The 288,358-nt window shown below is 45.0% G+C and overlaps 1 pseudogene; it reads left to right on the top strand.

Moving 5' to 3' along the window:
• Positions 1-93,341: 93,341 nt before the first annotated feature.
• Positions 93,342-93,662, top strand: LOC123396464 (annotated as a pseudogene).
• The last annotated feature ends 194,696 nt before the right edge of the window (positions 93,663-288,358 follow it).

Raw genomic sequence — 288,358 nt, 5'->3', positions numbered from 1 at the left:
CCATAGGTTTAGCTTTTCCATTTGACCCCGTCTTCGGGGGTCAAACTGGCGATCTCTAAAAACTGTTTGTGGACAAATTTCAAGAGAGTCAGAGTCCTCCTCCAACAAGGTTCCTTTTGCGTTTTTTCGACAATTTCTAATTAATTCCTACAAATCAAAGTGTGAAACAAGAATTGTGCAATTTTGCAACCATTAATAGGTTAGTACCAAAAAATAATATAAAATTGTAGTAAATTAATTAGAACAAGATGGAACACGCAAAAATTATAGATACGTTGGAGACGTATCACTGAGTCCCTTTTGGCTCACACATTACTACAACAACAGTTGCAGGTACAGGTAAAGAGTTACTTTGACATGAGCGCAATGATTGTGCTATTTGGAGTTTCTTCTTCTTCTTCTTATTTATCGATCTAGGATGGGTTCCAGGCCGGTGGCCTGGATAGCAAGGATGTATGTCGTTCTTTTATCATTTTTTAAGTAGTTGAACCCTGCTCTTTTTCATGATGATTGATTATGTTGTTGTACTATGTGTACTTGATGTAGCTTGTGATGAGTGTAGGCTAATTCTATATACTCATCTTTTCAGTACATGTACTTGTAACGATATCCATTCTTGCGAAACGACGAGATGCGTTCCATCCGTCATATCCCTTCTACAAGATCTACTCGAATTATTTTCCTTCTTTGTCTCAACCTTTCCTTATTCATTATTCCGGAGTGTCTCAGTAATTCTTGATGGTGATTCTTGCCATCATTCTCAGCCTAAAGACCGAAATCGGTTCTCTTAAATCTTGCTCCATTCTTTTGAAGATTGTCAATTCAGCTTCGTGATATCCTATTAATTGTTTCCAATCATGAGTAATTCCTTCCATATCTATTCGGTGCATTTTAGATTTGTTTTCATTCTTGATCCTCCGAAGGCCATCATTTCAGAAGATTTCTTCGCTCTCAGCTTTCAACTTTCATCCTCAAATTCTTCTCAATTGTTGTCTCTTCATTTGTCTCTCAATTATTCTGGTGCCTTGTTCAAGTTTTTCTCTCAGGTGGATCATGATCTCTGCATTCTCATGTATCTCTATTCATTGTTGGTATCCCTTTCATTTGAAATTCTTACCGATGTTTATTTCAAGACTTCTTTAGTTTGTGCTCTCTCTCTCTCCCCAATCCTTTTGAAGAAGAATAAGCGTTATGCTAAATCCTTTGCTTGTCATCAATTTAACTTGATGAACGATGAGCATAACATAATTCTTATTCTTGTTCATCAAGGTGATTTCAATTCTTCTCCCGGAGTGGTTCTTGATATCAATTCTTTATCCCAAGTGCTTCATCTTTTCCTTCCGAAGTTCCAACTTTTTTCTTTGTTATCTCTTCACGAAGCTTCATCTAAATCTTTGCAAGGCTTCAATCTTACTCTTTTCAACATTCAGCTCTTCATATCATCATTTCATCCCGGTGTTCTCCAAGTGGTTCTTCATGTTGATTCATCAAGGTTTCAATTCTTTCTCGAAGTGTTCTTCAACATTCTTGTTGGAGAGGCTCAAATATCATGTGTTTTGCATTCCAAGTGCAATTCTCCCTCCTTTATCCTTTGAGGTGGTGTTATAACATTCTTGTTAGTGGAGGAGTCTCTAAGAATTGTTTCAAGAATGAGATAATTAAACCCACCAATTCTATGATCATGAGATATTTTTCAACTCATGATTTCTTCATTGAGATATCTTGGTTTGGATTCACCTAAAGCTTTTTCTAAGGATTGTGGCTATTATGGTGATTATCGTTGATCCAAGGTCTCAATGTATCCTCTTGGTAAAATAAGTTTTGCATGTCTTGTGGTTCCCAAGCAATCTTTGTCTTGTTAGTGGCCGATCACCTCATAATTTTGGGATGGTTTTCATAGGTCCACAACATGCTTGTTCTTCTTCGGTGTTGGTTTTTCGAACAACTCCATTCCGTTCTTCTTGTCAGGTTGCTCTTTAATTCAATTGTGGTAGTAGTTGTCATTTTCTTATCCATTCTTTCTTCCCAACGATCTAGTTTCTATTCTTTTGTTCCGGAAGCTTTGTGATGTTGCTCTCCTTATCCATTATCTAGTTTTGTCAAGTTCTCTTCCTTGCTTATTCATTTAACCGGAGTGTTGTGTCTTCTTTCATGTTCTTTCCTTGCATATCAGTTTAGTTGGTTTGTTGTGAATCTTGTCAACATCTTTCCATCTTATCAAATTTTTGTCCTCAATTTCCTACCGAAGTGCTGCCGAAATTTTGTTTGAATTCTTGGTTGTTCGTCATGTCATTCTTCATATCTTTGCAACCTTCACGGTTCATTGGTTTCACTCGTTTGTCAAGAAGCGACTAAGTTTTAGCACCTTCTTTGTCATCCTCTTCCCCTTTCATTCTTAGATCTCGGGGCGAGATCTATTGTTAGTGTAGGAGAGTTGTAACAACATGAGACCGACGCTCCAGAAGATTACCCCTTTTATTCTGTTGCCACCTGTGATTATTTGTTTGCCGCATTCATCATCGCATCATTCACATCATTCGCATTGCATCGACACTCGGTTGCCGCCAGTTTTCAAAACTTGCATCCGTTATTAGTGTAGGTTCTCTCCTTTTTCGTCGTTGACCGTTTCGAGACCAACTACACATGCACACGCCCGTGACAACGTTAAAAATATTGTTTTTAAAAGTGTGTGTAAAGCTTACTCGGATTGGGTTGAAACTTGGTGTGCAGTCTTATTTTAATGTAGGTAGGCCGCCTCCCGAATTTCGTTGCAAACGGAGTTCGCTTAATACCCGAACTGTTAAACCTATAGAGGCACTATAGCGAGTCAAACTGTCGGGCATTTTCATTTTATGAAAACTTGTTGCCTGGCTGCCCGATTTCCCTCTCGTCCCCGCCTAGCCCCTCTGCACAGTGCACCGAACTGCGTGCAAGCTAGCTCGAAAAACATCACGGGATCCGAACCGGGTGATCGTGTCCGTTGGATCCGGATCAACCCCGTTTTACCGCAAACCGTCATCGGTTTGTCAATTGGTCTCCCTAACTTAATCGGAGGGCCAATTAAACCCTGTTTAGTCGCTTGTGACTTATATATACGAATGCGTATCATATGCCTACCCTAACCCTAGCCTAGATGGCCCAAGGACCATCTAACCCCTTCTAACCTTAGCGTCAAGGAGAGCATCCGCTCGATCCCTTCCTTCCTCCTAGCGCCATCACCACGAGTGGCCAGCCTCCTCCCGATCCCCTCGTTCCCCTCCTCGACCCCCATCGCCTTTCGTTGGCCATGGCACCCGATGGCCGGCGAGCCCGGGCCACTACGGTGCCCTCCCTCTTCCCCGAGTCGCGGGGCCCCTCCATGCCTCGACCTCGCGTCCTCCCACCGTGCTCTGCCCCACGCTGGAGCGCAGCGCTGCCGCCGCGTCGCCCTCCGTCATCCCCGTGCCCCGCCGCTAGCTGGACCTCGCCGCGCTGCCAAGCCCCGTCGGAGCACCCTAGCACGCCCCAGGACGTCATGGAGCTCGCCATCGTCAGTCTTGCGTCTGACTCTGGTTCACCTGCTCTTCTCGCTCGCCGCTCGCCCGCAGGATGCCCCATGTCGCCGTGCAACATCCTCACCCCGCCGGCTGAGCTCCCCGCTCACCTGTTTGGTTGCCTCGTGCCGCATTGTCCATCTCTAGGACCGTGCTCTGCCCTCGCCTCATCCAGCCTCGTCCCTCCAGCCCGAGCTCTCTCACCCTCCGCCTCGCCTCCTCCCACGCGCCCCTCGCGGTTCCCTTCCATGCCCGCTACCACTGTTGATGCCCCGATCCCCGGTTCCGGCCATGTATGATGAGCATGCCATGCGCACAGGGACTTGGCTGCCTTCAGATGAAGCTGGTTCCTTTTTGCGAGTTGAGCATGTCACCCGGGGATATGTTGTTGAACCGAGAGATTGTTGGTGTTGTTTTATTTTGGTCACCGCCACACCGAGTTCCCCGGGGACCACCAAGACCGCGTGTACTACTACCTTCACAAAGACCCGTGTACCTCTACAAGAGTGTACGACTACCGTCGACAAGATCGCGAGTACCACTACTTCCATGACGTCCACGACGACCCATGTACACCTACACTGCTACGACTCGAACCGCTCGGAAACACACGCTTCAATGGTATAACCGTTGAGACGATGTCCATGGACCGAATGCATGTGATGTATGAGATGAACCGTATGCTTGGACCTTTTATGCTTGCTCGTTGCACGTTGTCCCTATTTTGCCGTGCCCCGACAAATGGGAACCTGGTAACTGGGATCACCCCATCATCCTTGGCATGACACACACATGCTCCCAATTGGTTGACACCGATATCTCATCGAGTTATCGGGACCGGAATGTTGCCGAGGCATTGTTTCCGTTTTGCCTCCATGGTTCCCTATCGTTCTCCATGTCGACACATGCTTCATATCCTTCTTGCGAGCGTTTTCATAATTGCATGCATGTTCCATTCATGGCATAATATCTTGTGTTGCACATATGTTTTAACCGTAGCTCCGTTAGCGATGACCTATATGTGTTAACTAACTAGAATGACGTGTAGAATCACATACTTCACCTCTTGCCATGTTTAAACAACATTTAATATTGATGTGTACCTAAACGGGATTGAACTAAATAATTCGTACGTGGAGTTTTGACAATATGCAACTCGTTGCATATTGAGCTTCACTTAACGTGTAGTGTTTGATTGTTATGTTTTGCCATGCCATGGATTGCATAATTGAAATGGACATGCATCATATTAGGTTATGCATCATGACATGCATATGTGTGGTGAATATCGTGTGTTGATTCTTGTTTCCAGTTTGCTTCGTCTCGATAGTGTTCCGCAAGCTTGTCAGAATGTGAGGATCCGTTGGACTATGCCGGTTCGTCTCCTTCACGGAGTCGTTCTTGTTCCTAGTGGGATCGTAGGCACGATGATCATTTCCCTAGATACCATTACTACCAATACCATGCTAATTGTCTTGTTTCTTTTGTTATGTCTCGCTGCCTACCACCTATTAAATGTCAACCTCTCAACATTGCCATGAAAACTTTCAACCTTTCTACAACCTAGCAAACCACTGATTGGCTATGTTACCGCTTTCTTAACCATGTGTTAGCGTTGCTAGTTGCAGGTGAAGTCGCTTCCATGTGATAACATGCGTTCCTTGTTATATCACCATATAATTGCTAGTCAATTTAATGGACCTATATACTTGGTAAAAGGTGGAAGGCTCGGCTTTCTAGCCTGGTGTTTTGTTCCATCTTTGCCACCCTAGTTTCAGCTACCGGTGTTATATTCCATAATTGAGCGCTCCTAACACGATCGGGGTTGTTATGGGGACCCCCTTGATAATTCGTCTTAGTGAAATCTTGTCTGGCAAGGCCCAACTTTGGTACTACATTTGCCTAATAACCTAATAAAATTGCATAGGGACTTTCGAGACCCCGTGGATAGTTAATGAACCCCCACGCCAGTGCTTCGCATGAGTGTTGGTCCAAAACGGGCTGCCTGCGGGGCCACCACGAGGAAACTCGAGGATTGGTTTGACTCGTAGCTAGTCCCATCCGGCCGTGTCCTGAGAATGAGATACGCGATTCCTATCGGGTTCGTCGACACGTCGGGCAGCCTTGCTGGACTTTTTTTACCTTTGATGAAATATCTTGTGCATCAGGATTCCGGTGATACTTTGGGTTATCTCAGAGCTGAGGTTTTCCACTAAGGAACCCGCGGAAATTACGAGTTTCGTGATCGAGGATTTCTATGCGGCTTGTGGTAATTTGCGATGGACTAGTTCGAGCACCCCTACATGGTTAAATCTTTCAAAAAGTTGTGCCCGCGGTTATGTGGCAACGTGGAAACTTTGTTTAACATCCGGTTCTGGACGACCTGAAGTAAACTTAATTAAAACTTGCCAACTGTGTGCGTAACCATGACTGTCTCTTTCATGAGTTCCTTATCCGACTAAGGACACGGTGGGGTTATGTCTGACGTAAGTAGGTGTTCAGGACCATTTATTTGATCATCAGTAGTTCACGTCCGGTATGCGTAGATCACCCCCATCTTTATTCTTGTACTCGTAAATGAGCCACCTCAAATAAATGCTTAGTCGCTTCCTGCAGCCTCACCACTTAACCATACCTCACCCATTAAGCTTTGCTAGTCTTGATACCTTTGGAAATGAGATTGTTGAGTCCCTTGTGGCTCGCAGATTACTAAAACAACAATTGCATGTACATGTAAAGCGATGATTGTGTTATTTTGAGTTTCTTCTTCTTCTTCTTCATCGATGTAGGATGGGTTCGAGGCCGACAGCTTGGGATAGGAAGGATGAACATTGTTCTTTTATCGTATGTTTTCGCCCGTAGTTGGACCATGCTCTTCTTCATGATGATTGATTATGTTGTTGTACTATGTGAACTTGATGTAGCTTGTGGCGAGTGTAAGCCAATTCCATATACTCATCTTTTTAATACATGTACTTGTAACGATATCCATTCTTGCGAAACGAAGAGATGCGCTTCTATCCCTGTCGAGGCCCTCGTGCCAAAATAAGGATAGGATCGCATCTTGGGCGTTACATACACTCACCACCATTATCGCCTATCTCAAGTCCGACTTGTCGATGTATGATTTAGGTGATCTGGATCACTTCTTAGGCATCAACATTACACCCATCTCCTCGGGCCTCTTCCTATGCCAACAACAATACAGCGTCGAGATTCTCAACCGTGCCAAAATGTTAAAATGCAAACCCGTCTCCACACCCATAGAAACCAGCTCCAAACTCTCCACCACTGACGACCACCTTCTCTCCAACCCTACCCAATACTGGAGCATTGCCGGCGCACTCCAATACCTTACACTAACTAGATCCGCCATCTCTTATGCCGTTTAGCAAGAGTGCTTATTCATGCATGCGCCGAGGGACAACCATATGCAACTGATCCAATGCATTCTCTGTTACCTTTGTGGTACTTCTCACTATGGGCTTGAGTTCTATCGGTCCACCTCTCATGATCTTGTTGCCTACACCGGCACGGATTGTGCTAGCTGCCCCGACACCCGCAAATCCACATCTAGTTTTTGTGTGTTTCTCGGCTCCAATTTAGTGTCTTGGTCTTCCAAACGACAACCCACCGTTTCCCGGTCTAGCGTGGAGGCCGGATATCGTGGTGTTGCAAATTTTGCTGACGAATCCTGCTGGCTATGCCAACTCCTCGAGGACCTCAAGTGCCCTCCTCGACGTGCTACTGTGGTATGTTGTGACAACATCAGTGCCTCCTATCTCGCCAGCAACCCTGTCCAACATCAAAGAACCCAGCATATTGAGATCGACTTACACTTTGTTCATGATCGTGTTGCCCTTGGCGAGGCTTGTGTGCTGCATGTCCCATCCAGTTCCCAGTTTGCTGATCTCTTCACTAAAGGGCTTCCATCACAAGTGTACCATGAGTTTCGCTCTAGCCTGAACGTTCATCCCCATGGCGTTCCGGCTTAGGGGGGTTGTTAGACCGTATTATGTAAATGTCATATATACCTACTAATAAAGAAAATAGGTATTCTTAGTCCATCATGCTATTTTATAGAAAAACCCTGTGATGTTTTTGACATAAACCTGTAGTACATATCAAATATTTTTTAAAATACTCATATCTTCTAAACCGTAACTCCAAATTTAACATGTTATACATGGAATTTGATTAAAAAAAGTATATAGAATCTAAATATGATGTTATTTTTACCTATTAACCATTAATTTTTTTTACTAACTAGGATGTAATCTTAATGAATAATGCATTATCCAACTTTCTTTCATATCGGTATTGGTCCAATTGGGAATAAACACCTCAAGAAAATCAGGATTGGAGACGAAAATGAAGATCACTTGACCGTTTCTTGGTACGTATTAAATCTACATGCAAGTCGTGTTGAAATAGAAGACCTGCGAAATATTGAATTGCGCTTTTGTAGCCTAAGTCCATCTTTGTTTCGGCCGTCGCTACAAATTCTCGGATTAGAGAACATTTTTTGTAAATTAAGAACGCGTGGTATTCACTTTTGCTAGTGTATACCCCCGCATTCCTAAATATAAGTCTTTCTAGAGGTTCCACCAGGGGACAACATACGAGTGTGTATAGACATACTTTAGAGTGTAGATTCATTCATTTTACTCCATATGTAGACCCATAGTGAATTCTCTTAAAAGACTTATATTTAGGAATGGAGGGACTACTTATGTATATCCTAGATTGTAGGATCTGTAACAGCTGTCCAGGCCTGCGTTCCTACTCATATGGGCTCACTCTGTATATATTGTACTTATAACCAATGCATGATCATCAAAGGTTAATCATTCTGTCTCGGCATGTGGTGGTGGTGCTTGGCGTCAGTAGCGTGACGCGGGCGCTGGCTTCTGGCGGTGTGGAAGCGGTTGGTCACGCCAGTGGAGCTGGGGGGGTCGCGAATCAGCGGATCTGTGATCTGGCGGCATGGAAGCGGTTGGTCATGCCAGTAGAGCTGGGAGGTCACGAATCGGCGGATCTGCGATCTGGCATCGGCGTACGGGTCGGGCTCCGGCCAGATCTGGCCAGTTGGGGCTGGCGCGCGGCGGCGGCGGGGGGTGGGGTGGATAGAGGCTCGGTCGTGTCTCTACTAGGCGGTGGTCCTCGACGAGTGCACCGGTTTGGCTGACGCCATGTTGTGGGTGGCCGTGGTGGCAGGGCCCCGTGCCAGCCACACGGATCTTTGCGGCCTTGGTTGGGCGGCGTGAGCTTGGGTGGTGCTGCTCGGGCTCTCCAGGTGGTTGCGGGATGTGCAACAGTGCTTTGTCTCAACATCGGGCAATGTTTGCTATTGGAGCGACTTGAATCTGGTGGTCGGCCTGCCGTGCTGCTTCTTCTTTGGCACATGTAACTCGGCTCGTGATGGGATATGGTGGTATTGGCTTGCTTGCTCTGGGTGCGAGGTGGGGGACGCTCGGCCAGGGGAAACTCTCATCGATGATGACACCTGCGGGCGCCATTTTCCTTCTTGAAGGCATCGATTTTGGTCATCTCTTCTCCCCCATGCTCCCAGATCCCTATAGAAATCTCGGACCTAGGATTCTCTAAGTCGGATGGTGTCGATATCTCTACGTCATTTCCTTTGATGGCATCGTCTTTGATTCTTTCTGCTTTTAGTGGACTCTTCTCTTGCCGCTTCATCTCCATACTAGCTTTGACTCACGGTTTTGACTTGCGGCTGACCTTTGTCATGGCGACTTGGGTGGTACTTGCGTGGATGTCCTGGGTGGTCTTGGCGGCACGCTGCCCTCCGACCTCGGCGGTAGTACACCGGGTATTGCGCCCTTCAGTCTCGGTGGCGCGTTGCCTTTCGGCTTCGCCGGAACACACCGGTTCCACTACTCGAACTCGGCTATCCGATGCCATTCATTTGTGACATGGATGCTTCTTCGTATGCTTCTACTTTGATGTCTCCTTTCTAACAGGGTGGCCCGGGGACATTTGCATGAGCGTCCCGGGGTGGCCTCGGCGACACACTGCCCTTTGATCTCAGCGGTCGGTGCCACGCCTTTTGGTCTAGGCGTCACAATTCTTTTGGCTTCTCCGGCGGCACACCGGTGTCGTCGCATGAACTCAGCTATCCGACACCCTTCGTTTGTGCCAGTGAGATGTTCCCATGCGAATCGTTGTCTTGGTGCTTGATTTTTTTCTCTCCCTAGGCCTGTTATGGTTCTTTGTTAGTGGTGGATCGATCTGCTTAGCGAAGCTCGCTCTAGAGATGTCGGCCTCCAGGGTTTCCGATTGGTTGCTGTAACCAGCCTCCCCCTCCGAATCTTTCTTTCTTTCTTCTAGTGACGGGCTATCCTTTTGGGTGACTTCCTTTGTAATTTCCTTTTGCGTAAGTCGCTTTCGGGTTGGAATATAAGAAGCGGTGGCGTTTTCCCCGCTCCCCTGCCAGTCTTGAAAAAATAGCCAATGAAAAGCACCTGAATATGGACAATTAAAAGCACCTGAACATGCTAATACGAAAGTTTTGGTTGGGAAACACAGATGGTCAATGTAAGCTTAGTTGGGTTTCTTCGGAATCAGTACCCAATCAGAGAGCATGGGGGATTGGGCTTTAAAGATTTTGAGTTTTTCAATGTGGCTCTGCTAGCTAAACAAGCATGGCGAATTTTGCAAAATCAAAAGTCCCTAAGTGCGAGAATTCTTAAGGTTGTTAATTTTTCAAATGGATATATGTTGAGTGCTGAATCTAGGAAGTTGCCCAGAGCCAGATATGGCGGTCAATAATCAAGTGGAGGAACATCTTGAAGCAAGGCCTTATCAGGAGGATAGGTAATTGAGAGACGATCAACATTTGGTCGGACAACTGGATCCCCAGAGACGCCATGATGATGATCAATCCACCCGGAGCTTGTCTCTCATTTCATAGACTAGACATGAGCGACCTCGATGAAGCTCAAGGAGACTTGTCTACCCATTGAAAATATTCGTGATCCTATGTATTTCCTTGTGCACAACAAATGTGAAGGAGACTTGTCTACCCGTTGACATCCTAGCAATCCTATGTATTCCCTTGTGCACAACAAATGTCAATGATACTTGGGCATGGAATTTCACAAAAGTTGGACATTACATTGTGAGATTTGCCCATAGAATGATGATTGATAAAAAACCCAGATGTGAGGCTTGGTTGGATGGTTGCTATGGACGCTCAAGTAGCGACTATGACACACCATGTGGAAACTTTTGTGGAGGCTAGCTAAATACTCGCTGCTCACAAAAGATGTAAGAGCCCACTCAAACATGTCACCGACGAGTACATGCAATTTTGCAGCGCTGAGGATTCGTGGCATCACTCCCTGTTTGAATGCTCCATGTCTATGTATCTGGCTCTTATGGATGGTGAGTTGGCAGAACACTTATGCGAAATAACCGAACTAAGTGCCAAGTAATGATTATTCACCATGATAGATTCATTATTGCATTCTGCATTTGTTAAACTGGCAATGACTTTATGGGTTATTTGGTGGAAAAAGGCCATCCATGAGAAAATATTTCAAAGCCCATCCGCAACATAGTAGTTCATTGTTCAGTTCATTGCCGACCTTGATGTTCTGCCAAGAAAGATTGTGAAGGTTTGTTAGTCCTAGCGCTCAAGCTCTCGCGAGTGGGTAGACGAAGATGTTTTGCGCTGCGTGCAACTGCAGCTTTTCTGCTTGCTATTACTTCTCTTATTCAATGATTACAATGCCAAACTGAAACCAAAAGCTAAGGGGAGGAATGGGTCGTGAGCGTTGCATCCCAACGCTCCCCGCGCTTCGCCCTCGATGCAGCCATGACCGTCTCTTTCGTGCCATCCAATGATTCGGCGAGGGCCTCTAAGGAAGGGAAGAAAACATCCTAGTCTACGCCCGAGTCGTAGCTCAGGTTATTCCCAAAGAAACGGAAAGAACGACGGTGTACTCTGACGAAATTGACAGAGAGAACACCTATGCTAAGACTGTCGAAACTGAAGAAAGTATCAGCAAGTGTTAACTGACACTCTCCCCCTTAATCAGTTGCTGATGTTAATCATCCCCAGCTTCTCCCGCAGCTCCTGAAACTTCACACGAGGAAGAGCCTTGGTCATGATGTCGGCCAGCTGCTCGCTTGTGTGGATGTGATCGATAGCGATCCTCCCATCTTGCACACATTCCCTGATGAAATGGAATCGCGTCTCGATGTGCTTCGTCCTGTCGTGGAAAACAGGGTTCTTGCAGAGCTGAATTGCCAATTTGTTGTCGATGAGAAGCGGAGTTGCACCTCCCGGATCACCCAGTAGATCGCCAAGCATTCACTGGAGCCAAACGCCTGTGCACGCCGCTGCAGTCGCCGGCATATTCTCGGCTTCACAGGATGAGAGAGCGACTACCTTCTGCTTCTGGGACTGCCAGCTAATCGCGCTCCCCCTGAAGATGAACACCATTCCAGATGTGCTCTTTCTGCCATCGACATCTCCGGCGAAGTCTGCATCACTTTACCCAACCAACAACGGCTTGGTTTCTCCTTTCTTGTACCTACACCGAAGATTCAGGATGCCAGCTACATACCTTAGCACCTGTCTCACCGCCGCCCAGTGCTCTGTCGTGGGTGCCTCCATGAACCTGCTGGTGAACCCAACCGCGTAGGATATATCTGGACGTGTGTGCACCAGATAGCGAAGGCTGCCCACAACGCTGCGGTAGAGCTTTCTATCCACCGGCGGGTTCGTGTTCTCCTTGCTCAGCTTCAAGTGCGGCTCCATTGGGATGTGCACTGGATGGCACCCTATCATCCCAGCCTTGTCCACGATCTTGGCTGCACAACTTGGTTGCTTGAGTGTGATCGAGTTTTCTCCGTGGTGCACTTCGATGCCGAGATAATAGCTCACCAAGCCGAGGTCACTCATGGATAACACTAACATCATCTGCTGCTCGAACTAAGAAATAGCCTGCAAGCTCGATCCGGTGACGATCAGGTCATCGACGTAGACGCCCAGGAGCAGCCGCTCATCACCGTCGCACCGCATATAGACGGCATGCTCGGATGGGCTTCTCTGGAAACCAAGTGACACCAGCGTCTCGTCCAGCTTGATGTTCCAGGCATGCGGTGCCTTGCAGAGCCCGTACACAGCCTTGGAGAGACGGAGCACTTTTCCTTCTTCGCCGGCGCTCTCAAACCCCGGTGGATGCACGACATACACCTCCTCCTGCAGATCTTTGTTTAGGAAAGCAAATTTCACGTCGAGGTGGTGCACCTCCTAGCCTGCCTGCGCGACTATCGCGAGAAGCAGCCGCACGGACTTGAGCCGCGCCACCGGAGCGAAAACTTCCTCATAGTCCATGCCCGGTCGTTGTGCATAGCCTTTTGCGACGAGCCTCACCTTGTGCTTGACGATCTCGCCGACGGAGTTCTTCTTGAGCTTGAACACCCACTTCACCCTGATCGCCTTCTTACCCGGGGGAAGAGTGGTGAGCGTCCAGGTCTCGTTGTCGTCGATGGACTGCAGCTCATCCACCATGTCCGCCCGCCAAGCTGCGTGCGGCTCCGCATCTTCAAACGAGTTGGGAAACTCTCCGTCCACAAGTAACAGCTCGCCCAGATCCAATGTCACAGGCTCTGCTTTGTTGTGGACGGCGTCAACCATGCGGTAGCGTCGTGGAGCTTCTTGGGTGCCCATGGCTGTGTCTGGCATGGTGCCAGGAGGGGGCGATACGTACCCGCCCCTCACGCCTTTCCATTTGTACACCCCTGGCTGCGGGGTGTCAGTGTGCTCCGGCGTCTCGCCACGCTCCTCGAGCACGGGCGATGTGTCGCCGAGGGGAGTGTCTGGACACGCCCCGGCTTCAGATGTTGTCCTGGGATGCTCCAGCTACTTCGTCAGGGTTACTGCGGGTGTGAACTCGATCATGAAAGTCCCCTCCCCCGCAGTCTCCGCCTTCTAGTCCGAGTGTGCCGACTCGTCGAAGACAGCGTCCCGGGTGACATGTACTCGCTTGCCCACTGGATCATAGACGCGCCACACCTTGGATTGTCCATGCTCGTACCCGATGAAGACAGTGCGCAGGCTGCGGTCATCCAGCTTCTTGAGACCTGGCCGCGTCACCTTGGCATGAGCTATACGACCGAACGTGCGGAAGTAGCTCACCGCCGGTTTCTGCCCGTGCCAAGCTTCGTATGGAGTCATGCCGCGCACCACCTTTGTTGGTGCACAGTTCAGTAGGTGAACCGCGGTTGTCACCGCCTCCCCCATAACTCGTTTGGCATTCCCTTTGCCTTCAAGAGACACCACGCCGTCCCGACGAAAGTCTGATTCCGGCGTTCTACAACGCCGTGTTTCTGCGGCGAGTACGAGGCAGTGAGCTGCCGGCGCACGCCGCGATCATCCCAGTACTCCCCGAACTCGGTTGAGGTGAACTCGCCGCCCCTGTCGGTTCGCAGCGTGCGCAACTTGATGGAGGTTTCCACCTCGACGCTGGCCTATCAGCGCTTGATCGCTGCCGGCGCCTCATCCTTTCTGCTCAGGAGTACGATCCACATATACCGTGACTTATCATCCATGAGAAACAAAAAGTACCTATTCCCTCCGTGAGTCGGCGACGAGATTGGCCCGCAGAGATCACCATGGACCAGATCCAGGCGATCACGAGCCCGATAGGTTGCTTCTGGTGGGAAGGAGGCATGCCGCTGCTTGCCGACCAGGCAACTGTCACACACCTGGTCGACGTGCTCGACCAGAGGCATGCCGCGCACCATGTTGTCCTGAGACATCTTTCGAAGCCCGTCGAAGTTTAGGTGCCCGTGGCGAGCGTGCCAGCGCCACGCATCCTCGCCGTCCGTTGCCGCCAGGCACACCGGCCGTGTGATCTCCAGCTCGACGGTGTAGAGACGATTCCTTGTCCTGTGCACCTTGGCGTTGATGTTCTCCTGGCGATATCGCACCACCATCATGCCGCTCCGAACCAGGGCGGTGCACCCCGCCTCGTCGAGCTGTCTGACGGAGATGATCGAGGTGCGCAGGCGAGGTATGTAGTATACCTTTGAGAGCACGCGGTGACGCCCTCCATGAGCGAGAAATACCACCTTCCCGCACCCCTCGATCTCGACCACCAACCCGTCACCGAAACGCACCATGCCGGTGACGTGGCGATCCAGCTCGGAGAAGACGGTGGTGTCCAGATGCCAGATTGGTTCCTTGGCGTCGCTTGCTGCCCCGAGGCTCACCTCGACGCTCTCCTCGTGAAGATGCACGAGCTGATCGCCCCGCGTTTCATGGCTGGGCTCATCGAGCAGGGGCGTCACCTGTGCCATAAGCAGCGCATGATCTTCGTCATCTGCCGTCGCGAGATGTACCTCGCTGCCCTCGTCCTTCACCTTCTTGCGGCACTCGCGAACCCAGTGCCCGCTAATGCCGCAGTACCGGCAGTTACCGGCGCGCTTCGGTCCACCCTTCCCGCCGCGAGGGCAGGCGACATTCTTGCCGCAATCGCCTTGCCGCTTTCCTGGCGGTTTCTTCCCGCCGTTGCCCCCCGCTGCAGGACCCGCCTTGATCTCCTCGCTTGGCACGCACGTTCCACTCCTCCAGAGTGAGGAGGAGCTTGCTGCTGCCCTCTTCTTCGGCGTCCAGCTCGTAACGCTCCTCGGCCGCCTTGAAACAGCCAATGATTTCTTCGATCAATGTCGTGTCCAGGTCAACGAGGTTGTCGATGGAGACCGCGAGCTACGAGTACCGCTTGGGGACGATCCACATCCACTTCTGGATCACGTGCTTGTCGCTGATCGCATCTCCAAGCTCCTCGAGGCGCACGCACAGCCCTGTGAGGCGCATCGCTAGTTCATCGATGGTCTCACCGGGTTTGTGGTGCAGCTGATCAAACCCCCCCCGCAGGTTTTGGGCCTTGGAATCCCGAACACGCGTGGAGCCAGCGCGCATGGCCCGGATCGCCTCCCATAGCTCCTGGGAGGTTTTGTGCTTGTGCAACATGGGAAGCATCTCAACAGGCACCGATCGGAGGATGAATTCCATCGCGCCCTTGTCATTGCGGTACCCATACTCCTCGTCGAGGTCTTCCGCGCCCTCGATCGCGCGCCACATACCTCTTGCATGCATCCCAACCTCCATGAGGAGGCTCCACTCAGCGTAGTTCGTGCGTGTCAATGGTAGCACGTTGGCGTGACCCGACACGACCGGAGCGAACTACCTCGCCACCACCAGCTCGCGCTCTTGGCCAGCTGCGTATCTTGGCGAGCCCTTGCTGCCGGCGTCGTCGACGTCCCCTACCTTCTTCTTGCCATCATCACCCGCCATCACAGGTCACAGGATCCTACCAACGCGGCTCTGATGCCACTTGTTAGTCCTAGCGCTCGAGCTCTCGTGAGTGGGTGGACGAAGATGTTTTGCGCCGCGTGCAACTGCAGCTTTTTTGCTTGCTATTACTTCTCTTATTCAACGATTACAATGCCTAGCTGAAACCAAAAGCTAAGGGGAGGAACGGGTCGTGAGCGTTGCCATCCCAACGCTCCCCGCGCTTTGCCCGTGATGCGTCCATGACCTTCTCTTTTGTGCCATCCCACGATCGGGCCAGGGCCGCTAAGGAAGGGAAGAAAACATCCTAGTCTACGCTCGAGTCGCAGCTCTGGTTATTCCCAAAGAAACAGAAAGAATGACGGTGTACTCCGACGAAACTGAGACAGAGAACACCTATGCTAAGACTGTCGAAACTGAAGAAAGTATCAGCAGCTGTTAACTGACAATGTTCATGTGAACTCTCTTCGTATGTTTCTCCCAAAGGCTCCTCAATGTTTTGTAAAAATCCACATGGACGCTGCCGTTTCAAGGAGTCATATTGAGGGACTGACAATAACTATTTGCAGGGACGCGAGAGGTAATTAACCGTGCAACTCTTCTATTGTGATCCATGGAATAAATGACGTCACAAGTTTGGAAGCCATTGCATGGCAAGAAGCTCTTTCTCTTGTCGAGGACTTGATGCTCCAAAACTTTTTCACTGTCTTTGATTCTAAGAAGATCGTGAATGATACTATTAGAGGAAGCAATGGAGCTTACAATAACATCATTACTGAAATCAAGTGTAGCATGAATCCTTTTAATTGTATCTTTACTTTTGAAGGCCGCGATGCCAATAGCGATACCGACAAGTTAGGCAAGTTCTCTCATTCTCTTGACCAGGGGCGACATGTTTGGTTCATCCAACCCCATGACCTGTTTTGTATTCCACAATATGTGGCTTTTGAGTAATAAACTTTGTGATACCCCTAAAAAATATACACAACGTCTGCAATCCTCTTTCCTATTCAATTGTACGGTTCAACTGGTGTTTCTCCAATTCACATGTTTCCCTAAAGTACAAGATTATCATTCTCTAGTTCTGATGTTTGGAGTTCCACCATCGATCTGTCATACCACCTCTTGAGCGGCAAGCCCGCGATTGTAGGCCAAATTGAAGTAATGAATTAAATCTCATCTCTCCCGTATATTCTTTTCATGCTCTAGTTCTGTACTTGTTTATCTCTTGTACTTTGGTTTTTTTTTTGACAAAGGGTGAATTTTATTGACTTAAAAGGAGCATCAATAGTATGCGAACCCAAAGAGCATAAATCCGACCTCTGCAAAGTTGTGATGCACAAAACAGACACCAACACGCACACACAAAAACACATCGGGAGATAGAAAAGTCATATAAGACCAAAACGATGCATATGTGAGGAAAAAAATCTAAAGCTATTAGACCCATGACTGACAAATTACAACAATGACCATATCTGCACTAACCATATCATGATACGACACATATGACGAGGTTCTTCGAGAACAATGCATTCAAAAAGGGCGCGACACTCAAGCATCGCCGTCACCGGATCCAACCACCAAGGCCAAAATCTAGGTTTTCACACCGAAGAATCAAGCCAGCATATACGAGTGATACGTCCATTTTGCATCGTTATTTCCTATTGTAATTATTACTATTGATGTTATATTTCATATTCTGATGTAATTATAATGCCTTTACTCTCTTAAAAATGCCAATTACATTAGGAGGGAGGATTACCGCTGGCTGGAATTCTGACCGAAAAAGCTAAAATGTAGATAACAATTCTCCAGAGCTCAAAATGAAGCAATAATTTGTGAACAATTATTTTGGAATATATAATAAATACAAGAGCAAAAATATACCAAAGGGGCTCCCCTGTTTCCCACAAGAGCAAGGGCTCATGCCACCCCTATGGTCGCGCCACCTCGGCCCGTAGGCCACTAAGCCTCCTCTCTCGAAGTCCTTATGCAATATGTTGCCATTTTCCCTAGATATTTTGTTCAAATGTGGAGCTTGTGGGGAACACTATAGGTACTTTTTGCCGCCGTCTTGAGGCTGAACCAGGGAGGAGCACTTTCGTTCTGTGGTGGAGCGATTCTGTAGGGGATACTTCCCTGTGGAAGGGGGAAATCGAAGCCTTCATCATTACCAACACTCCTCTCATCAAAGGAATCATAATATTCATCAACATCTCCACCATCACCATATCATCTTGAAACCCTAATTCATCTCTTGTGTTCAATCTTTGTATCAAATCTCAGATCGGTACCTGGGGGTGCTAGTAGTGTTGATTACATATTGTAGTTCATGCTTGTTGATTCAATTAGAGGAAGTTTATTATGTTTAGATTGTTAATAATATATTTATATCCCATGAACATGAAAAATATGATGAGTTGTGCCTTTGTTCTTGAGGACATGCGAGAGGCCTTGTTGCCACCAATCATGTGAAATTTATCACTGTTCAATGCTTTGATATTATGTCGTGTTGTTCTTTCTCTAGTGGTGTTATGTGAATGTCGACTACATAATATTTCACCATGTTTGGGTCTATAGGACAACATCATGTAATTAGTTTGTATATGATGGGCTGCGGGAGTGATAGAAACCTAAACCTGAGTTTATGAATAGTGTCGCGAGGGGCTGTTTGAATCCACATGTTCATTGCTGTGGTTACATTTATCTTAATTACTTCTCTTGTATTTGCGGATGCTTGGATGGAGTATGTAATCACAAGTAGGTATTTTTTTGAAGTAAGAATAGTACCTTAGCTCCAGTCCACCCACATAGCACTTATAAAGGCGATGAACGTAAGTCCATGAATCATAGTGAAAATAACTTGGCAATATTTCCGTATGTTCTCAAGAGCATTTTGATCACTAGAAGAAGTATCATGGACTTGTCCTACAATGATTAAGGATTTTGCCACTTGATGCACTTTGTTACTTGTTACTTTCTAAAAATTATCTTGATATCACGTCATCTATCGAAACTATCTTAGAGCACTTGTAGTGACATCCTTGTTGAAAATTACCTATCAATTACTTTTGCTCCTTGTTGGGTTCACCACTCTTACTTATTGAAAGCACTATGATTGACCCCCCTATACTTGTGGGTCATCACCGAGCAATGCCTTCAACAAGGTAACAACATAAAATTATCGCCATTGCCATGTATACCCTACTCGGGCCGCCTACTCGGGTCACACCTAGGATTTCACCCTAGAGATCATGACTAAGTACCCAAGTCGCACCACCATCGATATCACTCAAGTGTTGTCGCCACCACTTTTTTGGTATCCCAACAGCTATTCACATCGCCTGATACATTTGTAATGCATCTATAATTTAGGAACTATTCATGCTATATTTACATCAATTATATGTGGTTTTTCTGCTCTTTTATATTATTTTTCTAGGCTAAATATTAATCTAGGACCCAGTGTTAGTTGCTATTTTTTGCTTGTTCTCAATTTTACAGAAAATCGATACCTACGAAGGTCCACACATGACAGAACTTTTTACTATTTTTTTCTAGAACATAAGAGACCCTAGAAGCTTTGGGAGGGAACAAGAAGACTCACGGGGTGACCACAAGGCAGGGGGCACACCCTGGGGGGGGGGGGGTAGTGCACACCACCCTTGCTTGTGGGCCCCTTGTAGTTATGTTTGACCTAATTCTTGGGCTATAAATTCACATATATCCAGGAACCCTCAGAAAGAGACCTAAAAACATTTTATCGCCTCTGCAAGCCTCTGTTCCGAAGAAATCTTATGTGGTGCCCTTTTCCGGTGCCGTGCCGGAGGGGGAACCCAGCACGGGAGGCCTCTTCATCAAAGTTGCTGCCTCCATAGTGATGCATGAGTAGTTCATCCTCGTGGCCGAGGGTATGTACTAGTAGTTATGTGTTTGATTTATCTCTCACATGTTCATTAGGGATTCCGATCTTGATTGTATTAATTGCTTTATTAATAAAGTTGGATCATATGATCTTCTCCCCCTCTATCATTTTTTGTAGTGAATTGGGTCTTGTTGTTTGAAGTTTATTTATGTTGGATTTAACACTTTAGATTTGATATCACATGATGCATGTATAGTATTAATTTGCAGGCACCCTTCGTAACATTGGGGGTACTCTAGGTGACATAATTGTTGAACAATACGTATCATATGGTGTTGTTGTAGTACGATCTCTAGGGCTATGCGAGACACTTGGGGGGGGGGGTTCAATAGATTGATTGGAACCACAACTTTGAGGTTTTTTTCTACCTATGCGATTTCATCCTAGTTTCTGTGATAGAAATAGGAACTTTGGATTGATTCTTTGCTACTCTTTGCGGGATTATCATGTGGTTCAATTATGTTAATGATCTTGAGAGATTGCACTAGTGAAACTATGAACCCTAGGTCTTATTTCCAAGCATTCATACACCCTTTTTGCTCACTTTTGTTACTTTCTACCTAATTATTTTTAATTTTTCAAATTATAGAAAGCTATTTCTACCATACATATGACACATCTATCATCATCTCTTCACCGAACTAGTGCACCTATACAACTGGCAATTGCATTAGGTGTGTTGGGGAGACAAGAGAATACTTGTATTTGATTGCAGGATTGTTTAAGAGAGAACCACATTAAGCCTACACCTCTTGCGGATTGATAAACCTTAGATCGTCCACTTGAGGGAATTTTTCTACTTTCCTACAAAACTCTATGCTTGGATACACAACAAATTTTACAAGAAGAAAGTTGCATAGCACATATCAAGCTATTTCTCGCGCTCGTGCTACAAATTATGCGGGTGAGGTGAGTGCTTGAAGGTATCTCTTTAGATCTTGTAACTTAATCTTTTTAGTTTCTTACTCATTCACTAGTTTGTTTTATAAAATAAAACTACCAAAAATGGAATTGCATTCAAGTGTAATTCTTTATCTTTATAAAGTTTATCTTGAAAATTATGAATCAAAAAATTGTTACGAAGTGTTAAAAGAAGAATTTAACAAAATGTTTGGTGTGAGTTCCTTGAATGATAAGAATGATTGCAATATTGTTAGTATGCTTTTCATGATTTTTCTCAAATCTAATGATTATTCCACTAGTAATGGTAAAATTTATGAAGATTTGTTTTCTTATAAGCATGTGATTTTTTGTGGAAAGCATAGACATTGTGAAAAAGTTCCAATTCGGGATGATAAATTTTGTAACAAGCATAACCATGAAAAAACTATATGATGGCTTAATATAATAGATTATTATGCTACAAATTATGTTCTCTTCATATCATTACTTGTGAACTTTTCAATTAAGTTGGTCATCTTAATTTTCAATGCATGCATTTTCATGATCGTATCAGGGCCAAATATTATGATCACATGATCACCATTGACGTTTATAATGAACTTAGTCTATTTTTGTGGTATGAACAATTGACACATACAAATAAATTGTTTGAAGTATTCATTCTCACAGAGGATATTGAAATTCATCGAAGAGAATTTTATATGTTTTGTGTGTTAGTATGCAATGTGAATGCTTATATATCAAAGTATAGAAAGATGGAAATCCAATGGACTATAAAAAGAATGGTATCGTTAGTAGTGAAAGAGAAATGATTGACCAAATTTCTCCTATTGTTTCTCAAGATGAATCACGTGATGAGGAGGGGATTCCTTTGCGACCAATATCTCCAAGGGGAAGCTTGGAAAAATTAATTGAACCCGCACTTAATGTGGTGAAAAAGAAAAAAAAAGGGGAAATAAAGATAAAAAGCATCTCTCGCAAATAATGTTGCTCCTATGGTTGTGTCTTCTGATACTAAATCAAGAATTGTGGAAGAGGATACACTTGGTGAAAATATTTTTTTGGATTGGGTAACTATGTCTATACACAATATTGAGGATGACTTTGTTATGCCTACTAATTACTTTGCTGATTATGATTAGGGTGATAATTTTTATACATCTTATGACCTTGAAAATATTTTTGGCACTAACTTGGGAAATTATGATAATAATGACCGTTATACTATTGGTAGTACTCATGCTATTGATGATGAGAATGATTATTTAGAAGAAATTGCTAATGATATGAAAATCCATAAGCTTGGGGAATGCTATGCTTGATTTAGTCCCCATCTTTTGATGATCAACTTTATTATGATAATTACATCGCTCCTATTTATGATGATTGCAATGATTATGAAAGTGTATTTTGAAGAGTGTCAACTTTAGGTTAAAATGACCCCAATATTTTGGAGGGTGTTGAATCTTATTGGAATAATTATAAAAGTGAATTTGGAGAGGTCATGACTTTATTTAGTGATGGTTCCACTATTTTCGAAGAGGTTTCAATTGGTTATGATGAGTGATGGGGACCATTGCATAAACAAAACAAGTTCCTATGGAATTATGCAAGATCTAATCTAGGAGATGCATAGCAATGATAGGGAGAGCATGTCTATGTACCCTTATAGACCAAAAGGAGAAGCGTTTATCATGCAGTTGATGTAGTCGTACTCTTCGTGATGTAATCCAGCACCGCACAAACGACACATTCAAGATGTGCACACGTATGAATCAATGACATATTCTCCTGGTTGATCCAGCACCGTGCAAATGACACATTCGAGATGTGCACACATATGAATTGGTGACATATTCTCCTGCTTGATTCAACAAGCGAGAGAGTGCCATAGATAGTCTCTAGGCCAGCATCACGATGACATGGTGGTGGTGATGGAGATCCACTACCTAAGTAGCAAGTTTCCCCATCCACCTCCCCCAAAACCACCCTTCCCTCTCATGAAAACACAGTTTCACAATCTCTCTACCACCTTCGCCCCAAACTGTGCCTCGTCGGAGCCGCACCCCTCCTCCACCCCCGTGCATGCTTGCTGCCACAACCATTTTCCTAAGCTTCGTCCACCCTCGTTGTCGCACACACCCTCCGTGCCCCCGGCCTCTTGCAGCTGCGGCTCGACCGAACCCTAGTTTGGACCGTCCTCTGCCGGGGGAAAGCACAAATGCTCCCTTGGTGGTTTTGATGATTAATGAGAACATACACTATCTCTTGTATTAACAGTTTTATCTAGTGTATTTAAGATATATTCCAAAGAATGAACTAGATGGGAATGGTGAGAAGCATCCCCAAGATGAAAAGAATCCTATTAGAAAATATTCAAGCTTCAAGACACTACATTTCATTTTATGTGAGAAATCACCATTGAGTCCATAGAAAAGCCGATACTATTAAAAGGGGATGAGGTATTGATAATGATCTTGTTGCTCAAGTGCTTAGAGATATGCCACCAAAAACTCAGCCAGACTCTCATAAAAGATTTTGTCCAAAACCCAAAATGCCAAATTCGGTGCCACCAACATATTCCATTTCGGCCCCACCAAGTTTCCCTTAGACATAACCCAATCCAAACCGTAGCACCTCGGTACCACCGAGTTTCAATCCGGTACAACCGAAATGCAGTGACCACCTTGCTGGTATCTAATTGTGAAAAAATGGAATTTACGAGTATTGCATTTCGGTGTCACTGAGTCACTAGAACTGCCTAGGTCAATGGAATCGGTCTCGCCGAGTTATTATCTTTCGGTTTCACTCAGAACCCAAAAGTTAGGACATTTTGCACTAGTCGGTAAAACTGAGTTTTTACTTCCGCTTCATCGAGTTGGGCAATAATGTTGTAAGAGCTGGATTTTTGGACATGGCTATAAATACCACCCACCCCCTCTCTTTTGTGAAGAGACCCCTTAGAACATTTTCAGACTTCCACCAATCATTTTCTGAGAGAGAACCACCTACTCATGTGTTGAGATCAAGATATTCCAATACAACCATATGAATCTTGATTTTTAGCCTCCCCAAGTGGCTTTCTGATACGTATCAAACGTATCTATAACTTTTTATTGTTGCATGCTCTTATATTACCTTTCTTGGATGTTTTATGATCATTTTATAGCAATTTTATATCATTTTTAGGACTAACCTATTGACATAGTGCGTAGTGCTAGTTGTTGTTTTTTGCTGTTTTTTTCCTTCGCAGAAAATCTGTCAAACCCTGTGTTTGTACCACTTTGTCACTACTGATTTCTTTTTCAAAATTTGGAGTCAATTAAAACTTTTTGAGTGATTTCTATGACTGTCTTGATTGCCATTTGCTTTTGTTCTTACTTGTGTTTAGCTCACCAAAACAACTTTCCTTCTAAGGATGTCTATGTTTGACCCCAAACCCGTGCCGAGTGATCATGCCATGGGTATAACATCAGAAATCATTTTTATGAAATATTAATCTAGAAAAAACCCCCATTTTCTTATTTTTAAGTTACCAAACCCGTGGATTGGGATTTGCACTACAACTCCCTAATTTAAGGGAAATGTTTGGCTCCAAAGGTTTTTCCTTGATTATATTATGAAAATAACTTTCCAAAACCATAAAATAATTATTTTAAAAGTTATTTTCCTATATTACTTAAATGACCTTTTTTGAGGCTAGAAATGGTATTTCATACGGAAAAATTATTTTCCTACTTTAGGAATTTTTGAGAAAACTTAGGGAAACTCAGAGGACATATATTTTCCATATATGTGAGTTTCAAACCATGGTCTTGTTCAAAATAATGGGCAAATACCTTAAACATCATTTGTGCCTATTCTGGTCTTTTGAAATATTTCCAAAGGAAATATTCTCAATAAATTCCAAGAAAATTCCAGCAGGTCCCACATATTATATGTGATGACAATGCCAAGTTTCTTCTCCATCCAAGATGGTTTGGTTCACCTACTAATGCAAAAACCCCATCTGTCCAGAATCAAGTTTGAACAACTCTACATTGCCAAGTTTGTCCAATTGATTAGAAACTTGACAGGAGTGTTCAAAACCCCAAATGAGGAGGGCATGCCAAGTTTTGCATTTGTGGGTGTTGATTTGATCACCTTTGCCCACATGATTGTATTTCTGCCTATTTTTGGGGTTTTCCAAGTCTAAATTGTCAACCTCGCTCAAATGAGCTCAACTTGTTAAACCCTGTTATTTCTGCCCATCATACAATCTTGTTAAGTTTCACTGCAATTGGAAAAGATTAACTCCTCCAAACCAACATCAAACATCTTCTACTGATTTTTAAAATCATCCACTAACACCCCTTCCACCCCACTCCTTCACTACTAATCACTATCACAGGTTGCCTGTGTAGCCCCACACCTGCAGCCGAGAGACTCAACTCGAGTTTATAGGGAGGAACACATAAACTTCGATTTACATTGTGGAATCATTCTTACAACACCTGATCTTCACTCTCTCTTTGACCAACACTGCCCCCTTGGCCCCAAAGCATCCATAGAGCACCTCCCTAACCCCCAGGCACTGCCAGACAAGCCATAGACACGCCAGAGCGTGCCAGCATGCCATGGCATGACAAAGCTGGGATTTGGACGTGCCACAGAGTGTGCCTGCATCAAAGGAGGCCAGCCCCGGCCAGGCTTCACCCCCACAACCTATCTAGTAGTATCTGCATCAACGACCGGCTCCAACACAACATAGGCCCCTCCTTTTCCCCTTCCTTTGCCCCGGCGACGCGTGCCCGTGCACGCCCGAATCTGTGAGGTGGAGCTTGCCACCACGGCGTGTCAAAGGGGCAGCCTGCTCCTCTTTGACCCTTCCAGCTCGCATAGACTCCACCCATGAAGGCCCCGGACACGCCCCTGGGCTCTCTCCCCCTCGCTAGCCATTGCTGCAACCTCGCTGGCGCACCACCTCTCGGTGGACTGCGGCCCCTCTAGATATAGGCCTCCCCGGATCCTCTCCAACCCCCTTAGACCTCACTCACACTTCCAATCGGCCTCCCCAACCTCCCACGCGAGCTGTTCCAGCACGAGTGATCGAGATCGACTGAGGAATTGCCGCGTCACAGCTTAGTCGATCTCGGGACACAGGCCCGCTCCGGCACTCATTTCGCCCCCATATTGACCATAGTTGACTCTTGCTTCACCTACGCCTCTTCCCCGTCCTTTTCCCCCCTCTGAACATCGTCACCAGCCACCTCCGGAAAGCCTCCACCATGGCCACCTCGTCGCCAGCGACTCCAGCTGCCTAAGCCTATTCTTCGACATCCATCCGAAAGGCGGGAGTGCAGGGGGTCCATTCCTGCACTCGCCCTTCCTCACCGTCGCCTGAGCTATAGCCACTGAGCTTCCCCCTCTTTGTGTCTTGAGGTAGAAGACGACCTCACAGGGTAGCCCCACATGTTAGTGCATGTCTCTCTCTCCCCTCCCTCCCAGTCGCTGGCCGCAGGGCCCCGCACGTCAGGTTCAAACCTAACGGCGCGCGCACGTGGGCTCGCTGGCTGGTCGGCTAGTTGGGCCAGCCCAGCTGCTAGCTGGCTCTGGCATGGGCACTCGGGCCTTTTATTTTTTCCTTTTCTGATTTTTTTCAAATTAATTCCACGGACCATAAATGCATCCAAATCCAATATTTTTTCCACCATAATTCTTGTTTAAATATGAGGGATTTAATAAACCTATTTGTATAATTTTTACAAGAACTTTTATGTATAGGTTTATTTTAAAACCTAGTATAGAGTAATTTCAGCGTGTGTTAAAATGGTTTTAAAAATATTTTTCACTCCAAAACGAGAAACAAATATTTTTAGAAGTGGAGTTAGTATTTTACAAAGTAGGGTAACATTTTATAAGTGGATTGTGTGCTTTGTGTTTGCTGCGATTCTTATTATTTATATTACTACCGCGATGATAGATCACGTGGTTGATGAAGGACTTGGACCCGAAGACCCCGAAGACACCGGGGACTTTGCTGACCAAGGAAATGAGCCATTTGACCATGTGTGAGAAATATTTTTATGCATGCCATGTTTAATATTCGTTCCGATAAATGTGATCAAGATTGAATTGATAAACCTCTTGATATGGTGTTTCCAATGGTTCCTCGATAGCACTTGCATTTAAGGGTTACCCTACCACCTATGAGGGTCACGCAGATAAATAATTGATAGGCAGATAGTAGTGCTACGCGTAGGATGAGCATATGCATGGTGAAGGTAACACGAAGCTGATTTCAAAAACTTTTCGAAACCCCCGTCGGGTGCTAGTAATGCTCGAGGGTGATGGTGTTGAGATGGTGACCACTTGAAGAAGAAGTGGTGTATCAGAAAAGGATTTGTGTGTGTGGTTTCGAAAACAAGGAGAGATTTAGGATGTGTCGACCATCCCAACCTTACATGTGCGACCACGATACCCCTTATTGGACGAGGCTTTGTTGATTAATTTGGTCGATGCTAGCAAGAGCCTGCATTACTAGTGATGGGAGTGACATGGTCACTCTCGGGACAGGGTTGTGCCAGGTAGGATGACTATGCTGTTTTTTACAGGTTTCGGGCACACTGTTTGTCCCTGCATGGATGATGCGATCTAGAGCAAGGCTCGTAAGATGTACATCATGTGGGTCGGGTACCAATTGAGTGGACTCTTGATTAGTGCTGTCTAGGGAAAGGCATTGTTCGGGTGCATACCTCGGGTATGTTATATACCGTGAGTCGTGAAAGAAGTGGTGTACCAACAAAAGGTTCTGTGTGTGTTGTTTCGAAGGCAAGGAGAGATTTAAGATGTGCTGACCATCCTAACGTTACATGTGCGACCACGATACCCCAATATGGGAATGATGATTTATTTATTATTTTGGTCGATACTAGCAAGGAGCCCACATTACTAGTGACGGGAGTGACATGGTCACTCTCGGGACGGGGTCATGCTAGGTAGGACAACTATGCTGTTTTATAGGTTCCGGGCACACCGTTGGTCCCTGCATGGATGATACGATCTAGAGCAAGGCTCGTAAGATGTACATCATATGGGCTGGGTACCAATCGAGTGGACTCTTTGTTTACTGTCATCAGGGGAAAGGCATTGTTGGGGTGTTTACCTCGGGTATGTTATATACCGCGAGTCGTGGATGACACAGAAATTCCTCGAGTCTCATGGGTACAACGCGTAACCGTTGAAGAGTGTAGAACTATTTGAATAGCCGTGTCCACGGTCAAGGACAATTGGGTAATCCCACTTAGACTATGTCCATACGTCTTCGCATAAACCAAGTGTGCTTGTCTGATAGAGGTGTTGTTTTAGAAAGAGGTTACTTGAGTCAAGTAAGGTGACTTGGCATAGAGGGTGACCATGAGCTGTTCAACCCTTGGTATAAATGTTGAGATCTGTAACCTGTTCATACAAACACTTGATCATGTTACTGCATTTAGGGAAAACCTTGCTTTTCACAAAGGTTGCATTCTAGAATTGTATCATGCTTCATTTTGCCTTATCCGCATCATGTGTTGCTTGCTAGTACATTCGATGTACTCACTGGCTGGCCACTGGTTATTTAATTGGCTAGGCATGGAAGAATTGGAGTTTGGAGAAGAGTACATCGTGGGAGACGGACATGCGATCTAGGATGCTTCCCAATCAGAATGCCTGTAAGTTAAGGCAGATGGCATGGGTTCACATTATCTTCCAAGTTATCTGCATTTGAGTGGTATGATGGTGTGTCGGCTTTCGAAGCCGTATTTATGTAATGACATGTCCATAATGGCCCTATTTGTATTAGACGTTATGTATGGATGTAAGACTCTTGTTATTCAGTATCTATGTGTTCAGTGAGCATTGATCTGTGGGATCAGTGTACACGTGCAATCGGCGATCTCGACCTACAAGTTGGGGTCCTGACAGAGCTGGTATTAGAGCCATCCTGACGGTAGGAAGCTCTAGGTAGCATGGATGTCAGATGGGACGAGTAACACACACCACTAGGAAAAATCTTATACACAGAATCTTAGCTGTAGCGTGTGTTAAAACAAAGCGCTACTGCTAAATAACAGTAGCGCGTGGAGAACAAACCCGCTACTGCTACCCAAATAGCAGTAGCGCGCTCAAATAAAATGCGCTGCTACTAGGACTATTCTAACCGTTGCTGCCAGGCTTGTAATAGTAGTAGCGCTCTTCTCATCACTTGCTGGGTAAAGCGCTACTACTAAGATTGACTTGGCCCCGTACGCGGGCATCCCTCCCCAATTCCCGATTCTTCCTCGCCGCCACTGCTCCGACTTCTCCCTCGCCGCCCCTACTCCCTCGTCACCCTGAACCTCTCCCTCCATCGCCGTCATCGGAGCCACCACCGGAGCCGCGTGCCGTCACCGCCACTAGAGCCACATGCCCCCGGAGCCACCCTCATCCGCTTTTTGCCACCCCTGCCTCCCTTCCCGTCACCATAGCCGCCTCGCCGCCACCAGAGCCACCCTCCGCGCCACCGTCTCCTGTGAGCCACCCTCAACGCCCCTGCCTCTCGGTAAGCCCCACCCCTCCTCTCTAGGTTAATTTAGTTATGAACCCTAGTTATGAACCCTAGGAATTAACTTAGGTGAACCCTAGTTATGAACCCCAGTTAGAGCAATTTATATAGTACTTAGGTTATGTTTGGTTATGTACTTAGTGAAAATGTTCTTAGTTAGGTTATGTTAGAGCAAAATGTTGTTAGTTAGGTTATGTTAGAGAAATTTATATAGTACTTAGTGAGAGAGGGAGAGGGAAATGTACTTAGTGAAAATGTTGTTAGTTAGGTTATGTTAGGGCAATGTAATTAGTGAGAGAGGGAGAGGGAGGGAGAGAGGGAGGGAGATAGAGAGAGATGGATAGGTAAGGAGAGGGAGAGGGAGAGAGATGGAGAGGGAGAGGTAGGGAGAAGGAGAGAGATGGATACCCAAGTGGCCTTTTGTTGTTTCCACGGAATGAAGCCGAGTGGCCTATGTTTTGTGGGAATGTTGATTCATTTATGTTCCAGCAAATTTCAGGTGCTCGATTTGTCCACTTTTTAGCAAAGGTTATGCCGAATTTTTTCGTGAATTTCGGCATGACTTGTGCTACAAACTAGGACATATCGAGTGGCAGGGATTTGTCGCACCGGGAATGAATCAACGTTCCTGCAAAACATATGCCTTTTTATGTCATTATTCATTTTGTTTGCTCAAGCCCCAAACGTTGTTGCGGAAATATTTACAAAATATATATGTTGTGTTTTATTATTGTATATTTGGTGTCATACTTGCATGTTGATAAAAATAGGTAGTGGGCGCTAGCTAAATTAAAATGAGATGATTGCTATACAAATGATAACTAGAAAGTAAAACATTAAACAATAAGAAAATTTTCTCATAGGAATTTGTCTCGACGTCGACGATGCCCGGCCCGCATCCTCGTCGTCAAGTGGTCGGCGAGAGCCTGCTTGATAGGCGCCCTGTCCAGGACTAGGCTCCGCAGGGCTCGCACTGGGAGGTGCTACCTTCCGGGGCACACACCTTGGTGAGGAATCCGGGTATCGTCATCGACCCGAAGCTTCTTTTGTGGCGATCGCGTGGGCCACTGTCGGTGCCAAGGGAGCCGCCCCCATGGAGGTGTTACGTTGGCATGTCAGGGAGGAGGACGAGCACGTCCGTCGCTACATGGCTGCGTTGGATGCCAGGTTCTCCAATACCCGACAGGTTCTTCAGGGACATCACTCGAGCTATGATCCGGTGATGGTTCCTTGTCTTTGGGTTGCCACTGCCTGCGCCGTGAGACGTCAACTGGATTTGTATAAGTGATATTATATGATAATATTCGAGATGTATTAGTGATAATATCGGTTATCTTGTCATTTGGGTTGCCACGCCTGCGCCGTGGGACGTCAACTGGATTTGTATTAGTGATATTATATGATAATATTCGAGATGTATTAGTGATAATATCGGTTATCTTTCAGTTTGTCGTTGCTCCTTGTATGAGTTTCATGTGTGTTCTTGATCGAGGAATCCCGACTTTCATGTTGATGAGTTGTTAAATGAGTAAGATGATTATGAGTTATATGTCATATAATTGATGTGTGTATGTTATTGCACGGAACACCTCCTAGTGCGTATGTTTTGCCAGAATGTTGATTCATTTCTGTTCCGGCAAATTTCATGCACTCAAATTGTGTTATTTGAATAATGATCTTGCCGAATTTTTGAATCATGAACACAGGAAATGTCTGACGGTGAATATTGCGAGTGTGAATATTGCGGCGACTATGGGGTATGTGCGACATGCCTCACCCGCGAGACGACAGGTTCTTTAGCATGAAGCTTAACAAGACCTTCGAAGTTTCCATGGTACGCAATGATGACTAGTGTTTTTTCATAATTAAGCATGCATGACTTCTGTTTCTTTGCTTAAACGTGTAATTTCTGTTTTAGACAATTCAACTAGTTCCTCCCTTGCCATGCAAGAAGGTATGTGTTGGAGAGGCTCGGTTTCGAAGACCACGGGAGTATGGAGACGAGGAGAGCTAACCGAAGGACTATACATGGTCACACATTTGTGAGCAAGGCATATGGATTTCAGGAGGGTATGGAAATATCCTTCGATCTTCATCCTCAAGATAATATGCCACGTAACATCGACATTTGGGTGGTCGTCGACATGCTTCCTGTTTTACCTTCATGTGAGTTCCTCAACCATATTTGTCAAGTAATTTGCATTCTAATTTTAAAAATAGTTGGTGTTCATCCATATACTAAATTTGTTAAATTATAATTTACAACTTATTTCGTTTCTTCGAGTGAATTACGGAAATTAATTAACACGACACACTACACGTATGGATCACTTCTAACTTGGGAGGAGAAGGATGTTCTTCTCTACTTTCTTGTTGGTGTCCTGCTTGGTTGGGATAACTTCCAGTATAATTTGGGAACTATCCCAAATGATACATTTTACATGCCACTAGTGCATACGTTGAGGGTGGATGACATTCGCCGAAATGTCCTGGTAAGAGTTTGATACTTAAGTACGCTCTACTATTGTGGAAATGGTGTTGATTACATTGCGCTAACTAGGTTATTATTATGTTCTTCAACAACAACTTCCAAATTACGTAGTGCCTCTGTTGATGCACCCAGAAGGACATATGAAAATTAAAAGCCCGTTGAGGGCTGAGTTCGATGCTCCATACTCGTCTGACCGCAAATCAAAAAGTCTCTGAATTGAAGCACGGAGAGAAATAAAGAAGGATCACAAGCCACAAGTTGGAGACCATTGGATCTCTGTGCTTCATCACAGATACATAGGTGTTATTCTGTTTTATGACATTATACCTAGGAGCGAGGACTAGGTCTTATGAGTGACAAGTTTTTGTGGTTTATATTAACTTGGTATGATCGTTTAGGATGCATGCATACGATGACTATTATGATGTTTTTCTATTTTATGAGATTTTAACTTGGTATATGATTAAGATGATGATGAGTTATTAGATGAGTGCGTAAGATGATGATGAGTTATATGACATATATTTGATTAAAGTGGATGGATGGAAGTGACCAAGTTGAGTTAGAGGAAAATATGATGTTGCGTTTGGCAACATCATATTTTCTTCTAATTCAACATGATCACTTACATCCATCCACTTTAATCTGAATGTAGTTGCTAGCACAATAAATATTGATGTTGTATGAAAATATGTGTAACCGTGTCCATACGAACCGGTGCCTCAAGAAATACTAGTAGCAAAAAAAAGGTATGTGAAAATATAGTAGTAGCGCTCTTTAGCGCTGAAAATAAAAAACGCTACTGCTAAGCCACTTAGCAGTAGTGCTTGTATGGACATCGCTACTGCTAAGCAGCTATAGCAGTAGCGCGCACCAAAAAGCACACTGATAAGCGTTAGCTGTAGCACCGTATCAGTAGCGCGGTACCCCGTGCTACTGATAGCCCTAAAAACCGTGCTACTGCTAGGCTTTTCCCTAGTAGTGACACCTAGCCTTTACACTTATGGTTTTGTACATCCCTCACCACTTTCATATACCATTTAAACACCTTTTACTGACGCCTCTCCCAAAACCTTGTAGATGGCCGTCGTACCCGAGACCCTTCTGGACTCCGGCTTTCCCCTACTCTTGGAGGACAGCCTGGAGAAGTGTCGAGTGCGCTGATCACCAATTTATCTCTACCATGAGCACTGGGTCAATCCCACCACAAAGGAGTACCACATTTATGTGGTCATGAAGGCAAATGAATCTCCGACTAGTTGGTTCTTTGAAGGGACACAAATGGAGACTCTGGTGTTGGCGGTTGAGACGATGATGCGAAAGACGCTCATCCACGTTCGTGACATCCACCCTGAGATGGCCGACAAACTGGCTACCCGTCACTTGCCTTTTGTTAAGGACGAGATTGGTGGGAGTTGGATGTTAACCCCATCCCCGGAGGAGGGAACATTGCTCAGGTTCCAGACCTACTTTAGCCTCTCTGCTGATAGTCTGGCTCACAACCTGATGAAGGAGTCAGTGAAGCTCCGCGAGAAACTCCACCATGTCCACGAGATACTCCGCCAAGCGAAGATGAAGACGAGCAGGGTCAAGAAGGATGAAGCAACCAAAGGACAGCCTGCTGTCACATACAGAGTTGGAATACCACCACTTAAGGTCACCCCCATTTGGAGGCGTCGCATGAGTGCCAAAGAGTATAAAGACCTCTTCACCGCTCCCCGACGAAGCGTCGTTGAGATGGAGTTCCTCGTTCCCCCACACCCTCAATAGGAGATGATGCCCGCGAAGATGATCACCAGGAGGAAGACCTAGAGGACCGTGAATTCGAGACTGAGCATTCCGTTACTTAAGTCCAAGGACCCTAGGGTAGGGCAAGTTAGGAATCCCCATGTGAAGTGAAGTCTGTGTAATGGTTCAAATGAAACCATGAGTGCTTGTTGTGATCTTTCTATTTGTGTCTTGATGCAAGCCACGCTTTTGCCTTAGGCAGCATGTAAACGGCTACATCACCTATCTTACTTAATGGATTTGCATTGGGTCCTTCGTCCCTTTTGTTTGACACACTTTCACCATACCGATCCCCTTAATTAGGCGCGTTTCTATCTTGTGCTACTTACTCGCCCATTCTAGTATATTGACCTGGCTGCTCCAAACAGGATGGTGAGTTCTAACCGCGCGAGTACCTTTGACAACCCCAACACTGGCGACTCTAGCCAGCAGCGAGGAGCCGGTGGGTCCACTCAAGCTAGAGCTCACCAGGAGCAGCCACATGGCGACATTCCCCCGCCACCGCCTCCTCAGGGGAACCTGACCATGACTTAGTTCCTTCAAGCTCTCCGAGAGGAACGCCAAGCCAACAACGCCTCTATCCAGCACATGGCTCAGGTCCTGGAGAACACCCCACAATAGGGCTGGAACGACAATAGTTGCTCCACTCTGTTAGAATTCATGAGGACTTCACCCCCGATTTTTAGTGAGACAACCGAGCCTCTGGATGCCGATGACTGGATCCGCACCATCGAGGACCTCCTCTTGCTTGTTAAGAGCACTAATGACCGTGAGAAGGTTTTGTATGCCTCTCACGGTCTCGGGGGCACCACCAGGGCTTGGTGGAACGGATTCAAGATCATGCAGGGCGAGTGTGTTATCACCTAGACTGCATTCAAGGAGGGATTAAGTGCTGCCCACATTCCCCCTGGGATGATGGCTATCAAGAAGCGGGAGTTTCACGCTGGTACGTCTCCATCGTATCTACTTTTCCAAACTCTTTTGCCCTTGTTTTGGACTCTAATTTGCATGATTTGAATGGAACTAACCCGGACTGACGCTGTTTTCAGCAGAATTGCCATGGTCTTGTTTTTTTGTAGAAATAAAAGTTCTCAGAATGACCGGGAAATTTAAGAGGAGTTTTTGTGGAATATATAAAAAATAATGGCGCAAGAATCACGTGGAGACGCGGAGCCAGGAGCCCACAAGCCCAGGAGGCACGACCCCCCCTGACCGCGCCTGGCAGGCTTGTGAGGCCCTCATGGCTCCGCAGCCTCCAACTCCAGCTCTATATATTCTCTCTCGCCCAGGAAAAATTAAGAGAGAAGAGTTCATCGCGTTTTACGACACGAAGCCGCTGCCACCACCTGTTCCTCCTGTGCAGGGCAGATCTGGAGTCCGTTCTGGGCTCCGGAGAGGGCAAATCATCGCCGTCGTCATCATAAACCATCCTTCATCGCCAATTCCATGATGCTCTTCACCGTTCGTGAGTAATCTCATCTTAGGCTTGCTGGACGGTGACGGGTTGGATGAGATCTATCATGTAATCGAGTTAGTTTTGATGGGGTTTGATCCCTAGTATCAACTATGTTCTGAGATTGATGTTGCTACTACTTTGCTATGCTTAATGCTTGTCACTAGGTCCCGAGTGCCATGATTTCAGATGTGAACCTATTATGTTTTCATCAATATATGTGTGTTCTTGATCCTATCTTGCAAGTTGTAGTCACCTACTATGTGTTATGACCCGGCAACCCCGGAGTGACAATATCCGGAACCACTCCCGGAGATGACCATAGTATGAGGAGTTCATGTATTCACTAAGTGCTAATGCTTTGTTCCGGTTCTCTATTAAAAGGAGACCTTAATATCCCTTAGTTTCCATTAGGACCCCGCTGCCACAGGAGGGATGGACAATAGATGTCATGCAAGTTCTTTTCCATAAGCACGTATGACTATATACGGAATAGATGCCTACATTACATTGACCAACTGGAGCTAGTTACATAGCACCCCATGTTATAACTGATACATGATGAATTCATCCGACATAATTATCCATCGCCGATCCAATGCCTACGAGTTTTTCCTATTGGTCCCTGCTACATTACATTACCGCTACTGCTGTCACTGCTGCTACTGTTACCGCTGTTGCTGTCACTACTGCTACTGTTACCGCTGCTACTGTTACTATCACACTACTTTGCTACTGAAACTTTGCTGCAGATACTAAGTCTTTCAGGTGTGGTTGAATTGACAACTCAACTGCTAATACTCGAGAATATTATTTGGCTTCCCCTTGTGTCGAATCAACAAATTTGGGTTGAATACTCTACCCTCGAAAACTGTTGCGATCCCCTATACTTGTGGGTTATCAAGACTATTTTCTGGCGCCTTGCCGGGGAGGCCTAGTTCTATTCTCTGAGTCACTTGGGATTTACATCTGTTGATCACTATGAGGAATCCGAGAGATCCAAAAACTAAAGTCTTGCCCGCAACTACGAGGACAGGTAAGGAATTGCCATCTAGCTCTGCACTTGATACACCTTCAGTTATGAGTAAGTTTGCGACACGACCACCTATTGGTAATTATGATGTGTCACCTGTGCTTGATGATGCTATTTCTGCTATCCATGATTCTTATGATGATGCTTTGCTTGATACTGCTTTGCCACTGGGTGCATTCCTTGATGCACAAATTGCTAGAGTTGTTGCTGAATGTGATGATACTTCTGAAACTGCTGAAATTAATTAAGTAGAACCTGGTGTTTTACCTATTAGAAGGAGCTCTCCTAGATATGAATTGCGTGATATACCTGAGGGTTATGTTATGGAGGGACAGGTAGCTGAGGACTTTCTTGCTTGTAAGGATAGCTATGATCTTGAGAATTTATTACGCAAGTGGAAAGAAAAATCTCTGAACGCTAGGATGAAATACAATCTTAAGTTTGCTACTTCGCCTATCTTTGTTACTGATAAGGATTATCAATTCTCTGTCGATCCTGAGTTAATCACTTTGGTCGAATCTGATCCTTTTCATGGTTATGAGTCTGAAACGGTTGTAGCACATCTTACTAAGCTGCACGATATAGCCACCCTATTTACGAGTGAGGAAAAGATCCGCCACTACTATATCCTTAAGTTGTTTCCTTTCTCGCTAAAGGGTGACACTAAGGCTTGGTTTACTTCTCTTGCTCCTGGTTGTGTGCGTAGTCCCCAGGATATGATCTACTACTTCTGTGAGAAATATTTTCCTGCCCATAAGAAACAAGATGCCTTGCAGGATATATATAACTTTGTGCAAGTTGAAGAAGAGAGTCTCCCACAAGCTTGGGGGAGGCTTGTCCAGTTACTAAATGCTTTGCCTGACCACCCTTTCGAGAAAAAAATGAAATACTTGATATCTTTTATAATGGACTAACCGATGCTTCTAGGGACCACCTAGATAGTTGTGCTGGTTGTGTTTTCAGGGAACGAACTGTGGAACAAGCTGAGATTCTATTGAAAAATATCTTGAGCAATGATAATGCTTGGACTATTCCTGAACCACCTCCGAAGCCAACTCCGAAGAAAAGAGGTATTCTATTCCCCAGTCCTGAAGATATGCAAGAAGCCAAGAAATCTATGCAAGAGAAAGGTATCAAATCTGAAGATGTTAAGAATCTACCACCTATCGAAGAGATACATGGTCTTGATAACCCGACACAGGTAGTAGAGGTAAATTCTCTTCGTAGATTCAATGAGAGTGATATTCCTTTTGATAAACCTGGTAGCTTATGCTTAGATGAATTTGATAACTTTGTTGCCAAACAACAAATTTTCAATGATTATGTTAGCAGACAATTGGAACAAAATGCTCGCATGATTAGTCATATAAGTGCTTATGTGGATAGAAATGTCAACGATCTTAATCTCTTGAGTAAACATGCCTCTATGGTCACTACTCAAGTAGAAAAAGTACTTAAGGCTGAAAATGACTTGCTCAATGAGTTGAATGACAATTCTATTAGAGTCGTCACTAGAGGTGGTAGAATGACTCAGGAACCTTTGTATCCTGAGGGCCATCCTAAGAGAATTGAACAAGAGTCTCAAGGAGTTAGCACTGAGGCACCTAGTCATCCTAGTAATAGGAAGAAAAAGAAAGATGATAGGAACTTGCATACTAGCAAACCTGGTGCTGTTACACCTGAGAATCCAAATGATATCTCCGTTTTCGATGCCGAAACACAATCTGGTGATGAACATGAGCCTAGTGATAATATCGATAGTGGTGTTCATGTTGATGCTCAACCTAGCAATGATAAGGATGTGGATATTGAACCGTTGATCTTGATAACCCACAACCTAAGAACAAGAGATACGATAAGAACGACTTCATTGCTAGGAAGAATGGTAAAGAAAGAGAACCATGGGTTTAGAAACCCATGCCCTTTCCTCCCAAACCATCCAAGAAAAAGGATGACGAGGATTTTGAGCGATTTGTTGAAATGATTAGACTTGTCTTTCTGCAAATGCGTTTGACATATATGCTCAAAATGTCTCCTTATGCTAAGTACATGAAAGATATTGTGACTAATAAAAGGAGGATACCTGAGGTTGAGATTTCCACCATGCTTGCTAATTACACCTTCGAGGGTGGAACTCCTAAGAAACTAGGTGATCCCGAAGTGCCCATTATACCTTGCTCCATTAAAGGAAACTATGTTAGAATTACTTTATGCGATCTTGGAGCCTGTGTTAGTGTTATGCCTCTCTCTTTATACCGTCGACTTGAATTGGATAAGTTGACACCCACTGAAATGTCTTTGCAAATGGCCGACAAATCATCCGCTTTCCCTATCGGCATTTGCGAGGATGCGCGTGTTGTAGTTGCTAACGTTACTATATTAATGGACTTTGTTATTCTGGATATTCCCGAGGATGATGCCATGGCGGTCATCCTAGGAAGACCCTTTTTAAACACGACAGGGCCTGTTATTGATTGCAACAAAGGCAATGTCACTTTCCATGTCAATGGTAATGAGCATACGGTGCACTTTCCGAAGAAACAATATCGAGTACATTGCATCAATGCTATAGAAAAAACTTCATCAATTCTTATCGGAAGCTTTGAATGCCCTATACCTACTGTCAAGATGAAGTATGATTTACTTGTTGGGGGATATGCACATCCCCATTGAGGTCACCTAGTGATTATTCGAAAATTCTCCGGTTTCATGTGATTTGAAAAAAGTTTGTTAAGGAGACTTGATCAACCTTGATAGGGTTATAGTCCCAGGGTAGGGTCATAGGCCTGCCCTATAGGTCCTACCAAGGACTACCCTTCATAAAGGACAAGGCCCTTAGACAGTTTCGACTGAACTAAGGACTCCCCCGTCATCCAGTCGGTGACGACTCCCCCATCATCCAGTCGGTGACGAGCATTCGGAGCGTATTAAACGTACCGTCTGGATTCCACTCTGTACATCGTAACCTCCCTGGAGGGAAATGGTCATACGTTTTCATACACCATTATTAGAATTAAATGCATACGTTACCTGTAACGTAGGCATTTATTCGCCACTATTCCAACCCTGTCCACCGGGCCGTTGTGAAGGGCAGCACACTCTATATAAGCGGCCCTTCCCCACTGGTGTAGGGGTTGGCATTTACTGTAACCCCATATTCCACTCGACACTAAGCTCCCAAGAGCACTGAGACATAGGGCTTTTACCTCCACCGTAGAGGGGCTTGAACTCATACAACCTTGCTGTAGCTAAGGCTCTGCCCATCCTTTCGTACCCTACACATCTACTGTCAGACTTATAGCCACGACAGTTGGCGCCCACCGTGGGGCAGGCGTCTAAGCGACTTCCGGTGAGTTTGCAACTCCATCTTTTCATCATGTCGTCCGGCGGAGATCTGTGCATGGGTCATGAGATCCTCTTCGGCGCACTCTCCTTCATCGTCGACGATTCGGCATGGCTTTGGGCTGCGCCTCTCGACGTCGAGGCGCTCCCCAGTCGCGGGGCTACGCACTTCCGTGCCGGTGCCCGCGGCGTCCTTCTTCTCCAGCAATCGGCTCCGGTGTCGATCTTCGCCCCCGTCACGCGCCGCAACAAACGGTCCCGCCGTCCGCGGCTCCAGCATTGGGTGCGACACGCCCAGGCGCGCCAGAATGCGTCCTCTCAATTGGCGATCCTCGAGTCGGTTGTGGTCGCGCTGTCGTCCCACTGCTTGGACTCAGTTCCGACTGAGTTGCCTTCTGAGTACTTGGGTCGCGGGCCTACAGCCGAAGTTCTCATGGCCAATTCCCATGAAAGTCCCCGCCGGACTGGTCGGAACGAGCACGAGTCGACGAGATGGAGTGGATCTACTAGAAGAAGAGTGCGAGATGGCACTGACTCGCTCAATAATTTATCAACAAGATCTACGGCGATTTCACGCGCGGCACATCAGGAGTCGCACATTCCAAGCAGGTGACCTGGTGCTCCGAGTGGACCAGCAGAGGCCTCACAAGCTGGCTCCCGCCTGGGAAGGACCCTTCATCATCTCTAAGGTGCTGAACAACGGAGCATATCGACTCTACAACCTCCAGAGGGAAATGGACGAGCCACGAGCATGGAACGGAGATCTCCTGAAGCGTTTCTACACGTGACCGCCGATAGGGGCAATGTAAAGAACAAGTATCATTGAAGTAATACAAAGCAGATTGATTTCTTGCAGGTTCAAAGTTCTTCCGCGTTTGCAGACTCCGGTCTAAAAAATTCGTTCCGAGTGCGTACTAAAAGTCGCACTCGGAGACTTAGCTGCGACCCAAAGTCGCCTAAGTAGAAAACTCGCTTGGAGTGCGTGCTAAAAGCCGCACTCGGGGACTTAGCTGCGACCCAGAATCGCCTAAGTACAAACCCGTTCCGAGTGCGCACTAAAGAGCGCACTCGGGGACTTAGCTGCGACCTAGAGTCTCCTAAGTAAAAACTCGCTCCGAGTGCGCACTAAAAGTCGCACTCAGGGACTTAGCTGCGACCCAAAATCGCCTAAGTACAAACTCGCTCCGAGTGCACCCTAAAAGCCGCACTCGGGGACTTAGCTACGACCCAGAATCGCCTAAGTACAAACCCGCTCCGAGTGCGCACTAAAAACACACTTGGGGACTTACCTGCGACCCAGAGTCGCCTAAGTAAAAACTCGCTCCGAGTGCGCGCTAAAAGTCGCACTCGGGGACTTAGCTGCGACCCAGAATCTCTTAAGTACAAACTCACTCCGAGTGCGCACTAAAAAACGCACTCGGGGACTTAGCTGCGACCCAGAATCGCCTAAGTACAAACTCGCTCCGAGTGCGCACTAAAAGCCGCACTCGGGGACTTAGCTGCAACCCAGAATCGCCTAAGTACAAACTCGCTCCGAGTGCGCCCTAAAAAACACACTCGGGAACTTAGCTGCGACACAGAATCACCTAAGCACAAACTCGCTCCGAGTGCGCACTAAAAGCCGCACTCGGGGACTTAGCTGCGATCCAGAATCGCCTAAGTAAAAAAGCTTCGTTCGAGTGTATCCTCGAGATCCACTCGGAGGCTTAGCAGACCCTCATTGAGGCTCATGTGGATGTGAAGACAACTGACAACTACATGAGTATCCACTCACTCCGAGTGCGCACGAGATGCCGCACTCGGGGACTTAGCTGCGATCCAGAATCGCCTAAGTAAAAAGCTTCCTTCGAGTGTATCCTCGAGATCCACTCGGAGGCTTAGTAGACCCTCATTGAGGCTCATGTGGATGTGAAGACAACTGAAAACTACATGAGTATCAACTCACTCCGAGTGCGCACGAGATGCCGCACTCGGGGACTTAGCTGCGATCCAGAATCGCCTAAGTAAAAAGCTTCCTTCGAGTGTATCCTCGAGATCCACTCGGAGGCTTAGCAGACCCTCATTGAGGCTCATGTGGATGTGAATACAACTGACAATTACATGCTCCGCATGTTTGCCATTGGTTTCACCAAGAAACGCCAAACAAAAACCACGAACCAAAATCGTGTCAAAAAAAACTTGGCGAAAGAAGAGCAAAATATTCGATTCGAATTCAAAGTTCGATCTACGATCAGTCGGCCCGGTGTGGATCAAGCTTATCCACACCGAACCACGAATGTGACAGCCAACAGCAGTGGCCAAAGTTTGATACAGATACCACTCAGCATACCGAGGTAAAGTTTTTCAAGCGTCACCAGGACTGGCACCGGGACTGGCAGGCTCCACAAAGGTGTTAAGGTCGATCCCGTCCGCGATACGAGTGGCTGTCTCGAGGAAGGTCTCCATGAAATCTTTGAATCGAAGCTTCTTGGTGTTGGCGACCTGCAACGCCTTCAGCTTTTCTTCGCGAGCTCCCTTGCAGTGCACTCGGACCAGCGATAGCGCCACGTCCGCACCACAACGAGCGGTAGACTTCTTCCATGCCTGCACTCGGTTCGGGACGTCCTCAAGCCGAGTCATCAACCCTTCTATTTCTCGTCGGGAATCATCTTCGGTCCACAACTCCTTGTCGATCCGCCCGATGACTTCTCTCAGGCGGCCGATGAAAGGTCCCACTCTGCCAAGGCGAATATGCACTCGGAGCATGTCCCGGTTGGCTTCGTCGCCGAGTGGAACGTTCAGAACAACCGACCGCTCAATGTCGGCTGCTTCAGACCTCAGCGTCTAGACAAAAATCTGCCAAGAAAAGACAAGCAGAAAGTAAGCGCAGGATAAACTCCAAATACAAGAAGCACTCGGCAAAAAGCTTACCATCGAGCAGTGCAATCATCTTCCTTGCCCAGTCGCTGACGTACTTCTCCTGCGAAATGCACCGACTGTTCATCAACTTCATCTGACCCATCAGTTCAATTCTTTGCTTGCCCATTTTCTCAATTTCGGCCGCCAATGCCTTGTTGGTCTCCTGGGACTCCTCGAAAGATTTCTCTCGGTCAACAAGAGCCCCCTTCACACCAGCCAAGTCATTCACAGCCGCCTCCAACTCCGCAGCTAGCTGAATCTTTTTAGCCTTCAGAGCATTGTACGCGGATCCCATTTCGCAAGTCTTCTGCCAAATCAGCGCAAAGGGAAGATCAGACACATTCAACAAGGAAAACAAACAAAACAATCAAAGTTCTTCAGACCCCTGCCGATGCAAGAACTCGACAGCGGTCTCGGGGACTACACCCAGTGGGTTCACTAAGAGTGACCCCACTGGCATGAAGCTCGAACAGGTCGGCCCTATTGTGCTCCATGACAAACAGACAAATCTACGAGAATGCTATTACCCGACCTGAGTAACACTACTCTCGGGGACTACATCCAGTGGATGCACTACGAGTGCCCCCACTGGTAATATTCGGGCAGACCAACTCTGATCTGCTCACATAACGGGAAATACATATAAAGATGCAAGCACTCGACAGAAGTCTCGGGGACTACACCCACTGGGTTCATTCTGAGTGAACCCACTGCAAAACAATCCTACTGTATCCGAGTATATCACTTCAACCCCCAGTGGGTTACAAGAGGAAAGTAAACACTTACTAGCGCACTTACTCGGATATCGTCCCGGAGCTCCAAGCTTCTCTTGTACAAAGACGCGATGGAGTTGTACGCTCCCTTGGCATCACCCACCATCAACTCCACATGCACCATGGCCTCCTTGGCGGCTCCCACTTGGTCTTCCGGGAGGTGTCGGGCGTCGTATTGGACGGTCGATGGACCTGGCACGACAAAAGACTCCTTGGGCATCCCAAGTTCCGCTCCAGTCGGTTCCGCCGCGAGGGGCACCGCCTCAGTCGACGGCATCATCTCGGTCGGCGGCGCGTCCGTGGTGGGAGCAGCAGCAGATGGAACAACCTCAAGGACAGGCGCCAAAGTAGGCCCTGACCCCCTTTGGTCGTCCCCCTCCAGATGAATCACCTCCGAAGAAAGCCCGACTGAACAACATGAGATTACAGAAAAAGGGCAAGATTAAAGACAGAACTCGGAGAAACAATAATGCAAACTCTCGGAGTCGTCACCACGTACCTTGCTGGGATGTGGCAGCGTTATCCGTATCCATGGGATCATCATCCTGGCGCGGCAGAGAGGTGGCGGAGGTAGCAGCTATGTCTAGTAAAATCCACTCGACCGATAAGCATGAGTTCAATCAAATACTGAAAGAAGATGGGAGAACAAGACGCTTACGCTGAGGCGACTGGAACGGTGATCCTCATCCGAGGCAGAGCTTTTCGAGGCTTGGGCCCGCTAGGTTTGGCCACCTTGGACGGCTGGTCCGTGGGCTCGGCAGCAGCGTCCCTAGTCCTCTTCACACTCCGAGCACTCGGAGCCACGGGAGAGGCTCGCGGAGCACTCGGGGCCGCTAGAGGAGCCGTCGGAGCCGCGGGTTCGTGACGACGCTTAGTTCGAGGCTCTGATGGTGGAGGTGGCGAGCTCTACTCCCCAACCTCCCCTCCTCCTCTTCAGTCTCCTCCTCCATCTCCCCACTGTCGGAGATGTACTCGGCGCTGTCCATGCTGCCCTCCTGGCTACCCTCCTCTTCCTCAGCTGGATTCCCGTTCGAGACGGGAGAATGCCAGTTGGTCGACTCCTGCACAAAATACAGACGACAACGTCAGACGTCAGGCAGTGGTACAAGAAAAAGCGATAAATCTAAGAAGATTAAAAGCACTCGACAAGACGTTCTCACCTCATTCGGAGGAGGATTGCCAGCGCGGAAGGGCTTCACCCGCCGGGCTCCTCTGGGGTTATCGCAGGGGCCTATGATGCCGCGGACCCACGCCGTCACAACCTCCCCGGTCACGCATTCTGGATGAGTCCGAGTGGAGTCCCCAGGCCCCACGTAGTGCCACATGGCGTGGTGCCGGGCTTGCAGCGGCTGGATGCGCCGACCCCGAAAAGTCTCCAGCAAATCCGTGCCGGTGACCCCCTTGCGGACGACAGCAATCAGTGCGTCGACCAGAGGTTGGATCTGGATCTTCTCCACCTTTGAGAGGGCAAGCTGCCTGGGAGGGGCCGGACGGTCTAGGATAAAGGGTGGCAACCCAGTCGCGGCATTCGGACAAGCTATGTCCTGGCAGTAGAACCAGGTCGACTGCCAGTTCCTAACTGACTCAGACAACTGGAGAGGGGGGTAGCTACTCTTCGTTTTCTTCTGGAAGCCTAAGCCCCCGCAGAGCTGGAGGAGATGAGTTTTATCGTCCGACTGACTAAGCTTTTTGACAGTCTGGGACCGAGCGGAGAGGATGTACTTAAAGAGCCCCCAATGGGGGGACATCCAATACAACACTAGCAAAGGGTGACGATTGCGGCGAGATGGGCTATCGCGTTTGGAGGAACATGATGGAGCTGCACCCCGAAGTGATTCATGATACCTCTGAAGAAGGGGTGGGGAGGCAAGGAGAAGCCCCTGTACATGTGGCTGAGCAGCAAGACGCGCTCTCCCTCCTGCGGCGCCGGCTCCGTCTCGCCCTCCGCAGGCAGCCTCCACGACTTGTTGGCAATCATGCCTTGCTCCACCAGCTTCAACAAGTCGTCCATCGTCACCGTGGAGGGGAGGAAATCCCCCTGGATCCAACCCGCCGGCAGTGCCCGCTGTCGCCGTTGAGCAGGGGCCGCCTTCTTCTTCTTCTTCTTCTTCTGCGACTCGAGCTTGCTCGCCTTCCCCTTCGTCATGGTGAAGGCAGCAGATCCGCAGAGAAGGAGAGGAAGGAGGAGGCTTGGAGCGTGCAGGGAGCTACGGGAGAAGCGAGGCGAGTGCGAGTAACAAGGGCAGCGCAACAAGAAACCCCCGCCGGAGAGGCTTAAATAAGGTTCCGACTGGGTCACTAACAGGTGGCCCCGAAATCTTATCCCCCGACCGGCTGCTGCGATATTAGTGGAGAAGATAAAGGCGCGGTAATCGAGGCGGCAGAAACTACTCGATGACGATGTCGTCATCCCCGCTGAGCGCGCGGCAACCGAAATTTGAGGATCCTAGAAAATCCACCGATGTTAGTTGACCGGTCACATCGAAAGATTCCGCGGAAGCACTCGGTCCCAGACGGTTCGTTTCACTTGTATATTCACTCGGACCACTCGTTGAGAGGATAAAATGGATCAAGGCAAACAACGCCAAAGTCACATCCATACCAGTCGGATCCGTACTCCAGGCATCACTTTGTCGTTCCAACCCCGATCCATTCGGGTACTAATGATGGGGTTATAGTCCTAGGGTAGGGTCATAGGCCTGCCCTACAGGTCCTACCCAAGGACTACCCTTCATAAAGGACAAGGCCCTTAGACAGTTCCGACTGAACTAAGGACTCCCCCGTCATCTAGTCGGTGACGACTCCCCCATCATCAAGTCGGTGACGAGCATTCGGAGTGTATTAAACGTACCGACTGGATTCCACTCTGTACATCGTAACCTCCCTGGAGGGCAACGGTCATACATTTTCATACACCATTATTAGCATTTAAGGCATATGTTACCTGTAACATAGGCATTTATTCGCCACTATTCCACCCCTGTCCACCGGGCCGTTGTGAAGGGCAGCGCACTCTATATAAGCGGCCCTTCCCCACTGGTGCAGGGGTGGGCATTTACTGTAACCCCATATTCCACTCGACACTAAGCTCCCAAGAGCACTGAGACGTAGGGCTTTTACCTCCACCGTAGAGGGGCCTGAACTCATACAACCTCATCGTAGCTAAGGCTCTGCCCATCCTTTCGTACCCTACACATATACTGTCAGACTTATACCCACGACAAACCTCATTGACAGATTTCTTTTGATGACCATGAGATGGATGAATCGAGGAGTCACAACCTTCTGCTCCCAACTTTTACTTTCTGTTGTTTAGAAGAACAATGATAAATTTAGCTTTATTTTCTTGTTTTCTGCTTTTTGCTCCCTTAGAACAGTGTCCCGAAAATAAAAGTTCTTCAAATGCCTTGAAAATCAAGTATGATTGTTTCTGGAATTTTTGAAAAAGTCTAAGATAGAGAGCTAGTCAGGGGGATGCACCAGTTGGCCACAAGCCTAGGAGGCGCGGGCACCCCCTGGCCGCGCCTGCCAGGCTTGTGGGCCCCACGTGGCCCCCTCCACTTATTCCAGCTCCCATCTCCTTCTTCTACCTCCAGAAAAAATCATTCCACAACTCAAACCCGTGTTCTTGCTCTTCTTGCTGCGTTTTTCGATCTCCTTGTGCAAAGCCCCATTCACCAAACTGCTTTGGGGGAATTGTTCCTTGGTATGTGACTCCTCCATTGGTCCAATTACTTTTTTGCTCTAGTGCTTTATTCGTTGCGTATTATTGCTGCCTTGGTGACCCTCTTCTTGAGCTTTGCATGTTAATTTTAGTTGGTCCCAAGTAGTTTTGATGCATGATATGGCCTCTAGGCACTTGTAGGAGTAGTTGCTATGAGTTTTGTTGAGCCTTGTTCATTTTTATTTTGAGTCACTAAAAATTTCAGAGAAAGAAAAAAGGAAAAGATGAGGAGGTTCCTAAGAGGCTCTTCAAGCCGTGACCCCAAGGAAGATGAAAATGAGAAGAAAAAACCCAAGTATCCGGTCCCCCGAGTTGTAGAAGTTCGAGCGTGCGAGTGGCCAAGCGACGTGTTCTTACGTGTCGCCGGTCTTTATGAGGATTTTATTACTTGGTGGAGAACGCACGCCTTACCACATTTGTTGAAGATAAGTGACCACAATACCTCCTCCTCACTAATATTTTCGTGCAAAGCTTTAATTTCTATCCAAGGAAGAGTCCTCCTATGGTTGAGTTCAAGTTATATGATATCCCCCAGCGCATGTCACTTCAGGATTTTTGCAATGTTTGCAAATTACCTTATGTTGGGGATATTCGTGAACCTCGTCCACGGGACTTGGAGGCTTTCATTGATACTATTGCTATAGGAGAGGAGAGAGGAGTGTCTTGTGCTAGAGTTGCTAGCATACATTTTCCCGTGCTTTGGTATTTCTCATTATTTGTGGGAAAATGTTTGATTGGCCATGGGAAAGCTGGGGCTCTTAGCTCCCTAGATCTTGTGGTTTTGCGCGAAGCCCTTTATAATGATAAAATTTATAGCTTGGGCGCTATAGTGGCTCAACGGTTGAACACGAACCGTCTAAAGGCGCTGTTTATGGAGGTATCTATGCTACCCGTCTTGCTAAACATTTTGAGATACCTATTAGACTGTATGAGGAAGAAGAGATGCTTCTTCCTGAGAGATATCTAGATTATGATAGCATGGTTCGCCATGGCTTTCTTGATAAAGATATAAATAAGAGGATGATTTATAACCTGGTATTTAGTGAGGGTACTCGTGACACTATTACTTTGCCTGCTCCTTCTTTGTTCAATCTTCATCAAGGCAGGTACATTATTATGCCCTCGGACATCTATGCATATTGGGGCATGGTGCCACCACAGGCGCCCGTGCCCGAGCTACCAGTCGAGTACCAGACGCCAGTTTATCAGTGGGAGCCAGAGGAGCTCACCCAGCAGTGGCACCCTCAGTACACTCCAGAGTACCCCGAGGACGATTATTTCCCTCCATGGGAGTAGACCAACTTAGGCCAAAAGCCTAAGCTTGGGGGAGTACGTGTTTCTCACCGACTTTACATTCATGCTCACACTTTCACTTTGATAGTCGGTGTTCACACTTTGCCACTGTATCATCCATGCTAGTTTATTTCTTTTTCTCGCTTTCTTCCCGAGTGTTTGTTTAGATCGAGAAAAACAAAATAAAAATTAGTTGTAAGTTTACTTTCCAGCTTGCTTAGTGGTGTTTAAATAGAAAACCCAAAAATATTTCCCGTTCTTCTTTTGGTTGTTGGGAGCTTTCCCGTGTAAATAGTTTTCTTTTTATTTGGGTCAAAGTAGAAGACCATGGTTAAAATGTTTAGTGGCTCTCGCATGCATATCTGTTTACCTGTCAAAGAGCCATATTACTTTGTCTTCTCCTCTGTGTTTTCTTGCAGATTCCAGCTTAGTCCAATGCACGAACACTCTCATTATTATTCACTTCATTCAGTTGTGCAAGTGAAAGGCAATAATGATGATATATGATGAAGTGACTGAGCCTGGAAAAGCTGGTATGAAATCGATCTATTTTGTTTTTGCAAATATGACTAGCTCATCGTTCCTAATTTAGCTTTGTTATGAGAGAAACATGTTTGCAATGACAACTTAGAGATCATAGTTTCTGATGCCATGGTTAATTATCTAGGAGCTTATAATTGTTTGCCTTAGATGCCAACATGAATTTCAAGATGATTATGATGTAGTATGATAGGATGGTATCCTCCTTTGAATGATTCAAGTGGCTTGACTTGGCACATGTTCACGCATGTAGTTGAAACAAAATCAACATAGCCTCTATGATACTCATGTTTATGGTGATTTATGTCCTACTCATGCTTGCACTCAATGTTGGTTAATCTCAATGCATATTGATGACTATTGTCGCTCTCTAGTTGGTCGCTTCCCAGTCTTTTGCTATCCTTCACTTGTACTAAGCGGGAATACTGCTTGTGCATCAACTTCCACAAACCCAAAGTTGTTCCATATGAGTCCACCATACCTACCTATATGCGGTATCTACCTGCCGTTCCAAGTAAATTTGCATGTGCCACTCTTTAAACCGTCAAGTAATAATATGTTTTGCATGCCCGAACCGCTCATGTGGTGACAAGGGGTGGTCAGTATCTTCCATGCTAGGAATTTTATCCTCGATACGTGTTTATTCACTATCACTCACGAGAAAGGGGCCGGTAATTGGAATGCCCAGTTCCATGCTCAAATCAAAAAGATAATTTTAAACAAAACTCCCCCTGGATTGTTGTTGGTATGGACGGCAACCGAGGATTCGGCTAGTCGTGGAGTGTGATTGATCGGTGGTGGGGGAGTCAAAACTTTACTTTTCTGTTTGGGTACCGCCTATAATTTGTGTAGCATGGAAGATGGTGAAAACTCTTGGTCATCGTGTTGACAATGAAAGCATACCACCCAAAATTATTTATCTCTGTTTTAAAAGCTTGAGCTCTGGCACCTCTGCAAATCAATGCTTCCCTCTACGAAGGGCCTATCTATTTACATTTCTGTTGAGTCATCCTCTTCTTATAAAAGGCACCAGTTAGAGAGCACCTCCGTCATTTTTATGCTTTGCTATTAATTGATATTGAGTATGACTGTGACTGGATCTTCTTTGCCATGAATTACAATGTTCATTCAGCCCTTGGTCTTTGCAGGTGCTCTGCATTTATGTTTTGCGGTCTCAGAAAGGGCTAGCGAGATACCATCTGTTCATATTGTTTTCATGTTTGTTTTGATTGAAGTGTTGACGTTTGAAACCTATCTTTATTGCTCACTAGTTGATTATGCCATTGATATGAGTATACCTTGAGACCTAAATGTTATTGCTTATGTGGTTAGCTTGTGATCTTGCTGAAAATCTGGATATGAGTTAGACATAATTACAACAAAAGATCAAACAGAGTTCGTACAAGTTTTTCTTTTGTCTCTTTCAGTTTGTAAACTGAATTTCTTGAGGACAAGCAAGGCTTTAAGCTTAGGGGAGTTGATACGTCTCCATCGTATCTACTTTTCCAAACTCTTTTGCCCTTGTTCTGGACTCTAATTTGCATGATTTGAATGGAACTAACCCGGCTGACGCTGTTTTCAGCAGAATTGTCATGGTGTTGTTTTTGCGCAGAAATAAAAGTTCTCGGAATGACCCGGAAATTTACGTAGAATTTTTGTGGAATATATAAAAAATAATGGCGCAAGAATCACCTGGAGACGCGGAGCCAGGAGTCCACAAGCCCAGGAGGCGCGGCCCCCCTGGTCGCCCCTGACAGGTTTGTGAGGCCCTCGTGCCTCCGCAGCCTCCAACTCCAGCTCTATATATTATCTCTCGCCCAGAAAAAAATTAAGAGAGAAGAGTTCATCGCGTTTTACGACACGGGGCCGCCGCCACCACCTGTTCTTCCTTTGGAGGGCAGATCTCGAGTCCGTTCTGGGCTCCGGAGAGGGGAAATCCTCGCCGTCGTCATCATCAACCATCCTTCATCGCCAATTCCATGATGCTCTTCACCGTTCATGAGTAATATCGTCGTAGGCTTGCTGGATGGTGATGGGTTGGATGAGATCTATCATGTAATCGAGTTAGTTTTGATGGGGTTTGATCCCTAGTATCCACTATGTTCTGAGATTGATGTTGCTACTACTTTGCTATGCTTAATGCTTGTCACTAGGGCCCGAGTGCCATGATTTCATATGTGAACCTATTATGTTTTCATCAATATATGTGTGTTCTTGATCCTATCTTGCAAGTTCTAGTCACCTATTATGTGTTATGACCCGGCAACCCCGGAGTGACAATAGCCGGAACCACTCCCGGAGATGACCATAGTATGAGGAGTTCATGTATTCACTAAGTGCTAATGCTTTGTTCCGGTTCTCTATTAAAGGAGACCTTAATATCCCTTAGTTTCCATTAGGACCCCGCTGCCACGGGAGGGATGGACAATAGATGTCATACAAGTTCTTTTCCATAAGCACGCATGACTATATACGGAATACATGCCTACATTACATTGACGAACTAGAGCTAGTTACATAGCACCCCATGTTATAACTGATACATGATGAATGTAATCCGACATAATTATCCATCACCGATCCAATGCCTACGAGTTTTTCCTACTGGTCCTTGCTAGGTTACTTTACCGCTACTGTTGTCACTGCTGCTACTGTTACCGCTGCTGCTGCCACTACTGCTACTGTTACCGCTTCTACTGTTACTATCACACTACTTTGCTACTGAAACTTTGCTGCAGATACTAAGTCTTTCATGTGTGTTTGAATTGACAAGTCAACTACTAATACACGAGAATATTCTTTGGCTTCCCCTTGTGTTGAATCAACACACGCGTTGAAGCAAGGAAGCGGCTTAGTCAAGGAATACGTGCAGAAGTTTAACCTCTTATCGAGGTATGCACCTGATGATGTCAGCACTGAGGCCGTAAAGGTAGATCACTTCATGGAAGGACTTAAGCAGTCGCTGCAATACCAACTTGTTGTGTGTGACTGTTGAACCTTCTGCAATCTGGTGAATAAGGCCCTCATGTTTGATGACAAGCGTCGTGCTATGGAAGACACACACAAGCACAAGCTGATTGACAGTGGTGGCTCGAGCAACCAGAAGACCAGCCCATGGCAATCAGCTCCGGCAAGGCCCAACTATCAGCACCAGCACCACTGGGCTCCTGTACCTCGACCAAGCTACCAGCCTCAGCCGAATTCCAACCCTAAGCCGGAATAAAACCCTCCCAGGAACAACAACGGGGGCAATACCAACAACCCCGGGCATGTCACCTATTTTGGGTGTGGCCAGCCTGGGCACTTCTCAAGAAAGTGCCACAACAAGAAGCCCGATGCGCCGCGCCCCAATGCGCTAAATCAAGGACATGTTCATGGAGCACCAACTAGGAACCAAGCTCCCCGGAACCCGCACTACAACAACAGGGGTTGCGTGAATCACATCTCCGTAGAGGAAGCCCAGGAAGACCCGTACTACATACTTGGTACGTTCCTCGTCAACTCAACTCCAGCAACAGTATTGTTTGATTGTGGTGCATCGCATTCTTTTGTCACCCAAAAGTTTGCAATGAAGAGCGACTTGAAACCTACATTCCCGAAGTCACATTATTAAGGTCAAATGTCGGTACAAACACTGGGTGTAGTATTAAGGAATAATATAGGATGTAGAGGAGTTGGAATCAACATTAACGGGGTAGACTTTGTAGTGGACCTTATCGTCCTTAAGTCGCAAGGCTTGTACGTGATCCTTGGTATGGATTGGTTTGCCAAGCACCAAAGCAGTTGGACTGTGCCAAGAGGGCCATCACCATGTCCAGTGATCAAGGACTCGAAGTCAAGTATATTTCCGAACCTGCCTCCAACCAAGCCTCTTAGGTTAACTGCCTTTCGGGGATCGAGTTGGATCAAGTGCCTGTGGTATGCGAGTACCCGGATGTCATTCCTGATGTACTGCCCGGGATGTCTCCCAACCGAGACATCAGCTTCATCATTGAGCTCGTGCCCGGATTAATACCTATCTATAAGAAGCCATATAGAATGGGATCAAAGGAATTGGCAGAGTTGAAGAAACAACTGACCGAGAAGCTCAAGAAGGGATTTATCCGCCCTAGTGCCTCTCCTTGGGGATCACCTATTTTATTCGTGTCCAAGAAGGACGGGACTATAAGACTCTGTGTTGACTACCGTTCCCTCAACGAGGTCACGATAAATAACAAGTACCCGCTCCCCAAGATTGAAGACCTGTTCGATCAGCTGGATGGTGCCAATGTATTCTCCAAGATCGATCTCAGGTCTGGGTACTACCAAGTAAAAATTTGGCCCGAAGACATACCAAAGACGACATTCGTGACCAGGTATGGCCTGTATGAGTGCATAGTCATGTCGTTTGTGTTGACCAATGCCCTAGCTTACTTCATGTACCTCATGAACAAAGTTTTCATGGAGTATCTGGACAAGTTTGTCGTTGTCTTCATCGACGACATACTAATCTTCTCCAAATCCGAAGAAGAGCATGAGCAACACTTGAGGATGGTGTTAGAAAAAATTCGAGAGCACCAACTTTATGCCAAGTTCATCAAATGCGAATTCTGGCTGCACGAGGTTGTATTCTTGGGTCATACCATGACGACAGATGGATTCTCATTCGACCCCACCAAGATTACAACCGTAACAAAGTGGATGTCACCGACCGATGTGAAGGAAGTCATAAGCTTCCTCAGACTCGAAGGATATTACCGCAAGTTCGTAGAAGGATTCTCCAACATTGCCCAACCAATGACTCAACTCTTGAATAAGGGCAGGAAGTTTGAATGGATGCACAAGTGCGAAGAAAGCTTCCAAGAACTGAAGAAGAGATTGATGGCTGCCCCAATCCTAGCCACTCCTGATATTAACAAGGAGTTTGTGATAACTGCGATGCATCAAGGACCGGGCTCGGTGGTGTCCTCATGCAAGAGGGCAAAGTCATGGCGTATCTGTCATGGAAACTAAGTCCCTACATGGAGAACTACGCCACTCATGACCTCGAGATGGCGGTAGTGGTTCATGCCTTAAAGATGTGGCGACACTACCTTCCGGGGAAGCGATGTGAGATATACACCGACCACAAGAGTCTAAATTATATTTTCACACAAAAGGAATTGAATATGAGGCAGCGGAGATGGTTGGAATTAATTAAAGACTATGACCTCGTAATTCAATACCATCCCGAAAAGGCCAAGGTGGTAGCAGGAACCTTGAGTCGGAAGGCTTGCACCCTCAATGTTGTGATCAACGAAAGGCTACCTGCCTTATATAAAGAACTTGAGAGCTTCAGGTTGGAGCTAGTTGAACCAGGATTCCTGGCAAACATTGAGGCAAGTCCTACACTGATGGACGACATTAAGGAGGCCCAAGAGGGACACGAGAGCATCGAAGGCATCAAGAGGAAGATCAAAGAAGACAAGGCCCCAGGAGTTGTATGGTTTGGGTATCACATTTGTGTACCCAACAAGGTTGAGCTCAAGAACCTGATCTTGCAAGAAGTGCACGAAATTCCATACTCCATTTACCCTGGAGGAACCAAGATGTACCAAGACCTCAAGGAAAGATTCTGGTGGCACAACATGAAGATGGAAATAACTTCTTACGTCGCTAAGTGCGACGTATGCCAGAGGGTCAAAGCTGAGAATCAGCAACCTGATGAACTGCTACAACCTCTCCAAGTGCCTAAGCGGAAGTGGGATAAGGTCGGTATAGATTTCATCACGGGTTTGCCTAGAACCAACAAGGGACATGACTCCATTTGGATCATTGTCGACCATTTGACCAAGTTGGACCACTTCAGTCCCGTCAGAACCAAGTATCACGGTCGCAAGCTAGCCATTCTCTACATCGAGCATATTCTGAACCTCCATGGGGTTCGAAAGGAGATTGTGTATGAACAAGGCACGCAATTCACCACAAGGTTTTGGAAGAAATTTCAAGAAGCCATGGGAACTAAGCTATCCTTCAGCACCGCCTTTCACCCTCAGACAGGCGGACAAACGGAACGAGTAAATCAGGTACTCAAGGATATGCTCCGTGCTTGTGTTTTGGCATATGGGGCCAAATGGGAGGACTATTTACCCTTCATCGAGTTTTCTTACAACAACACTGTGATAGCCTGGCTTATTAGGGATGATAGACTACTCATATCAATAAGGACTTCCTTCTTTTCCGGGAGCCCATTCAAACAAAACTCCCAGGTTAAGCGTGCTCGGCTTGGAGTAGTTCTAGGATGGGTGACCAACCGGGAAGTTCATCCCGGGTGCGCATGAGTGAGGACAAAGTGTGCAGAAAAGACTAGTATTGATATGTGGGGCGAGTCTAGATCCCGCCAGGAGTAACGACCGCCGGCGGGTGTGTCCGGGGCGTTACAAGTTTGGTATCAGAGCCGACCCTCGCGGTTACACGGATGTTTGCGGACAGGTGCGCAGTAATGTTGTTCATGACGTTTGTGACCCGTCGTGGCACACGGCATGGCACATGTACTGGACTGGATGCACAGACGTTTGTGCCAAGAGGGAACGTTCCTGTGGCCCGACGAGGACGTCGGTTCCTCTAAGTGGTGGTGTATGTGATAGCCTGGCTTATTAGGGATGATAGACTACTCATATCAATAAGGACTTCCTTCTTTTCCGGGAGCCCATTCAAACAAAACTCCCAGGTTAAGCATGCTCGGCTTGGAGTAGTTCTAGGATGGGTGACCAACCGGGAAGTTCGTCCCGGGTGCGCATGAGTGAGGACAAAGTGCGCAGAAAAGACTAGTATTGATGTGTGAGGCGAGTCTAGATCCCGCCAGGAGTAACGACCGCCGGCGGGTGTGTCCGGGGCGTTACAAACACCTACCTGTCCAGCCTCCATATGGCACTATTTGAGGTGTTGTATCGACACAAGTGCCGCACACCCCGCAACTAGTCCGAGACCAGAGAAGGATTGGTCTTTGGACTAGTCGTTCTCCGCAAAGCTGAAAAGAAAGTCCAACTTGTCAAGGAACGTCTAGAGACCGCCAAGTCACGGCAGAAAAGTTAGTCTGACACCCACCATCGAGAAGAGGATTTCCGTGTTGGAGACTATGCCTATCTCCGGGTCATGCCTCTCAAGGAAATGAAGCGCTTTCACATCATGGGAAAGCTCGCGCCAAGATACCTCGGCCCTTTCAAGGTCGTCGCAAAGCGAAGAGAGATTGCTTACCAGCTGGACCTTCCTTTCAAGCTTTCGGGCGTGCACAACATCTTCCACGTGTAACAACTCCGAAAGTGCCTCCAAGCCCCTAACCGTCTGGGCCTCTACATGGACATTGATCATCACGCCATCGACCTTCAGCCAGACCTTACTTATCGCGAGAGACCGATCCGCATCCTAGATGAAGCTGAACGCCACACTCGAAGCCGCACCATCAAGTACTTCAAGCTCCAATGGAGCAACCACACCGAGGCAGAAGCAACATGGGAGCGTGAAGACTACCTTAGATCCGAGTTTCCGTATCTTTTTAGCGCTTAGTTTAGGAATCTCGGGGACAAGATTCTTGTAAGGGGGATAGGTCTGTCACACCCAGTGTTTGTACCACTTTGTCACTACTAGTTTATTTTTCAAAATTTGGAGTCAATTAAAACTTTCTGAGTGATTGCTATGACTATCTTGATTGCCATTTTCTTGTGTGCTTACTTCTGCTTAGCTCACCAAAACAACATGCCATGGGTATAGCATCAGAAATAATTTTTATAAAATATTAATCTAGCAAACCCCCCTTTTCTTATTTTGAAGTTCCAAAACCCATGTATTGGGATTTGCACTACAAGTCCCTAATTTAAGGGAAATGTTTGGCCCCAAAGGTTTCTCTTGATTCTATTATTGAAATAACTTTCCAAAACCATAAAATAAATATTTTAAAAGTTATTTTAATATATTTCTTAAATGAGCTTTTCTGAGGACAGTAATGGTATTTCATAGGGAAAAAATATTTTCCTACTTTAGAAACTTTTGAGAAAACTTAGGGAAACTCAGAGGACATATATTTTCCATATATGTGAGTTTCAACCCATGATCATGTCAAAAATAATGGACAAATCCCTTAAACATCACTTCTGCCTATTCTGATCTATTGAAATATTTCCAAAGGAAATATTCTCAATAAATTCTAGGAAAATTTAAGCATGTCCCACATATTATATGTGATGACAATACCAAGTTTCATCTCCATCCAAGATGGTTTGGTTCACCTACTAATTCAAAAACTCATCTGTCCAGAACGAAGTTGGAACAACTCTACATTGCCAAGTTTGTACAATTGATCCCAACCTTTGCAAGAGTGTTCAAAACCCGAATTGAGGAGGGAATGCCATGGTTTTCATTCGTGGGTGTTGATTTGATCACCTTTGCCCACATGATTGTAATTCTGCCCATTTTTCGGTTTTTCCAAGTCTAAATTGTCAATCTAGCTCAAATGAGCTTAAACTTGGTAAACCCTGTTATTTCTACACATCATCCAGTCCTATTAAGTTTCACTGCAATTGGAAAAGATTAACTCCACCAGACCATCATCAAACACGTTCTGCTGATTTTGAAAATCAGCCACTAACACCCCTTGCACCCCACTCCTTCACTCGTAATCACTAACACAGGTTGCGTGTGTAGCCCCACACCTGCAGCTCAGAGCCCCAACTCCGGTTCAAAGGGAGGAAGAAAAAAACTTCAATTTACGTTCTGGAATCATTCTGGAAGCACTTGTTCTTCACTCTCTGCTTGACTAACACTGTTCCCCTCGGCCCTAAAGCATCCAAAGAGCACCTCCCTAACCCCCACACACTTCTAGACACGCCATAGACACACCAGAGTGTGTTAGCATGCCATCGCTTTCCAAAGCTGCGCTCTGGACGTGCTACAGAGCGCGCCTGCATCAAGGGAGGCCAGCTCCGGCCAGGCTTCGCCCCCACAGCTTGTCTAGCAACTTCTACATCAACGACCGACTCTAGCACGGCATATGGACCCTCCTTTTTCCCTTCCTCCGCCCTGGCGATGCGTGCCTGCACATGCCCGAATCCGTCTGGTGGAGCCTGTCACCGCGACGCGTCAAAGGGGCAGCCCGCTCCTCTTTGACCCTCCAGCTCGTGTAGACCGAACACACGAAGGCCCCAGCCACGTCCCTGGGCTCTCTCCTCCTCCCTAGCCATTGTAGTAACCTCGCCGGCGCACCACCTCTCGGTGGAACACTGCCCCCCTGTATACATGCCTCCACGGCTCCTCTCTGACCCCCTTAGACCTAACTCACACCTCCAATCGGCCTCCCAAACCTCCCAAGCGAGCTATTCGAGCTCCAGTGCTCGAGATAGACCGAGGCGCCGCCGGTTTGGAGATTAGTCGATCTCGGGACACAGGCCCGCTCCGACACTCATTTCACCCCCATCGTGACCGCAGTTGATTGCTGTTTCACCTCTGGCTCTTCCCCTATATTTTCCCCTCTCTGAACGTAATCACAAGCCACCTCTCGAAAGGCTCCGGCGCAGCCACCTTGTTGCTGGCGACTCCACCCACCTCAGCCTCTTCTTCGACCTCCATCCGAAAGGCGGGAGTACAGGGGATCCATTCCCACACTCGCCCTTCCTCGCTGTCGCCTGAGCTACCACCGTGAGCTTCCTCCTCTCTCTGTCTCGAGGTAGAAGACGACCTGACACGGGAGCCCCACCTGTCAGTGTTTGTCTCTCTCTCTCCTCCCTCCCAGTCGCTAGGCGCAGGGCCTTGCACGTCAGGTTCAAAAATCTTTTTATAGGAACTATCTGTGTAATTTTTACACAAACTTTTATGTATAGGTTTATTTTAAAACCTAGGATAGAGCAATTTCAGCCTCTGTTAAAATGGTTTTAAAAATCTTTTTCACTCCAAAACTAGAAACAAATACTTTTAGAAGTGAAGTTGGTATTATACAAAGTAGGGTAACATTTTAGAAGTGGATTGTGTGCTCTATTTTTGCTGCGGTTCTTATTATTTATATTACTATCGCGACGATAGAGCACGTGGTTGACGAAGGACTTGGACCTGAAGACCTGGAAGACCCCGAAGACTTTGCTGAGCAAGGCAAGTAGCCCTTTGACCATGTGTGATAAATATTTTTATGCATGCCATGTTTAATATTCATTCCGATGCATGTGCTCAAGAGGAATCGGTAAGCCCCTCGATATGGTGTTTCCGATGGTTCCTCGATAGAACTTGCGTTTAAGCATGACCCTACCACGTATGAGGGTCTGCGAGATAAATAATTGATAGACAGGTAGTAGTGCTACGCGTAGGATGAGCATATGCATGGTGAAGATAACACGGATGTGATTTCAAAAACTTTTCAAAAACCCCGTCAGGTGCCACTAATGCCCGAGGGTGATGGTGTTGAGATGGTGGCCACTTGAGAAAGAAGTGGTGTACCAGCAAAAGGTTTTGTGTGTGTGGTTTCAAAGGCAAGGAGAGATTTAAGATGTGCTGACCATCCCAACCTTACATGTGCGACCATGATACCCCAACATGGGAACGGGGCTATGTTGATTACTTTGGTCGATACTACCAAGGAGCCCGCATTACTAGTGATGGGAGTGACATGGTCACTCTTGGGACGGGGTCGTGCCAGGTAGGACGACTATGCTGTTTTTACAGGTTCCGGGCACACCGTTGGTCCGTGCATGGATGATACGATCTAGAGTGAGGCTCGTAAAATGTACATAATGTGGGATGGGTACCAATGGAGTGGACTCTTTGTTTAGTGTCGTAAGGGGAAAGGCATTGTCCGGGTGCTTACCTCGGGTATGTTACATACCGTGAGTCGTGGATGACACGGAAGTTCCCCGAGTCTCGTGGGTACAACGTGCAACCTGTGCAGAGCGTAAAATTATTTGAATAGCCGAGTCCACGGTCAAGGACAGTTGGGTAATCCCGCTTAGACTATGTCCAAACATCTTCGCATAAACCAAGTGTGCATGTGTGATAAATTCGTTGTTTGAGAAAAAGGTTACTTGAATCAGGTCAAGTGACTTGGCATAGAGGGTGAACATGAGGTGTTCAGCCCTCAATATAAATGTTGATATATGTTACCTGTCCATGTGGTTACTGTTTACCTTACGATGTGTGTACATACAAGCACTTGATCATGTTAGTGCATTTAGGGAAAAACTTGCTTTTCACAAAGGTTGTATTCTAGAATTGTATCATGCTTCATTTTGCCTTGTCCGCATCATGGGTTGCTTGCGAGTACATTCGATGTACTCATTGGCTTGCCACTAGTTATTTAATTCGCCAAGCATGGAAGAACCAGAGTACGAAGAAGAGTTCGTCGTCGGAGACGGACATGAGGACCCTTCCCAGTCATAATGCGTGTAGGTTAAGGCAGATGGCATGGGTTCACGTTATCCTCCAAGTTATCCGCATTTCAGTAGTATGATGGTGTGTCGGCTTTCAAGGTTGTATTTATGCAATGACTTGGCTATAATGGCCCTATCTGTATGAGACGTTATTTATGGATGTAAGACTCTTGTTATTCAGTATGTGTGTGTTCAATGAGCATTGATCTCTAGGATCATTGTACACGTGCATTCGGCAATCATGACCTACTAGTTGGGGTGCCCACAAAATCCATATAAGATGAAGTCCAAATGCCACGAAACTTTACGTAATTGTTTTTGGACCAGAAGGAAACTTGGGAGCCAAGGATGAGCATGAGAGAAGGCCCATGCAACCCACTAGGCACCAGGGAGCGCCCACGACCCCTAGCGTAGCCTGGTGCCTATTGGGGGTGTCGGGCGCCTCCTCCACCACCTCTGACTTCTATAAATACCCAAATATTCCAAAAACCATAGAGGAGTCAATGAAAAATTGTTTCAGCTGCTGCAAGTTCCAGAAGCCACGAAATACAAATTATAGCCCGTTCCAGAGAGGAACATGATCATGGAGGGGTTCATCGTCCTCATTGGTGCTCCTCCGATGATGCATGAGTAGTTCATATCAGACCTACGGGTCCATAGGCAGTAGCTAGATGGCTTTCTCTCTCGTTTTGTGATTGCAATCTCTGGCGATGGCTAGACGTATGCTGATGACAACAAACCTTCCCCGACAACGAAACTAGAAGAATGTTGTTGATGGCCCACCAGCGCGTGGGTTCGCAACAGTTTTTGAGGGTAGAGTATTCGACCCAAATTTGTTGGTACGCCAGGCAGGAGGTGAGAGAATACACTCGAGTATTAGCAGCTGAATTTGTCAGATTCAGCCACACCTGAAAGATTAGTATCTGCAAGCAAAGTATCAGTAACAAAGTAGTATGATAACAACGGTGTCAGAAACGATCTGTTGACGGCAGACTATTCCTAACGATTGTATCAATGGCGCCAAGTTGCCTCGTTGACGGAAATTGTCAGTTCCCGTCAACGATCAACGAATCAAGATTGTAGCAGGTAGCAGCAGTGTAACGAGCAATAGCAGCGGCAAGGAACAACAGTAGTGACAGTAGTAGCAAGTAGCAACAGTAGAAAGCGACAGTAGTAGCAACAGTAGCAGCAGCAGAGCAAAACAAGTAACAGCAGTAGCAACAGTAGTAGCAGCAACAGCAGAGCAAGACAAGTAACAACAGTAGGACAAACTCGTACGGAATGGGTCGGTGATTTGTTTGGATGATATTCATCATGCAAGAGCTATAACATGGAGCGATATGTGGCTAGCTCCCGTTCGTCAATGTGATGTAGGCATGCATTCCGTGTGTCATCATACATGCTTAGGGAAAAGAACTTGCATGACATCTATTGTCCATCCCTCCCGTGGCAGCGGGGTCCAAAAGGAAACTACGGGATATTAAGGTTCTCCTTTTAATAAAGAACCGGACCAACGCATTAGCACTTGGTGAACACATGAACTCCTCAAACTATGGTCATCACCGGGAGTGGTTCCGGTTATTGTCACTCCGGGGTTGCCAGATCATAACACATAGTAGGTAACTACAAGTTGCAAGATCGGATCTAAAACACACATATATTGGTGACAACATAATAATTTCAGATCTGAAATCATGGCACTCGGGTCCTAGTGACAAGCATTAAGCATGGAAAAGTAGTAGCAACATCAATCTCAGAACATAGTGGATACTAGGGATCAATCGCCGTCAAAACTAACTCGATTACATGATAGATCTCATCCTACTCATCACCGCCCAACAAGCCTACGAATAGATTACTCACTAACCACGAAGAGCTTCATGGAATTGGAGAGGGAAGAAGGTTGATGATGACGATGGCGACGATTTCCCCTCTCCGGAGCCCAAGATGGACTCCAGATCTTCCCTCCAGATGAAGAACAGGTGGTGGCGGCACCTCCGTATCGAAAACACGACGAAAACTTCTCTTTTTTATTTTTTCCGGGACAAAAGGGATCTTATAGAGCTGGAATTGGGGGCGGCAGAGCCGTGTGGCCCCCACAAGCCTGCCCACCGCCACCAGGGGGGTGGTGGCGGAGCCAGGGCTTGTGGCCCACTGGCCGACCCCCTGAGGTGGAACTTGGCGCAGATATTTTTCTTATTTTCCAAAACTGCCCCCTGTAAATTTTCAGGATGTTTGGAGAACTTTGATTTGTGCACAAAAATAACACCAAGGCAATTCTGCTGAAAACAACGTTAGTCCAGGTTAGTTCCATTCAAATCATGCAAATTAGAGTCCAAAACAAGGGCAAAAGAGTTTGGAAAAGTTGATACGATGGAGACGTATCAACTCCCCCAAGCTTAAAACCTTGCGTGTCCTCAAGCAACTCAGTTGACAAACTGAGAGAGAAAGAAAAACTTTGAGAAACTCTGTTTGATCTTGTCGTTGCAACTATATCTAACTCATAACCAGAATTTCAGCAAGATCACAAGTTAACCACATAAGCAAATGACACAAAGGTCTCACGGTAAACTAATATCAATGGGATAATCAGCTAACGAGCAAATAATAATGAGTTTCAAATACCAACACTTCAATCAAAACAAGCATGAAGAAAATGAATAGGTGGTATCTCGCTAGCTCTTTCTGAGACCGCAAAACATAAATGGAGAGCACTTTCAAAGATCAAGGGCTGACTAAACATTGTAATTCATAGCAACGAAGATCCAGTCATAGTCATACTCAATATCAATCAAAAGCAAAGCATAAAAATGACAGAGGTGCTCTCTAATTGGTGGTTATATAAGAGGAGGATGACTCGACAGGAAAATAAATAGACAGGCCCTTCGCAGAGGGACACGTTGATTTGCAGAGGTGCCAGAGCTCAAGCTTTGAAAACAGAGATAATAATTTTGGGTGGCATGCTTTCATTGTCAACGCAATGACCAAGAGTTCTCAATATCTTCCATGCTAATCATGTTGTAGGTGGTTCCCAAACAGAAAAGTAAAGTTTTAACTCCCCCACCACCAATCAATCACACTCCACGGCTAGCCGAATCCTCGAGTACCGTCCATACTAACATCAATCCGGGGGGAGTCTTGTTTTACAATTATGTTTTCGATTTAAGCATGGAACTGGGCATTCCAATTACCGGCCCCTTTCTCGTGAATGTCTGTGAATAAACACATGTCGAGGATAACGCTCCTAGCATGGAAGATACCAATAGCTCTCTGTCACCACATGAGCGGTTCGGGCCTGCAAAACAGATTATTTCTTGAAGGTTTAGAGAATGGCACATGCAAATTTACTTGGAACGGCAGGTAGATAGCGCAAATAGGTAGGTATGGTGGACTCTCATGGAAAAACTTTTGGGTTTATGGAAGTGGATGCACAAGCAGTATTCCGCTTAGTACAAGTGAAGGCTAGCAAAAGACTGGGAAGCGACCAACTGGAGAGCGACAACAGTGATCAAGATGCAATGAGTTTGACTAACATTGAATGCAAGTATGAACAGGATATAAATCACCATGAACATGAACATCATAGAGGCTATGTTGATTTTGTTTCAACTACATGCATGAACATGCGCCAAGTCAAGCCACTTGAAACATTCAAAGGAGAATACCATCCTATCATACTACATCATAGTCATCTCAAAATCTATGTTGGCATTCAAGACAAACCATTATAAGCTCTCAGCTAAATAAGCATGGCATCTAAAACTATGATCTCTAAGTTGTCATTGCAAACATGGTTCTCTCACAACAATGCTAAATCTGGGTCGACAAGCTAGTCATATTTACAAAAACAAAATAGATAGAGTTCATACCAGCTTTTCAGTCTCAGTCACTTCATCATATATCATCATTGTTGCCTTTCATCTGCACGATCGAACGATGAAAACGATAATAAGCGCATTGGACTAAGCTGAATCTGCAGGCAAACACAAAGGAGCAGACAAAATAATATGGCTCTTTGAAAGCTAAACAGGTAAGCATGCAAGAACCAATAAACATTGTAACCAATATCTTCTACCTTGACACAAAGAAAAAGAGAAAACTATTTACACGGGAAAGCTCCCAACAAGCAAAAGAAGAAAGAAAAATCTTTTTGGGTTTTCTCAAAAGGACACCAAACAAGAAAACAAGAAAACGAAAAGAAACTAGCATGGATAATACAGTGGCAAAGTGTAAACACCAGCTAACAAAGTGAAAGCATAAGCATGAATGTAAAGTCGGTGAGAACATGTACTCCCCCAAGCTTAGGCTTTTGGCCTAGCTTGATCTACTCCCATGGATGATCCTGGCGAAACCCAAAGTCATAATGGGTGTTATACGGGAGTGCTACATCCACTGCCTGAATAGCTGCCTCACGAAGTCGAGCAGCCGTCGCCTCCCTCTCATACTCCTCTGCCTCTCCTATGGTTATGTAGTATCTTCATTTTACCTGAAAGTCAAGGAAAGCAGGAGCATGAAGGGTAATATGGAAAGCACGCTGCCGGTTAAATATCAAGTGGTATAGGAGGGATCCATGGTCGCTCTCAAGGAACTGGTAGCGTGTTAGAGCAACACGATCAAGGTAGGCTGTACGGAGAGGAGGGTCTTCTGGACGGATGGTACTCCAAGAAAATTTGCTAAGCGTGTAGCATAAACTCCACCAAAGAAATCCCCCTCACTGGCCATTTTATTCAGCCTCCTTGCTATTATAGCTCCCATATTGAAGCTCCTGTCACCTGTTACTGTGCTCTTAAGGATACTAAGGTCGGAAGCGCATAGGTGACAATGTGCACCCTTGCCGTTAATGCACCTACCTATGAAGAGGGCCAAGTAGTGCAAGACAGGGAAATGGATGCTTCCTATGGTGGCTTGCGTGATATCTCTAGTTTCTCCAACAGCTATACTGGAGACAAAGTCTCTGACCGAAGACTTAGAAGGATCATTAACACTACCCCCATCGGGTATCTTGCAAATCCTATTGAAATCCTCCAAATCCACGGTATAGGATTTATCGTACAGATCAAACAGTATGGATGAGTCACGGCCAATTGAGAATTTAAATCTACGCATGAAAGAGGCAGTGAGCATAGCATACCGTTCACATTTATCTGAGAGGAATTCTTCTAACCAGGCATTGCAGACAAGTGTATCAAACTCATCCTTGAAACCTGCTTCGATCATAAACTCTTCGGAAGGCCATTCACATGGCTGCACCGGTTTGTCCCTTAGTTGAAAAGGTTCGGGCTCTCGAAAAGAAAGACGGGGACCCTTCTTACTTGAGGAACCACCATGAAACTTCCTCCTGAACATAATTTCCTTTTGCTGAAATTTTTGAAGTTCAAGAGAAAAGGTGAATGAGGACCAACCATACCTTGTAGCAACTACTCCTACTAGTGCCTAGAGACCGTATCACGCGCTAAAACAACTTGGGACCAGCTAAAATCAACTTTTCAAGCTCAAGAACAGGGTCACCAAGGTAGCAAGAATTCACGAAGGATAAAGCACTAGAGCAAAAACTAATTGGACCAATGGAGGAGTCACTTACCAAGGAGTAATTTCCCCAAAACGGTTCGGAGAATGGTGCTTTGAGCAAGGAGATCGAGAATCACACCCAAATGAGCAAGAACACGGGTTTGAGCTGCGAAACAATTTTTTCTGGAGGTGGAAGAAGAGGCTGAGAGCTGGAATGAGTGGAGGGGGTGCTTGTGGGCCCCACAAGCTTGCACCGTGCCACCAGGGGGGTAGGTGGCGGTGGCAGGGCTTGTGGCCCACTGGTCTGGCCCCCAGGCCAGCTCTCAGGCCCAGAAATTTTCAAAAATTCCAGAAAAAATCATACTAAATTTTCAGGACCATCAGAGAACTTTTATTTTCGAGGTATTTTTTCCGGGACGCTAAAACAGAAAACAGGAGAAACTAAACTAATTCTATCATTTTTCTTCTAAGCAAAAGAAAATGAAAGCTCAAAACAGAGGTATGTGACTCCTTGATTCATCCGTTTCATGGTCATCGAAAGAAATCCGTCAATGGAATTGATCAAGTCCTTATGACAAAACCTTCTCGAGTCGCAAGAGAGAACGGAGAATTTTCGAATAGACACTAAGTCACCTCAATGGGGATACGTATCTCCCCAACAAGCAAATCATACTTCATCTTGACACGAGGAATAGGGCATTCAAAGCTCCCAATGAGAATCGATAAAGTCTTTTCAATAACATTGATGCAATGTACTGGATATCGTTTCTTCGGAAAGTGCACTGTGTGCTCATTACCGTTGACATGGAAAGTGACATTGCCTTTGTTGCAATCTATAACAGCCCCTGCCATGTTTAAAAAGGGTCTTCCGAGGATGATAGCCATGGCATCGTCCTCGGGAATATCCAAGATAACAAAGTCTGTTAAGATAGTGGTATTAGCAACCACAACAGGCACATCCTCGCAAACGCCGATAGGGAAAGCAGTTGATTTGTCGGCCATTTGCAGAGAAATTTCAGTGGGTGTCAACTTATCCAATTCAAGTCTACGATAAAGATAAAGCGGCATAACACTAACACCGGCTCCAAGGTCACATAAGGCAGTTCTTACGTAGTTTCCTTTAATTGAGCAAGGTATAGTGGGCACTCCGGGATCACAAGTTTCTTAGGAGTTCCACCTTTGAAAGTATAATTAGCAAGCATGGTGGAGTTCTCAAGATCTGGCATCTTCCGTTTATTAGTCACGATATCTTTCATGTATTTGGCATACAGAGACATCTTGAGCATATCAGTTAACCGCATCTGGAGAAAGACGGGTCTTATCATCTCAACGAAGCGCTCAAAATCCTCATCATCCTTTTTCTTGGATGGCTTAGGAGGGAAGGGCATAGGTCTCTGAACCCATGGCTCTCTTTCTTTACCATGCTTCCTAGCAGTGAAGTCATTCTTGTCGTATCTCTTAGGTTGTGGGTTATCAGGATTAACCGTAGGTTCAATCTCCACATCCTCATCATTGCTAGGTTAAGCATTATTATGAACATCATTGTCCATATTGTCACCAGGTTCATGTACATCAGCAGATTGTGTTTCCGCATGAGACGCAAAAATATCATTAGGTTCTTCAGGTGTGATAGTATTTGGTGAACTGGCATGTAGATTTCTATCATCCTTCTTCTCCTTAGGATGACTAGGTGTATCAACATTGATTCCTTGAGAATCTTGATCAATTCTCTTAGGATGACCTTCAAGATACAAAGGTTCCTGAGTCATTTTGCCTCCTCTAGTAATGACTCTGACAGAGTTGTCATTTAATTCATTGAGCAGGTCATTCTGAGCTTTAAGTACTTGTTCTACCCGAGTAGTAATCATAGAGGCATGTTTGCTCAGAAGCTTCAAATCATTGACATTTCTGTCTACACAAGCACTTAAATTGCAAAGCATACGAGTACTTTGTTCCAAATGTCTGCTAAAATAATCATTGAAACTCTGTTGTTTGGCAACAAAGTTGTCAAATTCATCCAAGCATAGGCTAGTAGGTTTATCAAAAGGAATATCACTCTCATGAAACCTACGCAGAGAATACACTTCCACTACCTGTATCGGGTTATCGAGACCATGGATCTCTTAGATAGGTGGTAGATTTTTGACATCTTCAGATCTAATGCCTTTCTCTTGCATAGATTTCTTGGCTTCTTGCATATCTTCGGGACTGAGGAATAGAATACCTCTTTTCTTAGGAGTTGGCTTAGGAGGTGGTTCGGGAATAGTCCAAGCATTATCGTTTATCAAGAGGTTATTCATTAGGGTCTCAGCTTGTTCTACAGTTCGTTCCCTAAAAACACAACCGTCACAACTATCTAGGTGGTCTCTAGAGGCATCAGTAAGTCCGTTATAGAGGATATCAAGTATCCCGTTCTTCTTAAGAGGGTGATCAGGCAAAGCATTCTGTAGCTGGACGAGCCTCCCCCAAGCTTGTGGAAGTCTCTCTTCTTGGAGTTGAGCAAAGTTGTATATTTCCTGCAAGGCAGCTTGTTTATTATGGGCAGGGAAATATTTCTCACAGAACTAATAGACCATCTCCTGGGGACTACGCACACATCCAAGAGCAAGAGAGGTGAACCAGACTTTAGCATCATCCTTTAGAGAGAAAGGAAACAGAAAAATGATATAGTAGTGGCGGATCTTCTCCTCATTAGTGAAAAGGTTGGCTATTTCGGTTAGTTTGGCAAGATGGGCTATGATCGTCTCAGACTCATAACCGTGAAAAGGATCAGATTCGACTAGAGAGATTATCTCAGGGTCGACAGAGAATTCATAATCCTTATCGGTGACAAAGATAGGCGAAGTGGCAAACTTCGGGTCATTTTTCATCCTAGCTTCCCGAGATTTTTCCTTCCACTTGAGAAGTAATTTCTCAGCGTCATAGGCATCCTTACACGCAAGAAAATCCTCAGCTATCTCTCCCTCCATAACATAACCCTCAGGTATATCAGGCAATTCATATCTAGGAGAGCTAGATCTAGCAGGAGCAAAAGCAGGTTCTATCTCAATAGTATCGGCAGTTTCAGAAGCATCACGAGCATTGGCAGTAACTCTAGCAATATGAGCATCAAGGAACACTCCTAGTGGAACATCAGGCAAAGGAGTTTCTCTAGCAGTATCAAGCATAGCATCATCACGCAAAATAGCATCTCTAGCATCATCAGGCAAAGAAGTATCAAGCATATCATCTCTAGCAGTATCAGGCATAGTATCAAGGATAGTATCATCAGGCATAGTATCAAGCATAGCATCTCTCGCAGTATCAGGCATAGTATCAAGTATAGCATCTCTAGCAGTAGTATCACAAGCATCATCAAGCACAGGCGACATATCAAGATTTCTAGCAGGAGGTGATGTCGCAAACTTACTCATAACTGAAGTTGAATCAAGTGCAGAGCTAGATGGCAATTCCTTACCTCCCCTCGTAGTTGAGGGCAAGACTTTGGTCTTCGGATCCTTCAGATTCTTCATAGTGATCAGCAGATATAAATCCCAAGTAACTCAGACAATATAGCAATACCTCCCCGGCAACAGCACCAGAAAAATGTTGATTGCAATCTTTGGCGATGGCTAGACGAATGCTGATGACAACAAACCTTCCCCGGCAACGGCACCAGAAGAATGCTGCTAGCACTCCCCGGCAACGAAACTAGAAGAATGTTGTTGATGGCCCACCAGCACGTGGGTTCGCAACACTTTTCGAGGGTAGAGTATACGACCCAAATTTGTTGGTACGCCAGGCAGGAGGTGAGAGAATACTCTCGAGTATTAGCAGCTGAATTTGTTAGATTCAACCACACCTGAAAGATTAGTATCTGCAAGGAAAGTATCAGTAGCAAAGTAGTATGATAACAAGGGTGTTAGAAACGATCTATTGACGGCAGACTATTCCTAACGATTGTATCAATGGCGCCAAGTTGCCTCGTTTGCGGAAATTGTCAGTTCCCGTCAACGATCATCGAATCAAGATTATAGCAGGTAGCAGCAGTGTGACGAGCAATAGCAGCGGCAAGGAACAACAATAGTGACAGCAGTAGCAAGCGACAGTAGTAGCAACAGTAGCAGAGCAAAACAAGTAACAACAGTAGCAACAGTAGTAGCAGCAGCAGCAGAGCAAGACAAGTAACAGGAGTAGGACAAACTAGTAGGCAATGGGTCGGTGATTTGTTTGGATGATATTCATCATGCAACAACTATAACACGGAGAGATATGTGGCTAGCTCCCGTTCGTCAATGTGATGTAGGCATGCATTCCGTGTGTCGTCATACGTGCTTAGGGAAAAGAACTTGCATGACATCTATTGTTCATCCCCCCGTGGTAGCGGGGTCCAAAAGGAAACTACAGGATATTAAGGTTCTCCTTTTAATAAAGAACCAGACCAACGCATTAGCACTTGGTGAACACATGAATTCCTCAAACTATGGTCATCATTGGGAGTGGTTCCGGTTATTATCACTCCGGGGTTGCCGGATCATAACACATAGTAGGTAAATACAACTTGCAAGATCGAATCTAAAACACACATATATTGGTGACAACATAATAATTTCAGATCTAAAATCATGGCACTCGGGCCCTAGTGACAAGCATTAAGCATGGCAAAGTAGTAGCAACATCAATCTCAGAACATAGTGGATACTAGGGATCAATCCCCATCAAAACTAAGTCGATTACATGATAGATCTCATCCTACTCATCACCGTCCAGCGAGCCTACGAATAGATTACTCACGAACGACGAAGAGCTTCATGGAATTGGAGAGGGAAGAAGGTTGATGATGACGATGGCGACGATTTCCCCTCTTCGGAGCCCAAGACGGACTCCAGATCTGCCCTCCAGATGAAGAACAGGTGGCGGCGGCGCCTCCGTATCGAAAACGCGATGAAAACTTCTCTTTTTTATTTTTTCTGGGATTGGGGGCGGCAGATCCGTGTGGGCCCCACAAGCCTGCCCGCCGCCACCAGGGGGGTGGTGGCGGAGCCAGGGCTTGTGGTCCACTAGCCCACCCCCTGAGGTGGAACTTGGCGCAGATATTTTTCTTATTTTCCAAAACTGCTCCCCGTAAATTTTTAGGACGTTTGGAGAACTTTGATTTCTGCACAAAAATAACACCAAGGCAATTCTGCTGAAAACAACGTCAGTCCAGGTTAGTTCCATTCAAATCATGCAAATTAGAGTCCAAAACAAGGGCAAAAGAGTTTGGAAAACTAGATACGATGGAGACGTATCATTTTGCTTGTCAATACAATGGTCTCTTAGAAAACTATTTGATCCTCATGATGAATATGATAATGATAATAATGTTTGCAATAATATTGAAAGTGGGTTTGGAAGAGTGTTAACTATAGGTAATAATGACCCCAATATTTTAGAGAATTATCTATCTCTTGAATTCTGTTATAAAACTGGGTTTGGAGAGGACATGACTTTATTTAATGTTAATCTCACTACCTTGGAAGATTATTAGACTATTATGCATGTGGATCATGAAGAGAATATTTTTCGGTGATAGCTATATTGTTGAATTTGAATATGATCATACATGTAATTATTATGAGAGAGGGAAATATGGTTATAGAAATATTCATGTTGCTAAATTATCTCTCTTCATGTTGAGATTGCTATTGTTTCTTTGTTCTTCCATCTCTTGATAATTTGTTTGCTTATGAGATGCCTATGCATATAAAGTATGTTAGACTTAAATGTGTTTGTCTTATGTTGCACGATGCTCTCTTTGTGTTTTAACTACTATATTTCATGTGAACATCAACAAAATCTCAAGCCTATCTTAATGGCTATAAAGAAAGAGCTTGTTGGGAGGCAACTCAATGAATAAAATTTATTTTTCACTTTTGCTTTCTCATCTTGAGTGTTTGCACAATTATGATACTTTTATAATTGTGTTTTTACGCTTTATTTAGTGTTTGTGCCAAGTAAAGCCTTTAGGATCATGTGTGATGTTAGTTGCTTTAATCCTGTTGAAAAACAAAAACTTTTGCATCCAGTAGAAAAAATCCTAGAAATCACGGAAGCGTCAAAAGTGCCTGAATTTTTAGAACTATAGAAGTATTTGTAAAATTCGAGTCTTTACACACTGTTCTGTTTTTGACATTTTTTTTCTTTGCGTCATGTGCTTGTTTTGATGATTCTATGATTTTTATCCGGGGTGGGGGGGGGGGGTGTATAAGCCATAGTAAAGTTAAAATACAGTAGATATAATGCAAACACAAAATTGGCATAGGTTTTCAACAATACCTAATGTAAAGTTTGGTTTTCTTATACAGACGGATCTCACAAATTTTTTGTTTAGTTTTGTGTGATTGAAGTTTTCAAGTTTTGGGTGAGATCACGATGGGTGATGGAATAAGGAGTGATTAAAGACTAAGCTTGGGGATGCCCCATGTCACCCCAAGATAATATACAAAGAGTACCCATCAACTAATCTTGGGGATGCCCCGGAAGGCATCCTCCCTTTCTTCTAACAACCATCGGTAATTTTACTTGGAGCTATATTTTTATTCGTCACATATCATGAGTTTTGCTTGGAGTTTCTTGTATTATTTGTTTCTTTGCTTGATTTTCTGGTTAGTTTGTCATAATAAAACTTGGTGTACACACCCATTTGAGAGAACCAAATTATTCTATGATTTGTTAGAATCGCTCTTTATGCTTCACTTAATTTTTTTAGAGCCATGGAATTGCTCTAGCGCTTCACTTATATCTTTTTGAGCATGGTGGCGCTGTTATTTTGAAGAATTTTTTCTCTCATTCTTCACTTAGATTAGTTTGAGAGTTAGTTTAAATTTTGGAGAAATCCTCTCTTGCTTCACTTATAGTGTTAGTTGCTTTAATCCTGTTGAAAAACAAAAACTTTTGCATCCAGTAGAAAAAATCCTAGAAATCTCGGAAGCGTCAAAAGTGCCTGAATTTTTTACACAAGTTTTATATACAAATTCCCTCGTTGTCCTAATGTTTTAGAATTTTTAGAGCTATAGAAGTATCTGTAAAATTCGAGTCTTTACACACTGTTCTGTTTTTGACAATTTTTTTGTTTGCGTTATGTGCTTGTTTTGATGATTCTATGATTTTTATCCAGGGGGTGTATAATTCATTTATTTAGTGTTTGATGATTCTATGTGCTTGTTTTTCAACAGGATTAAGTCAAGTTACATATATAATTCATTTGAATCGGAGCTACGATTATTTAGATATGAATTAAACTGCATAGCAATTCATGAGGCAACTTTTTAATGCAACATCATTTTAAATGTTTTTAACATGCATGAGGATGACATATGATCAAATCGGTGCAATTTTTTGAAAACTTAGAACATATAATACAATACGAGCATTTACCGCCATGCTAGAAAGAAATGGATGCCACGACGATGGAAACGAAAACGATGCCACAACAATGTTCCGGTTCCGGTAACTCGTTGAGATACCGGTGCAAAGATCGGGGGTGGGTGTGAGTGTGCAAATGTGACGAGGGTGATCTCCATTACCTGGTGTCCCACGTGCAAGGGAAAACATCGGACAAGGTACCTACAATTAACATGGTATTTTCAAAACATCCAAGGTCGGACCCCGTACAACAATGCATTCATTCCCCGAGGGTCGTCTCGGCGTTATACCTTCCAAGCGTGCCTCTTGGAGAGGATCTGGTTTGATGTGCTGTAGATGAAGTAGACGTTCTCGCAACAGTAGTGGAAGTCGTGGATGTATGGGGTACTCGCAAAACTCGGCGAAGGTAGCGGTACATGGGTTGTAGTCGGTCTTGACGGTCCATGGGGTAGTCATACACGTTCGTAGATGCTCGGGGTTGTTGATGTCGTGGTACACGGGAAGTAGTCGTTCAAATGTGGGATTGGGGAAGTCACATATTCAAACTTGGTCTTGTGATTGTCTGTAGAAGGGAACCCGATGGACAAAGCAGAGGCAACTCGAGATCTATGGCGATGGTGTAGGGGAGCGGCAACTGTGCTAAGGGCACTGCATGAGCAAGGCAAGTAGCACTACAATAGCGGCGACGACAATAGCTTTGGCAGGGCGCGGCCGAGGACCAGCAAATGGGCAATCGGAGGCGAGCTCAGCCATGGACGTGTGCATCGTGGTGCGCAGCTAGCTACAGCAGCAAGGAAAACAAGCAGCAGAAGGAGGGAGCAGGGTGTGCGAGGAGGAGGCTGGGAGGTTACAGGCGCGTCGTCCTCTACTCGACAGAAAGCAGGGCAGAAGCAGCGTGGGTCCGTGAGGAGGCAACGATGGGGACCGGCAAAGCCGAGAATGAAGGGATCCAGCGGCATGGACATCAGCGTCGACCGGATCTGGTCGGCGGCAAGGTAACCGGCATGGCTACGAGCTCCTGCGACAATGGCGGGGCGTCCATGGAGCCTCATATGGAGAAATAAGAAGACCAGTGGTAGGGATAGGAAGGGATGTAGAGAGAGAGAGAGAGGGAGAGAGAGAGAGAGAGAGAGAGAGCTGAGGAAGGAGGCGAGCATGAGTGGCGAGTTGCAGGTTCGACGAGGCCGGCGGTCGGGTCGAGGTCACCGGTGAGGTGCTGGTTGCTGCTACTAGGCGGGAGATGCAGCCAAGTGAGGAGGAGAGCTTAGGGTCAGGCTCGTCCTGATCCAGAGCGAGACTACATGCGCAGGGACGAGGAGGTCTGCCTGTGGGCGAGTGGAGGTGTCCAGGCGCAAGCGACGACCAGAGGTAGGATTTTTGGCGGCGGCGCTATCTCATGTGAATGGATGGATGGATGGTTTTTGTGGTATTGTTGGCCCGGTGGGGGAAAACTAGGTGGAAAAGAGTGGCGGCTACGGATGGGATTGAGGAGGATTGGACAGGCTAGGGCTAGGGTTAGATTGTTATATACCATTGTGGGATTAGACTAGGGGCTATTTAGACCCTCTGTTATAGGTCGGACGGTGATATAAATAGGTTAGGGAGTTTAATTGAAAAACTGATGATTGTTTGGGGTATTACGGGATTGATGAGGACCCAACGATCAAGACTCGACGATTCGGGTTTGGGGACATTATCAGACGCACGCGAGGAGTCAACTGTGCAGAGGGGCTAGGCATAGGCGAGAGGGAAAACGTGCAGCTCGACAACAAGTTTTACAATACCAAAAAGGTGTGTGATTTGATCGGCTATAATGCCACTATAGATTTAACGATTCGGTATCAAATTAACTCTGAATGCGACGTTATTTGGCAGGTGGTCTACCTACCTTAAAATAAGACCACTCACGAACTTTTGACCCATTCGAGGGACATTTTATACAAACTTTAGAAACAATATTTTTACAATGCCACGGGCGCGTGCGTGTGTGTTTGGCCATGAAATGGTCGACGATAAGAAAAGAGAGAAACGACAACTATGCACGGATGTAAGTTTTTGAAAAATGATGGCAACAGAGTGTTGATGCAATGTGAATGATGCAATGATGAATACGACAACGAAATGAAACACATGACGGAACTCGAAATAAATGGAAGGCTTCTACAGCGTTGACTCCTCGCAGGTGCGTTGGTTCTTCCACCAAGCTTAAAGGGTGATGTAGCAAAGTGACGACAAGTATTTCCCTGAGTTAAGAAACCAAGGTATCAATCCAGTAGGAAGATCTATGAGACTATGTAAGAAGGAACTACACACAAATAGCAAATCCTCGCAACCCAATGCGTGGAGGGGTTGTCAATTCCTCATGGGTAAAATAAGGATAGATTGATAGACGCAAATAAGAGTTATAGAAAATATAATGCAACAAGGTATTTTTGGGTTTTTTGATAATATAGATCTAAAAACAAAAGAGCAAATAAAGTAGAAACGCAAATAGCAAAGTTGAGATTGCAAATAGATGTTGTGAAGTAGACCCGGGGGCCGTAGGTTTCACTAGTGGCTTCTCTCGAGAAAATAGCAAGCGGTGGGTAGGCAAATTACTGTTGGGCAATTGATAGAAGAGAAAATAATTACGACTATATTCAAGACAATGATCTTGTATATAGGCATCACATGCAAGATAAGTAGACCGACTTCTGCCTGCCTCTACTTTTATTACTCCACACATCGACCGCTATCCATCATGCATCTAATGTATTGAGTTCATGGAGAAACAGAGTAATGACTTAAGAATGATTACATGATGTAGACAAGACCTATTCATGTAGGAATATACCCCATCGTTTTATCCTACATAGCAACGATACACGCGTGCCATTTCTCTTTCTGTCGCTGAGATTGAGCACCGCAAGATCGAACCCATCACAATGTAACTCTTCCCATTGCAAGATAAAAGATCAAGTTTTCCAGACAAAAACCAAATATTGAAGAAGAAATATGTGGCTATAATAATCCAGCATGAATACGTTTTCATAGATCCGATCATAAACTCACAATTCATCGGATCCCAACAAATGCACCGCAAAAGAATGAGTTACATCATATGGACACTAGTAGGAAAAACCTTATAGGTAGGAGCCTATTAGTAGCGTTGGAAAGTAGAACGCGCTGCTGCTACTTAGCAGTAGTGCTAGACTCAACGCAACGCTATTGCTAATGTACTTAGCAGTAGCGCTGGCCTTATATTCTGCGCTACTGATAAACAAGGACCAACGAGGCCACCCGCAGTAGCTATAGTAGTAGCGTCGTTCATAATCCTGCACTACTGCCAAGGTCAATAGCAGTAGCGTTGTGTAGCAACCAGTGGTACTACTAAAAGGGGCTCAACAAGGTAACAGACAGTAGCTGTAGTAGCAGCGTCGGCATGGTAAAAGCGCTACTGCTAAGTACAATAGCAATAGCGGTCCTCCGGAACAACCGCTACTGCTATGTTGAGTTAACACTCGACGCCGTGCCTAAAAATTTCCTAACTCTCCCCCACTCCCCCACCCCCATCTCGCCTCGATCTCAAGCCGTCGATGCCTCCCTCATCGTCGTCGTCATCGTTTCCGCCGCCTCCCTCGCCGTCGTCGTCGTCGTTGTCACCGCCGCCTCCCTCGCCGTCGCCAACACCCCCTCCCCTCCCGCTCTGGTAAGCCCCCTTCCCCTCCTGCTCCGGTAAGCCCCCTCCCCATCCCGCTACGGTAAGCCCCTCACCCCCCTCGAGGCACCGCCACCCCCTCCTCTCCCGCTCTAGGCACCCCAAGGCTGCTGCCATTTTGATTTTAGGGCCATCGGTTCAAGATGTCATCTTGAGATGCATGTTAATAAGAAAATCAAGATATGTTTGTTGAAGATCTTTTGATGGGCTAACTAGAAAGAAGGAAAAGAATCCTATGGTTCACACTTGAATATTATGTAAAGAATGTGAAATAAATCATTCCTGTTTGTAAATTTCATGTAAGTAGGCACATTAGGTTTGAATTAGAAAACCAATGGTTTCAAACAACTTATATAAACTTTGGAGAGGAAAACGGGCACGTACATATTTCACCAACCTACAAATATCATCCTTTTGTTGGTGTTAATGCATAAAACAGTAGTGAGTTTCTCACTTTTTCTTGCTAAGTTGTGCTAAGTTTTACCGGAATGTCCGAGTGGCCTATGTTTTGCCGGAATGTTGATTCATTTCCGTTCTGACAAATTTTAGGCACTCCATATGTCCACTATTTAGCAAAGGTCATGCCAAAAATTTCATGAATTTCGTCATGACTAGTACTAGAAACTAGGACATATGGAGTGCTTGGGAATTGCCGAAAAGGGTAATGAATCAACATTCCGACCAAATATTGGTCCTTTTTATTATTCATGCTTCTATTTATATATAGATGTTCAATTCTTTCGATATAGTGTCACCGTTGTTGTTTACACATTTACCACATTAACACAGGAAATGTCTGATGATGAATATTGGGAGTGTCACGGTTGTTCGTCATCATTTCATTTGTGATCATGTTGCTAAAGTAGTTATAAATCTCAAGAATGTTTGCACCAATAAACAATTGGCGGCTATCTTTACAAATCCACATGATGAGAAAGTTTTTTTTCACTTGAGAGGTGAGTTGAACATCATAGATGCTTCAAATTTGTTTGAGTAACTCACTTGGATGCATGCAAGGGCATGAGCTTCATGACCATTCCTTGATAATATTGACATAATATTATTTTGTATCTTGGAAAAATACGCTCCCTTATATTGCATCTAACCTTTTGTAGGTACTTGGATGGTCTACTCTACACAAGATTGTCACCAACTCAAATCATAAGCAACCTTGTTTTGGCCAAGTATCAACAACCATTCTTTGTGATGTAGGAATAAGACATTACAAACTATAACCTTGACAAACATTTGATAGAAAACTTCACTCTTGTCATTTGTATATATTCATGGTATTCCTTTGCATGACTAATCCATGTAGGAGGACCTATTTCAAAGAAAGAAGGATTGCTCCGAATTCCAACCCTTGAGCATCCACAACAAGTCCACCTACATGCTTTCATCACCAACATCACTCAAAGGTATGTAATCATATCCTTGAAGAAGCTTTACTCCAAGTCATGAGTCAAAGCAACTCCAAGGATATGAAAACATAAAAAATGCTTAAATGAAAAATAGTAACCCCATTTTGATATTAATGATGTGTATGACCTATGATCAAGTGTTCTCACTTGGCTACTAAGTCAATATACTCTAACATAGGTGACCTAGTCACTGACCATCATCTAGATGAAGAATCATGAGTGGTTAAATTCTTGTTGTTGTATGCCCTATCGCTACCATTCAATCTTCATATAGTTGAAAATTCCTCGCAAATCTTATTGAAAATTTCTTGCCAATCTTATTGAAAAATCTTGCAAATCTTGTTGAGTTTTTTGAAAAGTCTCTTTAAAAAAATTGGACAAGAATGTTTTTTTGACATGTTTCTGTTTCTAACTCGGAATCTCTCACTAAAAAAACTCAAGTCACCGATATAGCAATTATGCTGCCTATTATTTGTGCGGTACTACCAACTCAAAACAATTCGGCGCCATCGAGATTCATGAGAAGCTCAACATTCTTTTCTGCCTTACCGATCACTTTTGCCTCAGAGTCTGTGAAATTTGGCTTTACAAGAGTTATTTTCTAGATTTCCTTGATAAAATCTTAACGTGCTTTCAAGCCCATACTCCATGACCCTCTGTCTAGGATCCCTTATCCCTCTGACCCATCTTGCAAATTGATGCCAAAGGGGGATAAATATCAAAGCTTATCTAAGGAAAGGGGGATAAAGTTTAAGGTGGAGAAATATCGAAAGATGAAGGAGGAGCACAGAGAGGTAAAATACTAGAAGGAAAGATCTTAAGTGATTTGGATTTGATGTTTATTTATTCTGTGTGCTTTAGAACTTTTCTCACCCTACCTACTCCCAACATCTCCATGCTATTATTCAATGGAAGATGAAGAAAGAAACTCACTACTTAGGGGAGAAAATCCTATTGCTACTCTCTGGAGACATTTCACTCTTAATAGAATATAAATTCTTCTACATGTCTTTCGAACCTTGGTATTCTTCAGACTTCTTTGCATTTATATGAAAAGAACATTCTTGTGTTGTCTAACATTGTTTTCGCAAGTATGTTCTCTCTAGTTAGAATGCTAAGTGGTTCAAGGTAAGTATATGCATCCTACTCATGTTCAAAATGATCTCTTGCTTATCACACATATTGTTAGCAAGAGAGACCTATGAACATGAAATCTCTTCAATTACATCTCTAGTTGATGCATGTAGCCAAGGTACGTATGACTTGGTATGTATTCTCCTCTATCTGTGCTCATGCATTCCAAAATCAACAATCCTTTAAAGGACTGACACATGTAGGGAGAGCTTGATTGAGTCACATGTATCTCAAAGCTATAATATATAATGTTGCATATATCGAGTTGAAGCTTTGATTGCATGTTGTCATCAATTACCAAAAATGAAAAGATTGAAAGCACAAATGCTACCTTGGTAGTTCTCATGATTAATGACAACATACATTACCTCTTGGACTAACAGTTTTATCTAGTCTATTTGAGATCTAATCCAAAGAGTAAGTGGATGGGAATGGTGAGAAGGACCCCCAAGATGTAAAGGAATCCTATTAGCAAAGCTTCAAGCTTCAAGAATCTACATTTCATTTTATGTGAGAAATCACTATTGAGTCCATAGGAAAGTTAATACTATTAAAAGGGGATGCAGTATTGACAATTATCTAGTTGTTCAAGTGCTTAGAGATATGCCACCAAAAACCTCAGCCAAACTCTCACAAAAGATTCTGTCCAAAACCCAAAATGTCAAATTCAGTGCCACTAACATATTCCATTTAGGCCCCACTTGTTTACCCTTAGACATAACCCAAGACAAACCCTAGCACCTCGACACCACCGAGTTTTGGTTCGGTACAGCCGAAAAGCAGTGACCACCTTGCTGGTACCTAATGGTCAAAAGTCAGAATTTCTGAGTTTTGCATTTCGGTGCCACCGAGTCACTCGAACTACCTAGGTCAACTAGAACAGTCTCACCAAGTTGTTATCCTTTGCTCTCACCGAGAACCCAAAAGTTAGGACATTTTGCACTAGTCTGTAGAACCGAGTTTTTACTTCGGTTTCACCGAGTTGGGCAATAATGTTATAACGGTTGGATTTTTGGAGATGGATATAAATACCACCCACACCCTATCTTTCATGGAGAGGGCCCTCAGAACATTTTCACACTTCCACCATTCATTTTCTGAGAGATAACCACCTACTCATGTGTTGTGATCAAGATATGCCAATCCAGCCATATGAATCTTGATTTCTAGCCTCCCCAAGTTGCTTCCCACCCAATCGTTCTCTTCCGCCAAGCCAAATTCTTTGAGAGAGTTATTAAGTGTTTGGGAGACTATATTTTGGTCCATAAGAGACAGGAGTTCATCACCCGTACACCATATATTACCTTTTGGAGAGCGGTGTCTCACAGATTGGTTAGGTCTCGCTTGGGAGCCTCAAAATCACATGGAGTCGAACCAAGAAGTTGGTAAGGGCAAAGAGGTCGCCTTCTTCGTGAAGATCTACCCCGAGTGAGGCTAGTCTTTCGTGGACGTAAGCCATGGTGGAATAGACAAGGTTGCTTCTTCATGGACCCCTTGCGGGTGGAGGCCTCCATGGACTCGCATAGTCGTTACCCTCCGTGGGTTGAAGTCTCCATCAACATGGACGTTTGATCGCACCACCTTTCGGAACCACAACAAGAATCCCCGTGTCTTTATTACATTAGATCTTCCTACTCTACCACCTTTTATGTTCCTTGCAAAAGCATGATGCTTAGTTTCCGCTGCTTGATCTCTAGATATGCATGTGTAGAAACTCTTGATGCAACTTAACTTGTGTGAAATCTGCCTAAATTTGAAGTCAACTAAAATTGCTCTTATATCTTGTTAAGTGTGAATTCACCCCCTCTAGACGCCACTTCTCGATCACACACGAGGCTCATTTTCTCGCCCCCCTCGTCCTCGCTACTCCTTTACTGCCGCCTTAGTCATCGGGCCTTTCTTGTGTCGCTACCAACTACATGGAATGGATTCCTCCGCCAGCAGCCGGGGCAAGACGCCGCCACTGGTAGCAGACTCCTTCACCTCCGAGGCTTGTAGAAATCCCTCCCCCGCCTCCTGCTCAAGCAGTTCAAAGGTCAATTCTGGACTTGTACCAATTACATTGTCATTGTAGGAATTAATTTTGGACTAAAAATAATTGTATTCTTGTAACATCCCAAAATTATAAATTTTGGAATGTTAATATAATTATTAGATTGATTGTTTGTTTGTTTGAGTGATTGAAACTTGAGTGGAATTTGAAACTTCTCAAAAAAATGAGAGGGAATAAAATGACTTTCCCAAAATTTTCTATTTTGAATCCCTTTTCAATTTTGAGTTTGAATATTTTCAAAACCCTTTAATTACAAAAAATCAAGCGAGAGGAGGAAAATGACACTCCAAAATCATAGACAATGTCTTGATTCAAATTTTAAGTATTTGCAATTTATTTGAAATTCAAATTCCTTTTCATTTTAAAGTTATTGCAAAAAAATATAATTTTTTAAAAAAGTATTTTATTTGGTTTTGAAAATATGTTCATATTTTAGAAAAAAAAATTCTAAAATTTTTGATATATAATATGTCTATATAAAATGTTCTTTCTTTTTTATTTATACGTTTTTCTTCTTTGTTTAAAAAAAAATTGTTCGTTCGCAAAAAAAAAAAAATTAAAAGAAAAAAACAAAGGGCACGGCTCCTCTTGCGGCCGGCCGAACCATTACTTGTCCCATGAGAGGCTTTGTTTCTTTTCTCCACGTTACGTATATGTTTAGTCCCACATTGCCTATCTATGGACCATTAGACCTCCCTTTCATCTATAAATATAGATCCATAGGAGCATCCAAAAATCATCTATTTTGGGTTAAATCAATCTTTTGGTTTAACTAGATTTATTAAATAAAAATATTTTTTTCTTCTCTTCGGCGAGATTTCTCGAAGTCGTCTCCTCATTGGAATTAATTCTTACTCTGCATGCTAAAGGTATTTCTCTTCGCATTTTTTTTATACTCCCGTAGTTTATTATTTCTAGACTAGTATTCCTACACTAGTATACGGTAGAGTAATTAGATATATTAATTAGTCTTCGTATTTACACATTAGTACTAGAATTCTTTTAGACATAGCACTTTTCTTCCGTAAAACAGCTTGGCCCTGATTTTTCAAATAGCCATAACTTTTTACTCGTATATCCGAATTAGATGAAACCAACGCCTAGAGTTTCGTCTTGATCCCACCTATCCTGTGAACCTATCATATCAACTTTTTGAAATTTTCAAATTTCGAAATTTGTTCATATTCATATTCAAACTTCTTTTGATCATATCTTTTTATCCGTAGCTCCATTTTAGATGAATCCAATTGCGTCGGATTCGTAACAAAGTAATCTTTACGTTTGTATCATTAGTTTTAACTTTTCAACTTATAATTTTGATCAAATAAGATTTATCTATCAGTGCCCAAAAGTGTTCACATCGTTCTAAGCCGATTCAATGTTATATTAAAGTATTTGTATATTTTGATCCGCTATTTCAAACCTAGTAATTCGTTTTTCTACACGCTCATATTGATCTCCTATATCCAGTAGCCTCATTAGTTTCGACCTTTGAACCTTACAAATTTGAGCGATTCAAATTAGTATTCGAACATTCATTTGATCTTATCTTGCAAATCGTACCACCTTTTCAATTGATTCCTTTTACCCCTAAACACTCATGTCATATATTTTTGTACGTAACCATCGTACTTCAGTTCAACTTCTCTTGACCTTTTGAATGCAAATTCAATTCATACTTCAATTCGCTATAACTTGCGTTGTAGTGCTCCATTTCAAGAAATTCTTTCTACAAATAAATTCGTATGTCTTATACTAGTTGTCAAACAACATTCATGTTGTTCTCCCAATATTTTTGATCATCTCACATAGTGTATGCAAGTCGAGCTTATATAGCAATAGTTCATCCTCCATTACCTCTTTTGATCTCATTCATGCACCTTCACTTTACAACACACTTAGGACCTTTTTATTAAACCTTAGTACGTTGTTATTTTGCACCAAGACATGCTTTGTTCTTATGTTCTCTTGGTTCTTCCTTTTGGCATGAATGTTTATTGAATGCTATTCATTTAAGATAGATTGCTCGGAGTGTGGCGAGTAGAATTATCAGGATTTTGAGAGCGACTATCTTCATCAAGTAATACCAGGCAAGTCACTTTGATCATACTATCACCTATGTTTTATGCATCGTAGTTCTACCATCCTATGCCCAATTGCATGCTGCTTAGGTACTTGGAAATTGTAGTATAGATTGTAGTATCATGTGGTAGGCACACAACAACCCCGATACTTGGCCCCGGGACGACAAATTTCATATTGCTATGCTTGAGTAGACGGGATTTCGGTTGAGTGCATAACACGAGTGATGCGAGGTTGATTAAATAATCAAGACCGGTTAAGACAAGATTTTCAAGACCTCGGACGCAATGCAACTCTGGGTGAAGGACGGTTGATCGGCTCCCTGGAGAACCCAGTGGATGACCCGGGATGTTGGAGAGTCCATGACATCCTGCGGAAAGCTTCACCCGGGTTCAAAGAGACGGACGGATATTTTCAAGACCCAAGGCTTACCTGCACAGCCACAAGTCATTATGGGCTCTGGCTTGGTTGGACAACGCGGTGACTCTGGACAGGCGGTGCTAGCAGATGTAGAAGAACGATAGGAATGGATGGGCACCGACAGGGATTCAGAGGGACCCGTTGAAAGACCATGTTTTGATCATCCGGTCTTCAAACACCCTGAAGTGCGAGGACATACTCGGAGGCGATCAAATCTTGTGGGGAACGTGTGCAAAACTCTGCAGAGTACTCAAACCTAATCGATTAGCCGTGTCCACGGTCATGGACAACTTGAGCCAAAGGAACTGAAGTTATCTGGATTTCTCAACACCATTAAATATATTTGATGAGGGTAGTTATTGACAACTCGGGTACGAGAACTGGTTGGCGGAACCATCTCGTTAACAACCAACAAAGTAGTAACATTTTGCTTTTAGCCCTCTCTTGATGTAGGATAAAATTTGCTTTTCGCTAAAAACTTATAGCCCCACCTGCCATATATGCATATAGTATAGATGATTACTTTTCACCCCTCTCTTATGTGACTTGCCAGCATATTCAATATGCTGACCTACACGGCTGCAACGTCTTATGTTGCAGATATTTTTCTTCGACGAGTAAGAGTACGATTCAGGGTTACGGTCTACACTCAACTTGCCGTTGGTGTTTATTGGGACTCCACTCCCTTGACTGCTTCCGCTGAGATATTTAAGGTATATATCAGTTTTACGCTATTTACATGTGATTGCACTTTGATATATACATTGATGTACTGTGTGTGCCAGCATACTGATCCAGGGATGGCACAGAAACACAGAGGCTTGACTCGTTTTGAGTCGGGTCGCTACAATTCTACTACTAGCTAAATACCTCTGCGCTGCAACGAAAAAATAAGGTTGGCACATTCGTAGAGCACAATCAGGTCTTTCTTGTTCACTACATTAGCAATGAGTGATGATACATGAATGTTTTTATTCGTAAATGTAATCATCTCATGAAGCATACACACCTTGAGGGAAGAAACATGTCGTCAAAAATTTCGTTGTAGAAGTAATGCACCCTTTGCCTTATATCTTAGCTTCATACATGTGTGCTTCTACATAGTAATTAGTATTCACATGCATATATAACTGGAGTTCTTCAAGAATACATGTCTGCAAAAGAGTGTATGAAATATCATGAAACTTTGTTTAATTTCTGTTTCATGAGATTTCGGACACTCAATGTTTCATTTTTAGCATAAGTCATGCCTAATTTTTATGTGCATCTATAATCTTTACTATTGGTTAATGTTTAATATATTTACATATTTTTAGCCTTTTATTTTATCCATGTCTTACCCCTATCAATATTCACCTACATATTTAATTGGAGTTCTCCAATAATACACGGCTTCGAAAGAGTGTAGAAAATATCATGAAATGTTAATTTATTTCCGTTTTATGAGATTTCACACACTCAATGTTTCATTTTTTAACAAAGCATTTCACCCAGGGCTTGTGGGCTACATGAATTAGCTCTATTAAAATCTTAAGTCCCAGGTCATTTGCAAGCATTTGACCCTGAACTTGGGGGTTACATGAATTAGCTCTATTCAAATCTTAGGTCCAAGGTCATATACATGGGAATTTGAATAGAAGACCCGACACGTCACTTAATGACTAGCTGTCCCTTGGGGTCTATAATACGTTTCTTCCTACAATCATGCATCTATTGCAAGTCCCATCTCTCTAGTGCTACTGAGTCGACAATTGGGGGCTACTTATCACCATGCGGAAAATTGCAAGCATGCTACCAAGTGGTTAAGTCAAGTCTTTAGTTATTATGCTTTCTAAACTAGAGACTTGGGGGCTATATACATATACATATGATGAAGGGATGAAGGGTCTACCTCATACTTACTTTTTATAGGGCCAACCATAGCACTTTCAACTTCCCATCTCCCAAACAGCCGTGTCAAATAATTCTGGTGGGAGGAATTGACATCGAGACCTTCAAAGGGATCCAAACAAATTAGGGTCTTTCCTTTCTCTTGGCTTGGTGATTCTTCCTTGTCCATGACGCAAGTGTGGAAGAAATATGAGGCACATACGTGTGGCCTGCACCAGTGGTCACCACTTCATCTTGCATCGCCTCGGGCCTAGACTGTGGGGCTTCATCTTTGTTTTGCCCCCCAACAGATGTGCCAGCAAGATTTTCTTGGCTATCACGGTTATCCCAGTTCATAGTGTCATCTCCTCCCTTCATGTTAACTTGAGCCGACAACTCATCTTGTGGCGCCAGGTTAGCATTTTTTTCTTGGGTCAACCTGGTAATTCGGGTTAACACTAGGAGCATCATGAGACGAAATTTCCATCTCAGTATCAATTATGACAGAAGCATGATTATTTGTTTTCTTAACAAATGCTTTAGCCCTATAAATAAGCATCTATGGCTATCAATATAAGGATAAATTATATAAAATGATGCAAAAAATTTAAGCACTTACCCATAGTTAATGTTGAAAGTCGGCACCTGCGTGGCGCTGGACTCATCGGATGATGGAGAGGTCATCTGGTAGTCTAGGTTAGAAGGATGAAGCGACTCTTTGAGTTTGTCGGCTCGCGGATAAGAAGGTGTAGGGCTAAGCTGCTTCTCATTACATACTCTTTGGGAAGCTGGGTCATTTTACAAGCCACTCGACAAGTATCTAGAGCCACTCCGGGTCTTCCGCTTTGAAGTTCCAACAGGATGTGTTTTCTTCAAAAGAAATTGGGGATCTAAGTGAGTGTCTCGATGAGAAAATGGTACCTTTTGGACCAACCTCCTTTTTCTCCTCGGGATAAATGGTTCCAAGTCTGGAGATGGATTTACCTTAGCCTTTCCATCTTGATTGGATCCAATTTGGTCCTTAGGAGAGGCGACATCAGCAAGTTGATTTAAAAGATGAATTAGAAAGTCGAGTTCTACCCTAGTTTCTTCTTCCATGTCCTTGGGAGGAGAGGGAACTCAAGGTCCTGTTCTCCACCACTCAGAGTTCTCCTGGGAAAACGACAATACAATATATTAAATGAAGCGAAAGAGCAAACTTATATATGAACATAGCAAGAAAAAATTTAAATGGCGACTAACCGAAGTGCGGGTTACCAGCCAAGAAAGGAGCTAGCCCCACAACAATGATTTTCTCCCTGGTCTTGCCAAGCAGTTTCTTGGTAGCTTTCACTAGATCACGGCGTTTCAAGTCAACCATGCTGAATGCAAAGCATCTTCCGTCATTTGGATCCAGCAGCTCATCCACACTGGGTCAAGTCGACTCCTATGATCCCATGATATATCAAATCATTTATCTTGTCATACAAAGGCTTCAACATTTCCCTTTCTGACATGGAGGCAAAACTCGAAAAGACTCTTGAGGCGTCAATCCAGTCCAATCTATAACCCGACAGTTGATTCTGGTGCTATGGAGAAGTATCCTTATAGTAAAACCAGGTCCTGTGCCACCCTTTAGGATGGCTAGCCAGGTCTACATCGGGGAAAATAGAGTTTCTCCTCCTTTGGATGATCACTCCTCCAAGTTCTACACTTGGTCCTCCCTTGCATTCTATCTAGTGATTGAGACAGAAAAATCTTGGAAGAGACTGACACACGGCTCCATTTGGAGGTACAGTTCGTAGAACACTTGAAACTGGCTCAAATTCAAGATTGAGTTTGGGGCCAGGTCTTGAGGCCTAATGCTAGAATGACGAAGTATGTCATGGAAATTTTTTGAACCCGGAGGACGGAAGCCCCTGTCCAAGTGGTCGACAAATATGACGATTTCATTTTGACCCAGCTGTGGATGGATCTCTTCATCACGCGCACGCCATTCTATTTTCCCGTGGGCTGTGAGCAACCTAGAGTCAACCATGTTTTTTACAGAAGTACGAACATGCTTGATTTAGCCAAGTTGACAGTTTTGATGGTCTTGGGAGCCATGTGTTCATGTGTAGCAAAACTACAAGGTATGGCAAATAAAGTATATGCTGGCTAAGATATACAAGTATCAAGCAGACGTCTACTGATTACAATGATCTAAGAGCCAACATCAGTGCAAGTCGGGAAAAGATGCATTACAAGCATTGAAAATGACAATTATGAGCCATTAGTAGTGCATGCCGTCCAAGGGTTATCGTGATCTAAGAGCCGATAGAAGGACTATTGAAATCTAAGAGCCGACGATAACAACAAGTCAAAGATGAACTTGATTTATCTAAACAAGAGGGTTGCCAGTAACATAGAGTCATTCATGGCCCACGGCGGGTGCAAACAACTACTTACAGTAAGAGCTGGCAGACTTAGAAAACAACTTCTCGGTCAAAATGGATACAAACAACTACTATTCAGATTGAACGCCATTTACAGATTTGAGAAATGCGCAGAAAACGAAGACAAAGTCCTAGGTTTGGCAAAGCTACCATAGTACAATGGCAATGGTTTTGGCTAAAACCACACAGGAGGTATAGGATGGTACGGGGAGCACTGTGGGGAAAAATTACACCATCATTAGTAGAAAATGGCCCATTTGTCCCGGTTCCAGAGGCCCATTAGCCCCGGTTACGAAACCGGGACTAAAGGGTCGGGACTAAATCCCAAAACCTTTAGTCCTGGTTCCTTTACCAACTGGGACAGAAGGGCCTCCACGTGGCCTCTGCGGGGAGACCTCGCAGGAGGGCCTATAGTCCCGGTTGGTAATATCAACCAGGACTAGGAGGTGGTTTCTTTTGAATGGGGTGTGTGTGTTGAGGGTTTTGGAGGGTTAATTTAAGGGTTTCATATTGTGTTAGCTAGCTAATAGAGAGAAGTGTCATCTCTTTCTCCGTGATGTAGAAGTAATGACTTTAGCAAGTTATCCCCGATCTCTTAGGTATTGTGGCGTACCGACCATTCATTTACAACATCTAGGATAATGAACCCAACGTTCAAGATTCATCCACACATGAATTTAGTCCGCTTTACTTCCCCCAATGATATAATAACCAATCATGATGATAATAACAAATCATCATGATAATCATGATCAACATCATCATCATATTAATATAAAACTTTTGCATCACTATAGCTAATAATCATCATAGTCATTACCACCAACACTATTTAATCATCATTTTCGTCAATGAGACATCATATAACAAAAGTTGTTCACTAGTCATAATCACAACTCCTCCTCCTCATCATCATCAACTATAACACATTGTAGCACATAATAACACATTGTACCTAGGACCTACTCTACCCTCTCTTAGGTAGAATATCATAAAACAAGATAGGCCCTCACTCTCCATGATGGAGAATGGAGATCATCTTGTCTCCCATTCTTGGCCTACGCACAATGTTGCTTCCAAGTAGCTCTCTATGATTTACCATACATTTTTTCCAATCTTTGATTGTCATTTCATCGGTTTTAGAAATTCGGTATGGACAAGAGTGATGCAGATACCTAGGTTGACCTGGCCGTGCTGGTCGTATGCTCATAACATCAGTGTGACCCCTTGGAAACATCAGATGAGTCACACAATCTTGCGGGATTTTTTGTTGAAAAACATAGTATTAACTTTGTAGCTAGCAATGTAGTTTAGTTTTGCAAGAATTTATGCAAAAGATGCACATATGTCGTAATAGTAGAAAATCTTACCATGCAATCTCTATGCATGTTACCATAGTTCACCACATGCACTCGTGGCATGTATTCACCATAATGTGGGGGAGTTTGCTGATAGGTATTGCAATTCTCAAGATCATTGATAAATACGACAAGATGATGTTTCTCCTTACTAGTTAATTCCGCTTCATCATTGTAGTAATAGGTTCTGTCTACCATCTTCCGTACATTTTTTGAAGAACGAAAATAAGCTGTCAATGGAAATAAGTTGTCAACTATTTTGAAATAAAAAATATAAATTACTTAATAAATATGGTTGAGAAACTCACATAATGGAAGAACTGGAGGCGTCTGCACATCGACCGAGATGTCGATATTACCTTCAATTTCATCTTCGGGACGAATATCAAAGGTGATAATCATATTAGGCTCAAATGCATAAGCCTTGCATAGTGCTTGCCAATTTGTGCTTACAAAATAGGAGTAGGTGTCTGCATTGTACAACTTTACGACAAAAGTATAACCATGCTCGGTCCTCAAGTGAACTCTCTTTACCTCCATTGTTTATTCAGTACCGAAACCAATCTTATCCAAGACATAAATTCTTGCATGGCATGGGATACGCTAGTAGAATAGTAAAAAATAAAAAAATATAAGTTGAAGGAAAAGAAGTCATGCTTAATTACGAAAAAAGACTTATCGTTGTGACTTACTGTATCCACTTCAAAGTCCTTATCCAGCATGATGCGGAAGCGCCTATCATCAACTAGGTGAGGCGTGTCGCACATGCCGCGCTCGTCTTGGCAGTATTCGCACATAGCAATATTCCTTTCGTCGTCAGACATTTCCTTCCTAAAAATGATAACCACAAAAATTACTATTACTCAATATGCAATGGGTTGATTTAGGCCTGTCGAGTCTTTCCTTCCTAAACTCTCATATCACGTATATGGTGGACACTCCCTCTAATATTTCGACCGTCGGTGATGGTCGCTACTCCTCCTTTCCCTAGTGCATTACAAATATCTAGCACAAGGAAAAGAAGGAGAAGCGGCCCCCACGACAAAAGTCGGGATTCTTCCTCTATCTAGAACATAAGGAAAAGAAGGAGAATCGACCCCCACGACACCTAAAGTCAACCTGTTCCATACATCAAATAAATGACATATAACTCATCATCATCTTACTCATTTAACAACTCATGAAAGTCATACAAGGAGCAATGACAAACCGAAACATAACTGATATTATCACTAATACATCTCGAATATTATCATACAATATCACTGATAAAATCCAGTTGACGTCTCACGGTGCAGGCGGTGGAAACCCAAAGATAAGGAACCATCACCGGATCATAGCTCGGGTGATGTCCTTGGAGAACCTGCCAGGTATTGGAGAACCTGGCATCCAACGCAGCCATGTAGCGACAGACGTGCTCGTCCTCCTCCCTAACGCGACCACAACGCAGACATGTAGCTGGCCCCCATGGAGGAGGTTGGGGTCGAGGCCGGGGTCAAGGTCGGCGACGGGCTCGGGGCGAGGGCGGCGACGACGATGGGCTCGGGGCGGGGCGGCGACGACGACGGGCTCGGGGGCGGCGACGGCAACGGGCTCGGGGGTGGCGACGACGACGGGCTCGGGGCAGGGGCGGCGATGATGACGAGCTCGGGGCGGGGGTGGCGACGGAGACGGGCTCGGGGGCGGCGACGATGACGGGCTCGGGGGCGGCGACGACGACGGGCTCGGGGACGATGGCGACGACGAGGAGGAATGGATCGACGGCGGCAGCGCGGGGCAAATGGGAGATGTTGGGGAAAATTCGATAACTCCCGCCTTATATGCGAAAACCTCTTGTCCCGGTTCGAGGAACAAACCGTGACTAAATGTCAATTTTCAGCACCCTAACGGGCGGGAAGAATAGACCTTTAGTCCCGGTTTGTGCCGCAAACCGACACTAAAGGGGGTCTTTGGTCCCGGTTTGCACCACCAACCGACACGAAAGGATGTCTTTGGTCCTGGTGTTGGGGAACGTCGCATGGGAAACAAAAATTTTCCTACGCGCACGAAGACCTATCATGGTGATGTCCATCTACGAGAGGGGATGAGTGATCTACGTACCCTTGTAGATCGTACAGCAGAAGCGTTAGTGAACGCGGTTGATGTAGTGGAACGTCCTCACGTCCCTCGATCCGCCCCGCGAACAATCCCGCGATCAGTCCCACGATCTAGTACCGAACGGATGGCACCTCCGCGTTCAGCACACGTACAGCTCGACGATGATCTCGGCCTTCTTGATCCAGCAAGAGAGACGGAGAGGTAGAAGAGTTCTCCGGCAGCGTGACGGCGCTCCGGAGGTTGGTGATGACCTTGTCTCAGCAGGGCTCCGCCCGAGCTCCGCAGAAACGCGATCTAGAGGAAAAACCGTGGAGGTATGTGGTCGGGCTGTCGTGGAAAAGTCGTCTCAAATCAGCCCTAAAACCTCCGTATATATAGGTGGGAGGGAGGGGAGGAGGCAGCCTCAAAACCTAAAGGTTTGGCCGAAATTGGAGGTGGAGGAGTCCTACTCCAATCCTACTTGGAGTAGGATTCCACCTTCCCACTTGGAAACTCTTTCCACCTTGTGTTTTTTCCTTCTCAAACCTTATGGGCCTTAGTGGGAACTTATTCCAGCCCACTAGGGGCTGGTTTATCTCTTCCCATAGCCCATGAGACCCCTTGGGGCGTGACACCCCTCCCGATGGTCCCCGGCACCCCTCCCGGCACTCCCGGTACACTACCGATGAGCCCGAAACTTTTCCGGTAATGCACGAAAACCTTCCGGTAACCAAATGAGGTCATCCTATATATCAATCTTCGTTTCCGGACCATTCCGGAAACCCTCGTGACGTCCGTGATCTCATCCGGGACTCCGAACAACATTCGGTAACCAACCATATAACTCAAATATGCATAAAACAACGTCGAACCTTAAGTGTGCAGACCCTGCGGGTTCGAGAACTATGTAGACATGACCCGAGAGACTCCTCGGTCAATATCCAATAGCGGGACCTGGATGCCCATATTGGATCCTACATATTCTACGAAGATCTTATCGTTTGAACCTCAGTGCCAAGGATTCATATAATCCCGTATGTCATTCCCTTTGTCCTTCGGTATGTTACTTGCCCGAGATTCGATCGTTAGTATCCGCATACCTATTTCAATCTCGTTTACCGGAAAATCTCTTTACTCGTTTCGTAATACAAGATCCCGCAACTTACATTAAGTTACATTGCTTGCAAGGCTTGTGTGTGATGTTGTATTACCGAGTGGGCCCCGAGATACCTCTCCGTCACACGGAGTGACAAATCCCAGTCTCGATCTATACTAACTCAACGAACACCTTCGGAGATACCTGTAGAGCATCTTTATAGTCACCCAGTTACGTTGCGATGTTTGATACACACAAAGCATTCCTCCGGTGTCCGTGAGTTATATGATCTCATGGTCATAGGAACAAATACTTGACATGCAGAAAACAGTTGCAACAAAATGACACGATCAACATGCTACGTCTATTAGTTTGGGTCTAGTCCATCACATGATTCTCCTAATGATGTGATCCTGTTATCAAGTGACAACACTTGCCTATGGCCAGGAAACCTTGACCATCTTTGATCAACGAGCTAGTCAACTAGAGGCTTACTAGGGACAGTGTTTTGTCTATGTATCCACACAAGTATTGTGTTTCCAATCAATACAATTATAGAATGGATAATAAACGATTAATATGAACTAAGAAATATAATAATAACTAATTTATTATTGCCTCTAGGGCATATTTCCAACACCTGGTTGGTGCCACAAACCGACACGGATGGCCTGTGCCTGCCACGACCGAAGTACTTTGTGAAGAACTACCAAAAGCAAGATCTATTCTTCACATGATTCGACGAAACCCTAGCACCACCAACCCTATATAATCTCCTCCCCATCCACGCCGCCAGCTTTCCCCCACCCACAGCCTCCACCCCCCAACCCGAAACCCATCGGCGGTGGCGCAATGCGAGGAGAGGAGAAGAAAGATGGTGAAGTTCCTGAAGCCGGGCAAGGCGGTGATCCTGCTGCAGGGCAGGTACGCTAGGAAGACGGTGGTGATCGTGCGCGTGTTCGAGTAGGGCACCCGTGACCGCCCCTATGGGCACTGCCTGGTCGATGGCCTGGCCAAATACCCGAAGAAGGTGATCCGCAAGGACTCGGCCAAGAAGACGGCCAAGAAGTCCCGCGTCAAGGTCTTCCTCAAACTCGTCAATTTCACCGACCTCATGCCCACCCGCTACACCCTCGACGTCGACCTCGAGGAGGTGGTCTCCGGCGCCCCCGACTCCCTCACCAAAAACAAGATCTATTCTTCACATGATTCGACATGATTCAAGAAATTCCAACAAGATCTATTTTTCACATGATTCGACATGATTCAAGAAATTCCAACAAGATCTATTTTTCACATGATTCGACATGATTCAATAAATGCCAACAAGATCTATTCTTCACATGATTCGACATGATTCAAGAAATGCCAACAAGATCTATTCTTCACATGATTCGACATGATTCGACATGATTCAAGAAATTCCAACAACATCTATTCTTCACATGATTCGACATGATTCCACATGATTCCACATGCTTCGACATGATTCAAGAAATTCCAACAAGATCACATGATTCGACATGATTCAAGAAATGCCAACAAGATCTATTCTTCACATGATTCGACATGATTCAAGAAATGCCAACAAGATCTATTCTTCACATAATTCGACATGATTCGACATGATTCGACACGATTCAAGAAATTCCAACAAGATCTATTCTTCACATGATTCAACACGATTCCAGAAATTCCAACAAGATCTATTCTTCACATGATTCAACATGATTCAAGAATGCCAACAAGATCTGTTCTTCACATGATTCGACATGATTCCACACAATTCGACATGATTCAAGAAATTCCTAAAAGATCTATTCTTCACATGATTCGACACATGAAACATAACATCTCATATAGATCCACACTAAAACAGTGTCTTCGTGAACCATTCAAGGCCACATCATCAATTTTCAACACTTTCTGACTTCATTTGGTATTTTTCATGCTTTTACTGATTTTTTGGAGCTAAATGACCCGGAAATTGAAAAGCACTAAAAATGAACACTTAATATATAGGTTGACAGTTGACATGGTATCATCATTTCACCCACATAACATGTGCTAAAAAGTTGAGAGGGTTGCCGCAAAAACTGGATGCACTTCGTGTACAAATCGGTCAATCTCTTTCGAAGTATGAGGGTTTCATACAAAAACTCATCAATTACAAAAGGAATTTCATTTTTTCAAACTTATTTGAACTCCAGACTTTTTGTGTGTTCAAAATGAACCATTCAAGGCAACATCATCAATTTTCAACACTTTCTGACTTCATTTGGTATTTTTCATGCTTCTACTGATTTTTTGGAGCTAAATGACCTAGAAATTGAAAAGCACTACAAATGAACTCTTAATATATAGGTTGAAAGTTGGCATGGTATCATTATTTCACCCATATAGCATGTGCTAAAAAGTTGAGAGGGTTGCCGCAAAAACTGGATGCAGTTCGTATACAAATCGGACAATGTCTTTTGAAGTATGAGGGTTTCATACGAAAACTAATCTGTTACAAAAGACATTTCAATTTTTTGAACTTATTTGAACTCGACACTTTTTGTGTTTTCAAAATGAACCATTCAAGGCCACATCATCAATTTTGAACACTTTTAGACTTCATTTGGTATTTTCATGCTTTTACTGATTTTTCGGAGCTAAATGACCCAGAAATTAAAAAGCATTACAAATGAACACTTAATTAATAGGTTGAAAGTTGGCATGGTATCATCATTTCACACACATAGCATGTGCTAAAAAGCTGAGAGGGTTGCCGCAAAAACTGGATGCACTTTGTGTACAAATCGGACAATCTCTTTCGAAGTATGAGAGTTTCATATAAAAACTCTTCTGTTACAAAAGGAATTTCATTTTTTCAAACTTATTTCATTTTCTCCACATGGGTGTGTGTAAAAACCATTACAACATATCATGAATATAAAAGTGACCAAATTAATAGAAATTCATCATCAAATTAAAGCCAAAGTACAGTAGTGACCAAAATAAATACATAACGTTCTTACATAGTTCTCATTATTGAACAATATATGGCTCTCTAGAGCATCAAATTAGAACATATATTGAAACTACTAAACTTAAATGCAACAACAAATGCTATCATAACCGCAACTAAGTTACAAATTGATCCGACGACATAATGATACCAAGCCTGAGTATGAATGGCATATTTTCTAATGTTTCTAATCTTCAAGCGTATTGCATTCATCTTGATCTTGTGATTGTCACGCACATCGGCAACATCCAACTCCAATATCATCTTCTCCTCTTCAACTCTTTGTAATTTTTCTTTCAAGTAATTGTTTTCTTTTTGAACCAAATTTTACTTCTCAACATGAAGTTTTATGTGGGTTGGAATTTCCGATTCACATACCTCCTAGATTAAAAAATATATGTCACATTGGTTGTCATAATTGTCATAAACACTAAATAAAAAAAATAGTTCAAAAATATAATATATACCACATTTGAATCATAGACAGGACGAGGGCCGGCGGAGGCGTATACCAAAACCATCGCACTATATAATAACAAACAATAATAGAAGTAAGAAAATTACATAAGTATCTATCTAAATCATACAAGAACTTTTTTCTTTTAGAAAGAAGATAAGAAGAAGAGACTAACCAAGGTGGTGCCGATGCCGAGATGGGCACGGGTGGTCGACGGCGGTAAGGGCGGGGACGGGACATGGACGGACCGCCAAATCTACACAAAACTAGAGGAAAATGGAGCTTGAATGAGGAGCTTCGAGAGGAAAAAGCTTAAGTGTGGCTTGGGCATTTCATCGAGCACCTCATGTGCATAGGAGGTGAGCTAGAGCACCACAAAGCTCTCCCACGGCCGACCAAAAGATAGAGCAGTGGAGTGCTTTGCTCGCGGTTGGGTGGTATATATAGACCAAGCATTGGTCCCGGTTTATGGACGGAACCGGGAGTGTAGAAAAACATTTGGTCCCGGTTCCAACCAAAAACCAGAACCAATTGTTATGGACCAGGAGCGATGCACATTTCTCCTGGTTCGTGTTTGAAACCGGGACCAAAGGCCCGGCCGGCGCCCTGGCCTCACGAACCGGGACCGATGCCCCCATGGGTACCGTTCGTAAGTGAACCCGGACTAATGTGATTTCATTAAGTGAACCAAAGCCCTATTTACTACTAGTGCATGCACACGATTGGGGACAAACTAGATTTGCAACTGCATTTTCAACGAACTCCGATGAACTGAGAAGTAATCCGACGAACTACTATGGCGTTTAAGATGGGAAGTGAGGTACTCACATATTTACGGAGAGGAGATTTGAAGACCGTGGACTTTATGGATGTGGCCGCGTTGGCTGTGATGAATCTCGACGACGACGTTGAGTTGTTCCCGGTGGAGTTGAGGCCGACGAACTCGAGGCGAGCACGACAACGTCAGTGACAAGAGAAACAAAAGGAGGGCTTGAAGCGATGTAAAAATGAATCTGGGGTCCCCGATGGTCTATATATAAGGTGGGTAATACGTGAAGGAGCGTGGTGGAAACATGAACCGACACAATAATTCATGGCTAGAAAGGTGGCTCGATTCCCGTGCTGACCAGATTGGACATATCCACCTAAAAGATTCGCTATGATGTCACACGTGGATACCGGAGGCCAGCAGTGTGATATGTCATTGACTAGAGTGGCAGAAAAATGGCAAGTTCGGAGAAGTTTTTATGACCCTGGAAAAGGATTGACCCGGTTAGGTTTTGAAGAAAACATAAATGACAATGATTGAAGGTGTGAGAAGATATCGGCTTAGAAAATTAGACCCAAAATTTAACCCTTTACTTTTTCACTTCTTTGCCTTATTTCGAGGATGAAGTTGAACATGCATAAATTGAGGCTAAGCTGGGGGACTAATGTAGGGGATATTCCCATGGTTATGGTCGACCTAGGGTGTGACCCGGTCGATACCTAAAGGGGCTATGGGCCACCCCGTCTCCGGGTCAAGACGATGCAATGGGGAAACGACGTAAGGACCATAGCAAGATCTGACCAAAGGCCTGCTCAAGGAGGAGCCTTGGGGGCCGGCTTGGGGAGAAGACCTAGATGAAGAGTTTCCTTACTTGGGACATAAGATGAGTAGGAGTCATAATAGGATACGGGTTTACAATATGACCCGGACTCTCCTGTAACGAAGGGACTCAACCTATTATATAAAGGGGAACCTCTGGGACGTAAAGACTAAGTTGTAATCTCTCGAGAGCTAGGTTAGCGAATCCGCACCCATGTAATCGAGGTCACCATCACTATCAAAAAAGGAGGAGTAGGTGTTTACCACCACTGCGAGGGGCTAATCCTGGGTAAACATGTGCCCTTTGTTCCCGATCAACCCGGTCAAGCAACCACCTAGTCGCGATGGATCCTAGACTTAGTCCTTTCATGAGGATATCTACCGTGATAACCCATGACACTTACCCTACGTCTTGAATCTCAGGACAAGATTCTTGTTTAGTGGGGATGAGTTGTCACGGACCTAGAATTTTTTTAGTGTCAATATTTATTTTTAGTGCGAATAGTTGCATCACACGCATTCATGCATCATACTGAAATTTAAAAAAAAAATAAATTGAGGAAAAAATAAAAGCCTTGGAAATTATTTAAGAAAGGTGAAAGAACCCTAAAATTTACATTCAATGATTCCACAAATTCCTTATTTAATCTTTGGAAATATTGACAAAGGTTTTAGGCCCAACCAAAAATTATGAACATTTTTAAGGAATAATTTGGGCACTGAATTTAAAGCATAGTGTGTTTGAATTTGATGTTGTATTCATATATTACAAAATATAACTTCAAAAGGCTTTTGGAATAAATTATGTCAATTTGACTAGGTCCATATTTGCAACATAAAATATTTCACAAGTCTTGCCATGGGTTTTGAGTTCATTTTGAATTTTAAATAGTGAAAAATATTAAATATAAATAGAAACAGAAGAAATGACAAAAAATTCAAAAAGTTACGTGGTAGAGCCCGTCCGAAGGACTGCCATCACACCAGGGGCGAGGTGGTCTTCCTCCTCACGTGCTAGAAGGATGGGAGGTGTGGCCAGTGCACGCACATGCGCACGTGCCTGGCCACCTCCTGCTTACAGGTAGGGCCTCCACTGCATGGGATAAGCTCTCGAGACCCATCCAGACAGATCCCTCCCCCTGTTCTTTCTCCCACTCACTCTCCTCCTCATCCCGTTCCATGGCCGAAGCGGCCATGAGCACGCCGCTTTTTGCAGTCGTGGCAATCTTCGTTGTTTTGACCGGCCATATTGTCAAATAGCTCTGCCTCATCGCCATAGTCCTCCCCATGGAAGCTCACGATCCGAGATGTCCTGCACCAAGCAAACGGTGTTGTCTTCCTCAAACACTTTCTTTTTCCCGAAAAGGGTTTCCGCCGCTTTGTATTACAAAGCAACCAACCGATACAATCAACAGTAGGTGCTAGGATGGAAGCAGCACAATCACACCCAAAAGAAACGAAAGAGAAACAACAAGAGAAAAATGCCGACAACGATGGATCGACGGAAACGAAGACGCTTCACGACCACTGCGCCCACCGAAGATCTCCGACACGGCTCCAAGGCTCCGAAGCACCGGTAGCAATCAACACCTCCAAGAAGGACCGCGACGATGACGACGCTGCTGCCAAGGGTTTCCCCCGGTATGTGACGAGGCAAGAGGAAGGGTCGCCCCCGACGCCCTCTAGGAAGGTCCGGAGGCATCCACCGGCGTCGCCGCATCGGTGTTGGCCAGGCCAACAGGGGTTTCCCCCGATCCCAACATTCACCTCGGATGCTCCACAGCCTGCCACCAAACCGACCACCATCTTGCGCCACCATGGTCATGAAGCCTCCACGCCATCTCACCACGGCACCATGAAGTGAGGCCTGCACAACGGGGAATAGGAGCCGGGACTAGGGGCCACAACACCGTCGGCATGCGGGAGGGCACAACCTCCACCGTCGACGACGGTAGCCGTCCGGGCACATTAGCACGAGCATACCAGGCCCGTGCGCCCACATGCCCGACCGGAACCTCCACGCCCGTAAAGCTCCCGCCATCGCGCTGCACCAGGAGCGCCATCGGCGTCGCGGCCCCCCGTCCGAGCTGCTCCTCCTCCTCACCACACAGACGACGATGAAGCCACGTCGGGAGCCGACCCGCTAGGACCCAGATGGGGCCCACAGGGCCTAGATCTACGTCGGGGGCGCCGTCGGCCAACCTGCGTCACCACGCCGTCTCATCTCCAAGGGGCAACCCCACAACCTCGCGCGTTGCCGACCACTGCTGTCGGATCGCCGGACCGTCGCCGAGCCTAGGAGCACCGCCGCCGCCCCATGCCCCAGGCAGGGATCCGCGCGCGTGGGGACAGGCAGACCCGCCGCCGCCAATACCACCCGACCAAGCACCGGGGGCGACCGTCGGCTATGGCAGGGAAGGAAGGGGAACGGAGCGAGCTGAAGAGGGGAGGGGCTCGCGCCGCCCCAGCCACCTCCCGGGGAGACGACACGGGGTGGATCCGGGAGGGGAGAGGGTGAGGGGGGTGGGGACGGCCGGCGGCGGCGGGGGTCCTAGGAAGGCCGGCGGCGGCGACGACGGGAGGAGGGTGGGTGAAACGCTAGGGAGCGGGAGCGAGGGAGGCGCTGTCGCTCATGGTTCTTCATCCAACTGATTTTCTCGGTAGTGTAATCTGAGATGTTGGCACCCATTGTCTCCCAAAGCACTTTTGTTGGACGCCATCGACATATTCGTCGCCACTAATGCGCCCCTGGGCCAACTAAGCCTACCTGAGTTACACGTGAGCCCCTCTTTCTATTCCCTCTCTTACTGTTGTCAATTTCATCACATAGTCACACTAGCCGCCATGGCCGCAATCTCCACGCTACCGACCACAATGACGGCACGGACATAGCCTCCTTAGCTTGTGTTCGAGCATGCTGACGTGCTTAGTGATCTTCCAGGAAGGCATATAAGTCCTCAGATTGCTTCCTCGCGCATTGTAGCCACCCCCACTCGTCGAGACCGAGCTTTGCCGCCGCAAACTTCATCGCGGGCTAATATTTCGATGGCCATTTGGTCCAACTCCATCACTCATAGACGTGGTTTGATCCAAGCTAGCTTCATGGCCCCTCTGTGTGTTGAATGGACGCCGGAGCAATTATTCTATCATGCCTCCATCGTTGGTTGAGGTCGCCGGCGGTTAAAACCTATTTAGCTGATATGGCAATAGTTGGATTAGGTTCTAACCAACGTCTAGAGTGAGTGAAATGTGGGTCCTAAGGCCTGCTAATTTTAGGTAGTGCCAAAATTAACATAATTAATCTGTGAGTCACTCACTAGTGGGACCCACTATTAGGTATGACATTGTTGACTGGTTGGCCTGCTCATGTCATTGCTGACTATGCTGATGCAGTAAAGGAATTTACGGAATTTAGATAAGTCAAAATGATTTATTATATTCCGAAAAATGTTTAAAACTTCTAAAAATCATATGAAATGATCTCTCACTATGATGAAAATAATTTATATATGAAAAATGATGAGAAAATCCCAAAGAATCTGTTTACGCCATTTTAATGCATGTTTGAAGAAGTTAACTTGACTCAACATGACAAATGATTATTAGGGAATTTTAATAAATAGACTTAGAGTTGGAATTTGATGCAGGTTTCAATTCCACTTGAAATAAATTGTGAATTTTTTCATTAGGTCAATGCAGTGCTTTAACATGACATGACATACATTTGGACGTGCATTGCATTAAAGTGAATGTTGTTTCTATTTCCTTGTTGGTGTTTGCTTCTTCTCGATAGATGTTGCTCCGATGTTAAGAATGATGTCACACATGAAGAGGAGTTCACCTTCATAAATGCGAGGCAAGCAAACCCCCTTGAGAATTTCGATACAATTCCATGATGTTTCTCTTGCTCTATTTTACAGCATTAGGACAACAATGATTCAACGGTTAGATGTTTGGGTAGTTGAACCCATTCCTCTGCACTACCTATATGTGTCATAGTAAATAGTTAAAACCTCTTAGCATGAGTATGAATTGCTTGAGCCATGCTGTGACTACTCATCCATGCTTGCTTGCTATGCTTAGCTCGTGTCGGGTTCGATCCATCTGGTGATAAATTGGAATGGTTGTGTTCATGTCCGACTATGTAAGAGTTAGTGTGTGAACCCAACTTGGTAAAGTTATAGATGATGGGCCATGTAGGATACATGATGGGTTGTCGTATTGCAACTAATCTTAGGAATTGAGTTCTTTGTTTGTGTTCCAAGACTAGCTACTACTGCATATTGGGTTCCGGTAACTCAACCCCTCTCGGCCTATTAACTTGTCGTGCTCTCTCTCGAGGATTCACAGTAGTTCAAAAACATGATAGGATGTGGTTGTCGGTGTCGAAACCGGCAGATCTCGGGTAGGGGGTCCCAAACTGTGGACCTTGCATTGGTGGGTTGCAGGAAGAGAGGGGAGACATCAGTTTACCCAGGTTAGGGCCCTCCTATGGAGGTAATACCCTACATCCTACTTGATTGTATTAATGAAGATGATTACAGAGTTGATCTACCTCGAGATCGTATGCGCTAAACCCTAGATGATTCAGCCTCTCCTATACAAACATGGGTCCCTGGTTTATATAGACTATAATCGGGAATAGATGAGCCGAGCTAGTCCTTCTAAGCTTGGAGTCCACGTCAATCCTTGGTGCCTTCCTTACTTCGTACGAAGTCATCAACCATCCGGACTCCGATGATCTGGTCCATGGGCCAGTGCCCCAAGGACCCCTTAGTCCAGGACTCCCTCAGTAGCCGTCGAACTAGCCTTCCATGCCCTTATGTAGACTCTTCGGCAGCTTTTCACGTATTTGGTAATCGGCTTGAAAGGCGAGTTCCTTTTCCGATTTGTAGCATGACGAACTAGTCTTCGGCAAACTTCAAATGTCGAAGCGTCGTGGGACCCATAACCTTCGATCATGTCCCTAAACTTTAATATCCTATCGAGTACTGTGTGTCTTAAAGTTTTGCACGTGTCCCAATGATTCAACGGAAACGTCTCTTACAGACGTGGGGGAAGGTGTCCTTTATTAAAAGTAAACAAGGACACAGGTCCAAGGCCATAGGTCCATTCCTCCCCCATAAGCACAGCCAAGGAAACCCTAGAATCCTAGCAGCCAGATTCATGGCGAGTTCCTCCTCTCGTCCCTTCGGCCGTCAACTTGGTGACTGGGCCAGTTGCTCCGTTTCCCAGCTTTGGTTGCGGGACCTTGAAATCCAAGGATATCTTCCTTCCTCCAGCCTCGCACCCATGCGTGCCAGCTTAACTGCCTATAATAGCGAGGCCTTCACAGAGAAATCCCCCATTCCACAAAAAGGCGAAAGGGTCTGCTTTACCTCCTTCCAGCTGCGTGGGCTGGGATTTCGCACCCATCCTTTTTTTGAGAGGTTTGTTGGAGTTTTACGGGTTGCGGATCCACAACCTATCCTTGGGTTCCATCCTACACATCTCAGGTTTCGTAGCCCTCTGCGAGATGTTCTTAGGCTGCGAACCTCAGTTCGATTTATGGAGGAAGTACTTTTGCATTGTTCCCCGGACTAATGGAGCCTCCATCAGAGAACTAGGGGGGGGGCGAAGTGTGGCGCATAGCGGCCACCCGATACCCAGTCGGTACACCAAATGAAGTGACTGATGAATGGTCTTCGGAATGGTTCTATATCAATGACGTTGCTTTATTCGAGGCAGTCCGACGAGGCCTTCCCGAATACTCAGCGGCTCCCTTGAAGAAGCGATTCAGCTGGCGTTCGAAGAGTAAATCCGAAGAGGAGATCCCGAAAGTGAGGCGCCTAGCCGCCAAGGTTAAAATACTGGCTCACGGTGGTCTAACCATCATACAAGTGATGGCCACCACCATCACCAGGTGGGTCCAGCCACTCCAGCAGCGCATACATCGTTTATGGGAGTACAACGGGACATACGATTCGATGCGTTGCAAGCGGCAAGGTCCGGACACACCCGATGACTTGGCGTACATTCTAGCTGACTTTTTCAAGGGGGAAATGGAAGACTTCGCCCGTATCGCCTTCCGAGAAGGCTTCGTGTTGTACAACCCCATCCCGTGGGTAAGTACAGACATGTCAGCAGCTACCTTTCCTAATCGTATTACCAATAAACATAAAAACTCATGATCCTTTGTTTGTAGGATTGGAAACACTGGATCGATACAGTGAGCGGCCCTGCTCTCCAGCCTGAGAACTACGCTCGAGACAACGACCCTCGATCACACGAAGATCAAGAAGTCTCCATCATCTTTGAAGATGTGGTATTTTATTAGGAGAGTCTCGACGGACAAGTAGTGGCCCTTTTGGCCGATAACCCAAGATCTCTTCCATCTTTGGCGAGCAAGTGAAAGGTGGCCACTCGCCATGGGACCACTCCAAAACATCGTCGGAGCACGTACCAAACAACATCCCGCATTCCACCGATCGAGGTCATGTCGACTGACGAACATCTTCCCGCACACGCAGCGACACACAATATTGCATTCGTCTCTTCATCCAGGTAGCGATGTCCACCAATTATGTTTACAATAACAGTGGCTTCCTTGGTGTATTTACAATCCTTTTTGCCAGTAACTGTAGGAAACGAATGCGAACCTCCTTTCCCAGAAATGGGGCTGAGGAATTGGAGGACCAGCCGAACCCACAATCTTCAGCCAATGCGGGGGCTCCGAACACTTGCCCGGTGCCCGGTCCCACCGATGATGTTTTAGCAAAAAATTCCAAAATTGACAGTGCTATGAACAACCGACATTGCAAGGAGTCATTACGACACCCAGTCTTCTCTATGCAGCAGTTTAATGCTCTCAATTCGGCGGATGCCTATATTCGCGCTGCTCCAAATAGTATCAAAGAAGTAGCTTTGCAAATGTCAGCCCAACTACATGTTTTTAGCACTTCTTTGGTAATTTGAACAGAAGTTCAGATCTAGTAGCCCCCGAGCCTTAATTCGGTCAGAACGGCCGAGTTAAGGCTCGAGCTGATTATTGATTTTGTTTTTCCCACACTTTGAAGGTGGAAAATAACAAATTGTCAAAAGTCGTTCGGCCAATGAAAACTGAACTTCAAGCTAGTAAGGCAGAGCTCGAGGATGTATAGAAGTTTACGAGGGAAGCTCATGGTAAGGTTAAAATAGTTGATGGTGTAATGTATTACAAAAGGACGATTATTCATCAAAGGACCTTGTGATGTAGCAAGCGAATCTATAAACCATATGCAGAGGGATCTAACGGAGCTTAGGAATCTCAAAGATATGCCGAGTCCCAGCTTGAAGCCGGTCATCAAGTATTAACAAGGTGCTGCGAAGAAAACAACCAGCTCAGGGAGGAGAAGAAAACTCAAGCTGAGGAAACTAAAGCTTTAAAAGCTCAATTGGCGCAGAGCAATGAAGAAAAGCAACAACTAAAGAGCAGTTTATTTGGTAAGTAAGGAATCCGTGACTTGTTTGTTTGATAAATCATTTAAATGACGACGGATAATGAAAGACTTCCGTTGATTTTTTTTGCTTTTGACAAGTCTCTTGACAGGGCATCCTATGACAGAAGCTAATTCCATCAGAACGTGGTGCAAGAGCTTTCCGCTGTTCATGAGCAGACTCGAAAAGCCATGCGGAATATGATCTGAGCTGTGTGGCTTTACCAGACTCCTCTACAAGGGGTGGCTGAACTATCCGAAGTCTTCAAAAGAGCCCAGAGCCGTTTCGAGCTATGTAAGACTTCAGCCTGTCGAGAAGGAGCTCGGGAAGTGTGGGCCATGGTGAAGACCTGCTTTACTCATCTTGATACCGAGCACATGGCCCAAGTTGGTCCGACAGGCCGTGATGGCACGGAGTTCTTGTACATCTAGTGTACGATCAAGTGATGCCGGGTGCCCGCTTATCGCAGGAAGACTGCGCTCAGGACACTATAATAGATGACCTCGACCAACTGAGGGTGTAACCATGTGTAATAATTTTTTATATATATTATGTGTGCCAAGGCACTTCCTATAAAAGTTTGTAACATTTGCCATAACCAGCCATCGACTTCTACCTCCTGTGGTGTAAAATAACCCAAAAGTGTTTTGTACTATTATTCGTGATGATATTAGGAATCAATTTCCGAGAAAAAGGCAATCCGACCATATGGTACGAAGAAACAAAGATGGTATGAGTGGAGTATGTTATATCACGATTGAACGTAAGAAATATCTTCTAGAAAAAATAGTTCCTTTATGGGCTCCTTTTTTCGCGTTGGTACATAGCATGTAGGTGTTTAATATGTGTCTCCGATTAGATCGGGTGTGCAATAGGTAGTACTACCGACCGTTTGGCCCCGTTCACTTCCGACCAAGTTGTATATTAAGATGGCCCCGTTCGCTTCTGACCAAGTTGTATATTAAGAATACTAGCTTTCGGCTTCACCCATCTGGGGTACGAATCCAGGCGAACTGGCCGTATCAATCACGAAGGTGCTCCCTTTACTCTCTAAGCCGAATAGATCAGTAACGTAAAGAATAAGCACAGGAGCAAGGCAACCCACCTTTGCAAAGATCTTAAGTCCAATTGATGCATAACATGGTGCCAATTTAGTATAAGTCGAGGTTTATGCTGGATAGGTATGTTTAAACATGTCTGAGTTCTTCGTTACGAAGCCACCGGTGTGGTGCTAGGATATATTAATTTGCGTGAGTATTCAGAAAAAATGAAGTGTTTGGTTAAGACGAAGTCACCCGGGGTAATCTTAGGGAGATCCTACAAAGAAAGAAGAAACAAAAAATGTTTGAAAAAGAAAGGTAAGAGAAAAAATGCTAGCCTAGCCGTATAAACACCAAAGGCGAGCCACGTTCCATGGGTTTGGCTCCAGCCGATTGTCTCCTGGATTGCACAGACGATAAGCCCCTCCGGTTAGCACTGCATTGATTATGAAGGGGCCTTCCCATTTTGGGTGAAGTTTATGCTTCTGTTTTTCTGGGAGGCGAAGCACTAGTTCGCCCGCGTTGTACGCCTTGGCCCGAACTTCTCTACTTTGATAGCGTCGAGCTTGTTGTTGGTAAAATGTTGATCGGGCCTGAGTGATGTCCCGCTCGCCTTCTAGGGCGCCAGATCGTCCTGCCGATCTAGCTCAGCTTCCTTTTACTCGTACATACGTACATGAGGTGCATTGTGGATGATGTCACACAGAAGGAACGCTTCGGCCCTGTATACCATGAAAAATGGTGTGTATCCTGTGGAACAGGTTGGGGTGGTACGCATGACCCATAGCACGGAATCGAGTTTCTCCACCCAATGACAGTCTGATTCTGTAAGAAAGCGTTCCAGGCATCGTTTAATACCACTCATGATGAACGCATCGGCTCGTTCGACTTGACCATTTGTTTGTCGGTGTTATATTGAGGCGTAATCGAGCTTGATGCCTAGATTTGCACACCAATCCTTCACCTCCTGGGCGGTGAAATTGGATCCATTGTGGGTTATTATGCTGTGCGGGGCACCATAACGATGCACGACGCGAGATATAAAATTGATGACGGGTTTGGCCTTGGCGAAACTGATCCAATTCGTGAATTTATCGACCATTACCAAGAGATATTTATTTTTCTTTGTCGCCCCTTTAAGTGGGTCGACCATGTCTAGACCCCAGACCGCGAAGGGCTAGGTGATCAGAATCGTCTGAAGGGTTGTGGGAGGCATATGGCTTTGATTCGCGAATAGTTGGCATCCCGGGCATCATTGAACGAGTGCGTGGGCGTCTTCTCGAGTTGTGGGCCAGAAGAAACCAGCTTGGAAGGCCTTGCTGACCAAGGCCGGGGATACTGCGTGATGGCCGCCCATGTCGGAGTGTACCTAGGCCAATAATTGCTTCCCCTCTTCTTCGGATATGCATCGTTGAAGTATTCCGGTGGTGCTCTTTTTATATAGCTCGCCCTCATGGACCTTATAGGCTTTAGATTGACGGATAATGCGCCGTGTCTTACTTTGGTCATCGAGGAGTTCCTTGCGTAATAGGTAGGCAAGGAATGGTTCAGTCCATGTAGCGATTACTGCCATGACTTCATGTGCCGAGGGTGTTTCCTCAATGGAAAGTCCGCCGATGACTTCTTCATTTGGATCTGCTTTGGCGGGTGGGGCGAGGATGGTTTGTCTCGCCCTGTTAGCTGTTTTGCCTCCCGAATCATCCTTCCATACCACAGATGGCTTAAAAAGCCTTTCTAGGTATATGTTACTGGGGACGGGGTCGCGTGCTGCGCCTAAACGGGCGAGGACGTCGCCGAATTGGTTATTATCCCTTGAGACGTGATGGAATTCTAGCACCTTGAATCATGCTGAGATTTTGAGGACGACATCTCTATATGCTTCCATCTTCGGGTTTTTGGCGTCAAATTAACCATTAATTTGTGATATGGCGAGGTTGGAGTCGCCCCGTACCTCAAGCCATTGTATGTCCATTGATACCGCCATCCGAAGACCGTGCAACATGACTTCATATTCGGCTGCATTATTGGAGTCGGCGTACATAATCTTCAACACGTATCGCACATTATTTCCGGTGGAGATGTGAGGATTACTCCGGCTCCTAGACCGGCTAGGGTTTTGGATCCGTCGAAGTACATGATCCAATGAGCATAGGTGTTGTATTCTTTGGGTAGTTCGGCCTCTGTCCATTCTGCGACGAAGTCAGCCATCACTTGAGAATTGATGGCTCTATGTGGCTTATAGGTGATCTCAAACGGAAAGAGTTCGATGGCACACTTGGCAATCCGTCCACTGACATCATTGTTGTTGATTATATTGTTCAAGGGTACTTCGGATGTCACCGTGACTTTGCACTCCTGAAAGTAATGTCTGAGTTTGCGCGATGCCATGAACAGTGTGTAGGCGATTTTCTCGTAGTGTGGGTATCTGGTCTTTGTACCCAGAACTGGTGATCTTCAGACACTCGTTCGATGACGAGGACCACGCTGACCACCTGGTTAGTGGCTGCGATGTATATCAACATCGGTTCCGTTGGGTAAGGTGCAGCGAGAATGGGGTTGCTGGGAGCAATGTTTTGATTTCCTCCAAGGCAGTTGTGGCATCTTTGGTCCATTGGAAGTTTTTAGTCTTCTTCAGCAACCTGTGGAGCGGGCATGCCTTCTTGTCGAGGTGAGAGATGAACCATCTTAAAGCCGTCACACAACTTGCCAATTTTTGGATGTGCAGTAGGTATGTCGGGATAGCTAGTTCGTACAGTGCTTGGATTTCGGCCGGATTGGCCTCGATTCCGCATTGCGACACAATAAACACAAGGAGTTTGCCGGCTGGGACTCCGAAGACATATTTGTCTAGATTAAGCCTTATGTCGTATGGCCATAGGCTGGCAAATGTTTCTTCTAGGTCATCTACCAGTTGGTTAACGTGGCGGGTCTTGACGACTACATCGTCCATGTATGTCTCCACGGTTTTGCCAATTTGTTTCTCTAGATATGTCTGGATCATGCGCTGGTACGTAGCGCCTGTATTGTTTTAACCCGAATGACATTGTGTTGAAGGAGTACGACCCGTATGGCGTTATGAAGATAGTTGTCGCCTGGTCGGATTCCTTCATTTTGATATGGTGGTATCTTGAGTAGGCGTTGAGAAAACACAGGGATTTTGTCCGGTTGTTGCATCGATGATCTGATCTATTCGAGGTAACGGGAAGGGGTCCTTTGGGCAAGCTTTATTAAGGTCTTTGAAATCGAGGCATAGCCACCATGCCTTATCCTTCTTTGGTATCATGACCAAATTTGCCAGCCACTCGGGGTGTTTAATGTCCCTGATGAATCCAGCTTCTAGTAACTTGGCTAGCTCTTCTCCCATGGCTTGACGGTTAGGTTCAGAAAATCATCGCAGGGTTTGCTTGACTGGCTTGAAGCATGATATTATGTTCAGGCTATGTTCGACCAACTCCCTGGGGATCTCTGGCATGTCTCAAGGGTGCGAGGCAAATATGTCCCAGTTCTCGGTAAGAAGGTGTAACAAATAAGATGCGGTCCTTTCCTATTTAGGCGGCGATGGCGCAAAAGGGAAAGAAGCGCATCTAAGCGTTTCGCAAGCGAGATAAACATAGCACATACATAATATAAGATTGAAAATAGGACATCATTTGTCATCTCACAAGATAATATCAGAGGTACATACACACATTTATTCAGACAATGTAGTTCCGCTACAGACTACATAACACAAGGAAAAAGGCTACGCTATCCCTAATGCTTGCCCACGATCACGACCACGCCTCAGTCTTCTGGATAGTTCACGTACAGGCGGTCGTTCTCCTCATCGTACTGCCACGCCAGCTGCGTGCCATCTGGATCACCTGCGTCGGACGTACCTATACCTGTTGGGGTGTTGAAGTAATCTGTGAGTCACGGGGACTCAGCAATCGATGACCTTGGTACCTAAACTAGTCAAGTTATTAGGTGAGGAAGGTTCAATGTTTAGGTTGCAGCATCCTAAGCATTTATGGTGGCTAACTTACGAAGAATAGAGATATAGATATGGTGGTCTACGTGAGGGGTCGAAGATTAGGTGATCACTAAGTGATCCTGAACACCTACCTACGCCAAACATAACCCCACCGTGTTCCCGATCGAAGAGAAGTCTTCGCAAGAGACAATCAAAGTTACGCACACAGTTGGCAATTTTATTAGAGTTAGTTCAAGTTATCTACAACCGGATGTTAAAAATTAATCTATGTTACCACATAACCGCGGGCACGGCTTTCCGAAAGATTAAACCCTGCAGGGGTGCTCCAACTAGTCCATCACAAACGGTCACGGGCCGCAAAGTAATCCTCTATCACGAATCTCGTGATCTCGTCAGATTCCTTAGAGAAAAACCTCAACTCTCGGGAGAACCAAAGCTTCACCGGGATTCCTATACACAAGATATATCGTTAAGGTAAGACGAACCTAGCAGGACTTCCCGTCGTGTCAACGACCCCATTAAGAGCCGCGTATTTCAGTCTCACGACACGACGGATGGAAAAGCCTACAGGAACCGAACCTCAAGTTTCCTTGTGGTGGCCCCGCAGTCTGTCCATTTTGGACCAACACTCATGAGGAGCAATGGCCCGGGTTGTTGATTAAATCCTCGGGGTAGCTATAACCTATGCAAGATTATTATTAGGTGATTATAAAATTAAAACCAATGTTGGGTCCTGCCGGACAAGTCTTAACACTACACGATTTATCAAGGGGGTCCCCATAACAACCCCGAACGTGTTAGGAGCGATCAGTTATGGAATCAAACACGGGTAGCCGGAACTAAGGCGTCAATAACGGAACAAATCACCCGGCAAAAGGCTAGGCCTTCCATCATTTACCAAGTATATAGGTGAATTAATTAAATAGTAGTTTGAACATAATGATATCAAAACTCATGTTATCACATGAGAGAGTTGGCACCTGCAACTAGCAAAGCTATCATCAGAAGCTAAGCAAGCCAACTTAGCCAAACAACATTAGCTAGGAGGGGAATGTGTTTGGGTTTCATGGCAATATCAGGAGGCAAATATATCAAGTGGTAGGCAGCGAGCATATATCGAAGGAAACGTGAAACTAAGCATAACAAAGCTAGATACGGTATCAAGGTCACGGTCATCTTGCCTGTGATGTCTTCAGCTTGGAACTGCTCTTGTTTGTCCTCCACGTACTCTCCCGAATCCACGTACTCGCTCTCCGATCCCGGTGCTACCCAAGATAAAAATGACAGCCAATGAACACCAACACAACATGATGCAACAAACACATGATGCATGAGATGAGAGTGAAGCATGCATCTCTATTCTAGTCACTTGCATATGGATGAGAAGAGAAGGTAAACTTCTGGACAGAACTTCACACTAAGCTATCTTGTCATGCATGAAGATGACATTAACAGGTGCATCACGAGAAAATGATGCAAAAACATATAAAGAATGTTGAGATTGGAGCTACGGATCAACCGGAAACTACGAAACAAGATATGGAGTCCTACAGATAAAATCAACCACAAGCACACTCCAATGGCACACTTCTGGTATTCCCAGGTTGCCACATGAACAAACAAACAAATATGGGTGGGGTGGTTTAAAGAAACTCACCACACCACCAACAATACTATCACAAGCTTCAAAACAACTAAAACATGCAATCTGTCCTAAACAGCATCGTAGCAGTTTGTGAGCAACATGCAAAGTACCTACAACCACCCAAATGTGCCAAACAAGATATGTGACAAAAGCTATTCCAAATCTCTACAAGTCTGAACAAGAAGATAATACAAAAGGGTCACACACAGGAAGATCTACAGGTGCTAACTTGGACAAAAATAACAGATTTCACGGACTTAGTGAAAATCTCAGATTTTCACCAGCTGCTTATGCTCTGAAGCATTTTGACAGCCTCCAAAATAATATCTACAGGAAGTGAAAGTGCATGAAATTTAACAAAGAACTAGACAAACAAAAAATCTCCAACTCTCTAGCAGATTGCAAGGGTTGATTCCCAACACTTGAGCTTTTGCAACCACAACAACAAGGAAAGAAAAATAACAGCAGTTTCTCAGACTTAGTGAAAATCACAGATTTTCACCAAGGTGACAATTTCAGCCACATGTCAACTTTGACAAGGCACAACTTGCACATACAAACTCCTAAGCATAAAACAAACTACCATGTTGTAGAGGGGTCCACCCACTACTGCCACATCAAGGAATCATCCTCATAGGCTCATCACACCACATGGCACCAAGCTCTAAACATAACATCAAGACAGAAAAATGACATTTCGAGAAAGTGCCCTAGAGTGAAAGCTGATTCCACCAATTTATTCTTGGGAAAATTCTACCCCCAAAACATATATAATACATAGGTACTTGCATACAACATGTAGGCACAAAGTTGAAAGGAAAAACAACATAGAATCATATGGTCTCAAATAGTGTCATATCACATGTGGTACTCACTTTTTCATCACCTACACAAGCACTTGCTCTCACCCACAACTCCAATCGTGAACATGAGGGTTGGACCTCATGTATGTGTGCCATAGCACAACACCACACACACTCACATGCAACCATACAAGCACACACTAACACCTACAGATGCTTGTTATAGTACACACACATGCACCACTAAATCCCTACACATATACACATGCTTGCTCAAACATCTACAAAACTTCACACCTACATCTCCATTCTACTCACATGCAGATGTATGTGTGGCACACACACACTCACATACACACCCACAAGCAGAGACCACATGGATGCATACACACACATACATAAGCACACTAGCTAGAACAAGATGAAACCTACTGGATGTAACATAGGCTAAACATATATTGCTGCCCAAACAATGGAACATCAAACACCACTTCAAACAGCAAAAAAAGGAAATAGAAATAAAAAGGGGTGGCTTGGGGATCGAACCCAAGACCTATCTGCCACAGCAAAAATACTCTACCACGGCACTACTGCCCAGTGCTCGACAGAACAGAAGAAGCTACGAGAGTAAGCTACCGTGTTGCTACTGTGCCAGAAAATCAAACAACAAAAGGGGGCGCCACTGGGTTTTAACCCACGACCTATCGCTGCGCAAAACACCACGTACCACTCTGCTAGACGTGCGGAACTTAACAGAGAGGGCTGCCTTGCTCTTTTGAGCAACCCCCTCTGGATGTGATATAGCTCGACGGTGGCCGGAATAGGGGAGGGTCACCGCCGGAGATACAGAACAAAATGATCTACGGCCTCTCGCGGGGAGGAAGAGGGAGTCAAGGTGAATCCATTTCACACCTAACCTGCTGCTCCACGAGGACTGCAACTGCAACTGCTCCACGAGGACTGCAACTGCAACTGCTCCACGAGGACTGCTCCACGAGGACTGCTCGCGGGCCTCTACGAGATGCGCACTGCAACTGCTGCTCCACGAGGACGGCGGTGCCGGCGACACAGAGAAACTACGACGCGAAGCTACAGCCTAGGAGAGACCTACTGACAGGGGAACGAGAAGGAGACTGGCTGCTCACCCACTGGACAAGGAGGATGCGATTGACGGACAGGAAGAAGGGGTCGTCAAGGAAGAAGCCGCTGTGGAATAGAGGAGGAAGAAGGTGGTCGTCATCGACGTCGTGGAAGCAGGGGCGATTGGCGTCGCCTAGCTGCGGGCACAGACTCCCTTGGACCTCCGCTTGCTCGTGGAACGCTTGGAGAGGAAGAAGGGGTACGGCATCGACGGCGGCGACCTCATCAGGGATCGTCCATGGCGGAGGAGGAGCTCGGCCGCCTTCTATCGATCCAGGGAGAGGGAGGAGGAAGAGGAAAGGAGGTGGCGGCGGCTAGGAGGAAACCTAGAGCCCAGACGTCGAGGAATTATATAGGGGGGTCGAGGGGGCCGCCTCGACGTGCGTGAAGCCACGACGTCAAGCCTCTCTCTTGCTTCTCTCTGAAACCCTGACGGAAAGCAGAGGAAGAAGGCAACGACATCTATAGGGGAGGAACGGGGAGTGGGCTACGCGCGAGAGAAAGCAGCTGGGCCAGCGGGGGAGTAATCCCACTCGGTGGCGCCAAGTAAGAAATAAAAACCCACTGGTTTTCTAATTTAAATAAAACAGAGACAAATAAATGTACATAGGCAAAACTGTTGACCCTAAAATAAAAAAAATGCCCTGATCATAAGGGAATTATGACCCAATAAAATAAAATGAAAATATGATTTTTTTGGACAACTAAAATAATTACAAAACAGATTTATTTAAATTTGGTTTGAAGGTAAGCCACATCAAAACAAAGTTTTAAAATCCCTCTTTCACATCTCCACACTTACAATAAGAAGCACTAAAAGGCCAACATTTAACAACCAGAAAAAGAGCAAGTAAAACATGAGCGCAAAGAATTAAGAAGACGGGGAGGTTTAGTTGAAACCTAGCTTTGTATAAAAGGCAAGGTTGGAAGTCACTCTTTCTCATCACTTTCACACACCACACAATCATCACAAACACACATAAGATCAACATCACAACAACAACATGGATGACATGAATGATATGGATGCATGATGCAAAGTGAAGACAAGGCATGAGCACATGAAATAACACATGCCATGATACTCCATAGAATGACAACATGGACCCGCACATGGCAAGGTTCCAAATATGGCAATGTTACACTTGGGGCATTACAAACTCTCCCACACTACAAGAAGATCTCGTCCCGAGATCTAGGACTGAAAGAATTCTGGGAATTCAGAACGGAGGTGATCCTCGCGTTCCCAAGTGGCCTCTTTATCGGAATGATGTGACCACTTCACCTTGAGAAACTTGATTGACTTGTTGCGGGTCTTGCGCTCAGTCGTCTCGAGAACTGCAACTGGATGCTCACGATAGGATAGGTCGGGTTGAAGGTCGATATCTTGAAGATCAACTATGCGCTCGGGAGTCTTGAAGCATCTCCAGAGCTGAGAGACATGGAACACGTCATGCACATTTGCAAAGTGTGAAGGGAGCTCAAGTTGATACGCAAGGTCGCCTCTCTTGCCAACAACTATGAAAGGGCCAACGAAACGAGGAGCAAGCTTGCCTTTGATGCCAAAACGCTGTGTGCCCTTCATAGGAGACACTTTGAGATAGACGAAGTCATCGAGTTCATAAGACATGTCACGATGCTTACTATCATAATAGCTCTTCTGACGGGACTGCGCTGCTCTGAAATTATCCCGAATGACCCGACACATCTATTTTGCTTCTTCGCTCAAGTCATTCCCAAGAATCTGATACTCACCGGTCTCGAACCAGTTGAGCGGGGTACGACACTTCCTGCCATAGAGAATCTCAAACGGAGCTTTGTGTGAACTAGCTTGATAACTGTTGTTATACGAGAACTCAGTGAAAGGTAGGCAGTCTTCCAACTTCTTGTCAAAAGAAATGACACAGGCTCTCAACATATCCTCAAGGACCTGATTGACTCTCTCCACTTGCCCACTAGTCTGAGGATGAAAAGTTGTGCTGAATCGTATCTTTGTACCCATCGCAGACTAAAAAGAGTCCAAGAACTTGGAAGTGAAGATACTTCCGTGATCCGAAGAAATCAACATAGGCACGCCGTGCAAAGGCACTATCCTCGAAGTGTACAGCTTTGCAAGATGAGCTACCGAGATGGATTCCTTGACTGGAAGAAAATGAGCCACTTTGCTCAACTTGTCGATGACGACGAAGATGGCATCGTTACCCTTCTTGGACTTCGGAAACCCGGTGACAAAATCCATCTCAATATGGTCAAACTTCCACTTGGGAATGGGCAATGGATGCAAAAGACCCGCTGGACGTTGATGTTCTTCTTTCACCCTACGACATACATCAAATTCATTTATGAAGTGAGCAATCTCACGCTTCATGCGAGCCCACCAGAAGGTTTGTTTCAAGTCCTGATACATCTTGGAACTTCCTGGATGTATTGAGAGCAGAGAGTTATGAGCTTCTTCCATGATAACCTTTCTGAGATCACCTTTCGGAACGACAAGACGATCCTCAAAGAATAATGTGTCTCTAGCATCAACACTGAATCACTTATATTTGGGAACTCCCTTTGTCAAGCCAATCTTAACTTTCTTCACCATTGCATCAACAAGTTGTGCTGCTCGGACCTGGTCTTCCAAGGTAGGAGAGATCTGAAGATTTGCAAGAAATTCCTGAGGTACTAAATGAAGGTTGAGCTTTCTGAAAGATTCACAAAGGTCAGGCTGGAGAGGCTTCAGAATGAGACTCTTGCAGTAAGTGTTCCTGCTCAAAGCATTTTCCACGACATTAGCTTTGCCTGGAGTGTACTCAACGCTCGGATTAAAATCTTGGAGCATTTCCACCCAACGAGTTTGCCAAAGATTGAGGTTAGGGTGGGTGAAGATGTACTTGAGACTCTTTTGATCGGTGAACACTTCAACCTTTCTTTCCAACAAGAGGTGTCTCCAAGTCGTCACAACATGTACCACTGCCGCCAACTCAAGATCATGAACAGGGTAATTCTTCTCACTTGGCTTCAACTGCCTCGAGGTATAAGCTACCACTTTCTTGTCTTGCATCAACACTGCACCAAGATCTTGAAGAGAGGCATCGTAGAACACTTGGTAAGGTTTGGAGTCATCAGGAGGAGCCAAGACTGGAGTAGAGGTGACCTTCTCTTTGAGTGTGTCGAAAGCCAACTGACACTCTGGAGACCAGACATACTTGACACCCTTCTGAATAAGACTTGAGAGAGGCTTAGCAATCTTGGAGAAGTTCTCAACGAATCTTCTACAATAGCTTGCAAGCCTGAGAAAGCTTCGAAGCGGCTTCACATTTTGCGGAGGCTCCCACTCAACAATGTCTTGCACCTTCGACGGATCAACTTTGATGCCCTCGGTAGAGATGATGTGCCCAAGGTAGACACCTTCTTTCAACCAGAACTCACATTTGGAAAACTGGCATAGAACTTATGCTGTCTCAGCTTATCAAGCACCAGCCTGAGATGTTCTTCATGCTCTTCCTCAGTTTCCGAAAAGACCAGAATATCATCGACATACAGCAAGATGAATTCATTCTTGAACGGGGAGAAGATATAATTCATCATCCGACATAATGTCGGTGGATCATTTGCCAGACCAAAAGACATCACTGTGTACTCATACGAGGCAAAGCTTGTCCTGAAAGCAGTCTTTGGAATATCCTCTTCGCGAATGCAAATTTGATGATAGCCCATCCTGAGATCGAGCTTGCAGAAGACCTTAGCCCATTTCAATTGCTCGAACAACTCATTAATGTTAGGAAGTGGATACTTGTTTCTGATTGTCTTCTTGTTCAATGGACGGTAATCGACACACAATCGGTCCGTGCCATCCTTCTTCTTAACAAACAACACTGCACAGCCCCAAGGAGATGAACTTGGTCTGATCAAACCCAGACGCGCCTGCTCATCGAGTTGCCTCTTAAGTTCCTTCATCTCTTCTGGACCCAATTTGTACGGCCGTTTGCACATAGGCTCAGTACCCGGTTCAAGCTCAATAACGAACTCGACTTCTCGGTGCGGAGGCATTCCTGGAAGTTCTTCCGGAAACACATCTTCATATTCGCACACCACTTGGACTTGCGAAATTGGAGAAATATCACCCTTCTCATTCAAGGAAAATAGACGGATTGTGTCATCGCGCGCCGCAAAGATAATCACGTCCTCTGAAGAGTGAGTTAGCTTTACTTCTTTAGCTGCACAATCAATGGATGCCTTGTTCATAGCTAACCAGTCCATACCAAGGATCAAATCAATGTCAGAATTGCCCAGGACAATAGGAGACGCCAGAAAAGCATAACTACCCATCTTGACAGTGACATCAGGAACTACCAAACTAGAACTCATATGCTTTCCAGGGGAAACGACTGCTAACGGCTTAGACAACTCCTCTTGATGCAGATTATGCTTGGATGCAAATGGATATGATATGAAGCAATGCGAAGCACCAGAATCAAATAAAACCTTAGAAGGAATATCATTAACTGAAAGATTACCCATAATCACGTCTGACAAGATTTTTGCTTTAGCTGCATTCACCATATTGACTCTAGCAGACCTGGGGTTGAACTTCACTATAGCATTGCTTGGAGGTTTGCCTGGAGGAGGAGGCGGAAGACGCAACTGAGAAGTCCACTTGTTGGCATAGTGACCCTTCTGCCCACACTTGTGAGAAGTAACCTCTGCCGGCTGACGGTACTGTGCCTGAGTAGTCCCTTGCTTCTGCTGCTGAAACCTCTGCTGGAAAGCTGGGTTGGGTGGGTGAGAAGAACCAGAGCCACCTGATTGCTTGAACTGTTGCGTGTGCCGAGGAGGAGGAGGAGACACCCAATATTTCTGTTGCTTCCGAACCACGTGAGTTGAGGAAGATTAGCTGGAATCTCTGAAACGCTTCTTTGAATTCTCCACCCTGAGCAAAGCTGCCTCAGCCCTGAGAGCCAAGTTGTAGAACTTATCGAACTCCTCAGGATCGTGCAAAGCGAGGGCTAGCTGCAAATCCTGTTTCAGACCACCTCTGAACTGATAGATCTTGCTCTTTTGATCTGGAATGTCCTGCAAGGCATATCGGGCTAGCTCGTGGAACTCGACGTTGTACTTGTACACGGAGTTACCACATTGCTTCAAGCACCTGAACTTCTCACACATCTCCACAAAGCTAGACGGGATATAGTGGGACCTGAAATCTCTGCAGAACTCATCCCAAGTGATCACTCTGGCACCTGTGGAATCCTTCAACTGCTGCCACCAGGTCGATGCTTGCCCCTTCAGCTGGAATGTTGCAAACTTGACGAAATCCTCTGGACGGACATTGCTGCACTCAAAGTGCTTGTTCATGTCGCGAATCCAATCCTCAACATCAAACGGCTGATCACACGACGTGAAGGTCTTCAATTGATTTGACAGGAATTGACTCAGATTAGCAAACTGATTACCACCATGGTTGAAGTTGCCTTGCTGCTGATTAGTCCTCTCCTGCAACAACTGGATCAACATCTGAGTGTTTGCATTTGTAGCAGCCATCACCGCTTGCCAAGCCTATGCAGGAGGAAGCGGCGGCGGAGGAGGAGGTGGAGGGGGTGGTAGCGGCATCTTATCACCCTCACGACCTGAATTCTGACGAGTTGGTGGAGCCATCCTGAAGACGGACAACACATTAGCCCACAAAATAATATTGAAGGTAAAGCTGAATCAAAAAGGCAGGAATATCTCAACAGGAATATAGCAATTGCACTCGAACAAAATAGTAAGAATGCTTCCTCAAAGTGACTGAGGACAAAATTCTGATTAAGACCACTTGCAAACAAGTATGAGCTAGAACTGCTCGGAACAAACGTATGATCGAGGTTTCATCCGATATCTTCGTGGATATGATCGCACGGGCTCGAATTTATAGTAGACATCCTGTGCAAGGTAGTGCACACGACTTACGAAGCATCCCCGAGTCGTAGCAAGCTACAAGGACTCTTTAAGACACAACGAGAACTGCGGTAAGACGACCGTGAACAAATGTACCCACTGAATGTCGAATCCCAACCTCACATCGTGCATCTGTAGGAAGATTGTCCTATAAGTGACTACTTGATATCCCACCTATGAATTCCCAAAATATCTGGTCATGCAATCTGGTACACGGATACAAGGAGAAATATTCACACAACTCCTATACTAACCCGTCCAATGTATCACATCCGTCAACACATAACCAGAATCTCGGACCTTCATCTACTACAGACCCTCGTGATCACAACGATACAAAGTATGGCATTACTCCCGAACAATCTGCACCAGTACTGGGGACATCGGGGTTATCTCGCCACTACTAGTACTCAAGCAATTACGAACATCCTTCGTTCTGAGATACTCAGAAATCTGAATGATGGCGATGTGCACAAGAATCCCCTGGAGCTCAACTCCCCGGAAGAAATCAAGGCAGACAGGAGGCACCAAGACAAAACTCCGTCACATCGATATCATATAGATTTCAAAATACCCGCGTGATCCTAAATTTTTTTTTGAGCTAGAAAAGGAGTAGAATTAAGATTTCCTAAGACGAGAACCTCACCAGAGCATGGAAGAGGAGAAAAAAGAAACCTTCTCATCGATATAACTAAGACTCAAAACATTTTACTAGACTTGACTCGGCCAAGTAGGATCACACAAAGGCTCCTATGGTCGTAAGGCTCTGATTACCAACTTGTAAAGACTAAGATGCGGTCCTTTCCTATTTAGGGGGCGATGCCCCCAAAGGGAAAGAAGCGCATCTAAGTGTTTCGCAAGCGAGATAAACATAGCACATACATAATATGAGATTGACAACAGGGCATCATTTGTCATCTCACAAGATAATATCTGATTACATCCACACATTTATTCAGACAAGGTAGTTCTGCTACAGACTACATAACACAAGGAAAAAGGCTATGCTATCCGGAATGCTTGCCCACGATCACGACCACGCCTCAGTCTTCTGGATAGTTCATGTACAGGCGGTCGTTCTCCTCGTCGTACTACCACGCCAGCTGCGTGCCATCTGGATCACCTGCATCGGGCGTACATGTACCTGTTTGGGTGTTGAAGTAATCTGTGAGTCACGGGGACTCAGCAATTGATGACCTTGGTACCAAAACTAGTCAAGTTATTAGGTGAGGAAGGTTCAATGTTTAGGTTGCAGCATCCTAAGCATTTATGCTGGCTAACTTACGAAGAACAGAGATATAGATGTGGTGGTCTACGCGAGCGGTCGAAGACTAGGTGATCACTAAGTGATCCTGAACACGTACCTACATCAAACATAACCCCACCATGTTCCCGATCGAAGAGAGGTCTTCGAAAGAGACAGTCACGGTTACGCACACAATTGGCAATTTTATTAGAGTTATTTCAAGTTATCTATAACCGGATGTTAACAATTAATCCATGTTGCCACATAACCATGGGCACGGCTTCCCGAAAGATTAAACCCTGCAGGGGTGCTCCAACTAGTCCATCACAAACGGTCATGGGCCGCAAAGTAATCCTCTATCAGGAATCTCGTGATCTCTTCGGATTCCTTAGAGGAAAACCTCAACTCCGGGGAGAACCAAAGCATCATCGGGATTCCTATACGCAAGATATATCACTAAGGTAAGACGAACCCGTTATAGATATTGCTCCCGTCGTGTCAACGACCCCGATAAGAGCCGCTTATCTCAGTCTCAGGACACGACGGATGGAAAAGCCTACAGGAACCGAACCTCAAGTTTCCTTGTGGTGGCCCTGCAGTCTGTCCGTTTTGGACCAACACTCATGAGGAGCACTGGCCCGGGTTGTTGATTAAATCCTCAGGGTAGCTATTCCCTATGCAAGATTATTATTAGGTGATTATCAAATTAAAACCAATGTTGGGTCCTGCCGGACAAGTCTTAACACTACACGATTTATCAAGGGGCTCCCCATAACAACCCCGAACGTGTTAGGAGCGATCAGTTATGGAATCAAACACCGATAGCCGGAACTAAGACGACAATAACAGAACAAATCACCCGGCAAAATGCTAGGCCTTCCGTCATTTACCAAGTATATAGGTGAATTAATTAAATAGCAGTATGAACATAATGATATCAAAACTCATGTTATCACATGAGACAGTTGGCACCTACAACTAGTAAAGCTATCATCAGAAGCTGAGCAAGCCTAGTTAGCCAAACAAAATTAGCTAGGAGGGGAATGTGTTTTGGTTTGATGGCAATATCAGGACGAAAATATATCAAGTGGTAGGCAGCGAGCATATATCGAAGGAAACGTGAAACTAAGCATAACAAAGCTAGATACGGTATCAAGGTCACGGTCATCTTGCTTGTGATGTCTTCAGCTTGGAACTGCTCTTGTTCGTCCTGCACGTACTTTCCCGAATCCACGTACTCTCCTGAATCCATGTACTCGCTCTCCGATCCCGGTGCTACCCAAGATAAAAATAACAGCCAATGAACACCAACACAACATGATGCAACAAACACATGATGCAGGAGATGAGAGTGAAGCATGCATCTGTAATCTTGTCACTTGCATATGCATGAGAAGAGAAGATAAACTTCTGGACAGAACTTCACACTAAGCTATCTTTTCATGCATGAAGATGACATGAACAGGTGCATCACGAGAAAACGATGCAAAACATATAAAACACGTTGAGATCGGAGCTACGGATCAACCGGAAACTACGAAACAAGATATGGAGTCCTACTGATCAAATCCACCACAAGCACACTCCAATATCACACTTCTGGTATTCACAGGTTGCCACATGAACAAACAAACAAATATGGGTGGGGTGGTGCAAAGAAACTCACGACACCACCAACAATACTATCACAAGCTTCAAAACAACTAAAACATGCAATCTGTCCTAAACAACATCATAGCAGTTTGTGAGCAACATGCAAAGTAACTACAACCGCCCAAATGTCCCAAACAAGATATGTGGCAAAAGCTATTCAAAAGCTCTACAAGTCTGAGCAAGAAGATAATACAAAAGGGTCACACACAGGAAAATCTATAGGTGCTAACTTGGACAAAAATAACAGATTTCAGGGACTTAGTGAAAATCTTAGATTTTCACCAGCTGCTTATGCTCTGAAGCATTTTTACAGCCTCCAAAATAATATCTATAGGAAGTGAAAGTGCATGAAATTTAACAAAAAGATAGACAAACACAAAAGCTCCAACTCTCTAGTTGATTGCAAGGGCTGATTACCAACACATGAGCTTTTGCAACCACAACAACAAGGGAAGAAAAATAACAACAGTTTCTCACACTTGGTGAAAATCACAAATTTTCACCAAGCTGAGAATTTTAGCCACATGTCAACTTTGACAAGGCACAACTTGCACATACAAACTCCTAAGCATAAAACAAAACTACCATGTTGTAAAGGGGTCCACCCACTACTGCCACATCAAGGAATCATCCTTATAGGCTCATCACACCACATGGCACCAAGCTCTAAACATAGCATCAAGACAGAAAAATGACATTTCCAGAAAGTGCCCCAAAGTGAAATCTGATTCCACCAATTGATTCCTGGGAATATTCTACCCCAAGAACATATATAATACCTAGGTACTTGCATACAGCATGTAGGCACAAAGTTGAAAGGAAAAACATCATAAAATCATATGGTCTCAAATAGTGCCATATCACATGTGGTACTCACTTTCTTATCACCTACGCATGCACTTGATCACACCCACAACTCCAATGGTGAACATGAGGGCTGGACCTCATGTATGTGTGCCATAGCACAAGACCACACACACTCACATGCAACCATGCAAGCACACACTAATAACTACACATGCTTGTTCTAATACACACACATGCACCACTAAATCCCTACACACATACACATGCTTGCTGAAACTTCTACAAAAATTTACACCTACATCCCCATTCTACTCACATGCACATGTATGTGTGGCACACACACACACTCACATACACACCCACAAGCACACACCACATGGATGCATACACACACATACACAAGCACACTAGCTAAAACAAGGTGAAACCTACTGGATGTGACATAGGCTAAACATATATTACTGCCCAAACAATGCAACATCACACACCACTTCAAACAGCAAAAAAAAAGGAAATAGAAATAAAAAGGGGTGGCTTGGGGATCGAACCCAAGACCTATCTGCCACAACAAACATACTCTACCACTGCACTACTGCCCAGTGCTCGACATAACAGAGGAAGCTACCAGAGTAAGCTACCCTGTTGCTACTGTGCCAGAAAATCAAACAACAAAAGGGGGCGCCACTGGGTTGGAACCCACGACCTATCGCTGCGCAAAAAACCACCTACCACTCTGCTAGACGTGCGGAACTTAACAGAGAGGGGAGCCTTGCTCTTTTGAGCAACCCCCTCTGGATCTGATACAGCTCGACGGTGGCCGGAACAGGGGAGGGTCACCGCCGGTGATACACAACAAATTGATCTAAGGCCTCTCGTGGGGGGGGGGGGAGAGGGACTCAAGGTGGATCCATTTCACACCTAACCTCGACGAGATGCACACTGCAACCGCTGCTCCATGAGGACGGCGGTGCCGGCGACAAAGAGAAACTACGACGCGAAGCTACAGGCTAGGAGAGACCTACTGACAAGGGAACGGGAAGGAGACCGGATGCTCACCCACTGGACGAGGAGGATGCGCTTGACGGAGAGGAAGAAGTGGTCATCGAGGAAGAAGCCGCTGCGGAACAGAGGAGGAAGAAGGGGGACGTCATCGACGTCGTGGAAGCAGGGGCGATTGGCGTCACCTAGCTGCAGGAACAGACTCCCTTGGACCTCCGCTTGCTCCTGGAACAATTGGAGAGGAAGAAGGGGTATGACATCTACAACGGCAACCTCATCAGGGATCGGCCATGGCGGAGGAGGAGCTCGGCCGCCTTCTGTCAATCCAGGGAGAGGGAGGAGGAGCCCAGACGTCGAGGAATTATATAGGGTGGTCGAGGGGGCACCCTCGACGTCCGTGAAGCCACGGCGTCGAGCCTCTCTCTCGCTTCTCTTTGAAACCCTGACGGAAAGTAGAGGAAGAAGGCAACGCATCTACAGGAGAGGAACGAGGAGTGGGCTACGCGCGAGAGAAAGCAGTTGGGCTAGCGGGGGAGTAAGCCCACTCGGTGGCGCCAAGTAAGAAAGAAAACCCAATGGTTTTCTAGTTTAAATAAAACAGAGACAAATAAATGCATATAGGCAAAATTGTTGACCCTAAAATAAAACAAAAATGCCCCTGGTCATAAGGGAATTATGACCCAATAAAATAAAATGAAAAGAGGATTTTTTTGGACAACTAAAATAATTACAAATCAGATTTATTTAAATCTGGTTTGAAGGTAAGCCACATCAAAACAAAGTTTTAAAATCCCTCTTTCACATCTCCTCACTTACAAGAATAAGCACTAAAAGGCCAACATTTAACAACCAGAAAAAGAGCAAGTAAAACATGAGCTCAAAGAATTAAGAAGAAGGGGATGTTTAGTTGAAACCTAGCTTTGTATAAAAGGCAAGGTTGGAAGCCACTGTTTCTCATTACTTCACACACCACACAATCATCACAAACACACATAAGATCAACATCACAATAACAACATGGATGGCATGAATGATATGGATGCGTGATGCAAAGGGAAGACAAGGCATGAGCACATGAAATAACACATGACATGATACTCCATAGAATGACAACATGGACCCACACATGGCAAGGTTCTAAATATGGCAATGTTACACTTGGGGCATTACAGAAGGCGCGTAGTGCTTCATCTACTGCGGGTTCCAGGTGGGCTCCAATGGATGCTGTTTTATTGGTATCCGCTCGGTGTACCTCAAATTTTATCGTTTGTCGAGGATTATGTCGTCTTTGTCCACCGCGGCCTGCATGGCTATTAGTTCTTCTGCGTCCAAGGTTTTGGCCAACATCTCCAAGGCTAGGGATGTCGTTTTGTTTTCGGCCCGGAGCGCCCTGTGAGGATCACTTTCTATCGTGATTATACCATTTGGCCCTAACATTTGTAGCTTCATATACCTGTAATGTGGTATTGCCTGGAATCTTGTGAAGGCCTCCCGTCCAAGCATGGCATGGTAGCCATTGCGGAATGGCATGATGTGGAACAGGAGCTCCTTGGATAGGTAGTTGTCGGGGGTAACGTATACGACGTCGAGTGTAATGCATCCTATGCAGCGTGCTTCTTTGCCCGGGAATATGCCTTGGAAGGTGGTTGAGCTTTGGCCGATCCGAGATCGGTCGAACTGCATTTTGTCCAGCGTGTCCTCATAAATGAGGTTAAGGCCACTGCCCCGTCCATGAGTACATTGCTAGTGTTTGTTGCCGGCTTGTCATCTTGGTCGAAGATGGTAGGTGTTTTCAACAAGGGATGTGCTTCCACTATGTGGTTGATTTGATTGAACTCTCTAAAGGCTCTCTTTCGCTAATTTGCCGAGGAGAATGTTTCGTAGATCGTTAGGATCTCTGCAGTGGTACTCGGTAATACCCAGTTTCCTTTTGACTTGATGTCTGGAGGATTTCTTCCGTGCTTTTAGCGACTTGCCGGACAACCCAACAAGCTCGAAGGTTGTGTGTGGAAAGGGTGTCCAGCGGGACGAAGTGTATGGGGCATGGCTTGTCTAGTAGTGTGTCGAGGATCGACTTGCCCCTTGGTCTAGACTTATTTTTGTTTTTCGCGGGCGCGGAGGTAGCTTGTCCCGAAACTGGCGGTGACTACCTCATCTGAATTCGCCGACCATGCTCGATGTAATTGGGCTCGGCGTGCATCTTTTGCATTTGCCAGGTGCTTTCCATGGCACACTATTTCAACACCAGGTTCAATAGCTCCATGAAGGTTTGAACCCGGCGATGTGCTAGGGCGTTAAGAATTCCTTCGTCATGTAAATGTGTACGAAAGGTACTTATTATCTCATGGTCGTGGCTTCCTTCCGTCTTTTGAAGGAGGAGGAATCTTGCCCAAAAGTGGTGAACTGACTCGCCCGGTCTTTGAGTGACCGTGGATGGGTTAGAGCCAAGGCAATTTTTCGAGGATGTTGAGGCTAAGTGGCGGGTGGGCTTGAATTTTGGATTCCCATTGATTGTGCCCTTGAGGGTTTGGCTGTCGTGTCCTTGACGAAGATGCATTCCGAACCAGCCACCGACTTGGAGTTGTTCCTGGAGCCGGATGAGTGTTTCGGGGTGTCGAGATAGTGATCGATGACTGGGACGAGTACTGTTCTCAGCTCCAATAGTCGGTGTGAGGAGCCCTTGCATGGGGTAAGCACCTCAGATACATAGTAGAAGGGTCTTTGTACCCGTAACTGGTGACCTACAGACTCTCGTTCGATGACGAGGACCACGCTGACCACCTGGTTAGTGGCTGCGATGTATAGCAACATCGGTTCCGTTGGGTAAGGTGCAGCGAGAATGGGGTTGCTGGCAGCAATGTTTTGCTTTCCTCCAAGGCAGTTGTGGCATCTTTGGTCCATTGGAAGTTTTTAGTCTTCTTCAGCAACCTGTAGAGCGGGCGGGCCTTCTTGTCGAGGTTTGAGATGAACCAGCTTAAAGCCGCCACACAACTTGCCAATTTTTGGATGTGCAGTAGGTGTGTCGGGATAGCTAGTTCGTACACTGCTCGGATTTTGGCCGAATTGGCCTCGATTCCGCATTGCGACACAATAAACACAAGGAGTTTGCCGGCTGGGACTTCGAAGACATATTTGTCTGGATTAAGCCTTATGTTGTATGCCCGTGCTGGCAAATGTTTCTTGTAGGTCGTCTACTAGTTGGCTAACGTGGCGGGTCTTGACGACTACATCGTCCAGGTATGTTTCCACGGTTTTGCCAATTTATTTCTCTAGACATGTCTGGATCATGCGCTGGTAAGTAGCGCCTGTATTTTTTTAACCCGAACGACATTGTGTTGAAGGAGTACGACCCGTATGGGGTTATGAAGGCAGTTGTCGCTTGGTCGGATTCCTTCATTTTGATATGGTGGTATCTTGAGTAGGCATTGAGAAAACACAAAGATTTTGGTCCGGTTGATGCATCGATGATCTGATCTATTTGAGGTAACGGGAAGGGGTCCTTTGGGCAAGCTTTATTAAGGTCTTTGAAATTGAGGCATAGTTGCCAGGCCTTATCCTTCTTTGGTACCATGAGCAAATTTGCCAGCCAGTCGGGGTGTTTTATGTCCCTCATGAATCCGGCTTCTAGTAACTTGGCTAGTTCTTCCCCCATGGCTTGACGCTTAGGTTCAGAAAATCGTCGCAGGGTTTGCTTGACTGGCTTGAAGGATGATATTATGTTCAGGCTATGTTTGGCCAACTCCCTGGGATCTCTGGCATGTCTCAAGGGTGCGAGGCAAATATGTCCCAGTTCTCGGTAACAAGGCGCGTAGTGCTTCATCTACTGCGGGTTCGAGGTGGGCTCCAATGGATGATGTTTATTGGTATCCGCTCGGTGTACCTCGAATCTTATAGTTTCATCCGTAGGCTTGAAAGAAGTAGATTTCGGTCGTTTGTCGAGGATTACGTCATTTTGTCCACCGCGGCTCACATGGCTATTAGTTCTTCTGCGTCCAAGGTTTCAGCCAACATCTCCAAGGCTAGGGATGTCATCTTGTTTTCGGCCCGGAGAGCCCTGTGAGGATCACTTTCTATAGTGATTATACCATTTGGCCCTGACATTTTTAGCTTCATATACCCGTAATGTGGTATTGCCTGGAATCTTGTGAAGGCCTCCCATCTAAGCAGGGCATGGTAGACATTGCAGAATGGTACGATGTGGAACATGAGCTCCTAGGATCGGTAGTTTTCGGGGGTAACACATACGACGTCGAGTGTAATGCATCCTATGCAGCGTGCTTCTTTGCCGGGGACTATGCCTTGGAAGGTGGTTGAGCTTTGGCCGATCTGAGATCGGTCAAACTGTATTTTGTCCAGCGTGTCCTCATAAATGAGGTTAAGGCCACTGCTCCGTCCATGAGTACTTTGCTGGTGTTTGTTGCTGGCTTGTCATCTTGGTCGAAGGTGGTAGGTGTTTTCAACAAGGGGTGTGCTTCCACTACGTGGTTGATTTGATTGAAATCTCTAAAGGCTCTCTTTCGCCGATTTGCCAAGGAGAATGTTTCGTAGATCATTAGGTTCTCTGTAGTGGTACTCGGTAATACCCCAGTTTCCTTTGGACTTGATGTCGGGAGGATTTCTTCCCTGCTTTTAGCGACTTGTCGGACAACCCAACAAGGTCGAAGGTTGTGCGTGGAAAGGGTGTCCGGCAGGACGAAGTGTATGGGGCATGTCTTGTCTTGTAGTGTGTCGAAGCTCGACTTGCCCCTTGGTCTAGACTTATTTTTGTTTTTCGCGGGCGCAAAGGTAGCTTGTCCCGAAACCGGCGGTCACTGCATCATCCGAATTCGCCGACCATGCTCGATGTAATTGGGCTCGACGTGCATCTTTTGCATTTGCCAGGTGCTTTCCATGGACAGTATTTCAACACTAGGTTCAATAGCTCCGTGAAGGTTTGAACCTTGCGATGGGCTAGGGCGTTAAGAATTCCTTCGTCATGACAATGTGTCTGGAAGGTACTTATTATCTCGTGGTCGTGGCTTCCTTCCCTCTTTTGAAGGAGGAAAAATCTTGCCCAAAAGTGGTGTACTGACTCGCCCGGTCTTTGAGTGACCGTGGACGGGTTGGAGCCGAGGCATTTTTTCGAGGATGTTGAGGCTAAGTGGCGGGTGGGCTTAAATTTTGGATTCCCATTGATTGTGCCCTTGAGTGTTTGGTCCTCGTGTCCTTGACGGAGATGCGTTCCGAACCAGCCACCGGCCTGGAGTTGTTCATGGAGCCAGATGGGGGTTTCGGGTTGTCGAGATAGTGATCGACGACTGGGACGAGTACTGTTCTCAGCTCCAATAGTCGGGGTGAGGAGCCCGTGACTGGGAGTTCGACCATACTGATGAGAAGTGTGATGGGCAGGCTGTGGATGTCCCTGTCGTCGGGACTGATCCCGATTTGATCATAGATCGTGTCCTGATCGTAGTCATGCCCAAGGATTGGATCTGGTCGAGGAATTTATACAGTGCTAAGGTTTTAGCAGCGGTCGTGCCGCCTGTATGCTCGGGGTCTACTAGTGTCCCTAATCCTTCGGTGGTATATGGGGTCGCCTTCGGGGAGAGCTTGACTAAAGCGAGTTCGGACGCCCGACCCTGTCAGGCTTTAAGGCCGAATCAGAGATGAGATTTGTCTTGATAATTGTATTCATGGCCTCGGAGGACAAAACATCGAGGTCCGCATGCTCCTTCAATGGAGCGGAAAGCCTTGTTAACACAAGGTCTCCCCGGGGGTCGGCGGTGAGTTCTAGGCTCCCGAACCTGACTTCCTGACCATGGGGGGGGGAGGGTTCTGATCTAACCACGGTGGTTAGCCGGATCGGCATGCGTAACGATGCTTACGAACACAAAGATTTGTCCGAGGACGAACAAGTCTGTGTTACGGACCTCCTCGCTGATCACCAGATGTGCCATTGAACCTTTTGGCGATCCTGCAGTGGAACTCTAAATGAAAGCACTAAGGTTGGTGTCGAAACCGCCAGATTTCGGGTAGGGGGTCCCGAACTGTGGACCTTCGATCGATGGGTTGCAGGAAGAGAGGGAGACATGAGTTTACCCAGGTTCGGGCCCTACTATGGAGGTAATACCCGACGTCCTTCTTAATTGTATTGATGAAGGTGATTATAGAGTTGATCTACCTCGAGATCGTATGCGCTAAACCCTAGATGATTCAGCCTCCCCTATATGGACAGGGATCCCTGATTTATATAGACACCAGGGCCCCTAGGGTTTACAAGATTCCGACTATAATCAGGAATAGATGAGCCGACCTAGTCCTTCTAAGCTTGGAGTCCATGTCAATCCTCGGTGCCTTCCTTCCTTTGTACGAAGTCATCAACCATCCAGACTCTGATGATCCGGTCCATGGGCCGACGCCCCAAGGATCCCTTAGTCCAGGACTCTCTGAGTGGCCAGGCCTCTGTAGTGCATGAACGTTCGAACTAGGACCGGCTTGGGGTGCTGCACACAACTTCTGAGTCTGAATCTTGACAAACGGTCGGATTCTCGATCATGGTAAGCACTCAGTTAGGCGACTACCTTGGGCTCGAGTCGTTGTAATTTAGTGTCCATGGCCGACACCCTTGTCAGGCTTCCACTTGAAGGTGGATGAGTACAAGATGTGCAATGGTTCTAAGTGGTGAACACATGCATGAGGAAGTACACCCTTGTATGGTAATCAAACTATTCAAATAGTCGGGTCCACGGATATGGACTAATTGGATGCTTATATTGTTAATATAATTAGTAAATGGATACTTTTAAATTCACAAGATAGGTGTTAATGCTATGGATGACCTTCTTGTAGGGAGAGAGGAGAGGATCCATAGTGGTGTATTGTTGTGGTGACTATGTAGACTCGTGTGCGCTCTCTCTCCTCAAAGATAATACTAGTAGTCGTAGTATAGGATAACTATTGGGTCAAAGATGGCATGATGCATTAAAGTCCACAACCCCCTTGTTGATAATCATGCATATGTAGATAGTTCTGATGTATGTCATCTTGAGTACCTTTCTACTCATGGTGGCTTAATTTAAAATTTTGCTGAGGAGACATTAGTCTCACTTGTGGTTTCTATGTGAAGCTCGACATTGACCAAGTAGCTTGGTAATGCCAGATGATACATCTCCAATGTATCAATATTTTTTGATTGTCCCATGCTATAATATTATCATTCTAGGATGCTTTTAGGGTGTTTATGTATCAATTAAAAATATTTTTGAGCACCATCCTATTAATCCAGTGTCTAGTGCCCGTTGTTGTTTTGTGCATGTTTTTGGCTTTTTAGGTTTAAGGTGCCAAAAGGAGTTCAATTGCCACAATTTTTTATGATTTTTTATGGACCAAAGCAAGACCTAGAAGCTTCAGAAAGAGATCAGACGCTGCACCCGGGAGCAAGCACACAACACGGCATGCCTAGGCGCGGTGACTACACCCTGATGTGTGGTGGCCCCATGTGTGGCCACTGGCATTCCTCTTTGTCATATAAATTCACAATTCACCCAAAAACCCTAAGGATCCTCTCAAAACACCTTCTCCACCGCAACAAGTCTCTGTTTTGCTGTGTGCCCATCTAGAGCCCTTTCCGGTGTCGTGCCCGAGGGGGAACCGATCACGAAGGACCTCTACATCAAACGTGTTGCTACCATGGTGATGTGTGAGTAGTTTACCACAGACCCACGGGTCCTTAGTTACTACCTAGATGGCTATATATATGTATATATGTCTTGATATTCAATATAATGATCATGTCATCTTCGCTTTGATCTATTCGATGTAATCCTTTTGTGCAGTGCATTTGTTGGGATACCATGAATTGTGGGTTTATATTCAGATTATTCATGAAAAAGATACGAGTCTTCTCTGAATTCTAAATATGATTCTTATTTGCACGATTATCATAGCTATGTAAATCTCTCCATTCTATTGAAATAGTTTGGCCAACTAGATTGATATTTCTTCAGTGAGAGGGGTGTGTTGTAGTGGGTTCAATCTGACACGATTCTATATCCTAGTGATAGAAGGGGACAAATTACATCTTTCTATTTTTTCCACTAAGGATAAAATGATGGGGTTAATTCATATTGATTGAGTTCTCTTTGTCTACATCATGTCATTGTTCTCCAAGCATTAGTCTGTTTTACTTAATACTCTAGATGCATGCTGGATAGCGGTTGATGGGTGGAGTAATAGTAATTGGTGCAGGCATGAGTTGGCCCATTTGCTTATGGATGTGATGCCCATATACACATGATCATTGCCATGAATGTCACATAACTATGCAATTTTCTATCATTTGCCCAATAGTAATTTGTGTACCCACCGTATGCCTACTACATGAGATATGCCATTAGATAAAACTATGGCCCCCAGGTCTTATTCACTTAAATTCTACAAGTAGGTTAACAATGATTTTTTAGTACACCTATAGCACCTGCCACTACTACGGAGTCTTTTGATATGAATGCTACATTGCTGAATCTTGTGATGAAAAAACATTTTTCGAGAAGTACTAATAAGGATCCTACTCCTCACCTTAGTACCTTTGTTAAATTTTGTGATATGCAAAAGAAAAAGTACATGGATAATGACATTGTAAAATTAAAGATATATCCTTTTTCTTTACTAGATAAAGCTAAATCTTGGTTCTCATCTTTACCACGTAATATTATTTGAACATGTGATAAGTGTAAAGGTGTTTTTTATTACCAAGTATTTTCCTCTTGCTAAGATAATCTCCCTTAGAAACCAAATTATGAATTTTAAAGAACATGACCAAGAACATGTTGCACAAGCTTTGGAGAGGATGAAATCAATGATTATAAATTGTCCTACTCATGGTTTAAACTTACGGATTATTATTCAAAATTTCTATGTTGGAGTAAAATTTCTTTCTAGAAATCTTCTAGACTCCGCTGCAGGTGATACCTTCATGGATGTGACATTAGGATATGGCATCAAACTTCTAGACAACATCATGACAAACTAATCACAATAGCATACCGAAAGAGCTACAAGTGGTAAGAAGGTAAATTCTATCGAAGAAATCGCTACTTTGAGTGAAAAAGTTGATGCTCTTATGAAGTTGGTTGCTAGTAAAAATTCTCATGTTGATCCTAATGAAATCCCCTTGTCTACTTTAATGAGCAAATTCTAATACTATTGATGTGAATTTTATCTCACGAAACAATTTTAATAACAATGCCTATAGGTGTAATTTCAATGATAGGCCATATCCTGATAACTCCTCTAATAGTTATGGCAACTCTTGTGGCAATTATTATAGAAATCGTTCTACCAATAATAAGTTATCCTGTAATCTTTAGAACACCATTAAAGAAGTAATTAGTTCTCAAAACATTTTGAATACGATGGTAGAGGAAAAGTTGCATAAAGTTGATGATCTGGCTAGGAACATGGATATGATTGCTCTTGATGTGGAAACTCTTAAAAGTAAAACTTTTCCACCAACTCATGATTTTAATGAGACTATTAAATCTATCAAAATATCAACTAAAGTAAGTACATGACCGCCAAGTTGAAAGCTAAGTGAGAATTCCTAGAAAAAGCTCTTCCACCTAATTTTTTACTGAAATCATGATGAAGATCTTAAAGTGCTTGATACTTATCCTATTGAATCTTTGTTTACTACTCTGAAAACGAATGATAAAGGTATTATAGATGAGTCAACTCTAGCTAGAGAGCGTCCCAATTGCTTGGAGGGTGATGACTATAGTGATAAAATTGAAAAAAGTGGGTTTGGAAAGGTTAAAACTATAACTAGTGATATGCCCACTATCTTGGACCACAAGGATTTTAATTATGATAATTGTTCTTTAGTAGAATGTATTTCCTTGCTGCAATCCATAATTATCTCACCCAATGATTATGAACAAAATAAAACTTTTCCCCAACATATAGTAGAAGCTATTGTAAAGCCTATGTTGAAAAACATGAGTTAGAAGTCTCTATTCCTAGAAAGTTTGATGATGAGTGGGAACCTACTATTAAAATTAAAGTCAAAGAATATGAATTCAATGCCTTGTGTGACCTAGGTGCTAGTGTTGCAACTATACCTAAATCGTTATGTGATGTACTTGGTGTCACTAATATTCATGACTGTTCCCATAATTTATATCTTGCGGGTTCTACTATCAAGAAACGTATGGGAAGATTCTCATAATTGCTAATAGAAATTATGTTCCTGTAGATTTTAAGGTTCTTGATATTTAATGCAACCCATCTTGTCCGATAATACTTGGGAGACCCTTTCTATGAACAATAGGTGCATTAATTGATATGGAAGAGGGAAACATACAATTCCAATTCCCATTAAAGAAAGGGATGGACCAGTTTCCTAGAAAGATAATCAAACCACCTTATGAATCTATCATGAGGGCTGCTTATGGGTGGAGTGTCAAAGATAACGACACTTGAATCATATGCATTATGCCTAGCTGGGGGCGTAAAACAATAGCGCTAGTTGGGAGGCAACCCAATAATTATCTTAATATTTTTGTTTTTACTTTATGTTTGTGTGTGATAAAATGATTTTTTCCTCCTTCCTGATTGTATTTTTTGATTAAATTAGTGTTTATTCCAAGCAAATCCGTTGGGATGATTTGAATGATAGTAGAATTGATGCGGTGCAAAAACAGAAACTTTAGCGTCGAGTGCAGAATTTCTATGATTTTACTAGAAAGTCTTTTTGATCAGAATTTTTTACACAGCATATTTATACAAATTATTAAGGCCTTAATAATGTTTTAGAATTTTTTTAGTTACATAAGTATGGTAATTAGTTATATCATTACAGACTGTTCTGTTTTAGAAAGATTCTGTTTTTTTGCATGCATAATTTGCTTGTTTTGATGATATCATGGATTATATCGGGGGTATAAGTCATGGAGAAGTTATAATATAGTACCTTATGCTATAGTAAAATATGAATCAATTTATAATAGTACCTAAAGTATTTTATATGTTTATTATACGAACGGATCTCATGAAGTTTTTCTTGAGTTTTGTGTGTTGAAGTTTTCAAGTTTTGGGTGCTATCGCGATAGATGAAGGAATAAGGAGCAGCAAGAGCCTAAGCTTGGCGATGCCCAAGGCACCCCAAGCTAATACTCTTGGAATACTCAAGCGTAAAAATGTGTGGATGCCTTGGAAGGCATCCCCTCTTTCATCTCAATCCGTCGGTATGTCATTTGGAGCTATATTTTTTATTCATCACATAATAAGAGTTTTGTTTGGAGCACAGTTTGGTTTAGTTTGTTTTTTGTTTTATTTTTCCACAATAATTGTTCTCTGAATACACCCACTTGAGAGAGACATAAGGTCACCTTGATTTTTAGAACATTCTATGTGTTTCACTAATATCTTTTGAGCTTAGTAGTTGCTCTAGTGATTCACTTATATCTTTTAAAGCACGGTGGCGTATATGTTTTAAACAAATAATTGCACTCTTATTCTTCACTTATATTTGTTTGAGAGTTAATAAACAACATTTGTAATTTGCATGGATTATAAGACTAGTCCAAAAATAATAGGTATTTAATGAGTGCATAATCAAAACCACATGTAGCACATAGAAGAGAAATCATGGTTAATGATATTAATGTGGTAATGTGAACAAGCATGAGTGCATGCTAATTTGTTATATTTATTTTTGTAAATTTGAGGTGTTAACTAGTTGTTCATCCAACTATTTTTATGGCATGGTGTTGATGTGTGAGCATACTAATCCTCGTAGAAATCCTAGTGGTGCTTAAGTTGGGTTGCGGGATGGTTAAATCCTACCAACCTCCTCCCTGGGGGCACGCGATAAGTGCTTTGATTTGAGAGAGCTAATAAAATCTTGCAATTAGTCTGCGAGTTCATCATGACTAATGTGAATCCATGGATATACGCACTCTCACCTCCCATATTTGCTAGCCTCTCTGGTACCGTGCATTGCCCATTCTCACCCCGAGGATCGGTGCAACCTTCATGGGTGCATCCAAAACCAATGACATGATATGCTCTAGTGCACATAAACCTCATTATATCTTCCTGAAAACAGCCACCATACCTACCTATCACAACATTTCCATAGCCATCCTAGGATATGTTGACATGCAACTTCCACAGTCACATTATATGACTAGTACTTTCGTTGTCATATTGCTTTGGATGATTATAAGATATCTAGCATGATATTTCCATGGCTTGTCCATTTTTTATATATATTTTGCTATTCTAGATCATTGCTCATCCTAGTACACTGCTAGAGGCATTCATATAAAGTCATACTACATTTTTTCATGTTCAATTGTAAGTAAATAAAAGTGTGATGATCATCATTATTAGGGCACTGTCTCGGTGAGTAAAGGATGATGCAGACAATTATTCACCCACAAGTCGGGATGAGACTACGAATGAAAATAAAGTAAACAAAAGGAAGAAACAATTGAGAGAAAAGGGAGAAGGGACAGTGGTACTATCTCTTTTTCCACACTTGTGCCTCAAAGGGACACCATGTTCTTCATATAGAGAGTCTCATGTTTTGCCACTTCTATATGCTAGTGGAAGTTTTTCATTATAGAACACGGCTTGTATATTCTGATGAAATGCTTCCTCAAATGCCCGAGGTCTTCATGAGCAAGAAAGTTTGAGGCACGCCCACTTAGCTTTAGTTGAGCTTTCATACACTTATAGCTCTAGTGCATCCATTTCATGACAATCCCTATTCCTCGAATTGATATCTATTAATGGGCATCTCCATAGCCCGTCGATACGCCCAGTGGATGCGAGACTTTCTTCTCCACTTTCACCCCTTTGAAACCTACCGCCATATTCTATTCCACCTTTATGATATATCCATGGTTCACGTTCATATATTGAGTGAGTAATAAAAGCTGAAGCGCATTAAAGAGTATGGTCCAATTGCGTGACGTGACATCGTGGTGCTTATCATTTGTATTTATGTGGTGAAGACAAAGCCATGCTATACTTATATGATAAGATGAATAGGTGGTGAACATTCTTTAAGGATCTTATATTTTGGAACTTGATGATTATGTTGCTCATGTTCATGAATATTACTATGTTAATGTTTATTAGTTGATCATTTCTCAATGATCGAACCTGCAATAGATTCATGTTGGGTAGCATGCCACGTGAAAAATTCTTTTTTTATCATTGACCTACTTGAGGATGAGCATGAATTAAGCTTGGGGATGTTGATACATCTCCAACGTATCTATAACTTTTGATTGTTCCATGCTATAATACTATAATTCTAGGATGATTTTAGGGTGTTTATATACGAACTAATATTACTAATAAGCACTAACCTATTAACCAATTGCGAGTTGTTGTTTTCTGCATGTTTTTGGCTTTTCAGGTTTACACTACCAAACGGATTCCAATTGCCACGAAACCTTTTTATGATTTTTTGGACCAAAAGAAGACCTGGAAGCTTCACGAGGAGACCGGACGCTACAGGAGGGAGACAACACACAATAGGGCATGCCTAGGGGAGGTGGTCGTGCCCTGATGTGTTGTGGCCCCCTTGTGTGGCCCCCAACGTTTCTCTTTCTCCTATAAATTCACAATTATCCAAAAAACCCTAAGGAGCCTCCCGAAACACTTTTTTCACCACCACAAGTGTCTATTCTGCCATGTGCACATCTAGAGCCCTTTTCTGGTGCCCTGTTGGAGGGGGAATCGATCACGCAGGACCTCTACATCAACCTTGCTACTCCCATGGTGATGTTTGAGTAGTTTACCATCGACCTACAGGTTCATAGTGAGTACCTAGATGGTTATATATCTCTCTCTTGATCTTCAATACAATGATCATGACATCTTTGCTTTGATCTATTCGACGTAATATTTTTGTGTTGTGCATTTGTTGGGATCTGATGAATTGCGGGTTTATGCTCAGATTATTCATGATAAATATATGAGTCTTCTCTGAATTCTAAATATGATTCTTATTTGCAAGATTATCATAGCTTCGTAAATCTCTCTGATAAATAGTTTGGCCATGTAGATTGATATTTCTTCAGTGATAGGGGTGCATTGTACTGGGTTCAATGTGACGAGTTTCTATATCCAAGTGAAAAAGGGGACAAGATACGTCTTTGTATTGTTTCCACTAAGGATAAAACGATGGGGTTAATTCATATTGATTGAGTTCTCTTTGTCCACATCATGTAACTGCTCTCCAAGCATTACTCTATTTTATTGAATATTCTAGATGCATGCTGGACATCGGTCGATGGGTGGAGTAATAGTAATAGGTGCACGCAGGAGTCGGTGTATTAACTTATGGACTTGATGCAAATATACATATGGCTATTGCCGTGAATATGACATAACTATGCGCTTTTGTATCTATTGCCCAACAGTAATTTGTTTACCTACCGTATGCCTACTACACGAGAGATGACATTAGGAAAAACTTTGTCACCCGGTTCCATTCACTTATAAGTTTACAAAGGCTACAATTACGTCGTTGCATTTATTTACTTTTTATTTAGTCACTTTACAACTTCCATTTACACACTTTACTTGCTTGCAAATAACGAGTCCAAGGGAATTGACAACCCTCTTGCCCGCGTTGGTTGCAAGTGTTTGCTTCTTTGTGTGTTGTTACTCAAGGTGGGGGCTGGTTATTAATCCTATTGGTTTGATAAACCATGGTTCTCTATTGAGGGAAATACTTACCTATATTGTGCTGCATCACCCGTTCCTCTTCAAGGAAAACCCAACGTAGATCACAAGCATCACGAGACAATGATCTGGCTCCTATGGAGGGTCTTGTAGATAGACATGCTTTCTCGGCCTTGTTTCTCTTCTAGGTGTGTGTAGACAGACACGTTTATGATTTTGGTGCTTCTATGATTTTGTGTGTTGGGTCATGTGACCCCTTCTATAATATCATACTATGTTGGCCCTTCCGGGTCTTTAATAAATATTTTGATTCATAGAGTTATGTTGTGATGCCATGTTGTGTCAACACATATTGTGCATAATATGTGTATGCTTTTTAAATGCATTGGTATGTGTGGGGTATGATACGTAGTTGTATACCTATGCTATCCTTCCTTATAGGGAAATGCCTATTCGTGCTTCCACTGAGTCGTGGTAGTTCATTACTTCTTTAGACATATTGATTGACTCACATATATCCTTCTGTGCTCCTATGTTTGTCCCTACGGGGAAATGTCACAAGGTGTTTACTGGTGTCCTTGTAGCTTGCTACAACTCGGTTACACACGTTGATGGTGACACGTGCATTGCTAGGTTACCTATGTTTATCCTTGTAAGTTTGTGCCACCTTAGTGTATAAATAATCATGTTCAGCGAGGTCCTCTGTTATATAGTTTCTAGCAATTAATTCACACATGTGAGACAAAAGTCACAAATGGTCCCATCCAAGGTAGAGGCAACAACTATTGTCTACCATGCATGAGGACTCATATACTTATATGATCGTTACATGCTAGATCATTCTTATTTTGGATGGTACCACTTATTTTGTCAGGCAAGATCTTATTTTGGATGGTACTACGACAGACGGAATAAAATAAAATTTGGATGGTACCACTTATTTTGTCACGCAAGATCGCATTTTAGGTGATGAAACCAAAATATGTCATCGATGGCTGTTTTCATTGACAGCCCACATTGTCACCTATTATAGACGAATATGTCGCCTAAGATTATTTTGGCGATGATAATCCATCACCGGTGATCGGTCCACGGGGTTGACTGATCAAAGATTCTGACAGGTGGGGCCGACAGATCCTGACATGGCTTCCTCCATATGGGTCTGTCATGGGTTTTATTGCCGACGTTCCCCTCGGTAACATTTCGGGCATCAGTTTTGACCGGTCAACAATGCTTACAAGTGGGACCTTACATTGGTGACAACATGCATTTACATCACAATTACCGTCAGACATAGAAAAAGTTATAATTCCTATATTATTAATTTTCTCAGTAAATCTGTATTTAATTAGTAAATTCAAGAAAATAGATTTAAAATTTGATTTGTTGGAATATGAGAATTCAAACAGTGGCAATCGATCTTTCATTATATGTTAATCTTGACATTTCACGAGGTGAAGCACAGGACATAGTCTCGGATGACTGTGTGGACTTCTTTAACACGTGAATAAGCATTGCCTCCGTATGCCTTTGTCTTTTTCCAAAGATACTGAATTTCTTCTAGTGACCCATCTCAGAATATTCAATCTATTTTAGCTACTTCTTTCTGACTTATTTAATTTTTACTATTCGGGGAAAAAGTATTTCATTCTACTCTTCACGAAACATATCACCTGCCTTTTTTGCTTCCGCCCCCTCGGTTGCAATTATGTGATGTAACTCACGGATGTGTTCACGAGAGGGTGAATTCTTCCCGAAGGAGGATGACACCCTTATGCTCGAAAGTAACATGCTTGAGGAGCTCTTTTCCTCAATGATTTCTACATCAGGTATTGCTATCGGATCAAGCTATTTTGGTGGTGTATGCTTGATCCTCGATTCATTCTGCAATATGATTGATATCACTATTAGAGAAATGTTTGATAGTTTGAATAATTATGGTCAGATTATACATTTGAAGACAACAAATTTTTAGTACCTAAGATTTGTTTGTTTGCAGTCAGAGTCAATGTACTACCTTCCTTTGTAGTACACATACGTTCAAGCAAGTCTCCACCAAATTGATTGTGTATGTTGTCCTTAGGCTTATATCAGATTTACCAATTAATACTGCAAGAAATATGGTAATCCAACATAATGCTTTTGCAATAAGGTAGTACAAATACTTACCATATATCTGATGTGGGAATCACATTTTGTAGGTGCAGTATTTTTGCTCTGCTTCACAATAGATAATTATCCTTCTTTCTTGGCACGAAGCTCCTAAGACATGAAGCTCAAATTTAATACGATGTGTCCAGAAGTACGGATTGTTAAGTTGAAAAGCGAAGAGTGTGTACTACATACATTGGAGTGATCTCACACAAGAGGTCCGAAAGTTTCTCCCAATTTTCTAAATTTATATACTGAGGCTTCAAAGATATATCCTGCTCATGGGTGCGTTTTTACCTTGTTCTGGTAATTGTTCCTATTGGGAATATCGTGAAAACAATTCCTCATAATACCAATGCACATTTATGCGGCAAATACGCTCTTTGGGTCAGCATGAACCATTCTATGCACAAAACATACACGCATTTAGGATAAAAGTTATGCACATATAGTTTTAATAAATATTTGACAACACAAGTTCAAAATGAGGATGAATTAGCAACCAGGAAAGAAACGTTAACCATGTGAATAGATGGGTTGTTCACTATAGATTTTGTTGCAGTTGAAGAGGAAGGTACGTTGGCTATGGTGTTTTCTTTCATAGTGCCAGTGTACAACAGTACATTGCGTGGCTGAATGCACTTGAAGACATAGTTTAGAAACCAAAATGTAGAAGTGGTCCTAATGTGATGTACAAGAAATCTGAAACTGAGAAGTAGTATTCTGAAAAATACCACGATCTTGACCTATATCAATCTGACTGGCATCATTTGAAGCCTGTGAATCCATATTAATTTCGTAGAACACGTCCCTTCTAATCATACTTTTGGCTATAGGATTATCGTCCTCCAGTGTTTGTTCTTTAATCCTGTAGTGAAAATGTGTTGTCATGACATGAGCAACTATAGAGTCAGACACAATTTGTAATTATGCATCAATAATGTGAACAACGATTCACATGTAACACATACTCCACAAGTAGATTGTATTAGTAGGAATAAGAGGTAGTAATGCGCTACCGAATCTAGAACAACATGTTATCTCAAGAAGAAGAAATCATTCGATTGTGAGAATAGCATGCAAGATTTAATACAATCTGCATACTAAATTATTCTAACCCTAGATGGAACTAGCTGCAGTACCACATATAATAGGACTAATTTATTAAGAAACAACATACTAAATTGTGTAACCCTAGATAGAGTTAGATGATGTACGGAGCCTACAATTTGATTACTCATTTGAAGAATAATATGTGAAAACATACAAGCATGTACAAATATTAAAATGGGAGGTGGGGCAAGAGGGGATAGAGTTGTTACCTGGTAGTCTAGGATTATGTTTTGGGTTCGAAGCGAGAAGTTTATGTTGTTTGCCCTTTCGAAGCACGCTGGCCATGCCAAATGCCGGGTTGGGATCCATTTGGCCGCCTGTCAGGCCCCTCAGACCGGGGGTACCCAGGCCCGTCGGCCTGCGGCCCGGACGCGATGCGACAGGATGAGCCTGGTTCTGCCCGTCGGTGATCCCGGCAAGGAAAACCCTCGCGATGGCTTGTGCCTCGTGAGCCGAGTGCTTAGAGATCATCGCCAAGGACCTCGGAAGGGCATCCACCGCAAGCCTTTACCCTTGAGACCCCCGTAGAAGAGGCCCGCTAAGGGCGACTTGGTCGGTGCCCACAACCCAGCTCCTTCATATGGATCAGGCAGGCCACACAGGTAGTCCAGGAGCGGTGCTAGCGGTTGCGTAGGGGGAGGTTTTCCCCTTCCATGCTAAGCAAGCTAGGACAACTGGCGTGTTCCCGAAGCGACTCCCAAAGGTTTCCCGTTTGGTGCAAGGGGTCTAACCACGTGCGGGGGATCCAACCTCATCCCCAGGCAAGGGAAAGAACCCACCTTTGTACTTGTATTCCACCTCAAGAAATCCCCCCACGAGAAGGAATAGGGTTTTACACCGCGACGTGGCCCGAACCTAGGTAACTGTTGTTAGAGCATATATCTCCATATGTGGTTTTGGTAATTGATGACAATTCCTACGGACAAATGGTTGCCTTAAGTTATATTTATAGGTTTTATCCATAGGCACTTCTTGAAGTCCATCTGTTGGGTTCAAGGAGTTTATATGATGACCAAGATGGTATTCAAGGTATTATCCAAAGAATGGTCATAGAGACACTAGGTTCATCAAGATCTCAGACAAAGAGTAAATCAAGATGATCAACACACAAAGCGTATAAGATGTACCGAGAGGGATCAAGTGATCCCATGGTATGGTAAGCATTGTCCATTACGTGTTTGTGTACTAACCGATGGTCTTTGTGAGACTCCTCTGTGGGGGTTAGGTGTGCTTCCATTGGGCTTGTGTCAAAAGGAAGATCTCATACAACCCATGAAGGATGACGTCAAGTGGTGATCGTCATCAAGATTGTGGTGTGCAAGTTCAAGTGGATCAACATGAATATATCATTGAAACTATTGTCAATGATCATGTGTTGATAAGGACAAGCTCATGTGCTAACAAGGACAAGATCAAGATAACCATTCCTGAGCACTACATGCTTGATTCTTGTGGATGTTCACATGGTGGACAAATGAAGATGAATACATAAGCTAGGCTTTCCGCATTGTGTATGGGATAGCTACTTGAAGAATTCATCATGTCTTGCTTTCAACTTGAGCCAAGAAGGAACAACAACATCAAGCTCAAGTGAAAGGGCTAACTCAAAGGTATCAGTTCCTTTGATGTTAGTGGTGCAGAGTGATGATCAGCGAATAAAAGTATACACTCAAGTATGGATCATCAGTACCCTTTTAGGATTCTTGAGTCCTTAGGGATCCTGCACTATTAAGAGGGGATCACAGCTTTTGTGATGAACTTGCTCAAACTACATCTCCACTATTCTGCTCAAACCACATCTCCACTGCTCTGCTATTATCTGAAAATAGAACGAGTCCCTCGGACATCCGGCTTCCTCCGGACGTCCGAGGGCCGGACGACCGACTGCTTCAGAAATCCGGAATCATATACCAGAGAAATCAGAGCCATATAACTCGGACTTCTGGCAACCTCCGGACGTCCGAGGCCCGAAGGTCCGACCAGCTTCGGAAATCCGGAACTATGCACCACAGAAACTTGAGCCATATAACTCGGACTTTCGGCTCCCTCCGGACGTCCGAGGGCCGGATGTCCGACCAGCTTCGGAAATCCGAAGCTTTGCACCAGAAGAACTTGAGCCATATAACTCGGACTTCCGGCTCCCTCCGGACGTCCGAGGGCCGGACGTCCGTCCCCTTTCGGAAATCCGGAATCTTGCACCAGAGAAGTTTGAGTCGAATAACTCAGACTTCCGGCCTTCTCCGGACGTCCGGTCCGTGTTCAATTCACATTGTTTCCAGTGATCTCTACAGGCCTCGGACGACCGACCCCTGTCGGACGTCCGACCCCTCGCGGACGCCCGGACTTCCTGAAACTGTCGGACGTCCGGACGCTATGTGACTTAAAGTGTCCCCAACGGCTGTTTTTCTCTCCTCACTATAAATACCCCCCTCCCTCTCCGTGAGAGGGTAGCCCAACACAGCCTTATCCTCATAAGAACACACTTCTACCTCACACACATTTTCTCAGACCAAATCTTAGATCCCAAGAGCATTTGTGAGCCCCTTTGAGAGTTGTTCCAATCAAAGGATAGATCATCTCCCTCTCCTCCTCTCAACCCAAGCTATTTGAGATTTGAACAAGTTTTGAGCATTCCCCGTGATCTTGTTACTCTTGGAGGTTGGAGACTCCTAGGCGGTAGGAGTTCTTCGGAGAGGAATCAATCCGTGTGACTACCCCCCGGAAAAGTTTGTGAGGGTTTGGAAGCCACCTCAAAGGCTTAACACTAGTGGTTGAGAAACGCCTTCGTGGTGTTATCTCAAAGGGAGAATAGGGTGAGCCTTCGTGGCGTTGGTGTGCCTTCGTGGTAACATCCACCTCTCTAACGGTGACTAGCTTCCCTCCAAGGAAGTGAACATCGGGATACATCTTCGTCTCAGTGAATTTGGTTATCCTTAACCCTAACTCCTTACTTGTGGTTTACTTGTGTTACTTGAGCATACATACATTGCATATTGTTTGTGCTCATTATATTGTGTTGGCTATTTCTTGTACAAGATTAATCATTCAAGCATACCCTCTATATCCACACGTTCACACTTGCAGCTTTTCATATATCGTGTGCTATAGTGTGATCTAGTATCTTGTGTCGTTCACCTACTTGTCGTGTGATATAGCTCAAGTAAGTTTGTGTCACTTACTTGTGCTTGTTAGTAACTGTATTGTGTCCATCTTGGTAGATCGTGTTGTTGATACACGTTGAAGTGCCTAGTGCATTCAGGATTTGTGCTCGACAAGTACCCTCTTAGTTTATTTCTGCATTAGGTTCAAGCCAAATCTGAAGAAGTTTTTAAATAGCCTATTCACCCCCCTCTAGGCATCATCGAGGTCTTTTCAATTGGTATCAGAGCTAGGTCTCTCTTTAATTAGGTTTCGCGACCTAGAGAGTATCGATGTCGACTATTGGATTAGTGCACAATGGCATCTTTCACTTTGATGGCACAAATTATACCCTATGGAGAATTCGTATGCTTCATCACTTTCCGGCCATGGGCCCAAATACTCTACGAATTGTTCTTGTAGGGATTGCCGACAAAAAGGATGATGCATCTTCATCTAGTAATGAAATGTATCTTGATTGTGAGGCTTTTCTTGCCATTCATCGAACCATAAGTCCTGAAGTGTTTAAGTCTATCTCGACTTGCAAGTCAGCTCATGAAGTTTGGACTAAACTTGCAGATATATATGGTGGGTCCAATCTTGATGAAGACGGTATTATGATGAAGGAGTTGGTGCATGAGCTATTCACTCTTTTCGATCTTAAAGAGTCCACCACTACTTCCATATCCGATTTCTTGCACACCTCAGCATCTTCAATCTTACAAGGTAATGACATGGTGAGTGAATAAATATATGTTGATGAAAATGTCATAGCCTCTATGGACACGAGCATATCTAGCACCACACATAGTGTAAATTATTGTGCTGATAGGTCATGCATTTCACCCAAGGATCCCTCGACAAATGTCTGTGGTGATATGCCTTCTTCCTCGTGTCCTCTTGATCAAAATATCTTGTTTCTCCCTAGTTGCTCTATGACTAATCATTTAGGGGAAATCAAGAAATATGAAGTACTTTTGACTAATGAAGAATCTGATTCACCGAAAGAATCATCATCAACTCCTCCAGTTCACATGTGCCTCATGGCAAGAGGTAATAATGAGGTATCATCTTCCCTGTGCAATAACGATGATATTTGCGATGAGGATGATGATGATGACTTGACTGAAAATATCTATGTGATCAGTAAAATTCTTCATAAAGCTAAAAATAACGCCCTTCAAAGATTCCAAGATGTTCTTGCTTACTTTGAAAATTGTAATGATTCACTTAATCATGAACAAGCTAAAAGTGAACAACTTGAACATGAACTTGAGAAGAGTCATCAAGCATGTAGAGACTTAAGATCTTCAAAAGGAGAGATTGAAGTCGCTCATGATAAACTTAAAAAGGATTTTGAGGTCCTTCTCCTTGAATGCAATAATGTCAAGGGAGAGCTCATCAAAACCTCTAAGATCTATGAGGAGCTTCAATCTACTCATGAGAAGTCTCTGTTTGCTACTTACTCCTCTCATATTGCTGATGATACTTGTACATCTAACTCTACCTCATTTGAAGTATCAACATTGAAGGAGAATATTGAGGTGCGTGCTCAACTTGATTTACTAACTAGCAATTATGGGAAGTTGGAAGAAAACCATGTAATGCTCACAAGCTCTCATGCCGATCTTCTAACATCCTATAATGTGCAAAAGTTAGCTCATGAGGCTATCATCACCAAGGTAACATCAAATGAGCCTCATGTGGACAATGGCACTACTTCTAGTCAAAGTACTATATTTCCATTTGTTAGTCCTCGTAATTCGTCTACTCATAATGTTGCTACCTCGTGTGATGAATTACTTTCCTTCCCTTGTTGCTCTAACAATGAAACTTACACTTCCTCTAGTATTTGCATTAAAACTAACCGTCAGAGGAAATCGAAGAGCTCAAGGCCCAAGTCACTTCTTTGAAGAAAGACTTGGAACAGTGTCATGAAGGGATGTCCACACTCAACAACGCCTGTGTGAGCAAACATCTCCGAATGACAAAAACGATGTTGGAGTAAACTCAAACAAGAACAAGAGGGGCCTAGAACAAGTCAAGAATTCGGGCAAAATCATTTGCTTCAAGTGCAAAGTTAAAGGGCACCATGTTAGATCTTGCCCTCTGCAGACGAAGTCTCAAAGTCACAAGCAACAAGGGAAGCGGCCACAAACTCAATCACATATTCAGCTACAAGTTGAAGGAAGGCCTCTTCCCAATAAGACCCAAGCCAACACTCCCCGAGGTGAGAAATCAACTGGGAAGAAAGCAAAGGGTAGATGTTGCTACTTATGTCGTGAGAAGGGTCACGTCGTTTCTTCTTGCACAAGAGGTAACTTATCCAACCCAATCACTATTGGTGATATCTATTCCCTTGGAAAGGATAAGGTGGGCAATGTGTTTGCCAAGTTTGTTGGTACTCAAAATGGTGTCAAGAAAAGAACCATTTGGGTTGCCAAGCCTATTGTGATTAACCTCTTAGGACCCAACGTAGTTGGGGACCAACAAGCTCAAACTTGATCAATAGGTGACTTTGGAGGACATTAGAGACTTGGATACATAATGAAGAATTAAGGGATCTTCATCATTCATATTAGCTCAAGCCAAGTCAGTTGGATTATCAAGTTTCTATCTTATATCCAATGTGCCTCCTTACGGTAACTTGTACTTAAACTGTTTACATTGTTAGGTACTTGCCCGTTTGCATGTTGTGGTTTTGTACCTTGCATGCGTTTGTATATGTTGTGCTTCCAACTTGCTTATCTTGAGTAATCGAGTATGTGTATGTTGGTTTGCATATCATGTACATGTGAGTCTTGTATTGAGCCTATTTTCATCTTGTTTGTATTTTTGTTGGCTCTTGTGAGAGATTAATGGATTATCCCATTGTGGGGGAGTGATGTGCTTTGCACACATCACAATCCTATAAATGTGTATACATGCGGAATACCACTTAGTTTTGATATTTCAAGATTATCTAGTTTCTATGTGGTATGTCTTACTCATGAGAAATTCAAAATTCTATATGGTCCATTAAGTATCTCTTGTTGGTTTCATTTGCCACTTGTTAATATTGTTGGTTTATCACATTATGGGGGAGTAATATGCTATGTGCATATTACAAACCTAGAAAATGTGTACATTTGAGGTGTTGCCACTTAGTGTTGATATTGTAAATTATCTTGTTCCTAGGTGGCATGTTAGATCTACAAGTGTCATTTTCTTGCGTTTTATGGGTAAAGATGATCTTGGATATATTTGTGATCTACCAATGAGTATCACTTCCAAAATACTTCTTGTCCTTGACAATTGGTATTCCCATCATGTGATAGGAATTGCTAATCGTCTTTACATTGGATTTTGTGTTTCGTTTGTCTTCCTTGCCTCTTATGGATCTATTTTAACATGTCTAGTGTTTTTATAGATATAGAGAAAGTGATGATCCCATCGTGTGCATTTTGTATTTAAATGCAAATTCTATATAATGCACGTCCCTTGGGGGAGCTATCCTATTTTCTTTAGAACACTCTCTTTATTCACCCATCATAAAATCTTTTGATCCCCATCAAGTGTGTGTTGATGGGAGGCAAGTCTTGCCCTTTATGATGCTTTGTGCCATAAATTTGTCGAGGGCTTGGTTTGTTGGAATCTAGCTCTCTTTTGGAAATTAGATACCTCGTGTTTGTTTTCCTTCAATTGGTTTCTTCTTTCCTTTTATTTGGCATGTGTCAATGGATATCTCATTCCTTGAGGTATCTTTTAATTGATATCCTTCAAGTGATAGTTCCTTTTGTTTAAGATCTTATTATCACTTGATATCTTGTCTTTTGGTGACTTATCAACTTTGTGTTGAGTTGATTCTTGAGAAGTCTTGAGCATGCATATCTACTATATACAACTTATTTTGCTTGCTTTCCTTCCTTGACCCAATATATAGGGGAAACTCCACCTTGTCATAAATTGGCTAAAGTGTGCATGAAATTCAAATTCATATCTATAAGCACATATGTATGTGGAGTTTGTCCTATGTATTGCTAGTTTTCTAACTCTTTGGTCCCAATGAGTTTGGGCACCATTTTGTTTGTTTTGCTGTTCCAGGAACAACTGGAGATGCATTGGATGCTCGGCTCACCTATAAGGAAGGTGTTGAGACCATGTGATTATTGGAGCCAAGTTAGGATGATCAAAGAACAACTATCTACTACATCAATCCAATGTTGTTTCGGTAACAAGTATCCACTTCATGCATTCTTTTCTTGCAAAGGCCCCAACCTGTCTTTTCTTTTCCAGGTTGCATCATGGCATGAATCTCTTGATTCGTTCTTGTAGAACTTGTTTGCCTTCTCAAATCATCCGAATGATGATGTCTTACTACTAGTTGGGATGTCTTTGATGTTCGTATGTTGGAAGTTCAGATTGCACAATAAGAAAATATTAGGCCATGTGCTATGCTTCCAAGCAAAAGATCTCATTGATATATTTATGACTTCCTTTTGGATATCTAGTTTGCTCCTTCTTGTAACCATTTCGTGTGTACATCTTTCTTTGTGGATATATATCATCATGATTGTCTTCTACTTAGAATCTTCTACACATGAGAGAAGTTACATCTCTAATTGATATCCTCTTTTCTTTCACGTCCATCGTTGCATTTCCTTTTTCAGTTTTTGGTGGCTTCGTGAAAGGATTTGTTTTGAGTGTGTATCTTATTTTCCTACATCTTGATGCACTCTTTGGACGTGAAGATTATTCTTCCTCATGCTTGTCTTGATGAGGGTTTTGCCATTTCAATTAGTATCCCTCCTCTTGACAAGGTTCTTACTTCCTATTTTCACAATGGGTTGTCACAAGCGTTGGTTGTTATTTTGTTTATTAGTAAGCTTGTGAACCCATTTTCTAGTATGTGTGTGTGGGAATGATATGTCTTGCACTTTGTATCTCATTTCATCAAGACTATGTTGATGAGTAATGCTCATCCTTATCTTAGTCTTCTCAAGTGCTTTGACATGACTCACACACATTACTTTGGTTGAGCCTATTCTTAAGTTGCTTCTTTTACATGTTGCTGAACCATTTGTTTTGTGCAATTGATATGCTTATTGCCTCATCTATCTTCTTGCACTCGTTGTGTGTTTTTATTAATTTTGGGGGAGCAACGATCCTATTTTGTGCACTTGTATCAAATACAAAAATCTCGCATTAGTGCACAAATCATGGGGAGCTTCTCTAGTTTTTGATAAAACACTCTGTTGCCTTTATCATAATATTTTTTATTCATGTGGTTCGAAGGACCATATGATTGTCTGTTCCATCTGGAATTTTTTTATTGCTTGCCTCTATTTTTGTATGTCTTTGTGGCATACGATCCTTTTATTTGCAATCTTTGGGTCATCAATATAGTTTGTTTTCCTCCAACTACTTATCATTGTATTTGTGTAATTCTCTGCACTCATTTGCTGAGAAGTACACACTTTTTGGAGGACCACCTACTATATTGGCTTTCAAAACTTTTCGTCCATTTTGGCAATCGATGCCAATGGGGGAGAAGTTTAGAGAGTTTACTTTGGATATGTTTAGAGGGTTTTGCTTTTATTGCGTAAGCAATTACATCTTGCACGCATGCATTATTGCTTTGTATGTGTGCGCTTGGTTATGATTATTTCCTTATATAAACTCTCTTAAAGTGGTTGTCATCAATTACCAAAATGGGGGAGATTGTTAGAGCATATATCTCCATATGTGGTTTTGGTAATTGATGACAATTCCTATGGACTAATGGTTGCCTTAAGTTATATTTACAGGTTTTGTCCATAGGCACTTCTTGAAGTCCATCTGTTGGGTTCAAGGAGTTTATATGATGACCAAGATGGTATTCAAGGTATTATCCAAAGAATGGTCATAGAGACACTAGGTCGATCAAGATCTCAGACAAAGAGTAAATCAAGATGATCAACACACAAAGCGTATTAGATGTACCGAGAGGGATCAAGTGATCCCATGGTATGGTAAGCATTGTCCATTACGTGTTTGTGTACTAACCCATGGTCTTTGTGAGACTCCTATGTGGGGGTTAGGTGTGCTTCCATTGGGCTTGCGTCAAAAGGAAGATCTCATACAACCCATGAAGGATGACGCAAGTGGTGATCGTCATCAAGATTGTGGTGTGCAAGTTCAAGTGGATCAGCACGAATATATCATTGAAACTATTGTCAATATTCATGTGTTGATAAGGACAAGCTCATGTGCTAACAAGGACAAGATCAAGATAAGCATTCCTGAGCACTACATGCTTGATTCTTGTGGATGTTCACATGGTGGACAAATGAAGATGAATACATAAGCTAGGCTTTCCGCATTGTGTATGGGAGAGCTACTTGAAGACTTCATCATGTCTTGCTTTCAACTTGAGCCAAGAAGGAACAACAGCATCAAGCTCAAGTGAAAGGGCTAACTCAAAGGTATGAGTTCCTTTGATGTTAGTGGTGCGGAGTGATGATCAGCGAATAAAAGTATACACTCAAGTATGGATCATCAGTACCCTTTTATGATTCTTGAGTCCTTAGGGATCCACTGTTTTGCTCAGACCACAGCTCCACTGCTCTAGTGTTATCTGAAAACAGAACCAGTCCCTCGGACATCCGGCTTCCTCCGGACGTCCGAGGGCCGGACGACCGACTGCTTCGGAAATCCGGAATCATATACCAGAGAAATCAGAGCCATATAACTCGAACTTCCAGCTCCCTCCGGACGTCCGAGGCCCGGAGGTCCGACCAGCTTCGGAAATCCGGAACAATGCACTAGAGAAACTTGAGCCATATAACTCGAACTTCCGGCTCCCTCCGGACGTCCGAGGGCCGGACGTCCGACCCGCTTCGGAAATCCGGAGCTTTGCACCAGAAGAACTTCAGCCATATAACTCGGACTTCCGGCTCCCTCCGGACGTCCGAGGGCCGGACGTCCGTCCCCTTTCGGAAATCCGGTATCTTGCACCAGAGAAGTTTGAGTCGAATAACTCGGACTTCCGGCCTTCTCCGGACGTCCGGTCCCTGTTCAATTCACAGTGTTTCCAGTGATATCTACAGGCCTCGGACGACCGACCCCTGTCGGACGTCCGACTCCTCACGGATGCTCGGACTTCCGGAAACTGTCGGACGTCCGGATCCTGTGTGACTTAAATTGTCCCCAACGGCTGTTTTTCTCTCCCCACTATAAATACCCCCCTCCCACTCCGTGAGAGGGTAGCCCAACACAGCCTTATCCTCATAAGAACACACTTCTACCTCACACACATTTTCTCACACCAAATCTTAGATCCCAAGAGCATTTGTGAGCCCCTTTGAGAGTTGTTCCAATCAATAGATAGATCGTCTCCCTCTCCTCCTCTCAACCCAAGCTATTTGAGATTTGAGCAAGTTTTGAGCATTCCCCGTGATCTTGTTACTCTTGGAGGTTGGAGACTCCTAGGCGGTAGGAGTTCTTCGGAGAGGAATCAATCCGTGTGATTACCCCCCGGAAAAGTTTGTGAGGGTTTGGAAGCCACCTCAAAGGCTTACCACTAGTGGTTGAGAAATGCCTTCGTGGTGTTATCTCAAAGGGAGAATAGGGTGAGCCTTCGTGGCGTTGGTGTGCCTTCGTGGTAACATCCACCTCTCTAACGGTGACTAGCTTCCCTCCAAGGAAGTGAACATCGGGATACATCTTCGTCTCAGTGACTTTGGTTATCCTTAACCCTAACTCCTTACTTGTGGTTTACTTGTGTTACTTGAGCATACATACATTGCATATTGTTTGTGCTCATTATATTGTGTTGGCTATTTCTTGTACAAGATTAATCATTCAAGCATACCCTCTATATCCACACGTTCACACTTGCAGCTTTTCATATATCGTGTGCTATAGTGTGATCTAGTATCTTGTGTCGTTCACCTACTTGTTGTGTGATATAGCTCAAGTAAGTTTGTGTAACTTACTTGTGCTTATTAGTAACTGTATTGTGTCCATCTTGGTAGATCGTGTTGTTGATACACGTTGCAGTGCCTAGTGCATTCAGGATATGTGCTCGACAAGTACCCTCTTAGTTTATTTCCGCATTAGGTTCAAGCCAAATCTGAAGAAGTTTTTAATAGCCTATTCACCCCCCTCTAGGCGTCATCGAGGTCTTTTCAACTATTGTGTGCTTCAGTTCGTCTTCCTAGCTCGTGCATCCGTAGGGCCGCCGTGAGGTTGAGAGGTTGAACAGGATTGGAGGGCGAGCGCACCACAGTGTTCGAACATTTTCGTTGGGTCCACGGAGCCCCGATTCCAACATTTGGCACACCGGGTAGGGGTACGTAGCCACTATCCGATTCAGGTTTCGCTCCAGCTTCACCGACTCCATGGCCGACGCCTACCGCATGCGACCCGAGAGCTCGGCGATGGACGGCCGTTGCCGGCCCGCCAGATTTGTAGCCGCCATCGTCTTCGCCCCTACCATGCACGGGCAACAAGGCTTCCTGTGGCCACTGGTGCATCAAGGAGGTCGCCCTGTTGCATCCCCCGGGGGCTCTTCCTCGGCCTGCGTTCACGTGGGGGACCTGAACGCGCATGATGCACTCTCATGGTGAGCGAAATGCTCTGCAACCACCCGACGGACGGACGATATGATGTGTGGGCGGACCATGTCGTTGAACTCGTCACCGTCGCCAGGAGGGCCGTGGCACCCTACGCTCTGCTTCGACCCCCACCGCCGGAGGCAGGGGGCTCGACCAGGGAGCCGTGCTCTAGTGGCGTCTCGCTCAGCCCACAGCCTAAGGGGCCCGAGCAGGCCCCCCTCATGCCCCTCTCCTGCTCCTCACGGTCCCGGCGACCGTCCTCGGACCTTAGCTGGCTCCCTGCGGCGACGCACCTCATAAGGCAGGCGGCAAGTTCTGCGCCCTCCACAACATGCACACCCAGAACATGGAGGATTGACATGCGGTCAAGATCCTCAACAGCAAGCGTGTCGCTCGACGCTGAGATCATGTCGTCCCCGCCAAAAGCAGAGGATATGTCGGTGACCCCGCTATCGATCCTGCGGCGACGGTGGAAGCGCCCTTCTTCGAGACGATGCATCCCCCCACGCGGTGGCCGCCACGCAAACAGTGCTGTCGAGCGACCGTGCCCATGACCGCCAGGCGATGGAGTTGTCACGCCAGGTGCTGGCGTAACGGCCTACGTGCCGCAAGATGCCCCCACTTTCCCCCGGTGTAAGGGGTACGCTGGACGCCACCTTCGAGCCAGGCTCGGGGGCTCCAGCCTAACGTCAGCGGGCACAACCGGAACAACGGGAAGGCACTTGGGGGCCCATGAGGGTGCGCCCCGATACGCGCACGCGTGGGCGAGGGGAGTGTTATCGAGTGCCAAGGTCCTTGGAGTTCACCATTCAAAACCTTGGCATGCCGCAATGGACACAAGGCGTGTGCGCCTGACGAGGTGCTAGGATTCCTTGGGCTCGAGAAGCTTCACGGGCCAGCAGCCTCAAGACCCGGCAGTCGCCCTCCGACACGGTGGTTCCTCGCGGTATGTGACACCAGGCGGACTGACGCACCCGTAACCATCGGGCCGTCGAGTGGTTTTTTGGACCGTCTAGGTTAAAATGGTCCGTGGTATTTTGTACTTCCCCGAATGAGTGTTTCTTGATTGACTTTCACTTGGAATGGTGTTGTTTGCCTTAAGTGCTAAGCTTTAGTGACGAGATGCCGCCTTGCGGGCGGACTCTTTAGGACATGTGGAGCGTGATGGTCCTCGCGCGGGAGTCAAGGGAGCGATGAGCCGATGTATGCGCTTCCTCGCCGAGCGACGGGAAGCGTTGTAGAAGATTCCCGTGGGGAAGGAACCCCTAGGGGCGCCAATGTCTCCAGGCTGGACGTCATGCTCGTGGAGATGGACAGTATGGGCCCCATCAGAACCGCACATAGCCCCAGTCTAGACAACATGTGCCTGGGGTGTGAGCGTGGGGGCCCTGAAAGACCGTGCGAGTCCCCGGGCCCCACGCCACTTGCCTAGGGACACGAGGTGGGAGCCTGAAGCCACGCACGTGGAGGCCAACCCGTGACCCTCTCACGTAATAACAAAGGGGATGTAAACGCCCGGGGGACTCTCATGCGTAACCCCACGACGAGCCCCGTCATGGTGGCGGTAGGGCCCCCTCCCACGTCTTAGTGGAAGTACTTGATGCTACGCGCTAGGGAGGAAGATGATGGAAATACCCCAGGGTCCGCATTTCTTTTTTAGGTTTTCCCGTGCTAGTAACGGCTGCCACCTTTATTTGGCACTGACTTTGATTGTGAGAGAGTTCGTCAGGCTGGCCTGCGTCGAGCACGATAGTCACACTCGTCCCTTCCGAGCTCGCGAGCAAGATAGTTTTGGGGTTTTCTAGCGAAGGTCTCGGTTTTTGTGGTGCTCCCTTGGTTTTTGTTCTCTCGCCTAACCCATATGCAAGCGGGGACGCCCAAATGCAAGCGGGTATGTACACGTCATCAAGGCTTTGTGTTTTTCTCTCTACAGGACTTCCCGCGAGGAGCCTCGTGAGTAGCGCCGCACGAGGTGCCTCCACAGGCACGAGTCCTCGAGAGTCATGCTTCGGGGGCCCTGGCGCCACGTTGCACCAAGGCGGCCACAAGAGGGGACGACACGAAGGAAGAGGGAACTGGGTTCGTGAAGCGCCCCCGCCCGATAGCCCAGGTGAGGCCCTCGCGAGGGTACCAGCCTCGTGAGACCCACGCGAACAACCCCGTTCGAGGGAACGCAAAGCTGGGCAGCGCACGGGGGCTGCATGTCCGTGCGCCGGGTGCACACGAGGGTGCGGCCACAGGAGATGCATGCAACAGGCTCTGGTCGGACGGGGTGCACGCAACACGCGAAAAGGGAAAACATTGCAGAAGGAACAAAGACGCCCGAAGCATATCAGGCTACCATTACACAAAACAAAAGTAAGTTACGAAATTTCTAACGCCCTCACGTGGCCAAGGGTTCTTTGGTGCGACAGATAAAGGCTAAGGAAGCTCAAGCGGAGGAGGCGCCATCTTCGTCGTGGCCCTCGGGGGTTGCGGCACTGAGGTCACCGCTTTCCTGGGAGGCTCCACCTGGGCGAATTGCCCGACCGAGGACTCCATGTGCCCCCATAACCCTGACCCTGAGAGGGCCCTGGAGCTCCACGGGCACTAGCTCCATCATAGGGGAGAGGTTGAACGTGGAATTGATGCGGCGTAGGTTGGATAAGACGCGCGTCAGTGTGTGGCCCAGGAGGTCGCGCGCGCCGGGCTCGACGTCCTCCTCCACCTTGGAAGCGCCCGATTCCAGTGCCTCCACCACCGTGACGAGAAAGTCGGGGTGGCCCCCATCGCCATAGGCTCGTGGCAGCGTGGGGACATCCGTGATGAAGCAGGGAAGTGTGGCACCCGTGTGCCGGGCGCACCGTACCTGCATGTGGCGTGCGTGTCCAATCGTGCCTCGCGCATGCGCCACGTGGTCCTTGAGCACCTATGCATCATCGGCAACTACACCAACCTGGGCCAGGAACGACTTCAGCTCCTCCCTGGCCTTCCCCTCGCTTCTAGAGGCGGCCTCCACGGCGGCTTGGGCCCCTTGCAGGTGGGACCTAAGCACGCTTGCCTCCTCTTGGAGCGCGTCGTACTTAAGTTGGAGGAAGGCCTCCCACCTAGCGAGATTGCTATGGTACTCAACTAGGGAAGCCACCCTATCGTGATCCAGCCTCGCATTTGCACTGGCCAAGGCCTCCTAGCGTGCCGCCACGAGGGTGGCCTCACCGGCAAGGACACGCCTCGCCAAGGCCTTGAGGCGTTCATGCTTCGCCTCCTGGTTGCGGGCAATCTGGAAAGCCTCCCACTCACGCGGGGCACGATCGCCTCCTGCTGGATGGTGGTGGTCTCCCTTAGAGTCAAGTCTGCATCGCGTCCGAGGCCCTGAAAGGCGAACATAGCACCCACTGTCGTGCGCTCTCGGGGTTCCGCCGGCGCCCCGACTAAGATCGTGGGCCCTCAAGCCCTGCGGGGCCACGCACCGAAGAAGAAGCTTCACCGACCGGGGGATCACCGAGGGGCGCCCCGCGGCGTGGCGCTCCTTGGCCTCTTAGATGCACACACCCTGAAGAATTCGGCAAACGAAATCATCAGATCATGTAGGATATGCGAGGGGAGGCAATGATAGCAGCACACTTACTCATCACTGGTCACCCGACACCTGCGCACTGGGACTAATCTTGGGGACCGAACCTCGCCTCCCCCCGGGGGGTGACGACGACGATGAGAGCGATGCCCGCGCTCTTGCGCTCGCGGTGTCTCCGTTGGACGCCGTGGAGAGACTGAAGGACAAGTTCGCTCAAGGATGGCGGGGGAGCAGAGGAAGAAGATAGCCGAGGAACGGTGCAGTGGTGGATCCAACCCTGGGGCACGGTGGTTTTTACAAGCACATCCATGGGCCCCAAGGCGCCGCAGGGGGGGGGGGGCTGAAGGCGATGAATGGCCCGTTGGGCGCCACACGCCAGGCTTGGCCCACGCGCAATAGGGACTCACGCCTCCCCATTCCACCAATGAGCTGTCCCATGCATGTCACGGGCCCAGGAGCAGTCTTGCTCGAGACAGATAACATGGATGGGTAGCGTCGGTTGAGGGAGCAATAATGACCGGCGATGTGCACAAGTGGCATGACAACTCACTTGGATCAGTTCCCAAGGCGTTGCGGGATGGAAGGATCCCATGTCTGGTCGGGTACCGCGTATTGAGTCGAGCCCGCAGGCGGTTGGGGCCCATGTCACCTCGCCCCTCCCGTTGGGAGGGGTCGTACTCAACGCAGGCCCGAGGGCTACTATCGGGCCCCTTGGACCGGGGGTACCGAGACCCGTCCGCCTTCGGCCTCTGACGCGATGTGAGAGGATGATCCTGGTTCGGCCCGTCGATGTGCCCAGAAAGGGAAACCCTCGCGAGGGCCTGTGCCTCGCGAGACGAGTGCTTGGAGATCATCGCCAAGGGCCTCGGGAGGGTGTCCATCGCAAGTAGGGATGGCACCCGCAGGGTATGGGTACGGGTGAAGCCTGCCCATACCCTTACCCGTCCCACCTAAGCTTACCTATCATCCTTACCCATACCCGTCAACGGGTATAATTTTTTCCCATACCCGTGACCCAACAGGGTAGACGGGTACCCGTGGGTAAAATTACCCATGTTTGCAAAGTATCAATTTAAAAAACATATAGTCATAAACAACGTCATATAATAGAGTTTGCAAAAGTAGATTATAACACAAACATATACTTATAAACAATATCATATAGTCATAAACAACAACAAATAAGCATACACTTTTAGTTCACAAATTCTTGACATAATGTAGATTCTAGAGATAATTTTCAGTTTACACAGCTTTTATATGGGTACATGGGCAGGCGGGTATGGGTTATATGATCCCATACCCGTACCCGCTCTACCCGATGGGTTTCAGATTTTCCTATTTATATACCCATGGGTAAATTTTTGTCCCATACCCTTACCTTAATAGGGTTTTTACCCGCAGGGTACGTGGGTAATGGGTACCCATTGCCATCCCTAATCGCAAGGCTTTCCCGTGAGGCCCCGACAGAGTAGGCCCACCGAGAGCGACCTTGTTGAGGCCGCCGACCCAGATCCTTCAAGTGGATAAGGTAGGCTGTGCAGGCCGTGGAGGAGCGGTGACAGCAATTGCGTACGGGGAGGTTTTCCTCTTCCGTGCCAAGTAAGCTACGACAGCTGGCGTGCTCCCGAAGCGACTCCCAAAGGTTTCCCATTTGGTGTAAGGGGACTAAATCCAGAGGCTCCGCAAGATGGAGGTCATCCCTGAGCCCACCAGAGCTTCATGGAGAGGAGCTTTTGCCGGCAAAGAACACCTTTGTCACGATAGAGACTGCAGTCCTGTCCCCTTTCAAAAATGGTTGTTCTGGCAACCCTTCCCGCCAATGTTTTCCGGGGAAGAGGACCAAGGCCGGTATATAGCAGAGGCCCAGCCTATGTAGTGGGGATCCAACCTCATCCCCGGTGTAGGGAAAGAACCCACCTTTGTACTTGTCTTTCAGCTCAAGCAATCCCAACACAAGGAGGAGTAGGGTTTTACACCACGATGTGGCCCGAACCGGGGTAACTGTTGTGTGCTTTAGTTTGTCTTCCTAGCTCATGCTTCCGTAGGGCCACCATGAGGTTGAGAGGTTGAACATGGTTGGAGGGTGAGTGCACCCCACTGTTCAAAACTTTCCTTGGGTCTGCGAAGCCCCAATTCCGACACCGTCATAAGCGGACTAGATCTGGGGACAAAGAGACATTTGAGGGAATGGTGCGAATGAAGTTGTGGGTTCATTTGCTGAATAGAGAAAAAGCTATGTACAATGGGGAAAAATGAGCACGACATTACAAATAGATGGAGGGAACAAAAAATAAAGGGAACACTTTTTTTGGGTCCAACGAGAATATTAAAGGAAGGCGGAACCGTTTTATTTTTTCGTAGAAGTAAATTAGAGGTATATTTGCATGCATGTACGCATGTGTTGCATTAGAAGAGGTTTATTTGTCGTGAACAAGTTTTCAATGACGTGTTCTTTTCCTTATTTTTTATTTGAGAATCAATAATGTATTATTGATTTGTTTCGAAGAGCTATCATGCTAACTTTTCCTTGTACAAGAAAAACTAGGAATAATTTATATCAGATCATATAATACATCCTTGTCCATGTGAAATTTGAACTCGCATTACCACTTGACATGTGTTGGGATCCCAACCCATGTCAAGTGGTCACCATATACATGTGTACACTGATCCTAGAGAACAATGCTCACTAAACACAAAAAAGCTGAATATCAAATGTCTTACATCCATACATATCGTCTTGCACAAATTATGACCATTAGGATCAAGTCTTACATAAATAGGGCCATGACGGGCAAACATCAAACAAAAACTCGCTGCAGAAATCATGAACGATCTCATGGACCCATGCCATCAGCCTTAACCCTATAGGCATTCTCACTTGGAAGTAGCCTAATTCCCATGATCGTCACCAAGGTACTCTTCACCATATTCATGTTCTTCCATGTCAGTACAACAAGCTAATGAGTACTTTGAATGTACTCGCAAGGAACCCATGTTTGGAACAAGGTAAAACAATGCATATTATAGCACTAAGTAGGTAGTTTTGTGTAAAGCTAATTTGGAGTGGAATGACATGTCCTAACAACTTGTAAAGAATGCATCATGAGGTTACATGTATCCATATGAAGAAGTTACAAATATCAATACAAATAGAATTGGGAACAACTGGTTTAAATCTTCTCACCAAGTCACGTGACTTATCTCAAGTATTTCTTTCATACACGAACACCGAGTTTTTTAAAACACTAGACGTAGTTTAAGCAGCAACACCCAAGTGTCCTTGGCAGTGCACACGGCTATTCGAACAATTTTACACTCTCCACAGGTTGCACACTTTACCCACAAGACTCGGGGAACTTCTGTCTAAAACCACGACTCATGGTATATTACATACCCGAGGTAAGAAACCGAACCATGTATTTTCCTTGACAACACTAAACAAATAGTCCACTCATTGGTACACAACCCTCTTGATGTACATCACAAGTACCATCCAAGAAGGGACACAATGGTGTGCCCGGTGTGTGTGAAAACAACCATAGTCGTCCTTTCCGGCATGACCCCGTATCGAGAGTGACCACGCCACTCCCGCCATTAGTAATACAAGATCTCTGCTAGCATCGACCAAAGTAATCAACAAAGCCCCGTCCCATAAGGGGTATCATGGTCGTACATGTAAGGTTGGGAATGGTCGACAAATCTTAAATCTAATCCTTTTTGTAAAACATACACACAACTTGCCTTGATACACCACTCCTTTATCAAGTGGCTACCTAGCACCACATCTCCCTCGGGGATTAGAGGCACCAGATGGGGTTTTCAAAAAGTCTTTGAAAACACTTTTGTTTCCATCGCTATGCAGATTCCCGTCCCACTTGCATAGCAACTCTTTTGGCAAACTATCTATTGTTGGGGAACGTTGCATGGGAAACAAAAATTTTCCTACGCACACGAAGACCTATCATGGTGATGTCCATCTACGAGAGGAGATTAGATCTACGTACCCTTGTAGATCGCTCAGGGGAAGCGTTAAGAAAAGCGGTTGATGTAGTGGAACGTCTTCATGATCCATCCCTTGAACCGTCCCACGATCCATCCCGATCTAGCGCCGAACGGACGGCACCTCCTCGTTCAGCACACGTACAACTCGATGATGATCTCGGCCTTCTTGATCCATCAAGAAAGATGGAGAATGAAAGTGCGTTATATCGACTAGAGTGGGGTGAATAGGATATTTTTAGAATTTCATCACTGAGGAAATTCCTTTTGAGGAAATTCCTCACTGATGACTAACTTACAGTGGAAACAGTAAAGGATTAGACGTTCAAACGTTCACAACCGCAGTATTTCAGAGTGAAGAATGTGAAAACAGATTGCACAGTGAGCAGGCACGCAGAATACAGATGAGGATTAACTAATGTGAAGAATTTGGGGTTGAGGAAATTCATAGAAAGTCTTCAGCAAATTCTTCAAAGAGTCACAGTGAAAGTCATCAACACATAATACAGGGAAAGTAAAGAGTTGAGGAATTAGAACCCGTTTCTCAGTGAAGACAGTCGTTGATGACCCAGTTCAACCTGCTGTGATAGTCGTACATCTGGTTTGGAGCGGCTTGGTATTGAAACCAAAGGACACCCAGTCCTGAGACACACAGTCCCTACCGTATTCTCCTTGAGCTAAGAGCACACAGTCCTCGCCCAACACTCGTGGTAAGTCTTCAGGGCGGACTTCCAAACCCTCACAAACTTGGTCACTCGACGATCCACAATTAACTACTGGAACGCTCTAGACCATGACGCCTAACAGTCTGGAGGATGCACAGTCCTCAAAGGTAAAAAGCTTCAGTCCCACACAGGAACAACTTTTTCAGTGATGCTCAATCACTAGGTTTGGTTTGTGGTTTCGGTGGATGGTGTATTTCCTCACTGATGAATTACTCTTGAAGACTCTGAGGAATTTGGGTTGCTCTTATGACAAGTGTCAGTTTCTAACGGAGCAGCCGACCAGCTAGTGGTTGTGGGGGATGGCTATTTATAGCCTGGGAGCATCCCGACATGATTTGACACTAATGCCCTTAAATAATATGACCGTTGGAGTTGATAAGACCAGTGACTTGGCTTGGCTATCGAAACGGTTGGAACCCTCAACTGTGAGAGTCCTCATGCCACTCATATTCCTCACTTGAGGCTTTTGGTAGGATTAGGCTTGCGTTGAGCATCATGAGGAAATTCATTCCATAGTGTAACTTCGACCCCCTTTAAAAGTACATTGTTCCTATTACTCAAATGCGAAGAAAGTAAAACAGAAAGTGTAAATCTTCATGCTTCAAATTCTTCTGAATGATTTTCTTCAGGAACCATCGGACTTCTAAATATCAGTATCTTCATGAGGAATATCAATTTCATCGTAGATTCCTCACGATTCATTTCTTCAGCTTCAGACCAATTTCTTCAACTGAAGACATACATATTTAGGGGTCGATATTCTTCAAATATCTCAAACTCCTCAATGACTTATAGATCCTGTGTACACTCATAAACACATTAGATACTTAACCTATAAGTCTTCAAACCACCAAAATCACTAAGGGGCACTAGATGCACTTACAATCTCCCCCTTTTTGGTGATTGATGACAATTAGGTTAAGTCTTCAACAGGGATAACAAAAATGAAGTGTTAATACTCATTTGAGGAATTTGAAAACAAGATTCAGAGAGACTCCCCCTGAAGATGTGCATATCTTGAGGATTTTGGTTTTCACAGCAAATGCACATTGATGATTTATATCTTGGAGATCTCCCCCTGAGTCTTGTAAATCATGCATACATGTAACATATCATATGAAGAAAATGAAGATGCATGATGACAAATGGTATCTGACGAATTCCAGCATGCGTGCATTAAAACTTGAGGAATAAGCATGCGAAGAAAAATGTTCAAAAGCGTCAGAGTACCATCAGGCTTAAGTTACAACTAATTACATAAAAACTGCAGAAGAGCCAAGAGTTTGTAACTTAAATATAGTTTATAAGCCCCAAAAATATCCCGCTTGAAGACTAACTCTCAAGTTTCTCCCCCTTTGTCATCAAGTGACAAAAAGGGACAAACTGAGGACTAACGCCCGTGAAGACTTCATTTCTTGGCGGTTGAGGAAGAGCCGTGATGCTTCTTGGGAGTAGTCTTCTTCCTTGGGCCGGTAGCAGTGTCGAGCTGTTCTTCATCAGATTCAGCAGTGCGGAATGAAGAAAAGGAGCTGTCTTCAAGGTCTGGCACTGGAATGGGCCTGAACTTCTTCTTGGGAGGCCACGACCAGTCAAAGTCTCGCTCAAAGTCCATTTCTTCAAGCTCAGTCCGAGTCTTCAAATGTGCAAGTGTGGCCGAGGTGCTATCAAAAACCTCAAGCAGATAGTGATGGTTAATCTTCACAGAGTTCTGTGTTTCAGTGAGGGTTTTCACAATGGCACCAAACTGGCGTTTGACCCATTTGTGGTTGCGATCCACCTTCTGGTGAAGACTGAGGAGGAGCTTTGTGGTATTCAGCACGCGAGGAGGAACGGGGCTTTCTGGACGAGTCTTAGTATCGTCCCATGAAGAATAAGCTTCTGGCTCTCTGAACTGGCCATCAAGGGGCCTACTGCCTTCTTCAATCACTGATTTTCCTTTTCCTTCAATGGGCTCGAAAGTCTTCTTGTTGACCCGGATAGGAGGCATATAACCAACATGGTTTTGACAATCAGCGTGAAAGTTGATGCCAGTCCTTGTCCTGATGAATCTCATGATCCATGGGGCATATATCTTGTGATCAAAGGGCACATAGCATTGTCAACCAAAGTCCTCTAGAAGAAATCATGGATATTGATAGGAATACCGTGAATGATGTTGAAGAGGATATTCTTCATGAGGCCCACAACATCTTCTTCACCGTCATGGCCTTTGATCGGTGCGAGCACACTGCAGAGGATTCTGTAGACATACCTGGGTGTGTACTTGAGCTCGTGGACGAGGAAGGTTGTTCTTGAAGATTTGCCTTCAGCCAAAGGCTTCATCAGGACTTCCATCATTCCATTTGGCAGCTCACGCTCACCATAAAGCTTCACAGCCTCTTCTGAGGGAATTGGTACGGGAAGTTCTCTGAGGAGTTCAGTAGCAGGAGCCTTGTAGTGAGTGTTTTGTGATATCCAGTCAAACACCCAAGTGTTGATGTCTTCAGGGTTGCCAGATATGTGAAGAGTGGCATAGAACTGAAGAATTAACTCGCTGTTCCAGTCAGTTATGTCTGAGCACATTGGGAGTAAACCTGCATCATGAAGTACACTGAGGACTGGCTCCAGGCACGGTATTGCTTCAAGCTCAACATGAGGAATATGGCTGTGCTGGAATATCTTGTTTCGTCCACAGAGCATAGAGGCATAGTAGTTCATCTGAGTACTAGTCCAAAACTTCAGATGCCTCATTTGAGGTTTGTCATAGGGGTTCTCTCCGATGAAGTACATGCGTTCTTCAAAGAAATTTTCTTTCTGAAACTTTGGACGCTTGGAGAATGGCTGACGCTGAACTGGTTGAAGATTTTGCTGAGGAATAGGGGGGAGACAACAATAACAGTCTCTGGGTTGAGCACAATGAATGCATTGTCTTGGTCGGGTGCATTTTCTTTAGCATTTTCCTCAGGGTGAGGAATTTCAGCAGCTAGTACTTCAGGCGGAGGAGATGGTGCTTGCTCTGGGTGAGCTTGAGGCTGAGGAATTTCTGCTTCTTTCTCAGTTGGAGGAGTTGGATCAGCCTGTTCCTCATCTTGAGGAGTCTGCTAAGAGTGTTGAATTTCGTCAGCTTGAGGGTTTTCAGCTTGTTTTTCCTCAGCTCGCTTTGTGGCAGAGGCAGTTTCATCAGCTGGTGCAGCTGATGCTTGAACAGTTTCTGTCTGAGGAATGAGAGGTTGAGGACTGTCGTCTATCTGAATTTCCTCATCAGTGTGTTCCTCAGGGGCAACATCTTTCATTTCCTCATCTGCCTTTTTCGCTGGATCATTAATGACGAACATCTCATAGGAGGGAGCGACATTCAGGGGCAGAGGGTCCAGAGTAGCAGATTCTTCAAGTGCTTTGAGGCGCTTCGCCTCTGTTTCTTCTTCTGCTGAGGAGGCCTTTCTCCTTTTGGCATCCTTTTCAGCAGCCCTTGTTTTCTTCACGTCTGATGCAGACGGAATCATCTTCTTCACCTTTGAAGCTTTTGGTGAAGAGGTTCTCTCTACAGATTCTTCAGCCGGTATTGAGGAACCAGCTGGAACAGAGTCATCAGCCTGCTTTGATGAAGCAGCTGGATCAGGAGCAGTCTCATCAGCTGGAGTTTCCATGATGATTTCTTCAATAGCCAGTTCATCAACACGGCGCTCTTGGTGTACTTCCTCAGCTTGAGGAGTTTCCTCATCATGAGGAGATTCATCTGCTGGCTCCTCAATCAAGGGCTGAGGATTTGGTGCTGGGGGTGCAGCTCTCTTGTTGTAGTCATCAACAACACTAGTGGCCAGCTTGATGAAATTGCTCTTGATGCTTTTGCGATCTGACAGCTTGGCATACTTGTCAGTCAATTTTTGCAGCTCTGCCTGTGTTGTCACCAGTGCATCAGGAGTCAATTTGAGGAGATTTTGCGTGAGGAATTTCTTCTTTTTGATCTTTGCAACTTTGGCCTGCCTGGCCTGCTATTCTTTTCACTTGGCTTCATTGATGAAAGTGGTCACCATGTGACTGATGCCAGGCGGAAGCTTCAAGTCATCAATTGGAGTGTTTGGGTACTCATACCAGATGTCGATGTAGTAAAGGAGGACCTTGGGGTCCATGGCGAGAGGAATGGCACTGCCTGATGCTTGAGATACTCTTTCTTTCTTGTTTCTGATGATGGCTTGCACGGTTTCATCATCAAATTCATCACTTCCCTCTGATGCAGACGGGACTGTGATGATTTTGCTGGGGCTGGGCAGGTGTGCAGGTTCAGCAGTTATCAAAGTCTTCGCAGGAGGTGTTGAAGACTTTGTCTCCGAGCTGGTTGCAGCTGGGAGTGAGGAGCTAGAGCTGGCGGTTGTAGGCTTCACGACTTGCTTCTATACTGTTTTCTCTTGAGGCTTTGGAGGTGGAGCTGAGGATTTTGGTACTGAGGAGATTGGTGCTGAGGGCTTTGGCGCTGATGGTTTTGGTGTTGAAGGTTTTGGTAATGAGGGTTTTGGTGCTGAGGGTTTTGTGACAGAAGCCTGAGTAGACTTATCTTGAGGCTTTGGAGCCCTTGGCTTTGATGGCACAGACTGCATTTGAGGAATTTCTGAGCCTCAGGTTTCTGCAGCTGAGGAATTAGCAGCACCTGAGGCAGCAGCTGAGGATTCATTAAATTTCCTCACTGCAGCTTCTGCCTGCTTCTTGAGCTTGGCCAGATGCTTTTCTTTCTCATCTGGATAGTCATCAATGGTCATGAGGCTTGAGGGATGTGCTACTTGATGATCCTCAAGTGGGGCCTTCTGCCAGGAGGCTTCAGAGCGAATTTCTTCGCATATTTGGGAGTCACAAACCTGTACTCCTTCCATTCCTTCGCCCATCGGCGTTCAATCTTCCGCAGCCGTATCTTTCTCTTGGCCATTGTCTCATTTTCACCAGGCGTGCAATAGTCCAAGTAAATGTCCTCCGGGATATCAGCAGCTCTGTTTTGCTCAAGTTTCTTTCCTCCCTTCTGTTTTCTGTCTTCCTCCATTTTCTTCAGTTGAGGATTTTGCTGATGAGTTTGAACTCTTGAGGATTCTGATGAGCCTTGAAGAGTTTCTTCCAGAAACGCTGCAAATGAGTTAATGTGATGAGAACCGAGAGATTCATCAGCTGACATGTGTGTACCTGTGAACAGAGTATAGTTGCGAGGAATTTGGAGAGGTCATATGCGTTCTCAGATTTGAAGAAAATGAAAAAGTTTGACAGTTTGAGGAATATAACCAGTGGTTGAGGAATTTTCCTAAGCATACTGTTCTTGGGTTCCAGAGTTGTATAGATACGAAAATTCGCACAATTGAGGAATCTCGTGAAAATCTTAGATGCTTAGCATAGTTCATCAATGATTGTGGTGATAGGTAGTTTTTGAGGAATCAAGTGCGCATCATATCTTGAGGAAAAACATATTTCACATAGAAGATGTAGAATTTTAGATCTAACTTGCTGTAAAAATGGGATATATTTACCCTGGAAGGTGCGCACGAAGAACACAGAAAGTTGTGTGTGGAGAGGCTCTTCGTTCGAGTGTCCAATGCACCCTAACTCGGCGACAGAGGACGTCTACGGCGGCGGTGGATGAAGATGGTCCGACTCCGGCGGGGTTCCGGCGATGGAGAAGTCGAGGCAGTGAAGCTTTTCCTCACCGGCGACGAGACTACCAGTGGTGGCGCTAGGGTTCGGTGGAGTGTGGTGTGGCAGGAGAGCGATGAAGCGAAGAAGAGGATGCCGAGGGGGATAAGGACATATTTATAGCGAAAAGTTACTGTTGGCGCGAGAATGTCAGACCAAATAGCCCCTGCCTCTACATCTCCGCACGACACATGTAGCTCCCGTACGATGCAGTGGAGATAGTGCAGATCGTGGTTATCCGATCATGGGAAGTGGGGGTTCAGTTACTGTGTCTTTAAAGAAACATTTTTTTTGAACATTGGAAGATTTTCGTTACAAAATCATTAGCTGACAAGGACGTAGTGAGGATTTTGAACAAAGTTTCAAGTAGCACGCATATGAAGAATTGAATAGACTGGATGAGTATAGCATAGAGGGAAAGTAGGGTCCGATCACATTCACTTAGCAGAAACATCAACTTGAAGAAATAGCAATTAGTGAATGCCGTTGAGGACTAGAAATCACAGTCTATCTAGTCAAATAAAAGTCATCAAGTGTTTTTGAGGATTTTTGTAATAAATCATCACAATGAAGAACAGTTGTATTGAAGAAAAACGCATTGTGAGGAAATTGATCATTTGAAGAAAATCAACTTGAGGAATTTCACATTGGGCGGTGGCGTTACCCACCATATAAGAATGTTGATTACAGACGCCGCGTACAATTGTCGTAGGGCCCTGAGAATCAATTTCTTCGTTAATTTCTTCACATTCAGAGTGACATTCTTCATCAGTTGAAGAAAATCGATTCATCATGTGTTGCACATCTAAGTCATCAACCTTGCATAAGTGTTAGGATGTGTGCATGTTTTTACAAAACATTTGAAAACTCTAAGATATTTAGCTTACACCGCAACTTGCAAAACCTTTTCTCATACAAGGTCTTAGTGAAGATATCTGCCAGTTGATCATCAGTCTTCACATGGTCGATGAGGATATTGCCCTTGAGGACATGGTCCCGAAGAAAATGATGATGAATCTGGATGTGCTTGGTCTTCGAGTGTTGTACTGGGTTGTATGCAATCTTGATAGCACTCTCATTGTCACAGTAGAGAGGCACATTCTTCATGTTGATGCCGTAGTCCTTGAGGGTTTGCTTCATCCATAGCAATTGAGCACAACAAGAACCAGCAGCAATGTACTCAGCTTCGGCAGTGGAGAGTGATACGCAGTTCTGCTTCTTTGAGGACCAGCAAACTAGTGATCTTCCAAGGAAATGGCATGTGCCAGAAGTTGACTTGCGATCAACACAGTCACCAGCATAGTCTGAATCAGAATACCCTACCAGATGAAGATTGGAGCCCTTGGGATACCATAATCCTAGTGTAGGTGTGTGAGCTAAGTATCGAAGAATATGTTTCACAGCCTTATGGTGTAATTCCTTCGGTTTTGCTTGAAAACGTGCACACATGCAAACACTAAGCATTATATCTGGCCTAGATGCACATAGATACAATTAAAGATACAATCATAGAACGATATACCTGCTGATCGAAATCTTTACCATTTTCATCAGTGCCGAGGTGGCCGTTGGTAGGCATCGGAGTCTTGGCACCTTTGCATTCGTGCATGTCGAATTTACTCAGAACATCCTTGAGGTATTTCTCCTGTGATATGAAGATTCCATTGCTTTGTTGATGAATTTGAAGACCTAAGAAGAATTTCAGCTCCCCCATCATGGACATCTGATATTCTTCATTCATCATGTAGGCAAATTCATCACTGTATCTTTTGTCAGTACAACCAAATATGATATCATCGACATATATTTGACATACAAACAGCTCATTATCATAGGATTTTGTGAAAAGAGTTGGATCGAGTGAACCAGGTTTGAAGCCTTTCTTCATGAAGAATTCCTTCAATGTATCATACCATGCCCGAGGGTCTTCCTTGAGGCCATACAGAGCCTTTTTGAGTCTGAAGACTTTGTCTGGATTCTTTGGATCCTCAAAACCTGGGGGCTGAGCAACATATACTTCTTCCTCAAGCTTACCATTGAGGAATGCACTTTTCACATCCATTTGATATAAGGTGATGTTATGATGATTAGCATAAGCAAGTAGTATTTGAATAGCTTCAAGTCTAGCAACAGGTGCAAAAGTTTCATCGAAATCTATTCCTTCAACCTGGGTGTAGCCTTGAGCTACAAGTCGTGCCTTGTTCCTCACCACTTGACCGTCCTCATCTTGCTTCTTTCGGAAAATCCACTTGGTGCCGATGATGTTGTGCTTGCGAGGATCTGGTCGTTTGATGAGCTCCCATGCGTCATTTAGCTTGAATTGAAGAAGTTTGTCTTGCATAGCTTGGATCCACTCCAGTTCCAGAAAAGCCTCAGCAACTTTTGACGGTTCTGTGATGGATACAAAAGAAAAGTGCCCACAAAAGTTAACTAAGTGTGAAGCTTTTGTGCGACTGAGAGGACCTGGCGCATTGATGTCGTTGAGGATTTTGTGAGGTTCTACTTCGTTCGCAATCCTCGGATGAGCTGGTTGAGGATTTTGTCTGGGCTGAGGAAGTGGTGCTGGTGCAATTTCCTCAGGAGCATCTTCTTGGTTTTTATCAACGATGGGGATTGTTTCTTCACCAATTTCCTCAGTGGGGACAATGTCTTTAGTAGGCTTAAGGTTTATTGCTTCCTCAGGAGATAGCTTATCTGGATCAGAAGGCAATTGCTCTCTTTGCGAGCGATTAGTTTCATCAAAATGCACATCTACAGTCTCGACAACTTTGTTGTGATAGTTGTTGAAGACTCTGTAAGTGTGCGAGTCCTTTCCATAACCGAGCATAAAACCTTCATGTGCCTTAGGTGCAAATTTTGAGCTATGGTGAGGATCTCTAATCCAGCATTTCGCACCGAAGACTTTGAAATAACTTACATTGGGTTTCTTGTCAGTGAGGAGTTCATATGAGGTTTTCTTGAGGAATTTGTGAAGATATACCCTGTTGATGATATGGCATGCAGTGTTGATTGCTTCAGGCCAAAAGCGACGAGGAGTCTGATATTCTTCAAGCATAGTTCTTGCCATTTCAACCAGAGTCCTGTTCTTCCTTTCGACGACACCATTCTGCTGAGGAGTATAAGGAGAAAACAATTCGTGAGTAATACCAAGTTCATCAAGATAATCATCAAGACCAGTGTTTTTGAACTCGGTTCCATTATCACTCCTGATATGTTTGATCTTGATGCCAAAGTTCGTCGAGGCCCTTGAAGAAAATCGTTTGAAGATTTCCTGCACTTTAGTTTTATAGACTATAATATGCACCCAAGTATATCTGGAATAATCATCAACTATGACGAAGCCATATAAATATGCTGCATTTGTTAGTGTGGCATAGTGAGTAGGTCCAAATAAATCCATATGAAGCAATTCGAATGTACGTGTAGTGGTCATGATGGTTTTAGAGGGATGCTTGGATCTGGTCATTTTCCCAGATTCACAAGCACCGCAGAGATGATCCTTGAGGAATTTGACTGATTCGATGCCAATGACATGCTTCTTCTTCGCCAGCGTGTGCAAATTCCTCATGCCTGCATGACCTAGTCTTCGGTGCCACATCCATCCTTTTGAGGTTTTTGCTAGTAAGCAAATGGCTGGTTGAGGACATGTAGAGAAATCAACAATGTACAAATCCCCTCTTCTTACACCTTCGAAGACTTTGGATCTGTCAGATTCCATGATGACTACACATCTATATCTACCAAAGATAACAATCATATCAAGATCACAAAGCATCAAGACTGACATAAGGTTAAAACCAAGGGATTCAACAAGCATCACTTCGTCCATATGCCTATCCTTGGAAATACCCACTTTGCCAAGTCCCAATACCTTGCTTTTATCTTTGTCACCATATTTGATTTGCTTCAGAGGTGATGGAGTTAGTGGCATATTCATCAGTAAGCTTTTATCACCAGTCATGTGATGTGTGCAGCCACTATCAAGAACCCACTCAGTATTCTTGGGTTTGTCATCCTGCAGATGAATTAGTACAGCTTACCATCTCATATGCTTCAGATTTGAAGAATATGATACTAATTTCATCAGATCAGTAATTTCATTTGGACGTGTGAAATATTTCTATTTCATCAATCATTAGCTTGCGTCCTATCAAGAATTTCCTCAGGTCTCCAGCAAATTCTTCAGACGATGATTTTCATCTAGAGACCTGACCTGCAGAAGTGATTAGTTTGATTTCTTCACCACCCACATCTGAAGGGGTGGCAAAGCGTTCATCATCCTACGAACACCATATGAGAAAGGTGGCATTGAAGCCAATGCACTTCTCTTAACAGTAGGGGGATTAAAGTACTCATATGAATATGCAGAGAACTGGTTTGAGGATTTATGAACATAATGATTTGAGGAGTAACGCTCATATTCATATTCCTTGTAGTTTCCCTGCATGTTAGACGCATAAGCACGGGTACGAGCATAGTTTTGACCAGTTGAGGATTTTGATCCTCTTGAAGACTTTGGTCCTCCTGAGGAATTTGATCTGGGGTTCAGATTCTTCAGTGGTGGTGTCATGAGGACATTCACCTGAAGATTTTCAAGACAGCTTTTGGGAACCCAGATTTTCCTCAGAGGAGGGCCATTCCTGCAGTTAGTTCCAACATACCTAGCAAATACTTCACCAGATTGATTTTTGAACAGTTTATAGTTGGAATCAAATGACTCATCCGAGGAATAGGATAATTCACATGAAAAGCCAGTTAGATTAGATGGATCAAAAGGAGGCCGAGTAGCAGCAACCCATGAGGTTTTGGGATACTGCTGAGGTTTCCAATAAGATCCATCAGCATTTAATTTCCTCTCAAAGGAAATTCCTTCTTTCCGCGGGTTCTTGTTCAAGATCTGCTTTTTGAGTACATCACAAAGGGTTTGATGTCCTTTGAGGCTTTTGTACATGCCTGTCACGTACAATTCCTTCAACCCTGCATTTTCATCAGTAACATTTGTGTTTTCCTCAAGTGAGGAAATAGACACAACAGGTGCAATTGAAGAATTTGTAGCAATGGTAGCAGTTGATGATTCTGGTGAGGAATTAGCAGTTTCGCGTTCAATGCATTTAAGACATGGAGGAATAAATTCAACTTGATTAGCGCTGATCTGTTGAGCTAGTAATGAATCATTTTCCATACGAAGATCATCATGAGACATCCTCAGCTTCTCAAGATCAAGCTTCCTTTGAAGAAATTCATAGGAAAGCTTATCATGATCGGTGAGGAGTGTATCATAACGATCCTGAAGATTATCAAATCTAGACTGAAGACCTTTCATGTCATCAGTGAGGATTTGGGTAAGGTTCATTTCGTCATTCAACAGATCATCACTTTTGTCTAGCAGTTTCTGAAGCTTTTCTAGAGCAGTTTGTTGTTTAGTGGCAATGATAGCAAGTTTACTGTAACTGGGTTTGTTATAATCATTAGGTTCACAGTCACTTGAATCAGAGGAGGAGGCATTATTTGGTACCTTCGAACCCTTTGCCATGAAGCAATAGGTTGGAGCGAAGTCATCAGCATAGTCATCAGTATGGATGGTGCAATCATTTTCTTCAAGATTGAAGATTGAGTTGCTGACGAAAGTGGTTGCTAGTGCAAGACTAGCCTGTCCAGATTCTGAGACTTCTTCAGAACCTTCTTCTTCATCACCTTCCTCTGATTCTGCCTCGGAATCCATTTCCTTGCCAATAAGTGCCCGAGCCTTTCCGAAACTAGTCTTCTTGTGTGATGACGGCTTTGAAGATGAGGATTTTGAAGATTTCTTCTTCTTCTTTGAGTCATCGGAACTGTCATCCTTGTATTTCTTCTTCTTCGATTCCTTTCCCCAACGGGGACAATCAGCAATGTAATGACCCGATTTCTTGCACTTGTGACAGGTTCGTTTCATGTAGTTCTCAGATAAAGATTCTGATTTCCTCATGTCTCTTCTTGAAGATTGGCCGAACTGGCCACGTCATGTAAATCTCTGGAATTTCCTCACGAGCATTGCAAACTCCTGTCCAAATTCTTCAGGGTCACAAATGTTGTCATCTGTGTCTTCTTCTTCAGATGAGGAAATTGCTCTAGCCTTCAGTGCACGTGGTCTGGAATAGCTTTGTCCATATAGATCTCTCTTTTCTTCTAGCTGGAATTCATGAGTATTTAGCCTTTCAAGTATATCAGCTGGATCCAGCATCTTGTAGTCTGGTCTTTCTTGAATCATCAGAACTAAAGTGTCAAATGAAGAATCCAAAGATCTCAGCAGTTTCTTCACAACTTCGTGATCAGTGATGTCTCGAGCTCCCAGTGCTTGCAGTTCATTTGATATGTGAGTGAGGCGATCAAAGGTTTCTTGGTAGCTTTCATTGTCATGTCTCTTGAAGCAATTGAAGAGATTGCGAAGAATATCAACACGAGAGTCATGCTGGGTTGATACTCCTTCATTTACCTTGCACAGTCTTTCCCAGATCAGTGTTGCAGACCCCAAAGCACTTACTCTTCCAAACTGGCCTTGGCTCAGATGGCCACAGATGATGTTCTTCGCTTGAGAATCGAGTTGCTTGAATTTCTTCACATAAGCCGCAGTGACACTGGCAGAGATGATGGGGACGCCATTTTCCACAATATACCAGAGATCATTATCAGTAGCTTGTAGATGCATTTGCATTTTGTTCTTCCAGAAGGGAAAGTTCTTTCCTTCGTAGGTAGGACATGCCGCAGTCACCTTAAACATGCCTGCAGTCGACATAACTAAAACTCCAGGTGGTTAAACCAAAATCACACAAAACAAGGGAGTACCTTGCTCTGATACCAATTGAATGTGCGTTATATCGACTAGAGGGGGGGGTGAATAGGAGATTTTTAGAATTTCATCACTGAGAAATTCCTTTTGTGGAAATTCCTCACTGATGACTAACTTACAGCGGAAACAGTAAAGGATCAGACGTGCAAACGTTCACAACTGCAGTATTTCAGAGTGAATAATGTAAAAACAGATTGCATAGTGAGCAGGCACGCAGAATACAGACGAGGATTAACTAATGTGAAGAATTTGGGGTTGAGGAAATTCAGAGAAAGTCTTGAGCAAATTCTTCAAAGAGTCAGAGTAAAAGTCATCAACACATAATACAGGGAAAGTAAAGAGTTGAGGGATTAGAACCCGTTTCTGAGTGAAGACAGTCGTTGATGACACAGTTCCAACTGTTGTGACAGTCATACATCTGGTTTGGAGCGGCTTGGTATTGAAACCAAAGGACACCCAGTCCCGAGACTCACAGTCCCTACCGTATTCTCCTTGAGCTAAGGACACATAGTCCTCGCCCAACACTCGTGGTAAGTCTTGAGGGCAGACTTCCAAACCCTCACAAACTTGGTCACTCAACGATCCACAATTAACTGCTGGAACGCTCTAGACCATGACGCCTAACAGTCTGGAGGATGCACAGTCCTCAAAGGTAAAAAGCTTCAGTCCCACACAGGAACAACTTTTTCAGTGATGCTCAATCACTAGGTTTGGTTTGTGGTTTCGGTGGATGGTGTATTTCCTCACTGATGAATTACTCTCGAAGACTCTGAGGAATTTGGGTTGCTCTTATGACAAGTGTCAGTTTCTAACGGAGCAGCCGACCAGCTAGTGGTTGTGGGGGTGGCTATTTATAGCCTGGGAGCATCCCGACATGATTTGACACTAATGCCCTTAAATAATATGACCGTTGGAGTGGATAAGACCAGTGACTTGGCGTGGCTATCGAAACGGTCGGAACCCTCAACTGTGAGAGTCCTCATGCCACTCATATTCCTCACTTGAGGCTTTTGGTAGGATTAGGCTTGGGTTGAGCATCATGAGGAAATTCATTCCATAGTGTAACTTCGACCCCCTTTAACAGTACGGTTTCCTATTACTCAAATGCGAAGAAAGTAATACAGAAAGTGAAATCTTCATGCTTAAAATTCTTCAGAATGATTTTCTTCAAGAACCACCGGACTTCTCAATATCAGTATCTTCATGAGGAATATCAATTTCATCACAGATTCCTCGCGATTCATTTCTTCAGCTTCACACCAATTTCTTCACCTGAAGACATACATTTTTAGGGGTCGATATTCTTCAAATATGTCAAACTCCTCAATGACTTATAGATCATGTGTACACTCATAAACACATTAGATACTTAACCTATAAGTCTTCAAACCACCAAAATCACTAAGGGGCACTAGATGCACTTACAGAGAAGTAGATGAGTTCTCCGGCAGCATGACGGCGCTCCGGTGGCGGTGATGATCTACTCCTGCAGGGCTCCGCCCGAGCTCCCCAGAAATGCGATCTAGAGGTAAAACTATGTGGAATAGGCTAGAGTTGCACGTGGCAAAGTTGTGTCTCAAAAAGCCCTAAACCACAAATATATATAGGAGGAGGGGAGGGGCTAGCCTTGGGGCACAAGGGGCCCAAGGGTGCGTCGGCCGCCAGGGAGGAGGACTCCTCCTCCAATTCGGTTTGGGAAGGAGGAGTCCTCCTCTTCCTTCCCACCTCCCTCTTTCCTTTTTCTTCTTCTTTTCCTTTGGTATTTTTACATGTGAGGCCATAGCCCTCTTGGGCTGAGTCCACCAGCCCAATAAGGACTTGGTGCGCCACTCTAGGGCCTTGGGCTCACTCCCGGGTGGGTGGGCCCCTCCCGGTAAACAACCGGAACCCATTCGTCACTCTTGGTACACTGCCGGATTTCCCGAAACTTTACGGTGACCAAATGAAACCATCCTATATATCAATCTTCGTTTCTGGACCATTTCGGAAACCCCCGTTACGTCCGTGCTCTCATCCGGCAATCCGAACAACATTCAGTAACCACAAATATAACTCAATTATACTAAAACATCATCGAACCTTAAGTGTGCAGACCCTGCAGGTCCGAGAACTATGTACACATGGCCCGAGACACTCCTCGGTCAATATCCAATAGCGGGACCTGGATGCCTATATTGGATCCTACATATTCTCCCAAGATCTTATCGGTTGAACCTCAGTGCCAAGGATTCATATAATCCCGTATGTCATTCCCTTTGTCCTTCGGTATTTTACTTGCCCAAGATTCGATCGTTGGTATGCGCATACCTATTTCAATCTCGTTACCGACAACTCTCTTTACTCGTTCCATAATACAAGATCCCGTGACTAACACTTAGTCACATTGCTTGCAAGGCTTGTGTGTGATGTTGTATTACCGAGTGGTCCCCAAGATACCTCTCCATCACACGGATTGACAAATCCTAGTCTTGATCCATACTAACTCAACGGACACCTTCGGAGATACCTGTAGAGCACCTTTATAGTCACACAGTTACGTTGCGACATTTGATACACACAATTCATCTGGTGCCAGTGAGTTATATGATCTCATGTTCATAGGAATAAATACTTGACACACAGAAAACAATAGCAATAAAATGACACGATCAATATGCTATGTTCATAGTTTGGGTCTAGTCCATCACATGATTCTCCTAATGATGTGATCCAGTTATCAAGTGACAACACTTGCACATAGCCAGAAAACCTTGACTATCCTTGATCAACTGTCTAGCCAACTAGAGGCTTGCTAGGGACATTGTTTTGTCTATGTATCCACACATGTATCTATGTTTTCATTCAATACAATTATAGCATGGATAATAAACGATTATCATGTAACAGGAAATATAATAATAACTATTTTATCATTGCCTCTAGGGCATGTTTCCAACAGTCTCCCATTTGCACTAGAGTCAATAATCTAGTCCTCACATCGCCATGTGATTTACATTGTAATAAATCTAACACCCATACAGTTCTAGTCTTGATCATGCTTTGCCCGTGGAAGAGGTTTAGTCAGCGGGTCTGCTACATTCAGATCCGTGTGCACTTTGCAAATATTTACATTGTCTCCTTCGACGTAGTCTTGGATGAGGTTGAAGCGTCGTTTGATATGCCTGGTCTTCTTGTGAAACCTTGGTTCCTTTGCTAAGGCAATGGCACTAGTGTTGTCACATAACATATTTATTGGATTTAGTGATCTTGGCACAACTCCAAGATCCGTCATGAACTGCTTCATCCAGACACCCTCCTTAGCTTCCTCTGAGGCAGCCATGTACTGTGCTTCACATGTAGAATCTGCTACGATGCTTTGCTTGGAACTGCACTAGCTTACTGCACCCCCATTAAGAATAAATACGTATCCGGTTTGTGAATTAGAGTCATCCGGATCGGTGTCAAAGATTGCGTCGACGTAACCCTTTACGACGAGCTCTTCGTCACCTCCATAAACGAGAAACATTTCCTTAGTCCTTTTCAGGTACTTCAGAATATTCTTGATCGTCGTCCAGTGATCCACTCCTGGATTACTCTGAAACCTGCCTGCCATACTTATGGCCAAGCTGACGTCTGGTCTAGTGCACATCATTGCATACATGATCGAACCTATGACTGAAGCATCGGGGACGGAACTCATTTGTTCTCTATCTTCCGCAGTTGCTGGGCACTAAGGCTTACTCAATTTTATACCATGTAACACTGGCAAGAACCCCTTCTTGGACTGTTCCATTTTGAACTTCTTCAAAACTTTATCAAGGTATGTGCTTTGTGAAAGTCCTATCAGGCGTCTCGATCTATCCCTATGGATCTTAATGCCTAGAATGTAAGCAACTTCCCCTAGGTCCTTCATAGAGGAACTTTTATTCAAGTAATCTTTACGCTCTCCAAAAACTCCACGTTGTTTCCAATCATCAATATGTCATCCACATATAATATTAGAAGCACCATAGAGCTCCCACTCACTTTTTTGTAAATACAAGATTCTCCAACCACTTGTATAAACCCAAATGCTTTGATCACCTCATCAAAGCGCTTATTCCAACTCCGAGATGCTTGCACCAGTCCATAAATGGATCGCTGGAGCTTGCATACTTTGTTAGCATTCTTAGGATTGACAAAAACTTTGGGTTGCATCATATACAACTCTTCCTTAAGAAAACCGTTAAGGAACGCCGTTTTGACATCCATCTCCCAGATTTCATAATCGAAAACTAGAGCTATTGCTAACATGATTCGGACGGACTCAAGCATAGCTACCGGTGAGAATGTCTCATCGTAGTCAACTCCTTGAACTTGTGAAAAACCCTTTGCCACAAGTCGAGCTTTATAAACAGTCATATTACCGTCTGCGTCCGTCTTCTTCTTAAAGATTCATTTGTTCTGAATAGCCTTGCGGCCTTGAGGTAACACTTCGAAAGTCCATGCTTTGTTTTCATACATAGATCCTATCTCGGACTTCATGGCCTCCAGCGTTTTGTTGGAATCCGGGCCCACCATTGCTTCTTAATAATTCGTAGGTTCATTGTTGTCCAACAACATAATTGATAAGACAGAATTACCGTACCACTCAAGAGTAGTAAGTGATCTTGTCGACCTGCGAGGTCCGATAGGAACTTGATCCGAAGTTTCATGATCATCATCATCAACTTTCTCCTCAACCGGCATCGCAACGACAGGGGTTTCCCCTTGCCCCGCGCCACCATCTAGAGGGACAATAGGTTCGACAACCTCATCAAGTTCTATATTCCTCCCACTCAATTCTTTCGAGAGAAACTCCTTCTCAAGAAAAGCTCTGTTCTTGGTAACAAACACTTTGCCCTCTGATTTGACATAGAAGGTGTATCCAATTGTCTCCTTTTGGTAACCTATGAAGACGCACTTTTCTGCTTTGGGTTCCAGCTTTTCAGGCTGAAGCTTTTTAACATAAGCATCACATCCCCAAACTTTAAGAAATGACTATTTCGGTCTTTTGCCATACCACAGTTCGTATGGTGTCGTCTCAATGGATTTTGATGGTGCCCTATTTAAAGTGAATGCAGTTGTCTCTAATGCATAACACCAAAATGATAACGGCAAATCGGTAAGAGACATCATAGATCGCACCTTTTCTAACAAAGTATGATTACGACGTTCGGACACACCATTACACTGTGGTGTTCCAGGCGGTGTCAACTGTGAAAAAATTCCACATTGTCTTAAGTGAGCACCAAACTCGAAACTCAGATATTCACCCCACGATCACACCATAGGAACTTGATCTTCTTGTTACGATGATTTTCAACTTCACTCTGAAATTGCTTGAACTTATCAAATGTTTCAGACTTGTGCTTCATCAAGTAGATATATCCATACCTACTAAAATCATCAGTGAAGGTGAGAAAATAACGATATCCACCGCGTGCCTCCACACTCATCGGACCGCACACATCGGTATGTATGATTTCAAACAAGTCACTTGCATGCTCCATTGTTCCGACGAACGGAGTCTTAGTCATCTTGCCCATGAGGCATGGTTAACACGTGTCAAGTGATTCTAAATCAAGTTACTCCAAAAGCCCATCGGAATGGAGTTTCTTCATGCGCTTTACACCAATATGACCTAAGCGGCAGTGCCACAAAAGTGTGGCGCTATCATTGTTAACTCTACATCTTTTGGTCTCAATGTTATGTATATGTGTATCATTGCTATCAAGATTCAATATGAACAATCCTCTCACATTGGGTGCATGACCATAAAAGATATTACTCATAGATATAGAACAACCATTATTCTCTGGCTTAAACGAGTAACCATCTTGCAATAAACAAGAGCCAGATACAATGTTCATGCTTAACACAGGCACTAAATAATAATTATTTCAGTTCATAACTAATCCTGATGGTAAGTGAAGTAAATTGTGCCAACGGAGATTGCATCAACCTTGGAACCATTTCCCACGTACATCGTCACTTCATCCTTCACCAACCTTCGTTTATTCCACAGTTCCTGTTTTGAGTTGCAAATATGAGCAACAGAACCGGTATCGAATACACAGGCACTAGTACGTGAGCTGGTTAAGTACACATCAATAACATGTATATCGAATATACCAGATATTTCCTTGGCCGCCTTCTTATCAGCCAAATACTTGGGGCAGTTGCGCTTCCAGTGACCCGGTACCTTGCAATAATAACACTCTATTTCAGGCTTAGGCCCAGCCTTGGGTTTCTTCGTTGGATTGGCAACATGCTTGCAACTCTTTTTGGAGTTACCCTTCTTGCCTTTGCCGTTTATCTTGAAACTAGTGGTCTTATTGGCCATCAACACTTGATGCTCTTTCCGGAGTTTTGACTCTACAACTTTCAACATCGCGAATAACTCCCCGGGTGACTTGTTCATCCCTTGCATGTTATAGTTCAACACAAAGCTCTTATTGCTAGCTGGCAGTGATTGAAGAATTCTGTTAGTGATAGCTTCTTGCGGGAGTTCAATACCCAGCTCAGCTAGACGGTTTGAGTACCCAGACATTTTGAGCACATGTTCACTGACAAACGAATTCTCCTCCATCTTGCAAGCATAGAATTTATCGGAGGTCTCATACCTCTCGATCCGGGCATTCTTCTGAAAGATAAACTTCAACTCTTGGAACATCTCATATGCTACATGATGCTCAAAGCGACGTTGAAGTCCCGGCTCAAAGCCATACAAGACTGCACATTGAACTACTGAGTAGTCCTCCTTACGTGTTAACCAGGCATTCTTAACATCTTGGTCAGCCGTAGCCGGTGGTTCATCTCCTAGTGCAGCATTAAGGACATAATCCTTCTTCCCATCTTGCAGGAGCAACTTAAGATTACGAGCCGAGTCTACAAAGTTGCTTCCATCATCTTTCAAATTAGCTTTCTCTAGGAACGTATTAAAATTCAGGGTGACTGTCGCGTGAGCCATTGATCTACAACACAAATTTTGCAAAGTGGACTTTGAATATGTTTAAGATAATTGGAGTTTAACTAATCAAATTACTGATAAACTCCCACTCAAAAAGTACATCTGTCAAGTCATTTGAGTGGTACATCATCCAAATGCACTAACTCATCTCTATGCTAATCATATCAACTATATGATTCATGATCGACCTTTCGGTCTCATATGTTCCGAGGCCATGTCTGCACATGCTAGGCTCGTCAAGTTTAACCCGAGTGTTCCGCGCGTGCAACTGTTTTGCACCCGTTGTATGTGAATGTTGAGTCTATCACACCCGATCATCACGTGGTGTCTCGAAACGACGAACTATCGCAGCAGTGCACAGTCGTGGAGAACACAATTTCGTCTTGAAATTTTAGTGAGACATCACCTTATAATACTACCGTCATTGTAAGCAAAATAAGGTGCATAGAAGGATTAACATCACATGCAACTCATAAGTGACATGATATGGCCATTATCTTGTGCTTCTTGATCTCCATCACCAAAGCACCGTCATGATCTTCTTGTCACCGGCGCCACACCATGATCTCCATCAACGTGCCGCCATCGAGGTTGTCGTGCTATCTATGCTATTACTACTAAAGCTACGACCTAGTAATATAGGAAACACATCTGCAAACAAAAACATTAGTTTAAAGGCAACCCTATGGCTCCTACTGGTTGCTGTAGCATCAACATGCAAGTCGATATTAACTAATACAACATTATCATCTCATACATCCAATATATCACATCACGTCATTGGACATATCATATCACAAGCATACCCTGCAAAAACAAGTTAGACGTCCTCTAATTTGTTGGTGCATGTTTTACGTGGCTTCTATGGGTATCTAGTATGATCGCATCTTACTTACGCAAAATCCAAAACGGAGATGTGCAAATTGCTATTTCACCTCTCCAAGGACCGCCTCGGTCAAAACCAATTCAACTAAAGTTGAAGAAACACGCACCCGCCAGTCATCTTTATGCAACGAGGTTGCATGTCAATAGATGAATCCAGTCTCTCGTAAGCGTACGAGTTATGTCGGTCCGGGCCGCTTCAATCCAACAATACTGCCGAATCGAGAAAAGACTAAGGAGGGCAGCAAATCGAACATCACCCTCCATGAAACCTTTTGTGTTCTACTCAAGATAACATCTATGCATGAACCTAGCTCATGATGCCATTGTTGGGGAACGTTGCATGGGAAACAAAAATTTTCCTACGCACACGAAGACCTATCATGGTGATGTCCATCTACGAGAGGAGATTAGATCTATGTACCCTTGTAGATTGCTTAGTGGGAAGTGTTAAGAATCGCGGTTGATGCAGTGGAACGTCTTCATGATCCGTCCCTCGAACCGTCCCACGATCCGTCCCGATCTAGCGCCAAACGGACGGCACCTCCGCGTTCAGCACATGTACAACTCGACAATGATCTTGACCTTTTTGATCCAACAAGTAAGACGGAGAAGTAGATGTGTTCTCCGGCAGCGTGACGACGCTCCGATGGTGGTGATGATCTACTCCTGCATGGCTCCGCCCGAGCTCGGCAGAAATCCGATCTAAAACTATGTGGAATAGGCTAGAGTTGGACGTGGCAAAGTTGTGTCTCAAAAAGCCCTAAACCACCAATATATATAGGAGGAGGGGACGGGCTAGGCTTAGGGCACAAGGGCCCCAAGGGTGCACCGGCCGGCAGGGAGGAGGACAACTCCTCCTTCAATTCGGTTTGGGAAGGAGGAGTCCTCCTCTTCCTTCCCAGCCCCTCTTTCCTTTTTCTTCTTCTTTTCCTTTGGTATTTTTACATGTGGCTCCATAGCCATCTTGGGATGACCCCACCAGACCAATAAGGACTTGGTGCGCCACCCTAGGGCCTTGGGCTCACTCCTGGGTGGGTGGGCCCCTCCGCGTGAACACCAGGAACCCTTTCGTCACTCTCGGTAGACTGCCGGAATTGCCCGAAACTTTCCGGTGACCAAATGAAACCATCCTATATATCAATCTTCGTTTACGGACCATTCCATAAACCCTCGTGACATCCGTGATCTCATCCGGGACTCCGAACAACATTCGGTAACCACACATATAACTCAACTATACTAAAACATCATCGAACCTTAAGTGTGCACATCGTGCGGGTTCGAGAACTATGTAGACATGACCCGAGACACTCCTCGGTCAATATCCAATAGCGGGACCTAGATTACGATATTGGATCCTACATATTCTCCGAAGATCTTATCGGTTGAACGTCAGTGCCAAGGATTCATATAATCCTGTATGTTACTTGCCCGATATTCGATCGTCGGTATCCGCATACCTATTTCAATGTCGTTACCGGAAAATCTCTTTACTCGTTCTATAATACAAGATCCCGTGAGTAACACTTAGTCACATTGCTTGCAAGGCTTGTGTGATATGTTGTATTACCGAGTGGGCCCCGAGATACCTCTCCTTCACACGGAGTGACAATTCTCAGTCTTGATCCACACTAACTCAACGGACACCTTCGGAGATACTGGTAGAGCACCTTGATAGTCACCACGTTGCGACGTTTGATACACACAAGGTATTCCTCCGGTGCCAGTGAGTTATATGATCTCATGGTCATAGGAATAAATACTTGGCACACAGAAAACAATAGCAATAAAATGACACGATCAATATGCGACGTTCATAGTTTGGGTCTAGTCCATCACATGATTCTCCTAACGATGTGATCTAGTCATCAAGTGACAACACTTGCATATATCCAAAAAACCTTGAATATCCTTGATCAACTGGCTAGCCAATTAGAGGCTTGCTAGGGACATTATTTTGTCTATGTAACCACACATGTATCTATGTTTTCATTCAATACAATTATGGCATGGATAATAAACGATTATCTTGTAAAAGGAAATGTAATAATAACTATTTTATCATTGCCTCTATGGCATATTTTTGACATCTAGTTCCCACACACACAATTCTAAGCGGAAAGTAGAGTCATGGCAATGCAAGTATCAATGAGAAAAGTATCGGAGACAACCTACTAAGGTGGTCACCATGTTACCATGCATAAAAAGGGTTTCATCAACATGGTTACGGGGCTGCTTTGCTAGCTCAGCAAAGTCTTTGAGGTCTTCACAAGCTTCTCCTTCAACTCCAAGCACTCCATCGACTTCGTCACATACCATCGAAAGCAATCACAGTAAGCACACAACAAGGCAGAAAATAAAATTTCTCTAAATATAGGAAAACTTATTTTTATCGGACACATCTGGTTATAAGAAAACAACCAAAGACGTTCTGTTGGATTTGGATAATGAGGATTTTTCAAAGGTGGAAATGGAGGGATTAATGATCCTATAGTAAGTCTATACATTTTTGTTTATAAAACTAATTTAAGGAACTAATTAAATAGGTCATGATTTTATGAACATTTAGAAAGTGGTTTCACTAGATTTGGAGTTGGGATGAATTTCCTCTGAGTTTTCTAAGATGAAATAAATGGAAAATAGGGCCGTTTACCAGATTCAACAGAAACAAAGCAGTGTAAAAAATGTTCACCATGGCTGGATAAATATGTCATGATTTTTTAGTCACCTAGGAATTTTAATCATCTCATTAGGAGTTAATTTAGATGCTCTAGGGATTTTGCAAAGTGGCTTTTAATAGGTCAAATTTGGATTACAATCTGAATATTACAAAAACTTGTGGTGGAAAATATGAAAGTTGCATCATTAAATAGTATGGGATATTATATGAGTTTAGGAGTTTGATTAATTGAATTTGGGGAAGTATTTATCTTGTTGAAATTTCAAACGATCTTAAAAAATGGAAAAAGAAAAGGTCAAGTGTTGAACTAGGCGAGAAGTGCGTCAGGAGAGCCATCCTAGGAAGGAAATGGCCGACACATAGCACAACACTGGAAGCCACGTTGAAGACGTACTGGTGGAGTATGCCATCCCCTGAAATAGTTCGCACGCGGCGAGACTTTCAAACCCAACGACTAGGCCCTAGTCATTAATGAGAGGGGCGAGGTTGTGCGTATGATAGGTGGGTCCCACGTGTCGTGGTTTTCTCATGGCAGATGTCCTCGTGAGAGAACTTAGGTGAGAGGCCATCGCAACTATGTGGAGGCTTGAGTGGGGTTGGTCGGAATCGAGGGACACGAGTTTACCCAGGTTTGGCCCCTACGATGGTGGTAAAAGCCTATGTCATGCTTGAGTTTCATTCATGAAGATCTCGATTACAAGGGTGCAGAATCACTACCTCTAATCTCGAGGGTGTTTAATATGTCTCTCTCTAATGACTTGTCTTGTATGTACTTAAATTCCCCCTCTTGGGGCGCCCAGCCCCTCCTTATATAAGCTGAAGGGGTAGGCTTACATAGAGTCCTACTAGGACTAGGACTAGTTTCTCATGAATCCTAATCCAGGACTTGTTTCTCTTGGAGGGAATTCCTCCTATTCTTGGGCCTTCTTTGTGAGCCACCTTCCAGGCCTCTCCATGAGCCACCTTACGCCGGCTTGCACACTCGGCCTTGGGCCTCGTCGTTCATGTTGATCCGGTGAGCGGGGTGACCGACGATCGGTCCACCTGATGGGCCGAGTCATACCTTCGAGCCGGGTCATATCTCCTGGCCGGGTCAAACCGTGGGGTATATCCCCGACATTAGCCCCCACATAAGCTTGAATTTATTGATGGTAAGCTTGTGAAATAAGAATAATAAATATGTTAAGGGACCGGCTTGCTCCTTGGCCGGCTTATTTCAATTAAGTGGTTCCTGAAAAATCCTGGTTTCTTCGATCTGTCTTCACAATCATCTTGCTCGCCAATGTTCTTTGCAATGAAATATTGGGAGTAAAATACCCATATGTCGTTAAGTCGGCCTCCAATACATTGGATTGATGAAAATATTGGAGATAAGAAACCATATGAAGTTGAGCTAGCTTCCGTTTCTTCAGTTTTGATAAAAAATATTGGGAATAAAAATTCGTTTGTTGTTGAACCACTTCCAAATTGTGAAGTCGGGTTGCTTGTATAGACTATGTCGGGTCATGATCTTTGATAACGCCGTGTCATGATTGTTGGTGACTCCAGTTCAAACAACTGCACTCTTGTTTACTTGATAAAATGATGGGATTTTTATTGTCATGCCCCTCGTTCCTTAGTTGTACTCACTTTTCCTCGTTCGTTAAGTTTATCCTCACGTTTCCCCATGTCTCGGTTTTTTGCATTCATATTTTACTCACCCTCCCCTCAAAAAGTTGCCCAAAAAGGACGCAAAATGAGCAAATGGGGAAAAGTGAGTACATCTAAGGAACGAGGTGCATGGCAATAAAAATCCCTAAAATTACTGGGAATAAAGAAATAAGTCGAGCTGGTCTTTCAATGCTCCAGCTAGATAGAAATATGTTGAGCCAGTCTTTCAATGCTCCAGTTCCACTTTAAAATTGATCACTTGCGGATGTTCTTCCTCTCTCTTTTTTATCTCCACATTACCTGTATCCCCCAAGCTCCAAGTTTATCAGTTCATGATGACTTGGTGCTACAGGTAGAAAAATATTTTGCTTGTGTATCTCCCAAGCGTCGGGTTGTCTTCCCTGCATCAACCTCGGACTTGTTATTGTCTTATACTTAGAAAGCTTTAGCTAGTGTAGCCCCAAGGGTCGGGTTGTTTTGCTTGCAACAACCTGAGCCTTGAACTTAGTTTTGAATTTTGTAGATAGCTTTGAGAAATCCAGGTTGTCCATCTCAGTCGCCAGTTTTAAGCTGAATTTATTGCTTTTGAGACGTGTAGCCCCCAAGGTTCGGCTCATCAGTATGTGATGGGCCAGGTCTTCCATTTGGACCTCATAATCTATTAAAAATTTGAATACTGTAGCGCCCAAGTGTCGGGTCGCATGCGTGCAGTAACTCGGGACTTTTAGAAAATTTCATCTAAGTAGTGTAGCCCCCAAGGGTCATGGTGCATGCTTGCAACGACATGGGACTTACATACTTGATGTAATATTAGTTTGAATAATGTATCCAAGTGTCGGGTCGTATACCTGCAGCGACTTGGTACTTTGTGAGAATAATATAACCCATCATAATGCACTTCAGAAGTTGTCTTGAACTTGAATGAATTATTTACCGTGGTTGTAATGCAACACAGTAATTTTTGTGTGCATGAATATCTTGGAATAATGTCTTAGTGCTTGAAATGAAATCTCTGCGTGTCGTTGCGGTGCAACCCGGCAAATGTATATTTGAGAAATCCATAATTGTTGTAGTTTACTACAAGCACAAGATGAAGAAATCCAAAAGTCGGTCAGTTAGATGACCCGACATTATAAGTGATGGACCAACTCAGCAATATGTAATATACCACCTCAGCAATATGTGAGAAACTGGCTTCTCAAGAATATTTATTTCTCCTAATGTGGTTTTTCGCTCAGCAATATGTGACAAACTGGCTTTTTTGAGAATATTTATTTCTCCTGAGCTGATTTGAAAAACGACAATCATTTAACACTCGTTATGATAAACCATGATGAAAATCCGGCTAGTTTTGGCTCTTAAAGACTTATTTGCTCCTGCAAAAGTTTATGTTGTAACTGTTTTGAAGAACGACACGATATGTATGTGTAATGCATGATGCAATGATGCAATGCAAGATGATGCATGTAGTAATAATAATAAAGTACGATAAATAATCCGGCTCGGAGAGACTCGGTAAAAACAGACTGGCTTTCGAGGTTCAAGTCTTGCTTCAATGAAGCGGGTTTGATAACCTATGGTTGTCCTAGCGTTAAGTATGCCGTATCTCATGCCGTGCATCCAATGTTTTAACCTTGATCAATAAGGGTCCAAAGTTGATTTATTTGTCAAGCGTACACGAGGCCACCTCCTCGGAGTTGTATCAAGCATACATGTAGGTTTAACCATTTTGTGGCATATTTTCTGGATCAAGAGGGTGTGAAAGCTAAACTTGATGAGTTGGAAGCTCCCAAGTGTCCTACGATCATGGAAAAACTCGGCAGAGGATATACATGAGACAATGCTCCTACTACCAAACATGTGGGGTTCGGATAAGCCGGATTTATTCCATTGATCATAATACGATAATATGATGATCCAATAAAGGAAGATACCTATGTTTGAACAGTGCATCATGGTAGCAGGTAATCTTTGGCAATCTTTACTTTTTTGCCCATAAGGCAGGGCATCCATGTTTGAATTGTTCATCGTGGTAGCAAGTTCTCTTTGGCACCATTTAACTTTTCGCCAATATGGAAGAAACCCCCATGTCCGGGTTGTCTTCCCTGCTATGCCTCAGCGTTCTTGAATTTGTTGAAAACAACCAAAACTGTCGAGTCATGTCTGTGTAGCCCCTGAGTCTTATGTCGACTCAAGGAGGTGGCTTGAGAGCCTTCATAATTGACTGTAGCATGAGCTAGTGTAAAGTTGACAGCTGAATGCTAGTATTTGAAAGTGGAGACAATATGGCGAGTTGATGATCTTTCTGATGCTCATCATATATCTTTGGCAAGTGTCATGGACAAATTGAATCCATATGCCTCGTGACCCACGGTTTTTTCTCATGTAGTCCACCTCTCCTTGCTCCTCCAGGGCCATTTTTTCTTTGTGGTTGGCTTTTGAATTACCAACTCAATGTTGGCCGACTCAAATTGTAGCTTCTCCAGGGTTTTTTCCTTCATGGCAATCTCTTCTATTTCTTTTGATATGTTGAACTAGAACACATCACAGGGATAACATGCCAATGCATCTATCCATTGAGCAACCCAGCGCGAGAAGAAGGTCGCGCGTGTTCTGCCGATGTTGCGTAAGACATGATTCTGAATGTTGCTTGATCCTTTGCTCAAATGTTGTTGGAGGAGAAGGGCCACGTGGGAGGCGTGCATGCATCTGTAGGACAGCTCGAGCGAGCAGGTGCGACACCAGCATGTCGATGTAGACCGGACCACGGGGGTGGCGGCTTGAGTGCGACCATTAGGCGGCTCGTACGGGCGTATGTAGTCCCGGCATGCTGATGTAGATGTGGGAGTCAGCCGCAACATTTGAAAAATGTGAGGACAACAAGCCGGCTGTGGCATTGCAAGCCGGCACAAATGGCGAGTCAGACATAGTATGGTAAGCCGACGCAGATAGCGAGTGGCCCGTGGCATTGTATGCAAGTGCAGACGATGAGTAATCCATGGCGTTGTAAGCCAGCGCGGACAGCGAGTTGGACGCGTCATTTGTAAGACGCAGGGGGCGATGTGTCGGTCGCGTCATTTGGAAGCCGACACATATGGCGAGTCGACCGCGTCAAGTTGATGTAGATCGTACCGCGGGGCGACGACTTCCACGCGTTCGTTGGAAGATGTGGTGTGGACGGATGCTGGCGCATGATAATATTGGCACAAATTCCATATCCACAATATTATATCACCTTTGTAGTGAGCACTTGTCCTGCACAAAAAAACACTACAGACAAAGTAATTGTTCTCAAAAATAAAAATTATACTAAAAAATAAGTAACGTGGATAGCACCTCGTATTTTTCACGGAGGAATGTCAGAAAGCTTCTAACATATATGATATAGACCAGGTGGCAAGGGCGACGACTCAACACATCCATTGGGCAGCTCGAGCGAGTAGGCGCGACACCGGCGTGATGATGTACACGAGACGGCGGGGGCGACCGCTCACGCGCATCTATTGGGTGGATCAAGCCAGCAGGCACATCACCCGCGTGATGATGTTGAGCGGAACACGGGGGCGGCGGTTCGCGTGCATCCCTTGGGCGGCTCGAGCAAGGAGGCATGACACTAGCGCGATGATGTAGACCGAACTGCGGGGGTGGCGGCTCGTGCACATTCATTGGGCGGCTCGAGGGAGCACGCACGACACCGACGTGATGATGTAGTCCTTACTGTGGGGGCGGCGGCTCACGTGCATCCGTTAGGCAGCTCGAGCCAGCGAGCATGTCACCGACGTGATGATGGAGATTAGACTGTGGGGGCGGCGGCTTGCACTCATCCGGTGGGCGGCACGAGCGAGAAGGAATGACATCGGCATGTTGATGTAGACGCGAGAGTCGACTGCAGCATTGAAAACCAGTGCAGATGTGAGTCGGCCACGACTTTGTACGCGGGTGTGGATGACGTCAGCTGTGCTTCCCTGGCAATAGCTCGAGAAAAGTGCTGATCCTGCAATCTCTAATGTTAGCTAGACGAATTCTTATCACAACTAACCTTCTCTTGCAACGGCACCAGAAGAATTCTGATAGCACTCCCCGGCAATGAAACTGGAAGAATGTTGTTGATGGCCGACCAGCGCGTGGCTTCGCAACAGTTTTTGAGGGTAGAGTATTCGACCCAATTTGTAGGTACACCAGTGTGGAGGTGAGAGTATACTCTCAAGTATTAGCAGCTGAATTTGTCAGATTCAACCACACCTGAAAGATTAGTATCTGCAAGCACAATAGTAACAGTGAAGTAGCGGGTATCGGCTGCGTAACGAGCAATAGCAGTGGCAAGGAACAACAGTAGTGACAGCAGTAGCAAGTAGCAACAGTAGCAAGCGACAGTAGTAGCAACAGTAGCAGCAGAGCAAGACAAGTAACGGCAGTAGCAACAGTAGTAGCAGCCGAGCAAGACAAGTAACATCAGTACCAACAGTAGTAGCAGTAGAGCAAGACAAGTAACGACAATAGCAACAGTAGTACAAACTCGTAGGCATTGGGTCGGAGATTTGTTTGGATGATATTCATCATGCAACAACTATAACACGGAGAGATAGGTGGCTAGCTCCCGTTCATCAGTGTGATGTAGGCATGCATTCGGTGTGTCGTCATACGTGCTTAGGGAAAAGAACTTGCATGACATCTATTGGCCATCCCTCCCGTGGCAGCAGGGTCCAAAAGGAAACTACGGGATATTAAGGTTCTCCTTTTCATAAAGAACCGGACCAACGCATTAGCATTTGGTGAATACATGAACTCCTCAAACTATGGTCATCACCGGGAGTGGTTTCGGTTATTGTCACTCCGGGGTTGCCGGATCATAACACAAATTAGGTAACTACAACTTGCAAGATAGGATCCAAAACACACATATATAGGTGACAACATAATAATTTCAGATCTGAAATCATGATCCTCGGGCCCTAGTGACAAGCATTAAGCATGGCAAAGTAGTAGCAACATCAAATCTCAGAACATAGTGGATACTAGGGATCAATCCCCATCAAAACTAACTCGATTACATGATAGATCTCATCCTACTCATCACCGTCCAGCGAGCCTACGAATAGGTTACTCACGAACGACGAAGAGCTTCATGGAATTGGAGAGGGAAGAAGGTTGATGATGACGATGGCAACGATTTCCCTCTCCGAAGCCCAAGACAGACTCAAGATCTGCCCTCCAGATGAAGAACAGGTGGTGGCGGCGCCTCCGTATCGAAAACATGACGAAAACTTCTCTTTTATTTTTTCTGGGACGAAAGACAACTTATAGAGCTGGAGTTGGGGGCGGCAGGTGCCTGTGGGCCCCACAAGCCTGCCCACCGCCACCAGAGGGGTGGTGACGAAGCAGGGGCTTGTGGCCCACTGGCCCACTCCCTCAATTGTATTCTAGCGGAGGTATTTTAATATTTTCCAAAACTGCTCCCCGTAAATTTTCAGGATGTTTGGAGAACTTTGATTTCTGCACAAAAATAACACCAAGGAAATTCTACTGAAAACAGCGTCAGTCCAGGTTGGAGTTTGGAAAAGTAGATACGTTGGAGACGTATCAGTGGACACATGAGTCGGCCACGGCGTTGTAAGCCGGTGTGAACGCACGAGTCGGACGCGACATTGTAAGACAGTGTGGACGCACAAGGCGGATGCGACACTGTAAGACGACATGAATGCACGAGTCGGTCGCGGTGTTGTAAGCTAGTGCGAATGCACGAGGCAGGTGCGGCGTTGTTGATGTTGCCCTGGCTCCATGCGTGCAATATAACACCACTTTAGTACTGAATAATTATCCTTCATAAAATATGTTGCAGTGCAGGGTAATTGTCCTCGGATAAATAATGTGTACTAAAAATAGATAGGGAGGATAGCACGTGATATTTTTTGTCGGAAGAAATGCGGACGTTAGTGTTATTGGTGAGTAATGGTGGATGTAGTGCAAAGGAAAAGGATAACTTCCCGTCCAATGGTCGATCTTCCAAAGTCAGGGTCAAGAACCTCCTCCAAAGCTTCACTGTTTCCGTCTAAAGACACGGGTCTATCTCTCACGAGGAAAAGCAATGGCCAGCAGCACAAAATCCCTAATGAAGACCTGATCGCAATTAAGCATATAGTTTGGCCGTTGGCGGTTCGGTCACTGTTACTGTTCCAACAGTGCTTCAGTAGTAATTCACGGTCACGCGATTTAAGCAACCACCACCCTTCCTTCTCCTCATGGCGACTCCTCCTTGCTCCTTACTGCCCTCAGCCCGGCCTTCACGCCCTTCAACTCCTTGTTCTGCAAGATCACCGGTGGGCGAGAGAGGCGGGGTGAGGTGAGGTGGAGCCAATCAGCCGGGCGTGGCACAACGAGAACCGGTGGGCAAAGCGCAAGGGCTGAGCGACAACTACGATGGAGGGCCGCTGCGAGATGTGGCCGGCGCAGTGAGTCACCATGGCACGTGAGGCGGCTGCACAATACTCAAGCCTAGAATCTCCAAGTCTCAAACTCATACATGTTGCTTTGACTCCTCGTCGATGATGTGATCTTTCTGCGTTGACTTTTACTTTATCCGGCGCATCGCGAGCTTTTCTCAATCCATGAAGGTATCCCTCCAAAAACATAACACCATCGTGTGTAGCCCTACGATGGGCGCCATCTCTCATGGTATTGTCACGACAAATGTCCTTGTGAGAGAACTTTTTTTTTGACCGGCTACTGTTGGGAAAACCCCCCACAGCCTTTTTTCTTTTATTCCCATATATAAGAGCAATATCTACAAGAAGAAATTAGAATGTACAAATGGGATGAGGAGATAAGGCTACAAACCTCAAGGAGGCAAAAAGGAACTTGTGAGAGAACTTAGATGTGGGGCCATCACAATTATGTGGCGGCTTGAGAGGGGTTGGTCGGAATCATGAGATGTAGGTTTACCCTGGGTTTTCCCCTTCGATGGAGGTAAAATTGTACGTCCTGCTTGTGTTCCATCGATGAAGTTCTCGATTACAAGGGTGTGGAATCGCTTCCTCTAATCTCAAAGATGTTTAATCTATCTCTCTCTAATGACTTGTCTTGTCTAGACTTAACTACCCCTTCTTGGGGTGCCATGGCCCTCCTTATAGAAGTTGAAGGGGTAGTCTTACATAGAGTCCTACTAGGACTAGGACTAGTTTCTCTTGAATCCTAATCGAGGTCTTGTTTCTCCTGGAGGGAACTCCTCCTATTCTTGGGCTTTCTTTTTGAGCCGCCTTAAAGGGCTTTCCATGAGCTGCCTTACGTGTCGTGGTTTTGTCATGGCAGATGTCCCCATCAGAGAACTTAGGTGTGAGGGCTTGAGAGGGGTTGTTCAAAATAGAGAGACACGGGTATACCCATGTTTGGCCCCTCCGATGGTGGTAAAAGCCTATGTCATGCTTGTGTTTCATTGATGAAGATCTAGATTACAAGGGTCCGGAATAGTTACCTCTAATCTCGAGGGTGTCTAAGATGTATCTCTCTAATGACTTGTCTTTCCTAGATTTAACTTCCCCCTCTTCGGGTGCCCAACCCCTCCTTATATAAGTTGAAGGGGTAGGCTTACATAGAGTTCTACTAGGATTTGGAGTAGTTTCTCTTGAATCCTAATCGAGGTTTTGTTTCCCTTGGAGGGAATTCCTCCTCTTCTCGAGCCTTCTTTGTGAGAAGCCTTCTAGGGCTCTTCATGAGCCGCCTTATGCCGGCTTGCACACTCAACCTTGGGCCTCGTCGTCCAGGTCGAATCGGCGAGCAGGGTGACCCATGACTTGTCCAGCTGATGGAGCGAGTCATACCTCTTGGTCGGGTCAAATCTCATGGCCGGGTCATACCTCGTGGCTCGCTCAAACCATGGGTTATATCCCCAACACAACATGTCATAGTAACCTCGGGCCAGGTAGGAGTGGGGCCTCACTGGCGGCGACACAGGGCGTGGCTTGGATCTAAGGGCACATCGGGTTCCTGGGGGCATCGTGCATCTCCGAGGGGTGGAGTAGGCCACCAGAGCTGACGGGAAAACGGACAATGAGGAAGAAGGGTGGCAGTGCTTTGGATCTAGCTCGATCTCGTTGCCCCGAGCTGCAATAGAAGAGGGAACGAGGGGGATGAGGTGAGGGACTTGGCATAGTTCCAATGGAGCAACAATGGAGTCGAGAGGAGGTATATACCGCGTAGTTGCCAGCGAGTCGAGGCAATACAACTCCGTCTCGATCTTGAGCTCGAGAGGTCCTGCAGAGGAACATAGAGTGAGGGCCAGGATTGGGACTCGAGAGGGAGCGATATGTATCTATAGGGGGTGCAGGATGGCCTTAAAAAGGGAAGCCGGAGATTTATATGGACCGATCTCACCGCTCCGACACGAACGGTGCAGCCGGCCACGCAGGAGGGGTAGGGGGTTCTCCATAGTGTTTGCGGGCGTCGAGCAAGATGCTTGGGAGCTAGAGAAGGACCGAGGCATGCTCAAGGCGGTCCCCATGGGTGGGCATGCAGTGGAGCACTAGGGTGGCGCTCAGGCGAGCTCCACAAAGGGAAGTCAACAACAAGGGAGGAGATAACTGACTAAGAGGCTTGTCGCGGACGCCAAGACTCCTGTGGGGGACAACTTTCTCGGCTCTCTAGGTGGTCGGAGCCTCGAGATGGACTGGCTATAGTGTGGTGGTCCGCCGTAGCATGCTCCAGAGCACCCAAATGGCATGCCACGACATGTGTTTGATGTTTTGGGCGTGACCACTTGTGCCCGACATTTCTAGTGGGGATTAAACACGGTGGAAATGCCCTTGGTGATTTTGGAAGTTCAAGGGAAGATAAGAGAGGTTGAGGTAAATAGAGAAAGGGATTGTCCAGAGAGGAATCTTGAGGTTTTACCCCCTTGAATGATTGAGACATGCCTCGACATCCTTGCACGATATAGTAGGTGACTAGGAACACTAGTGGTAAAAAGTTTAGATTAAGGAGAAGAAAAAAGGGGTCAAAAAATTGAATACGAGATTTTAACAGAAGGTGTTTGATCAATGTTAGGGCTAGTTAAGTTGCTTTGATAGACATGAGATTTAACATGAATGATTTGTAGGTATAAATGAGTTTGATCATAAGAGTTGAGATTATTTGGAGAAAGTGGTCAATTTAACTTTGGCAAATCCTAGAAATGGGCACAAACAAGTTTTCTTATATCTAGATAAGCTACACTTTTCTCCTTGATGCACCACTTAGTATGGATGCATTACCAGGGGATTAGAACATGACCACAAATTTTGATATCAAATGGAAATACTTGGCAATGTAAAGTTGATCGAAGTTGAATGTGGACAGAGAGGGTTTGGGGACCCTTTTGTGAAATAAAATTATTTGGATTGAGATGAAATTAGGCAAGATCATCACATGATGAATATGTGACTTGCTGGAATTTTCTTGGATTTATTTGAAAATATTTCTTATAACATATTATCAAATACTTGAAATATCCAGAAAGGGTTTTGGAGGATTTGTTTCCAATATTTGAACATGGCCATGTGTTCAAACTCATATATATATGGAAAATATATGTCCAATCAGCTTACCTAAATTTTCTCAAATGTTTCTGAAACATAAAAGTAATTTTCCCCTACAAAAGACCATTTTTTGCCTCAGAAAAAGCATTCAAATAAATACAAAAATGACCTTTAAAATAATATTTTTGTGGTTTTGGGAAGTCTTATAGCTAATAGGTTCCAAATAAAATATTTTGTATGAAACATCTACCCAAATTTGACGACATGTAGTTCAAATCCCAACTCATGGATTTTTGAGAATCTAAATTAAATAAATGCCTTTTGGCCAAATTATTTTTGTATAAAAATAGTTTTAGGTTCTATACATATATTGTGATCATTGGGCAAGGTTTTGGATCAAGAAAATGAGTCTAGGAGGAATTTTAAGAATTAAGAGCACACTCAAACAAGCAAGTAATTAGCAATCGGTTCAAGCATCAAATCGATTCACATAAAGGTTTTGTTTGGTCTAAATTTTTGGGATTTAATAACATAGTGTTGTGACTCAAAACGGAGGGTGTGATAGACTTACCCCCTAGGTAGTCTTCACGTTCCCATGTTGCTTCTTCCTCGATGTGGTTGTTCCATTGGACGTTTAAATGCTTGATGATATAGATTTCATTGCACTGGTTGGCTTCTTTGAGGGGTGAGCGGGGTTCTTGCAATAAGTTAGGATTGCCTAAATGTCAAGGGCTCGAGGATCAAGGGACCCCGACTCATAGGTCGGGATCGCCGAACGCACGTGTACATGGATCCCACAGATCAATGCCCACTGAACACACAAAAGATGAATAACAAGAGTATTACATCCACATGTACCGTTTGATACAAATAGAGACCATTAAGTTCAAGCCTTACATACATAGGGCCTTAAAGGGCGACACACTAAACATAACTAGCAACAAAATTTTTGAACGCAAGCATGAACCCATGCCATCTGCCTTAACATACATGCATTCTGACTGGTAAGCACCCTAGTTCAAATGTTTGTCACCAACGAACTCTTCTCCATATACCTTCTCTTCCATGCCTGGCCATTGAAATAACCAGTGTCAAGCCAATGTGTACTTAGAATGTACTCGCAAGCAACCCATGTTGTGGAACAAGGCAATAACAGTGCATGATATAGAACTAATAGGTAATTTGTGGAAAGCATATTTTTAAGTGCAATGACATGATCATTTTCTTGTGAGGGCAAGCATCATGAGGGAAACGATATCCATACGAACATGTTACATATATTAGTATCAACTGAGGGTCGAACATCCCATATCCACCCATCATGCCAAGTCATCCGACTTAGCTCATGAATCATACTGCCATCTTTCTTGGGGAAATCATCTGACACTACAATCACCTTTCTCACACACAAGCAGACTTGGTTTATGTGAAACTTATGGACGTAGTTTAAACAGGTCGATCCAACTGTCCTTGACCATGGACATGGCTATTCAAATAGTTTTACACTCTGTAGAGGTTGCGTGTTGTACCCATAAGACTTGGGGAATTTCTATGTCATCCACGACTCGTGGTATATTACATACCTGAGGTAAGCACCTGAACAATGCCTTTCTCCTGGCGATACTAAAAACAGAGTCCACTTGTTGGTGACATCCCTCATGATGCACATCATACGAGCCTCTCTCAAGATCGTACCATCCATGAGGGCACGCGACATTGTGCCCGGTGTGTGCGAAAACATCCCATGATCGCCCTTGTTGGCACGACCCCATCTCAAGAGTGATCATGACACTCCTGTCACTAGTAATGCGGGATCTCTGCTAGCATCGGCCAAGGTAATCAACAAAGCCCCGTCCCATAAAGGGGTATTGTGGTTGCACATGTAAGGTTGGATTTGTCAGCAAATCTTAAATATATCCAATTTTCGAAACCACACAAATCACTTGCCTCGGTGCACCAATTCTGTCTTAAGTGGTTACCTAGATCACACCATCTCTCCTTAGGCATTTGTGGCACCCGACCGAGTTTTGGAAGAATCTTTGAAACTTTTTCTTTCATCGTCACCATGCATATTCCCATCCCATTTGCGTAACATCTACTAGCAACCTAACTAGTTCCCACCCACACAACACTCATAGGAAGGTAGGGTCATGCCCAAGTGCAAGTATCAACAAGGAGTTTTTTGGAGACAACCCAGCAAGGTGGTCACCGGTCCAACATGAATCAGACGCAATAACTAGAGTGCAATATGGCATGCAATAAAATGGTTCTTAAACATGGTCAAAGGCTGCTTGCCTGGCTCAAAAGTATCTAGAGTCTTCAAAGTATTCTGGTTGAAGCCATTCGTCAATAACGCAATCTATCATCTCAAATATAATGGAAATAATAAGACTGCGGCAAAAACAGGAAAAATAACACACTCAAAGAAATGTGAACCTATTTTTGTAGAATACTAGGGTGAGTATAGAGACTGTAAAAATTCCTAGGTTTTATTTTGAAGTGTAAAAAGTAGTGATTTTTTAACAGAAAGTTAAAATGCTTTAAACAAGGTTCTAAAATAATATAGTGTGTGAAACCTATTCAAAAAATTGCACAAGTGGCATACTCAAATAGGTTCAAGTATTACTAATTTTTAGAAATTTGAAACACTGAATTTGGATTAATATATTAGCCACAGGAATTTTTGGAAAGAAATTCAAAAAGAAAAATGGGAAATACCATTGTGCCAATGGGCTAGAACCAACGAGCCGAGGCAGGCCCACGCAATCTGGCCAAGCTTGCGTCGTCAAGTTTAAACCTAACCCGCGGGGCCCAGCAGCTAGTGATAGAGAAGGGAGGTGCGAGGCGACGTGGAGGCTGATGGGTGGGGTCCCCTTGTTGGGTCCGTCATCAACCTATGGAAAAGAGGGGGCGATACTCACCGGTAGCGGAGGGAGGCACGGTGAGGGTTGCTGATGGGGGAATGGAACCAGGAGGGAGTCACCGTTGAGGTGGTAGTCGTGGGAGTTGCCTTAATGAACGAAGTCCCCGTCGACAAGGTCCCGCAGCGGAGGAGGTTCAGGAGGTGGTCGGATTCAGCGTTCTTGACTAAAAATGCATGGGGGAGAGAGGGGAAACCATCAGAGTGGCATGTGAGAGCCAAAGGGACAAGAGATGGGGCTGGGGAGTGGCCATACCGCGATATCAATGGTGGCCCGACGCTATGGAGCTTCGGTCGATCCTGAGCAGAGGGGGCTTGAGGGGTGGAGGGATGGGGTTTTGCTCGATTGGGCGTGGAAGAGAGGACCCGAAGTGGAGAGAGGGACTCAGGGAGGCCTCTTTATAGGTGCGTGACGGGGACATTGTGTTGGGTGCATGGGGGAGCTTGGGATTGAGCACTGGGACTGCGATGGCTCGATCCAGAGGCATGAGCGAGGTCAGTGGGGCAAGAGGGATGCGCCAGATGGGAGAGCACAAAGGGGAAGGCCCTATGGCACCGCACTTGTGAGCTCACTGGTTGGGGGGCTCGGGCAGTAGCGCGCTCACGTGTGAGGGTGCAGCAAGAGGGCCGTAAAAGAGGGAATCGTTGCCCTGGCATCTTGCGGATGTCGGAGCGCTGCTCCTGGCACGTGGGAGGGACTCGAGGAGGGCAGTCACGCGAGGTCAAACATCTGGAGCGTCGCAGTTGTCCTGTAGCGCACTCTCGAATGCGTATGGCCATCATGATGATGCCACTAACGCGCTCTGGTGCGGCCACTAGCGTCAATCCACTACACAGTGTTGAAACAAAGGGGCATGAAGCATTGGATGCTCCGCACGGTGGCTAGGGGATAGAGAGAAGTGAGAGAGAGGGCAAAAAGATGATGTCTAGAGAGGGAAATGGGGGTTTTCACCTGTGTAACCATGCACCTAGACACTGGGGTGGCTCCTGAGGTTGCTTGGGGTCTCAGAGTAGTGAAGGAGAATAGTGGAAGGGGTAAAAGTGTAGCTTTTACCAAACTGCGAGAAGGTGTCTGATGCTATTTTGGGCAAGGTAAAATTTACCACATGAAGTGAGATTTAACAGGATCAATTGATTGGTAAAAATTAGAGGGATCACCAGGTTTAAGCTCATTTGAGCAAAATTGACAATGTAAACATGAAAATCCCAAGAAATGGATAGAATTTTATTCCTGTAGACTTAGTTGGGTAAATCTATCCCTAGAAATGCACAACTTAGTGTAGAATCCTTATTTGGGGTCTAGATCACTCGTGCAGAGATTGAGATCAATCGGATAAGCCTCGCAATGTGAAGTTGCTCAAATTTGGTTCTCGACAGAGAGGGTTTTGGAATATTTTAGTGGACCAAATCAACTTGGACTCGGATGAAACTTTTCAAGATCACCACATATAGCATGTGCGACTTTCTAGATTTTTCCTGGAATTTATTGAGAATATTTCCTATGGAAATATTTCACAAGCTTGAAATAGGCACAAAGTGTTTTGAGGGGTTTTGTCCAATATTTTGAACATGACCATGTGTTGAAACTCTTATATATGGAAAATATATGTCCACTGAGTTTCCCTAAAGTTTTTCAAATACTTTTGAAGTTAGAAAATATTGTTTTTCTATCAAATACCATTTCTCGCCCAGAAAGAAGTATTTATATAAAGTAGGAAAATAACTTCTAAAATGATTATTTTGTGATTTTGGGAAACCTTTTTCATAATAGGATCCAAATAAAATCTTTTGTGTAAAATATCTCTCCTAAATTGAGGACTTGTAGTGCAAATCTCAACTGAGGGTTTTTTGAAAGCTTAAAATAACTAAATACCTTTTTGTTGAAATAATAATTTACAAAAATAGTTTCTGGTCCTATACACATGGCATGATCATTGGGCAAAGGTTCGGGGTCAAGGAGATGAGTTCTTAAGAGGATAATAATTTTAGGTTGTTAAAATCACTATCAAACACACAAGCAAGTAGCAACGAGATCAACCATCAGAAGCATGCCAAAAGGTTTAATTGGCTCTAATTTTCATGAAAAAATAATGAGGCGAAGTGGTACAAACACAGTGAGTGACAGACCTACCCCCTTACAAGTATCTCATCCCCAAGATTCCTTAGCTCGGTACTAAAAAGATAAGGGAACTCTGATCTAAGGTAGTCTTCACGCTCCCAAGATGCTTCTGCTTAAGTGTGGTCGCTCCAAACGACCTTGAAGTACTTGACGGTGCGGTTTCTGGTGCAATGCTCGTGTTCATCCACGATGCGGATTGCTCTCTCATGATAAGTAAGGTCTGGCTAAAGATTGATTGTTTGATCAGGGCGGTTGGGGACTTGGAGGCACTTGCGGAATTGCGACACATGGAAAAGGTGTGCACATCCGTGAGCTTGGATGGTAGCACTAGATGGTAGGCAACTTCTCCTTGCTTCTCGATGATCTTGAAGGGGCAGATGTATGTTGGCGCGAGCTTTCCCTTACTGTGGAAGGGGTTGTTTGCCCTGAGAGCTGTAACTCGTAGGTAGACATGGTCTCTGACACAAAATTTTACTTCTGGGTGATGGCTGTCGTCGTAGCTGTTCTATTTTGACTTGGCAGCCTCCAAACGCTCTTTGACGAGTTGAATTTGCACCTCTGCTTCATGGAGAACATCCAGTTCAAAGACCAGGTCTTCTCCGGTTTATGACCAGTAGAGGGGAGTGTGACACTTGCGTCCATAGAACACCTCAAATGGTGCCATCTGAAGGATGGACTGATAGTTTTTGTTGTAAGAGAACTCGGCGAAGGGCAAACAATCTTCCCATTTGGCTCCATATGCCACAACACATGAGCGAAGCACACCTTCGAGTATCTGATTTACTCGTTCCTTCTGTCCACATGTATGGGGGTAAAAGACGGTGTTGAAGGACAGATTGGTTCCCATGGCTTCTTGGAACTGATTCAAGACTCTCGAGGTAAAATGCATACCTCGATCTGACACGATCTCCTTAGGAACTCCATGAAGGCTCACAATATGCTCTATGTAGAGACTAGCTAGCTTGTGCCCATCATAGGAGGTTTTCACGAGAATGAAGTGGGCCACGTTGGTCAGGTGATCGACAACGACCTAAATGGAATCATGTCCTTTGCTTGATCTAGGAAGACTAGTGATGAAGTTCATCCCAACTTTATCCCACTTCCATTCAGGGTCTCTGAGAGGTTGTAGCAGTCCAGCGGGTCGCTAATGCTCACCTTTGACCCTGTGGCATTGAAAGTGTGTTATATCAACTAGAGGGGGGCACTAGTAGGAAAAAGGCTACCAGTAGCGCTGGTTTTACCTTTACTAGTAGTGTCGGGGCCAGCGCTACTGCTAACACGCTACAACTAACCTGTTAGAAGTAGCGCCCGATTGAAAGCGCTACTGGTATCTACGTTAGCAGTAGCGCTGGAATAAATAAAGCACTACTGCTAAGCCAGCGCTACTGTTAATATTCCAGCGCTACTGCTAATATTCCTGCTTTTAATATTTAATTCGCATCATATTTATGTCCCCCTACGTATTTGTGCATGCTCTATAAAGTGGTTTCATCATATAATAATAAACATGCATAATTTGCATCACATCATACACATAAAGTATCATGCCATATAACTCATCATCATCTTACGTACTCATCTAACAACTCATCATTATCTTAATCATATACCAAGTTAAAATCTCGTAAAACAGAAAAACATCATAATAGTCATCATATGCATGCATCCTAATCGATCATGTCAAGTTAGTATAAACCAGAGTAACTTGTCTGTCATAAGACCTAGTCCTCGCTCCTAGGAATAATGTCATAAAACATAATAACACCTATTTCTCCATGATGAAGCATAGAGATCCAACGGTCTCCAACTTGTGGCTTGCGATTCTTCTTTATTTCTCTCCATGCTTCAATTTGGAGCCTTTTTGATTTTGATTTGCGGTTCCTCAAGTATGGAGCATCGAACTCAGCCCTGAACGAGCTTTTAATTTCCATATGACCTTCTGGGTGCATCAACAAAGGCACTATATCATTTGGCAATTGCTGTTGAAGAACATAATAATATCCTAGTTAGCAATGAATCAACAGAGCGTACTTAATTAGGAAACTCTTACCAAGATATTTCAGCAAATGTCATCCCACCTCAACCTATACACTAGTGGCATGTAAAATGTATAATTTTGCCCAATTCCCAAATTATGTGGGAAGTTATGCCTAGAAACCAGGACACCAACAAGAAAGTAGAGAAGAACATCCTTCTCCTCCCAAGTTAGATGTGATCCATACGTGTAGTGTGTCGTGTCAATTAATTTCCGTAATTCACTCGAAGAAACGAAATAAGCTGTAAATTATAATTTAACAAATTTAGTATATGGATGAACACCAACTATTTCTAAATATAGAATGAAAATTACTTGAAAAATATGGTTGAGGAACTCACATGGAGGTAAAACAGGAAGCATATCGACAACCACCCAAATGTCGATGTTGCCTGGCATATTATCTTCAGGACGAAGATCAGAGGTCATTTACATACCCTCCTGAAATCCATATGCCTTGCAAAGATCTTCCCAATTTGCGCACCCTATTTCAGTGTTAAAAACTAAATTAAATACTTTGATAATGAAGGTGTGACCATGTATAGTCCTCAGGATAGCGCTCCTCGTCTCCATTCTCTCATGGTCTTCGAAACCGAACCAACACATATCTTCTTGCATGGCAAGGGAGGAACTAGTCGAATTGTATAAAATAAAAATTACACGTTGAAGCTAAGACACAGAAGTCATGCATGCTTAATTACGAAAAAAAACTTGTCATCGTTGCATACCATACAAACTTTGAAGGTCTCATCAAGCTTCATGCTGAAGAACCTATCGTCTCGTAGGTGAGGCGTGTCGCACATACCCCGATAGTCGCCGCAATATTCACACTCCCAATATTCATTGTGAGACATTTCCTATTTGAATGTGGTAATGTAACTCATAATCCATGGAACATGTTCGTAAATATTTAAACAACAACCGTGACACTATATCAAAATAATTGAACATCTATATATAAACAGAAGCATGAATAATAAAAAGGGACCTATATTTTGTCGGAATGTTGATTCATTACCCTTTCCGGCAATTTCCAAGCACTCCATATGTCCTAGTTTCTAGCACTAGTCATGTGGAAATTCAAGGATATTTTCGGCATGACCTTTGCTAAAAAGTGGACATATGGAGCGCCTCAAATTTGCCGGAACGGAAAAGAAATCAACATTATGGAAAAACATAGGCCAGTCGGACATTCCGGCAAAACTCAAATAATAATGTGCACTACATTTCAGATACTACATTTGCTTGATGTCAGGTAAGAAAAAACATGAGCTTAATTTCGGTTTCTCACCCAATTGTCATAAGTACCTGCTTTGCAGCAATATTTTGAGAGAACTTCAACTCTTATTAAGCTTGTAGGGTATAGAAAAATAAGATTTATGCTTGAAGTACCTGAAATCATCAACCTTTAGGTGAACAACACCAACAATTTTAGATGATCAAGGATCATCTGACAAGGGTTATTTTCCCCAAATTTAGATGACCAATGATCAACATGGCATAGCATGAACTAAATCCATTTATATGGTCAGAAACAACGAAGAAGTTGTCTCATCATTTTCATTCTATATAGACTAATAAACATACTACTCCCTGTGTCCCTTGTAGGATAAACATACACTATTGGAATCCAGTTCTTTGCCGTCAGCCATGTCTTTGCCGTCTGCTGGCTGATGGCAAAGAACCTCTTTGCCATCAGTTGACACAAGGCGAGCGACAAAGGGCTGACTGATGGCAAAAATACTATTTGCCATGTGTCGGCCCTTTGCCGTCTTCCAGCGGACGGCAAAGGGACCAAGGGCAATTGGCTAAGAGCACGGGTGGGTCCCATGCCTACCGTGTCCGACGGAAGGCTAACTTTGCCATGTGTCGGCCTTTGCCGTGTGCTATGTGGCCCTTTGCCGTCGGGGGGCGGACGACAAAGGGTCGACTGTGTAACGGCCGTCTTCTCCCCCTCGCCCTCACTGTCTCTCTCTCCCCCCACACTGTCTCTCTCTCCCCCTCGCGCTAACTGTCACTCGCCCCCACCACCGCCCCGCCTCACTCCCACCGACGACCCCCTCCCCGCGGCGCTCCCCTCCCCGCGGCGACCCCCTCCCCGCGGCGACCCCGGCCCCTCCCCGCGGCCACCCCCTCCCCGCGGCCACACCCCTCCCCGCGGCGACCCCTCCCTGCGGCCACCCCCTCCCCGCGGCCACACCCCTCCCCGCGGCCACCCCTCCCTGCGGCCACCCCCTCCCCGCGGCCACCCCCTCCCCGCGGCCCTCCTCCCCCACCACCACACCTTCCCTGGTGAGTTCATTTTCTTTTTTTCTTTTTCTTTTTTTCATTTCATTGCATCTGTTAGTTTAGGTTACTCTCAGTGTTAATTACGTTAATGTTAGTTTAGGTTAATTAGGTTACTATTAGTTTAATGTTAATTAGCTTATTGTTAGTTTAGGTTAATTAGGTTACTATTAGTTTAGTGTTAATTAGGTTAGTGTTAGAAGAGGAGGAGGAGGAGGAGGAGAAAGAAGAAGAGGAAGAAGAAGAAAAAGAAGAAGAAGAAGAAGAAGAAGAGGAGAGAAAAGAAGAAGAAGAAGAAGAAGAAGAAGAAGAAGAAGAAGAAGAGGAGGAGGAAAAAGAAGAAGAAGAAGAAGAAGAAGAAGAAGAAGAAAAAGAGGAGAGAGGAGAAGAAGAAAGAAAAGGACCCCGACCCCCGACCCCCTGCCCACGACCCCCGACGCTTGACGCCACCAACCCCTGAGGCCCGACGCCACCAACCCCCGACCCTCGACCCTCGACCCAACCCCCGACGCCACTGACACTCGACTCCCGACCCCCGACCCCCGACACCACTGACCCCCGACACCCGACTCCCGACCCCCGACGCCCGACGCCACCAACCCTCGACGCCCTACTCCACCAACCCCCGACCCTCGACACTCGACCCCCGACAGCACTGACACCCGACTCCCGACCCCCGACCCCCGACGCCACTGACCCCCAACCCCCAACTCCCGACGCCCGACACCAGTAACCCCCGACCCCCGACCACCGACTCCCGACCCCCGACGCCCGACACCACTGACCCCCGAGCCCCGACCCCCGACGCCACTAACCCTCCACCCCCGACCCCTTACCCCCGACCCCCGACGCCACTAACCCCCAACCCCGGCCCCCTGACACCTCTTCGGACTCTTGTTGATCAAAAAGACCCCAACCCCCGACGCTAGTGACCCTCGACCCCCGACGACACTTACCCCCGACCATCGACGCATTTAACCTGACTCCCGACCATCGACACCCGACACCACCGACCCTCGACGGCACTGACTCCCGATGCCAGTAAGCCCCGACCCCCGACACCTCTTCTGCCTTCTGTTGAACGAGAAGGTGCTTTTCGGCCTTGTAGAGGCCCACGGGGTCATAGTTTTGTAAATTATGAGTTAGGTCACATATTTTCCGATTATGTTAATTATAAAAACATCATATTTGTGTTGATCGTGTGAATTTCAATGTGCAGTTGTTCGACAACCTCCACGTGTGTTGGACGAGCTCCGTCCTTGCGTTTGTTGGTGAGCACAAATGACTTCTCCTCCTACCCCCTTACTTTGCTCTGTTCCGGTCTTCGTGCCGATGACACTTGCTAGCTATAGGTTTCTTCAATCATGAGTATGCGTGACCAGTATGCGTCTCCCATTCGAAAGGGTGACTTCTATAAATATGCATTTCTTTGCATATTTATAACCGCCATCCTTTCGAATTGTCCAACATTATCCATGGACAACCCGAGTATGTGTAGATTGGATTTGTTTTCCCGTAAGCTGTGCTCCGGATCCGATGCGGAATTTCGTCAGTGCCTCCCCTGTTGTTCTCCGGGTACACATCCTCTTTGCTTATTGCTGAGACGTGTATCAGAAGAACAGCAGGGAGGTGCTACCGAAATTCTGCGTCGCATCTGGAGGAGAGCATGGGAAAACGAACCCAATCTACACATACTCGGGTGGGATTAGGACCTATCTTTACCTATTAGCGTGTAGGTTGCATGGACGTAATAAAACTGACAAACTTGATTAGCGTATGAATATATATGATGAATTATATATTTATTTCTTGTGCCCCAATAGGTAGCTAGGCAACATGAGTGATCGTGCTTGGATGTACACTGGTCACCCTAGTCAGAAAGACATGACCATGAATGGTTAACAAAAACCAGGGGGTTTGTGAGAGCCGCATTTGCAAATGGCCAGCAAAAAACATGGTGCCCCTGTCCCAACTGCGACAACTGGAAAAAGCAGACAGAGTTTGAAATGGGTAATCACCTACAGAAGTGGGGTTTTACGCCTAATTATAAGGTGTGGACTTTTCATTGTGAGTCTGACCAACGTGCCAGAATTGAGGTGATTGTCGCACCGACGAGCATGGTACCGGGATTGAAGACTTTGATGGTGCTCGGGATTTGGACGATGAGATGGAGGAATCTGCAAAGGCCTTCTATGAAATGTTGGAGTCTTCAAAACATCCTCTCCACGAGCAGACTGAGCTTTGTCAGCTGGATGCCATCGCGCAAGTAATGGCTCTGAAGGCTCAATTCAACCTAGGCAGAGAATGCTAGGACGCGATGATGACGATATTTGGACGCTTTCTACCCAAAGGCCATGTACTGCCTGCAAACTTGTACCAGTCAGAGAAAATCCTCCGTGTACTTAAGATGCCCTATGAGAAGATACATGCCTGTGAGAATGGATGTGCCTTATTTAGGCTTGAGTATGCGTCCTTGAACTATTGCCCCATTTGCAATTCTTCCAGGTATATTGTGGTAGACAACGGCATGGGTGAGAAGAATCAGACCAAAATCCCCATTAGTGTTCTTCAGTATGTGCCAATCGTACTAAGACTTCAACGTCTTTTCATGGTCGAAGAGACGGCCAGACAGATGACATGGCACAAATTGGGCAAAAGAACCAAACTAGACGAGGATGGGAACAAGATGCTGGTACAAACTTCAGATGGTTTTGTGTGGAGGCACTTCGATGCATTACATAAGGATAAATCCGAAGATCCAAGGCAACCTAGAGTTGCCATCGGCACGGATGGGTTCAATGTGTATGGTATGACGGCAGCACAATATAGTTGTTGGCCTGTATTTGTCATTCCACTAAATTTGCCACCCGGAGAGATTATGAAAAGAAAGATGGCCTGCCGTTAACACTTAACGGAGCCGTTGCAGTATGTGTCGTCCCATTTAATTTGCCGTCTTCCCCCTCATGGCAAAGATTCTTTGCCGTCCGCTTTGAAAAATCAGACGGAGAACCTCTTCACCGGATTTTTTTTGCCGTCTGCTGACCGACGGCAAAGTCTTTGCCGTCCGTGGTTTCCCCCTTTGCCGTCCGCCATGGCAGACGACAAATTTTGGAATTTCAGTAGTGATAAGACTGTCCAGAAAGCATGAATTGAACTTCAGATAGTAGCTGTAGTAGCAGCGCTACTGCTAAGGTCCATAGCAGTAGCATTGTGTCACATCCAGCGGTACTGCTAAAAGAGGCCCAATGAGGCCACCGACAGTCTGGAGGATGCACAGTCCTCAAAGGTAAAAGGCTTCAGTTCAACACAGGAACAAATTCTCCTTAGTTTTTGGTTTGTGGTTTGGTGTATGGGGAATTTCCTCACTTGATGTTTTACACTCGAAGACTGTGAGGAATTTGGTTTCTCGCGGAGCAGCCAACCAGCTAGTGGTTGTGGTGGCGGCTATTTATTGCCTGGAAGAATCCGACATGATTTGACATAAATGCCCTTAAATAATATGAACGTTCGTGTGGATAAGATCGGTGAGGTGGCGCGTGCCGCGGCAATGGTCGGAACTTTCAACTGTGGAATTCCTCATGTCTCTCATATTCCTCAGTCGAGGCGTTTGTAGGATTAGGCTTGGGTTGAGCATCATGAGGAAATTCATTCTGTGGTATTACCTCCACCCCCTTTAACAGTACAATGTTCCTAAGACTCAAGAGTAAAGAAAACGAAATAGAAAGAGTAAGTCTTCACGCTTCAAAGTCTTCAGGTTGTTTTCTTCAGGACACACCCTATTCCTCATCTTCAATATCTTCATGAGGAATATCAATTTCATCGAAATTCCTTCGCGATCAAAGTCTTCAATCTTAGGCCAATTTCTTCATCCAAAGACATACATTTTTAGGGGTCGATATTGATCGTATAACACAAAATCCTCTGTGAATTATAGAGCATGTGTACACTTATAAACACATTAGTTACTTAACATATATGTCTTCAAACCACCAAAATCACTAAGGGCACTAGATGCACTTACAATCTCCCCCTTTTTGTTTGTTGATGAAAATTAGGTTAAGTTTTTAACGGGGATAAAAATATGAAGTATAAATACTGAGGTTGAGAAAGTTGAAATCAAGATACTGAGAGACTCCCCCTGAAGATGTGCATATTTTGAGGAATTTATTTTCATGGCACATGCACATTGATGATTAATATCATGGAGATCTCCCCCTGTATCTTGTAAATCATGCATACATTTGACATATAAAATGAGGAGTTTGAGAATGCAAGATGAGAAATGGTGTCTGACGAATTTCACCATGCCTGCATTAATATACTTTGAGGAATAAGCATGCGAAGAAAAAAATTCAAAAGAGTTAGAGCACCATTGGGCTTAAGTTACAACTCATTACATAAAACACTTCAGAATAGCCAAGAGTTTGTAATTTAATAATGTTTATAAGCCCCAAAATAGATCCCGTTTGAAGACTAACTCAGATTTCTCCCCTTTTGTCATCAGGTGCCGAAAAGGGAGAAAACTGAGGACTAACACCCTTTGAAGCAATTCACTTCTTGGTTGATGAAGAGGCCTGCGAATTCTTGGCGACAGGGTTCTTCCTTGGACAATTCGTAGTGTCTTCTGGTTCTTCATCTGACCCAGCAGTGGAGAATGAATAAAAAGAACTGTCCTCAATGTCAGGAAATGGAATTGGCTTGAATTTCTTCTTGGTAGGCCATGAGCATTCTAAGTCTTGAGTAAACTCCTTCTTGAAGCTCCTCTTGAGTTTTCAGATGAGCCAAGGTGGCCCAGGTTCGATCAAACACCTCATGAAGATAATAGTGATTTTTCCTCACTTTGTTCCGAGTCTCGTTGAGGGTTTTCACAATTGCGCTGAATTGGTGTTTGACCCATTTCTGTTATTCATCACTCTCGGGGCAGTTGGGCTTAGTGGATCTTGGGTTGTAGTGTCATGATGTGAAGAATATGACTCTACTTGACGAAAGTGGCCATCAAGGGGCCGATTTCCTTCATCAATCACAGATTTGCCTTTGCCTTCAAGAGGCTCAGATATTTTCTTGATGACTCTAATTGGCGCCAGATATCCGATGTGATTGGGATAATCAGCTTGGTAGTTGATGCCTGACCTGCTTCTGATGAATCTCATGATCCACGGTGCATAAATCTTCATTTCAAACGGGGACAGTGTGTTATCAGCCAAAGTCCTCACGAAGAAATCATGAAGATTCATTGGTATGCCATGGATGACATTGAAAAGGATATTCTTCATGATGCCTATGACATCTCTTCATCATCGTGCCCTTTGATAGGAGCAATGACATTGGCCAGGATTTTGTAGACTGTTCGTGATCCTTACCTCAAATCTTGTACCAAAAAGCGAGTCCGTGGATGTTGGTCCTTGTCCAAAGGCTTCATGAGGACTTTGATCAGTCTATTGGGCAGTTCTAGTTCATCATACATCAGCACTGGATCCTCTGAGGGAATTGAGATTGGAAGAGGTCAAAGCAAGTCAGTGGCAGACGCTTTGTAGCGTGTGCTGAGTCATCCAATCCAAAACCCATGTGTTGACATCCTTTGGGTCGCCAGAGATGTCCAGAGTGGCGTAGAACTGAAGAATGATGTCGCAGTTCCAGTCGCCAATGTCAGCGCACTGAGGCAGTAATCCAGCTTCGTGAAGAACATTGAGTCCTGGAGTCAAGCAAGGTATTTCCTCCATGTCACAGTGAGGAATATGTTTATGCTGAAATATCTTGTTTCTCCCACAAAGCACTGCAGCATAGTAGTTGAGTTGGTTCCTTGCCCAAAACTTATTGGGCCTGATGCGAAGCTTATCATACGAATTCTCACCAGTAAAGTACATCCGTTCTTCATAGAATGTCCCCTTTTGAAACTTTGGCCTTTTGGAGAAAGGCTGATTCTGCTCCTGTTGAAGATTATGTTGTTGTTCTTGAGGAGGAGCCACTATCATTGTTGTTTCTGTGTTTACCACAACAATGGCTGTTTCAGTGTTTGGGGCAGGAGCATTTTCTTCATTCTGAGCATTTTCATCAAGTTGGGGATTTCCCTGAGCTTGAGGAATTTGCTTGTTGGAGGAGGCAGTTGCAGTATTCGTTGCGGAATTTTCTTCACCTGATGCAGCTACTTCTTGAGCAGATTCCTCATGAAAGGTTTTCTCGTTAGAGCCTGTGAGGATTTTTGTTGTAGCAGGAGTCAGAGGAATTTGAGTTGACCTTGGTGAGCGATGAGTTTCTTCCCAGAAGTCATCATGAATCACTGGAGTGCTGCACCCAGTTTCATCATCACCCACACGCTCTTCAGAGGTCTTTTGAGGAATGGTGGATTGAGGAATATCGTCAATCAGTATTTCCTCATCCATGATTTGTTCATCTTCCGCATCCTCCATTTCCTCATCATCTTCAGGAATGACATACTCAACTCCAAAGGGAATGATCAAGTAAGATGGAGCTACATTCAGAGGAGTAGCATCCACCGGGCACTTGAAGACTCTGACTGAGAAACCTTTTGGCGCTTGGCCTGTGAGGTTTCTGAGGTCATCGAAACTGTTCTCTTCTTTGCTTCTTTTGCAGCAGCTTTGGTCTTCTTCACGTACGATGCAGACGAAATCATATTCTTCACCTTTGAAGGTTGAGATGAAGGAATAGTTTCATCAGGAGCTGGTGCACATTCAGTCCTGGCAGTTTCCTCAGCTGGATCAGTGTCTTCAGCTGGAGCAGTTTCTTCAGCTGTAGTATCTTGAGAAATTTCCTCAGCAGGAGGTTCATCAGTTTCATCTTGCTCTATCAGCTGAACAATGTAGGTAGACTAAGGTGGCTTTTGATGCATAGGAGGAGCAACTTTCTTGTTGTATTCATCAACTTTAGCTGTTCTAGCCTTGATGAAATTCACCTTGCCACCTTGACGATCAGATAGACTTGTGTACTTATCTGTCAAGGCTTTAAGTTCAACCTGAGGTGATACAAGAGCTTCAGGCCTCAACTTGAGGAGATTCTGCTTGAGGAATTTCTCCTTCTTGAGTTCAGCAGCCTTTGCTTGCTTGGCTTGCTATTCTTTCCAGAGGGGGAAGCTATGACGAGGGGGAAGCTTCAAGTCATCAATGGGAGTGTTTAGATCTTCATACCAGAGGTCGATGAAGTCCAGCAGAACCTTCGGGTCCATGGCAAGAGGAATAGAGCCTCCCGAGGCTTGAGCAACTCGTTCCTGCTTGTTTCTGATGATAGCTTGAAGAGTCTCCTCATCAAATTAACTCACTTCCTTCTAATGCAGAAGGAACGTTGATGACTTTGCTAGGACTAGTCCTCATGCCTCTTCCAGCAGTCATTTTAGTCTTCAATAGAGGTGGTGAAGACGTTGTAGTAGAGCTCATGGCAGACGGCACTGAGGAACTTGATTGAGCAGGCTAATTCTTAATGAGCTCCTTCTGTTCAGGCTGTGAGGACTCTGGTGCTGTTGAAGATTTTGTCAGTGGTGCAGCCTTCTGAGGCAATAGCTCTTTTGGCACTGAGCCCTTTGGTTTCTTTGGCACAGTCTTCTTCTGAGCAATTGCTGTAGCAGAGGCCTCAGCAGCTCAAGAGGTGGCGGCAGTGGCAGTAGTAGTAGAGTCATCATTGAATTTCTTCACGGCTGCTTCTGCCTTCTTCTGTAACTTAGACAAATATTTGTCTTTCTCATAAGGGTAATCCTCAATAGTTTCAATGCTTGAGGGATGAGCAGCTTGTTGATCACCCTGAGGAGGCCTCTTCCAAGGTGGCTTGAGGGAAAATTTCTTCGCATACTTAGGAGTAACATATCTGTAATCTTTCCACTCCTTAGCCCACCCGCATTCAATTTTCTGAAGCCTTATCGTGCGCTTCGCCATTGTTTCTTTGCCATGAATTTCCTCATGAGGAGTGCATTAGTCAGCGTATATATCTTCAGGAATCTCAAAAGTTGTGTTCTATTCAAGCTACTTTCCTCCCTTCTCCTTCCTCTCATCTTCCATTTTCTTCAACTGAGGCTTTTGCTGAGGAATATGCACTCTTGAAGATTCTGATGACACTAGTAAAGTTTCTTCAAGGAAGCTACAAATGGATTAAGTTGATGGGAACCTAGTGATTCATCAGCTAACATTTTTGTACGTGTGAACAGAGTATGGGTGCGCAGAATTTGGAGAGCTCATATGCGTTCTCAGATTTGAAGAAATTGAAAATTTTAGTAGTTGAGGAATTTGACCAATGGGTTGAGGAATTTGACTAAGCATTCTCATCTTGTGTTCCAGAGTTGTGCAGATTCCAGAATTAACACAATTGAGGAATCTCATGAAGAATTTGAGTGGTTAGTGAAATTCATCAAGTGTTTGAGGAATGAGTGTGCGTGGCTGACAGACACTTTGAGGAAAAACAAATTTTGTGAGTCTAAAGTGAAATAATAGATCAAGAGAGGCAGTAAAATAAGATTTTAATTACCCTGAGCGAAGAACACGAAGAACAGGAGCAGTGAAAGAGTGAAGCTCTACGGTTTAGATCTTCGACGCCCTAACTTGGCGATAGAGATCAACTACGACGGTGGCAGAAGGAGAGATTATGTTTCCGGTGTGAGTTTGGCGACGGCAAGGGCAAGGCAGTGAAGGTTTTCCTCACCGGTGACGATATTGTTAGCGGTGGCGCTAGGGTTGACCTCGAGCGGAGAAGCCGAGAGGACGAAAAGTTTTGACTAAGGGGGGTAAGGGCCTATTTATAACTCAGGTGAAAAACTGTTCGGCCGAAACTTTTGGACCGGACTTCCCTTGCCCATTCGTCTCCGCACGACACATGGAGCCCATGATTGAAACGGTGGAGTTCATGGTTATCCGGTCGTGGGAATTGGGTCCAGTTACTATGTAACGTTATAAAAATTGATTCTTGAAGTTTTGAGGATTTTGTTGCAAAGTCCTCAGCTGACAAGGACACGGTGAGGATTTTGAAAAAGTGTCAAGTAGAACTCATATGAAGAAATGAATAGACTAGGTTGAGCTGAGCATAGAGGGAACTCGGGTCCGATCACATTCACTTAGATGAAATATCAAATTGGAGACTGAGCTATAAATGAATGTTGTTGAGGACTTTGAAATCTCCGTCTATATATATATATATATATGTATATATATATATATATATATCTACACAAATGAGAATCATCAAATGTTTTGAAAAGTTTGAAGATTTTGATGATTTTGAAAAACTTGTGACAAAGTGTCAGATTGATGAATTTCAACATTGAAGGAACACAGCTTGAAGAATTTCAAAGTTGGGTGGTGGCCTGACCCACCGTATAAGAATGACGATTTCAGGCGCCGCGTACAATTGTCGTAGGGCTGTGAGAATCAAATCCCTTATTAATTTCCTCACACTAAGAGTGATATTCTTCATTGATTGAAGAAAATCGATTCTTCGTGTGTTGCATAAGTGTTAGGATGTGTGCATGTTTTCTCAGAACATTTGAAGACTCTAAGATATTTAGCTCACATCGCAACTTGCAAAACCTTCTCTCATCCAAGGGCTTAGTGAAAATATATGCTAGTTGATTGTCAGTCTTCACATGATCGATGATGATAGTGCCCTTGAGGACATGGTCCCGAACAAAATGATGACAAATCTGGATGTGCTTAGTCTTCGAGTGTTGTACTGGGTTGCAGGCGATCTTGATTGCACTCTCATTCTCGCAGTAGAGAGGCACATTCTTCATGTTGATGTCGTAGTCTTTGAGGATTTGCTTCATCGAAAGCAGTTGAGGACAGCAGGATCCAGCAGCAATGTATTCAACTTCTGCAGTGGAGAGAGAGAAACAACTCTACTTGTTTGAGGACTAGCAGACTAATGATCTTCAGAGGAAATGGAAAGTGCCATATGTTGACTTGTGATCCACACGGTCACCGGCATAATCAGAATCAGAATATCCAACGAGATGAAGATTTGAGCCCTTGGGGTACCATAATCCTAGTGCTGGTGTGTGAGCTAAGTATCGAAGAATATGCTTCACAGCCTTATGGTGTGATTACTTCGGTTTTGCTTGAAAACGAGCAGTCATGCAAACACTAAGCATTATGTTTGTCCTAGATGCACATAGATACAATAAAGAGCTAATCATCGAGCGATATACCTCTTGATCAAAGTCTTTACCATTTTCCTGAGTGCACAGGTGGCCATTGGTACGCATAGGAGTCTTGACGCCTTTGCATTCATGCATGTCGAATTTCGTCAAAACATCCTTCAGGTATTTCTCCTATGATATGAAGATGCCATTGCGTTGTTGACGAATTTGAAGACCTTCATAGACATCTGATATTCTTCAGTCATCATGTAAGCAAATTCATCACAATAACGTTTGTCAGCACAACCAAAGATAATGTCGTCGACATATATTTGGCACACAAATAGTTCATTATCGTAGGATTTTGTGAAAAGAGTTGGATCGAGTGAACCAGGTTTGAAGCCTTTCTTCATGAGGACTTCCTTCAATGTATCATACCACGCCCGAGGGGCTTGCTTGAGGCCATAGAGTGCCTTTTTGACTCTGAAGACTTTGTCGGGATGCTTCGGATCCTCAAAACCTCGAGGCTGAGCAACATATACTTCTTCCTCAAGCTTACCATTGAGCAATGCACTTTTCACGTCCATTTGATATAAAGTAATGTTATGATGATTAGCATAAGCAAGAAGTATTCGAATAGCTTCAAATCTAGCAACAGGAGCAAAAGTTTCATCAAAATATATTCCTTCAACATGTGTTTAGCGTTGGGCTACAAGGCGTACCTTATTCCTCACCACTTGACCATCCTCATCTTGCTTGTTTCGGAAAATCCACTTGGTGCCGATGATATTGTGCTTATGAGAATCTGGTCATTTGACGAGTTCCCATACGTCATTTAGCTTGAATTGAAGAAGTTCATCTTGCATGGCGTGAATCCACTCAGGTTCCATGAAAGCTTCAGTAACTTTTGAGGGTTGTGTGATAGAGACAAAAGAGGAATGCCCACAAAAGTTAACTAAATGTGAAGATTTTGAGCGAGCGAGAGTACCTCGCGCATTGATGTCATCGAGGATTTTGTCAAGTTCTACTTCATTTGCAATCCTTGGATGATCTGGTTGAGGATTTTGTCTGGGCTGAGGAATTTGATCTGGAGCAATTTCCTCAGGTGCACCTTCTTGAATTTCAATAGTGTTGGGGACGATTTCTTCAACAATTTCCTCAGTAGGAACAATGTCTTCACTAGCTTTGCACTTGATTGCTTCCTCAGGAGATAATTTATCTCGCACAGGAGGCAATTGTTCTCTTTGCGAGCCATTAGTTTCATCGAACCGCACATCTACAATTTCAACAACCTTGTTGTGATAGGTGTCTAAGACTCTGTAGGTGTGCGAGTCCTTTCCATAACCAATCATAAAACCCTCATGTGCTTTAGGTGCAAATTTTGAGCTATGGTGAGGATCTCTAATCCAGCATTTTGCACTGCAGACTTTGAAATAACTTACATTGGGTTTCTTATCAATGAGGAGTTCATAGGAGGTTTTCTTGAGGAATTTGTGAAGATATACCCTGTTGATGATGTGGCAAGCAGTGTTTATTGCTTCAGGCTAGAAACGACGAGGAGTATGATATTCTTCAAGCATGGTCTGAGCCATTTCAACCAGAGTCCTGTTCTTGTGTTCAATGACGCCATTCTGTTGAGGAGTATAAGGAGCAGATAATTCGTGAGTAATACCAACTTCATCAAGATAATCATCAAGACCACTATTTTTAAATTTTGTCCCGTTATCACTCCTCATGTGTTTGATCTTGACGCTGAAGTTCGTCGAGGCCCTTGAGAAAAATCATTTGAAGACTTCCTGCACTTCAGTTTTATACAAAATGATATGTACCCAAGTGTATCGAGAATAGTCATCAACGATGACAAAGCCATATAAGGATGTTGCATTGGTTAGACTAGCATAATGAGTAGGTCCAAACAGATCCATGTGAAGTAATTCAAACGGATGAGTAGTAGTCATGATAGTCTTCGAGGGGTGTTTGGATCAGGTCATTTTTCCACTTTCACAACCACCACAGAGGTGGTCCTTGAGGAATTTGAGTGATTCGATGCCAATGTCATGCTTCTTCTTCGCCAGCATGTGCAAATTCCTCATGCCTGCATGACCAAGTCTTCAATGCCATAGCGAGCCTTCTGAGGTTTTTGCTAGTAAGCATGTGGCTGGTTGAGGACCTGTGGAAAAATCAACAATGTACAAATCTCCTCCGCTAAAGCCTTCGAAGACTTTGGATCTATCAGATTGCATGATGACTACACATCTATATTTTCCAAAGATAACAACCATATCAAGATCACAAAGCATTGAGACTAACATGAGGTTGAACCCAAGGGATTCGACATGCATCACTTTGTCCATGTGCCTATCCTTGGAAATAGCCACTTTGCCAAGCCCCAATACCTTGCTTTTACCTTTGTCAGCATAAGCGATTTGTTTCAGTAGTGATGGAGTAAGTGGCATGTTCATCAGCAAGATTTTATCACCAGTCATGTGGTTTGTGCAACCACTATCAAGAAACCACTCAGTACTCTTGGGTTTATCATCCTGCAGATGAATTAGTACAGCTTACCATCTCATATGCTTCAAACTTGAAGAATATGATATCAATTTCACCATATAGGAATTTCATCATAAACAGTAAATTTGAGGACGTGATAAATGTTATCATTTCATCAAATTTAGCTTGCGTCCAATCAAGCATTTTCGTGAGGTCTACAGTAAATTCTTCAGATGATGATTTTTATATGTAGACCTGGCCTGTAGAGGTGATTAGTTCAATTTCTTCACCACCCACATTTGAAGGGGTGGCAAAGAGTTCATCATCCTGCGAGCACCATATGAGAAAGGAGGCATTGAAGCTAATGCACTTCTCTTCATAGTAGGGGGGTTAGAGTACTCAAATGAATATGCCTAGAAGTTCTTTGAGGATTTGTGAACTTATTGATTTGTGGTATAATGCTCATATTCATATCCCTTGTAATTTCCCTACATATCATAAGCATTAGCACGAGTACGAGCATAATTTTGACCAGCTGATGATTTTGATCCTCTTGAAGACTTTGGTCCACCTGAGGAATTTAATCTGGGGTTTAGGTTCTTCACAGGTGGTGTCATGAGGACATTCACCTGAAGATTTTCCAAACAACTTTTGGGGACCCAGATTTTCTTCGGGGATGCTCCATTCATGTAGTTAGTTCCAACATATCGAGCAAATACTTCACCACATTGATTTTTGAACAGTTTATAGTTGGAGTCAAATGACTCATCTCAGGAATAGGATAATTCACATGCAAAGCCTGTTAGATTGGACGTGTCAACAGGAGGTCCTTTAGCAGCAACCCATGAGGTTTTGGGATACTGCTCAGGTTTCCAGTATGATCCATCAGCATTCAGTTTCCTTTCAAAGGTAATTCCTTCTTTCCTCGGGTTCGTGTTAAAAATCTTCTTTTTGAGCTCATCGCAAAGGGTTTGATGCCCTTTGAGACTTTTGTACATGCTTGTCACATACAATTCCGTCAGCCATGCATTTTCTTTAGTAACATTTGTGGTTTCCTCAAGTGAGGAATTTGTTACCACAGGAGCAGTTGAAGAATATGTAGCAATAGAAGCATTTAATGATTCTGGTTAAGAATTGGCATTTTCACGCTCGATGCATTTGAGACATGGTGGAGTGAATTCAACCTGAGCGACACTTATGTGTTGAGCAAGCAATGAATCGTTTTCCATTCGAAGATTGTCACGAGACATCTTGAACTTCTTTAGATCAAGTTTCCTTGGAGGAAATTCATGGGGAAGTTTCTCATGATCATCCAAGAGTGTGCCATAACGATCTTGAAGACTATCAAATCTGGACTGAAGACTTTTCACATCTTTAGTGAGAATTTGAGTATGATTCATTTCATCATTCAATAGGTCATCTCTTCTGTCTAGCAGTTTTTGAAGCTTTTCAATGACACTTTGTTGTTTAGTTGCAATGTTGGAAATTTACTGTAACTTGGTTCTTTATAATCATCAGGTTCATAGTCACTTGAGTCACAGGAGGAAGTGTCATTTGTTACGTTTGAACCTTTTGCCATGAAGCAATAGGTTGGAGCGCAGTCATCAGTATAGTCATCAATGTAGATAGCGTTGTCATTTTCTTCAAGGTCGAAGATTGACTTGCTGACAAATCTGGTAGCCAGTGCAAGACTTGCCACACCAGACTCCGAGTCTTCTTCAGAACCTTCCTCTTCATCACATTCCTCCAATTCTTCCTCAGAATCCATTTCCTTCCCAATGAGTTCCCGAGCCTTTTTGAAAATAGTTTTCTTGTGCGATGAGGACTTTGAGGATGAGGATTTTCAAGATTTCTTCTTTTTCTTCGAGTCATCAGAAATTTCATCCTTGTATTTCTTCTTCTTTGATTCCTTCACCCAGCAATGACAATCAGCAATGTAGTGACAAAATTTCTTTTATTTGTGGAAGGTTCTTTTCTTGTAGCCCTCAGATGAAGATTCTGAGTTCGTCATATGTCTTCCTGAAGATTTACCAAACTGGCCACGCCTTGTAAACTTCTGGAATTTCCTCATGAGTATTGCAAGCTCCTATCCAAGTTCTTCAGGATCACTAATGCTGCAATCTGAGTATTCTTCTTCAGATGAGGAAATTGCTTTGGCCTTCAGCGCACGAGGTCTAGAGTAGCTTGGTCCATACATATCTCTCTTTTCTTCTTGTTGGAATTCATGAGTAGTGAGTCTTTCGAGTATATCAGCAGGATCAAGCATCCTATAGTCTGCTCTTTTTTGAATCATCAGAACAAGTGTATCAAATGATGGATCCGGACATCTTAGCAGTTTCTTCACAACTTCATGGTCAGTGATGTCTCGAGCTCCCTGTGCTTGCAGTTCATTTGAGATGTCAGTGAGATGATCAAAGGTATCTTGGCAGCTTTCATTGTCAAACCTCTTGAAGCGATTGAAGAGATTGCGAAGAACATCAACACGAGAGTCACGCTGAGTTGAAATTCCTTCATTGACTTTGGACTGCCTATCCCAGATAAGCTTATCTGTGCCCAAATCACTCACTCTGCCATACTGACCTTTGCTCAGATGGCCACAGATGATATTCTTTGCTTGACAATCAAGTTTCTTGAATTTCTTCACATCAGCGGCAGAGACAGTAGCAGCGATGGAGGGAACACCATGTTCCACAATGTACCAGAGATCATTGTCAATAGCCTAACGATGCATATGCCTCTTTGTATTCTAGTAGGGAAAGTACTTCCCTTTGAAGGTAGGATATCCTGCAGTAACCCTGATCATACCTGCAGTCGACATAACTAAAACTCCAGGTAGTTAAACCAAAATCACACAGAACAAGAGAGTACCTTGCTCTGATACCAATTGAAAGTACGTTATATCGACTAGGGGGGGTGAATTGTTGACTTTTATAATTTCATCGCTGAGGAAATTCCTTTTGAGGTAATTTCCCACCGATGAATTATGTGTAGAGGAAATAGCACAGGATCAGAGGTGCAGAGATTACAACAGCAGATTACTTGGTGAAGATTATGAGAATCGGTTTGCACAGTACGCAGGTATACATAATGCAGGTGAAGATAAACTAGACTGAAAAATTTGAGGTTGAGGAAATTCAGAAAAAGTCTTCAGACAAATTCTTCAAATAGTACAAATGAAAGTCTTCAACATACAATTCTGAGGAAATGAAAGAGTTGAAGAAATAGAACCTGTATCACGATGAAGACAGTTGTTGATGACCCAGTTCCAACTGCTGTGACAGTCATACATATGGTTTCGAGCAGCTTGATATTGAAACCAAAGGACACACAGTCTCGGGACACATAGTCCCTACCGTATTCTCCTTGAGCTAAGGACACACAATCCTCGCCCAAAACTTGTGGTAAGTCTTCAGGGGAGACTTCGAAACCCTCACAAACTCGGTCATCCGTCGATCCACAGTTGACTGTTGGATACTCTAGACCATGATGCCTAAACGTCTGGAGGATGCACAATCTTCAAAGGTAAAAGGCTTCAGTTCCACACACGAACAAATTCTTTAGTGATGTTCAATCACTTGGTTTTTGGTTTGTGGTTGGTTTATGGGGTATTTCCTCACTTGATGATTTGCTCTCGAAGACTCTAAGGAATTTGGGTTGCTCTAAATGACAAGTGTCAGTTTCTTGTGGAGCAGCCAACCAGCTAGTGGTTGTGGGGGCGGCTATTTATAGCCTGGGAGCATCCCGACATGATTTGTCATAAATGCCCTTAAATAATGTGACCGTTGGTGTGGATAAGAAGGGTGAGGTGGCGCATGTCGCGGCAACGGTTGGAACTTTCAACTGTGAAAGTCCTCATGTCTCTCATATTCCTCACTTGAGGCTTTTGTAGGATTAGGATTGGGTTGAGCATCATGAGGAAATTCATTCCATAGTATTACCTCGACCCCCTTTAATAGTACGGTGTTCCTAATACTCAAGAGCAAAGAAAACGAAATAAAAAGACTAAGTCTTCACACTTCGAAGTCTTCAAGTTGTTTTCCTCAGGACACACCGAATTCCTCATCTTCAATATCTTCATGAGGAATATCAATTTCATCGCAATTTATTCGCGATAAAAGTCTTCAAGCTTAGGCCAATTTCTTCAGCCAAAGACATACATTTTCAGGGGTCAATATTCATCATATAACTCAAACTCCTCAACAATTTATAGAGCCTCTGTACACTTATAAACACATTAGTTACTTAACCTATAAGTCTTCAAACCACCTAAATCACTTAGGGCACTAGATGCACTTACAGGCATATGTCACACTTAGCGACATAAGAAGCTATCTTCCTCTTCATGCCAAGCCACCAGAATCTTGCCTTGAGGTCTTGGTACATCTTGGTTACACCAGCATGGATGGTATATGGGGTGTCATGTGCTTCTTACAAGATTAAGTTCTTGAACTCAACTTTGTTGGGTACACAAATGCTATTCGCAAACCATAAGACACTTGTCGATCCATTGAGAATCAGCTTCTTTGCCGTCTGCCATCATAGACGGCAAAGACTAAATCCTGGACGGCAAAGACGAAACCACAGACGGCAAAGAATCTCACGGCCGGCAAAATTTCTGCGTCAGCCTACGACGGCGTAGGACATTCTTTGCCGTCTGTGCCCCTAAAGCGGATGCCAAACTCTTCGCCGTCAGCTTTCCATAGGAGCAGTTGGCAAAGTGCTCGAGACGGCAGCCGACAGGAGTTATGTTCGTTAGGGGTTAACGGAGGTTTTGCCGTCTGCCTCCCCCTTATTCTTTGTTGTCTGCCTCCCCCTTGTTCTTTGCCATCTGCTGCCCCTTATTCTTTGTCGTCTTCCTCCTCCTCCTCCCCCCTCCACTCTTTGTCGTCGGCCTCCTCCTCCCCCCCTCCTCGGAGCCCTCTTCTTTGTCGTCTGCCCACCCTGGAGACAAACGGCAAAGAGCCTATATAGACACCCCAGGATGCACAGCTGGGTGCCATGTGGCACCTTTGCCATCTGCGAGCTGATGGCACATGTCTTTGCCATCAGCTGGCAGACGGCAAAGAGCCCATATAGTACCTGTTTTTTTTTGTTTTATATTATTTCACAGCACATATATATATATATATATTTGACAGCACATTTACATAATTCACCACACATATATGATATATAGTTCACCACACATATACTTGCCAACACATATATATAATTCACCACACATATATGATATACATATAAATCAATGTACTTCCCCGTACATCGAAAGAACCAACATACAAAGTATTGCACTATTTATCCATATATACATATACATATAGTTCGACATTGTTCATCAACTCAAATGAAAACTAGATGATATACATATAAAGTTCATTCATCGACATTGTTCAACTCCATGAATGCCAGCTTTCATGCATGTAGTATATCCAATCTGCAAAAATGTGAATAAGAAAGTTAGAAGAAGAACACAATATGATGTTTGCGAGCTAATTATGTCATTTTTAGTAGAAAACAAGCTAAGAATATAATATTCATGAGCTAACCAAGGTTCTTATGCCATTTTTAGCTTATTATGGCATTTTGGAGATAAATGGGTTAATTATGTCATTGTTGGGGATATTAAAGCAAAGACGAGAAGAAAGAGGAGGAGGAGGAGAAGAAGAATAAATCAAGAAGAAGGAGGAGAAGGAGGAGGAGGAGGAGGAGAAGGACTAAAAGGTCCTTGGCCTTCTCCTCCTCCTCCTCCTCATTCTCCTTCTTCTCTTCTTATTCTTCTTCTTTCTTTCTTTTCATTTTTCCTATTTATTCTCCTCTTCTCCTCTTGTTGGAGCTAAATTACCTAATTATTCCTTTTTGGAGCTATATGGGCTAATTATCCCATTTCAGAGTAAAACAAGCTAAGAATATAATATTCATGAGCTAACCAAGGTTCTTATGCCATTTTGAGCTTATTATGGCATTTTGGAGCTAAATTGGCTAATTATGTCATTGTTGGGTAAATTAAAGCAATGATAATATGAAAGAGGAGAGGAAAGAGGGGGAGGAGGAGAAGAAGAAGAAATCAAGAAGAAGGAGGAGAAGGAGGAGAAGGACTAGAAGGTCCTTGATCTTCTCATCATCGTCCTCCTCCTCCTCCTCCTCCTTCTCCTTCTTCTCTTCTTCTTCTTCTTCTTCTTCTTTCTTTTCATTTTGCCTATTTCTTCTCCTCTTCTCCTCTTGTTGGAGGTAAATTACCTAATTATGTCTTTTTGGAGCTAAATGGGTTAATTATCCCATTTTAGAGGCAAACAAGCTAAGTATATAATATGCATGAGCTAACCAAGGTTCTTATGCCATTTTGAGCTTATTATGGTATTTTGGAGCTAAATGGGCTAATTATGTCATTGTTGGGGAAATTAAAGCAAGGATAATATGAAAGAGGAGAAGAAAGAGGAGGAGGAGGAGAAGAAGAAGAAATCAAGAAGGAGGAGAAGGAGGAGAAGGAGGAGGAGAAGGACTAGAAAGTCCTTGGCCTTCTCCTTCTCCTCCTCCTCCTCCTCCTTCTCCTTCTTCTCTTCTTCTTCTTCTTCTTCTTCTTTCTTTTCATTTTTCCTATTTCTTCTCCTCTTCTCCTCTTGTTGGAGCTAAATTACCTAATTATGTCTTTTTGGATCTAAATGGGCTAATTATCCCATTTTAGAGGAAAACAAGCTAAGTATATAATATTCATGAGCTAACCAAGGTTCTTATGCCATTATGAGCTTATTATGGTATTATAGAGCTAAATGGGCTAATTATGTCATTGTTGGGGAAATTAAAGCAAGGATAATTTGAAAGAGGAGAATAAAGAGGAGGGGGAGGAGAAGAAGAAGAAATCAAGAAGAAGGAGGAGAAGGAGGAGAAGGAGGAGGAGGAGAAGGACTAGAAGGTCCTTGGCCTTCTCCTCCTCCTCCTCCTCCTTCTCCTTCTTCTTCTCTTCTTCTTCTTCTTCCTCTTCTTCTTCTTCGTCTTCTTTCTTTTCATTTTTCCTATTTCTTCTCCTCTTCTCCTCTTGTTGGAGCTAAATTACCTAATTATGTCTTTTTGGCGCTAAATGGGCTAATTATCCCATTCTAGAGGAAAACAAGCTAAGTATATAATATTCATGAGCTAACCAAGGTTCTTATGCCATTTTGAGCTTATTATGGCATTTTGGAGCGAAATGGGCTAATTATGTCATTGTTGGGGCAATTAAAGCAAGGATAATATTAAAAAGGAGAAGAAAGAGGAGGAGGAGGAGAAGAAGAAGAAATCAAGAAGAAGGAGGAGAAGGAGGAGAAGGAGGAGGAGGAGAAGGACTAGAAGGTCCTTGGCCTTCTCCTCCTCCTCCTCCTCCTTCTCCTTCTTCTCTTCTTCTTCTTCTTCTTCTTTCTTTTCATTTTTCCTATTTCTTCTCCTCTTCTCCTTTTGTTGGAGCTAAATTACCTAATTGTGTCTTTTTGGAGCTAAATGGGCTAATTATCCCATTTTATAGGAAAACAAGCTAAATATATAATATTCATGAGCTAACCAAGGTTCTTATGCCATTTTGAGCTTATTATGGCATTTTGGAGCTAAATTGGCTAATTATGTCATTGTTGGGGAAATTAAAGCAAGGATAATAGGAAAGAGGAGAATAAAGAGGAGGAGGAGGAGGATAAGAATAAGAAATCAAGAAGATGGCCTTCTCCTCCTTCTCCTCCTCCTCCTCCTCCTCCTCCTTCTACTTCTTCTCTTCTTGTTCGTCTTCTTTTTTTCATTTTTCCTATTTCTGCTCCTCTTCTTGGAGCTAAATTACCTAATTATTTATTTTTGGAGCTAAATGGGCTAATTATCTCATTTTAGAGGAAAACAAGCTAAGTATATAATATTCATGAGCTAACCAAGATTCTTATGCCATTTTGAGGTTGATATGACATTTTGGAGCTAAATTTGCTAATTTTGTCTATTTGGGGAAATTAGAGCAAGGATAATATGAAATAGGATAATAAAGAGGAGGAGGAGGATAATAAGAATAAATCAAGAAGAAGGAGGAGGAGGAGAAGGACTAGAAGGTCCTTGGCCTTCTCCTTCTTCTCCTCCTCCTCCTCCTTCTCCTTCTTCTCTTCTTCTTCTTCTTCTTGTTTCTTTTCATTTTTTCTATTTCTTCTCCTGTTCTTGGAGCTAAATTAGCGAATTATGTCTTTTTGGAGCTAAATGGTCTAAATATCTCATTTTAGAGGAAAACAAGCTAAGTATATAATATTCATGTGCTAACCAAGGTTCTTATGGCATTTTGTGGTTATTATGGCATTTTGGAGCTAAATGGGCTAATTATGTCTTTTTGGGGAAATTAAAGGAAGGATAATATGAAAGAGGAGAAGAAAGAGGAGGAGGAGGAGAAGAAGAATAAATCAAGAAGGAGGAGGAGAAGGAGGAGGAGGAGAAGGACTAGAAGGTCCTTGGCCTTCTCCTCCTCCTCCTCCTCCTCCTCCTCCTTCTCCTTCTTCTCTTCTTCTTCTTCTTCTTTCTTTTCATTTTTCCTATTTCTTCTCCTCGTCTCCTCTTCTCCTCTTCTTGGAGCTAAATTACCTAATTATGTCTTTTTGGAGCTAAATGGGCTAATTATCTCATTTTAGAGGAAAACAAGCTAAGTATATAATATTCATGAGCTAACCAAGGTTCTTATGCCATTTTGAGGTTATTATGGAATTTTGGAGCTAAATGGGCTAATTATGTCTTTTTGGGAAATTAAAACAAGGATAATATGAAAGAGGAGAAGAAAGAGGAGGAGGAGGAGAAGAATAAGAAGAGAAGAAGGAGGAGAAGGAGGAGGAGTAGAAGGACTAGAAGGTCCTTGGCCTTCTCCTCCTTCTCCTCCTCCTCCTCCTTCTCCGTCTTCTCTTCTTCTTCTTCTTCTTTCTTTTCATTTTTCCTATTTCTTCTCCTCTTCTTGGAGCTAAATTAGCTAACTATGTATTTTTGGAGCTAAATGGGATAATGATCTCATTTTAGAGGAAAACAAGCTAAGTATACAATATTCATGAGCTAACCAAGGTTCTTATTCCTTTTTGAGGTTATTATGGAATTTTGGAGCTAAATGGGCTAATTATGTCTTTTTGGGGAAAGTAAAGCAAGGATAATATGAAAGAGGAGAATAAATAGGAGGAGGAGGATAAGAAGAATAAATCAAGAAGAAGGAGGAGAAGGAGGAGAAGGAGGAGGAGGAGAAGGACAAGAAGGTCCTTGGCCTTCTCCTCCTTGTCCTCCTCCTCCTCCTCCTCCTTCTCCTTCTGCTCTTCTTCTTCTTATTATTTCTTTTCATTTTACCTATTTCTTCTCCTCTTCTCCTCTTCTCCTCTTCTTGGAGATAAATTAGCTAACTATGTCTTTTTGGAGTTAATGAGCTAATTATCTCATTTTAGAGGAAAACAAGCTAAGTATATAATATTCATGAGCTAACCAAGGTTCTTATGCCATTTTGAGGTTATTATGGCATTTTGGAGCTAAATGGGCTAATTATGTCTTTTTGGGGAAATTAATGAAAGGATAATATGAAAGAGGAGAAGAAAGAGGAGGAGGAGGAGAAGAAAAGAAATCAAGAAGAAGGAGGAGATGGAGGAGAAGGAGGAGGAGAAGGACTAGAAGGTCCTTGGCCCTCTCCTCCTTCTCCTCCTCCTCCTCCTCCTCCTCCTCGTCCTCCTCCTTCCCCTTCTTCACTTCTTCTTCTTCTTCTTTCTTTTCATTTTTCCTATTTCTTCTCCTCTTCTCCTCTTCTCCTCTTCTTGGAGCTAAATTAGCTAACTATGTCTTTTTGGAGCTAAATGGGCTAATTATCTCATTTTAGAGGAAAACAAGCTAAGTATATAATATTAATGAGCTAACCAAGGTTCTTATGCCATTTTGAGGTTATTATGGCATTTTGGAGCTAAATGGGCTAATTATGTCTTTTTGGAGCTAAATGGGCTAACTATGTCATTGTTGGGGAAATTTAGGCAAGGAGAATATGAAAGAGGAGAAGAGAAACTTACCGTAGTGGTCATCAAGGAGGAGAAACACCTGGAGAAGGGTCGTGCGATACCGCTCGGGAGTTATTCTGCAGAATACATATTTTGCAATTTCTCAGTTAGCATGATGACACTCAATTATTAATACTAGTTTATAATGAAACTCACCGTGCCAATCGAAGAGAAGACGGGCATCGGTGGAGGGACTTGACCGCTCTTCTCGCACAGACCCTGAAGAGTGGGTCGTATTAGTTAGTAATGAAACAGACATTACACACATGATTTCTCTAATGTGAAAAAAAACTTACCACAAAAAGCTCGTACAGGGCCCGTTGACCCGCCTCATTCCGGGACCTCTCCTCCTTAATCAATGGTGCCGTGGTCTGGTCCCTCTCATCAAGAGCAGCCTGACTTGTCAATCTCTCTTTCTCAAGAGCAGCCTCAAGAGCAGCCTGGCTTGCCAATCTCTCTTTCTCAAGAGCAGCCTGGTTTGCCAATCTCTCTTTCTGAAGAGCAGCCTGAACACCATTCCTCGTTACCACAGTAATGATCTATGGTGACACACATAATGAAATGGATGAAAGTGTTCTTAGTCCGTACAACTAACCTCGATGGCAAGTTCGACTGGCCGTGGACGACGCATTATCTCAGGACAGCTGCTCGACTGGCGCGCCTTGATCTCTGGAAGAGTGAGTGGACAACGTATTATCCCACCTCCAATGGCTATCGAGCCATGGGGCCTCCCGCCACCAGATATCATCACTAACTCTGGATCCAAAGGTTCCTGGCTAGGGTTAAAGTCATCCCCTTTTGTAGCCTTCCCCGCGTCCTTATATGCCACGAGCTTCTAGTGGGATGATATGTTGGTGAAGTTATTGGGATCATCTAGGTCAGACTCAGAGAATGTGTTCGCCTTCTTGTACGAGGCAGTATGGGCCATGCCATAAAGGTAGTACAAGTGTGGCATCTCTGTCTTATTGTGATGCGCCTAAAAGAGAGGAACAAAATATTAGCAACAAGAATGAATTGCATGAATCATGAAGCAAATCACATACCCAGTTTCGTCTAAACTGAAGTAAGTTGGCGCTGCCTTGATGGTGTGGCACACCAACCATTTGGCTATGCCGATCGTTCGCATTCTCGTGGATGGCTCGCCAGCTGGTTGTGCACCACTCAACAACCAACGCCTCCCAAAAATCCATCTTATCCGCACACCATCTCGGGGGCACCTGTAAGTTATTAGAAAGAATTTTCAGCGCTATGCCTATGAATGAAATCAAGAAAACTACGTAGAAGGACTTAAGAATAGGTAATTACCTTCATGTATTTCTCCTTCTTCAAAAACTTTCCGCGGCAATCCTTCTTCTTCTTCTTAATACCACGCGTGGCGTAGTAATCTCGAATAGCCTGCGGCCGAGCCTCGTGTCGCAAGTTCTGTAGTAACCGCCTACACTCGGCCTCGAGAACCCTGGACGCCTCCTCCTCATATCCATCCTCACACCTATAGAAGGTCTGCAATCAAACGTGAAAACACCGATTAGTACAATAATTAGCTATATTGTTAATTTTAGATTCTGTAGAAGGATAATTTACCCAAAAGCTCTTGATCACCATCTCGGCCCTCGTGTGGCACAAGACACCATCTATAATCTCCTCCAGCGGGGCCTACGCAGCCTGGTAGTGCTCCCAGGAAAATCCTAGTGTAGGAATCTGACCCTCACCAGGCAACGTGACAAACCCCGGGAAATTTGTCCATCAAAGCACACCAAGGACGGAGTTCGGCCTGCGGACTCCAAGAGGGTGTACCCATCCCCTGCAGTATGATAAGGTTAACGCATTAGATATTTGAACAAACTTGAAGGCAAAAGCTAAAAAAGAGTAAATGTACTTACCTATCTCCTTCAGGTTTAATCACCGGCTTCTGTTCGCGAGTAGCCGGCGCGACTGAGAGACGTGTACTACCACGCTTGTACACGGTAGCCCCATCCACCTACACATCGTCCTCACTATCCGTAAGCTCATCCCCACCATCCCCGCCCCCTGAGTCACCCGGACCCTTGGTCCAATCCGGAAACTCGGTACGATCCGGCCAGGTCTCCCATCCGGGCCTCTCCACGTCGGGTGAAGCCTCCGGAACCGTAGTCTCCTCCGGCTGCTCCTGGGCCGAATGCACCTCGACCCGAGGCTGCTCCTAGACCAGAGTCTCATGGGACGAATGCCCGTCAACAACAGGCTCCTGGAACGGAGTCCCCGTAGCCTCCTCCGCAAACGGGTCGACCATACTAGTCCTATGCTCGGGTGAATGAGCTGGTGGTGGTGGCGAGGACAGCTCAACAGTCCTCCTAGATCTTCCGTGGCCACCACCTCTCCCTGTACCCCTTCCCCTTCTTCCCTACCCGACCAACACCTCTCCTAGTGGGCAATGCCGCCGACGAAGAGGAACCCATGAGTGGTGTCGACAGACTGTTTTCCAAGGCTCTATGGAGAGATAGGGGTGGAAGGGAAGTACCACCCCTTGTGTGGGGCGCCTGGGAAGAACCCGTCGAGCGATCTGGACCAGCACCCACCATCTTTCCACACCTGGTGACCTGCCATGATAAAGATTAAAAGAAATTAATACAACATAAAAAAATTGAATAACTGACATGAATAATAATATGTTCATGAATATTAAAAATTAAAATATATATAATTTAAGTTGTGAATCTTACAAAACTAATAATCATCATCAATAAATGCATCATCATCATCACTATCACGCATGTCTTAATGAATGACGTGCTCGTCGGTTTCAACAGCGTGAAGTTGTGAAAGGCCTTCCTTTAATCCTTGAAGCATTGACAGGTCATCCGCATCAGTAACCTCTACGAGTTCCAGGTCTTCTGGTTCCGGCTCAGGGCTGGAGTCGGATTCATTGTCGCTGTCTACTTCCATGTTCTTGGGTGAAGCACGGCGGTTCTTGAAACGTTTCTTGGAAATACGTGTTTCTTGGAAGAATTCTCCATCATATGTGTCTGGGTTAATGTGAGGTTCATAATCCTGTTCTTTTGGGAGAGGTGCTCTGACATGTGGCGGCACTTCATAAACAACATACCAACCTTCCAGATTCTTATCTGTTTGGCATGTCCACGGTAGATAGAAAACTTGGGTCGCTTGTTGAGCCGTAATATAGACATCGGGAACATCTAAATAGGTGTTTGGATTGATTTCGATTAGTCCTATATGTTCATGAGTCCTTCTAGTCTTTTTCGGCTGGAACCAATAACATTTGAAGACCACGACATTCGGTGGGTTTTCACCATAGAATTGATGTTCATAAATTGCTTCAACTCTTCCATAATACTCGATAACACCTTCGCCGATAGCAGAGACACCACAATTTGTAGATTTCCGGTTGGGCATAGATAGCTCTTTGCCAAAGGTACGAAAGAGATAACCGTTGATGTTGTATTTCTCAAATGAACGGACCTTATAGTCAAAACCATTAGCGACTTGTCTCAATTCGGCGTCCATAGACTCTGAATTAGCCTACAAGTTTAATATGAAACGGTTGTTGCATTAGCCGCAAGTTAGACCAAGGATGAAATGGTCCATTACTGATAATTACCGTTTGTTTGAACCAAGAGATGAAACCGGGATAGCCGCCTCCTGTCTTTGACAGAAGCTCATACTCTTCGACGAAATCATTTTCGATCACCGCTCCATCCGAGAATTTGACGACGTAACGACTGTTTGAAATATCCGGGAATAAGAGCAGTTCAAATGAATTAGAAGTTACGGGAAAATGTGCCAAGAACTCACTCGATGTACGGCCGCACTTCTGTTAGGTTGTCGAACATATACAACAAAATGTTCCGCCATTCTTCGACATCCAACGTTATTGGTTTCGAAGCACCGGCTGGTGCGAGCTTCCCTTTGAATAGGCTGAGGTTGGACCCACCTTTTTTAGGGTCTGTATCATTGTGTCGAGGCTTCGGATTATGCTAATGATGATTTTTGGCTTCGTAGTGTGTTGTCACAAAGTTTGCCACCTCCTCAGTAATGAATGCCTCAGCCATCGATGCTTCAATTCTACGCTTATTTTTACATTTAGCTCGAAGGGTCTTCCGCATCCTCTCAGTTGCATAGCACTAACGATCTTTCATGGGCCCACCCAATCTTGCCTCCCTCGGTAGATGTAAAATCAAATGCTGCATTGGATTAAAGAAGCCCGGTGGAAAGATCTTCTCTAACTTGCACAACAACTCCGGTGCAAACTCCTCCATGTCTTCTACCACGCCAGGCGACAATTCTTTCGCACAAAGAACACGGAAGAAATAGCTGAGCTCCGCCAGTAATAGCCATTCATCCTCAGGAATAAAACCACGAAACATCACTGGCATTACCCGCTCTAGCCATATGTGCCAATCATGACTCTTGAGACCAAAGATTTTTAATTTTTCAAGACTCGCTCCCCTCTTTAGATTCGCTGCATACCCATCGGGGAACATCAAGGGCATTTTGACCCACAAGATAATTTCCCTCATAGCTGGCCTTCCAAGATTGAACCATGCCTTTGGCTTCGACCACTTCTACTTTCCTTTGCCTTCTCGCATGTTTTGTAACGGTCTATGACATGGTGTCTCTTGATCGACTCTAGCCTTAATATTATTCTTTGTCTTCCCATCTATGTCGAACAATGTACCAAAAATAGCCTCTCCGATATTCTTTTCAGTGTGCATCATGTCGATTTTGTGTGGAAGAAGGAGGTCTTTGAAGTAAGGCAGATCCCAGAAGCATGGCTTGTGAGTCCAGGCGTGTTTTGAATTATACCCCTTGAAATACCCTGGACGCTCTGGATCAGGCTCGAGGGCGTTTAATTGATCCAGGATCTGTTGGCCTGTGAACGCAGGTGGTGCCAAGTTTTTGACAACTTTACCTTTGGTAAAGTTCTTCTTGTCTTTTCTGAAATGACGGTCAGGATCCAGGAACTGTCTATGCAAGTCAAAGCAAGAATACTTCTAACCCTCCTGCAACCAATGAAACTGAAGAGCTGCCTTGCATTGGGGGCACGGGAACCTTCCATGCACCCACCATCCAGAGAATAGCGCATACGTTGGCAAGTCATGCATAGAGTACATGTACCACACACACATTTTGAAGTTTTCTTTTCTAGCGGCATCGTATGTCTTGACCCCATTATCCCAAGCTTCTTCCAATTCATCCTTATGCGGTTGCATGTACACATTCATATTCTTCCCCGGATAATTAGGCCCTGGAATTATCAACGTCAAAAATATGTTCTTTCTTTGCATAATCTGCCCATGGGGGAGATTGAGTGGAATGACAAATACAGGCCAACAACTGTATTGGGTTGCCGTCATGCCGAAGGGATTATAACCATCCGTCGCGGCGCAGACTCGAGGATTCCATGGATCTGCCGCTTTATCCTGATGCAATCCATCGAAATGTTTCCACGCTTCCCCATTCTATGTGTGTACCATCATCTTATTCTCATCCGCGTCTAGTTCGGTTCTTTTGCCCAATTTGTGCCATGTCATCTGTCTGGCTGTCTCTTCGACCATGAAAAGACGTTGAAGTCTTGGTACGATTGGCACATACCGAAGAGCACTAACTGTGATTTTGGTCTGCCTCTTCTCACCCATACCGTTGTCTACCATAAGATACCTACAAGACTCGCAATTGGGACAATAGTCCAAGTGTGCATACTCCTTCCTAAATAAGACACATCCTTTCTCACATGCATCTATCTTCTCATAGGGCATTAAGTACACAAAGTATTTTCTCCGACTGGTACAGGTTTGCAGGCATGACATGGCCTTTGGGTAGGAAACGTCCAAATAGTGTCATCATCGCGTCGTAGCATTCTCTTCCCAAGTTGAACTGAGCCTTTAGAGCCATTACATGTGCAATTGCATCTAGCTGACAGAGCTCAGTGTGGTCATGGAGAGGACGTTTTGAAGACTCCAAATTTTCATAAAAGGCCTTTGCAGATTCCTCCATCTCATCTCCCGAATCTCAAGCATCATCAAAGTCTTGCACCATGTCTTCGATCCCGGCACCATGCTCGTCCGTGCGACGACGGACCACCTCAGCTCTTGTGCGTTGTATAGACTCACCATGAAATGTCCACACCGTATAATTAGGCTTAAAACCCCTCCTCTGCAGGTGTTTAATCATTACAGCCTCTGTCGTCTTTTTATAGTTGTCGCATCCAGGACAGGGGCAATAGTTTCTTTCCTGGCCATTTGCGAATGCGGCTTTCACAATTTCCTTTGTTTTTACAAACCATTCTTGCGTCATCTCTTTCTGACTAGGGTGCCCGGTATACATGCACGCATGATCACTCATCTTGCGTAGCTACTAAAGACAGAAGAAATATATTTATATATAATTTAGCATTTAAATTCATCGGTTAATCAGGTTCGCCATTTTTATTACGTCCAGGCAACCTACACGCTAATAGGTAAAGATAGGTCCTAATCCCACCCGAGTATGTATTGATTGGGTTCGTTTTCCCATGCTCTGCTCCGGATCCAATGCAAAATTTTGGCAGCACCTCCCCGCTGTTCTCCTGATACACGTCTCCACAATAAACAGAGAGGATTGCATTCGGAGAACAACAGGGAGGCACTGACGAAATTCCGCATCGGATCTAGAGCAGAGCATACGGGAAAACGAACCCAATCTACACATACTCGGGCTGTCCATGGATAATGTTGGACAATTCGAAAGGATGGCGGTTATAAATATGCAAAGACATGCATATTTATAGATGTCGCCCTTTCGAACGGGAGACGCATACTGGTCACGCATACTGATAAATTAATTGAATTACCTAAATCTAAAAAGTTTCATCCGGAAACCGAGCCACAGTAAATGAAGGGGCGAGGAGGAGATCACATTTGTACTGACCCACGAATGCAGGGGCGGAGCTCGTACAACGCACGGGCAGGTCTTCGCACACCAGACCTCGCAGCGACGAGACAACTATCACATGTAAATCCACCCGATCAACACAAATATTCTAATTATTTCATTTTAGAGGAAAACAAGTTAAGAATATAATATTCATGATCTAACCAAGGTTTTTATGCCATTTTGTAGCTAAATGGGCTAATTATCTCATTGTTGGGGAAAATAAGGTGAGGAGAATAAGATAGAGGAGAAGAAAGAGGAGGAGGAGGAGAAGAAGAAGAAATCAAGAAGAAGGAGAAGGAGGAGGAGGAGAAGAAGGAGGAGAAGAAGGAGGAGGAGAAGGTATTCTTCTTCTCTTCTTCTCTTCTTCTTCTCTTCTTTTCTTCTTCTTTTCTGCTTCTCCTTCTTATTTTTGTCTTCTCCTCCTCCTATTCTTCTTCTTCTTCTTCTTCTTCTTCTTCTTCTTCTTCTCCTCCTCCTCCTCCTCCTCCTCTCCTCTTCTCCCCCTCCTCCTCTTCTTCTTCTTCCTATTCTTTCTATTAAGCTAACTAACTAACTAACCTAACTAACCAAGCTAACTAAACCTATCGCTAAACCTAGATAGCACTAAACAGCAAAAAAATAACAAAAACAGAATCTACCACTATAACAAAAACAGAATCTACCACTAAGTAACTAAAAAAGAATCTAGGTACCACTAAATACCGAACAATAAAAAATCAACTTCTTCTTCTTTTTTCTCTTCTTCTCCTTCTTATTTTTTTATTCTCTTCTTCTCATCTTCTTCTCTTCTTCTTTACTTCTTCTCCTTCTTATTTTTTCTTCTCTTCTTCTCATCTTCTTTTTCTTCTTCTTCTTCTTCTTCTTCTCCTTATTATTTTTTTCTTCTCCTCTTCTACTTCTTATTTTTCTTCTCCTCCTCCTCCTCCTACTCCTCTTCTTCTTCTCCTCTTCTTGTCCTCCTCCTCCTCCTCTTCTCCTCTTCTCCTCCTCCACCTAACTAACCAAGCTAACTAACTAACCTAACTAAAACTACTAACCAAACTAAATCTACCACTAAAACTACTAACAATAACAACTACTAAAACTACTAAAAAAATAAAACTACTAAAAAATAATGCGGGTGGGGGGTGGGGGTGGGGTTGTGGGGGCTCACCGGGAGGGGCGGCTGTGGAGCGGCCGGGGTGTTGGGGTGGCGGGGTGGCGCCGGGGGTGCCAGGGGCTGCGGCGCGACGGTGGTGGGGCAGCGGCAGCGGGGGCGAGGTGGGGGAGAGAGAGAGAGGGGCGGCGGCGGGGGGCGACAGGGGCGACAGGGGCGGCAGTGGGGGGACAGGGGCGGCGGCGGGGGCGACAGGGGCGGCGACGCGACGGGGGCAGCGGCGCGACGGTGGTGGCGGCGGCCGTTACAAAGAGAGGGACGCGCGGGGTGGGGAGAGGGAGAGAGGGGCGCACGGATGACCGTTACAGAGAGAGAGGGGCGGGGTGGGGGGGAAGGAGCCGTTTAACGGTGTTAGCGCGTTGTCGTCTGCCGGCGGACGACAAAGAGTCTAGACTCTTTGTCGTCTGCCTCCGGACTCTTTGCCTTCCGCTAGCAGACGTCAAAGGTCCAAATCCATTTTGACCTAGCCACCCCGCGGTCAGGTGGGCCCATCTATATCTTTGCCGTCTGCCTCTGGACGCTTGGCCGTCCGCTAGCAGACGACAAAGATGTGACAAATGGCAAAAAGACTTTATGCCATCAGCTTGTGCTTTGCCATCTGTTTTGCTAAAGCTGACGGCAAAGACACTCTTTGCCATCAGCTAGCAGACGGGAAAGACTAGGCAGATGGCAAAAAACTGTTTTCCAGTAGTGGAACAAGCTTTTTTGCTCAAGGCATCAGCTACTACATTGGCCTTCTGAGGGTGCTATTGAACACTCAGGTCGTAATCCTTGATTAACTCCACCAATCTTTGTTGCCTCATGTTAAATTCCATTTGAGTGAAAATATACTTCAAACTCTTGTAGTCCGTGTATATCTCACATTGATTCCCTAGGAGGTAATGTCGACATGTCTTCAATGCATGAACCACAACTATCAACTCAAGATCGTTAGTGGCATAGTTATCATCATGAGGGCGTAGCTGTATCGAGAGATATGATGTGACTCTGCCTTGTTGCATGAGGACACCACCAATCCTGGTCCTTGATGCATCACAATATATCACAAACTCCTTGTGAATATCGGGAGTGGCCAAAACTGGTGCCATTGTGAATCTCTTCTTGAGCTTCTGGAAACTCTCCTCACACTTCGGCATCCGTTCAAACTTCTTGTCCTTCTTCAAGAGCTGAACCATTAGTTGGGCGATGCTATAGAATCCTTCGACAAACTTGTCTTAGTATCCCACAAGTAGAAGAAAGCTTCTGACTTCCTTCACATTGGTTGTAGATTTCCATTCAGTCACGGCTTCAATCTTGGCAGGATCCACCGATAATCCATATGTTGTCAACACATGACCCAAGAATCCAAGTTCATGCAACACGAGTTCGCACTTGCTAAATTTAGCATAAAGCTGGTGCTCTTGAAGCTTACCCAGGACTATCTTAAAGTGTTGCTCATGTTCTTCTTCAGACTTGGAGAAGACGAGTATTTCGTTGATGAAGATAACGACAAACTTGTTGAGATACTCCATGAAGACTTTGTTCATGTGTACATGAAGTAGGCCGCGACATTGGTTAATCCAAACGACATGACCGTGTATCCATACATGCCATACCTAGTCAGAAATGTCGTCTTCATAATATCCAGGGGTCTTACCTTCAACCGATAGTACCCAGACGTGGGATCGATCTTGGTGAACACCTTGGAACCATTCAGCTGATCGAAAAGGTCTTCAATCTTGGGGAGTGGGTACTTGTTCTTTACTGCGACTTCATTGAGAGAACGGTAATCAATCCAAAGTAGGATAGTTCCGTCCCTTGACACAAATAAAACAGGTGATCCCCATGGAGAGGCACTACAACGAATAAATCCTTTCTATGCTGCTCAGGCAGTCGCTTCAATAGTTTAGAAAACTCCTCGGATCACATTCTATTGGGCTTCTTATAGAAGGGTCCTGCTCCGGGTATTAGACCAATAATGAACTCAATGTCACGATGAGGAGGCATTCGAGGAGCTCATCATGAAAGACATCTGGGTATTCACATACCACTCGCACTTGATCCAACTCAATTCCCGACAGATAATTAACCTCACGGGCTTGAGTGGAGGTAGGGTTGGGAACATATTTGAATTCAACACCTTCGCTATTGCCAATGGTAACTGATCTCCTGAAACAGTCCAAGAAGCCTTGGTGCTTGGTTAACCAATCCATGCCAAGGATCACATCCTATCCTTGCGACTTTAGGATGATGAAATCTGCTAAGAAGTCTACTCGTTGATGTTAATCCCAACTCCTTTACACCCTATCTTGGTCCTTAATACTGCACCCGAGGTTTGTAACATCATATGAGTACCCAAAGGTGTAGGCTTCATACCACTTTCTAGTGCAAACTTTTTTGTAACAAAAGAATGCGAAGCACCACAATCAAACAAAACTATTGTTGGGGTTGAATTGACAAAGAACGTACCCAGTATGACATCCGGGTCTTCATGGGAAACTTCAGCGGTGACGTGGTTCATGCGACCTTTGCCATTGTTGGTAAGGTTGCAGGGAGCTTGTTTCCTAGGTGGTGCTCCATGGCCTTGTCCTTGGTTTGGCGCATTGGGGCGTGTTGCATCAAGTTTCTTGTTGGGGCACTGCTTCGAGATGTGTCCAGGCTTACCACACCCAAAGCACGTGAGCTGCCCAAAGTTGTTGGTCTTTCCACCAGTGTTTTTATTGGGGTTGTCGTGCGCCGGCCTGGGGTTAGCATACCGCTGAGGATGGTAGCTCGGACGAGGTGCAGGAGTCCTGGCCGGCTGAGGCTGATAGGTTGGATTCGCTGGGGTTGGTTGCCAGGGGGAGTCTTCTGGCCGCTGGAACTACCTTTATTGATCATCTTGCATTTGCGTGTGTCTTCCAAGGAACGACGCTTGTCGTCAAGCATAAGGGTCGTGTTCGCAAGCTCGAAGAAAGTCCGGGAGTCACAGACAACAAGTTGATACTACAGTGATGGCTAAAGTCCTTCCATGAAGCGTTCTATCTTGACTGCCTCACTACTGACATCATTAGGTGCATATCTTGAGAAGAGGTTGAACTTCTGCACGTACTCCTTGACAGAGCCAATTCCTTGCTTTAGCACTTGAAATTCCCGCTTCTTGATGACCATAATCCTAGAAGGGATGTGGGTAGTGCAAAATCTTTGCTTAGAATCAGCCCAAGAGATCACATGCTCGCCTTGCATGACCTTGAATCCATCCCACCAAGCTCTGGCGGTACCTCCAAGGCAGTGAGAGTCATACATAACCTTGTCGTGATCCTCATTGCAGTTGACCAGTGCAAGGAGGTCCTCGATGGTGCGGATCCAGTCATCAACATCCAAAGGTTCAGCTATCTCAGTGAAAGTCGGGGGCGAACTCCTCATGAAATCCGACAGAGTGGAACGACCATGGTTGTTCCCGCCTTGCTGCTGGTTGTTCACAAGAACTTGAGCCATCTGCTGGATAGTGGCAGTGTTGGCTTGGTGTTCCTCCGGAGAACTTTGAGAAACACAGCTATGGTCATGTTCTCCGGCGGAGGCGGTGGCGGGGGAAGGTCGCCTTGTGGCTGCTACCTGTGACCTCCTGCTTGAGCAGACCCACCGACCTTTGGCTGCTGGCTAGAGTTGTCGACGCCTGGGTTGCCAAAAATGCTGGTGTGGGTAGCAGTCACCATCTTGTTTGGAGGAGCCATTCAAACAAGTGGTATAGGCGAAGAAAATAGAAACAAGAGGAAAACGCGCCTAAGGGGGACATTATAGTACAATCAAAGGTCGAAAGCCCAACACGTAACATTAGTTAATTAGCTAAAATCGTAGAACTGAAAAAAAAACATTTTGAGGCCGAATCTGCAGTTTTGTTGAAATAGAGCACGAGTGCTATTTAACTAAAATGTTCAAAGGCGAAGGATAAGTGGGTCTCGGGGGCTGCTCACCATGGGCCAAGCCCGGGTCGATGGGGGAGCAGGTCACACGAGCTGGGCCACCTCGGCGTGCTGACTGCGGGCCCACACGGCATTGGCCAGGCTGGCGCTGGCGATGCTGTCAGTGCCATGAGGGGGGTCAGTCGCTCGTCCCTGGAACTCATCGAGGGAGCAACTGCACGGCGGGCCGATGCTGCAATGATGTCTGGCAGCGGACGGCTCAGCGGCGAGGGATCTGACAGGTCCGGTCGACGGCAATAGATTCCTCGCGTCGGTGAGCTCGATTGCAGCGGCTGATCTCCGAAGAAATCCATGGCAGATCATGCACGGAGAGAGGGAGAGGGGATATTAGAGAGAGAGGAGGAAGAGAAGGAAGGTGACGGGGCGGTGCAGGGGCACTGGCCTAGTCCGGCAATGCTCCTGCAACCCTTGGTGGCCGGCCGACGAGCTGTAAGCTGCTGGTCCGGGCGCTCAGGGCGAGCTGCTTGGGCACCGGGGCACGGGCGGAGGCGCGAGGTTCACAGGCTAGCTACGTGCGAGCGGCGATGGCTCGGGCCCGGGAGGGCCCGATCTGGGCCTCGCGGCGGGCCGGATCGACTAGAGGAGAGAGAGGTGGAAGAGGAGGAGCTGGGTCGCGGATAGTGGCCAGTGGGGAACGGAAAATGAGGAGAAGGTCTAGGGTTTGCCAAAATAGGGAGGGGGTTGTGTAGATAGTATTGTGGCTAGGGTTAGGGTGTTTTGGGCGTTTTTCGATCCTCCGATCGCGATCGAACGGTCCAATCGAAGAGGTGGTTTTGGTTGGCTGCAGTAGTGTGTGTTAGAGAGACTTGGTGGGGACGGGAGTGAGACTAGTGGCCTGTGACACAATTTTGAAAACACCGAACATCCGACAATTAAATCGGCTAAAGTGTTGCTATATAATAAACGGTACGGGTATGGAACGAGCTCCAATTGTGACGAAATTTGGGAGGCGGCCTACCTACATTAAAATAAGACCGCACACCTAGTTTAACCCAATCCGATAAAGTTTTAAACACACTTTTAAAAACAAGATTCTAACGATGCCGTGGGTGCGTGCGTGTGTGGTTGGTCTAAAAACGGTCAATGACAAACACGGAGAGAACCAGCAACTGGTAACAGATGTATGTTTTGAAAACTGGTGGCAACGCAGTTCCGATGCAATGCGGATGATGAGTCGAGATCGCAGAATGAACGTGCTCAGTGATCCCAGAGATCAATGCTTAGCGAACACACAGATACTGAATATTAAGAGTCTTACATACAACATACTGTTTAATACAACAAATGACCATCAAGGTCAAGTATCACACAGGTAGGGCCAATAAGGCCAATCACACCGATACAACTACTAGTGAAACTCTTGGGGATAAATGGGAGCCCATGCCATCAGCCGTCACCAACACGCATTCTGACTTGGAAGTGTCCTAGTTCGTGTGTTCGTCGCTGATGAGGAATTCTTCTCCAAACTCTGGTCCTTCTTGTATGGTCAATAGCATAACCAACACTACTGGAATCAGAGAATTTGCCATCTGCTGCATCTTTGCCGTCTGCTGGCTGATGGCAAAGACACTCTTTGCCATCAGCTACCCAAAACCTGACGGCAAAGAGCAGGCTGATGGCAAACATCATCTTTGCCATCTGCTGCTTCTTTGAAGTCTGCCAGCTGACGGCATATCACATGCAGGCAGATGGCAAAGAACCCACCCCACACCGCCCTCTAACCCATAACGGTCCACCTCTTTGCCGTCAGCCTGTTACCAATTTGTCGTCGGGGGCAGACGACAAAGAGGCAACTAGACCTAACTTCGTCAACCCCCACCCCACCCCCTCTCTCTCCCCCATAACGGCTCACCACAGCCCCCGACTCTCTCCCTGCAACGCCATCGGAGCTCGTCCTCCCTCCTCCCGGCGACCCGCCGCCGTAGCTCGACCCTCCTCCTCCCTACGACCCCCTCCTCCACCATCGTGCCCCTGCTCCACCACCGCCCCCTCCTCTCCGTTCCCCTGCTCCACCATCGCCCCCTCTTCATTGCGACCCCCTGCTCCACCACCATCCGCTCCTCTCCGTGCCCCTGATCCACCTTGTCGCCGACATTTCCCCCGAGCCCCACCTCGTCACTAACGTCTCCCCTAGCCCCTTGTATGTCCTCCGGCCCTCCTTTCCTCTCTTTGCCTCTTTGCTAAGGGTAATTTAGTTAAGTTAAGTTACTTAGGTTAATTTAGTTAGGTTATTGTTATTAGGTTCTTGTTGCTATTAGGTTCTTAATTTAAGTTGTTTAGGATAATTTAGTTAAGTTACTTAGGTTAATTTACGTAGGTTAATTTTTATTAGGTTCTTAGGTTAAGTTACTTAGGTTAATTTTTATTAGGTTGCAATTTTTTTTCAAGTTTCATATAGGCTATTTAAAGAAAAAAAACAGAATGGATTAACACTAGTTCCAAATATTGCAAAGAAAAAAGACTCTTGCATTTTGCTTGAAGTTATATATTGTTCTTCCTATTATATGAAAATTTGATGTGGACATGTCATATGTGGACATGTGATTTGGACACGTGATATTTGGAATTGGGACATGTCATGCCGAAATTTCCCGTGAAATGAGAAGAAGAGGAGAGGAGGAGGAGAAAAGGAGAGGAGGAGGAGGAGGAGGAGAAAAGGAGAGGAGGAGGAGGAGGAGAAGAAGAAGAAGAAGAAGAAGAAGAAGAAAAATACCTTCTGCTTCTTCTCCTCCTTCTTCTCCTCCTCCTCCTTCTCCTTCTTCTTGATTTCTTCTTCTTCTTCTCCTCCTCCTCTTTCATCTCCTCTTTCTTATCCTCTTTATTATTCTCCTTACCTTATTTTCCCCAACAATGAGATAATTATCCCATTTAGCTATAAAATGACATAATTAGAATATTTGTGTTGATCGGGTGGATTTACATGTGAGAGTTGTCTCGTCGCTGTGAGGTCTGCTGTGCGAAGACCTGCCCGTGCGTTGTACGAGCTCCGCCCTTGCATTCGTGGGTCAGTACAAATTTCATCTCCTCCCCGCCCCTTCATTTACTGTGGCTCGGTTTCTGGATGAAACTTTCTAGATTTATGTAATTAAATTAATTTATCAGTATGCGTGACCAGTATGTGTCTCCCGTTCAAAAGGGCGACATCTATAAATATGCATGTCTTTGCATATTTATAAACGCCATCCTTTCGAATTGTCCAACATTATCCATGGACAACCCAATCTACACATACTCGGGTGGGATTAGGACCTATCTTTACCTATTAGCGTGTAGGTTGCCTGGACGTAATAAAAATGGCGAACCTGATTAACCGATGAATATAAATGCTAAATTATATATAAATATATTTCTTATGTCTTTAGTAGCTACGCAAGATGAGTGATCGTGCGTGGATGTATACCGGTCACCCTAGGCAGAAAGAGATGACGAAAGAATGGTTTGTAAAAACAAAGGAATTTGTGAATGCCGCATTCGCAAATGGCTAGGAAAGAAACTGTTGCCCCTGTCCTGGATGAGACAACTATAAAAAGACGACAGAGGCTGTAATGATTAAACACCTGCAGAGGAGGGGTTTTAAGCCTAATTATATGGTGTGGACATTTCATGGTGAGTCTATACAACGCACAAGAGCTGAGGTAGTCCGTCGTCGCAGAGACAAGCGTGGTACCGGGATCGAAGACATGGTGCAAGACTTTGATGATGCTCGGGATTCATAAGATGAGATGGAGGAATATACAAATGCCTTTTATGAAATGTTGGTGTCTTCAAAACGTCCTCTCCATGAGCACACTGAGCTCTGTCAGCTGGATGCAATTGCACAAGTAATGGCTTTGAAGGCTCTGTTCAAATTGGGAAGAGAATGCTACGACGCGATGATGACACTATTTGGACGCTTCCTACCCAAAGGCCATGTCATGCCTGGAAACCTATACCAGTCGGAAAAAATACTTCGTGTACTTAAGATGCCCTATGAGAAGATAGATGCATGTGAGAAAGGATGTGTCTTATTGCGAGTACCCAAAGTATGCTCATTTAGACTATTGTCCCAATTGTGAGTCTTGGAGGTATCTTGTGGTAGACAACGGTATGGGTTAGAAGAGGCAGACCAAAATCGCAGTTAGTGTTCTTCGGTATATGCCAATCATACCAAGACTTCAACGTCTTTTCATGGCCGAAGAGACAGCCAGACAGATGACATGGCACAAATTGGGCAAAAGAACCGAACTAGATGCGGACGTGAATAAGATGATGGTACACACATTGGATGGGGAAGCGTGGAAATATTTCGATGGATTGCATCAGGATAAAGCGACATACCCAAGGAATCCTCGAGTCTGCGCCGCCACGGATGGTTTTAATCCCTTCGTCATGACGGCAACCCAATACAGTTGTTGGCCTGTATTTGTCATTCCACTCAATCTCCCCCCCCCCCCCCGGGCAGATTATGCAAAGAAAGAACATATTTCTGACGTTGATAATTCCAGGGCCCAATTATTCGGGGAAGAATATAAATGTCTACCTGCAACCGCTTAAGGATGAATTAGAAGAAGATTGGGATAATGGGGTCAAGACATACGATGCCGCTAGAAAAGAATACTTCAAAATGCATGTGTGGTACATGTACTCTATGCATGACTTGCCAGCGTATGCGCTATTCTCTGGATGGTGTGTGCATGGAAGGTTCCCGTGCCCCCAATGGAAGGCAGCTCTTCAGTTTCATTGGTTGCAGGAGGGTCGGAAGTATTCTTGCTTTGACTTGCATAGACAGTTCCTAGATCCTCACCATCAGTTCAGAAAAGACAAGAAGAACTTTACCAAAGGTAAAGTTGTCAAAAACTTGGCACCACCTGCGTTCACAGGCCAACAGATCCTGGATCAGTTAAACGCCCTCGAGCCTGATCCAGAGCATCCAGGGTATTTCAAGGGGTATAATTCAAAACGTGCCTGGACTCACAAGCCATGCTTGTGGGATCTGCCTTACTTCAAAGACCTCCTTCTTCCACACAATATTGAGATGATGCACACTGAAAAGAATATCGGAGAGGCTATTTTTGGTACATTTTTCGACATAGATGGGAAGACAAAGGATAATATTAAGGCTAGAGTCGATCAAGAGGCACTATGTCATAGACCGTTACAAAACATGCGAGAAGGCAAAGGAAAGCAGAACTGGTCGAAGCCAAAGGTCCAGTTCAATCTTGGAAGGCCAGCTATGAGGGAAATTATCTTGTGGGTCAAAATGCACTTGATGTTCCCCGATGGGTATGCAGCGAATCTATAGAGGGGAGCGAGTCTTGAAAAATAAAAAATCTTTGGTCTCAAGAGTCATGATTGGCACATATGGCTAGAGCGGGTATTGTCGGTGATGTTACGTGGCTTTATTCCTGAGGATGAATGGCTAGTACTGGCGGAGCTGAGCTATTTCTTCCGTGTTCTTTGTGCGAAAGAATTGTCGCCTGGCGTGGTAGAAGACATGGAGGAGTCTGCATCGGAGTTGTTGTGCAAATTAGAGAAGATCTTTCCACCGGGCTTCTTTAATCCAATGCAGGATTGGATTTTACATCTACCGACAGAGGCAAGATTGGTTGGGCCCGTGCAAGATCGTTGGTGCTATGCAACTGAGAGGATGCAGAAGACCCGTCGAGCTAAATGTAAAAATAAGCGTAGAATTGAAGCATCGATGGCTGAGTCATTCATTACTGAGGAGGGCAGCTCGCACGAGCCGGTGCTTCGAAACCAATAACGTTGGATATCGAAGAATGGCGGAATATTTCGTTGTATATCTTCAACAACCTAACAGAAGTGTGGCCGTACATCGAGTGAGTTCTCGGCACATTTTCCCGTAACTTCTAATTCATTTGAACTTCTCTTATTCCCGAATATTTCAAACAGCCGTTACGTCGCCAAATTGTTGGATGGAGCGGTGATAGAAAATGATTCCGTCGACGAGTATGAACTTCTGTCAAAGATAGGAGGCGGCTATCCCGGTTTCATCTCTTGGTTCAAACAAACGGTAATTATCAATAATGGACCATTTCATTTCTTGGTCTAACTTGCGGCTAATGCAACAATCGTTTCGTATAAAACTTGTAGGCTAATTCAGAGTCCATGGATGCCGAATTGAGACAAATGGTTTTGACTATAAGTTCCATTCATTTGAGAAATACAACATCAACGTGTATCTCTTTTGTACCTTTGGAAAAGAGCTATTTATGCCCGACCGGAAATCTACAAATTGTGGTGTCTCTGCTATCGGCGAAGATGTTATCGAGTATTACGGAAAGTTGAAGCAATTTATGAACTTCAATTCTATGGTGAAAACCCACGAACGTCGTAGTCTTCTAATGTTATTGGCTCCAGCCGAAGAAGACTAGAAGGACTCATGAACATATAGGACTAGTCAAAATCAATCCAAACACCCATTTAGATGTTCTCGATGTCTATATCACGGCTCAACAGGCGACCCAAGTTTTCTATCTACCGTGGGCATGCCAAACGGATAAGAATCTGGAAGGTTGGTATGTTGTTTATGAAGTGCCACCACATGTCAGACCACCTCTCCCAAATGAATAGGATTATGAACCTCACATTAACCCAGACACATATAATGGAGAATTCTTCCAAGAAACACGTCTTTCCAAGAAACATTTGAAGAACCGCCGTGCTACACCCAAGAACATGGAAGTAGACAACGATAATGAATCCGACTCGAGACCTGAGCCGGAACCAGAAGACCTGGAACTCGTAGAGGTTACTGATGCGGATGACCTGTCAATGCTTCAACAATTAAAGGAAGGTCTTTCACAACTTCACGCCGTTGAATCCGACGAGCACGTCATTCATGAAGACATGCGTGATAGTGATGATGATGATGCATTTATTGATGATGATTATTAGTTTGTAAGATTCACAACTTAAATTATATATATATTAATCTTTATTATTCATGTACATATTATTATTCATGTCAGTTATTCAATTTTTTTATGTTGTGCTAATTTCTTTTAATATTTATCATGGCAGGTCACCAGGTGTGGAAAGATGGTGGGCGCTGGTCGACATCGCTCGACGGGTTCTTCCCACGCGACCCGCACGAGGGGTGGTACTTCCCTTCCACCCCTATCACTCCGTAGAGCCTTGGCAGACAGTCTGTCGACACCACCCGTGGGTTCTTCTTCGTCAGCGGCATTGCCCACTTGGAGAGGTGCTGGTCGGGTAGGGAAGAAGGGGAAGGGTACAGGGAGAGGTGGTGGCCGCCGAAGATCCAGGAGGACTGTTGAGTCGTCCTCGCCACCACCACTAGCTCATTCACCCGACAATAGGACTACTATGGTCGACCCGTTTGCGGAGGAGGATACGGGGACTCCGTTCCAGGAGCCTGGTGTTGACGGGCATTCGTCCCATGAGACTCCGGTCCAGGAGCAGCCTCGGGTCGAGGTGCATTCGGCCCACGAGAAAACGGTTCCGGAGGCTTCACCCGACGTGGAGAGGGCCAGATGGGAGACCTGGCTGGATCATACCGAGTTGCCGGATTGGACCGAGGGTCCGGGTGGCTCAGGGGGCGAGGATGACGGGGATGAGCTTATGGATAGTGAGGGCGATGTGCAGGTGGATAGGGCCACTGTGTACAAGCGTGGTAGTACACGTCTCCTGGTCGCGCCGGCTACCCGCGAGCAGAGGCCGGTGATTAAACCTGAAGGAGATAGGTAAGATCATTTACTCGTTTTTTAGATTTTTCCTTCAAGTTTGTTCAAATATCTAATGTGTTGACCTTATCATACTGCAGGGGATGGGTACACCCTCTTGGAGTCCGCAGGCCGAGCTCCGTCCTTGGTGTGCTTTCCCGGACAAATTTCTCGGGGTTTGTCCGTTGCCTGGTGAGGGTGAGGTTCCTACACTAGGATTTTCCTGGGAGCACTACCAGGCTGCGCAGGCCCCACCGGAGGAGATTATAGATGGTGTCTTGTGCCACACGAGGGCCGACATGGTGATCAAGAGCTTTTGGGTAAATTATCCTTTTACAGAATCTAAAATTAACAATATAGCTAATTATTGTACTAATCGGTGTTTTCACGTTTGATTGCAGACCTTCTATAGGTGTGAGGATGGATATGAGGAGGAGGCGGCCAGGGTTCTCGAGGCCGAGTGTAGGCGGTTACTACAGAACATGCGCCACGAGGCTCGGCTGCAGGCTATTCGAGATTACTACGCCATGCGTGGTGTTAAGAAGCAAAAGAAGGATTGCCGCGGAAAGTTTCTGAAGAAGGAGCAATACATGAAGGTAATTACCTATTCTTAAGTCCTTCTACGTAGTTTTCTTGATTTCATTCATAGGCGTAGCGCTGAAAATTCTTTCTAATAACTTATAGGTGCCCCCGAGATGGTGTGCGGATAATATGGATTGTTGGGAGCCGTTGGTTGATGAGTGGTGCACAGGCGGGGAAGGCTATGAAAGGGGATGACTTTAACCCTAGCCAGGAACCTTTGGATCCAGAGCTGGTGATGATATCTGGTGGCGGGAGGCCCCATGGCTCGATAGCCATTGGAGATAGGATAATACGTTGTCCACTCACTCTCCGGGAGATCAAGGCGCGCCAGTCGAGCAGCTGTCCTGAGATAATGCGTCGTCCACGGCGAGTCGATCTTGCTATCGAGGTTAGTTGTACAGACTAAGAACACTTTCATCCATTTCATTATGTGTGTCACCATAGATCATTAGTGTGGTAACGAAAAATGGTGTTTGAGTCTGCTCTTCAGAAAGAGAGAATGGCAAACGAGGCTGCTCTTGAGAAAGAGAGATTGGCAAGCCAGGCTGCTCTTGAGAAAGAGGGATTGGCAAGTCAGGCTGCTCATGATGAGAGGGACCAGAGCACGGCACGATTGATTGAGGAGGAGAGGTCCCGGAATGAGGCGGGTCAACGGGCCCTATACGAGCTTTTTGTGGTATGTTTTTTTTCAAATTAGCCAAATCATGTGTGTAATGTCTGTTTCATTACTAACTAATACGACCCACTCTTCACGGTCTGTGCGAGAAGATCGGTCAAGTCCCTCCACCGATGCCCGTCTTTTCTTCGATTGGCACGGTGAGTTTCATTATAAATTAGTATTAATAATTGAGTGTCATCATGCTAACTGAGACATTGCAAAATATCTATTCTGCAGAATAACTCCCAAGCAGCATCGCACGACCCTTCTCGAGCTGTTTCTCCTCCTTGATGACCACTACGGTAAGTTTCTCTTCTCCTCTTTCATATTCTCCTTGCCTTAATTTACACAATAATGACATAGTTAGCCCATTTAGCTCCAAAAATACATAATTACCCATTTAGCTCCGAAATGCCATAATAACCTCAAAATGGCATAAGAACCTTGGTTAGCTCATTAATATTATATACTTAGCTTGTTTTCCTATAAAATGGGATAATTAGCCCATTTAGGTCCAAAAAGACATAATTAGGTAATTTAGCTCCAATAAGAGGAGAAGATGGGAAGAAATAGGAAAAATGAAAAGAAAGAAGAAGAAGAATAAGAAGAAGAGAAGAAGGAGAAGGAGGAGAAGGAGGAGGAGGAGAAGGAGGAGAAGGTCCTCTCCTCCTCCTCCTCCTTCTGCTCCTTCTTGATTTCTTCTTCTTCTCCTCCTACTCCTATTTCTTCTCCTCTTTCTTATTATCATTGATTTAATTTCCCCAACAATGACATAATTAGCCCATTTAGGTCCAAAATGCCATAATAAGCTCAAAATGGCATAAGAACCTTGGTTAGCTCATGAATATTATATTCTTAGCTTGTTTTCCTCTAAAATGGTACAATTTGCCCATATAGCTCCAAAAATACATAATTAGGTAATTTAGCTCCAACAAGAGGATAGGAGGAGAAGAAATTGGAAAAATGAGAAGAAAGAAGAAGAAGAAGAAGAGAAGAAGGAGAAGGAGGTGGAGGAGGAGAAGGAGAAGGACCTTCTAGTCCTTCTCCTCCTCCTCCTTCTCCTCCTTCTCCTCCTTCTTCTTGATTTCTTCTTCTTCTCCTCCTCCTCCTCTTTGTTCTCGTCTTTCATATTATCCTTGCTTTAATTTCCCCAACAATGACATAATTAGCCCATTTAGCTCCAAAATGCCATAATAACCTCAAAATGGCATAAGAACCTTGGTTAGCTCCTTAATATTATATACTTAGCTTGTTTTCCTCTAAAATGGGATAATTAGCCCATTTAGCTCCAAAAAGACATAATTAGGTAATTTAGCTCCAACAAGAGGATAAGATGAGAAGAAATAGGAAAAATGGAAAGAAAGAAGAAGAAGAAGAAGAAGAGAAGAAGGAGAAGGAGGAGGAGGAGGAGAAGGAGGAGAAGGCCAAGGACCTTCTAGTCCTTCTCCTCCTCCTCCTTCTCCTCCTTCTCCTCTTTCTTATTGATTTCTTCTTCTTCTCCTCCTCCTCCTCTTTATTCTCCTCTTTCATGTTATCCTTGCTTTAATTTCCCCAACAATGACATAATTAGCCCATTTAGCTCCAAAATGCCATAATAAGCTCAAAATGGCATAAGAACCTTGGTTAGCTCATGAATATTATATTCTTTCCTTGTTTTCCTCTAAAATGGTATAATTAGCCCATATAGCTCCAAAAAGACATAATTAGGTAATTTAGCTCCAACAAGAGGAGAAGAAATAGGAAAAATGAATATAAAGAAGAAGAAGAAGAAGAAGAAGAAGAGAAGAACGAGAAGGAGGAGGAGGAGGAGGAGAAGGCCAAGGACCTTCTAGTCCTTCTCCTCCTCCTCCTTCTCCTCCTTCTCCTCCTTCTTCTTGATTTCTTCTTCTTCTCCTCCTCCTCCTATTTCTTCCCATATTTAATATTATCCTTGCTTTAATTTCCCCAACAATGACATAATTACCCATTTAGCTCCAAAATGCCATAATAACCTCAAAATGGAATAAGAACCTTGGTTAGCTTATTAGTATTATATACTTAGCTTGTTTTCCTCTAAAATGGGATAATTAGTCCATTTAGCTCCAAATAGACATAATTAGGTAATTTAGCTCCAACAATAGGAGAAGATGAGAAGAAATTGGAAAAATGAAAGGAAAGAAGAAGAAGAAGAAGAAGAAGAAGAAGAAGAAGAAGAGAAGAAGGAGAAGGAGGAGGAGGAGGACGAGAAGGAGCAGAAGGCCAAGGACCTTCTAGTCCTTCTCCTCCTCCTCCTTCTCCTCCTTCTCCTCCTTCTTGATTTCTTCTTCTTCTCCTCCTCCTCCTCTTTATTCTCCTCTTTCATATTATCCTTGCTTTAATTTCCCCAACAACTACATAATTAGCCCATTTAGCTCCAAAATGCCATAATAAGCTCAAAATAGCATAAGAACCTTGGTTAGCTCTTGAATATTATATTCATAGCTTGTTTTCCTCTAAAATGGTATAATTAGCCCATATAGCTCCAAAATACATAATTAGGTAATTTAGCTCCAACAAGAGGAGACGAGGAGAAGAAATATTAAAAATGAAAAGAAAGAAGAAGAAGAAGAAGAGAAGATGGAGCGGGAGGAGGAGGAGGAGAAGGCCAAGGACCTTCTAGTCCTTCTCCTCCTCCTCCTTATCCTCCTTCTTCTTGATTTCTTCTTCTTCTCCTCCTCCTCCTCTTTCTTCTCCTCTTTCATGTTATCCTTGCTTTAATTTCGCCAACAATGACATAATTAGTCCATTTAGCTCCAAAATGCCATAATAAGCTCAAAATGGCATAAGAACCTTGGTTAGCTCATGAATATTATATTCTTAGCTTGTTTTCCTCTAAAATGGCATAATTACCCCATATAGCTCCAAAAAGACATAATTACGTAATTTAGCTCCAACAAGAGGAGAAGAGTAGAAGAAATAGGAAAAATGAAAAGAAAGAAGAAAAAGAAGAAGAGAAGAAGGAGAAGGAGGAGGAGGAAGAGGAGAAAGAGGAGAAGGCCAAGGACCTTCTCCTCCTTCTCCTCCTTCTTCTCCTTCTTCTTGATTTCTTGTTATTCTCCTCCTCCACCTCTTTCTTCTCCTATTTCATATTATCCTTGTTTAATTTTCCCCCAACAATGACATAATTAGCCCATTTAGCTCCAAAATGCCATAATAACCTCAAAATGGCATAAGAACCTTGGTTAGCTCATTAATATTATATACTTAGCTTGTTTTCCTCTAAAATGGGATAATTATCCATTTAGCTCCAAAAAGACATAATTAGGTAATTTAGCTCCAATAAGAGGAGAAGATGAGAAGAAATAGGAAAAATGAAAAGAAAGAAGAAGAAGAAGAAGAAGAAGAAGAGAAGAAGGAGAAGGAGGAGGAGGAGGAGAAGGAGGAGAAGGCCAAGGACCTTCTAGTCCTTCTCCTCCTCCTTATCCTCCTTCTCCTCTTTCTTCTTGATTTCTTCTTATTATCCTCCTCCTCCTCTTTCTTCTCCTCTTTCATATTATCCTTGCTTCAATTTCCCCAACAATGACATAATTAGCCCATTTAGCTCCAAAATGCCATAATAAGCTCAAAATGGCATAAGAACCTTGGTTAGCTCATGAATATTATATTCTTATCTTGTTTTCCTCTAAAATGGTATAATTAGCCCATATAGCTCCAAAAAGACATAATTAGGTAATTTAGATCCAACAAGAGGAGAAGAGGAGAGGAAATAGTAAAAATGAAAAGAAAGAAGAAGAAGATGAAGAGAAGAAGGAGAAGGAGGAGGAGGAGGAGGAGAAGGCCAAGGACCTTCTAGTCCTTCTCCTCCTCCTCCTTCTCCTCCTTCTCCTCCTTCTTCTTGATTTCTTCTTCTTCTCCTCCTCCTCCTCTTTATTCTCATCTTTCAAATTATCCTTGCTTTAATTTCCCCAACAATGACATAATTAGCCCATTTAGCTCCAAAATGCCATAATAAGCTCAAAATGGCATAAGAACTTTGGTTAGCTCATGAATATTATATTCCTAGCTTGTTTTCCTCTAAAATGGCATAATTAGCCTATATAGCTCCAGAAAGACATAATTAGGTAATTTGGCTCCAACAAGAGGAGAAGATGAGAAGAAATACGAAAAATGAAAAGAAAGAACAAGAAGAAGAAGAAGAAGAAGAGAAGAAGGAGAAGGAGGATGAGGAAGAGGAGAAGGAGGAGAAGGCCAAGGACCTTCTCCTCCTTCTCCGCCTTCTTCTCCTTCTTCTTGATTTCTTCTTCTTCTCCTCCTCCTCCTCTTTCTTCTCCTCTTTCATATTCTCCTCGCTTTAATTTCCCCAACAATGACATAATTAACCCATTTAGCTCCAAAATGTCATAATAAGCTAAAAACGGCATAAGAACCTTGGTTAGCTCATGAATATTATATTCTTAGCTTGTTTTCTGCTAAAATGACATAATTAGCTCAAAATCATCGTATTTTATTCTTCTTCTGACTTTCTTATTCACATTTTGCATATTGGATATACTACATGGATGGAAGCTGGCATTCATGGAGTTGAACAATGTCGATGGATGAACTTTATATGTATATCATGTAGTTTTCATTTGAGTTGATGAACAATGTCGAACTATATGTATATGTATATATTGATAAACAGTGCAATACTTTTTCCGTTGGTTCTTTCGATATATGGGGATGTACATTGATTTATATGTATATCATATATGTGTGGTGAATTATATATACGTGTTGGCAAGTATATGTGTGGTGAACTATATATCATATATGTGTGGTGAATTATATTAATGTGCTGTCAAATATATATATGTGCTGTGAAATAATATAAAACAAAAAAACAGGTACTATATGGGTCTTTTCCGTCTGCCAGCTGATGGCAAAGACCTGTGCCATCAGTTGGCAGACGGCAAAGGTGCCACGTGGCACCCAGCTGTGCATCCTGGGGTGTCTATATAGGCTCTTTGTCGTCTGCTTCCAGGGTGGGCAGACGGCAAAGAAGAGGGCACAGAGGAGGGGGAGGAGGAGGAGGGAGATGGCAAAGAGTGGAGGGGGGAGGAGGAGGAGGCAGACGGCAAAAAAGAGGGGGGAGGTAGATGGCAAAGAAGAGGGGGGAGGCAGACGGCAAAGAAGAGGGGGAGGCAGACGGCAAAGCCTCCTTTAACCCCTAACAGAGGCAACGCCTGTCGGCTGCCGTCTCGAGCACTTTGCCGACTGCTCCTATGAAAAGCTGACGGCAAAGATCTTTGCCGTACGCTTTGGGGAGACAGACGACAAAGAAGGTACGATGCCATCGTAGGCTGACGCAGAAATTTTGCCGGCCGTGAGATTCTTTGCCGTCTGTGGTATTCTCTTTGTTGTCCGGGATTTACTCTTTGCCGTCTGTGATGGCAGACGGCAAAGAAGCTGATTCCTGTAGTGCAATGGGAAGCTAGTGAGTACTTTTAATGTACTCGCAAACAACCCATGATATGGATAATGCAGTTGGTATGGTGACAAGTAATATGAAGCATTGGTGGAAAGCGAGCTTGAATGTAAGTAAACATGGTCATAGATGGATATGCATTATAACTAGATGGTAATTAGAAGAACATGTTACAGATATCAACATATTTGTTGAGGGTTGAACACTTCGGGTTCACCCGATATGCCAAGTCACCAAACTTGGTCATATCAACTCTTTCACATACTCCTTGAACACACACACACACACTCTTGTTTCATGCGGAAACGAGTGGACGTAGTTTAAGTAGGATTACCCAACTGTCCTTGACTGTGGACACGGCTATTCGAATAGTTTTACACTCTGCAGAGGTTGTACTTTGTACCCACGAGATCCGGGAAAATTCCGTGTCATCCACGACTCGCGATATATAACATACCCGAGGTAGGTACCCGATCAATGCCTTTCCCGTGACGATACTAGACAAAGAGTTCCACTCGATTGGTACCCAGCCCACATGATGTACGTCTTACGAGCACCAACTCTGGACCGTATCATCTATGCACGGACCAACGGTGTGCCCGACACACGTAAAAACGGCATAGTCGACCTAACTGGTACGACCCCGTCACGAGAGTGACCACATATCACTCGCGCCACTAGTAATGTGGCTCTTTGCTAGCACTGACCAGAGTAATCAACAAAGCCCCGTCCCATAAAGGGGTACCGTGGTCGCACATGTAAGGTTGAGACAGTCAACACATCATAAATCTAATCCCGTTTCCGTAACCACTCACACCAAATATACCCGGTGCACCACTTCTTCACAAGTGGCCACCTAACCCATCATCACCCGGACGTTAGTGGCACCCGACGGGGTTTTCGTAAAACCTTTGATATTTACCATAGTCATGCATATGCTTCCATAATGCGTAGCACTACTGTCTACTTGTCAACAGAATATTAGCGTGACCCTCATAGGTGGTAGGATAATGCTCAAAGGCAAGTGCTTCGGAGGAGCCATCGGTAACACCATATCAACGATTTACCGAATAATCATCATCATAGGCAAAGGGAATAATTGATCTACTTAGCACGCAAATAATATTTTCCTCAAACATGGTCAAAGGGCTGCTTGCCTTGGTCAGCTAGGTATCCGGGGTCTTCCGGGTCTTCGAGTCCAACTCATTCGTCAAACGTGGAATCCATCGTCGTAATAATAGTAATAAAATAAGTAGCTCACTCCAAAACAGAACACAAACTCACTTTAAAAATGTTATCCTATCCTGATAAATATATATTATAGTTTTAAAAATATTTGTCTCTTGTTTTGTTGAAAATATTATTTTTAAAATCAATTTAACACGAGCTAAAGTATTCAAAATAAGGATTTTTAATTATAACTACATAGAAAAGTTGTCATAAAAATTGGTATCACAACTCTATTAAATTCTACATATTTTTAGAAGAAATGTGGAGGAAATATAATTAAATCTAACTAAATAACAAACTCTACAAAAATCTTTGAAAACAGATTAAAAAAAGAGGGGCTCAACCCTGGCCTGACTCGGCCAGTGGTTTGGCCGGCCCAACTAGGCAACTAGCTAGCCAGCGAGCCAGCCAGCCGAGGCGCGCACGCCGTCAGGTTCAAACCTGACGCGCGGGCCCCTGCAGTCATCAACTGAGAGAGGAGAGAGGGGAGAGACGAGCCACCGACATGTGGGGCACGCCTGTCGGGCTCGTCTTCCTACTGTGGACATAGGGGAGGGGAGGCGCGCCGGCGGCGACACCGACACCCTCAGGCCCCAACGATGGCAGGAATGGAACAAGCACATCACCGCCTACGTGTTGGTGGTCGAAGGGACGACGGGGAGGACCTGGGTCACCGGTGACGAGGTGGAAGCGGCGGACCCGATTCGGGAGGTGGAGGAAATGGGTGCTATGGGTAGGTATTCATTTCGGGGAGAGGCCGAGAAGCTCCCTGAGCTCACTATGATCACGGAGGAGGTGAGAGGGGTGTGAGAGCTAGCCTGTATCTCGAGATCGACGTAGCTTCGAAGCACCGGAACTCGCTGTTCTCGAATGGGGTGGCTAGGGGCTCGATTGAGGCTCTCGAGGAGTGGTGTGAGGGTGCCGGAGCGAGGGGGAGGCCTATTTATAGGCCACCGATGATGCACCGAGCGGGTAGCTCTAGTGGTTTCATCGTGGCTCGCAGGAGAGGCAGAGAGAGCTCGGGGTTGAAACCACGGTATTGTGGACGTGGTTTAGGACCCCAGAGACTCAATGAGAGAGAGAGAGAGGGCGAGGAGCGCGCATGTTGCATGGCCACGTTCTTTTGGCCGAATCTGGCGCGCGCGGGCACGTGTCGCTCTGGTCAACAAAGAGGGGGAGGAGGGTCGCTGAGGCTTCCCTGATTGAGGTGGGTTGTCGTGGACATGGAGAGGCACCGAGGGGAGCTTGAACCGTTCGGGGCTGGCCACCTTTGCCTCGGGTGCTCCCTGTAGTGCGCCCAAAGCGCAATTTTGGCATGCCACAACATGCTGGCGCACTCTGGGGTGGTTTGGCTATGTCTGGCATGTCCTGTTATTGGGTTAGATGATCCCTAGCCGTTTGAGAGCCGAGGGACTCACTGTTGGTCAAAGGGAGTGATTAAAGAGGTGATGCCAGACTTGAGCCATAAACTAAAATGGAGATTTTGGGCTCTTCTACTTGGAACCATAGAGGGGGCACTCGTTTGCAGTTGAGGAGTGGTGCTGGCTGCTTGGACTAAGAGTTTGGTGGAAAGGGTGTGCGTGTAGAGTGAGTTAAGAGCTGATTTACTAAGGTGGCAGAAGGTGTTCGACACGTGTTTGGGGTTGCTACACTTCACAAGTGGTGATGAAAGTTTTCAGGACTGGTTTTGATGCAAAAATAGGATGCTCCACCAAATTTGACCTTAATTGGACAAGTTTGGCAGTGCAAACTTGAAATCACCTCAAATGGGCAGTTTTGTCCTTTCAAAAGGGAATGTGGGTAAATTAATCCCTACAAATCCCAGTTTTGGCAGGGTCTCCTCATTTGGGGTGCTGAGCACTCCTACAAAGTTTCAAGCTATTCGTACAAACTTTGCTATGTAGAGTAGCTTCAACTTGATTCTGGAAACATAGAGTTTTAGGATTATTTGGTGAACCAATTCACCTTGGAATCAAGGTGAAACTTGGCATGGCCACCATATATAGCTTGGGAAGCATGCTAGAATTTTTTGGGAATTTATTGTAAATATTTCCTTTGGAAATATTTTGAAACATCAAAACAAATAGAATAGGTTTTCAAGGATTTTCTCAAATATTTGGTAAATAAATAGGGGTTGAAAATCTTATGGATGGAAAATATATGTCCTCTGAGTATCCCCAAAGTTTCTTAGATTTTTCTAAGGAAGAAAGTAATTTTTCATAGAGAAATATCATTTCTGTCCTCAAAGAAGGGCATGCAATTAAAATAGAAAAACATTTTGTAAAATAATTATTTCATGATATTTGAGAGTTATAATAGTGCCAAAACCAGAAAACATTCTTTGGGCGAAGGCACTCTCTTGAAATCAGGGACTTGTAGTGCAAACCCAAAGCAAGGTTTTGAAATAACCAAAATGCGAAAAGGATCTTTTGAAAATAACATGTTATAAAAATATGGTTTTTGGATCCACTCATTCAAGCATACATACAAACAATGGCAATCATGGCACTCATAGCACTTGCTTAAAAAGTTTTAATAAACTCAGATTTTTGAAAGGGCTACAGCCGAAGTGAGGTAAAAACAGGGTGTGATAGACCTATCCCCCTTACAAGAATCTCGTCCCCGAGATTCCTAAGCTAGGTGCTAAAACGGTGCGGAAATTTGGATCGGAGATAGTCTTCACACTCCCATGTTGCATCTGCTTCGGTGTGGTTGCTCCACTAAACCTTGAAGTAATTGATGGTGCGGATTCCGTTACAACGCTCGGCTTCGTCCAGGATGTGGATCGGTCTCTCGCGATAAGTGAAGTCTGGTTGAAGGTCGATGGCTTGATGGTCAATGTCCTTATAAAGATCTGGATGGTTCAGTGCTTGTAGGCACTTCCGAAGTTGTGACATGTGGAAGACGTTGTGCACACCCAAAAATTTTGGAGGTAGCTCCAACTGGTAAGAAACTTCTCCACGCCTTGTCATGATCTTAAAAGGTCCAATGAACCTTGGAGCAAGTTTCCCCTTGACGTGGAAACGCTTGGTTCCCTGGAGAGGTGTGACGCGGAGGTACACGTGGTCTCCGGGATTTAACTCCACTTCTCTGCGGTGAGAATCTGCATAGCTCTTTTGTCGCGACTTGGCTGCCTTCAGGTTTTCCTGGACAAGTTGGACCTTGTCTTGTGCTTCACGAAGAACATCTGGCCCGAAAATCAACCCTTCACGAGTTTCGGACCAGTTATGACGGGTGCGGCAGTTCCGTTCATATAGCACTTCAAATGGGGCCAACTGGACACTGGAATGGTAGCTCTTTTTGTATGAGAACTCAACGAATGGCATACAGTCTTCCCATTTGGTCCCATGTGCTAAGACACAAGCGCGGAGCATATCCTCAAGTATCTGATTCACTTGCTCCGTCTGTCCGCCCGTTTGCGATGGAAGGCGGTGGTTAAAGAGAGCTTGGTTCCGAGAGCTTCTTGGAATTTCTTCCTGAATCTTGTGGTGAACTCCGTGCCTTTGTCGGATATAATTTCCTTGGGAACTCCATGGAGGCTCACAATAGGCTCAATGTATAGACTAGCCAGCTTGTCGCAACCATAAGTGGTGCTAACCGAATTGAAGTGATATACCTTGGTCAGATGGTCAACGATGACCATATGGAGTCATGGCATTTGCTGGACCTAGGTAGACTGGTGACGAAGTCCATGCCGACTCGGTCCCACTTCCATTCGGGCACTTGGAGAGGTTGTAGCAATCCAGTAGGTCGTTGGTGCTTAACCTTAACTTCCTGGCACACATCACACTTAGCGATATATGAAGCTATTTCCCTCTTCATGCCATGCCACCAGAACCTTCCCCGGAGGTCTTGATACATCTCGGTGCCACCGGGGTGAATTGAGTAGGGTGTGTCATGGGCTTCTTGGAGGATTAAATCCTTGAGTTCAGCCTTGTTGGGTACGCATAAACGTTCCCCAAACCTCATGACTCCTTGCTCATCCACTGAGAATTCTGGGGCCTTGCCTTCCTGGATCTTCTTCTTGATGCCTTCAATGCTCTTGTGCCCCTTCTGGGTCTCTTTGATGTCGTTGGCCAGAGTGGGTTTGACTTCGAGGTTAGCTAAGAATCCTGGTTCAACTAGCTCCAATCCGAAGCTCTCCAGCTCATCATATAAGGCGGGTAGCCTTTCCTTGAGCATAACATTCAAGGTGCTGGCCTTCCGGCTTAAGGCATCGGCCACCACATTGGCCTTACCGAGGTGGTATTGATGCTGAGGTCGTAGTCCTTGATCAGCTCCAACCATCTTCGCTACCTCATATTAAATTCCCTTGGAGTAAAAATATACTTCAGACTCTTGTGGTCGGTGTATATTTCGCATCTCTTCCCCAGAAGGTAATGCCGCCATGTCTTTAGGGCATGCACTACGGCTGCCAACTCGAGGTCATGTGTGGCCTAGTTCTCCTCATACGGGCGCAGTTGCCGTGACGGGTAAGCCACGACCCTGCCATCTTGCATTAGGACACCTCCGATCCCGGTTCTTGAGGCATCACGGTTTATCACAAACTCTTTGCTGATATCGGGAGTAGCCAGTACCGGTGCGGTAGTTTGTCTCTTCTTCAGTTCCTCAAAGATTTCTTCGCATTCCAGCGTCCATTCGAACTTCTTTCCCTTCTTCAAGAGCTGAGTCATTGGCCGAACGATGCGGGAGAACTCTTCCACAAAATTGCGGTAGTATCCCACGAGTCCGAGGAAGCTTCTAACTTCGTTCACATCGATTGGCGACTCCTAGTTGGTTACTGTGGTAATCTTGGAAGGATTGACTTCCAATTCGTTTGCCATCATGGTATGACCCAATAATCCAACTTCATGTAGCGAGAATTTGCATTGCTAAACTTGGCATAAGGCTAGCACTCTCGAAGCTTTTCCAACACTAGCCTCAAGTGTTGCACATGCTCTTCTTCGGACTTGGAGAAGATTAATATGTCATCAATGAAGACGACAACAAACTTATCCAGGTATTCCATGAAGACTTTGTTCCTGAGGTACATGAAGTAGGATGGGGCATTGGTCAACCCAAATGACATGACTGTGCACTCGTATAGACCGTACCGGGTCAAGAATACCGTTTTAGGTGTGTCTTCGGGTCGAATCTTCAGTTCGTAATATCCAGATCTGAGGTCGATGTTGGAAAATACCTTGGCACCATTTAACCGATCAAATAGATCTTCAATCTTGGGGAGTGGGTACTTGTTCTTGATCCTAACTTCATTGAGGGAACCAGTAATCGATGCAGAGCCCGATAGTCCCATCTTTCTTGGACATAAACAGAATAGGTGATCCCCAAGGTGATGCACTCGGACGGATGAATCCCTTCCTGAGTTGCTCATCCAACTGCTTCTTCAACTCTGCTAGCTCTTTGGATCCCATCCTATAGATAGGCCTTGATCCGGGCATGATCTCAATGATGAACTCGATGTCTCGCTCAGGAGGCATCCCTGACAGCTCATGAGGAAACACGTCTGGGTACTCACAGACTATTGGTACTCGATCCAACTATTCTTCATAAAGGCAATTAACCTAAGGAACTTGAGTGGATGTAGGTTCAGGGACATACTTGACTTTGACCCCTTGGTCACTTGTCATGGTAATAGCCCTTTTGGCGCAGTCCAATATGCTTTGGTGCTTGGCCAGCCAGTCCATTCCATGGATCACGTCCAAGACTTGCGAATTAATGACGATGAGATCTGCTATGAAGCTTATCCCATTAATGTTGATCCGGACTCCTCTACATCCTAGGTTGGTCCTTAGCAATGCTCCTGGGGTATGTACTGTCATTTGTCCATTAAGGAGGGTAGGCTTCAAACCACATTTTCTCGCAAACTTTTGAGTGACGAAAGAATGTGAAGAACCACAATCAAACAATACTATTGCTGGGGTGGAGTTGAAAAGGAACGTACCCATAATGTCGTCCAGGTCTTCATATGCTTCTTCCGCGGAGATGTGATTCACGCGTCCCCTGTTGAGGTACTGCTGGTTGCGCGGAGCTTGGTTCCTGCCTGGCGCTCCATGACCTTGTCCTTGATTAGGCGCATTGGGGCGCGGTGCATCGGGCTTCTTGTTGGGGCACTGCCTGGACTAGTGCCCAGTCTGTCCACATCCAAAGGAGTTAACCTACTCTGGGATGTTGGGCTTGACTCCACTAGTATTGGGCAGGTTGATCACTGGCTTGGGGTTGACTTGGTGCTGGGGCTGGTAGTTCGGGCGGAACGTTGGTGCCTTATACTCCTGTTGCTGGTAGCTGGGTCTTGCTGGGGCTGATTTTCACGAACGTGACTTCTGGTTAGTGGGACCTCCACTACCCATCAGCTTGCGCTTACGGGTGTCATCCCTCGCACGACGCTTATCTTCCAGCACAAGGGCCTTGTTCACCAGATCGCAGAAGGTCTAGCATTTACACACAACCAACTCGTACTGAAGCGACCGTTGCAGTCCTTCCATGATGCGTTCCACCTTTGTAGCTTCAGTGTTGATGTCTTCCGGTGCACATCTTGACAAGAGGTTAAACTTTTGTAGGTACTCCTTGACGGTTCCACTGCCTTGTCTCAAAGTTCGGAATTCCCAATTCTGAATGGTCATCATTCCACGGGGAATGTGAGCGGCGCGGAATCCTTCCTTGAATACAGCCCATGTGATAGCCTGCCCTTCTCACGTGATCTGGAACCCGTCCCACCAGGCTCTGGCCGTGCCTCCGAGAAAGTGAGAAGCATAAAGGACATTCTAGCGGTCATCAGTGCATTTGACCAGCGCGAGGAAGTCTTCAATGATGCAGATCTAGTCAGCGACATGCAATGGTTTAGTTGTCTCTGTGAATATGGGTGGCATAGTCCTCATAAACTCAAACAGAGTGGAGCTACCGTTGCCATTTCTGTTCTGCGGCAGATTCTTCACTAAGACTTGAGACAGATGTTGGATGGTGGCATTGTTGGCTTGACGTTCCTCTCGAAGAGCTTGGAGGAACTGGGCCATGGTCATGCTCTCCGGAGGAGGAGGCGGTGGGGGATTGTCACCTTGCTGCTGCTCGAGGTGATCTCCAGCTTGAGAAGACCCACCGGTTCCCTGCTGCTGGCCAGAAGTAGAAGTGCTGGGGTTGCCGAAGGTGCTGGTGTTAGTTGAAATCACCATCCTGTTTGGGAGCATACATGTCAATATACCGAAGTGGTCGGGGAATCATAAGGGATGACGCTCCTAGATAAGGGGTTTTGGTACTATGCAAGTGTGTGAGACAAACAAAAGACTAATGCAATAAATGAAAACAAGTGATGTAGTCACTTACAAGCTGCCTAGGGCAGAAATGCGGCTTGCAACAAAAATGAAACGGAAGCACACAACACTCATGGTTCATGAACCGATGCACACACTCGACTTCGTTGGGGAGACTCCTAATGTCCCTAAGACGTTCTAAGCGGCGGACTGCTCGGTCTTGTATGCAGGTTCTACAGGGTCTTCGTCTTCATCCCTGTCGGTACCTTATTCCTTCAGACGTGTGGGAGATGGAAATGGTCCATCACGGTGTCTCTTTGTTGGCGAAGCGGTGAGAAGCTCAGTGTACTCTTCCGCGGCCAGATGGCGATTCTGTATATGAGTGGCTTGGAGCGGTGGTATCCCTCCTCGGAAGGCAATGGCTGACTGCCCTCCTGGTGCTCCTTCCTTCTTCACCTTGCGGGTCTTCATCTTTTCCAAATGTAGTAGGTCTTTGACTTGGTGCAGTTCTTCGCGAAGCGTCACAGACTCCTTGATAAGAAGGTGAGTCAAGGTGTCAGCGCAGAGGTTGAAGTAGGTCTGAAACCTGAGTGGCTTCCCATCCTCCGGGGATGGGTTAAGTGTCCAGCTCCAGTCAATCCCGTCCATAATAAAAGGAACGTGACGAGTAGCCGGCTCGTTGGCCATCTCGGGAAGAATATTGCGGAGATGCATGAGTGCCTCTCGTGCAGCTGTCTCCACTACCAACATCAGATTCTCCATCTATGGTCCTTGAAAGAACGAACTATTTGGGGAGTGGTTTGCCTTCACTATCATGTCCACGTGATATTCCTTCGTGTCGGCGTTGACCCAGTGCTCGTGGTAGAGAAAAATGGGCGTGTGGAGTACTTGACAATTTTCCATGTTGTCTCCCAAGAGTAGGGGAAAGCCAGTCTCCAGAAGCTTCTAAGGTACGACGGACATCTACAAGGTTTGTAGGAGAGGGTTAGAAATTTGTAGGTGGTATGAAATGGTATTAGGGCGTATAAAATCTCAAGTGTAGGGGTTGAGTGCACTACTTGTCTATGTTATCGTCCATGCTACCTAAGGCTTCCTAAAGCGAGGATGGCTCTAATACCAGCTCTTTGGGGACCCGGACTTACGAGTCGAGACCGCCGAATGAACGTGCTCAGTGATCCCAGAGATCAATGCTCACCGAACACAAATATACTGAATATTAATTGTCTTACATCCAACATAATGTTTAATACAACAAATGACCATCAAGGTCAAGTCTCACATAGGTAGGGCCTATAAGGCCAATCACACCGATACAACTACTAGCGGAATTCTTGGGGATAAATGGGAGCCCATGCCATCAACCTTCACCAACAAGCATTCTGACCAGGAAGCGTCCTAGTTCGCGTGTGCATCTTCGATGATATGGATAATGCAGTTGGTATGGTGACAAGTAATATGAAGCATTGGTGGAAAGCGAGCTTGAATGTAAGTAAACATGGTCATAGATGGATATGCATTATAAACTAGATGGTATTTAGAAGAAAAGGTTACAAATATCAACATATCTGTTGAGGGCTGAACACTTCGGGTTCACTCGATATGCCAAGTCCCCAAACTTGGTCATATCAACTCTTTCACATACTCCTTGAACACACACACACACACACACACACACACACTTGGTTTATGCGAAAATGACTGGACGTAGTTTAAGAAGGATTAACCAACGGTCCTTGACCGTGGACACGGCTATTCGAATAGTTTTACACTCAGCAGAGGTTGTACGTTGTACCCACGAGACGGGAAACTTCCGTGTCATCCATGAGTCGCGGTATATAACATACCGAGGTAAGTACCCGATCAATGCCTTTCCCCTGATGATACTGGACAAAGAGTTCCACTTGATTGGTACCCAACCCACATGATGTATGTCTTACGAGCACGAACTCTGGATCGAATCATCCATTCAAGGACTAACGCTGTCCCCGGAACACGTAAAACGACATAGTCGACCTACCTAGTACGACCCCGTCACGAGATTGACCACATATCACTCCCGTCACTAGTAATGTGGCTCTTTGCTAGCACCGACCAGAGTAGTCAATAAAGCCCCGTCCATAAAGGTGTAATGTGGTCGCACATGTAAGGTTGGGACGGTCGGCACATGATAAATCTCATCCTCTTTCCGAAACCACTCACACCAAATATACCCGGTGCACCACTTCTTCACAACTGGCCACCTAACTCGTCATCACCCTCGGGAATTAGTGGCACCCGACGGGGTTTCATAAAACCTTTGATATTTACCATCATCATGCCTATGCTTCTATAATGCGTAGCACTACTGTCTACTTGTCAACATAATATTCGTGTGACCCTCATAGGTGGTAGGATCATGCTCAAATGAAAGTGCTCCGGAGGAGCCATCGGTAACACGACATCGATGATTTACCCAATACTCATGATCATATGCAATGGGAATAATTGCTCTACTTAGCATGCAAATAATATTTTGCTCCAACATGGTCAAAGGGCTACTTGCCTTTGCCAGCTAGGTATCCGGGGTCTTCAGGGTCTTCGAGTCCAACTCCTTCATCAAACGTGGAATCTATCATCGTAATAATAGTAATAAAATAAGTAGCTTACTCAAAAATAGAACACAAACTCACTTTAAAAATGTTATCCTATTCTGATGAAAATATTATTTTGTCATAAAAATTGGTATGACAACTCTATTAAATTCTACATATTTTCAGAAGAATTGTGGTGCAAAGATAATTCAACTAAATTAAATAACAAACTCTACAATTTTTTTAAAATAGATTAAAAACAAAAAACAAAAGAGGGGCTCAGCCCTGGCCTGACTCGGTCAGTGGCTGGGTCGGCCTAACTGGACAACTCGCCAGCCAGCCTACCAGCCAGCCGAGGCGCGTGTACCGTGAGGTTCAGTCCTAACGCCCGGGCCCCTGCAGTCAGTGGCTGAGATTGGGGAGAGGGGGGAGAGACGAGCCACCGATAGGTGGGGCACGCCTGTCGGGGTCGTCTTCCTCCTTTGGACAGAGGGGAGGGGAGGTACGCCGGCGGCGACACCGACACCCTCATGCACCAATGATGGTAAGAATGGAACCAACACATTACCACCTACGTGTTGGTGGTTGAAGGGACGACGGGCAGGCCCTGGGTCACCGACGACAAGGTGGCAGCAATGGAGCCGATTTGGGAGGTGGAGGAAATGGGTGCTACAGGTAGGGATTCGCTCGGGGGAGAGGTGGAGAAGCTCCGTGAGCTCACTACAGTCACGGAGGAGGTGAGAGGAGCGCGAGAGCTGGCCGGTAGCCCGAGATCTACAGAGCTCTGAAGCGGCGGTGCCTCGGTCGATCTCGAGCACCGGAGCTCGTTGTGCTCGAATGGGGTGGCTAGAGGCTCGATTGAGGCTCTGGAGGCGTGGTGTGAGGGTGCTGGAGTGAGGGGGAGGCCTATTTATAGGCCAGCGACGGTGCATTGAGCGGGCAGCGTCGATGGGTTCACCGTGGCTCGCAGGAGAGGCAGAGAGATCCCGGGGTCGAAACCACGGTATTGCGGACATGGTTTAGGATCGTAGAGACTCAATGAGAGAGAGAGAGGGCGAGGAACACGCGTGCTGCATGGCCGTGTTCTTCTGGCCGAATCTGGCGTACGCGGCCACGCGTCGCCCTGGTCAACAAAGAGTGGGAGGAGGGACCCTAAGGATGCCCTGCTTCAGGTGGGTTGTCGGTATGTGGAGAGGCACCGACAGGAGGCTTGAACCGGCCGGGGATGGCCTCCTTTGCCTCGGATGCACCCTGTAGCACGCCCAAAGAATAGTATTGGCATGCCACGGCATGCTAGCGTGCTATGGGGTGCTTTGGCTGTGTCTGATGTGTCCTGGGGTTGGGTTAGATGATCCCTAGCCATTTGAGAGCCAAGGGACTCACTGTTGGTCAAAGGGAGTGATTAAAGAGGTGATGCCAGACTTGAGCCAAAAACTAAAATGGAGATTTTGGGCTCTTCTGCTTGGAACCAGAGATGGGCCACTCGTGTGCAGTTGAGGAGTGGTGTTGGCTGCTTGGACTAAGAGTTTGGTGGAAAGGGTGTGGGTGTAGAGTGAGTTAAGAGCTGATTTACTAAGCTGGCATAAGGTGTTCAACAAGTGTTTGGGGTAGCTACACTTCACCACTCGTGATGAAAGTTAACAGGACTGGTTTTGATGCAAAAATAGGTTGCTTCACCAAATTTGAGCTTCATTGGACAAGTTCGGTAGTGCAAACTTGAAATCACCCCCAAATGGGCAGTTCTACTCAAAAGGGAATGTGGGTAAATTAATCCCTACAAATCCCATTTTTGGCAGGGTCTCCTCATTTGGGGTGCTGAGCAGTGCTGGAAAGTGTCAAGCCATTTGGACAAACTTTGCTATGTAGAGTTGCTTCAATTTGATTCTGAACAGATAGGGTTTTAGGATTATTTGGTAAACCAAATCACCTTGGAATGAGGTGAAACTTGGGATGGCCACCAAATATAGCTTGGAGAGCATGCTAGAATTTTCTGGAAATTTATTGGAAATATTTTATAAGGTCAAAACAGAAAGAATAGGTTTTCAAGGATTTGCTCAAATATTTGGAACATAAATAGGTGTTGAAAATCTTATGTATGGAAAATATATACCCTCTCAGATCACCGAATTTTCTCAGATTTGTCTAAGTTAGAAACGTATTGTTTCATACAGAAATATAATTTGTGGCCTGAGAGAAGGACATGCAATTAAAATAGAAAAATATTTTATAAAATAATTATTTATTATATTGGAGAGTTATAATAGTGCAAAAACCATAATACAATCTTTGTGTGAAGGCACTCTCTTGAAATCAGGGACTTGTAGCCCAGAGCAAGGTTTTGAAATAACCAAATTGAGAAAATGATCTTTTTGAAAATAACATGTTATAAAATATGGTTTTTCGATCCACTCATTCAAGCATACATACAAACAATGGCAATCATCGCACTCATAGCACTTGCTTAAAAAGTTTTAATAAACTCAGGTTTTTGAAAGGGCTACAATTGAAGTGAGGTAAAAACAGGGTGTGACCGAATGATGCGATGATGAATGAGACAAAAAAACAAATCATAGGATGAGAATGGAATAAAAGGGGAATCTTCTGGAGCGCCGGTCTCGGTCTGTATCAACTTGCCTACACTAACAAAAGATCTTTATTTTGGATGGGTCAATACTCATACTTTTCACCATATCTGCGTAGATCAGATTAAGGCTACTTCCTCCGTCCATGAGGACTCTGGTGAGGTGGTACCCATCTATGATGCGATCGAGGATGAGGGCGTCCGACCCTTCGTGACGGATGCTGGTCGGATGATCCCTGCGGCCGAATGTGATCGGGCAAGCCGACTATGGATTGTACTTTGGTGCTACCTACTCTACCGCGTAGACTTCTCGGAGGGATCACTTCCGCTCCTTCTTGGGTATGTGAGTCATGTAAATCATGTTTACAGTTTTTACCTTGGGGAGGGGGAGCTATTTTTGACCCTAGTTGTTTGGGCCACGGGGTTCCTCGTCGTCTTCACTTCGAGGGTTCCGGCCTTGTTCTTGGGCTCCTGCTTTGCCGACGTACTTGAATACCCAATAGTTAAGGTTGTTATGAGTGGTTGGCTTATCTTGGATGTCGTGGATTTGATAGGGTCGTTCCATATTTTTCACCATTGGGTTGGCTCATCTTTGTTCCCTTTGAAGGGTTTCTTCCGCTATCCTGGCTTGTCACTGCGAAACCCGGAATTTACTGCTGTGTCATAGGCATCGCCAGCTCGGAGGCGATGCTTGTTCTTGTTTTTCCTCAGCTTGCCGTTTCCGTCCCAAACTTCGGAGGTTCCAGGATCATCCGAGTTGTGGCTGCGCCGAGCGATACATTTGTCTTCACCCGCACAAAAGCAGGTCATGAGGGAAGTGAGGGCTGACATTGTCCTCAGCATGTCTCATTCGAACTGGCGAGCCAACCACTAATGTTGGATGTTCTTCTTGAAAGAGTCTATTGCCTCGACGTCCGGGCAATCTACAATTTAGTTATTCTTTGTTAAGAAACGGTTCCAGAACTCTCTGGTCGACTCACCTGTCTTTTGGGCGTCATTGCTTAGGTTGGAGGAATCCAGGGGTCAGACATAAGTCCCATCGAAATTGGACTGGAAGGCTTCTTCGAGCTCTTCCCAACTTCCAATCGAGTCCTCGGGCAGGCTGTTTAACCAGTGTCGTGCTGCCCTTTCAACTTAATGGGAAAAATATTTGATGGCATGGAGATCATCTCCTCTCGCCATGTGCATGTGGAGAAGAAAGTCTTCTATCCACATAGCATGATCCATCGTGCCATCGTACTGTTCTATGTTGACGGATTTGAATCCCTCCGGAAATTGATGCTAGATGACTTCGTGTGTGAAGCATAGTGGGTGTGTGGAGCCTCTAGTCTAGACTATCGTGTGCCAAAGCTCGGCTTTGGGTTGAGTCTGGTCTGAATCCCAGTCTCTGGCGTAGTAGGGGACCCGAGGTGGCTCTCTGTCCCATCTAGTGGGGGAGTACCTACTGGACCCGTAAATGGACCTGCTGCGGCCTGTCTTGTTATCCAGGTTGTATCACACAACGTTTCTGCCATGAGGGTGCGCTTTTTCCTACACCTTTCCGCAGGGCAGCCCGGGACAGTATTTGACGTCTGACACCTCCCTGTCGCACCCTTGAGGCAGGCGGTTTAGCTGGTCGTAATATTTGCGCTTGGGGAATGCGGGCTTTGGGGCCTCGTCATTGAATTGTGGCAACATTCAGCGATGTGGGTAACTTTTCTTCTAATCCAGCCGTTGTTTATAGTGTCTTCTTCGGCCTGGAGTCTACACTCCTTTGCCTTTATGCTTCGAGCAGTAGCTAGGAGTAGTTGCCGAAATTGTTCCCGACCTCCAAGGTCATCGGGTATTGCGAAGTCTTCGTCCTCTGGGTAGTCGTCGACCGCGGGGGAGATAATCATCCTCGTCCAACATGTTGATGTCGTCGTGTCGTCCCGCTCCTCGGGTTGGTACGCATCCTCTAGGGGATGTTTTGGTATATGACGTCCCACAAGCATATGGGATCGCAACAGTTTTCGAGGGTAGGGTATTCAACCCAAATTTATCGATTCGACTCAAGGGGAAGCGAAAGAATATTCTCAAGTATTAGCAGCTGAGTTGTCAATTCAACCACACCTGAAAGATTAGTGTCTGCAAGCAAAGTATCAGTAGCAAGGTAGTAAGATAGCAACGGTGGCAGAAAAAGCCTTGTTGACGGGATGTCGGCGCCCACAAAGTCTTGCAACAAGCAACAACGGAGTAGTAAGGAACAGTAGTAGCAGCAGCAGCAAAGTAACAAGTAACACCAGTAGTGACAGCAGCAGCAAAGTGGCCCAATCCCTTTTGTAGCAAGGGACAAGCCTAGACAAAGTAACGCAGTGAGGACCAGTAGTAAAAGACTCGTAGGCAGTGGATCGGTGATGGATGAGTATGACGGATGTGATTCATCATGTAACAGCTATAACACGGAGAGAGATGTAACTAGCTCCCGTTCATCAATCTAATGTAGGCATGTATTCCGTATGTAGTCATACAAGCTTAGGGAAAAGAACTTGCATGACATCTATTGTCCATCCCTCCCGTGGCAGCGGGGTCCTAATGGAAACTATGGGATATTAAGGTTCTCCTTTTAATAAAGAACCCACCAACGCATTAACACGCGGTGAATACATGAACTCCTCATACTATGGTCATTTCCGGGAGTGGTTCCGGCTATTGTCACTCCGGGGTTGTCGCATCATAACACATAGTAGGTGACTACAACTTGCAAGATAGGATCTAAAACACACATATATTGGTGACAACATAATAGGTTCAGATCTGAAATCATGGCACTCGGGCACTAGTGACAAGCATTAAGCATAGCCAAGTAGTAGCAACATCAATGTAGAACATAGTGGATACTAGGGATCAATCCCCGTCAAGAACTAACTCGATTACATGATAGATCTCATCCAACTCATAACCGTCCAGCAAGCCTACGATGAGATTACTCACGAACGATGAAGTGCACCATGGAATTGTTGATGGAGAAAGGTTGATGATGACGATGGCGACGATTTCCCCTCTCCGGAGCCCGAAATGGACTCCAAATCTGCCCTCCAGATGAAGAACGGGATGTGGCGGCGCCTCCGTATCGCAAAACGCGATGAAACCTTCTCTCTGATTTTTTTTCCAGGCAAAACGGAAGATATAGAGCTGAGATTGGGGGCGGTGGTGCCACCTGGACACCACAAGCCTGCATGGCGCGGCCATAGGGGGTGGCCGCGGCCTGTGGAATTGTGGCCCACTCGCATGCCCCCTCTGGTGGATCTTTGCAAACGTATTTTTCTTTTATTCCAGAAAAAATCTCCGTAAATTTTCAGGACATTCTGAGAACTTTTATTTCTGCACAAAAACAACACCATGGCAATTCTGCTGAAAACAACATCAGTCCAGGTTAGTTCCATTCAAATCATGCAAATTAGAGTCAAAACAAGGGCAAAAGAGTTCGAAAAAGTAGATACGACGGAGACGTATCAGTATACCAAGGTTACTATGGTCTTTTGGGGTTTTATTTCCCTAGTGACTTGCGCAGTGACTTTTCCCTTGTTCACCTTAGCGAAAGCCTAGCTCAATATATATGTCCACATGTTTAGGGAGAGAGGTGTCGACAAAACAAGATACGAACATGCGTGTATCATGATCATGATCGGAACAGCCATACCAACATGTAATCTCTCATGGTAAAGTGATAATTCCTTCAGAAAGTAAAGCATGGATCAAGAAACTTACCGAGAAGTAACAACCGATAGCCTTTAGTCATTGAAGAAATTGCAATTTATCACAACATCAGAAAGAGTCAAATAAGAGCTTGCAAAGAAAATCCACATACTCAATCATTCTTTCGTTCTCTACAATTGCTACAACTCACGTGGTACTCATGAGCTCAAAGTTTCAGCTGGACACAGAGAAAGATAGGGGCTTACAATTTTGCCTCCCAACTGCTTACCTCAAGGGTAATGTCAACAATAATAATTCATGAATACTTACCTCCAAGTTGACATATGAATATAGATCTTTCCCAAGCATATGACGTTAGCCAAGACAAAGGCGAAATAGCGAATTGGTGAAGATCACCATCCATGACTCTTTGAAGGGAAAAAAGTAAAGGTACAAGATAGGCCCTTCGCAGAGGGAAGCAGAGGTTGTCATGCGCTTTTGAGGTTTGGATGCGTGTCCTCTTAGTGCGGAGGAACGTCAATTTATATTGCCTCCTGTGATAAAGAACTTTATTATGCAGTCTGTCGCTTTTATGTCTTCCTCATATCAGGTTCGTACAAAGCTTATTTTCCACACACTAATAGTTCATACGTATTAGAGATCAATTTTTATTGCTTGTACCGATGACAACGTACTTGAGGCATCTTATTCAATCCATAGGTAGGTATGGTGGACACTCATGGCAAAACTGGGTTGATGGTTTATGAATGCACAAGTAGTATCTCTACTTAGTGCTGGAGGTTTGTCTAACGTGAAATCGAAGTAAGCGTCACATGCTAATGGATCTCTAATCATATAACATTGTTTGGAGCCAAGCAAACACAATTCATTATGTTGTCTTCCTTGTCCAACATCTACTTCTAGGCATGCAATAGTTTAGTGAGTGTTCACAATCATAGATGGTGTCAGAGATGATATATTTATATGTGAACCTCTCCTTCTTTATCACTTCCTATTAATTGCAATAATGACCAAAGTCTACGTTTTTCTACCCTCAACAAGTTTCAATCATCATTTTTTTATATGTGAAGCCATCACTTCCCATAAGATCATTACACGATCTTTCATGCTTTTGTTCTATTCTCACTCTTTTGATCATTGCAAGAGGCAAATCCCTTCAACTAAGACACTCTTTATTATATGGCACACGAGCTCGAATACATCGGCGTGACACAAAGCAAAACTCCAGACTAAAACACTAAGACTTTTAATCTACTAGAGAAAGAGAAAACTGAAAAGGAAACCTAAAACAAAGGTAAAGAGAAAAGATGTGATGATGATACGATACCGAGGCTACTCCCCCAAGCTTGGCACAACCCAAGGGGATTGCCCATACCAATGCTCAGTTGTCTTCCTTTGGTGGTGATGGTGGTGGAGTTGTTGCACAGGTCTTGAGCTTGTTTAATTTCCACTTGAGCATAAAATTCTACTCCCTCAGATCATCATTTTCCTCTTCAAGCTTCAACACCCTTTGGCATAATTCCTTTTTACTCTCCTGCAAGAAATGACAAGGGATAAACAAAGTCTTAGACTTCTTCCTTGAGTCAGGGAGGCTCGACTTCTTGAACTCCACATGCGTGTATCCAGGTTGAGGTAGAGGAGCCTCCTCTTCATCGGAACTTGTTTGGTCCTTCCCCTTCGGATCATAATCTTCTTCCTCATCAGTGGTCCAGCCATATGGATCCAAGTCCCCAGAGACCTTGGGATTAGCAAGGTAATCTGCCACAAAGCTCTCCCCCTCTGAATCTTGAGAAGACATCTTGCCCTAAATCTACGGCAGAAAACATGCTCGAAACGAAAAACAGAAGAAATCTACGTGATGCAGGGGTCAGACCGAACGGGAGTATATATAATGATTTTTTTCAGACTAGGAGGAGTACCCCGCACGAAAACAGAGTGTGGGAGGTACACGTGGTGGCCACAAGCCCACACGGGGCAGCCAGGGGGTGGGCCCGCGCCGTGCAGGCTTGTCGCCTCCTCGCGCACTTTCCGGACTACTTCCAATTTTTGTATTTTTTCAAATATTCCAAAACGGAGAAAATTTCCTACTTGAAAAGTTTTGGACTCTGTTTTCTTACCGAATCACATACCTCTTCGTTTTCGGAGTCCGAAACAAGCTGATAAATATCCCTTAGGTATTCTACCGGAGTTATGGTATTGATAATATTGCTTTCAACATTTATGGGAGTACCTGAGATATAATGCTTGATTCTGTGCCCATTTACCACTCTCAGACAATTACCTTCCGTGTTGTTGATCTTGATAGCACCGGAACGATATACTTCCTCAACAACATAGGGACCTTCCCATTTAGAGAGAATCTTGCGTGCAAAGAATCTTAAATGAGAGTTATATAGAAAGACATAATCACCTACATTGAACTCACGCTTTTGTATCCTCTTATCATGCCACCTCTTAACCTTCTCTTTGAACAGCTTGGCATTCTCATATGCGTGAGTTCTCCACTCATCAAGCGAGCTAATATCAAATAACCTCTTCTCACCGGCAAGTCTGAAAATCAAAGTTGAGCTCTTTGATTGCCCAATAAGCTTTATGCTCTAGCTCAAGAGGTAAATGAGATGCTTTACCGTACACCATTTTGTACGGAGACATGCCCATGGGATTCTTATAGGCAGTTCTATAAGCCCACAGTGCATCATCGAGCTTCTTAGACCAATTCTTTCTAGACCTGTTGACAGTCTTTTGTAGAATCAGTTTGATCTCTCTATTACTTAGCTCTACTTGACCACTGGACTGAGGGTCATAGGGAGACACAATTCTATGGTTGACATCGTACTTAGCAAGCGTTTTACAGAAAGCACCGTGAATGAAGTTTCATCCACCATCGGTCATTAGATATCTAGGGACTCTAAATATAGGGAAGATAAATTCTTTCAGCATCCTGATAGAGGTGTTGTGATCAGCACTACTAGTGGGGATAGCTTCTACCCACTTAGTGACGTAATCAACAACAACTAGGATATGAGTATACCCGTTGGATTTTGGAAAAGGTCCCATATAATCAAAGCCCCAAACATCAATTGGTTCAATGACAAGTGAATTGTTCATAGGCATTTCCTGACGTTTGCTAATATTACCTATTCTTTGACATTCGTCACAAGAAAAGACAAACTTACGGGCATCCTTGAAGAGAGTGGGCCAATAGAAACCTGATTGCAATACCTTGTGTGCAGTTCTATCTCCCGCATGGTGTCCTGCATAGGCCTCAGAGTGACACTTCTATAGGATCTGTCCCTGTTCAAGTTCAGGTGCACAACGTCTAATAGCACCATCAACTCCTTCCTTATAAAGGTGAGGATCATCCCAAAAGTAATATCTCAAGTCAAAGAAGAATTTCTTCTTTTGCTGGTACGTGAAACTAGGTGGTATGTATTTCACAACGATATAGTTTGCATAATCAACATACCACGGTGCACTACGTGAAGCATTGATGACATTCAGTTGCTCATTTGGAAAGCTATCATCAATAGGTTGTGGGTCATCAAGAACGTTCTCCAACCTAGACAAGTTATCTGCTACTGGGTTATCAGCACCCTTTTTGTCGACAACATGCAAATCAAATTCTTGTAGCAAGAGAACCCATCTGATAAGTCTAGGTTTAGCATCTTTCTTCTCCATGAGGTACTTAATAGCAGCATGATCAGTGTGAATAGTGACTTTGGAATCAACTATGTAAGACCTAAACTTTTCACATATAAACATGACAGCTAAAAACTCCTTCTCCGTAGTAGCATAGTTTCTCTGGGCACTTTCTAGAGTTTTACTAGCGTGGTGAATAACATTCAACTTCTTATCAACTCTTTGCCCTAGAACAACACCAACAGCATAATTACTAGTGTCACACATGATCTCAAAAGGTAAGTTCCAATCAGGTGGTTGAACAATAGGTGCAGTTATCAAAGCCCTCTTAAGTATTTTGAAGGCTTCCTCACAATCATCGTCAAAAACAAAAGGAATATACTTTTGTAAGAGATTGGTAAGAGGCCTAGAAATCTTAGAGAAGTCTTTGATGAACCTTCTATAGAAACCAGCATGACCAATGAAACTTCTTATACCTTTGATATCTGTGGGGTATGGCATTTTCTCGATTGCATCAACCTTAGCCTTATCGACTTCAATACCTCTTTCAGAACTTTAATGTCCTAAGACGATGCCTTCATTAACCATAAAGTGGCACTTCTCCCAATTCAAGACAAGATTGGTGTCTTTACATCTCTGTAAGACTCGATCAAGGTTGCTCAGGCAAGCATCAAAGGAAGACCCGTAAGCAGAAAAGTCATCCATGAAAACCTCAACAATCTTTTCACAAAAGTCAGAGAATATAGCCATCATACATCTTTGAAAGGTGGCAGGTGCAAAAGGCATACGTCTATTAGCAAAGGTACTGAAAGGACAGGTGAAAGTGGTTTTCTCCTTATCAGATTGTGCAACTGGTATTTGGGAGAAACCAGAATAACCGTCTAGAAAGAAGAAGTGTGTGTGTTTGGACAACCTTTCTAGCATTTGGTCGATAAAAGGCAAAGGGTGATGGTCTTTCCTAGTGGCTTTATTCAGTTTCCTAAAATCGATCACCATCCTATAGCCAGTAATAATCCTCTGTGGGATCAATTCATCCATATCATTAGGGACAACGGTAATGCCTCCCTTCTTAGGGACGCAATGCACCGGACTTACCCAATCGCTATGAGCAACATGATAGATAATACCCGCTTCCAGGAGCTTTAGTGTTTCTTTTCTTACTACCTCTTTCATCTTAGGATTTAATCTCCTTTGATGATCAACAACTGGTTTAGAATCAGGATCAGTTTTAATCTAGTGTCGGCATAGGGTAGGACTAATGCCCTTAAGATCATCAAGAGTATATCCAATAGCAGCACGGTGCTTCCTCAGAGTTTTTAGTAACTTCTTTTCTTCATGCTTTGAGAGGCTAGCACTAATTATAATAGGATATATCTCTTTTTCATCAAGATAGGCATACTTAAGAGTATCTGGCAAGTGTTTAAGCTTGAACACAGGATCACCCTTTCGTGGGGGTGGATCCCCAAGCACTTCAACAGGCAGATTATTCTTAAGGATAGGATATTGTTCTAAGACAACTCTATCTATCTCATCCCTTTCATCCATATGCATATCATTTTCATGCTCAAGCAAGTATTGCTCTAAGGGATCAATAGGAGGCACTACAATAGAAGCTAAGGCAATAGTTTCATCCTTACTAGGCAACTCCTTTTCATGAGGTTGTCTACCAAACTTGGAGAAGTTGAACTCATGTGACACGCCTTCAAAGCGAACAGTGACAGTTTGCTTCTCACAGTCAATATGAGCATTGACGGTATTGAGAAAAGGTCTGCCAAATATGATTGGACAAAAGCTAACTTGTGCAGTAGCAGGAACGAGGAAATCAGCAGGATACTTCATTTTACCACACAAGACTTCAACATCCCTAGCAATTCCCACAGGGTAGATAATTTCTCTATTGGCAAGCTGAATAGTGACATTAATAGGCTCTATCTCAACAGGTGCAATCTCATCTTTGATTTCATCGTATAAGGATTGAGGTATTGCACTAACACTAGCACCCACGTCACGTAAACCATGATAACAATGATCTCCTATCTTAACAGAAACCACATGCATGCCAACAACAGGCCTATGTTTGTCTCTAGCGTGAGGTTTGGCAATTCTAGCAGCATCTTCACATAAGTGAATATTATGTCCCTCAATATCGTCGGACGGAAGATCCTTGATAATAGCAATGCTAGGTTCAACTCTAATTTTCTCAGGGGGTATAGGTGTTCTAATGTAGCCTCTACGTATCACAGTTGAAGCTTTAGAATGATCCTTTATCCGAACAGGGAAGGGTGGTTTCTCAATTTAAGCACTGGGAACAACAGGATCATTATATGCAATGACTTTATCTTCAACTAGAGTGGGTTTAACTACATAGACTTCTAAAGGAGGATGATATTTAAACCACTTCTCTTTGGGGAGATCAATATGTGCAGCAAAGGATTCACACACTGGAGCTACTATCTCAGAGTCAAGTCCATACTTAGCGCTAAAGTCACAAAAAGTATTTGTCTCAACAAAGGATTTAACGCAATCAAACGTGAAATTCATACCTGACTCCTTACCTTCTTCAAGCTCTGAATCTTCAGAGTTGCGTTTAATTCTCTCCAATAAATTCCATTTGAAGTCAATATCTCTCTTCGTAAAAGAACCGGTACAAGAAGTGTCAAGCGTGGTGCGATCATCATGAGAAAGTTGAGCATATAAGTTCTGAATGATAATTTCTCTCGAGAGCTCATGATTGGGGCATGAATATAACATTGATTTAAGCCTCCCCCAAGCTTGAGAGATGCTTTCTCTATCACGAGGCCAAAAATTATAAATATAATTCAGATCACGATGTACTAAATGCATAGGATAAAACTTTTGATGAAATTCCAATTTCAACAGATTGTAGTCCCATGATCCAGTATCGCCGCATAGCCTATACCATGTCAACTTTTGATGAAATACCTTCTTCTCGACCTCATCCTCGGGCAAACCTGCAAGCTTAAATGAACCACAAACTTCATCTACATAGATTAGATGCAAGTCTGGATGTGATGTTACATCTCTTGTAAAAGTATTAGCCAGCAGTTTCTCAAGCATACCCGAAGGAAATTCAATGAAAATATTTTCAGTAGGTGCAAAAGGTTGAGGAGCAACTCTTTGTGCTTCCGTTCGAGGTGAAGATACCCCGAACAAGCCCCTCAAAGGATTAGTATCCATAGTGACAAGTGATAATAAATTTCAGCACACTATATGAATGTTTCCTTACCAAGTTCCACTTACCAAAGGCGCTTCACTCCCCGGCAACGGCGCCAGAAAAGAGTCTTGATGACCCACAAGTATACAGGATCAATCATAGTCCTTTCGATAAGTAAGAGTGTTGAACCCAACGAGGAGCAGAAGGATCTGACAAGTGGTTTTCACCAAGGTAAAATCTACAGCACTGAAATTGTCGGAAACAAGTGATTGTGTGGTGAGATGATTTGTAGCAAGCAACAAGTAACAAAAGTAGAAATGGTGCAGCAAAGTGGCCCAATCCCTTTTGTAGCAAGGGACAAGCCAGGACAAAGTCTTATAGGATGAAAAACGCTCCCGAGGACACACGGGAATTTCTGTCATGCTAGTTTTCATCATGTTCATATGATTCACGTTCGTTACTTTGATAGTTTGATATGTGGGTGGACTGGCGCTTGGGTACTGCCCTTACTTGGACAGGCATCCCACTTATGATTAACCCCTCTCGCAAGCATCTGCAACTACGAAAGAAGAATTAAGACAAAGTCTAACCATAGAATTAAACTAGTGGATCCAAATCAGCCCCTTACGAAGCAACACATAAACTAGGGTTTAAGCTTCTGTCACTCTAGCAACCCATCATCTACTTACTACTTACCAATGCCTTCCTCTAGGCCCAAATAATGGTGAAGTGTTATGTAGTCGATGTTCACATAACACCACTAGAAGAAAAACAACATACAACATATCAAATTACCGAATGAATACCAAATTCACATGACTACTATTAGCATGACTTATCCCATGTCCTCAGGAACAAAAGTAACTACTCACAAAGCATAATCATATTCATGACCAGAGAGGTAATGAGTAGCATCAAGGATCTGAACATAAACTCCTCCACCAAGTAATCCAACTAGCATCAACTACAAAGAGTAATCAACACTACTAGCAACCTTACAAGTACCAATCGGAGTCGCGAAGCGGAGATTGGTTACAAGTGATGAACTAGGGTTTGGAGATGAGATGGTGCTGATGAAGATGTTGATGGTGACGAGTCCCCTCCGATGAGAGGAGTGTTTGTGATGACGATGGCGACGATTTCCCCCTCTGGGAGGGAAGTTTCCCCGGCAGGATCGTCCTGCCGGAGCTCTAGATTGGTTCTGCTCCAGTTCCGCCTCGTGGCGGCGGCGAATGCACGAAAAAGCTCCTCCCTAATTTTTTCCTGGACCAGAAGAGGTGGGCCAGCAGGCTGCCCACAAGCCCTCATGGCGCGGCTTGGGGGGGTGGCCACGCCGGTTAGGCTTGTGGCCACCTGCTGGCGCCCCTCTAGCGCTTCTTCGGCCCAATATTTTTTATAAATCCGAAAAAAAATTCTCGTTGATTTTTACGGCGTTTGGAGTTTCGCAGAATAGGTATCTCAACTCCGCTCTCGGAATTCCAGTTCTCGGAATTCTCCCTCTTCATGTAAACCTTGCAAAATAAGAGAGAAAAGGCATAAGTATTGTACCGTGAGGTGAAATAACAGCCCAAGAAGCGATAAATATCAACATGAAAACATGATGGAAAATGGACGTATCAACCCCACGATATCGTGACCTCCCAAGAGCGCCATTGTTGCCCCTGTCCTCCTCGTCGCTATCGCTCGAGGAGGGACATTCGGCGCTGCTCGATCTCTCTTCACAGGAGCCGAGATGCACACCTGAGCACTCATAAAACTTGACAGATAGCCTATTATCCTCCGCTAGCTTGAAGCGGAGGATATGCCCATCCTCGAGGTTGTGGGCACGGGCGAAGCCTTTCCTTCCCCACCCAAGCAACCTGGAGCGGCGCTTCGGGTACACCACGTGCACTTGCATAGCACTGTGGGAGCATCCATACGCCCGCAACCACAAGACAGGGGGCTTGGCGGCCTCCATTGCCCTAGCAAAAGGGCGAGGGAGATGTAAATAGCCCCGCGGAAAGCCAGGCAACTCCATGACGAACTCCAGCACCGTCCCGTCCGAGTGCCCGCCAAGCCCAGGAGAAGGCGGAGATGCTGGAGTAGCACACCGCCTCCCTGGGCCACGGCCTCCGCGGTGACAGCGGATTCTCGTCCCTTCGCCACCACGGGCGCTTGTGCTGGCCTCCACAGCTGCACCCCCTGAAGTTGTGGCATGATCCGAGTGGGATCCCCTTGCCGCCCTGGCGGCCGATTGTGGCCTCCCTCATCCCCTAGCAATGGATAGGGGCGAGTGCCACTTGAAGCTAGAAGAGATTCTACATATCCAAAGCTAGGGGTGGTGATGTTCCAGGAGATGATGGATGAGAAAACCCCCCTCACAAACTCCCTAATTTATAGGGCAAGGCGCGGGGTGATAACACCCCTCACTCCAGAAACCGACACCCCATCCGCCCAGTCGCCCATGATCACGGGCGAACAGGGAACCGCCCCACTACACCAATGCATGTGGGGACTGGACCTTCCACGACCGTGGCCATTATGTCCACGAATGCCACTTGGCCAACCTTTACTGTGCATGCTTCACGCGTGGCAGTAACGCGTCAAGAGGTGGGGAGGCTACTATGCGCGCACTTCTACACCTCGCATGTTTGATGTGCGACGTGGGGAAGGGCCGCCTACAACGGCTCCAAGACTACAGAGTTCGCTGCTAGGGAAGCCCGTGCACTACTTTGGGCCTGGCCTCGCATGCGTGCGTGGCCCAGGCCCGGGGTCTCATGTCGGTGCACTAGACACTCGGGTTCCTCGTGCCCCAGACTTGTGCACGGGCATCAGCACTGCCCCCGGCAAACAGTGTACCCGGAAGACAGCAGGGAGGCAATCCAAGAACACGCCCTTCCCCTTTCCCCAGGGGCGTGGGATACAAGGGCTCCAGACGCAAGGCCCCGACAAGCTCTCCTTGCCGGGAAGATGCCCAAGGCCTCGGCAAGACCACTTTACCGGGAAGACTACCCGAAGATAAGCAAGACCCCGGCAAGCCTCCCTTGCCGGGAAGACTCGACGCCCCCGGCAAGCCCTCCTTGCCGGGAAGACTCGACGCCCCCGGCAAGCCCTCCTTGCGGGAAAGTATCCAAGCCCCCGGCAAGCCTTCCTTGCCAGGAAAGTGACCAAGTCACCCGAAGGAGGCTCCAGGCGAGCAAGTCCCTGTTCGCTCGCCATGTGTCCCCACAAGTTTCTTCCGCATTCCAACCGCTCCAGCACATCTCTCGTGTGCCCGCGCAAGGCCTAGGTGTCGATTCACCTGGATACGTGTGGCTACCCCCTTGCGGTAGGTCAGGGAACAGACAAGGCATTTACTGCCTGTGACACCACCGAAGAACTAGAGCGGTTAACACTGATCACTGTACCTCCTGTGAGCACACTGTTGGTGACCCCTTTGCCTATAAAAGGATGCCCAAAACTCATTCTCAGGAGGTTGGACCTTTTGCGGATCAGAGAATCCCTAATCACCTACTAAGTTACTGTATCAATATCAACCTACAGTAAGCCTACAATACAAACTAAGCAGGAGTAGGGTTTTACGCGCCAAGCTGCCCGAACCTCGGTAAAGGAACCTTGCCGTTGTTGGTCACTAGTTCTGCTCTCGACGTCATACCTCCCTCTCCCCGCCAAACGATCAAAGGACTCCTCAAGTTTCCCAAAGGTGTTGGTTTTTCCTCGACATAGAGGGTGTAGAATACTTGGTAGGGAGAGTTCATTCCAGCCGTAGGTCAAGACACCTAGCCACTTGGCCTCCAGAGGCTCGAGAGCACTGTACTAGTTAATCCACCACCTTCGCGAGAGGGAATCGACCAAAAGCAGGAGTAGGGTTTTACATGTTGCAGCGGCCCAAACCTGGGTAAACTACCGTGTTCGTGGTCTCCGTCACCATCGCGTGAGTTCTTAGTCTTGCCCACCGAGTAACGAGCCTGGTAAATCGAATCTGTTGAGTGGCCTCTACGCGCGCCCCTCAGTTCGAATCTTAGAGGTTTTGCGGAGGCCGAAATCGGACATTTGATGCTCGAGGTAGGGGGCGCGTGTCGGAGCCTCCATGCCAACAGCAGGAACCAGATGGCGACTCAGTGGCACCATGGCAAGTGCAACCACCGACAACCGTCGGTCTGCAATGGTGGACGGCGTCCGAGCAAGCAGGGTCGTCCTTGTTGTTGCTATTATTTTTGGCAGATCACAGGCGCCACCCTCCGGCCACCACTTCAAGTATTTCCTGTAGTGCAGGGGCACGACTCACCTAAGGCCCGAGCCCCCGGAACACCGCGTGTGGCCAGAGGTCGACATCACCTTCGGCCCCGATGACCACCCTAAATCCACGATGGTTGCCAGGGCGCTTCCCATGTTGTGCTCGCCGACCATCTCTGGTGTGGCAGTCTCCAAGACCCTCATCGATGGCGGCGCGGGCCTCAACGTAATATCAATGGAGGCCTTCGACGCGCGACAGTTACCCCGAGAGCAGCTCGCGCTCTCGAAGCCCTTTGCGGCGGTAGTGGCGTGATTTGTCGTTCCTGTCAGATGGATCCGTCTCCCTATCATGTTTGGCACCCGCTCCAACTTCTCCACCAAGCAGATCGACTTTTACGTCGCTCGCATCCACCTTTCGTACAATGCAATACTCGGCTACCACGCCCTCACGCAGTTCATGGTGGCGACGCACCCGGGCTACAACGCCGTCAAGAAGACAGGGAGCGGCGGCGTGCTTACCGTCATGGGGACATCAAGGACGCCTCATGGGTGCTCGGGCTATCCCATAAGGCCGAGGTCGTAGCGCGTGCCGGCTCTAGGGGCGAGACGCGCGCCGCGGAAGACCCGGGAGACATCCACGACATCGCGCCCCTGAAGTAGAAGTAGTTGTTCTCCCAGGACCGGGCGGAGACGAAGAAAGTGTCGGTGGACGAAGGAAGCCTGACCCCCACCTTCACCATCGGCGCAAACCTCCCCCAAGACCAAGAGAAGGCATCGGTGGATTTCCTCAGGGAAAATAAGGGCGCGTTCGCCTGGAGCGCCTCCGACCTTGTGGGGGTTCCAAGGGACGTCATCGAGAACCACCTCATGGTGTGCCCGAACGTACGTCCGGTGAAGCAGAAGGCAAGGAGGCAAGCCCCGGAGAAGCACACGTTCATCGCTCAGGAGGTGTGCAAGATGAAGGAAGCAGTGGTCATAAGGGAGGTGCGCTACCTAGAATGTGTGGCCAACCCGGTGGTTGTCCCGAAGAAGTGTGGGAAGGAGCGCATGTGCGTCGACTTCATGAACCTCAACAAGGCTTGCCCTCAGGACCCATTCCCGCTACCACACAACGACCAGATCGTGGACTCCACCGCGGAGTGCGACCTCTTGTGCTTCTTGGATGCATTCTCGGGCTACTACCAGATCAAGATGGTGGTGGAGGACGTCGGGAAGACAACCTTTCCCTCTCCGTGTGGAGTATACTGCTACGAGTGTATGCCTTTCGGGCTACGAAACACCGGGGTGACCTTCCAGCGGTTGATGCATATTGCCTTGGGGCCGCAGCTCAAGAGGAACTTGGAGGCCAACGTCGACGACATCGAGGTCAAGTCAAGGCAAGCAAAACCCTGGTGGAGGATCTGGAGGAGACCTTTGCCAACCTGTGGGAGGTGAACCTGAAGCTCAACCCCAAGAAGTGCGTCTTCAGGGTCCCATCAGGCAAGATGCTCGGTTTCCTGGTGTCGCACCGGGTGATTGACGCGAACCCAGTAAATGTAAATGACATAAACAAGATGAGTGCGCCCACAACCCTCAAGGAAATGCAGAAGCTGGAGTGGTGTGTCACATCCCTGGGTTGTTTCATCTCCAAGGTTGGCGAGCGGGCCCTTCCCTTCTTCAAGATCATGAAAAGGAATGGGTCCTTCGAGTGTACCCCTAAGGCCGACGCTGCCTTTGATGAGCTCAAGCGTTACCTCATGAGCCCGTCGGTCATGGTGTAGCCTTGCCTGCGGGAGCTCCTGCTACTATACCTTGCTGCCACCCCCCACTCCGCCAGCACTGCTTTGGTGGTAGTAAGGGAGGAGCCAACCGGCAAGGCCGGTACTTTGGGAAGCCCCAGCGGGCCCTCGCCCCATGTGCATGAGGGCTCACATGACTCACAAGCTCCGACTCCCCCACGAGCGGAGGGATCTAAGGCCCAGACTGGCGAATCATGTCAATAAGAGCCTTTTCCTCCCAAGGCCCCGGCTTTTCCTCCGGACTACGAAACGCCCCGACCTCTTGAAGCCACCAGGGAGCACGACGCCCCGGGAGGACGTGTCCTCGTCGAGCACCCATTGTACTTCATCAGCACGGTACTGCGGAACGCACGCTCGCGCTACCCCATGCAGTAGAAACTCCTTCTAGTGCTCCTCGTCGCCTCGCGCAAACTGCGTCACTACTTCCAAGAACACCTGATCAAAATCGTCTCCGCCTACCCATTGGAGAAGATCGTGCACAACCCAAACACAACAGGTAGAGTTACTGAGTGGAACATCGAGCTTCAGGCCTTCAACATCGAATTCACCACGACCAGGGTCATCAAGGGAGCTGCCCTAGCCGGCTTTGTGGCGGAATGGACGGACGCACCGGATCGGGGGATGGAAGGGATCCAATCCCTTGCCCCTGGAGCAGAGGCACCCGAGGGATGGACAATGCACTTTGACGGAGCCTTCGCGCGAACGGGAGCAGGGGCTGGTGTCCAGCTCGCTTCCTCGATGGGAGACAGGCTTCGCTATGTCGTGCAGCTCTGCTTCCAAAGGGGGGAGAATGTCTCCAACAACATAGAGGAGTACGAGGGCCTCATCGCTGGGCTCAAGGCAGCAACAGCCTTCGGGGTCCACTGCCTCACCGTGAAGGGCGACTCTCAGCTCCTCGTCAACTTCTCCAACAACGAGTACACACCCAAGGACGAACATATGGAGGTGTATCTGTAGGAGGTACTAAGATTGAGAAACGTTTTCAGGGCTTGGAGCTGTTGTACATAACACGAGGCGAAAACAAGGAGGCAGACGACATCACCAAAAGAGCTTCCCGTCGCGAGGCTTAAGAGCCAGGCGTTTTTGAGCAGCGACTCTTAAATCCTTCCGTGATGCCTTCAGGTGAGGACCCGGCACCGCACGGAGAGGAGCTCCCCCCAGCACCGCCCTCTGGGGATCCGGACTGCGGCCAGGCCTCGGGGGCTCGACTGCTCCTGGCCCTAGAGGCTCGAGACAAAGATTGGATGCGGGAACTCAGGGCATATCTGCTCCATGGCACATTGTCGGAGAAGGAAGAGGATGCAGAACGCATAGTACGACAAGCCTCGATTTACTGCGTGTGAGACGACACCTTGTATAGCAGGCGCCCAAATGATGTCACGTTGTGGTGCATTTCCAGGGAGCAGGGGCGCGAGCTACTGGCCAACATCCACGGAAGGGACTGCCGACATCACTCCTCCTCGCGCACGCTTGCAGGTAAGGCGTTCAGGTCAGGTTTTTAATGTCCTACAACTCTAGACGACGCCACCGAGCTGGACAGGCCTTGCGAGTCCTGCCAGTTCCATGCCAAGCAGATCCACCAGCCCGCTCAGGGCCTCCAGACCATCCTGCTTTCCTCGCCTTTTGCGGCCTGGGGGCTGGACATATTTGGGCCCTTCCCGCGGGCCGCGGGGAGTTTCTGCTACCTCTACATTGCCATCGACAAATTCAGCAAGTGGGCGGAGGTGGAGCCTGTGCGCACCATCCCAGTCGGGTTTGCCGTCAAGTTCATCAAGGGCCTCATGAGCCACTTCGGCGTCCCCAACTGCATCATCACTAATAATGGTTCGCGGTTGACCATTAAACTCTTCAAGATTTACTGTGCTAACCTTGGTACACAAATATGCTACGCATCGGTGGCCCATCCGCGGAGCAATGGCCAGGCGGAGCGTGCCAACGCAGAGGTCCTATGGGGTCTCGAAGTGAGGAGCTTCAAGAAGAAGCTCGAAGCTTTTTGCCGGGTTTGGGTCGGGGAGCTCCCGTCGGTACTGCGGTCCATCCTCACCACTGCAACCAAACCCACCGGTGAAACCCGGTTCTTCCTCGTCTACGGAGCAGAGGCGGTTGTTTCCCATGAAATCAAGCACCGCTACCCGCGGGTCTTGGCGTTCGATGAGGAGTGTCAGGAGGCGGCGCGGGGGACGAACCTCGTACTTGGAGAGGAGGAGCGTCGCCGGGCCTCTCTCCGAGCCGCGAGGTACCAGCAGTCCTTGCGGCGCTACCAATGCCGCAACATCCGCTCCAGGACCCTCAAAGTCGGCGATCTCGTCCTGAGGCGGGTACAATCCAGGGAAGGCTTGGATAAGATTTCGCCCATGTGGGAAGGCCCATTCAAGGTCGTCCACGTCTCCAGGCCTGGCTCCGTGTGCCTGGAGACTCAAGATGGAATTCCCATCCAGAATGCGTGGAACATCCAGCACCTCCTTAAGTTCTACCCATGACAACTCTGCACCGCCCCTGCACTGCCTCCACTCCGCCTCTGCATTCACCCTACATTGTCCTTCAATTCTTCCAGCACCTACTTAATCCCGTGACACTCTCACATAATAACGAGCCGAGGCTGTATATGCCTAGGGCCCCCAAGGACGCGGAAGGGGTCCATCCCACGCCTAGCGGGGAAGACGTAGGAAATCAACACAGTCCACCAATGACTTCCGGAATCAGGCACTTAATACCTCGGGGGTAGGGACACTCGTGAGGCCAAAGCGTCCTCACGACCTCCCAGATACAGCCCCACCATGGCACTCTCACGTAATAACGAGCCGAGGCTGTATACGCCCAGGGCCCCCAGAGGACGCGGAAGGGGTCCACCGCAAGCCTACTGGAAGCCCTATGCTCTGCGCTGGGGACGATGGAGGCAGAGAATAGATTAGGTGCCGGACACGGTTTGCATTTTCTTTTTCTGGCTTGGATTTACTGGTATTAATGAAATCAAAAGTCGGGGCCTTTCCAAATGAAGCTCTTTGCAAAAACTCATGTTCCCAGCAACTCTTCGCAGCATGCTCTTTTCCTCTGAGTCGAGCATCCGTCTACCCTCACTTGCTCATACCCCGCGAGCAGGGTCTGGGGGCACGGGGCCGGCACCTCACCAAGGCATTGGCGCCCGAATCCACGTGTGGTACTCACTAATGAGTCGGCACACTCATGCCAACTAGTACTCTCTCAAGATATCTATTTGCGGCTCGACGCACGATCCGGGAGAGGGAACCACATTTTGTCTTTTCTCACAACAGTTGTTTATCTTGGGACAGTTTGAGTGCCTAAGGCAGGCTCTTGAGCATAACGCCCCAGGAGCTTTACTGGTCACAAAGCCACCTGGCACCCCGGTGCCGGGGCCTGACCCCGTGAGGAAACACCTTGGTAACGGGTTGCGCCTCACGACAGTGGAGAAATGTGCGGGACTGGGATCTACTAATGCAGAGCTTTCTGAATGCAGATTAGGGAGCTCCAAAAAACAGAACTCGCGAGGGCCTCTTGAACGTTTAAGTGGCCTCCTAAGCATCGTGCCTCAGGAACCTTATCGGTCGCAATGCCACCTGGTACCAGGGTGCCAGGGCGTTGTTCCGTGAGGGGCGACCTTGACAAGTCGCACCTCGCGGCAGGGAAATGTGTAGGACTG

This window comes from Hordeum vulgare, chromosome 5H, assembly GCF_904849725.1.
Source record: "Hordeum vulgare subsp. vulgare chromosome 5H, MorexV3_pseudomolecules_assembly, whole genome shotgun sequence".
Classification (NCBI taxonomy): Eukaryota; Viridiplantae; Streptophyta; class Magnoliopsida; order Poales; family Poaceae; genus Hordeum; species Hordeum vulgare.
The sequence above is the reverse complement of the archived record's forward strand: the minus strand, read 5'-3'. Positions and strand labels throughout refer to the sequence as shown.